Below are 243,793 nucleotides of genomic sequence, written 5' to 3'. Positions count from 1 at the left end.
TATTAGGCAGTATTCATACATTTATGTAATTTGCGGTAATTTTATATCTTTGCTATGTACGCTGCCGTAAAACAGTAAATATCACTCCCAATGTGTCAGTGATAATAAACCTTATTCTGAAGTGGGGGAGATAGAGAGAGAGACAAGGAGGAAGGAGGAGAGGGAACTACAAGGACCTGCATGCCGTTCGGCGGAGGCGCATGCGCAGTGGTTGGTTGGTTGGTTGGTGTGTTGGTGTGCGGCGGCGGCGGTGGTGGTGGCGGTGGGGAGCCGGCGCATTGCTCGCCGGGATACGGCCCTGCACTCTGCGCCATATTGGAGTGGGTTCGGATCCTGTCAGAGAGGGAACGAGAGCCGAGCCGGACCGGGCCGCGGGGTTTCAGTGCACCGCTCCTTCCAACCACAAGCCCCTCCGACCTCCCGCCGCGTCCTCGTAACAATAAACGAGGGGAGGAAAGAGAGAGAGGGGACGTGAGAGAGAGAGAGAGAGAGGAGACTGTCCCCACCCCCCCTCCCCGTCCATCCGCGGACCGCCCGGCCCCGAACCGACCTCCCCTCCCCTACTGTCCTGTCCTTCCCCGCCCCGCCGCTCCGAGCGGATCCGCCAACCGGTCATGAGTCCGGCCGACGCCAAGCGAGCAAAGCGGAGGAAAAACAAGCGGGGCGGCGGCAAGGCGGTGAGCCGCCAGCAGAAAGCCCTGACGCCGCCGAGCAGCAGTGGGAGCGGCGGCGGTGGAGCGGGAGGAGCAGGAGGCGGCGGCGGCGGAGCCAACGGCACCTTACATGGGGAGGTGAGTGGGCCCGTGGGCCTTCGCCCTTCTGTCCGGCGCCTCGTTTTGTTTTAAAATGAACCCGTGCTGGTTCCCACCCCGGCATCGAAAAGTGGAGGTGGATCAGCCACAGAGATAGAGGGAGGGTGGGGTGGGGAACAGGGACATGTAAAGGGCGTTGTTAACCCAGCCCCGGGTTCTAGGCCTTTCAGCTCCATCCCAAGACTTCAAAATCATACAGCCTGCTCCTTGGAAAGCAAGTTTTGTCTATTTAATACACCCTTGCACGATTGGATGTCCTCCCTTCTCCCCATTCCAATTTAAGACTTGAGCCTCCCTTAACACACACAAAAGTACTTTGCATCAAATATCATCAGAATGTATATGATTTCCCCCTTACCCCCCCCCCCCACACCCCTCTCAACACTCCGTCTGATCCTCTCAGAATGTTATGGTTTAATTTATGGATCCTCTTAAGTTTGCAGATACCAGTGATAAGTCATGAATGGGGTTTATTTTGATTTGTTGTGTGATATTCTCTCAGCTATGTTTTGGGTGTAATTTGCCTCTTGAATGCTCAGTGGCTTTTTTATTGATAATATGTATTGTATGGTGCATGAACTTAACATTGACAATGGTATCTTCGTCTTGCATCAACTGCAGTATATTCTATTTAAGATTTTTTTTATTTAATGGAGTATGCAGTAGTTATGCAGGAGTATGGTAAATTCTGTTAAAGAATATTTTGGAAAATCAGTGGTGGAAAATTGTTTTAAAACTGGGTTTATTCTGGATGCAAAGCAAAACTTGCTTTTTTCGAGGAAAGACATTGCAGTATGATCAGTTGCTCTGATACAGCATCTTAAAAAACAGAATGAATATGAACATGTCTGTCGAGTGGTTGAGATGTGCACTGTCTGGTAGTAAGATTTAGTAAATTTCGTTTTGACTTTAACAGGCATCTTGACAGAAGCTAACCTTTTCTGTTGGAGCTTTGATTTGATACACAATTGATTTTTTTTATGTGCTTTTGATCTGGAAGAAAGATATTTTCCACTAAGGATGAAGTGATCCACGTCTAATGGCTGAATGTGATGTTAAAGTAAAACTAGTGGATTTATTTAAAAGTGATATATCTCTAATTTTGAAACTATGTTTGTGGAAAGGATATTTCAAGGATGAATGATGTGAAAAAAATGCCTTCTGTTGTTCAAAGCAGCTTTTAAGAGTACAAGATATTTAAAAAACTGATGTTGAGGAAAATGGAGAGTAACTGAGGAGAGAAAAAGCTTGGTTAACAAAGAATTTTGAAGATACTTTCTTTGAGAGAGATTTAGTTGGTCAAGACAGCTGAAGGCACAGCTGGCAGTGAAGGTCTAGAATTGGGAGAGTGTTCTTTGTGGTTGTGGAGGAGGTTAAGGGGGTTCGAATATAAGGTGAAAATGTAAAAATTGTGCTCTTTGGGCAAAGAGGGGTTGGATGAATGGGAAATTGCAAGTCACGATGCATCAGCAGTGTTTTTGATAGTTTTTAGGTTCATTGAAGATCCAAGTCTGGTTAAGAAACATTGAACTGGTCTGTGGTGAAGCATAAAAGTATGAGTAAGGATTTGATCAGCAGGTGGGTTGTGCTATATCAGGTGATACAGTTGAAGCAGGTGGTCTTGGTCAAGCTTTTCAAATTAATTATTGCAACTTGGAAAAGGATATCCTTTGATTTTTGTTGGTTTTGTATACAATGTGAAAAGTATTTCTGTCACCTGTTCAAGTGTCTCACAATAGTGTGTATATAGTATTTTAGAAAAGACATAATTGTATGCCCTGATGTGAGAGGTTCTACTTTCAGTGTTCTCAATCAATTTCAAAAGGTGGAAGAGTGTGTATAAAATTTAACTTGTTGACATGTATCCAATTTATTTTCGCAATTTTGATCTCAATTTTCAAACCTTGAAAAGCTTCCTTGGTTAGTTTTCTTGGTTGTTTAAACTGCTTTTCTATTCTGATCATTCATTGATGAGCAATCTAATACAGATATGCCCAATTTATAATGCATTACATTTGAGGTTATTAGAATAGTCAGTTTTAACAGTTGCAGATATTATGTTAATGCAGTAAAAATTGAAACTAATCTTTGCTGTAGAACAATAAAGAGACTCTGAATTTAGAAACTGAAATTCTCTGCAAACCCAGTGGATCTTGCAGGTGTATACAAAAATGCAGCACTTCATCTGGGGCAGTAGATGGCAAAGAACTAAACCACACAGGGAAAGTTTCCAATTTCATGAGTTTGCTTGTTGGTTGAGAATTGGCTATTTTGATCAGTTAATTATCACAGTGGTGTGCGTTATCAGAAATTCTGTTGGGTATGATATGTATTTGGGTTTGATTTTTGGCAGTAGCTACTTCATGTCATTAGGGTGCGTTGTGACTTATCATAATTACATTCACGATCTAGAAATTTGTATTCTCCCAAAATGATCATTTGCATTTCTAAAGTTGACTTTAATGGTCAGGAATAGCTTTTTCTCCTACGCTATCTGATTCCAAAATGGACATTGAAACCAAGAACACTACCTCACTTTTTACTTATTATTTCTGTTTTTGCACTATTCTTTAATCTAATGTATATATATATTTTAATTGATTTATTTTCCTATATTATCATGTAATGCTAAGTTAACAAATTTCACGACATATGCTGATATTAAATCAGATTCTGATTACTTTGGATAACACTCACATCTATGGTGATGAAATGCTTTGAGAGGATGGTCAAATTAACTCCTGCCTCAGCAAGGACCTGGATCCACTGTAATTTGCCTGTCACCACAGTAGGTCTACAGCTGATACAATCTCAGTGGGCTCATCACATGGCCTTAGATCACCTGAACAATACATGCACATATGTCAGGATGTTCGTTGACTGTAGCTTAGCATTTAACACCATCATTCCCTGATCGATAAGCTGCAGAACCTGGGCCTCTGTACCTCCCTCTGCAATTCATTCCTTGACTTCCTTACCAGAAGACCACAATCTGTGCAGATTGTTGATAATACCTCTTCACTGACAATCAACACTGGCACCCTTCAGGTGTGTGCTTATACCACTTCTCTACTCCCTCTATACCCATGATTGTGTGGCTTGATTTCACTCAATTACTGCCTATAAATTTGTTGATGATACAGCCTTTGTTGACGGAATCTCAGATGGAGATGAGAGGGTGTACAGGGGCAAGATATACCAGCTAGTTGAATGGTGTAGCAATGACCTTGCACTCAATGTCAGTAAGACGAAAGAGTTGATTTTGGACCTCAAGAAGGGTTAAAACAAGGGAACATGAACCAATTCTCATAGAGGGATCAGAAGCGGAGAGAGCGAGCAATTTCAAGTTCTGGGTGTCGAGATCTCTGAGAATCTAACCTGGTCCCAACATAGCGATGCAGCAATAAAGGCGGCAAGACAGCGGCTATATTTCATGAGAAGTTTGAGAGTTGGTTTGTCAACTAAAACACTCAAGCTTATAGAGATGTACTGTGGAGAGCATTAAGGACTCTCTTTATGCCCTCTTCTGATTGTTACCATCAGGAAGGAGGTACAGAAGCCAGAAGGCACACACTCAGCGATTCAGGAACAGTTTCTTTCTCTCTGTCATACGATTCCTAAATGGATATTGAGTCCATGAACACTACCTCACTTTTATATATATTTCTGTTTTTGCACAATTTTTAATCTATTCAATATACTTATAGGTACTTAAAGTAATTGATTTGTTTTCTTTCTATATTATCATATAACTCCTGCTAAGTTAACAAATTTCATGACACATGCCAGTGATAATAAACCTGATTCTGATAGTTTTGTGAATTAGTTTTACATTTCTGGGTGTCTACTGACCATAATTTTCATACACTGTTCATTTCTGTATGTGCATTTAAAGATTTACTCTGATCTTGAGTAGAAGTGGTAGCTTGAGGGGTTGGGTGGTATTTTGTACTCAAAGATCTCCTTGGAATGGATATTTTATACTTGTGCACTGTTGTGAGAACTTGTTTGACTGTCTTGAAGTTTATTGTTGGTGGCGCCTGTTATTTTGTGATGAGAGGATTGTATCGTCCTAGTGCAGTTAGTTTGCTAGGAAAAGGCAATCCAAAGATATTTTTGTTTAAGATTGACCTACAGTCTTGCTGCTTTAGTTGTACATTATGTTCCTTTACACACTTTGATTTTGCCGTGTGTGAGAGAGAGAGAGCTGTATTTTCCCGTGTGGTGCTTGTGTCACAGTGCCATGCAGCCTGGATTGCTCAGGATCAGTGTTCCCTCTAATTTGTGATGACCAGTGTGTGCAAAAATCTTGTGCTGTGCAATTTTTTTGCTCAGTGACAGCAACATATGTGCACTGAATAATTTCTTCAATAAAAGCAATATAAATAAGCCAGTTCTACAATCTGCAGACATATCATTGACAAACTCCACGTTGTCAGCACCGTTCACATCAGAAACCGAAAAAGGAAATATGATTGTGTACGATCTTGAAATATACTTAATGTGCCAGCAAGGCAGAGGGAGACAACCTTTTGTGCGCAGTTTAAATTCCTTTGTGTGCTAGTAGCAAAAGGAGTGTGTACGTGCACACCTTAGGGGGAACATTGCTCAGGACTTGCCATGGGGAGAGGTGCAATGTGATTCACTAGTTGAATATGACAAATATTGGGATGTGTTCACTGAAGTTGAGGAAATTAAGGAGAACGGAGAGGAGAAGCAAATTGAAAATACAGACAACATGGAACTACAATGAAATATCTTCAAAAACTTGTTCAGTAATAAGGTAAAATTGAGGATTAGTATCAAATGGACCATGTGGACCTGCAGACTTGTTCTATTGTTTAAGATCTTGGGTGATCTTCCAAATCGGGGGTATCCAACCTTTTTTATGTTATGGACCAATGCCATTGATCAAGGGGTCCATAGACCCCAGATTGGGAACCTCTGGACGAATTGAATATCAATTTCATGCCTCATCTTGAATTCTCGGTGACCAGGAACCTCAAGTGAATGTAGTTGACAACTGAACATTCCTTTATTGCAGCTATATGTGGTAGAATTCAGATTCACAACCCTCTAAAATGTATTTCTCACTACTCTTTAAAAAGTGTGACTGCACTTTAAGAATTCTTTCATTGGTTGTGAAGTGCTTTGTGATGTTGTAAGGGCATAAACAAAAAAACATGCGTTAGGGTGTTTTATATCAAACTTCGACGGATGGTTCTGAATTCTTGCCTGTCCAAATGGAAATTTATTCATATTAAGATGTTAAATCACATAGTTAATGAAGTTAATTCAGTTATTGTATGGAAGTTGAAATTCGAAGTGAAGAATACAATATATCATCAATATTAAACCAGTATTGGGATGCTACCATGGATTAACTGACCTGCACTGAAGATTGTTAGTTTTTGTGTTTCTTTCTAATTCTAACTGCTAATTTTGCAGTGGCTGTATTTTTCCTTCCTTGAGCTCTGGTTTTCTTCAGATGTGATATAAACTCCCTTGACAGTAACACTTACCTTGAATAGTCTGTTACCTTGAATTGATCTGAAAATAAGTAGAAAAGGTAATTATACCTTGTTACCATTTGAAGTTTTACAACTGACCTTTTGACTTGTACTGGCAGGTATTTTCAGATGTAAGTAAGACTTGTTACATCTTTGTGAGTGTCTTTCGATTTTATGGCAGCTAATAGTGAAAACAAAACCATTGTGTGCAAGACAATTGTGTGTGTTTATTTGCTCAGGATTTCCATGCCCTGCAAGAAATTTATGACTTGAACTCCAAGTGGATTTTGTAGATTTAAAATAGTTTCTTACCAAATAGTTAAGGTTCTGATCCATTAGTTGGAAACAATCAGGAAACATTAGATCCCACCCATGTTATTCTCTCTTCTTTCCTCATCCATTGGACAGAAGATGCAGCACACACTACCAGGCTCAAGGACAGCTTCTACCCCACTGCTATCATACTATTAAATAGTTCTCTATTTACTGTAAAACCTTGTTTTGATCTTGCACCTTATTGTTTACCTGCACTGCACTTTCTTTGTAGCTGTTGCACTTGATTCTGCATTTTCTTGTTTTATCTTGTTCTCGCTCAGTGCGCTGATCTGCACGAACAGTGTGCAAGACAAAGCTTTCTGACTGTGACAGTAATATTCCAATTCCAAAAGGAGGAACTTTGATATGGATTCTAATCAGGTTCCTTTACTATAGGTTAGACTCATTTGGTAAAGCTGCCATGTAACCTATCAAATTCAGTTTTTGCAGCAGCTTCAAATGGAGAAAATTGTGCTTAATTTCATAGTCTCAGACTTCTGTAGATGTTTTAAAATATAGGGGAGCATAAGACTATGTTGCGGACAGAGAGGGAGATCATGCATCAAATTTTAAATTGAAATATACATTTTCTTTCATTGTTCCGACCACTTTTATCAAATGTTATTTTTCCTCAAGTGCCGCCTGATTTGTCCTTTTGCAGTTCTCCGTCACATGTATGTACATGGTTTAATCTTTTCATTTGAACAGAATCTTGAAGTTTTTGCTGAAAAATAAACTTCTGCCTTAAAACTTGTTTTTTTCTGTTGCTAACAAGGGAAAATCTTGTGCGCAACGCATACAGTATGTTGGAGGAACTCAGCAGGCCAGGCAGCATCTCTGGAAAAGAGTAAACAGTCAACTTTTCGGGCCAAGACCCTTCATCATGACTGGAAAAAAAGTTGTAAAGTTAGAGCTCCCTCCACCTTCTTGATCTAACTTTTCAATTTTTTTTTCCAGTCCTGATGAAGGGTCTTGGCCAGAAATGTTAATTCTTTACTCATTTCCATAGATGCTGCCTGGCCTGCTGAGTTCCTCCAGTATTTTGTGTGTGTTGCTCTTTCTGTTGCTACCTGACTTCTCATTCTGCATCACAGACCAATATGAATGCAGCATGGTTGCAGAATTAAAGAGGTATTTGAATGAACACGTGAACAAGCAGCAAATGAGGCATATAGACCACGTGCAGGCAGAGATGTCGTGGGCTGAAAGGCCTGTTGCTGTGCCATACTGTTCTATTCTAATCGTGTTTCCTGTATCCAAGCCAAACTGTTAATCTTCTTTGACTCCTAGTGACAGTGGTTATATTTTGACACTTCTTGTCCTTTATTCAATCAGTGCTTTCCTGTCTAGACTTGGCTGGTGGCGTAGTGGCATCAGTGCCGGACTTTGGGACGAAAGGTCCCAAGTTCGAATCCAGCTGGCTCTCCTGCACGCTTTCCATCCGTGCTGGGTTACGAGCTGGTGATCTCTTTGGAAACTCACCCGGCAGAAGGCAATGGCAAACCACTGCTGTAACTTGCCTCATATGCAGTTCCCCTCTACGTCTGAGAGGCGTGGAGGGAAATCGTCTGCTAACCGGAGAAACTCCGGGGATGTGACGTACCTTAAACTTTTTTCCTGTCTATAACTAAGTCCTTTTTGGCTACTTTATTTCAGTCATCTCTTGTGTTCCTGATTTTCATTATTTACCACTTATTAGCAATGACTTCTGTCAACTAGATCTAAATTCCTGGAGCTCCCGTGGTAAACCTGATTGCCTTTCAATGCCTTAAAATTGTTATATTTTTTCAACTTAAATTTTCTTCATCTCCTATTGCCTCCGGAGTTTAGTTTGTGGTTTCCTACACTACCTAAGTGAGACCTGACTAGCTGATGAGATCTATTTGCTGTTGTTTGGGAGGTTAATCCTCTCCACAGTTTAACAGTTTGAGAATAGCAGGGACAATGGTTGTCAGCATCTCCAGCAACTTGTGTGTATTCCACAGGATTTCTAGTATCTGCTGAATCTTTTGTACTTAGAAAAGTGGTTGTGTCTTTTCCAGTGAAATTTGTATCATATCCTCAACTCAAAAAGTGGCAGAAGCTTTTCAACCTGTATATCATCACCACTCTTGGAAATCCATGACGTGTTCATATCTTGAAAACATCATAAAACTTTTATCTAACTAAGTTGAAATATTTAAGAGTACAGATGTAATTGCGGTGTACTTCATGTAAGCTATGTTTTTAAAAATCTTTTTATTTATTTCAAGTTACTGCACGATGACAGACTCTTTTGGTCTGATGAGCCAATTACTTCTATGTGACCAATTAACTTATGAACCCGTATGTCTTTGGAACGTGGAGGAAATCAGAGCACTCAGCGTAAACCCATGCTGTCACACGGAGAACGTACTGACTCCTGACAAACACCAGTGGAAAATAAACATGACTCTGTAATAGCTTTACACTAACCGCTAGGTTATAGTGCCTATTGAGCACATCTGGATGGAACATTGTTGAAGGAAAGTGCATCCATCATCAGGTACCCCCACCACCCAGGTCATGCTCTCTTCTCGCTGTTGCCATTAGGAAGGACTCAGACCATCAGGTTCAGGAATAGTTATTACCCCTCAACCTTCAGGCTCTTGAGCCTGGGAATAACTTCACTTGCCCCTTCACTGAACTGTTCCCACAACCTGTGGACTCTTTCAAAGACTTTTCATCTCAACTTCTCGATATTGTGTTTTAAATTACTTTTTCTTTTGTATTTGCACATTAGTTGTTTGCCCTTTTGGGTGTGGTCTTTCATTGATTCTATTATGTTTCTTGGATTTACTGAGTATGCCTGCAAGAATAAGAACCTCCGGGTTGTATATGGTGACATATGTATTTTGATATAAATTTACTTTGAACAGTGCTGCTCCATTTTCTCTGAAGGATTCCTCCTGGACTGGATTATGAACTGAGGCAATCACTGTTTTGAGCTAAATGAGCCTGCAAGTGTGTTTAAAAGCTGGAATTCAATTATTAATTTTGGGCAAGCTGAATCAACTGATTTTAGGGCTTTTCTTTATGGTCAACCAATTAATATTTTGAAATTGCATCTGAGATTAGGGAACTTGTGAATTTGGAGCAGGAGCAGCCTGATTTTCCTTATGAGCTTACCCTGTCATAATAATATTTGATTGTAACCTCACATTGCCACAGTCCATGCTGAATCCCCTTGCTCATTAAGTATCTTTCTACTTCTATCTTAAAAATATTCAAGGGGCAGTGAAGAAACTTTGGAAAAAAAAGAAGAGACTTTGAAAAAGAGTTCCAAAGACTCATGGAGAAATTTCAGCTCTGGTCTAAATGGACGACTTCTTGTAAATAATAACTTCCAGATATGACGACAGCTGAGTCCTTCCAGGACTTCATTTCTGATTCCAGCATTCATAGTTACAGTTGTTGACCTCCAATTCTAGATTCTCCCAAGGAGAACACACAACCTCTTCATGTACGCCAAAAGCACTCTGGATTTTTTAAGGGAAGGGAAAGTGAGTGGTGCTTAATTGGCATTGGTCCTCTTAGTGTCTGGGCATCTCTGGGGGTTAACTCAAGAGGAACATTGATATCTGTAGACTTGTGTACCAGAGGAAATGGAATGGTTTGCTATTAGATTTTCTTAAATGGGGGATTGGGTGGCTTCGATAGGTTATCAAATTGTCCCGTCAGACTCACACGGCTTCATGATGCAGCTAATGGAGTACTGCCCAAGAGCTACAATGATCCTGGTGCAATCCTGACCTTTGCTGTTTTTGCGAAGTTTGCATATTATTTCCGTAACTAAGTTTTCCCCTTTCCTTCGACATCCCAGAGAAGTGTGTGAATTGTGCATTGTAAATTGCCCCAAGTGTATTGGTGAGTGGCAGAACTGTCTTCCCACCTTATTGCTCAAATTTCTCATCTTTTTTTTCCAGTCTTGGTGACGGGTCTTGGCTTGAAACATCGACTCTTTGCTCTTTTCCATTGATGCTGTCTGAGTTCTTTGCTTGTGGGTTGCTTGGATTTCTAGCATGTGCAGATTTTCTCGCATCTGGGGAAATTGATGGGATTGTTGGAGAATAGGTTTACTTGAAAAAATAGTGAGTAGGTGGGATTTCTCTGAGTGGGTATGGGCTCAAATGGCACCTCCAATGCTCAAAGGAAATATGACGCATATATGAAACACCCAGATTTGAACCCAGCATAGGTTGATGGAATATGATATTGTTACAATAAATGTAAATTTAGTGAGTGTCTGATCTTCATTAAGATTGTGCCAGCTGAAACTCAATGTGACACTGTTGCCTGTGATGATTATGGGTTCATATCCAAATGTATTGACTTGAGTACGCAACCTGGGCGAGCAGGTAACTGTGTCTGTGTCAGTTGTTGTTTTGGATGTAGTGAATTTTATTTGCGATATTAACCAACATCTGCCCTCATGCATAACCAGAGAGCACCCCAAACATTTAACATGATGGTTGATTTTTGTTCTTTTTTTAGCGGATCACTGCATATTGAGTGTTATCATAGCAAATTAATCTCTGCTCATAACGTGCCTGCTGCTTTGACCATATCAGACCATAAAATATAGAATAGAATATCTATATTGTCATTGTTGTGGAGCAATGAAACACAGTTTAGCAGCTTAACGTTTTGCAGCATGACAAAGAATATATACATAAAATAAACTCTAAAACCTCAGGAGTGCAGTCCAAAATTAATAATATATGGATGGGGGGGGGTAGGACTATTGCACACCTGCCGTTCCTGGAAGTGTGATGCATTTAGCTGCCGCCGTCTTAGGAGGGGGGCAGGAGAAGGGAAGGGGGTGTTATACATTTCACTGCTTGTGGGTAGAAGCTGTTAAGGAGTCTCTTTGTTTTCGTCCTTAATGCTCTGTATCTCTTCCCAGAAGGTAGAGGGGAAAACAGGTGATGTCCAGGATGAGTGGGATCCTTTGAAATACAAGTAGCCTTCTTTTGAAGTCTGCCAGTATAAATGTCTCTGAGGGAGGGTAATGTTGTGCCAATAACCCGCTCTGCTACCCTCACCACCCGCTGCAAGTCCTTCCTGTTCTGTTCTGTGCAGCTGGCAAACCACAAATATAGGAACAGAATTAGGCCATCCGGCCCATCGAGTCTGCCATTCCATCATAAACAAGAGAAAATCTGCAGATGCTGGAAATCTGAGTATGCCATTTGATCATGACTGATTTATTCTCTTTCTCCGGCCTTCTCTCTGAAACCTTTGATGCCCCCACTAATCAAGAATCTATCAACTTGCTGCTCGTTATGCCTACTGCCATTCAGGGCAGCAATGAATGTCCTCCATCTTTGTCTGTTCTTGGGCACTCAAATGTAGAAGGATCCTTCATTGCTGTTTCCGTAATAATTTTGTTTCACCAGTCAGGATTGTTAACCCTGAGCTGAGCCCCCTGAACCTGGAGGCTGACTTCATCTGACCTCTCACCTTTGACCTGTTAGGCATGGGTGATCCTACCAAGAACTGAAAAATAAATCCCTGATTCCAGCCAACATGGGTCTCCGGGTCATTGAGGCAAGCAAACCTCAAAGCTAATACGAGGTTATGGATCTCTTGAAGGAAGAATAATCAATTAACCTCCGCTTTAAATCTACCCAATGACTTGGCTTCCGCATCTGTCTGTGGCAGTGGATTCCTCAGATTCACCACCCTCTGTCGAAAGTAATTCCTCCTCATCTCTGTTCTAAATGGACATCCTTCTTTTCTGAGGCTGTGCCATCTGGTCCTAGACACCACTGCAAAAGGATACTTTCCACATCCTCTCTATCCAGGCCTTTCAATATTCGATCGTATTTATCAAGATTGTACTTCATTTTGGCATGTTATAACAAAAAAATACTTAAAATACAGGTGACACACATCAAAGTTGCTGGTGAACGCAGCAGGCCAGGCAGCATCAGTAGGAAGAGGTGCAGTCGACGTTTCAGGCTGAGACCCTTCGTCGGCCTGAAACGTCGACCGTACCTCTTCCTACTGATGCTGCCTGGCCTGCTGCGGTTCACCAGCAATTTTGATGTGTGTTGCTTGAATTTCCAGCATCTGCAGAATTCCTGTTGTTTGCCGTAAAATACAGGTGTTTAGGAATATTTAGGCAAAGGTATTGAGTCAGTGGAGATATTTACAGAAGGACTGCCGTTAATGTTGTGAATATAGGTGCTAAAATCGTTAGTTAAAGCACTACATTAGCTCATTTGATGGATTTGAGAATTTCCAGCAACTTGTGTAAGTGCGACAGTGGCTAAGAGACCAATCAGAAGGTTCAGGAATGATTGTTTCTTCAGATTAGATAGTGAGTGGTGTGTGTACCCTTGTCTAGTTTGAATTCAGCACTGGGCATGAAAACATTGCCAATCTCATTAAGTATGGTAAGAAGGAAAAAATCCCTCTCTTTGGGTTCAAAGTTTGAAGTGAATTTATAATCAAAGTACTTAAATGTAATGTATACTACCCTGAGATTCATTTTCTTGTGGACATGCACAGTTAATACAAAGAAGCACCATAAATTCAGTGAAAATGCATACAACAAATACGAGCAAACAACCAAAGAGCAAAATGAACAAACTGTGCAAATAGAAAACACAGAAAAAAAGCAATAACAATAAATATCAATAAAATGAGTTGTAGAATCCTTTAAAAATAAGTCCGTAGGTTGTGGAATTAGTTCATTGATGGGGTGAGTGAAGTTTTCTTCTCCGGTTCAAGAACTTGATAGCTGAGGGGTAATAAATGTTCCTGAGCCTGGTGGTGTGGGACCTGAGGCTCCTGTACCACCTCCTCGATGAAAGCAGTGGATAAGTGAGCATGACCTTGATGGTGGGAGGTAAAGTACGGTTTTGCTGATGATTACAACTCGTTCCTTGCCCACTGCTGTTTGGCAGCTGGGGTGGGGAGTGGGGAACACATGGAAAAACTGAAGTTTAAGTGTTGGGAGCAGAAGAAAGCCCTGTGCAAACAGTGGAATGATTGCACCTCCTCACAAGCTGTTTGTCTGCACTTACCTTTGTTGTCTGACCTATTTGTAGAGTCTGCAGTTCCCACTCATCAGAGCTTCTACAGAACCATAGTGGATGCAAGTCACTTTTTGATCCTGTGGTACCCTGGAAATTGCCTAAGCCGATTGTTCACTGATCTTTGCTGTGTATCAGTGACTTGATATACAAAGTCATAATATGAAAATGTGGTAGGAAACACCAAAAGTCACAAATGTAGTAAACAGTGAAGGTAGTAACAAGTTTCAGCATGAAATAAACAGATTTATAAATTGGATTAGCACATGGCAGATGTAACTTAACAGAGAAGTGTGAAGTGATTAATTTTGGTATCAAGAATGAGGTGAGCAATATAAACTAAATGATATGATTGAAAGGTGTGCAGAATCATAGTTGTGAGAATATGTGTGCACATGTCTTGAGTGGTGTCAGGATAATTTAAAAAGACTTAAATAGACAAAGGATTTTCATTGTTTTATAAATAGAGGCAAAGAAATAATATTAAAACTGGATGAATGGCTGAAGTATTGAATTGAATTCTGGGCACACTTTGCAAAGAACGTTAAATTTTACATGGAGCAGAAGATGTATACCGGCATGATCGCAGGGGCTCCCAACCTGCGGTCCACAGAATACTAGTTAAATGGTAATGGTGCGTGGCATAAAAAAGATTGGGAATCCCTGGTCTAAAGTTATGTGAAGTAGCTGGAATTATTTTTCTTTAGAATGACATTGCATTTATGACTGAGTATACTGTTTACTGTGTGAGCTTCATGCAAAGAGGGATTTTCATTGCACCCTGCAATGACAAACTCATCTAATCAGAGAGAAACTAGTTTCCAGCAGTAGGAAGGACAGAAGATGAGGCTTGGTGTTTGGTGGGAAAAGAATCTGAAATAACAAAAGGAAAAGTTTTTCACTTGGCAGGTCTGTGAAGTCTTGAATGTTCCATTTAAAGTGATGGCAGGAGAAGATGCTCCAGTAATGCTTCAGAGTCTGGATCAAACATTTTGTGGGTATGTTTTAGAAAAAAATGCCAGGTTTAACTATTGTGATTGCCTACTATTTCTGTACTGTCTTTCAATATAAAATTTAAAGGAAAAAAGGGCTGAAGTTAACTTATTCATATGTCAGGTAGTGGATGTTAGTTGGTAAGTGAGCATTTATTATTCATCATTAATTGTCTTGTGATGAAGTACTTCACCACCACCATGAACCACTGCAGTGATACCATTGGTTAGAGTTGCAGCGTTTGGAGTCAGCAGCAATTCATTTCCATGTCTGGATGGTGTGTGGCATGGAGCAGAGCCAGTAGCTAGCGTTCCCCAAAGCCTGCTAACTTTAAACATCTTGTTCAATAGAGTGATGTTTGGTTACTGCTACTTCAGATACAAAGATGGATTTCATGTGACTGCACAAGGGCAAATAAACATTAAATCCTGAAGATTTTGGAATAAAGTAGAAAACTAGAGTAAGATAGGAGCTCAGAGTTCTTGGGTGGATAAATTTATGGAGCCTAACCAGATGTATTGTAAGATGTTACTGAAGCTTCCTTGGCTTGGTTGAGGTACCAGAAGACTGGCAGGTGGGTAATTTTCTGCAGAAGACCTTCAAGGACAAATCTTGAATTTGGATCCAACAGCAATTCATTTCCGTATCTGGATGGTGTGTGACATGGAGCATGTGTCCCCCAAAACCTGCTACCCTTCAACTTGTTAAATAGAGTGATGGGTTGGTTACTGCTATTTCAGCAGATACAAAGATAGAAGCATCAAAATTAATTTGATGGCACAATTAGAGATGGTTAGTATGATGTGGACATTACTGAGTTGTGGCTGAAAGAAGGAGCTTAATGTCAAAGGATATACTTTGTATTGAAAGGACAGGCAGGAAGGCATAGGCTGTGTTGTGGCACTGTTGGTAAGAGATGGAATTACATCTTTGGAAAGAGGTGACATAGGGTCAAAGAATGTTGAATCTTTGTGGGTGGAGTTAAGAAACTGCAAGGGTAAAAAAAACATGGGAATAAGTGTCTGGGAATAGTTCACAAGGCACAGGATAGATATGTCCCACAGAAATTCTCAAATAGCAAGGGTGGGCAACTGTGGCTGACAAGGGAAGTTAAGGACTCCATAAAATCCAACTAAAGGCAACTAAAAAGTTATAAGAAGGGAAAAGATGACATACAAGGGCAGACTAGCCAATAATATAAAGCAGGATACAGAAGTTTTTTTTCAGTTGTATAAAGAGTAAAAGGGAGGTGAGAGTTGATATTGGGCCACTGGAAAATGATGCTTGTAGTAATGGGGGACAAAGAAATGGCAGGGTACAAATGCAAATTGGAAGATTACAAATGCTACTCTACTCTTTAAGAAGAAAGGAAATTATAGGCCAGTTAGCCTGACCTTAGTGGTTATTAAGGGTGAGATTTTGGGGTACTAGGAGACTAATGATAAAATAAGTCAAAGTCAGTATGGTTTCTGTAAAGGGAAATCTTGCCTGACAAATCTGTTCAGAGTTCTTCGAGGAAGTAACAAGCAGGGTGGACAAAGGAGAGGTAGTGGATGTCATTTTCTTTCATGGGCTGATCCAATTCTTCCAGTCATCTCCCCTCCCCTGCCTTCTCCCCATACCCTTTGATGCCCTGGCTAATCAAGAACCAATCTGTCTCTGCCTTAAATGTACTCAATGGCTTGGCCTCCACAGCCGCTCATGACAACAAAATCCACAGATTTACCATCCTCTGACTAAAGTAATTTCTCCGCATCTCTGTTCTAAATGGACGCCCTCCAATCTTGAAGTCGTGCCCTCTTGTCCTAGACTCTGCTACCATGGGAAATAACTTTGCCATATCTAATTTGTTCAGGCCTTTTAACATTCGGAATGTTTCTATGAGATCCCCACTCCACCTACCTTTGTGTCATCGGCAAGTTTAGCCACAAATCCATTAATCCCATAGTCCCATTGACATACATCATAAAAAGCAGTGGTCCCAAAACCGACCCCTGTGGAACTCCACTAGTAACCTGCAGCCAGCCAGCTATTATGGGGGTGTCAAAATTGAGGGGCAACCCCCAGAACACAGATAAGAAGGAATGTATTTAGCCAGAGAGTGGTGAATCTGTGGAGTGCTCTGCCATAGACTGCTGTGGAGGCCATGACCGTAGGTATATTTAAAGCAAAAATTGATTGATGTCCTGACCAATCAGAAAACTAATGTTATGGTGAGAAGGCAGGTGTATGAGGTTGAGTGGGTTCAAGGATCAGCCATAATGGAATGGCAAAGTAGACTTGATGGGCTGAATGGCCTAATTCTGCTCCACTGTCTTGTATCTAAGCCAGGGAACTTTAGGGTGGTAGGTCTCACATCAGTGGGGAAGGTTACTGGAGGAGATTCTGAGAGACAAGCTCTGTCTGTATTTGCATTCTCACCACTCTTTTCTCACTGCTGCCATCAGTTAGAAGGTAATTATACTAGCATTTGCACAGTGTTTGTTGCTTTCTATGCTGTTGCTCTTTCATTGATTCTGTTTACAGTTACTATTCTATGGATTTGCTGAGTATGCCACATAGGAAAAAGAATCTCAGGGTTGTATGTGGTGACATGTATGTGCTCTGATAATAAATTTTACTTTGAACTCAACTTTGAACTTTGAAAAGGCAAGGACTGATTAAGCATAGTCAGTTTTATTTTGTTTGAGAAATGTTGTCTCATGGATTTAATTGAATGTTTTGAAAAGATGACAGAGGATTGATGAGGACAGGACAATAGGTATTTAGCAAGATTTTCAGCACTGTCCTGCATGGTCGACATATCTGGATGGTTAGGTCAGATAGGCGAGCTGGACAACTGGATACACAGTTTGCTTGGTGGTAGGAGTCAGCAGGTTAAGTCTGTGTGTAAAGAAAGACAGAATTTAACTTGGACAAGTTTGAAGTGATGCATTTTGGGAAATTAAACCAGGGCAGGTCCTAAACAGAATGCAGAATGATGGGGAGAGTGTATTGTTGAACAGAGACATGTAGGAGTACAAGTACATAGTTCTCTGAAAGTAGCAACGCAAGCAGACAGGCTGCTTGTGTTCATCAGTCGGGGTATTGAGTACAGGAATTTGATGTTTTGTTACAGTTGCACAAGATATTGGTGAGACTGGACTTGGGGTATTGTGTGCAGTTCTGGTTATCATACTGCAACACGAGAGGTGCAGAGAATCTTCACAAATTGGAGGGGTTGTGAAGAGGAGTGACTGGGGATGCTGGCACTGTTTTCATGTAGCAAATGAGGCTGAAGTCTATAAAATCACAGGGTGGGCTCACAGGTAGAGTAGATAGAGTAATTTTTTGCATGGTAAGGAATCTAAAACTAATGGACAGAGGTGATTGGAATAATTAAAAGCAGATCTGAGGGGTAGGTTTTACACACAGGGTGTTGTATTTATGGAACGAGCCACCAGAGGCAGGCACAAAAAGACATTTGGACACGCATGTGGATTGAAATGGTTTAGAAGGTTATGGGCTAAATGCAGTCAAATGGCTTAATAGCTTAGGCAACTTTGTTGACATAGACCAGATGAGCCGAAGGCCATTTTTCTGTTGTACAGCTATGACTTTAGTGGGTCAATGAGTATTGATTTCGGGGTTCATAATTCTGAGAGGCATTTACGGTCTGATCAGCCACGAAGAGAAATTCAGAGAAGCTATAGGGCAATGAACAGTGGAGGAAGATAAAGTTATTAAAATAATTATGAATAGTCATGAAATGAGATTGGACTGTGAGTGATGCTTGCAGTATCACTACCTTACACTCTCGTGGCAGCTTGCAAAAAGAAGCTGTTGCCTGAGTGCTGTCACAGACTTGTTGCAAGGGAACAGTGGAAAAATAAATCTGTATGTGTTCCCCTCTGGCACAAAAGACCAAGAACTCTTCAGATGTGGGGAAGTTGAGGGTGACTAACATAGATTTAATTACCAATAGGTAGAAGGAGGTGTGGAGTTTCTGACTGCTTTTTAGAGGGAAATTTTAATTCTATCTAATCATAATGGTGCTTGCGTACAATGTTTCCACAGTCGACATCTTCTGGATAGAGACAAATTTGGACTATGGTCTCCGGACTTTTTTTTCCCCCAGTGTCACGTTTTTTTAAATATATACTGTGTTTTTCGCCCGTTCTGTCTCGTTTTTTTTGTGTGCAGGTGGGGGGGGGGGTCTGAGGGCTGATGTTCTTGTTTTGTTAATTTCTTTGTGAAGGGCGAGAGATTTGGAAGCCAATGTTTTTGAGTTTCATGTGGGGGAGGGGTTTGGAGGGAAGATGTTCTTGTGTTTTTGTGCGGGGAGAGGAATATTTAGGGGCTGATGTTCTTGTGTTTCACATGGGGGAGGAGGTTTGGAGGTTGATCGTGTTGCCATTCTTTTTCTTGGTTTCATGGCTATATGGAGAATAAGAATCTCAAAGTTGTATATTTGGATAATAAATGAACCCTTTGAATCTTTTAAATCTTTAATATTAAAATAATAGTAATAATAAATACTTTATTGATCCCGAGTGGGAAATTCTTTTGTTACAACAGCAACATGAAAAACACACTTAGTGTGCAGGCTTAACTAATAAAGTACAGAATAATAATATACACAATAATTTACCAATGTGCTATAATAATTTATGAAATAATAAAACAGACTGTTGTACTATGATGTGTGTTCTCCTGTTACAGAGATGAATTGTTGTATAAAATGGACTTTGTCCCATGTATTTTTTTTTCCCAATTTTCCACTTTCCCATGTAACATCTCCTAGCCAAGCAAATGGCAGGCCATGCAGCTGTTAAAAAGCAACTTTGTTTTGGCATAAGCATATTGGTTGAGCAGAAAGTTGCTGTATTTTTTGTTGTAATGTGCTTCCCAGGAGATGTCCACTGACGTTAGGAAGACACTTGGAGATCAGGTTAATGCCACAGTAATCAACGTTATTTTGGGAATTTTACAGTCTTCTAAGGGGTGGAGTAAAGTTTTGGAAGACTGAAAATTCCTGTAATCTCACATTATTGCAAATTGCTGGTAAATAAAATGGTAGTAGTTCAAAATCGCCTCCTTTTCCATGTACCCACTTGCACAGTCTTTTATACACTTGTTTTCTTTCCCAGTAATTTATGTTGTGACACATGTGAAAACTGTGCTTTGCATGAATGACATTACTGTGATCAGTAAGTGTGGAGAGGTGTCTGTGAACAAGCCTTGCCATGAAATTGTAAATAGTTGTAAACTTCTATTTTAACAGATCTTTGTAGTCCTATTTGAGGGTTTTGTGGGTTATTGAAGGCTGATAAGTGATCAGGCTGTGAGCTTGGCTTTGGCGCACAGCAATCTACCATAGCCCATTAATTTCTACTCTTGCGTCATGCAGCGTGTTTGCTGTCCAGGTGTCTCACATTTGCATAAAAGGTCTCAGACTGACAATAGTCCTCAGCAATGATTATTAGAGGGTGCCACAGTCAGTCTATTGTACAAGGATGGTGAAGCTATTTTCTGGAGCAATACACACACAATGCTGGAGGAACCCAGTAGTTCAGGCAGCATTAATAGAAATGAATAAAAAACAGTTTGACATTTCGGGCCAGACCCTTCTCAGGACAAGAATAAGTGTTGACTGTTTATTCATTTCCATCGATGTTACATGACCTGAGTTCCTCCAGCATTTTGTGTGTGTTCTGGATTTCTAGCATCTGTGAAATCTTAGGGTATTTCAAGCTGCTTTTTCCTGGTTCTGTTTCCTCCAGACAGAACACATTGGTGCCAATACGTTCTGGCAAAAATGGCATGAGCACCAAAATATTTTACTACTATAGTAATTGATGTCTTTCTGTTCTTTTTCCTTAAGGCCACTACATAATTGCGAACTCTTCTGTGACTCTGCTAATTCATCATTTTAATTGATCTCATTGCTGCCACCAGTGGTAATTCAGTTTGCACTCAATTGGGTCAGATTATTCTCCATGTTTTGTGTGGATCTGTAATGCAGTAAATTGACTGTACAACAAGGCTTGGATATTTAATTGCTTGTTTGTTAACAAATGGAGGAGAAAGGGGAAAATATTTGGGAATATCTCATTAAATAATTGTTCACAAAATTAAGACCATTGAGTTGAATGAAGCTATAATAACTTAGGCATTCAGTGCTTTAGCAATAGTTTTTCTGAGGCCCTCAAGAGCAATTCATCTGTATGAGTGCATATATTAACCAGCAACTCCTGTTACATCCTTGTAGCAGCAGTTTCTGTTTGAATGGACCTTTGCCATTGTGGATTTTTTATATACAAGGGCTTTTACATTATCTTAGCAAAGATGGTCTCTTACTTTAGCTCTGCTAAAAGCTAGTAGTGACGGTCAATGCTGGATTGCTTGCTTCATGCAGAATACCATCTTTTACAGTAATGAGAAAACCTTGATGCCCAACTGGTTTGCTGATGCCTTTGAGGCATGCAAATATGGTGTATCTGTGATGCTTGATCACAACTCCAATATTGAATATACACTTAGAAGGAAGAGGTAGAGAGATCGAGAAAGGGGAGGGAGTTGTAAGAAATGGACCAGGTAAATTTGTGGGCAGGGTGGAAGTTGGCAGCAAAGTGGATGAAGTCGACGAGCTCTACATGGGTGTGGGAAGCAGCACCAATGCAGTCATCAATGTAGCATAGGAAAATTGCAGGATGGTCACCAGTGTAGGCTTGGAACATAGACTGTTCCACGTAGCTGACAAATCGGCAGGCATAGCTGGGACTCATGCGAGTGATTGCCACCCATTGCCCCATCTCCCAGTGGCAACCCATTTTAACTCCGCTTCCCATTCCCATACTGATGTGTCCATCCATGGCCTTTTCCACTGTCGTGATGAGGCCTCACTTAGGTTGGAGGAACAACACCTTGTATTCCATCTGGATAGCCTCCAACCTGATGGCATGAACAAAGATTTCTCAAACTTCCAGTAATGCCCCCTCCCCCTTTACCATTCCCAATCCCCCTTTCTCTCTCATCTCCTTGCCTGCCCATCTCCTCCCTCTGGTGCTCCTTCCCCTTTTCCGTTCTTCTATGCCCTTCTGTCCTCTTCTACCAGACTCCCCCCTTCTCCAGCCCTGTATCTCTTTCACCAAGCAACTTCCCAGCTCTTTACTTCACCCCCACCCTCCTTTTTCAGGTTTCACCTATCACTTTGTGTTTCTCTCTCCCCTCCCCCGATCTTTTAAATCTATTCAGCTTTTTTCCTCCAGTCCTGCAGAAGGGTTGGTTTCGGCCCGAACCGTCGACTGTAGTCGTTTCCATAGTTGCTGCCTCACCTGCTGAGTTCCTCCAGTGTGTGTTGCTTGGATATTCCTAACATCTGCAGATCTTCTCTTGTTTCTGACCGTTACTGTTTTTGTGCATAAGTCTTCTGCCTGATTGTAGAAAGTCAGAGGATACTGGGTGAATGGGTGGGGTACTTTATAATACGAATGTCTCTGTGTATACAGCGCTCCTGATAAATGTCCCCGATGGATGGCAGGGGAGACCCCTAGGCATTCGTGCAGTCCTTAGTAAAGACTTCTGCTCCAACGCTTGGCTGCTCCCATACCAGATGTAGATGCAGTTTGTCAGGACGCTCACAGTGGTGCTCCCGTAAAATTCAATAAAGACGCAGGGGTGGGAGGGCCTCGCTTGCCTCAATCTCCTTTGGAACTGAAGGTGCTTCTGTGCTTTCATATTCAGGAAGGTGATGTTGATATTGAGTGATGTCAACTCTCAAGAACTTGATGTACAAACGTTTGTACATAACTATCTTTATGGAGGGGCTGTGTATGTGCAGAGGTGGGTGGTTAGTGTGCACCTTTCTAAAGTCCACAATGTCCTTTTCTCTTCATGTTCAGACTTGGGTGGTTGTTCTCATATCAGTCCACCAGCCGTTCCACTTACTCTCTGTATTCTGGCTCATTATGGTTCTTGATGAGGCCATCCACTGTTGTGTCATAAACTGATGACTTGGTTTGAGCTGAATCCTACAACAGTATTATATTTATCTCTTATTAATAGCAAAGTCATGATGACAATTTTTTGGGGGGCATGGAGAAGAATAATTGATGAATAAATATTGTCTATCTCATTTGAAGGCACTTTCCCTGTTCCTTTTTGAAATAGTACTCATCTGAGGGTACAGATATATTTGATCCTGCTTGTGCTATTTCTGACTTCAGGCCATCCCACTGATATAGGTTTCTGGAGTCTCAGAAGGGCAACTTGAACCACAATCTGAACAACAAAATAAAATGCTGGAAACTCTCAGATTAAACAATGTCTGAAGAAAAAATGTTTCTTCCTACAGATGCTACCTGACCAGTTTTCTGTATTATAGCATCTGCAGCATTTGAATTTTCGAACCATTACAAAAAGGGAGTCAAAGCGTGCTCCCTTTATTTGTAGTGCTATGTTAATATGTTACCACTAAATAACCACTGAATATGGATTTTCATGGTATATATGGTGTGATTTTTTTTCAGGCATCTCATCCATTGACTTCATGAGATTTTTATTTGATTTCCAATGATGCCTTGTTACTTTAACAGATATGGTATTGTTAAAATATGTGTACGGGTTCTATTGAGGCAAAACACAAAAGTTCCAGGTTTATTTCAACTGATGCAAAACGTTTGTGCTTCTATTACTAGCCATTGTTGTTGGTGCTGCTCATATGAAATGACAGAATGTTCTGTCTTAGAAGCTCAGGGACACTGCTGCATCACTTAATATGCCTGAACCTTGAATCTACAAAATCTGCTCAATATTTAGTTAAAAATAGTTGCCTGCAGTCAATTTTTAATTATTGAGCGCATATGATTTAGAAGCATAAAATGAAAATCACGAAGCAGATCCTGGAAAATTTAAAATTAGAATATGCTAGAAGTGCTCAGCTGTCAAGTGGTACCTGTGGAAAGAGAAATAAGATTAAGAACATAGAACAGCACAGTGTGGACCCTTCTGCCCATGATGTGCCAACCTTTTAATGTACTCCAAGATCAATCTAACCCTTCTTTCCCACATCGCCCTCCGTTTTTCTGTGTCCCCAATGTATCTACCTTTACTGCTTCTACAACTCTTTCTCTTCTCCAAAGCCACAGACCTACCATCTTTGTAAAGAATTTACCTCCGACATCCCTCTTGTATTTTTCTCCAGTCATCTTAATATTATGTCATTTCCAATTTGGGAAAAAGTCTTTGGCTATCCACTTTATCTCTGTCTCTTGACCTCTCGTATAGCTCTGTCAAATCTCCTCTCGTCCTCTGACGCTACGAAGAGAAAACCATCGCTTGCTCAATCTGTCTTCATAAGACATGCCCTCTAGTCCAGTCAGTATCCTGGAAAATCCCTTCTGCACCCTCTCTGAAGCTTCCATGTCTCTTTAAGGTTGAGATTTTATGCAGAATTGCCTTTGAAATGTTCAACTCCTTGCTGAAACATAGTTCCTATTTACTTTGGTGCATGGAATCCTTGGCTGCTTCTCATTTATTTCCTGCAATTTAGCAATTCCCCCTTCCTCCTCTATCTTCTCTTCTCCCCCCCCCCCCCCAATTCTCCAGGTTGTAATAAAATAGTCCCTCTGGTCTTCCCCTTCCACTCACCAGCTTCTGCAATCAATCGCAAATATTATCACTTTATATCTGCCTCATGATCCTATTTAACAGGATGGCTTCTCCCTATCAAAAAGATTCCCTTGCTCCCAAGCAACACACAAAATGCTGGAAGAACTCGGGTCAGGTAACAACTATGGAAACAAATAGACAGTTGACGTTTCGGGTGGAGATCCTCCTTCATCTTATCCATCTTCCTTGCTTCTCTGCAACCTAAATCTGTTTATTTTGAGATACAGCATGGTTAGCGGCCCTTTGGCACAACAAACTCGCATCACACCCATGTGATGAACTCATCGACTAACCTGTTCGTCTTTTTGGGAGGAAGCAGTAACATCTGGATGAAACCCACGTGGACATAAAGAAAGCATACAAACTATTTGCTGAAAGTGGCAGAATGGAACCCAAGTAGCAGAAAGGTTTCAAATGTACACTTAATGTCAGAGAAATGTATACAATATACATCCTGAAATGCTTTTTCTTCATAACTGTCTATGAAAATAGAGAATTGCCCCCAAAAAATGAATGACAGTTAAACGTTAGAACCCCAAAGTCCCCTCCCTCCCACACATAAACGGCAAGCAAGCAACGATGCCCCCCTCACTCCACCGGCAAAAAAAAAGCATTGGCACCCGCCACTGAGCACTCAAGCATGTAGCAAAGCAACAACAAAGACACAGACTTTCAGTACCCCAAAGGCTAGTTGTTCACCTGGTATTTGACATAACCACAAGCTCTCTCTCTCTCTCTCTCTCCCTAATAAGCAAGAAAGAGGTGTCTCCATTTCACAGTGAGAAGGGAGACGTAACAAACACTTCTCTGGTTTATGATGTTAGAAGTCCATTGTATTGCTTTTTCCGAGCTCTGTGCCCAAAAGTCTCAGGTCTCTGGGCACACTGCCAGAGATCTTCTGACTCCCACTCCACACCGATCTCCTGCTGGGACACCGACCTTTGATCCGCCTGTCTCCAGAGCCATGAGATCTCAGACCTCCAAAGGCGAGCTAAGCTTTTTGGCTGTGTCCTTGATGTGTTGAATAACAGCCAGTTGTGAAACCCTAAGAGCGGGTCTCGTTCTCGCAAAGAACCAAAGTCAGCATGTAACTTCAAGTCAGGGTCTTCAAAAGAACCCTGAAAAGGAAAAAGAGATATTAAAGATGGAAATAGAGCCGTTTCTGAGGATGCAAGCAAAAGAGTCGCCGTTTAGTGCCATCATGACTAAGCTCTGCCCTCTTCCGGTTGGTACTGTAAAAACGTCATGTCACTATGCTACTTTGTTTTCACCATCATCAGTGCTGCAGAATGGTAAGTATTTTCAGCATTTTATTTTTCAACGAGCAGCAGCATTTAGCCACTTGGCCCCATGTGTGTTCAGTCAGAACTTTGACATGGCCACTCACCTGGAACAAGCCTGTATTCTTAGATTCCCTTCCGGTATTAAAAATGATGAACCAATATTTTTGACCCTGTGATCAAAGCCCTCTGTTTATCGGTGGACAAATCCTTGATGACTTCTGCTTTTAAAACGTAGCATGGGGCATCCTCAAAAACAAAATAAGGTGTCAGACTGGTGAATTTGCAACATAAGATAATATGTTGCTAAACAGCAAAAGATGTATTCATTTAACATTAGCATTCCTGACACTTCCATTTGTGAATGGTGCTGATTAATGAAGCAGTTAAGGGCAGAAATCGCTCGAAGAACATTTCCATCTTTAAACGTTATCGAAGCTCAGTGCCCATATCCCAAAGGTCAGGCTGATTTTACAGCTATATTCAGCTGGAAATGCCGAGCAGATTATCTGATTCTGCTTCCTCTTGATCTCCACCATCAGTGAACCCAGTTTTCCTTGACTGGTTGTGTGTGATATCAAGCAGTGGCTGAGTGCACTGGACCGCAGGCACAGTGAAACTGAACAGCATCCCAGCTGTAATGGTGATGTCTTGTACTCTCGCTTTAGCCATGCCTCTAGCTAAGCTGTTCCACTATGGTCAGTACACAATGTGGAAAATTGCTCAAGCAAGTGCTTTCCTCAGAAAACAGCATATCAGCTAATTTCAGCTGAATTGGTGACGAAGTTTTTGTCAGCACTGGTATCGGCCTCATTGATGCTCAGGTACAGCTTTGCTTGGACTCATCACATCCTTGATTCAAACGTGGACCAAACTGCTAAATACCCGACGTGAGGTGAGAGTGATCGTCCTTGACATCAAGACAGCATTTAATAGAGACTGCTGTCGAGAACTAATGGAAGAAAAGGAATCAAATTGAGCTTTCAATGGGGAATTGGAAAGTTCTTTGAATGAAAATACGTGGCTTTGGAGAAACAGTGGGATTGCTTCACCGCAAGTCAACACAGACGCAGCAGCTTGAATGACTGCCTCCCATGCAGTACAATTCCATCCTTCACTGGCTGGAATTATACATCACACACTATTGATAGTTGGCTTTGTAGGATGAGAAACATTGCTGCCCCATGATGTTAACAATTATCCCAGCTGATTAGCACAGACTACAAAATGAACAGAACCCTCCAATATTCCAGTTGCATGCAAGTTAATTAGGCAAGCTTCACTCTCTCATAACAGGGAACAGGCAAAAAAAAAGATTCGGGAACAGCTTTTTCCCCTCTGCCATTTGATTTCTGAATGGACATTGAATACCACCTCACTACTTTTTATTTTTATTTTTGTACCAATTTAATTTAACTATTTAATATAATACGAAAATTCATATTTTTCTATTATGCGTTGTAATGTACTGCTGCCTCAAAGTCAATGAATTTCATGACAATACGCTGGTGATATTAAACCTGATTCTGATTAAAACAAAACATTAAGTTATTCAATTGAACATTGAGTGTTTGTTCATGATTGCAAAATTAATCAATGAATAGAATAGCATGCAACAAAAGTCATTTTGGGAGTGACAGTGATGTAACAGTGGCAGAGTGTTTATTCTGTCTGCCATTGTAATGGAACTGAGAGTGGTAGATAGTACTTACTAAAAAAAAATTACATTTGCTGCTAACAAGTTATTGCCTCTCAAGTGATCCACTACCCTCTCCTCAGATTCCTTTTTTTTTTAGCCCTTTACCTTTTCCATCTATCACTTCCCAGCTTCTTACTTCATTCCCTCCTCCCTCAGCTGGTACTCTTTTCCCTCCTCCCACCTTTTACTCTGACTTCTGCCCCCTTCCTTTCCGGTCTTGATGAAGGGCAACCTTAAATGTCGACTGTTTATTTCCCTCCGTAAATGCTGCTGACCTGATTTCCTCCAGCATTTTGTGTGTGCTGCTCTAAACTTCCAGCATCTGCAGAATCTCTTGTGTTTGTTATTGACTCTTATTGGAGTTTTTTTTTAACTTGCATTTTCTGGATATGAATGAAGGAGGAACAATTAGTAAGTTTCCAGATGACAAAAAATCACAGTAGTCTATAGCTACAGATTGATATTGGCAAGTTGGGTGAGGAAAATGGAATTTAAACCTGTAAAATTTGAGTTGATGAAGTGTAGGAAGACTGGCAAATCTAGGATGTACACAATGAATGATGGAGCCAAGGACATGGTACGGAACTGAGGCCTTGGATTAAATGCCTAATGATGCCTAAAGGAGGTAGCACAGGTAGATAAGGTGGTTAAGATGGCATACCAGATATTTGTCTTTAGCCGGAGTAAAGAATATAAAAGCAGATGTTATGGCTTCAAATTTAAATCAGCTGGAATATCAAGTGCAGTTCTGATTGCCATGCTGAAAGAGAGTGTATGCAGAGGAGTTTCACCAGATCTTCATTGAATGTTGGGCATCAGTTATGATTTGAGGCTGCATAAGCACATGTACATGGAAACACACATTGAAATGTCATTTGCTTTGACAACACAACCCAAGAATGTGCAGGGGAAGTGGTTCTCAAGTGTTACCACCTATTCAGTAGCCAACGTAGCACATCCACTGTTTAGCAGAACAGCGACAAAACAAACCTGCCCACCTACTTATAGACATTTGTCCAACCCTAGACAGGTTAGGCCACCAGCCTCCATTGGACTCATGGACATCGAGCCTCTGACTTTCCAAGTGGACTTGCAGACCCAGGGCTTCTGGCATCGGACCTCAACTTTTAGGCTTCTAGTCAACCTTTCGTTTGCAGGATTGTTAAAGTTGGAGCTGAGAGAAGAACCTGATTGAGGTATACAAAATAATGAGGGGCATGGGGTAGATAGTTGGAACTATCTTCCCTTAGTAAAGATATTTATAACTAGACAACATCATCCAGACCCTGGGTGAAATCTGTGGAGTACTGCTGAAGTGGATGGTCGGCAGGTACACTGAAAACAATGAAGTGTTTTGTAGATGAACACTTGAAGTGTCGTGGCGTTGAAAGCTGCAGGCTGTGTGTGACAAAATGGAAAAAAATCTCCTGATGCATTAGGAGATGAACATGGTTGGCGTTGTAAACGTAACTTTGCTGAATCAAATAACAACAGCACAAAAAGATCATTACTTATCTTTTCACCCGTTTATTTCTTTGAGCTCAGCCGGCGAGTGAACTTGGACCCGACATTAGGGAGAGACCCTTTCTCATCTCCCCGGAGGTTCTACAAGTCCACTGCCCAATGTCAGAATTGTCAGAAGTTATAAGGCCACTGATACAAAAGAATAATCAGTTTGATGACCATTCCGGTCAAGTCAATGGACTACTGATACAAAAGTACAATCAATTTGTTAGACACTCCAGCCACCTTAATTAAAGAAAAGAATGTCCTACCTGGTTTGCTGGAGCCACAACTTAATTACAAAGATAAGAACATCCATCAAATTTGTGCTTTAATTAAGAAAGTCTAATTTCCATCAGGTACTGCTTTTTGTCAAAATCAAAAGGTGTGAAAAGCCCAGAGACATCTCATGTGGATCTGGGTGAACTTTAAGCCTTATCTTGCTCCAAAGAAAGCAGCTGTGAGACTTTATTCAAACACACTGCAGTCACAGACATAGTACTGAATCCATTGTTTATAGGAATCTTGAGAATCCCCCATTTCCTTAAACTTTATCAGCGTGAAGTTCAAAGCAAAGACCATGGGCAGCTGAAGGCATCCATGATGGAGTTTTGATATTGGAGAGATCATAAAACTCGAAATTCGGTGGTCTTTGAGAAATTTGAGAAAGAGGGTAAGACTATTCATGAAATTGTAAATGAGGATCTTCATATGTAGGCATAACCATACCAGGGAACAGCATAGTGTACTAGATAAATGGGGGAGAGGGGAATGGTTAAGTTAGTACATATCTTTGTTACTTTATAACAACTGTTATAGAAAAGATGATGACTGATGTCATTAGCTTTGCATGATTCATCAGTTTGGTCCTGAGGGCACTCTTTAAAAAGGAAAGGTTACATGTACTTGGTTTATTTAGTTGATATTTGAGGAGTGACTTACTTTTCTCATTGTAAAGCAACATCTGTACTTCCAAAATATGTCTAAATTATAAGCCCCTCTTAATACACTCATATCCTTATATCCTTATCTATAAATCTTTAAGATTCAAAACTCTGTAGACTGATTTTGGTTCACTTAACAATATTTGCCTCTGGAACAGAGGAATAAATTTGAGTTTTGATGGTCCATTGGCATGTAGATTCATAGAAATATAAAGCCATAAAGGGGACTACTTTTTTTTCGAATGGAGCAGAAGTAGGACTTTTGGCCCATCGAATTTGCTCTGCCATTACATCATAGCTGATTTATTATCTCTCTCATTCTCCTGCCTTCTCCCTATAACCTTTGCTCTGATTAATCTCTGACATGCATAGCTGTGTGTGGCAATGAGTTCTACAGATTTTCCATTCTCTGGTCAAAGAAATTCCTCCTCATCTGTTTTAAATGGATGTTCCTCAACTCTGAGTTGTGCTGTTTGGTCCTAGAGTCCTCCACAATATGAAACATTACCTCCACATCCATTCTATCTAGGTCTTTTGATATTTGATAGGTTTCATTAGGATTCCCCCTCATTCTTCTAAACCCCATGAGTACCGCAATCCAACACTCCTCATATGTTGACCCTTTCATTCCCAGAATCATTCTCATGCGCCTCCTCTGGACCCCCTTCAATACCAGCACATCTTTTCTTAGATAAGGGGCCCAAAACAGCTCTCAATAGTCCCAAGTGCAGTCTGACCACTTTTGTCTTCTCGTCCTCTTGAAATGAATGCTAACATTGCATTTGTCTGTCTTACCACTGACTCGACCTGCAAGTTGATCTTTGGGGGATCCTGTATGAGGACTCCTAAGTCCCCCTGCACCTCTGATTTTTTAATTTTCTCTCCATTTGGAAAATAGCCTACGCCCTTATGCCTTATGCTAAAGTGCATTACCATGCACTTCCCTACATTATATCCCTCCTTCTGCCACTTTGCCCATTCCCCCAAATCAGTCCTTTTGCAAACTCCCTGCTCCCCACCTATTTTTGTATTGTTCACCAACTTGGCCTCAAAGCCATAATTTCTTCATCCAAACCATTGACATATAATGCGAAAAGAAGCAGACCCGACCCTGACCCCTGCGGCACACCACTATTCACTGGCAGAAAAGACTACCTTTATTCCCACTCTTTGCTTCCTGCCAGTCAACCAATCTATCCATGTTGGTATCTTTCCTGTAATGCCATGGGCTCATATCTTGTTGAGCAGCCTCATGTGCGGCACCTTGCCAAAGGCTTTCTGAAAATCTAAATGAACGGCACCCACTGACTCTCCCTTGTCTGTCCTGCTTGTAATTTCCTCAAAGAATTCCAACAGATTTATTCGGCAAGATTTCCCCTGAAGGAAGCCATGCTGACTTTGGCTTATTTTATGATGTGCCTCATCCTTAATAATGGACTCCAACATCTTTCCAACCACTGAAGTCAGGTGCACTGGCCTATAATTTCCTTTTTTGTGGAGTGGAGTGAACTTTGTAATTTTCCAGTCCCAGTGACTCTTGAAAGATCATTACTAATGCCTCCAGTTTTTTCAGATACCTCTTTCAGAACCTTGGGGTGTAGTCCATCTGCCCAGGTCGCCTATCTATCTTCAGATTTTTCAGCTTTCCTGACACCTTCACCTTAGTAATAGCAATGGCACTCTCTTCTGCCCATTGACACTCATGGATTTCTGGCATATTGCTAGTCTCTTCCACAGTGAAGACTGACGCAAAATACTTACACAGTTCATCTGCCCTTACTTTCTTACTACCTCTCCAGTGTCATTTATCGGTGGTCTGATACCTACTCTCATCTCTCTTTTATTCTTTATATATACGAAAGAAGTTTTGTATCCTCCTAATTATTGACTAGCTTTCCTTCATATTTCATTTTTTTCTTTATGGCTTTTTTAGTTGCCTTCTGTTGGCTTTTAAGTTTCCCAATACTCTAGCTTCCCATTAATTTTTGCAATAGAAACATAGAAAATAGGTGCAGGAGTAGGCCATTTGGCCCTTCGGTAGCCTGCACCGCCATTCAGTATGATCATGGCTGATCATCCAACTCAGAACCCTGTAGCCTTCTCTTCATACCCCCTGATCCCTTTAGCCACAAGGGCCATATCTAACTCCCTCTTAAATATAGCCAATGAACTGGCCTCAACTGTTTCCTGTGGCAGAGAATTCCACAGATTCACCACTCTCTGTGTGAAGAAGTTTTTCCGCATTTCGGTCCTAAAAGGCTTCCCTTTTGTCCTCAAACTGTGACCCCTCGTTCTGGACTTCCCCAACATCCGGAACAATCTTCCTGCATCTAGCCTGTCCAATCCCTTTAGAATTTTATACGTTTCAATAAGATCCTCCCTCAATCTTCTAAATTCCAGAGAGTATAAGCCTAGTCGATCCAGTCTTTCATCATATGAAAGTCCTGCCATCCCAGGAATCAATCTGGTGAACCTTCTTTGTACTCCCTCTATGGCAAGAATGTCTTTCCTCAGATGAGGGGACCAAAACTGCACACAATACTCCAGGTGTGGTCTCACCAAGGCCTTGTACAACTGCAGTAGTACCTCCCTGCTCCTGTAGTACTCGAATCCTCTTGCTATGAACGCCAGCATACCATTCGCCTTTTTCACCGCCTGCTGTACCTGCATGCCCACTTTCAATGACCAGTGTATAATGACACCCAGGTCTCGTTGCACCTCCCCTTTTCCTAATCGGCCACCATTCAGATAATAATTTATTTTCCTGTTTTTGCCACCAAAGTGGATAACCTCATATTTATCCACATTAAATTGCATCTGCCATGAATTTGCCCACTCACCTAACCTATCTAAGTCGCCCTGCATACTCTTAGCATCCTCCTCATAGCTAACACTGCCGCCCAGCTTCGTGTCATCCGCAAACTTGGAGATGCTGCATTTAATTCCCTGGTCTAAGTCATTAATATATATTATTATTATTATTATTATAATATTATATGCCCTCTCTTTTCTGTTTCTGCTGTCATTGATCTCCTTTGTCAGTCACAGTTGTCTTGACTACAAGAATGCTTCTTCGTCTTTGTGTTGTATCTATTCAGCGCCTTCCAAATTTCCCTCCAGAAACACCAGCGGTGCTGTTCTGCTGTTATCCCTGCTAGTGTCCTCTTCCAATTAACTTTGTCCAGCTCCTCTCTCAAGTCTTTGGCATTCCCTTTTCTCTGCTGTAATACCGATTAAAACCGGTGTCAGCTTCTCCTTTTCAAACTCTGTAATAAGATATGAATTCTATCATGTGGTCGCTCCGTCCTGAGGGTTCTTTTACCGTAAGATCCCTAATCAAATCTGGGTCATTACATAACACCCAATTCAGAATTGCCATTCCCCAAGTGGGCTGTACCACAAGCTGCTCTAAAAAACCATCTCAGAGGTATTCTACGAATTCTCTTTTGGGATCTAGTATCAACCAGATTTTCCCAATCTTCCTGCATTTTGAAATCCCCCATGTATATCACAACATTGCCCCCCTTTTTTTTACATGCCTTTTCTCTCTTTCGTAATTTGTAGCCTATATCATGGCCACTGTTTGGAGGCCTGTATACAACTCCCATTAGGGTTTCTTTACCCTTGTAGTTTCTTAACTCTACAAGGATTCTATATCTTCCGATCATGTGTCATCTCTTTCCAAGGATTTGATTTCATTTTTTAGCAGCAAAGCCACCCCAACCCTTCTGCCAACTTGCTGGCTCTTTCAATACATTGTCTATCCTTGGATGTTAAGCTCCCAAATGTGATCTTCTTTCAGTCACGACTCAGTGGTGCACACAATGTCATATCTGCCTATCTCTAAGTATGCTACAAAATCATCCACTTTATTCCATACGCTGCGTGCATTCAAATATTACATACTCCAGAATCCTTTGCTCATCACCCTTTTCAATTTTGTCCCATGTTACACTTCATGTTATTCTATCAACTACAGTTTTGCCTTACCATTTCGCTGTCCTTCCTCACAGTCTCAATGCACACTGCATCAACTTGTAAACCAACTATCCCATCCTCAGCCCTATCACTCCTCTTCCTACCCCACTGCCAAATTAGTTTAACCCCTCCACAGCTGTAGCAAACCTACCCAAAAGGATATTGGACCCTATTGGGTTCAGCTGTAACCAGTCCTTTTTGTACAGGTTGTATCTTCCCTGGAAGATATTCCAATGATCCGTAAATCTGAAACCCTGCCCCCTGTACCAGTTCTTCAGCCCCACATTCATCTGCCAACTCATCCTATTCTTGCACTCACTGACACATAGCACAGACAGCAATCCAGAGATTACTACCCTGGAGGTCCTGCTTTTCAGCTTTCTGTCGGCTGGTCACCCTCCCTTTTTAGAATGCCTTAGACCTGATCCAAGACATCCCTGACCCTGGTACCCAGGAGGCAATGTACCACCTGGGCATCTCTTTCACGCCCACAGAAACTGCTTTCTGTTGCTCTAATTATGGAATGTCCTATCATTACTACACTCCTCCCCCTTCCCTTTGAGCCTCGGTGCCAGAGACTTTCTTAATGCCCATGAAAGAGCACCTTCCTTTCTCAATAGGCCTGCATGTATTTTCACTTCATACTTGAGGATTTTGGGGGGAAAAAAGTTTATTGAAACCTGAGCAGCAAACAATTGGATCTTATTTTTGTAGCCTCTGGGAAGTTTTTTTTTCCTGTTTTGCCATTTGCTATCACTTTTTTTTTGCTTGTTCTATTAAAGCCTTTTCTTATTTTTGACTTTTTTGGCCCTGTTACAAACAACTGTAGTTGATTTGCAGTCTGTTGTGGTACAACTGATTTCTGCCAGAAGGTGGTGCATTGATGAACTAAGAATTTAATTTGTGTGGCTGTGCTTGAGAACAGTTCAACTTGGATTCTGAGTGCAGCTTTATTCTATGGACCAAGAGATAGAGGAGAGTAATTCTGTACTCCAAGATAGCTATCTTGGATAGCTTGCTTTCATGGGAGAGTGCTTGCTGAAAAAAAAATTGACCAGATCCTATAAGACATATGGAGGGTAAAGCTATCAAGCACAAAATAATGTTATGACGGTTCTTCGAAGTTGCTGGTGAATGCAGCAGGCCAGGCAGCATCTCTAGGAAGAGGTACAGTCGATGTTTCGGGCAGAGACCCTTCGTCAGGACTAACTGAAGGAAGAGCTAGTAAGAGATTTGAAAGTGGGAGGGGGAGGCTGTATTGTTCTAGATGGTAGAGTGTGAGGGTTCAGATGGTGCTGTCCAGGTATCCAAGATGAATAATTGCAGTGCATTTTAAGTTGAGTTTACATATGCGCAAGTACGGTGAGATGTAGGTGTAATGGAAAAGTTTGCTTGGAGCAGCATCACAGGTCGCAGGTATAGGTATCATTCAGAATACAAATTATACGTTATACATAAATTATATAAGACTGTGAAGAGAGGAAACAAGACATTCAAAACAAGATACTGCAAAACACAATGTCACAATTGACAAGTCTGTGTTCGTGCAAGAGGTGGTTTATAGTGTTCAGGTTGTGCAGATTGGTTCCAAAGCCTGATGGCAGGGAAGTAGTTGTTCCTGAACTTGATAGTGTGGGACTTGGAGCTGCTTCTGTGCCCCCTGTCTGATGGTAGCAGTGAGAAGAGAATGGTGAGGATCCTTGATGGGTGCTGCCCTGAGGCAGTGCCATCTGTAGATGCTGTCAGTAGTGGGGAAGGCTGTGCCCATGATAGAGTGGGCTGTGTTCGGTACTATTTGTAGCTTCTTGTGCTTCTGTACACTGTCAGTTGGATACTTGCCAAATCTCCTTAAGCTTTTGAAAAAGTAGAAGTGCTGGCATGCATCTATGTGCTGGGCCCAGGACAAGTTATCCAAAATGTTAATGCTCAGAAATTTGAAGCTGCTTACTTCTCCATCTCTAACTCATCAATGAGAAGAGACTTAGTCTCTCATCTTTCCCTTTTTAAAGTTAGCAATTAGCTCCTTTCAAAAGACACAAAATGCTGGAGGAACTCAGCAAGCCAGTTAGCATCTTTGGAGGGGAATAAACAGTTGGAACGTTTTGGGTTGAGACCTTGAGTGCTGATGAAAGGTCTCAACCCAAAATGCTAACAGTTCATTCCTCTCCATAGATGCTGCCTGGCTTACTGAGTTCCTCCAGGATTTTGTGTGTTGCTCTGGTTTTCCAGCATATTCAAAATCTTTAAGTTCCTCGGGGTCAATATCACAAATGACCAGACTTGGTTCAATCAAGCAGAGTTCACTGCCAAGAAGGCCCACCAGCGCCTTTACTTCCTGAGAAAACTAAAGAAATTTGGCCTGTCCCCTAAAACCCTCACTAATTTTTATAGAAGCACCGTAGAAAGCATTCTTCTAGGGTGCATCACAACCTGGTATGGAAGTTGTCCTGTCCAAGAAAGAAAGAAGCTGCAGAAGATTCTGAACACAGCATGGCACATCACACAAACCAATCTTCCGTCCTTGGACTCACTTTACAACGCACGCTGTCGGAGCAGTGCTGCCAGGATAATCAAGGACACGATCCACCCAGCCAACACACTTTTCATCCCTTTTCCCTCCAGGAGAAGGCTCAGGAGCTTGAAGACTCATGCAGCCAGATTTGGGAACAGCTTATTTCCAACTGTGATAAGACTGCTGAACGGATCCTGACCCGGATCTGGGCCGTACCCTCCAAATATCCGGACCTGCCTCTCGGTTTTTTTGCACTACCTTACTTCACATTTTTCTATTTTCTATTATGATTTATAATTTAAATTTTTAGTATTTACTAATTTTAACTATTTTTAATATTTGTAATCCAGGGAGTGGGAAGCGCAGAATCAGATATCGCTGTGATGATTGTATGTTCTAGTATCAATTGTTTGGTGACAATAAAGTATAAAGTAAAGTAATCTCTTGGCTGTTTGGGTTTGTTAACATTCAGCATTAGGGTTTTGTTGTAGCATCACTCAACCATGTGTTCTGCCTCATTGCCACCTGTGATTTGGTCAACAACTGATGAATTGATAGATGGCATCGGAGCTCAGCTTAACCAGAGATCTGGGTGCAATTTGAAAATGAAACACACCGTAGGCTAACTGCATCAGCAGTGCAGTGGAGTGATTGAGTATATACAATAGAAGCCAGGCATCATTCAAGTTGGGTTCCTTGGCTTGGGTTGTAGCAAAATCTTGTTATCTCAGCAGGTGATTAGGGTTGAGAATCGGGTTTATTATCACTGACATATGTTGTGAAATTTGTTTTGTGGCAGCAGTACAATGCAAGACAGATTTAATACAAATTGCAAAAAAATGTAATAACAGTGTAAAAGGAGTAAAATAATGAGGTAGTGTTCATGGACCATTGAGAAAACTGACAATAGAGGGGGAAAAGCTGTTCTTAAAACTGAGTGTGGGTCTTCGAGTTCCTTTACCACCACCTTGGTGGTATGAATGAGAAGAGGGCATGTCCTGAATGGTGAGTGTCCCCAGTGATGGAAACTTCCTTCTTGAGGTATCACCGGATGTCCTTGATGGTGGGAAGGCTGGTGCTAATAATGGCTCAGTCTACAACCCTTTGCAGCTTGCTTCAAAGTTCAAAGTACATTTTTATCGAAGTGTGTATACATTATACAACCTTGAAATTTGTCTCCTAACAGGCAGCGATAAAACAAAGAAATGCAAAAAAAACAGATAAAAGACCATCAAACACACAATGTGCACAGAATAATAACACATCATGCCCATCAAAAAGGAACCCATTAAACAAAACCACCAAACAGCCAATGGGCAGGGGAGAAAAAACACCATACAAACAATAGCCACAAGTAAATAGCGTTGTGCAAAGTGTCCCACAGTTCAATGTAATTCAGCGCAGAGCCGAGCCGTGGAACAGCGGGTCCCTGGGTCCCAACCTCTTCAAACTGGTCCAATGCCTGAATCTCTGTCCAAACATCAAGTTCACTCACCTCAATACGCTGCCGTCCCTATTCAGCCTGTAAGTATCCTCTCCAATTCGGCATGGTGCTTAAATTGATATTGTACATTGATGCCTCTGTACAAGATGGTGCCGTAACCAGTCAGAGTGCACTCCACAGTACATCTGTCGGAATTTGTTCGTCTTTGTTGCATTAGAGCCTTCATATCAGAGACTAACTGACATCTTTGATAGAAATGTTTGGAGGATTCCTAGATGTGAGGAATTTGAAGGTCTTAATACAGTGAATTGTTGATGCTTGCTGGATACTGTGATTTCCTTGCACTGATGGCCCAAGAATTCTGAATCTTCATCATGTTTTGCTTCCTGCAGGTGCAGGAGGTCATGGATTACTATTGCACAGTGAACTCGAGCATGGTGCCAGGCTTGAGGCTTTAATTTTCAGATACTCAGGTGATCAAAGACTGCTGATTTATTGAAGGTGATAGTGAATTGAATCGTCAGTGCTCCTTCCTCCGTGAAGGGGATCAAATATTCGGGAAGTACTTCATGTCTTTGACATATTGTTAGAGACATTTTGCGGCAAAATTGGTAAGGGACCTTGAATTTGTGTATGTGAAGTTAAATGGCCTAATCTTTTGCATAGATGTAAGTGTAAAGTGAAGGATGAGTTAAAACTTGGTTGTTGAACAGGCACATATTGACTGCATACACCAGTTCAATGACTGAACTGGGAGTGACTGTTTCTGGTGTGGAGTCAACTTAGGTTGAACAGTTTCCTATTTGTCACAATCAAGAGAAAATCTGCAGATGCTGGAAATCCAAGCAATGCACGATGCTGGAGGAACTCAACAGGTCAGGCAGCATCTATGGGGGAAAAAAAAGTATAATTGACCTTTTGGGCGGAGACCCTTCGGCAGGCCATTTGTCATGAGATTTAGCTCTGCTTTAGTAGGAAGCTTGTTGGTGATGGAGTGAGAGCAAGAAAGCTTGTGTTAGAGAAGTGACATTGTTTGATATCAGTCTTCACTATAAATAAGTAAAATAACTGCAGATGCTGAAAATCTGAAGTTGTGCAACTTTGGTCTCAATTCTTGCCCTTCGCATCATAGTTTTGTGTTCTTGTTGACTAACCTATAAACCAGATGTCATTGTCTACAATTTATTGCCTTGACTTTGTCCTATCAGAAGTACTTGGTTGTTTCCACTTCTCCCTCCACCATTTCTACAATGTAAAACAAATTTTATCAGCTCTTTCGCAGTACTGAGGAAGGATCTTTGATTTGAAACATTCACTGTTATCTCTCCATAGATGAAGCAGTTTGTTTTTATTTCAATTTGTTAGAGTCTGTTGCAGATTTGTTGGTTAAAGATGAGGGTTATTTGCTATCATGGAGTAGATGTCGGATGATCTGTTTTTGCAGGCTGCCACGTTTGAGCAGGATGCTCCAAGGCCCTTAAAGATTGAAAAAGTCAGAGGCTATTTGAGATGAGATACCTTGTGTTGTGGTTGCTGCTACTTCCTGTAATTTTCATGGAGCCGATGTGTGGTGAAGGTCACACCTATTGTTCCTCTGTATGGAAACCCATACTGCAATCTGGTCAGCTCTGTAGCTGCTGGGAGGAAGTGATTGAAGAGGTCCTTGGTGCTGACCTTTGCTGTGAAAGACCCGACTGTGGGTGCCCTTCCTTCATACAAACATGCAGGATAGACAAACACTGAAAAATGGGAGTAGCTTGGATGGGGCATTTTGGTCGGCATAGACCATTTGGGCCAAAGGGTCTGTTTCTGTGCTGCATGACTGAGTAATCAATTTGGTCCTTCAGGTCTGTTCAAAATAACCTCAACTTCACATTCCTGTCTACCCATGGTAACCTGTGGTAATGTTAGTAATCAGCCACTGTTCATACTCTAAAATATTTTCCAAGATTTGATTTTAGCCACTCTTTGAGGAAAGAAGTCCCAAAGACTCATGACCCCATGAAAAGAAATTTGACCTTGTCTGTCTTAAATAGATAATCTTTGTTTTAAAACAATGTAATATTAAACCTTCTGTGACAGTTCTTGTCCTTCTAATGTATGCATGCTCGTTCATTATCTGTGTAACTGTTGACTGTGCTTTTCCCTGCAAATATTTTCAAGCTTCTCTGTGCAAACAGTGAGTAAACATTGGTTTAGAAAGCATGTTCAAGGAGTACTTAAATACTGCTGGATAATAGCACCCCAGCTTGTGCTTGAAGCACCAGCCTTTCAATTAACAGTATTAGTAGCACCACATAGACAACTTGGACATAGTTAAAGTACCTGACGTCCTGAGCAAGTTTAATTTTCCTGGATGGAGGAGAGGAGATTGTGAGTATGCAATGTGTTGCATGTTCCTCTCTGACAGTTTTTGAAACCTGAACAGGGATGTGTCTGCCCCCAGTGAAAAGTTTTGTTGCAATATAGTTTTTATTTCTAGGACTGGAGTGGCAGTGATGCTGGACGTGATGGTTAGCTGTGGGATGAAGTTTAGGCAAAATTCTACTTCCATCTCTGTCCTTGATAGGTTTTCTGTTCTCTGCTTTCATTGGGTCAATGCTGAAGAATTTTCTTATCTCCTAGCTCTTCTCATTGGTATTTATTCCTCAGGTTTTCCGTTGGACCGATGCCCTCAAATGTGAGTAGTTTTTTTTCTGCTTGATCTGTGGCAAGGTATTGCAACACTGAAAGACCACCTATGGTATCTTGTCCAACTCTTTCAGTTTTTCTGGCATGATCAGCAAACCTGTAGCTCACAGCTGCAGACCCAGATTATACTATCTGCTCTGATTGATGGGACATGTCCATCACATGCCCAGCACCAGACCTGCAAAATTCACTTTTTCCTGAACAAGAGATGAGCAGACAGACAGAAAAGGGGATTCAAGAATGTTCTCAAAGACCTCTCCTATCCAACAGTTCCATGAATGAATGGGAATCCTTGGACCATGACTACTTTTGGTTGACATTGAAGACATAAACTACTTTGGGAATGTGCAGTGTTCAGCATGAATTGTGGAAAGAGTTTGCTGCCTTCCAAGCTACACTCAGTCCTGCTCTGTCAAGTATATTCTGCCCCAAAGGTGTCACAACTTTTGGTCCTGTGTTCATGGTGGGGATATGGCCACAAATTTTTATTTTGTTTGCCTTGCTCTGCTAACATGTCGAACAAACTTGTCGATATTTATAAATTAAACCAGTATTATTCACCTCTAGAAGTACCGAATGGTACTGCAACTATCTACACATAGGACACATAGGATGTGTAAATGTGCCAAAGTACAGATGACTCTGTGCAGCTCTTCCATGCTTTAAATGCAGGAATTGGATTGGGAACCATGACTAGTTGTAGAAGGAAGTAGTTGCCTTTTCAAACCCTTTAGTGGTCAAGCCACTTTAAAACTAGATAACGACGAGGAATAATAGAGATTCTCACCAGAGGAAATTATTTGTGTTCGTGTCAGAGTTTGTTCATCCGTCCTCTGCTGTGATAGAAATTTTTTCTTGACTTTAATTGTTAATTGGTTCCTCAGTGTCTCCTCAGTATTTCAACAATGTCACTGATGTTTTCTGGTTCTGTTGTCAGTTCTTTCAGTAGAAATGCATAGTTCAAAAATGCTTAGCCCTTTTGTTCATAACACATTTGGCAAATCATTTTCCATTACTTTGGTACTTTCAGATGTACTTGAATGAAGTTGTACTTACAGTGAAGTACTTTAAAGGTATTCTCATGAGTGAAATCACACAATCTCCCCACAGGAGCTGTGAAACAGAAGTGTGAAAATCACCAGATGATCCGATTTATGTTGGTAGAGGGGAAAATATTGGCGTCCTTTTGGGGAAGGCTGCTTTGTTCTTCAAGGAAATACTCTCGTACAGCAATTTAAAGCGATGAGAAGTAGGTTTTGTAGCTTATTTGCGTGCCAGCAGTTCTTCAGTTTTTTTCTTAATATCTTGGAATGGTTATCAAAATCACTTTCTTCTGACAATTGTTCAGAATACATCCAACCATGGTTGTTTTTTCACTCTGATTTTAATCATTGTTGCCTGTTGATAGCAATTGCTCTTTCAGCATACTGTTCTTGTTCCATGTCCTGTTGATTCCAAGGCTGCTGTTCAGATTCAGGTTTATTGTCACTGTTTTACATGATATAAAATTTGTTGTTTTACGACAACAGAACACTGCAAAGACATAAGAATTACTATAAACTATAATATAGTGCAGAAAAGGAATAATCATGTCGTGTTCAGAAATCTGATGGTGGAGGGGAAAAAGCTGATCCTGAGTCATTGTCCGGGTCTTCAGACAGCTGTATCACCTTTCTGATGATAGCAATGAAAAGAGGGGAAGTCCCAGATGGTGAGAGCCCTTAATCATGGATGCTGCAGCCTGTCTTGGATGTGGGGAGGGTGGTGCGTGCAATGCAGCTGGCCTCTTATGGTCCTGTGCATTGCATCTTCCATACCGGTCTGTGATGCAATCAGTCAGAATGTTCTCTACTGTACAAATGTAGACACATGCAAGAGTTTTGGACATACTATATCTCCTCAAACTTGTAATGAAATAGAAGCACTGGCAAGCTAATTTTAAGTAAAAGATGAGTTGAAGTTTCACTGATTTGCCTAAATGAAGGCCCCTTGGTTCCTGTGGGGTGTCTTTCCTGGAGGTTTTCGTGATGTTTGCTGGGGCAAAACCCGCATTTTTTAAACTTCAAAATTATTTACAGTAAATGACATTAAGGAGAATGGAATAATTGTTACTCTGGATCAAATACAGCACAAAACAGACAAAAGATAAAGAACACAACACTACAGAAAACACACAATAAATATGAAGACATAAGACAGCTTATATACATTGATTGTATGTCAATAAAGTGATGCTCGGCTGTAAATAAAGGTGACTGATGGGAAACAAAGTAGTGGTGGAGTTAGTGGGTGGAGATGTCGATCAGTCTTATTGCTTTGGGAAAGTAACTTTTTGAGTCTAGTGGTTCTGGTGTGGATGCTACATGGTCACCTCCCTGAGTCCATGAGCAGGGTGTGTGGGATCTGTCATGATATTACTGGCCCTTTTCCAGTACCTTTCTGTATTTATGTCCATGATGGTGGGTAGGCTGGTATCAGTGATGTGTTGGGAAGTTTTGACTACTCTTTGTGGAGCCCTCCTGTCTGTGCAGTGCATTTTCAATACCAAGCAGTGATGCATCTTGTTGGAATAGTCTCAACTGCACATTTATAGAATGGGTGTGCAAGTTCCAGCTCTCTTCAGCCTTCTCAGAAAGTAAAGGCATTGGCGAGTTTTCTTGACTGTGTAGAATGTATTCTGGGATCATGAAAGATTGTGTGTGATGTGCACTCTCAGGAGTTTGAAACTGCTTGCAGTTTCCACTGCTGTGCTGCCGATGTAAAGGGGGTGTGAGTGGTGCGAGTTCTTTTGAAGTCAATAATCATCTCCTTGTTGACATTGAGGAAGCGATCAGTTGCTTGGCACCAGGCCTCAAGCTCTTCTCCCTCCTCTTTGTGTGCCATCTCATCTTTGTTGGTGATGAGCCCCACTGTTGTGTCACCGGTGAACCTGACGATGTGATTGCATGGGTGATTGTCCATGCAGTCATGATTGAGCAGAGTGTCCAGCAATGGGCTCAGCCTTGGGGTGCACCTTCATCGAAGATGATGGGGAGGGAGGAGTGGTTGTGCATCCTGACTGATTGAGGTCTGTCCGTTAGGAAGACCAACACCCAGTTGCACAGAGGTGTATTTAGACCGAGAAGGGGGAGTTTGTTCACTGAGGTCCATGGGACAATAGTGTTGAATGCCAAGATGAAATCCAGAAAGAACATTCTGATGTAAGTGCTTTGTTTTCGAGGTGTGTAAAGGGCCAGGTGCATGACAAATGCCATGGCATCTGTCACAGGCTGGTTCTGTTGGTCAGCATGTTGGTGAGGGTCTGAAGGCCAATTTATACTTCTGCGTCAAATCTACACTGTAGGTACGGCGTAGCCACGTACCCTATGCCATAGCCTGACGCGCACCTCCCCAAATATGTAGCTACGCATCGTGGCGACGCAGACCGCAACAACTGTGATTGGTCCACTTGGTGATCGTTTTTTCTTGTACTTTCTGAATGTCTAATTCCTGTAAGAAACAGTGGCTGGATTACCTCATTAAGTTTTCTCCACTTGAATGATGATGCAAGAATTTAATTAGTTTGCAGTGTCATTCACAATGATAGTAGCTGATCTTGAGCCTTATTTCACACAAGATGTTGTAGCAGAAGTTAGTCGTTTGGCACCTTGTGTCTGTTTCATTCAATAAAGTTTCTGGGCCTAGATAGTGGGCGTGGAGAGCATGTTTCCAGTGACAGTTAAGCCTAGGACCAGAGGGCATAGCCTCAATACCATGTCCCTTTTAGAACAGAGATGAGGAGGAATTTCTTCAGACAGTGGTGAATTTGTGGAATTCATTGCTATAAACAGCTGTGGAGGCCCCATCATTGGGCATTTTTAAAGCGGATGTTGATAGCTTCTTGATTAGTCATGGCATCAAAGGTTATGGGGAGAAGGCAGGAAAATGGGTTGAGAGAGATAATAAATTAGCCATGATAGAATGGTGGAAGAGACTTGATGGGCTGAATGGCCTATGATTTATGGTCTTATGGTCTTATGGATTCTTAACTAAGCCAAATTATATGAGGATCCAAGGAAATAGTTAAAGATAAGTATTTGATGCCGGCCTTTACAGAAAGCATCCTGCAAATAATGGGGAGCAGCAGGTCTGGGAGTGAATAAGAAGTTGAAAGAAACAATCACTTTGAAATGAAAGTATTGGCATCGTTAATCAGACAAGGATAAATCCCTGGAGCCTCACAATTTTGCTGCTGGATACTGATGGAATCTTCCGAACTTGGATCAAATTGTGGGTAGCCCGTCAGATTCCAACCCAAGTTCCAGATTTATTGAATAAATTAGGAAAATAATCTCTCAAACAGCGGTAATGAACCCAACTCTGTCTTTCAGGGAAGGAAAGGCTTCCTTACATGACTTGGCCAGTATGGAAGGCCAGATGTGTGGTTGATTTATTTTTAACTACTTTCTCCCTTCAGTGTAATTATTAATGAGCAGTAAGTCCTGCTATTGCTGATGACTTCTGTATTCTGTGAATGAATACGTGAAGCATAGAACCTATCGGTTTCACTTATTACCCGCACATAGAAACTATTACACGCTGAATTAAAACACTGAAGGCTTGACTTCACTTAAAAAATTTTTTGTGTGGGCGCACACACTTGCAGATGTTCTCATGAATTCCCAGATGTTATAGCTCAAGATTCCACCTGCCCAGAGTTTAATTTGGACAACTGTGCAGTATAAAGCAGTAATTAATGCATGTGTAAAGGGAGCTGGATTAGGCATGTAATAAGGGTAGTGAGATAATTGTAATGGGGGACTTCAATATGCAAGGGGATAGGGAAAATCAGATTGGTGTCAGATTGCAAGGGAGGGAATTTGTTGAATGCCTATGAGATGGCGTTTTAGAACAGCTGGTGCTTGAGCCTACTTAGGGAAAGGTAATCTTAGATTGGGTGTTGTGTAATAGCCCAGATGTTATTAGGGAGCTAAATGTAAAGAAACCTTTAGGAGGCAGTGATCATAATATGGTTTAATTCATACTGCAATTTGAGAGGGAGAAGCATAACTCATATGAATCAGTATCACAGTGGAACAAAGGGAATTACAGAGGATGAGAGAGGAGTTTGCCCGGGTGGATTGGAGGAGGATACTGGTGGGGATAACGGCAGAGTACAGATGGTTGAAGTTTCTGGGAACAGTTGACAAGTTGCACGATAGATGTGTCTCATAGAGGAGGAAGTTCTCAAATGGCAAGAGCAGGCAACTGTGTTTGACAAAGCAAGTTAAGGACTGTATAAAAGCCAAGGAAAGGGCATATAATGTAGCAAAAGTGAGTGGGAAGTTGGATGATTGGGAAGCTTTTAAAATCCAACAAAAGGCAACTAAAAAAGCTGTAAGATGGGAAAAAATGAAATATGAGGGCAGACTACCCAATAATATAAAGCAGGATACCAGAAGTTTTGTTTTCAGTGAAATAAAGAACAAAAAGGGAGGTGAGAGTTGACATTGGACCTCTGGAAAATGATGCTGGTGAGGTAGTAATGGGGGACAAAGAAATGGCAGATGAACTTAATGGGTTCTTTACATCTGTCTTCACTGTGGAAGACTAGCAGTGTGACAGAGGTCCGTGAGTGTCAGGGAGCAGGAGTGAGTGCCATTGCTATTACAAAGGAAAAAATGCTAGGCATACGGAAAGGTCTTAAGGTGGATAAGTAACCTTGGCCAGATGAACAACATTCCAGAGTCCTGAGAGAGGTTGCTGAAGAGATAATAGATGCATTGGTCATGATCTTTCAAGAATCATTTGATTCTGACATGGTCCTGAAGGAATGGAAGATCGCAAATGTCACTCTACTCTTCAAGAAGGGAGGAAGACAAAAGAAAGGAAATTTATAGGGCAGTTAGCCTAACCTCAGTGGTTGGGAAAGTGTTAGAATCTATTATTAAGGATGATGTCTCAGTGTACTAGGAGACTAATGATAAAATAGGTAGAAGTTAGCATGGTTTCTGTGAAGGGAAATCTTGCCTGACAAATCTGTTAAGAGTTCTTCAAGGAAGTAACAAGCAGGGTAGACAAAGGAGAGGCAGTGGATGTCATTTATTTGGATTTTCAGAAGATGTTTGATGAGGTGCCACACATTAGGATGCTTAAGGTAAAATTCTGTGGCGTTACAGGAAAGATATTGGTGTGGATAATGGAATGGCTGACAAGGATGGGACAGGATGTGGGAATAAAGGGGGCCTTTTCTATTTGGCTGCCAGTAATTAGTGATGTTCCTCAGGGGTCAGTATGGGGCTGCTACTTTTCACATTGTCAATTGTTTAGATAATGGAATTGATGGCTTTGCAAAGTTTGCGGATGATACAAAGATGGGCGTACGGGTAGGTAGTGCTGAGGCAGCAATACGATTGCTGCAGGACTTCAACAAATTGGAAGAATGGGTAAAAAAAAGTGGCTGATCGACTACAGTGTTGTGGAATATGGTAATGCATTTTGGTAAAAGGAACAATAGTGCAGACTGTTATCTAACTGGAGAGAAAGTTCAAACATCAGAGGTGCAGAGTAGCAAACCTATGGAATGCTCTGCCACAGACTGCGGTGGTGGCCAAGTCTGCGGAAGTTGATCATTTCCTGATTGGTCAGGGCATCAAAGGAAATGGCGAGAAGGCAAGTGTATGGGGTTGAATGGGATCCGGGATCAGCCATGATGGAGTGGCGGAGTAGATTTAGTGGACTGAATGGCCTAATTCGGCTCCTGTGTCTTCTGGTCTATGGCCTTCACAAATCTGGGCATTGTGTATAAGAGTTGGCAGATCATGTAGCTGCTTAAAAAAAACTTTGAAGAAAACCAGCCTCCCTTCCATGGACTTTGTCTACATTTCTTGTTGCCTCAGAAAAGCAGATAGCATAATCAAAAGTTCCTCCCCTCTGATCATTCTCTCTTCTACCCCCACCCCTCCCATGAGACAGATGCTTTAAAAAAAATCTTGTAAACATAGAACAGCAGCCTCATTCACAGCTTCCACCCTGCTGTGATTAGACTCCATGTCTGTCATACACTGTGATAAAATATGGCACATTATCATCTGCTGTGATATGTTAGTATGTTGTATTTAATGCACAAGATTAAATATTTAGTCAATTCCTTATTGATTATATAACAGTATTTAATCTTGTACATTAAATATGAGTTTGACTTCATGCTTATTATCACTGACATGTATTGCGAATTTTTTTTGTTTAGTGGCATACATATTGCAAAAGGAGGAAAATAGTGAGGTGGTGTTCACGTGTTCATGGACTGTTCAAAAATGTCATGGCAGAGGAGAAGAGGCTGTTCCTAAAATGCTGTGTGTGTGTGTGTGTGTGTGTGTGTGTCTGTTTTAAGGTTCCTGTACCACCTACCTGACAGTAGTAATAAGAAGAGGGCTTGTCCTGAGTGGTGGGGGTCCTTAATGATGGATGCCACCTTTTTGAGGCATCACCTTTTGAAGATTTCCTCAGTCATGGGAGGCTAGTGATCTTGATGGAGCTGTCTGAGTCTGAGTCTACAACCCTCTGCAGCCTCTTCTGATTCTGTGCATTGGAGCCTTCATACCAGGTGCTGGTGCAACCACTCAGTGCTCTCCATGGTACATCCGAAGAAGTTTGCAGGAGTATCTGGTGACATACCAAATCTCTCCAAACTCCTAATGAAGTGTAGTTGTTGGTATGCCTTCTTTGTAAAAAAAAAGCATCAAAATTTTTTGGCCTAGTATAGACTGAGATATTGATGCTTAGGAGCTTGATGCTGCTTACCTTTCCACTGCTGACTCTGTGCTGTGGACCAATGTACGTTCTCTCAGCTTCCCCTTCCTGAAGTCCGCAATCAATTCTTTGGTCTTACTAACATTGGGTTGATGCAAATTTTTTGTTGTGACTCCACTCAATCATCCGATCCTTCTCATTGCTGTATGCCTCCTCACCATCTGAGATTTTGCCAACAACAGTTGTCATCAGTAAGTTTATAAGTGGAGTTTGATTTGTGTCTAGCCACACAGTCATGAATGTAGAGAGGGTAGAGCAGTGGTCTGAGCACGCATCCTTGATGTGCTTATGTTGATTGTCAGTGGGGTGATTTTATTTCCAATCTGTACTGACTGTGGTCTTTCGAGGAAATTAAGAGTCCAGTTGCAGAGGACGATACTGAGGCCCAGGCTTTGAAACTTGTTGATTCGTTCTGAAGAGATGGTGGTATTAAACTATAATTGAAGCTGTAATCAGTAAACAAGCTGTTGTGGTGGTGGGCAAATTGCAGTGGGTACAGGTGTTTGCTCAGTCAGGAGTTAATTCTAGCCATGACTAACCTCCCAAGACAGTAGATGTGTGCGGTAGTTGAGGCAGCTTACTCTGCTCTTCTTGGAACCTCACAATTGACCTTATCATGCCCTTTGCACCTTATGGCTTACCAGCACAACACTCTCTGTATTTGTACATTATTTTATATTCTATTGCCTTTTTCCATTTAAGCACAATGATGTTTCCGTTGGCTGATAAAACTAATATTTTTCACAATCTTAGTACCTGTGACAATAATGTGTTCAGTTCTAGTCACTGCATTACAGGAAAGGTGTGGAGGTTTTGGGAATGTTGCTGAAGATGTTCACCATGATGTTGATTAGATTGGAGAGTGTTAGCTGCAAGGAGAGGTTGGTCATATTTGGATTCTTTTTGCAGGAGTGTATAAGATGAAACAGGATGTGACTTGATAAGAATATAAAATTGAGAGACTTAAGTTAGGGCTCTTGGTCAATCTTTGTCCCAAGATGGAAATGTCAGATTTGAGACAGCAGAGGTTTAGGATTAGAGGGGAAAAGTTTAAGGAAGACTTTTAAGAGGATGATCTGTGACTAGAATGTGCTGCTGAGGAAATCCTAGAATCAGATGTGCTAGCACCATTGAAGAAGCAACTTAAATTGATACATGAGTAGGCATGATATAGAGGGATATGGACCGTGTGTAGACAGGATGGGATTTGGTTCACATTGGCTAACACCAATGTCTTCGATCAAAAGTCCTGTTCCTGTGCTGTCCAATTCTAAGTTCTGCCCTGACATCCCTTTAAATATAGTTTAATCACAGGATTTTCTTAAATTCTTTAGTATTGCTAATGTTTACTAGAATCATGTCTTTGGATTATCCATTACATGTTTAAAAATATGCACTAAGATAAACTTAGCATTGTGCAAAACTTAAATATTCCCTGACATTACAGCAAGCTACATATAGTACTGTGCAAAAGACTTGGGCACATATATAGATATAGCTCAGTTGCCTTAGACCTTTTCGTAGTACTGTTTGTCAATGTGGAGCGGAGAGCGAGTTTGTAGATCTGGTGGGAGCAAAGAATATTGGGAATGGCAAGGTTGGAGTGTTACATGAGGAGTGTGGCACTGGTGGCAGAGAAGAGTGGCGAGATGGGTTGGTGGGAGTGTTGGTGCGGGTTCAGACACAACCAGCCCTGACACCAGGCAAGGTCATTTACTGACAAACAAATTGTTCCCCTGGTGCTTCCCACTCCTTCCCTTCTCCTTTCCCCTTTTCCCAAACATGGTTCTCCTCTCCCTGGCCCCTTCCCACTCTCAGTCCACAATAGTTACACATATCAGAATCAGGTTTATCATCACTCACATATGTCATGAAATTTTTTTGTGGCAGTAGTACAGTGCAATACATAAAGTTATTACAGTGTGCAAATGTTTTAGGCACATGAGCTACACATGCCCCGAAGACTTGTGCACAGCACTGTATCTGATAAACAAATCAGTGCCTTTATACTAATTGTATATACCTCAGGGTATCCACTTGATCTATGCCTCTGTGTACCGATATTAAGTCACTTCTCATACTCCTCTCCAAAGAGAGAGGACCCAGCTCACCAAACCTCTCAGCATAAGGCAACATCCTAGTTAACCTCCTCTGTGCCCTCTCTAAAACCTCCACATCCTTCCTATAATGAGGCGACCAGAACCAAACACAGTACTCCAATTGTGGTCTAATCAGGGTTTTATCGAGATGCAACATTACCTTGCAGCTCTTGAGCTCAATTCCCTGACACTATACGCCTTCTTAACCACCCTATCAACATGTGCGGCAGCTTTGAGGGATCTATGGTTGTGGACCCCAAGTTGTGGCAGAATTGGGTGGGCTTAGAGAGAAGTTGTATCGAAACAATTGCAGTCAGTGTTTTGAGTAATGTGATATACTACATCGAAGTCTGAGCAACAGTCATTATAATATCATACTAATACACAGTTTATGTTTGGCGCCATTGATAGCTAACCAGCATATTCCGTAGGCATCAGGAGGGTCGCGGATATTGCAATGTTTTCAATGCCTCTCTGATTTGGACTGTGTTTGTAAAGTTTGTACCTTAAAGCCCCAAAAGGACTCACTTTGGGATTAATAGTTAGTTGCAGCTGGTGTCCTATAATGTGATAGAAGCCTTTTTCAAGTAACAGCCAGTTCTATTTGACTATTATAGAAAATCTGTTATTGCTTTTAAAATTAAGTCAATTATGCCTTTATACTTAATTCCTGCTCCATTTCAGAAAACAAATTGTTTTTTTGTGATCAGATCTGTTAACTTAGAGCATAATTTATTTCTTGTAAATATCATGTCACTCATCGTTATCTTGTTTGGGGTTATGCTTGTATTGTGAAAAGCAGAATCAGCTTTCTGGATATTGCTTTCTTGTGAGAAAGGAAACGTGTATGCAGAGCAGCACCCACTTTCCCAATACTATTTCAATTAAAACCACCTAACATTGTGTCCAGACAGCCTAGCTTTTTGAAACTTATCTTGCCACATATTATGTATGTGGAGTCCTCACCAGGGGATCTTGTATCGCTGCATAGATTATATCATCCTTATGAATTGTTATTTTTATTATTGAATGCTGCAGTGGAGTCAGCCTTCACACCTGCAGTTGGCGTCTGTGTTGTCCAGTGTTCATTTATGTAACTGTTCAAAGTTAACCTTATACAGGCTGTTGTTTTGTTGTCGCTGCCTGTCCATGTGATTCTCCTGGCCTTGACCCAGATCTGCAGCCCTGCATGATGCTCAAATCAGTTGCACACCTGGCCCTGCCCTGCCCTCAGCTCCTGCTGCACACTTGCTCACCATGTTTTTGGGTGTAGGCACACTCAAACCTCAGCAGCTGAGCACTGGTATGCTTTTGTTTCTGAGCAACACACACAAAATGCTGGAAGAACCCAGCAGGTCAGGTAGCATCTTTGGAAAAGAATACAGTTGATGTTTCAGGCCTAGAATAATACTCCAGAGTTTTGTTTGTGTCGCTTGGATTTCTAGAATCTGCATATTTTCTCTTGTTGGTTGCAGGAACATTGGTTCTTGTCTACCTGATCTTCCATCTCTCCCCATTATCGTAGTCATGTTCTTGATGTTTAGCAATTGTTTTCATAAATGATCTGATCCCAATGGAAAGCACATGGTTGTAGGGAGGTCAAGATGTGCTTTGTAGTAGGATACCGTTGGACATGGTGGAAGTTACGGAGATTGATGTGCTAGATATGGAAGCTCCTGTGGTGGTAGTGAAGGACAAAGGTACTTATGATGTCAGGAAGAGATAGAGGAGAAGTGATTGAGGGCAGCAATGATGGCAGTGAAAGGGAAATTGTCTTTTTCCTTTATTCTGTAATTTTTGTGGATTTCAACTGGCCTAGCAGAGTATTCATGACAATGTTTGATGAAAGAAAATTCACTTCTATTTCTTAATGTACTATCTTGACCCTATTTTCCAGTTTCCCCAATGTACTTGCTTTTGAGAAGCTTTAAGTTCAAAATATACTATTTTTCAGGTTCTTGGTTTTCAGTGCTGCAGTCCAACATCATTCCAGCAATTGTCTGCAATTTGCTCTTGGTGCTGTATCAAATTTTCATATTAAACATATTGCAGAAAAGTTAATTTTAATTGAACATCAACAAACAACAGGAATTCTGCAGATGCTGGAAATTCAGGCAGCACACATCAAAGTTGCTTTCACCAGCAACTTTGATGCTTAAATGAACATGTTCAGTTTTAAGTATATGATTTGACATCATGAAACAAAATTTTCTCCCACTTGTTTCAGAAGCAGGTGCAATATCACTGGCATGCCATGAAATTTGTACATAGTAGTGCAAAAAGGAAAGGGAAAAAATAGTGAGGTAGTGTTCTTGGGTTCATTGTCCATTCAGAAATCTGAAAGTGGAGGAGTAGAAGCTGTTCCTGAAACACTGAGTGTGAGCCTTCAGGTTGCTGTACCACTTCCTGAATGGTAGCAATGAGAAGAGGGTATGTCCCAGGTGATGGGGTCTAATGATAGATGCCACCTTTTTTTGAGGCATCGCCTTTTGAAGGTGTCCTCTATGCTGTATGATGCAGCTGGCTGAGTTTACAACTTTCTGCAGCTCTTTCCGATCCTGTGTAGTGGCCCCTCCATAGCAGACAGTGATGCAAACAGCTAGAATGCTGTCCAGGATACATCTGTAGAAATTTAAAGAGGTTTTGGTGATATACTCAGTCTCCTCCAAGTCCAAATGAAATATAGCCATTGTTGTGACATCTTTGTAATTGTATCAATATGTTGGACCCAGAATAGATCTTCAGAGATGTTGACACCCAGGAACTTGAAACTGCTCACCCTTCCCACTGCTGATCCCTTGAGGATTGGGTGTGTTCCCTCGACATCCCCTTCCTGAAATTAACAATCACTTCCTTGGTCTTACTAATGAGTGCAAAATTATGATTACAATACCACTCAACCAGTGGATCTATCTCATTTCGGTGTGTCTCCTTGTCACCATCTGATGTTCTGCAAGCAGTCGTGTCATCGGCAAATTTATAGATGGCGTTTGAGCTGTGTCGAGCCACACAATTCTGTATGTAGAGAGGAGAGCTATAGGCTAAGCATGCATCCTTGAGATGAGCTGCTGTTGATTGTTACTGAGGAGGAGATGTTATCTCCAATATGCACAGACTGTGGTCTCTCAGTGTGAAAGTCAAGGATCCATTTGCAGAGGGAGGTACACAGGCCCAGGTGTTGGAGCTTGTTTGTTTGTACTGTGGGTATGATTGTGTGGAACACTGAGCTGTAATCAATAAATAACAGCCTGATGTTGCTGTTATCTAGGTGATCCAAGGCCAAGTGGAAAGCCAGTGAGATTGCATATGCTGTAGACCTTTTGTGGCGATAGGCAAATTGTGGCAGGCCCAGGTTCTTGTTTAGGACCCACCTCTCAAACTCTCAAAGCACTTCATCACAGTTGATATGCGTGTCACTGGGTGATGGTCGTTGAGACATCTCACCCTGTTCATTGTCGCCCTTATGAAGCAGGTGGGAACTTCGACTGCAGTAGTGAGAGATTTATTTTAAGACTCATTCCACTGAGATGCAACACTGAGCGTCATAGGAAGTCATTCCTGCCTGTGGCCATCAAAATTCACAACTCCTCTCTTGGAGGGTCAGACACCCTGAGCCAATAGGCTGGTCCTGGACTTATTTCCTGGCATAATTTACATATTACTATTTAATTATTTATGGTGCAACTGTAACGAAAACCAATTTCCCTCGGGATCAATAAAGTATGACTATGAATATGTCCTTTAACACTCCTGCAAGGTTGTTGGTACAGGTTTTCAGTGCCCACCAGGTACGCCATTAGGGCCTTTTGCCTTGTGCTGATTCACCCTCTTAAAAGACATTCTTTCTCAATTCTGTTTCTGATCTAAAACTGATGTTTTTGGCACGTTTTGCCTCACCTTTTAACTCTACTGTATTTAACTCCTGAGTATAAGTAGGAAAGTAATCTGCTGTATACAAGGCTGTGGCTTTGTAATTAAATCATTTGGATCATGGCTGAACTACTTTAACTATCTTTTTTATTCTTACATCCTTTGGTGAACCACAGTTCATTCCTAAATCTAGGATATGACTGGGGATATGATTAGGCTAGTTTCCCTGGGCCTCCGGCAGAACTCAGGCCATTGAATGGAGAGAATGTGGAGAGCCTGAGACCAGTAACCCGTGGGTGTGAGGAGCAGCAGTTTGGATTGTCCTGCCCATGTGGACAGGATTCAGTATTGAGGCATTTGTGTAGAACTCGGGTAGTACTTTCCTTTGACAGCAAGCTTTCTGTGATAAAAAGGTGGATTTTTGCATGTCCACTGATTCACCTGATTGACAAGTTACGTCAAAGCTGAATTAAATCATTTGAGGTGATATGCAGATTTTAGTTTCGTTTTTATTTTTGGCTCTCTGTTGTTTCTACAGATCCAAATATCAGTAGCCCCAGAGTTGATCATAAGTGTTGTCTTGTAAATTGTAAGTGCAGGCCAACTGTGGGTAACCAATTGTATTCACTTTTACAGATATCCATAAGTCTATTTTGACTGTTGGGAAAACCAATGTATTTTATAACCACACTTACAGGGTACTGAAATGAACAGCATGAAGACTGATGAGAAAGAAAAATTACTAAAAGTAGAGAAATAGACTGTGCGTAGTAGGAATGAACATGTGTACATGCACCAGACTTATGAATTTCATAGCATTTTGGCAGCTTGTTTGAGTGAACGGGTATCCAGAAATCTGCCATTTGTAACCCTCAGGTGACTGTACACTGTTCACAACCTCATGCTTTCTCATGCCAATGTGCCTCCAATGTCACTGTGGACATCCATCTATGTATATAAGCTATCTTATTTATATTTATTGTACTACTTATCATTGTGTTCTTTATCTTACTGTTTTTTTTCTATGCTACATCGGATCCAGAGTAACAATTATTTCATTCTCCTTTACACTTGTGTACTGGAAATGACGCTAAGGATCTTGAAGGTTGCCTCACGATTAATGTAAATTATTTTAGAGATTTGAGGATAAGCAGTATTCTTGGGAATACGCCTTTAAAATTCCTTAGTATTTAAAACTGCTTTTCAAGAGGAAAGTCGGGGTAGAATTGTTCTCAGAATGGGGCTATTTGAATACTGTTGAGTTGAAGATGAGCATACTTGTTCATTTCTAACCATTTATTATTCAGAAAATAATCACATTAACAGACATCCCACCTCTCCCGGAAGTTCCGGGAGTCTCCCGCATATTGATAGTGGCTCCCTGATGCTCAGAAATTATATACAACATCCTGGAAATCGATTTTTTTTGAGAGCGAGAGAGAGAATGCGAGAGAGCCATGGCAGAGTGTTTTAAAAAAATAAAACGTACTTCACCCCAGACTACACTAAATTGTACCCCTGCTTAATAGGGGTCAAAACTAATGACAGTGTTGCTCGCTGCACTGTTTGCAAAAGTGACTTTTCTATTGCCCATGGTGGATTAAAATGTAAAAGACATGTTGAGGTGAGTTTAACAGGTGTCATTCATTAATTAGCATAGCTAACGTTATTTAAACTAGCTGGCTTGCTGCTAAGGAGCTACTCTATTGCAGATATCTCACCTCTCCCAGAAGTTCCTGGAGTCTCCTCCAAATTGGTGGTGCTACCTCCCTGAAATGAGTTATTGCAGGGTGGGATGTCTGCATTAAGGTGAAAGAAAAAAAAATTATGTTGAGATGAGATGGAGAGACAGAATTCTGCTCCTGGAGTATAAAGTCCACATGGATCATTTGAGTGGTTTCTGTTCCGTACTTCAGTGTAGTTCTGTAATCTATTTCAATTCTCTAACACCAAGAGATAAAAGGAACCTGTGAACTTGTTGACAAAGGCAAAATCTACGTGAATACCTGAATGTAGATCATTAGGTTGCAAGTGGAGTGTTTTGCTTTAACTGGGTGCTTGCAAACAGTGATGCTGCAAGCAGCTTGCTTTGAAGTGCAATCTACAGATATTAGCTGGGTAAGATGGTTTTGAGTTAGCATTAAAATTTACTGATGCACATCATTGCACTGTCTAACGGTGCACTGCTGCTGGACTCTTCAAATAATTGAATTTAACCCATAAAGCCTCCAGTACAGTATTTGAATATCATCAATATTTGCAAGAATATAAATGCAACTATCAGTAATAAATATCTGAAAGTTGATGAATTGGTGTTCATAAAACCTCAAATAGATGTTGCACACTGGATGTTTGTCAGTCTTTGTAGTTTTCATTGATTCTATTGTATCTCTTTGTCCTACTGTGAATGCCTGCAAGAAAATCCATGAGTAATATTTGGTGACATGCATACTTCGATAATGTACTTTGAACTTTTGAACTTTCAACTGGATTTTAAATAGCACCTCTGGCAGTGTTTGTCTTACTGGTTCACTTTTATGTTGCTGTTGGGTCAAACCTTAGCAAAGGGAACTGGCATTAACTGTATATACTTCCCCTGCATGTAGAGCAACTTCCTGGCTGACCCATTTCTGCATTATACCAGAACAGAACTTTGTCAGATGTAATTATTGTCACATGTACCCAGGTACAGAGGGAAAAACTTGCTTTTGCATACCATCCATACAGATCTTTTCATCACAATATAATTGTTATGAATTGTTATGCAGTGCAGTCAGACATTAAGGTGCAAGACCTTCATGTTTTTGGTCTTCAGTTATTGATCTATCGAAGTCTGTATTTCTCACATTGAGAAATCTCTCTCTGTACTTGAGCAGAATAGTAAACTTGTAAAGTTACTGATGTGTAATAAAATACGAGAGTGGAAGAGAAGTAATTGTACAAATGCAGAGTAATATTTCCTAATTCTAAACAATTGAGATAATTGTAATTTAATAGTCATACAGCTTAGAAATGGGCCATTTGGCCCAACTGAGCCATGCCAGCTACCAGGCACCCTTCCACATTCCATCTCCCAGCAGTTGGTCCAACATTTTCTATGTCTAAACATGTCAAGTGTCATTCTTTAAATGCTTTCAAAGATCATGCTTTAACCACTTTCAGGCAGTGCATTCCAGCCATTCTGCATTCTCTGAGCCAAGTCTCTTCCGAATTTTTTCCTCCCTTATTCTAAATCAGGGTTTCCCTACCTGGGGTCCACAGAACCCTTGGTTAATGGTAGGGTCCATGGCATAAAAAAAGGTTGGGAAAAGGGTGGGGGGGTTGGTTTTCAGGTGTCTGCTCTACCTGTGCACCTCAGTTTTATTTATCATGTCTGCTGGTAGCCTCCTTTGTTCCAGGAAGAATAGATCTACTTTTTCTAGTCTCTCATAATTAAACTGCTCTATTCCAGATGACATCCTGGTGAATTTATTGTTTTACCATCAGTTCTGCTGTGGTGGGTATCTGATGTGAACTCCAGCCTACTCCATTGCTCTGCCAGGATGTGGTTTGGGGCTCAGAATTCTCGTATGCCCCCACTGCTATAGAATGGTTACAGTAACAAGCTCAAGAGCATGACTGGGGAGAGCTGTGAAACTAGGTGGAGATGGTAGCCTTCAACACATCCATCAGGCAGCGATGAGAGGCTGCAGGATCCAGGTGATCATCCAACATGTGGAGTAGCAACTGATGGTCCCAAAAAATGGCCTGTACCTATCGTAATTGCCTGGATACAGCTTGAGTCCCACATTTCAATGCTGAGCGGCAGTGCTACTTACTCCAGCTTGCCCAGCACTAGCCATCAAAAGATGTCCTCTTACTGTGGGGGTAATGGATAATATAATTAGAGAGCCTCTGAGACATTGCTTAAAACATATTGCACAACAGTCCTGGGTCTATGCAAATGTTATGACATGTACTCTTGCAAGTGTTTTATTTACTGACTTGGTCTGATTCACATCAGGCCAACCCACACAGCGATGAAGTTGCCAGTACATTACTGTAGGAGTGCTTCATTTCTGACTGTCAGAGCAGATGTCTTCTATATAGTAGTTTGTGGGTATGCACCTGGAGTATTGAGACTACAGGACTAGGTGCTTTCATGAATCAGCACTCTCGGCAGAACTAAGGGGGTAGGTTAGTGAACCATAATTGCATTGGCTGTAACATCTAAATCTTTTAATGATTTCTATTTTGCCACCATCTATTTAAATTTCTTTTGAAATTTAGTTTGAATTGAATCTGACTGTTGTGATCCTGTTGGATGGGGTAAATATTCAATAAGGAAAAAAATTACATGAAACATTAGCTTATTTAATTCTTTTGGAGGTACATTGAGTTAAACCATATGGACCGGACTGATGTAAGTGTAGTTCCTCCAGCATTTTGTGTGCATGGATGGTACATAGCCACCTCCCTAATGGGAGTGGGACAAACAGTCCATGAGCAGGGTGGGTGGGATTCTTCTTGATGTTACTAGCCCTTTTCTGGCACCTTCCTTGTATATATGTCCTTTTTGGCAGTTAAATTGGTGATGGTGGTGCATTGGTCAGTTTTAACTACCCATTGGAGAACCCTCCTGTCAACCACAGTGCAGTTTTCATACCACGCAGTGATGCAACATGTTGGGATGCTTTCACTGCACATCTGTAGAAGGTTATGAGTATTGATGTGGATAGTTCAGCTCTTTTCAGTCTCCTCAGAAAGTGAAGGGTGTTGGTGAGCTTTCCTGATTGTGTAGGATGCATACTGGGGCCTTGAGAGATTGTGAGAAATGTATTTTGAACTTCTGTCTCCACAAATACTGTCCAAGCTGAATATGAGCTGTCAATACTTTTGGACTTCGACAGTGTATGCAGGCTTTAAGTTACAAAATATTCTTTAGTTCATTTAAAGAAAAGTGCATACACTTTTGTTCACAGCCAAAAACATTCGGGTTGAATGGAAAATGTAATTTAGAAGCTCTTGAGACATTGCTTAAAATATCCTGCATGGCAATCCAGGATCAATGTAAATCTTGTGACATGAGATCCTGCAAGGATTTTATTAACTAATTTGGGCTTAATTAGGGTTTTGTACAGCATGGCAGCTAAAGTAGGCAGGTCATCACTACTGAGCATTCAAACCAACAATCCTGCAACACGATGGTGTGAATAATCATGAGAATTGTGCTCATTCTGAACTGAAATGGTTGTGGTACCTCTGCTTTGTTATGGTTGGCTTTTAAACATTTTTCAGTTTGTTTGCTGTTGCATTTTGTGTATTTTATTTTTGCAATGAACAAACTCTTAGATTCTGAGAGAGCAGTCAGATTGTAGAAACTATTTTTTTGAGATTGAAAAGCCCTGTATCGAAGCTGCATCATCAAAACTAGCCATTCTGTTATGTGGCCTATTGAGCGTGCCAGGTGCACAGTGCTGTCGGTTCAATAAGCCAGGCTTAGTTGTTCAAGTACTAATTGCGTAAACCCTCAATATTTACCCCATTCTTTTCCCTATAGTTTGCAGTCCATTAAATAAAGGAGTGGTATTCCATAGTTCTGAATGGTGCTTAGAAAAATATTTCTTCACTCCCTCCCCCATCCATTTGTGTCTTCCCTCTCCTGTTCTCCCTTTGAATGTTTGTGGGACTTTTTTTTTATGAATTGATTGCAGTGTGCAGATTTGCAATTTTACAGAAAGCTTACAAAGAGCCTTGCTACATTGAGCAGCATGTGCTTTTATATCACAAACAAGAGAATATCTGCAGATGCTGGAAATTCAAGCAACACACACAAAATGCTGGATGAACTCAGCAGGCTAGGCAGCGCCTGTGGAAAAAGGTACGGTTGACGTTTCGGGCTGAAACCCTTCAGCAGGACTAAAGAAAAAAAGCTGAGGAGTAGATTTGAAAGGCGGGGAGAGGGGAGAGAGAAACGCCAGGCTACAGGTGAAACTGGGAGGGGAGGGGGAGGGATGAAGCAAAGAGCTGGGAAGTTGATTGGTGAAGGAGGGCCATGGAAGAAGAAGAAGTGGGGTGGGGAGAAGCATCAGAGGGAGGCGATGGGCGGGCAAGGAGGTAACATGAGAGGGACAAGGGGATGGGAAATGGTGAGGGCTGGGTGGAGGCGTTACTGGAAGCTGGAGAAATTGATGTTCATGCCATCAGGTTGGAGGCTACCCAAACGGAATATAAGGTGTTGTTCCTTCAAACTAAGTGTGGTCTTATCTCGACAGTGGAGGAGGCAATGGATGGATATATCGGAATGGGAAGTGGAATTAAAGTGGTTGGCCACTGGGAGATCCTGCTTGTTCTGGCAGATGGAGTGGTCTCCCAGTCCACGTTGGGCCTCCTGGCACTTATCCTTGCAAGCAGAACAAATGCTTCAGCTGCCCCTACACTACCTCTCTCACTACCATTCAGGGCCTCAAACACCCCTTCCAGGTGAGGCAACACTTCACCTGTGAGTCTGTTGGGGTTGTATACTATGTTTGGTGCTCCCAGTGTGGCCTCCTGTATATCGGTGAGACCCAATATAGATTGGGATACTGCTTCGCTGAGTGTCTGCACTTTGTCTGCCAGAACAAGTGGGATCTCCCAGTGGCCAACCATTTTAATTCTACTTCCCATTCCCATTCCGATATGTCCATCCATGGTCTACTCCACTGTCGGGATAAGACTACACTTAGGGTGGAGAACAACACCTTGTATTCCATTTGGGTAGCCTCCAACCTGAAGGCAGGAACATCGATTTCTCAAACTTCCAGTAATGCCTCCACCCACACCCCCCCCCTCACCATTTCCCATCCCCTTGTCCCCCTCTCATGTTATCTTCCTTGCCCACCCATCACCTCCCTCTGGTGCTTCCACCACCACCCCCACCTTCTTCCATGGCCTTCTGTCACTTTCACCAATCAACTTTCCAGCTCTTTTTTTCATCTGTCTCCCTCCTAGTTTCACCCATCGCCTGGCATTTCTCACTTTCCTCCCCACACCTTTCAAATCTATTCCTCAGCTTTTTTTCTTCAGCCCTGCCGAAGAGTTTCGGCCCAAAATGTTGACTGTACTTTTATCCATAAATGCTGCCTGGTCTGCTGAGTTCCTCCAGCATTTTGTGTTGTGCTTTCACATGTAGGGTGAGAAATTTGATGCAATCCAGCTTAGGCTGTTTGAAAACCTGGAGGTTTTTAACAACCTCTCTGGAGGTGTTTGGCCTTCTTTCCAGGGTTTTAAAAAATTTTATTTCACAGCTTTGAGAGAGCTGTCTGTCAGACTGACAACTCAGTATAGCACAATTGTTATCTGAATGAAAGTAGTGGGCATGATCTCCTCAAAGTGAAAACCAAATCTGAACTTTGGTCTATTTAGTTTTGCTCATTTAAAACAAATAACACCTGTCATTGTAAATAAGTAATTGAAAAAAAGCACAGAATGAAACTGTAAATATGCCTCAAAAGGTCATGCAACCTTTTATCCACTATATACATTGGAGTGTCAGAGATTGGAGTTCAATTCTGGCATCCTCTGAAGGAAAGTTTGAATGTTCTCCCTGTAAGTGCATGTGTTTCCTCCAGGTGCTCCAGTTTCCCCCCCACAGTCCAGAGACTTAACAGTTTGTAGGCCATTTGGTCATTGTAAATGGTCCTGTGATTTAGCTGGGGTTAAAACAGTAGGTTGCTGGGTGACTTGGCTCAGTGGGCTGGAGCGCCTTTCCACACCATATCTCTAAATAAAATAAAAATATTAGATCCTGAAGATATGGAAGGAAAAATTTGCTTTCTGTCTGAATTAGACGTAAACTGATTTGTTTATTGATGTAGGATTTGAACTATCTTCCGCAAATGCTTGTGGAATGCTTGCGAGAGTTGCAATCTTGCAATCTTCAACTGGAAGACCAGAGGATGAAAATTTGAGATCAGTGAATATGGTGACAATATATTTAATCTAATGTGTATTTTAAGTGCTCATCCTGTGCCCATCGTTCATTTTAGGCTTCAAGCTTTCAATTTTTTTGTATGAGAATAATAGCCTCTTTGCTCATTGCCCATCCCCCACTGTCAGCTGCACTTAATTATAAATGATCTGACTAGTATGGAATCGCCCTGAATGAAAACGTGGGTCTGTGAATTGGTCCTCTGACTAATCGCCTCCTGTTGTAGCAAGCAAGCAGCGTGTAGCCAGCTCCGTGTGTCTGCAGTCGTTTAATGCAAATGCAAATTGACTCTTTGTGTCTCATATCTGAGACCAGCAGGTCTATGTAGACTAGAACCAACTAATATAAATGGATAAGCACAATGTGCAGAGGTCAGCATTCTGAGATCAGGAAAAAAGAAGCATCTTAAAGCCATCTCCAGTAATGACCAGGGAGGCAAACAAGGTAACATGGATCAGCAAGCAATTTAAAAAATTACAACCGAGTCGACTTGGTGTGTATTTGCGTCGTTCATTGTTGGATAGGGAAAGATAGGCACCAGCATGTGCTCTTCGAGCAGAGTACAAATGAATTGAAAAATATAATTTATCAATATAACTTTCCTTACCCTGTTTCAGAGGTTTGTGTGTTGACAAATTTCTGGTGGTGCTGACTGCATGGCTGGATACAGGAAATGGTATCATTTAGAATTTGTTCATTAGCTAGTAATATGTTTGCATCAATCTGACGATGATTTCTAATTCCTTTTTTTCCTATAAGTACCCTTTGAGTTGGTGCTGATAGCACACGGGCATTTTCCATTTACAACACATTTAATTAGAGCCATACATGATAAAAGTGGCCTCTTGTCATGGCATAAACTATTTTGTAATGTAGAAAAATGCCATTCACCCTATTGTAACTAAGCTAGCTTTTTCAAAACTATCAAATTAATCTGTCTTTTCTACATAGAATTGCACATTCCCCTCTTAAAATATTAATTTAACATCCTTCATAAAATATGAAGGAGAAAATATCAGACAACAGGAATTCTGCAGATGCTGGAAATTCAAGCAACATACATCAAAGTTGCTGGTGAACGCAGCAGGCCAGGCAGCATCTATAGGAAGAAGCGCAGTCGACGTTTAAGGCCGAGACCCTTCGTCAGGACTAACTGAAGGAAGAGTGAGTAAGGGATACTCTTCCTTCAGTTAGTCCTGACGAAGGGTCTCGGCCTTAAACGTCGACTGCGCTTCTTCCTATAGATGCTGCCTGGCCTGCTGCGTTCACCAGCAACTTTGATGTATGTTGCGAGAAAATATCAGAAGCTGTTTTGTACAAAGAATTTTGTTAGGGGATGTTAGGGGACATCCTCAATTTCTCAGTGCTGTAGTCAGAGGTTCCCAACCTACTTCAAAAGAACAACCATCATACTAGTGCCAAGAAGGTCAGGGTGAGCTGCTGCAATGACTGTCACTCAGTGGCACTCGAGTATACTTTGAGGTGCTTTAAGAGATTGGACATGACTAAAATCAGCTTCTGCCTCATCAAGGACATGGGCCCTCTACAATATGCCTATTGTCACAATAGGTCAACAGCGGATGCAATCTCAGTGGCTCTCCATTCAGCCTTGGATGGCTGACAATAGAAATACTGAAGTCAGGCTGCTGTTTATTGATTATAGCTTAGCGTTCAACATAATCATATCCTCAGACCTAATCAACAAGCTCCAAAGCCTGGACTACTGTACCTCCATCTGCAACTGGATCCTTGATTTTCTCACAGGGAAACCACAGTATGTACAGATAAGGATTAATACCTGCTCCTCACAGTCTATCATCAGTGACATACCTCAAGGATGTGTGCTTAGCCCATTGCTCTATTCTCTCTACACCCACAATTGTGTGGCTAGGCACAGCTCAAACACCATCTGTAAATTTGCTGACAACATATCTATTGTTGGTAGAATTTCAGATGATGTAGAGGAGATGTACAGGAATGAGGTAGATCAGATGGTTGAATGGTATTGCAGCAACAACCATTGTCAGTAAGACCAAGGAATTGATTGTGGATTTCAGAAAGGGGGATCCGAGGGAACAGAAATCCCAAGTTCCTGGGTGTCAGCATCTATCCTGGACCCAACAGGCTGACGCAATCACAATGAAGGCACAACAGCAACTATATTTCATTTGGAATTTGAGGAGAATTTGTATGTCACCAAGGACACTCGCAAATTTCTACAGATGTGCCTTGGAGATATGTTGCATCACCATCTCGTATGAAGGGGCACTGCACAGGATCAGAAAAAGCTGCAGAATGTTGTGGTCTCAGCCAGTTCTTTCATGGGCACTAGACCCCCCCTCCCCCCCAACATTGAGGACATCTTCAAAAGGCGATGCTTCAAGAAGGTGGCATTCATCATTTAAGACCCCCATCACCCAGGGCATGCTCTCTTCTCATTGCTACCATCAAAGAGGAGGGATGTGAGCCTGAAGGCACGTACTCAATGTCTCAGGTACAGCTTCTTCCCCTCTGCCATCAAATTTCTGAATGGACAATGAACCCAAGAACACAACCTTAGTATTTTTCACCCTCTTTTTGCACAACTTATTTAACTTATTTTTCTTTGTTTACATATGCTTATAAGTATTACAATGTACTGCTACCACAATACTACAAATTTCACGACATATGCCAGTGATATTAAACTTGATTCTGATTCGGATGTTCTGAGAACCTGAGCGGAACTTCAACCAGATTATTTTTATTTTCTCCATAGGTATTATTGGTAAATTTACCCATTTACCCTCTCCTTGTTGCCTGTAGTACTACGAGTACTTTGACCTCCAATATCCTGCTCATATGTGGAATTGTGACTTGGTTCTTGGATAAATTTTTGCAAATTATCAAACAAAGGCTGGGAGCCAGACTTCTGGATCTCATCATGATTGGACAATTCTAAGTTAATTTGAGCATTCTTAATTGATGGTAGAATTAAGATAGGCTAATTCATGAGAATTGATAATTAAATCTTATTTATCAGGAAATTACTCAGATAAATTTGCTGTTCTATTTAAGGGCCACCATAATTAACAATTTTTTTTAACTGCTTGGTTGTTTTATTTGTTCTTGTGGCCATATCAATATCACAGGTTGGACCACAGTAGAACTCCTCCACAGGAAATAATGGAATTAATATCCTTGGATTAGTAACTTGTTTGAAGTCACAGTTTGCTAAGAAGCTTTGGAGCAGTCTGGAGGAATAAGCATATTTAGCCAGCTTGCTTCATCCCCTATTCTTACTTCACATGCTTTTTCCTATCATTCAAGAATTGTCTTCTACGCACATGCAAGAGAGGCTCAGTGGTGCGGAACAAATTATGTCAGTATATATGTATACAATGTATTCCGGTTAATTGGAACACATTGGAACCAGCACACTTTGGCCCAGCTAAACAGTTGCCCCAATTAGCCAATGTTTCATGGTAATAGTTAAAAAGGTATTTTTAAAAAAAGACGAACTACCACTTAACTGAGTAACAGTTAACTATTTAGATGAAATACAGAATAAATTAGAACAATGCCAATGCTACTAAAGCTCTGTAAAGCTGTGTTCCTAACAGTTATTGATGGAAGAATTCATCATTGTACACTGCCATGTATTGGGTTACTCTGGAGGGGTTGTCCCTCTGTTGGAGGGGCTTGTGTCCATTTAGGGGCAGCTCACTCTCTTTTTGGTCCCCACTCAGCTTTCATCTGTGACTGCATGTAGCTGTTTGCATGTGACAGCTGCCACACCGCTTCGACAGGCGGGCTAAAGCAGTGAGGGTAGCTGGCAGTCCTTGTATCCTGGTGAAATAGGGACATGTGTATCCTAGCATGTGAAGTCCGCTCCAGTGGTCTGGGCAAATGAGATCAACAGCGATCTAATGATTAAGAAGGCAGGTTCTGCCATGCTTCATGGAGAGTGAAGGTCATGATAAGGCACAGAAGTTGTCATGGTTATCAACTGCAACCAAGAAAGATCACAGTTTGTGATGGCTAGTCATACTGGTGGACCTGGACTTCTGAGGTCACAGAAGTGGAACTGTCCCAGTGCCACAGCTTTTCCACTTTTAAAAACTTTCCCACACAGGTTTCACTGTCACCGTCAGATATGATGGACAACCAACACAGTTGTTCTTCTGATTGACTGTAAATGAACAAAATTATTGCAGACAACCTAGAGCAGATAATGGGCTTCCTTTATACAATGCTTTGGGTGATTGCATCTTCCAAATCCATTTTCAATGTAGCATTTAAAGTGTTTGTTGATAGATTAAAATTCTTCGCAGTTCCTAACTTGCTGAAGTAATGAACTCGTTTTATTTTCGCTCGTGGCCATTTCTGGCATCTCCAAGCTTGATTGCTTGAAACTACAGTGAGCAAAATAGCTCTGAATTGTCTTGTTTCTCACCAACTATTAGTTAGATAAATCACTTTTTTTAACACAAACACACACAAATGATGCTATTCATGCTCAGCACAGTCTTGTGTCTAACGGCCATACAAGTTCAGGTGACTGATGCTAGGTAGAAATAGTTCAGCAACTGTTTCCTGTCCCAATTAAGCAGCAGAGTGCCCCAAATAAATGAAGGGAATCCATTTAAATAAATGAAAAGTGAAATAAGTGAAGCTATTTTCTCGATTAGTTTTTATTCTTTAAGAGTTGTTTCAAATAAGCAGCTATCCTAATTAACCAATGGACCAATTAACTGGAATCCACTATTTCAATGGGTATTTTTTCAATTTAATGAATACTTCCTATAAGATACGAATTAGACATGTTGAGTGAGTGGGCAAATACATGAAGTTATCCAACTTGCAAAGCGATAGGTTGAGTTATATCTTAAGTGGCAATAGTGCTGTGCAAGGGGATCTGGATGTTCTTGCACCCCAGTCAGTGAACACAAACAAAAGCAATGCTGGGAAATCTGAGCAGCTAAATGGCACTTAGGGCACAAAAAAACCTCAGTGGTCACTAAATCAAACAGGTAATCAGACAAATGGCGAAAAAGGCAAACGGTATGTTGACCTTCATTGCAGAATGACTTGTATCTTCATTGTTCTTTATTATTAGTATGTCTTTGTACAGTTTATAACACTTTGACAAGCCTATGCTTGGAAATATTAAGTGCAAATTTCCTTACCCAAGAAGGAATATACTTAATAAAGTGGGAACAAAATATAAGTTCACCAGACTAACTTTTGGATGGCATGACTAGAAATTTGACAACAAATCCTATTAAGATGTAAAGAACTTTGGTTCAGAGAATGAGTACAGGGAGGATTTTCTCCTGATAGAGGGATTGCCTGGAACCAAGGCTCTATCCTTGATCCATATTTAGAGACTGAAGTAACAGTATTTCTTATCTCAGGGTCCTGAATCTGTGGAATTCTCTGCAAAATGTCTTGGAGCCAAAGACGTGCTAATAGGGTAATTGGCTCCTGCTGTACCTCAGTACAGGTGGCAGTGTACCGATTGCCAATTACAGTGCATTCCAGTTACGTCTGGTTTAGTTTTTCTTTTCAGAGCTGTCCAAAATAAATGGCTGCCTCGATTAACCAATGGCTCAATTAACTGGAACCCACTGCATCTTGGAGTGCAGATAGTGGCAAAAGTCAAAGGATAGGTTAATGGGTATGTGGGAGAGTAGTTGTTCCAGGGCTGCTGGGAATGATGGGAGTCGGCCTGTATTTGATGGGCTACACTGGTGCCTCCTGTCTTATAAAGTGTCTCTGAATACATTTAAGATGGATGTAAATTTCTTGCCATAAAAGCATAGGGGGAGAATACAGATATAGTGTCAGTATTGAATGGTGGAGCAAGCTTAAAGGGTGGAATAACTTATTTTACTCCTTCCCATTTATTTGAGGGCCTAAGTTATAGGGAAAGGATGAATAGGTTAGGACTTTATTCTCTGGAGCGTAGGAGGATGAGGGGAGATCTGAAGTTGTTTTTGTATACAAAATTATGAGGAGTATAGATAAGGTAAATGCAAGTAGTTTTTTTTTCCCCACTGAAGTTGCTTAGACAGGAACTAGAGGTCATGGATTAAGAGTGAAAGGTAAAATATTTAAGAGGAAACTGAGGTGGAACTTCACTCGGAGAGTGGTGTGAGAGTTGGACAAGCTGCCAGCGGAAGTGGTGGATGTGGACTTGATTGTAATGTTTAAGCAAAGTTTGGATGAGTACATGGGCGGAGGGGGTATGGAGGATTTGTGGTCCAGGTGTGGGTCAATTGGACTAGGCAAAATGGTAGTTCAGTACAGGCTAGATGAGCCAAAGGGCTATCTGTGCTATGTAGTGCTCTATGATTTTATTTCTAATCTGAGGTGAAATTTGGCTCACTGAAGTTTTTTGTTGAACATGAATCTTTAAAGCAGAGGGGGGAAAAGTTCTTGTTTTAATTTGGTCAATGGAGATACCCAGCTGTGTTTCAATGATCCTAAGTTGACAACATGAGCTGAGATGGGGATGTGAATTTTCCCAACTGTGATGAGGAATGGGAAACATTTTGGCAAAGACTAATTTTCTTATGTTTACGCAGTACATGTAGCGGGAATAAGAGGCGGCAGGTTACTTATGTTAATAAACATGACAAAGTCTGTAAATGCCGGAAACTCTAAGCAACACACAAAATGCTGGAGGAAATCAGGTCAGGCAGCACCTATGGAAATGAATTAACATTCGATGTTTCAGGCCGAGACCCTTCTTTGGACTGAAAGGGAAGAAGGAAGATGCCAGGATAAAAAGATGGGGCTGGGGCAGGGGAAAGAGGCTAGCTGGAATAAGTGAAACCAGGTGGGTAAGAAAGGTAAAGGGCTGGAGAGGAAGGAGTCTGATCGGAGAGGAGAGTGGACCATTGGAGAAAGGGAATGGGGAAGCTCAGGTGCCTGATGTTGGGTAGACAAGATAAACCAAACAATTTATTTGTAGCATCACCCACAATACTGGAGGACTCACAGCACTGCCGAAGTGTTTCAGCCCAAAATATCGACTGTAGATGCCTGGCCGACAGAGTTCCTCCAGCATTTTGTGTGTGTTACTTGGACTTGAAGCATCTGCAGATTTTCTCTTGTTAGTGAATTTATTTGTAGAAATGAGTCAGGCTGTTTGTGGGATCCATGGTCTTCGCAAGCTTCTCGCTTGCAGAGCATTGATTAACAATATAGTACAATGCATTTTGCTAGGGAAGTGATAAATCCAAACATACATAACAGATTTATAAGATCTAAGATGCAACTAGTGAAATCTTTGTATTTCCCGGAGAGAGGATTAGTGCATTTTTGACAAGACAGTTGATTAGCCCCAGTGGCCTGTGGTTTAAGTTAAATGTCTTACAATTAACGATTTTCTTTCAGTAAACTTGGCAATAACTGGTCAAAATAATTAGGAAAAGTGTTACTTATGAGCTGTCTTTAAAAATAGCAAATGTAATTAATAGTGATCTTTTGTGTAAAACTGCATCAGTTATTTAAAGGCATTGAAAATTGAAATACAAATTTATACCAGAACAAAACTTATCAATTCAAGGTGTGACCATCTTTTTGAGAAGGTTTGCTAAGCATTAATTATGGCTGTTTCATTATTCTTAAACATGACCAAAACCAAAGATTTTAGTTAGATGTTTGATACAGAAGTGAGAATTCATGACCAGAATTGCTGCATTCTTTGTAGCATTGTCTATAATCGAGTGAAGTCACTTGAACTTGTGTGAACTTCAGCTATTTATAAAGAAGTTGACCTGCATTTTTGACTAAAAATAAATCTTTCTATCTGTCATTTTCCTTGTTCTCTTCCTCCCTGCTTTATGAAATAAACTGTTTGGTTTCAGTTTCTTTGTTTCAGGAACTGATGCAAACGATGGGGTTATTCAAGGCGAGTGCTCACTGTGGAGGGAGACCTCTTGTGGATGTTTTTCTCTCAGTTCTTCCCTTCATACAAACAAAGAAAGATAGAACAGTACAGGAACAGGCTTTCCAACCATGATGCCAATTTAATCTAATACCAGTTATCTGCCCATGTTTAATATCTCTCGTATCCTTACCTATTTAAATGCCTTTTGAACATTAGTTGTCTGTTTCCACCTCCTCCTTGACAGTGTGTTCTTGTGAGTCTTTGTGTAAAAACTTGCCTTGTAAACCTTCTTAAAACTTTCCCACTTTCAACTGGAAACCTCCTGGTATTTGATATTTCCACCATAGCAAGAAGACTATCTTTGCTTCTTTCAGATTGACCCTCAGCCTCCTATGCTCCAGTGAAGGCTATCGAAATTTGTCCAGTCTTTCTATGTAGCTCAATTTGATGATCTCCTGTGACCTTTTAACCCTCTCAAGCCTTCACGTCCTTTGGGTGACCAGATCTGCACTCAAAGCTCCAAGTGTGGCCTGAACAAAGTACTATACAGCTGCAACATGACTTACTGACTGTTTGAAATCAGGAAAGATGTTTTCAAATGTGAATAAGCCCTGTCCCTAAACTTTCAGTAATTTTCGTACCATTGATGTGAGGCTCACCAGCCTATAATATGGTGGTTTGACCTTATTCACAGGAACACCATCGGCTGTTCAGTCCTCTGGGATCTTGTTGTGGTGATATAGAGCATACATAGATCTGTCATGATCTTAACAATCTGTTATCTTGCACACCGCCCCCAAATGTCTGCTCTGTAATAGGTCCTATTAGACTCTGAAGACTTGTGCACCCATGTCTTGATATCACCATACTCCTTCTTGATCTCACTACCCTCTGTCCTTTAGTGAATACTAATCTAAAATACTTGAACTTCGTCCATTTCATCTGTCATTGGCCACGGTTTCTTGACATGCTCCAATAATGTGAAAATTTGACTGCAGACGTAGAACCAACTAAAGTGGTTGTTGCCTGACTACATTTCAAATTGAAAATGATAACTCAGCAGTAAAGTTCAAATGCTGCTGTTCGATAGGTTCCCCGCACTGAATAGCGACGCAACCTCATGATCAATGGATCCCGTCTAAAATTTAGTCCATAACAATGACTTGACAGCTAGTTTGCAAAATTCATTATGAAGATGCTCTCCATGTATTCAGCACTTGGCTTTCACCTTGTTTGCAGGGCGTGCAGATTGAAATTTTAAAGCAAACTGTATTTAAAAAAACTTAAAACATGAGATTCTGCAGATGCTGGAAGTCCAGCGCAACACATACAAAATGCTGGAAGAACTCAGCAGCTCAGGCAGCATCTGTGGAAATGAATTAACAGGTGATGCTTTGGGCAGAGATCCTTCATTAGGGTTGGAAAGGAAGGGCAAAGAAGCCAGAATAAAGTGGGGGGGGGTAGAGGGAGTACAAGTTGGAAGGTGGTAGGAGAAGCCAGGGAGGTGGGGAGAGGGAGATGAAGTTAGAAGTTGGGGGAATGATAAGTGAAAAAAGTAAAGGGCTGGAGGAGAAGAAATTTGATAGGAGAGGTGAGTGGACCATGGGAGAAAGGAAGGAGGAGGGGCAGTAGGAGAGGTGATGGGCAGGTGAGGAGAAGAGGGCAGGAGATAAAAGTTTATTTTGATTCCCATAAGCATGTTCTGCCTCACTTTGGTTGAGGGGCAAACATGTTTAGGGAAATAAATAAAGTAGCATGTGCTGTAAATTTGAAATGAAAATGGTGCTGGAAATGCTCAGCAGGTAAATGCAGCATCAGTGGAAATAGAATCTTGTGCTTTAGGTCAAACACCCCTTTCCTCAATGTAGTTTGGTTATTTTACAAAATATTGTTCTTCAACTGCACATCACTTCCTAGAGTAGTAAGGATTCTTAAAACCAAAAATGATTTTAAGAGAATGAGCAATGGAGATGGGTGCTGACGCTTTGTTTCAATTGAAGTTTCCTATTAGTGTTTTTTAAAAAAGTCTGATATGTGCATCTCTGGGAAGACCAGCCTTGTTGCCCCATATAACATATTGATGAGCCGCCTTCCTGAATTGTTAAGTTCTTTGAGAAAATACTTGTGGAATGCTGATGAAGAATTCTGGGGTTGAATCACAACATGAGGTAGTAGTCATTTATGTCCAAATCAAGGTTAATGTATAACTGGAAGTGGTGTTTCTAAGGATCTGCTACCCTTTGTTGGCTGTGAAGGTGGTTGTTTTGGAAAGTGTTGCCAAGAAAGTGATGCCTGAAGTTTTACCTGCTGTATCATTGGTGTATCCAAAGCTATCTCAACTCTAAGCTGTGTTTACTCCCAGAGTGTCTCAACATTTCTGCCAACAAGATGTGCTTTAAGATCTATTTCAGAACAAGAAAGAACTAAACTATTTAACTCTTGTGATCTATTGCTTGTACGTGTTCCATATTGCTTTTGTATATTGCTAATAAAATCTGTCATAATTAAAATTGTCTTTAGATCTTGCACCACTTTAGTTTGTAGAAGAGTTGGAAATTATTAATGTCTTTTGTGTGACGATATTTGTGCTTTTAACATGTTAAACTTTACTCTTAAGTGCAAACTTTTTTTTACAATTCCAACTTTAGAAGTCAAAGCTAGCTCTCAGAAGCGCGTGCAGAAAAGATTAACAATATTACTTTGGCTGGAAGGCTTGAGTTGTGGAGGACAGGCTGTGGCTTTGCTTGGAGTGTAGGAAGCTGAAGCTGACCTTCATGGTATAAAACTCAGGGAAGGCAAATTAAACAAAATTAGGAAGGCAAAGATGATTCATAGAATATCAGTAGCAAATGAGATTAAGGGAAACCCATAGTCGTTTTATAAATCTTTTAGACTAACCATGGTAGGGCCCAAAGAGATGAGAGGCAATCTGTGAGTAAAACTGGAAGATATAGGTGAGGTTCTAACTGAATACATTGTAAGTGTTCTCAAAGAAAACAGTTAGTAGTTAGTACACTTGGCAAATTTTAGTTAAAATTTTCATTATGTACCTGGTCGGGCTCAGAAAACCTGTGTCAACCAACTGGTGGAAGTGTTCACGAAGATCTTCAGTCTCTCACTACTGTATTCGGAGGTTCCCACCTGCTTCAAAAGAGTGACTGCCATACCAGTGCCCAAAAAGAGCAGTGTGAGTTGCTTCAACAACCCATGGCACTGACATCTACGGTGATGAAATGCGTTGAAAGGTTGGCCATGGCAAGAATCAACTCCTGACTAAGCAAGGACCCAGACCTGTTGGAATTTGAGTATTGCCACAGTAGGTCTATAGCTAATGCAATATTACCGGCTCTCTACTTGGCCTTGGACAATAGTCATACCTATGTCAGATTGCTTTTTATTGACTACAGCTCAGCATTCAACACAATCATACCATCTGCTATAATGAACAAGCTCTAAAACCTGAGCCTTAGTGCCTGGAATCTTGACTTCCTCACCGGTGACTACAATCTGTGCAGATCAGAAATAACATCTCCTTGCAAATAGTCAACACTGGTGCACCTCAAGGCTGTGTGCTTAGCCCACTGCTCTATTCTCCACACCCACCATTGAGTGGCAAGGCACAGCTCAAACAGCATCTATAAATCTGCTGTTCTGGCAGAATATCAGATGGTGACAAGGCATACAGGAGCAGGATAATTCAGTTGGTTAAGTGATGTTGAAGCAACAATGAGTGTCAGTATTCAGTGTCAGTAAGACTATGGAATTGATTGTGGACTTCATCTCCCAGGACATGCCTTCTTCTCATTGCTACCATCAGGGAGGAGCCTGAAGACCCACACTTAACATTTCAGGAACAACTCCTTCCCCTTGCCATTGGAGTTCTTTGTGGGCAATGAACGTCCTCCTCTACTGTAAAGATGAAGCCACACTCGGGTTAGAGGAACAACACCTTATATTCCGTCTAGGTAGCCTCCAACTTGATGGCATGAACATCGACTTCTCTAACTTCCTCTAATGCCCCACCACCCCCTCGTACCCCATCCGTTATTTATTTATATACACACATTATTTCTCTCTCTCTCCCCTTTTTCTCCCTCTGTCCCTCTGACTATACCCCTTGCCCATCCTCTGGGTTTTTCCCCCTCCCCTTTTCTTTCTCCCTAGGCCTCCTGTCCCATGATCCTCTCACATCCCCTTTGCCAATCACCTGTCCAACTCTTGGCTCCATCCCTCCTCCTCCTGTCTTCTCCTATCATTTTGGATCTCCCCCTCCCCCTCCCACTTTCAAATCTCTTACTAGCTCTTCCTTCAGTTAGTCCTGACGAAGGGTCTCAGCCTGAAATGTCGACTGTACCTCTTCCTAGAGATGCTGCCTGGCCTGCTGCGTTCACCAGTAACTTTGATGTGTGTTGCTTGAATTTCCAGCATCTGCAGAATTCCTGTTGTTCATGAATACTATCTCATTGTTTTGTCTCTTTTTGGATTAATTTAATTTTCTTATTTATCTATACTTACTGTAATTTAATTTTTATCATTATGTATTGTAATGTATTGCTGTTGCAAAACATATTTCATGACATAAACAGTGATATTAAACCTGATTCTGATTCTGATCCTGATAAGAAGGATGTACTAGTATTTCTAATTCCAGGATGCTTTTCTTCCTTGACTAAATGTTGCTGCAAACAGGCACTGAGAACAAGCTGTTTTCCATCCTTTGTGTTATTATCAGTTATTTCGAGGCTTAGAGCGTACCTATCTGCACTGATTCTTCCCAAAAATAATTGTAAATATGTTCAAAGGTTCATTTCATGCACCCTTCTGTGCCTTGTGTCAAATTTTATTCTTTATTGTCAGAAATGGATAGTTTTTAACCTTGTACTTCCGATAATATTTAGTCATCGCAGCCTTTTGCCCCTTAAGGATATAAGCTAATACAGTCATATTCTATTCTCTTATCCCTCCCACTGACTTATGTTGTGAGCCATTAACCAATTTGTCAATTTATAATGGACATACTCTCATTGCTCGGAAGTCAGCTCAATCTAAATTGGGAATCTTAATAACCAACTATTTCATCTTTCTCCTTTCTGATCACAACCAAAGCCCTGATTATATAATTACTGTTATTTGGTAAATGTTCCTGAACCATCAAACTATTGACTAAATCTGGCTCATTTCTAAACCTAGCAAAGACTTGCCTCTTTGGTTGTCAGATATGTAACTTCACTCACTTCAGCTCTGAACTGATTCTCCAATTTACAGACTCAGTCTTTGGGACTCTTTACAATTCATATTCTTAGTATTATTTGATATTTGCACAATTGGTCATCTTTTGCAGTTTGGTTGTTTGTCCGTCTTTATAGTTTTTTGTAATTGCAATTGTATTTTATTTACCCTACAGTGGAAGGTGTATTGAGTTGTTGGTCAGTCTTTGTGTAGTTTTTCATTGAGTTGATTGTATTTCTTATTTCTACTGTGAATGCCCACAAGAAAATGCATCTCATTGTAGTATATGGTGATAGTTACATACTTCGATAACTTTGTTACTTTTGCATTTAGAGTGCATCAGTGACCTTGATGTTCTTGGTGAATGGAAGATCGTGGGTTTGAGGAGCTGCCAAAGACATTGATTGATTGTTCCTCTGTGTGTAGCTTTTAATTGATTGTGTTGTATTTCTTCTACTGTGAATGCCCACAAAGAAATGAATGTGGTTTGCGGGGTGGGGGCTGCAGTTTGGAATACTTAAACACAGTATCTTGACATAGGTTGTTCTTCAAACTGGATTAACTAGTAAGGTTGAACAATTGATCCTGTAGACATATTAAAAATACAGCAGCCCTTGGACTGAGCTTGTGCGGTGACTAAGTGTTATAGATTTAGAATTGGGCAGTCTTTGTGATGGAGGAGCTTAATGTATGAGCTTCCTTTGGAGAGGGGTGGTGTTGTTGACCATGCCAGAAGTTCTAAGGAGGAAGACAAGTATGAGGGATGGTGCAACACAAATTGAGTTGCAAAGCTTTGTATTCTTGACTTGCAAGTCATCTTCTGTAATTGCTTTTTCTAATTTTGTGATGTCATCTATTGTATTTAACTAATGTATGATGACCTCAAGTCAAAAAAATATATAGGAAGTCACCTTAGTCATACAGCACAGAAGTAGGATCCTTGGCCTAACCTGAAATAAGATATTCTAGCTCCCAAAATGTTGTATTTATGATGCGTAGAAATGCTACTGAATTGTAGATATTATAATTGAAATATTTTAATTTACATCTGAATGAACATGACAATATTGTTATATTGCATACAGTGGCATGCAAAAGTTTGGGCATCCCTGGCCAAAATTTCTGTTACTGTGAATAGCTAAGCGAGTAAAAGGTGAACTGAGCGTAGGGTATGCTGCTACGCCGTACTTACGGCGTACATTTGACGCACAAGTATAAATCAGCCTTGGGATTTTCAATTCTTCTCTCGGGGATTTTCACCCATTCTTCCTTGCAAAAGGCTTCTCGTTCTGTGAGGTTCTTGGGCCATCTTGCATGCACTGCTCTTTTGAGGTCTATCCACAGATTCTTGATGTTGTTTAGGTTGGGGGACTGTGAGGGCCATGGCAAAACCTTCAGCTTGCCTGTCTTGAGGTAGTCCATTGTAGATTTTTGAGGAGTGTTTAGGATCATCATCCTGTAGTAGAAGCCATCCTCTTTTCATCTACGGCTTTTACAGACGGTGTGATGTTTGCTTCCAGAATTTGCTGGTATTTAATTGAATTAATTCCTCTACTCGTAAATGTTCCCTGTGCCGCTGGCTGCAACACAAGCCTAAAGCATGATCGATCCACCCCCGTGCTTAACAGTTGGAGAGGTATTCTTTTCATGAAATTATGCACCCATTTTTCTCCAAACATATCTTTGCTCATTCCTGCCAAAAAGTTTTATTCAAAAGATTCAAAGGAACGTCTAAACAAGCCTGATGCATTTTGGAAACAAGTCCTGTGGACTGATGAAGTTAAAATAGAACTTTTATTTATCACCGAGAATCTGTGGATAGACCTCAAAAGAACAGTGCATGCAAGACGGCCCAAGAATCTCACAGAACTAGAAGTCTTTTGCAAAGAAGAATGGGCGAAAATCCCCCAAACAAGAATTGAAAGTCCCAAGGCTGATTTATACTTGTGTGTCAAATATACGCCGTAAGTACGGCGTAGCAGCATACCCTACGCTCTACTCTATGCCAACCCTATGCTGTAGCCTAACACGTTCCTCTCCCAAAATGTAACTGCGTCGCGGCATCGTAGACCGCAATAAATGTGATTGATCCACTTGGTAGCATCGCATTTCCTCCTACGCTGCAGTAGCTTCCCATTGGGCGACTGAAGGCCAGGGAACGAACTCTGGCTGCAATGCTTTCCATAAAGCTTTACAGACCTCCGAAATTATGGAGGACTCTGTGCTTGATGCCAGTTTGTAGCTAGCTGTTACAGCCTGTTGACTTCCACCTGAAGCTAAAATTCGAGTGGTGATTGCCAGTCTCAGAGTATACTGTGCATACACTGATGCGAAATAAATGGTTGGAGACGATGAACCAAATCGTCAAATTACCTGCCGACATCCGAAAATATTTGAAATACATTTCCTCATCCATGTCTCTCAGTGGCCGAACAAGCACAGAAAATTCAGCCTCCTTCAGTTTCAGCCGCCATTGTTTGAAGTTTGAGTTTCTTCGTGTTGAGTTTCCACACAGTGGCATAGAAACCCCACTGCTAACTAGTGCTTTGGCGATGAATTGCAGAGCGATGCAGACACACCAATGTACAAGTATAAATGCTCACCACAGCGTAGCCCACTTGCGTAGGCTATGGCGTAAGCTAGTGCGCACAAGTATAAATCATTCTTTAGCTGGCTATAAAAAAACGTTTACAAGCTGTGATACTTGCCAAAGGGGGGTGTTACTAAGTACTGCCATGCAGGGTGCCCAGACTTTTGCTTCGGGCCCTTTTCCTTTTTTGTTATTTTGAATCTGTAAAAGATGGAAATAAAAGTTTTCATAAAATATTAAAGAAATGTGTCATATTTAACTTTATGCCTTTTGGAAATCAGTTCATCTTTTACTTGCTTAGCTAATCACAGTAACAGAAATTTTGGCCAGGGGTGCCCAAACTTTTGCATGCCACTGTAAATGTTGAGGAACGGTTTAACATGCCTGGCTATATTTGGAAACTAGATGGGTACTTAATTTCTGTGTGAAAAGTTGCATCCTTTCTCATAAATTATGATGTTTCACACAAAATATAGCCCAAGACCCTGAGTCCATGGATGTTGCTGCAGACTTCAGTCAAACGCAATACAGCTCATCTTCTGCTGAGTGAACACTGGGAGGTAGCAACGACTCTAGCTTGGACACCAAGCCACACCACCCCTAGCACTCTGGTGAAGCGCGCTGACACCAACGTCTCTCTCCTGGGCAGCTGTAAGCAAGCAACATTGCAGCTTAAGGCCTAGTCCTTGCTATGACCCAGGCCACGCTGCGCCACCTCTGCCGCCCACCAATAAATTAGTGAATTGGACTTGCAGTATCCAACATTAACAATGTTCAGAGTCTTGTGATTACAAGAAAAGCGATTATTGGTGATCATTCACTGTTAGACTGCACACTGCTTTTGTGCACAGACTCTGTTTCTGATGCCAGTAATGGTATAATCGTGCCAAGTCCAGTTCCTTCAGTTTCTCTGCCAACAAGCAACTCCATGATGGGGTAGACCTGCAGTACTTTGAATTCTTAATGTTCAACAGCATCTCACAATAATAAAAAATACGTTTACGAAAGACCATAACACCTTCGGTTGACCCAGTGGAAGCAGTTGTGTCCAAGTGCACTGCCATCTTACTGGAAGACCTTGTGTACAAGCTGACTACCATATTTATTAATGTAGTAACTATACATAATGCTTTAAAATTTCAAGATTCCAAAACCCTGAATGAGACTATTCAAACTCAAAATAATGCTATTTCATTTTGATATTTTATGATCTGATCAGAGTTTTATCTTTGAATACAAATGTATAGATGATGAATCGCCTAATCCAACTGTCAAGCTAGAGCAGCTATATTACAGCTGGTTTCTGACAAACTCTACTTTTTACTTTGATTCTAATCTTGTTTTTAAGCTTGTACCATTTCTTGTATCCAGAAAGGATTCTTTAACTTCGTTCCAAAAAAGGTTTATTGTAATTTTTAGTGTCACGTCCTTGACTTCCTGAAAGCGGAATTAGTTTTTATCTTTTACTCCTGTTCTCTTTGATGAATGCAGCTGTTAATTTGTGTAATTCTTCCTTGGGGTTTATCTTTCAGAATTTGGCTGTGATTATGGGAATTGTAAACTGCCTTCCCTTCATAGTGTAATGAGGTGAACAAATACAGTGCTTTGAAAAAGTATTGAGTACCCCAACCCTTTGTTCACATAAATAACAACCAGGGATTTTGATCAATTTAACTGAGAATTTCTGTTTGTGAATCACATTTCCCCCCCCCCTCCCCCCGGTGGAGCCCCAAAAAAACGGAAAGTTATAAAGAATGAGAAACTAAAAATACAAAAATTGAAATGCCAGCAGTTGAGAAGTATTCACCAGCCCCCTTACTCAGTACTTAGTTGAATGACCTCTTGCACCTTTTACAGCCGGTAGTCTTTTTGGATAAGTCTATCAGCTTTGCATAACATGATGGAGCATGATTTGCCTATTCCTTGCAAAGTTACTCAAGCTGCGTCAGGTTAGCTGGGGAGAGGCAGTGGACAGCAGCCTTGAAGTCTTGCCAGAGATGTTCATTTGGATTAAGGTCAGGACTATGACTGCACCACTCAATTTTGTACATTTGAAGCCTCTTCAGGGTTGCTTTTGGTTGTTGTCCTGCTGAAGAACAAAATTCAAAGTAAGTTTATCATCAGCTACCCCATCTGGGTTACAGGCTTTTCATGGGTTCATCGTCCTGAAGTGGCCTCAGAGACTGAAATCACAGGATCATTTGGGGTTCTGAGAATTTGTGATGGTTTCTCCATGTTTTGATGATCAAAGCAAGCATAGAAGGCTGTGAGCTCATTTGAAAGCAAAGCCCTGTTGTTTCCTTTCGTCACTAGATGATACTTTATCAGGGGTGATAGCATTCAAGCTCTGCCACAACTGTTGAACATGCTTCGTTGATTGAAGTTTAGTCCGGGATTGCCATTTTGCTTGTGAGTTGGCTTTCTGGAGATTGTACCTGAACCTCTAGTACTTTCTTGATCACCCCCTGACTTGAATGCCTCTGACTTGGCCCTCAGCAGATTGTAGATCTCATAGTTCATACGGGGCTTCTGGTTGGGGAAGAGTGAATGATTTTGTGGGGACATATTACCCAGTTTCTTTCTGGCAGAGGCCAGTAGGTTTCTCTATCCAGGGTCTCTGTATTTAGCAGCATTAATTTTCCCATCAATCCTGACCAGATTTCTAGTCCCTGCTGCTGAAAAGCAACCCCAGAACATGATGTTACCTCCACCACACTTTAGAGGACGGATGGTGTTACTTAGCTGATATGCAAGGTCAGATTTACACCACATGTACAGCTTAATAAAAAATATATCCTTGCCTGTAAAGAAAATGCGAAGCGTCACTTTGAAGGTACTGGAAAAATTGGAAGAAGGTCTTGTGGTCGGATGAGACTAAAGTGGAGCATTTTTGCCTCAACACAAAGTGGTACGTGTGGCATAAACCTAATACTGCTATAATACTGTAAATCGAAGGGGTAAGTATAAGGATGTGGAAGTTGAAATTGAAGACTCGCACTGGTCTTTATTCAAAAGGAAATGCAGCAGTCTTAGACTGTATAGAGTTTTGGGAAGCAATTACAGTTTTGATTGTTAACCATAATAATGTGTTCCTTTTTTATTGAGTGTGAAGATGCTTATATCCGGGTGCTGGTGACAAAGCACTAATTTTAGCTATCCTTTTTCTTAAATTTTATTTTCTGAGTTTGCAGCAACATTGCAAGAGTTGTATTTTCACAGCGATGATTTTTCATCCCATCCTTAAGTTCAACAGGAATGAATCTGATCATACAATCAGAAATACAGGTTTCTGACCAATTTCCAACACCCTCCCCAATGTTACGGCCTTCATTAGCCTTGCAAGTTACTGGATCCCTAATATCACCTCACCTCACCTCTGAAATCTATTTTTATTTGTTCCTGGGATTTCATCATGGATTTTTCTTAATAGTGTTGCTCAGCATTGTTCTGTTCTTTTCCTCTTAGCCAGTAAACCACGTAATTTAGAGAAATTTAGTGCAAAATAACTCCAGAAGACAAAATCAAATCTGATAGTGAAAGTAATCCCATGTACTTGTTCACACAAAGTAAATTGTGAGTTTTGTTATGCAGTCTATTTAGATAGGAATTGTCTTGAGTTAAGTTTTTTTTTGGTTTGAAAGAAGATGGGGAATTTTCAAGCATCATCTTGTGGTTTATATAGCGCTTTCAACTTGTAAATGCCCAAAGGCCATATCCATCTGACCCATATAAGCATTATTTTTGAAAATACTTTAGTGGGAGGTTTTTTTGAGTTTGTCAGTCTCTGTGTAAGGTTTTTCATTGATTCTATTGTATTTCTTTGTTCTAAATGAATACCTACAAGAAAACACATAAAAGTTGCTGGTGAACGCAGCAGGCCAGGCAGCATCTCTAGGAAGTGGTGCAGTCGACGTTTCAGGCCAAGACCCTTCGTCAGGACTAACTGAAGTCCTAACTGAAGGACTTCAGTTAGTCCTGACGAAGGGTCTTGGCCTGAAACGTCGACTGCACCTCTTCCTAGAGATGCTGCCTGGCCTGCTGCGTTCACCAGCAACTTTTATGTGTGTTGCTTGAATTTCCAGCATCTGCAGAATTCCTGTTGTTTACCTACAAGAAAACCAATCTTGGGGTAGTGTGTGGTGAAGTATATACACTTTGTAATTTTCAGAGAAGGCATCATTATTGTGCTGCTCATCTGTTCACCCATCTGCGGGGTACATGTGTTTCATTGAAAAAGTTCAAAAAATCCAAAGTACATTTATTACGAAAGTACATATATGTACTTGACACTATGTACACCTTGAGATTCATTTTCTTATGGGCATTCACAAGTAAATACAAAGAAACACAATGGAATTAAATGAAAAATCACACACAAGATGGACAAGCAGCCAATGTGCAAAAATAACAATCTGCAAATACAAAAAAATAGATAGCGGCATGAGGTGAAGAGTCCTTGAAAGTGAGTCTGTCGGTTGTAGGAACAGTTCAGCGTTGGGATGAATGAAGTTATCCCCTCTGGGTCAAGAGCCCAAAGGTTTAGGGGTAATAACTGTTCCTGAATTTGGTGGGGTGGGTCCTGAGGTTCCAGTATCACTTTCCTGATGACAGTGAGGAGAGCACTGTGTTCAGTTTTTAATCTGTGGAGTTCCTTCCCCCCTCATTTATACTGAAGAGAAAATGTGAAGCTAGGTAATGAGAACATAAAACAGGAGATGGAGTGGGCAGTTGGCCTCTTGAGCAGGAAGAGGCCACTCAATCCAGACTTTCTCTGTCAATTAAGATTATCCAGCATCCTTTTTGACTTTTTACCATCAGGCAGGAGACTAGGAAGCATAAAAAGAAGAATGGTCAAAATGAGAAAGCTTCTTCCCCTAGGCCATAGGCTGCATTGTATTTGAAGTGTCACTGGTTAATCTGTTCAGTACCTTACAATATTTAATATTAATGAACTTCAGTTATTTATTTGGGATCCATCCTTCATAGGTTATATTTTATGTGTACTACTGTGCTTTACACCCTGGTTTGGAGAAATATTGTCTTGTTTATATATGCATCTTGTTTATATATACATTATGTACATGTGTATAGCTAAATGACAATAAACTTGACATGACTCATAATCTTTCACTCTCACTATCAAGAATCAAGTTGCCCTTGTCTTGTTGATATTCAAAGCCTGTAGTGCAGCCACACTCTGAAGACCATGACCTTCAGGGGAAAGGAAATTCTCCTGCCTCATGTAAAAGTATGATTCCTAATACTGTAATAATGTCCTTCAATAAGGACATCAGTGCTGTGCCCAGTATTCCAGTATTCCAGATGTGGCTAACTACATCTGCAGATGGACTAGTGCATATTCTGTACATCGTCTTTGGCCTTTACATTTTGTTGACGTGTTCACCACACCCCCCACTCCAGAATAAGACACATTTGATGGCCAAAGCATTATTTTTCAAAGGCACAGGATTTATCTATACCTTTCATAACTTATGCCCACCAGTATCATGAATGCTATTAATTATTTACAGTCTGCCTAACCACACTTAGCAAATTCAGCCATAAGTGCTTCATTCTTGTACCCCTTTTTTGAACAATGTTATTTTTTTTCTACATATGGAGCGAAATGCAACACTTTCATTTGCCACTAATTCTCTCACCCTTTTCTACTGTCTTATCCATATTTTCTTGCATTCTTTTCCCATCCTGAGTTCACCAGCCCTCCTGACTTTTGTACCATCTGCTGATTGTGTAATTGTGCTCCCCCACACTCAAGTTGATAATGTACAAAAAGCAAAGCAGTTGTCCTGTTACCAAGCCCTACATAATACTGCTGTGTTCCTTTATGCTTCTTTAATTATTGGTTTTGTTTTTAGATTTGTTTTTGTTCGTACTGAAATAGTTTTCTGTAGATTTTATCGACTGTTTTGCCTTTTTTTTGTGCACTGATCTTGCTTTATGTTCCCAGATGTATTCCTAACACCTTGGTGTGCTGAGGAACAGAACAGATGGCTACGTCTCTCACTTTTGTTCTTTCTTGTTTTTTTCTCTGCTGATTTCTCCCCTCTCTGGAAAGTATTGACTTCTTGTTAATTTAGCTAGGTGAAATTGATCAGCATGCACTATCTCTATTGAAAGTGTTTTTTCTCTCCCAACTTCTCTTTAAACCCTTCCCTCCCTCCCCCAACTTTCCCCCAAGCGTCCTGTGAGGATATGCGTTCAGTCAGCAGGATATTGAATCACTTGGGCAATATCAAAGCTGAGCCCTGTGCTTTTCTCATCTGCCATCTGTTCCCCTTGCTCCGAACAGGGAGCCAAGCTGCCTTTTTTTTGTTCCCCACATCTAATTCAAACGCAAAGGCCAAATGAAGCAGATCCACCTCTTTTTGTCCTGGATGAGCTAACTCAGCACAAAATGAAAACTCAGAACTGGAATATTGCTGATCTGTAGCCACCTCTGGTCTGTGCTTTGGAAGATTCTATTGCTGCCATGACACCTTTTTTGAAAAAAGCAGTTTTGCAGGAAATTTCGATTATCTAATATCATTTTTGATTAGTGACTTCTTAATGAAATATTTGTTTTTATTACAAGTTAGTTTTTGAAATATCAGCATTTAAACACTAGCTCAGTGTCCTAATTATATGAGCCAATGGAAGTGGAGGTCGCCTCACAACCTTTAGTTATGCATATTTGTAATGCTTGTTACAAGATGGCAGTGAAATAGTTAATGTAATGCAATGCACATTTACATTTTCCCTCCATTTAGAATCAATTTAAATATTGAGAAAAGGAACCCATTTGATTGCTTAGACTTCAAGATGTGTAAATCAGCACTCTCAGGCACCAGGTCTTATGATGTAGCAGGTGTAGAATTTGCTTTGTCCGCAGTTGAATCAATTATGTTGGTGTTAAAAATGCAAGGCAGTGCTTGCTTAATGTTACAGTTATCAAATTATTCCAGGCTAATAATTTATCTATACTTGTGGTGTTTCAGAAGTAATTACATTTGTTTACTTGTTGCTGGATTGTGACTTTAGGAAACTTCTACCTCAGCTCAGTGCAGCAGAAAAAATCTGCCTGGGCTATCATTCAGATACAGTTGAAGTCAGAAGTTTACATACACCTTAGCCAAATACATTTAAACTCACAATTCCTGACATTTAATCCTAGAAAACATTCCCTGTCTTAGGTCAGTTAGGATCACTACTTTATTTTAAGAATGTGAAAATGTCAGAATAATAGTAAAGAGAATGAATTATTTCAGCTTTTATTTCTTTCATCACTTTCCCAGTGGGTCAGAAGTTTATATACACTTTGTTAGTATTTGGTAGCATTGCCTTTAAATTGTTTAACTTGGGTCAAACGTTTTAGTTAGCCTTCCACACGCTTCTCACAGTAAGTTGCTGGAATTTTGTTCCATTCCTTCAGACAGAACTGGTGTAAGTGAGTCAGGATTGCAGACCTTCTTGCTTGCAAACGTTTTTCAGTTCTGCCCACAAATCTTTCGGATTGGGGTCAGAAATAATGTCAAGTCTGGTTCATCCTTGGGAGCAATTTCCAAATGCCTGAAGATACCACGTTCATCTGTACAAACAACAGTACACAAGTATAAACACCATGGGACCACGCAGCCGTCATACTGCTCAGGAAGGAGACGCATTCTGTAGAGATGAATGTACTTTGGTGCAAAAAGTGCAAATCAATCCCAGAACAACAGCAAAGGACCTCGTGAAGATGCTAGAGGAAACAGGTAGACAATTATCTATATCCACAGTAAAATGAGTCCTATGTTGACATATAACCTGAAAGGCTGCTCACCACTGCTCCAAAACTGCCATAAAAAAGCCAGACTACAGTTTGCAAGTGCACATGGGGACAAAGATCTTACTTTTTGGAGAAATGTCCTCTGGTCTGATGAAACAAAAGTTGAACTGTTTGGCCGTAATGACCATCGTTATGTTTGGAGGAAAATGGGTGAGGCTTGCAAGCTGAAGAACATCATCCCAACCATGAAGCATGGGGGTGGCAGCATCATGTGGGGGTGCTTTGCTGCAGGAGGGACTGGTGCACTTCACAAAATAGATGGCATCATGAGGAAGGAAGATTATGTGGATATATTAAAGCAACATCTCAAGACGTCAGCCCAGAAGTTAAAGCTCGATCACAAATGGGTCTTCCAGAAGGACAGTGACCCCAAGCATACCTCCAAAGTTGTGGCAAAACTGCTTAAGGACAACAAAGTCAAGGTATTGGAGTGGCCATCACAAAGCCCTGACCTCAATCTAATAGAAACTTTGTGGGCAGAACTAAAAATGCGTGTGTGAGCAAGGAAGTCTACAAACCTGACTCAGTTACACCGGTTCTGTCTGGAGGAATAGAACAAAATTCTAGCAACTTACTGTGAGGAGCTCATGGAAGGCTACCCAAAGCGTTTGACCCAAGTTAAACAATTTACTCATTTTACTGTGGATATAGATAATTGTCTACCTGTTTCCTCCAGCATCTTCACAAGGTCCTTTGCTGTTGCTCTGGGATTGATTTGCACTTTTTGCGCCAAAGTACGTTCATCTCTACAGAATGCGTCTCCTTCCTGAGCAGTATGACGGCTGCGTGGTCCCATGGTGTTTATACTTGTGTACTGTTGTTTGTACAGATGAACGTTGTATCTTCAGGTGTTTGGAAATTGCTCCCAAGGATGAACCAGACTTGACATCATTTTCTGACCTCAATCCGATAGAAGGTTTGTGGGCAGAACTGAAAAAACGTTTGCGAGCAAGGCGGCCTACAAATCTGACTCAGTTACACCAATGCTGTCTGGAGGAACGGAACAAAATTCCGGCAACTTACTGTGAGAAGCTTGTGGAAGGCTGACCAAAACGTTTGACCCAAGTTAACAATTTAAAAGCAATGCTACCAAATACTAACAAAGTGTATGTAAACTTCTGACCCACTAGGGAAGTGATGAAAGAAATAAAAGCTGAAATGAATCATTCTCTCTACTATTATTCTGACATTTCACATTCTTAAAATAAAGTAGTGATCCTAACTGACCTAAGACAGGGAATGTTTTCTAGGATTAAATGTCAGGAATTGTGAAAACCTGAGTTTAAATGTATTTGGCTAAGGTGTATGTAAACTTCTGACTTCAACTGTATATAGGTTTATCAATGATTCAGTGCAAATGAGGGTTAGTTGAATCATTTTCTGCTTTGTCCTCAGACTAAATTACTAATGACACATATTCATCTAATAAATTTGATGGATATCATCAATAAATGTATTGATGTCCAACTGGAAGGAATTTTATTTCAAGGACTGATTTTCTGGTACATGTATTCAGTTGGAAATGTGTAAGATATGCTTGATAGTTTAATTTTAATGGAATTGACATAAATTGCTATGTGAGCATGTCATACTTTAGTACTTAACATGTGAATTTCAACACTCCTGGCATTGCTGAAATGTATTGATAAAAATTGACAGACATATTTGTTCATTCTCCCCTAATATTGTGCAAATTCACATTTATTTATTCCATTTATATCAAAACATACAGTGTAATGCATCATGTAAGTTGATCAACACAACCTAATGATGTGCTGGGGGCAGCCTGTAAGTGTCGCCACCCATTCTGGCACCAACATAGTATGCCCACAGTGTTCTGCAGGACATCAGCAACATTTTCCATCAGTATAAGCAGAAGTTCAGCAGCATCTATGCATGCAAGTTTTGAAGCTTCATCACAATAGCGTAGTGAGTACTTTATTTCATCTCATTTATTTATATATTTTAGGGGTGCTGCACAGGCCCTTCCAGCCTAATGAGCCCATGCTGATCAATTACACCCATGTGACCAATTAACCTACTATCCCATACATCTTTGGAATGTGGGAGGAAACTGAAGCGCCCAGAGGAAACCTACATGGTCACAAGATAACATACAAACGACTCCTTACAGACAGTGGCAGGAATTGAACCTGGGTCGCTGGCACTCGAAGGCATTACGCTAACCACTATGTCATCGTGCCGTCAATTATTGCTAACTCCACTTTTCCTAACACAGGACAAGATCTTTATAATTCATATTGTGGATGTTAAGCCTGTACTGATCCTGAAAGAATAAAGTGTAAATCAATAATTTACTTTGAAGCTTGGATTTAATACCGTCATCCCCTCAAAACTAATCAGTAAACTCCAAGATCTGGGCCTTAATATACCCTTGTGCAGTTGGATCCTGGATTTCCTCACTTGTCGACCCCAGTCAGTTCAGATTGGCAAAAACATCTCCATCAGCACAGAACCACCCCAGGGATGTGTGTCTTGCCCCCTGCTCTATTCGCTTTACTGTGTGGCCAAGTACAGCTCCAACACCATATACAGGTTTGCTGATGACACTGTTGTGGACTGTACCAAAGGTGGTAATGAATCAGCATACAGGAAGGAGATTGAAAATTTGGCTGAGTGGTGTAATAACAGCAATCTCTCACTCAATGTCAACTTGTAGACTTCAGGAGAGGGAAACTAGAGATCCATGAGCCTGTAATCATCGGAGGACCAGAGGTGGAGAGGGTCAGTAACTTTAAATTCCAGGGTGTCACTATCTCAGAGGAGCTGGCATGGACCCATCAGGTCCTTTATTTCCTCAGGAGTTTGGACATTCAGCACGTCATTGAAAACCTTACCAAACTTCTAGATGTGTGGTAATTCCCTGCATTATGGTCTGGTATGGGAACACCAATGCCTTTGAGTGGAAAATCCTACAAAAGGTAGTGGATTCAGCCCAGTACATCACAGGTAAAACCCTCCCAACCATTGAGCACATCTACATGAAACGTTGCTGTAGAAAAGCAGCATCCATCATCAAAGATCCTCACCACCCAGGCCATGCTCTTTTCTCACTGCTGCCATCAGGTAGAAGGTAGAAGAGCCGCAGGACTCATTCCACCAGGTTCAAGAACAATTACTACTCAACCATCAGACTCTTGAACAAAAGGGGATAACTACACCCATTCTTCTTCTGGTGTTCCCACAACCAATGGTTTTACTTTAAGGACTCTATCTTGTTACTTCATGCTCATTTTTACTGTTATTTATTTACTTCTGCATTTGCACAGTTTGTTCGTTGCTTCTGTTTACAGTTACTGTTCTATAGATTTTCTAAGTATGCCCGCAGGAAAAAGAATCTCAGGGTGACGTGTGTACTCTGATATATTTTACTTTGAACTTTGATTACCGCTGGACCAGTTTAAGGATGTTATGTTCCCTACCCCAAAAAATATTAGTGAACAAGATGAGCCTCAAAATAGAATTTTCTGCCAATGATAAATTACTGGTATTTACTGAAAATATGTGACCGCCGATCAACGTAGTACAAAAAATCCTTTGATCAATGATATCACAAAAAGAAGGCAGGAGAATGGGGTTGAGCCATGATCGAATGGCACAGTAGACTCAATGGCTTAATTCTGCTCCAATGTTTTATGGTCTAGAACAGGGGTTCCCAACCTTTTTTGTGGCATGGATGAATACCATTAAGCAAGGAATCTGTGGACCCCAGGTTGGGAACCGCTGGTTTAGAATATTTTGGTTTATTTCAATGTATTCTGTGTGATTGGAGTGCAGTCTCCCGCAAATACCATCAAGCTCAGATGATTTGATTTTCAGGTACAGATTTCTAACCCAATCTTATTTCGTGCATCAAGAGCAAAGTCTGTATCTGAGTGAGAGTTGGTGCTGCTTTGTAAATACTGATGGTGCTACATTTGTCTGTGTATCTCCTGATAAATTTTGTGAGTACATAATCTGACTGTTAATCTGCGAGCATTTCATCTTTTTATAGAAACATCCCGGACTCCACCTTCCGCCTGTGGACATGTAAGACGCAGTGTCTTTCTGTCTGCCTTTAATTTCTCCCTTTCCCGACTTAAACTTTGAAATTTTAACTTTATTCAGTCGGATCTTGCAGAGTGATAATTATAGTTATGGCTACCTTGAGAAGCACTAAAAGAAATCCCATTACAGGTAATGGTAAGCCTAAAAAAACTGACGAAGCTGCAGAGGAGCCAGCCTGGGTTAAGATTAAGATTAGAGACTCAAGTGAGCTCTATCATCGCTGAATTAACAAGAAAGTTCTACAAGAAAGTCTTCTCCCTTTGGAGGAGAAATTTGATTCTTTGAGCTTGGATCTTAAAGAGGCAACTCACAATGCCGCTGATATTTTTTCTTGTCTGGAAAAGGCTCAACAACGAATTGTTGATTTGGAAGCTCACTCTCGTTGAAACAATATTCGAATTGTTGGATTGAAAGAGAAACCAGAATTAGCCGACACACTGGACTATTTTGCTAAGATGTTTCAATTTCTATTTCCCAAGGCTTTTCCACAATTGCTCGACATTGAAATAGCTCATAGGGTTGGAACTTCGGGACAAGGTAAAAACAGACATGTTATTGTGTGTTTTCTTTGTTTTCGAGACAAAGACCATATTATTAAACTGGCAAGAAAACAAAGACTGTTTAAATTTCAAGGCTCTGAGATTCGTTTCTTTCAAGACTTTCCACGTGAAATTGTTCAGAAACGTTCTGGATTTGCTGCCATAATGCATATGGCTTTTCAAAAACGGAAGTTTCCTTTTCTTCAATACCCAGCTAAATTAAGGCTTTTCACTAAAGGCTCTGGAATTCGTATTTTTGAGACCCAGCCGATGCATTGCGTTTTATTAATTCTCTCCCTAATGAGTCTGAAGCCTGAAGTTTAAAGGATTTACAATTGTTTGATCGTTTCGTGACAGAAGGAATGATGAGATCGGAAGAATTGAGTATAGAAAGCCTTGGTATTAAAATGTACCTTTATCTTTGAAATAGACTGTTTTGGATGGTTTTAATTTTGAAGATATCATATGGGATCTGCTGAAAGACTGTAGAAACCTTAAATCATTTAGAATTTCTTTCTGTTTGCTACATTTATGAACTAATAGTTTTTTTTGCTTTGTATGTTTTTGTTAGAACTTTTAACTTACTATTCGGGTTTTTTTTCACGTTTTATAGATGTAATAAGTTAAAGATGGTGATTATTTTTTCTTCTGAGCAAATACTTCAAGAATTTGTTTTTGACGTTTTGTTTTTTCTTATGTAATGTTATGAAGCTTACTTTCTAAACTGAAGGTCGTTTCTGTTAACTTTAATCTATTTAATGGGTTGTATGTTGACTGTAAATGAGTTGTATACTCGGGAGAAGGAGACAGATTACCTTTTTTCATCTGTACCTTTTATTTAGGCAGGTGGAGTTCAGAATTGCTTCTTATGTATTCTTTGGGGCTTGCGTCGATAGATATCGACTTATTTCTGGGCTTTGTAGGTTGGGTGGGTTTTTTCCTTTTTTTTATTTGTGTTTTTTATTCCCATTATGGAATTCCGGAGCGTATGCAAATTGTTATTATTGTTGCTTATTACCGCCATTCACGACTACCTTATCCTGACATGCATCTAATTGTTTTCTTTAGATATAAAGCTTCATGATGTTACTTAAAGAGTTAAATGTTTTAAGTTGGAAGGTCCATGGTTGGAATCATCCTATTAAGTGTAAGAAAACATTTAAAATTATTAACTGATTCCAACCTGAGTTAATTTTTGTACAAGAGACGCATGTCAGGTTATGTGATAAATATCGATTTTTTAAAATTTTGGAAGGGTCCTTAGATTCACACAAACTCTCAAAGTAAAATTAGGGGTGTTTCCATTTTCATTAATTCTAATATCCCCTTTAATCAGGAGGATATTATATCTGATATTAATGGTAGATTTTTGATAAAGGAACAATTTACAATAAGAAAATGGTTTTGGTTAATATATATGGACCAAGTGCTGATGATTCTTCCGTTTTTAAAAGATGTTTTCACTCTATTACCTGATTTAAATGAATGTATGTTATTAATGAGTGGAGATTTTAATACTTGCTTAAATCCTTTATTAGATAAATCATCATCGAGACATCAACTCCCTAATCGCTCTGCATCACTTATTAATTCCTTTTTAATTGATTATGGTTTAATTGAAATCTGGAGACATATGCATCCTAGCGATAGAGAATATTCCTTTTTTTCACATGTTCATAATAAATATTTGAGAATCGACTATTTTATAGCCGACCCTCAACTTTTATTTAATGTTCAGAAATGTGAATATGATGCAATTGTTATTTCTGATCATGCTCCCTTAAATTTAATATTTGATTTGAAAGATGTTGTTTCTACAAGACCACCTTGGCATTTTCCAGAACATTTGTTACAAAGTTCAGATTTTGAGTTTATTGAAACTCAGATAAGAGTTTGTTCTCTTTAATAATACAGGAAACGTCTCAAAGTTAGTAATTTGGGATACGTTAAAAGCTTATTTACATGGTCAGATTATTTCTTATTTAGCTAAGTTGAAGAAACAGACAAGAATGGAATTAGATAAAATTACTAAACAAATTAAAGAATTAGATAATATCAACGCAATCTTTCCAAATGTTGATTTGTTTAAAAGAAGAGTGGAATTATAATCACAATATAATTTATTATTAACTTATCCTATTGAAGGATATTTGCTTAAATTAAAAAATCAGTTTTATATTTTTGGGGATGAAATCTTTATAAAGCTAATGTAGTTCCTTTATTGGACTCTATGAAACAATTATTTTCTAAATGGAATCCTCTTACACTTTCTTTAATAGGTCGTATTCATGCTGTGAAAATAATCTTACCTAGATTTTTATATACTTTTCAAAATATACCTATTTTTCTAACTAAAAATTTTTTTGATCAAATTGATTCTACTATTTCGTCTTTTATTTGGAATAATAAAAACCAAGAGTTAATAAGTTTCATTTACAAAAATCCAAAAAAGATGGTGGGCTTGCGCTACCTAATTTTAGATTGTATTATTGGGCTGTTAATATTCGCCAACTATTCTTTTGGTTATATTGGCTCACTAAGAGCCAAAAACCAGCTTGGATTGATTTGGAATTAAAAGCTATTAAACAATTTCATTTAACTTCATTATTAGGAGCTCCATTGCCTTTACAACTTGCTAAAATTCCCAATTTAAATCTCTACCCTGTTTTTAAACAGTCCTTACGGATTTGGTTTCAGTTTCGCAACTCTTTTAATTTTAAACAATTTAAATTGTCTAGCCCTGTGTTTCAAAATTTGCTATTTAAACCTTCAATTACTGATCCCATTTTTCTTTTATGGAGAAATAAGGGGATCTGTTCTTCTGCAGATTTGTTTAGTGATGGTTGATTGTTAATTAGCAAATATTCTCTCTCTCATACACTTGCCATATTTTCAGGTTAGCCATTTCTTACAAAAATGCTTCTACGTTTCCATATATGCAAGAATCTGATTTGTTGGATACTATTTTGAGTATGAATCCTTTAGTGAGAGCTTCCATTGGTAGAATTTATAATTTATTTTTACTACAAAAAGATAACCTCTCACTAAAGATTAAACAAGATTGGGAGAGAACTTAATATGACTTTTGTTAACGAAGATTGGTTGCGAGTTCTGAAAATGGTTAATTCTTCTTCGATATGTGCCAATCATTGTTTAATTCAATTTAAAGTTGTTCACCGTTATTATTTAACAAAGGAGAGGCTATCCAAAATACTTCCTAATATAGACAACTATTGTGATAGGTGTAAAAATGAAGTAGCTACTTTGTCACATATGTTCTGGTCATGTTCCTCATTGAAATCTTTTTAGAAATCTTTATTTCCTACAATTTCTAAAGCTTTGAAAATTAATTTACAACCTAATACATTGACTGTTCTATTTGGAATAGTTCTGCATCATATTCAGGGTATTTCATTTTCAAACCAACACGTAATTGCATTCGTTACATTGTTGGCAAGAAAGGCTATTTTATTGAAGTGGAAAGATACTTCTGCCCCTACACTAATTCAGTGGTTTTCCCAAGTAACGTTAAGCCTTAGTTTGGAAAAAATTAGTAGAACTTTTGATCCCTGATTCGATTTTGAGAGAAGGTGGAGCTGTTTTGCCAAATATTATCATTTAATTTGAATTAATTTATATGGTTTCCTCCCAATTTTAAGTTATATAAATGTGATTTGGTGGTGGTTGTTTGTCTTTATTCACGTTCATATATATATAAAAAATTAATTGTAAGGTGTATTGCTCTGGGATTTGGTTCCTAATGGGTTTTTTTTCTTTTGTTGTTAGTGGGGTTTTTTTTTTAGTTGGGGATCTTTTTTTTCCTTTCTCTTGTATAATTTTTTTTCATCGGCATATACAAGTTTTTTTCTTCAGCTTTAATTATATATTTACTAATTTGTTGAACTTCTGTATTTTGTAGCTGTAGAAGATTATATATCAATAAAAAGATTTTCAAAATGAAATATCCCAATTTTCTGACCAAGTAGATGTCAAAGTTGCATTGCTTTGTGATGGGAAAGCTACAGCATCATTGGCTTTCCCAGCTACATTTATCGGGAGACACAAAGACAAATGCAGAGCCGATATAGTATACCAAACTACTCCTATACTATTCTGGCTCTGCAGTTGTCTTTGTGTCTCCCCTGATAAATTTTGTGAGTGTATAATCTGACCGTTAATCTGCTAGTATTTCATCTTTTTAAAGAAACATCCCAGTTTTCTGACCAAGTAGATGTCAAAGTTGCACTGCTTTGTGATGGGGGAAAACTACAAGATCATTGGCTTTTCCAGCTGCATTAAACAGATCAATTCTACTGTAACTCAAAGTTTCATCATTAAAATCTTCCCTCAACCCCCCTACTGTCAATACTGGTTTCCTGTCATTGTGCTCTCAGTCCCAGCCTCCTTTCCCCTGTTATGTTCCAACTCCCATTGCTTTTGTTTCTCTCCAGCTGTTCCCAACCACTGTTTCTCACTCCTGTCCCTGCTGGTGTGCTGTATTTACTTGGTGCAGTTCTTTAGCCAAGGTTATGCCGCAAGTCACCCGTGACCGTTCTTATCAATGATGTCCTGGCCCCATATTTGTTGCAATTAAGGTTTTTAATAAATTTTAAAGATGAAATGATTGAAATCTTTTATATCTGGGATTGCTGTGTAACAGTTTTGTGTGAAATTCTCTAATATGGTTGGGCAGGAAAGATCCATAGATGCTATCTCAGGGAAGCTTGTCATGACAATTAGCATTCATTTTGCATGCAGCTGGTGCATTGAAATCACCATAGTATTGATATTTAAACCATTGTTTGGCATTTTTAGCAAGGTAGGTAGCAGCTTTGAAATTTCTAAATTGCTGGTTTTATTTGATCCCTCAGAGAATGAGCAGAAGAACGGTAGTGATGTTTGTGAGAGACTGATTAAACCAGTTCTGAAACAACACTTGTAGTATCTCCCATTTTGATCAAATTATACACAGAAGCAGCAGGATGTGTGAGAAGCTTGGAAGCATGAATAATTGAATAATGTCCATTATATTGACCATCGGTGTCAAAACCAGTTATTAATTAAAGTCAGCTTTCTTCAGCCACACCAAGTTAGGTCTCCTCTTGGTTTTCAACGTAGTGTATGGGAAAGAAGAAAAAATGAACTATATTTTTGGAACTATATTTACAATTTAATGAAATGTGCAAATTCTGAGCTGTTTTCCAGGGCTTTGTCCCAATGATAAGTGATGAGCACAACCTATAATTTCAGACATAATGCACAGAAATAATACATCATTAATATTGCCTTTTCAGAGCTGGATTTAAAATGAGACCTGCTGTTACAAACCCACCATTGGAGGTTTTTATATAATGTATTCCTTTTTCTTCTGAAGTAAAGAAGTTGCTGCAATTTCTGACCATGGAAGATAAAGATGATGTGTCTACATTCTTAAAGCAAATGTTTTCTTTAACCTTTGCAGTACAGTTATACACTCTGGCAGCTGGAAAATAGTTTGAAAAAATGCACAGATGTATCCTTCTCACAACAACCACCTTCCAGTTACTCTGCTTTCAGTCATCAGCAAAATAATGTCAGATGTTGGAAACCATGCAGGCATGAGCCACCTACTCAGCAATGGCCAGTTTGGCTTACGCTGGGACCAGATGGCACCAAATCTCATTATAGCATTGGTCCAAACACCATCCAAAGAGCTAGATTCTGGAGCTGCGCGCAAAATGAATACTGCCCACATCAAGGCAGCATTTGATCAAATTTGGTGTTGAGGTTTCTTGGTAAAACTGAAGGCAATGACCATTCAAAGGAAAACATTCCAGTGGTTGGAGTCATACTACCTCACAGAAATGTGGCTGTGGTTGTTGGACACCAATCCTCTCAGCCCTGAGAAATGATTATTATTTCCACAGGGCAGTGTTGTCGTCTCAACTATATTCATCTGCTTCATGAAGAACGTTCCATTATTATATCAGAAGTGGGCACCTCCTCTGATGGCTTAATGTCCAAATCCGTTTGCAGCCCTTGGCTCCATGCAGCAAAATTCAGAATAATATTCAGAAATAGGCTAATAAGTGGCAAGAAACAGCCACATCACAGAAGTGCCAATCAGTTGACCATCCCCAACACGAGAGAGTTTTTAACAAGCTATCTTTCAACATTCAATGTCTATAATTAGCCAGAAACTTAATCTGACCAGCCATACAAATACTCTTCATCCAATAACATGTCACCACCAGGCACATTCTAAAATGCTGAAGGCTTTTCTCCCTTCAACTTCCTGGTCCACTCTCTGATCCTGCCTGCTACTCCCATCATGTGATTTGTTTCCCCAGGGAACTTTAAAGGAGGTGGTCAAGATTGGCTTTAATTGTCACATGTATATCGATGTATAGAGTGAAGTGTGTTGTGTCAAAGACTAACGCAGCCCAAGGATGGGGACATTATGCAAGTGTTGCCATGCTTCTAGTGCCAACGTAGCATGCTAACCCCAAACAAGAGAGCATCTACCGATGCTGGAAATCCATGCAACACGCACAAGATGCTGGAGGAACTCAGCAGGCCAGGCAGCATCTATGGAAAAAAAAAAGTACAGTTGATGTTTCGGGCTGAGACCCTTTGGCAAGACTGGAGGAGGTCTATGTAGGGTCTCACCGATATGCAGGAGACCACACCGAGAGCACTGGACACAGTATATGACCCCAACAGCCTCACCTGGAAGGTCTGTTTGAGGTCCTCAGTGGTAGTGAGGGAGGTGGTGTCAGGACAGGTGTAGCACTTTTTCTGCTTGCACAGATGTGCCAGGAGGGAGATCAATGGGGAGGGACGAATGGACAAGGGGGTCGCATAGGGAGCAATACTCTGCCCCCCCCCCGAATGTAGGGGGGTGCAGGGGAGGGGAAAATGTGCTTGGTGGTGTGATCCCATTTGGAGATGGCAGAAGATCCAGGGAATTGTGTGTCTGATGCAGAGACTGGTTGGGGTGCTAACTCGTAAATGTTTGGAATGTGGGAGGAAATGGGAGCGCTTGAAGGAAACCCACGTAGTCTGGGGAGAACACTCTAACACCTTGCAGACAGTGGCAGGAATTGAACCCTGACCTTACAATCACTGGTGCTGTAAAACATTATGCTAACTATTACACTACCATATCATTCCAAAGGAGGTGTATATGTCCTTTCACCTCTTCTCCTCCTCTCATTTAAGAATGCACATTGTGGTTTCAAGAGAAGTATTCTGCATTTTTTATGTGAGAAGCTGGGATCTGAAGGTGACCAGAGTACTCCGTAATCTGGTGATGACCGAGCAGGTTAACATGGGGCGAAGAAACAGAACTGCAAGTTCTCGGCTCAGATTGCACTTGTAGAGGGAGAACGGGGGTAACCCCTCAACAGAACCTGCGTGCTCATTTCATTTAACAGTACTCACTTTCATTTACATGTTGCAAATATTATTTCCGATACTCAGCAGAATCAGCTTTATTATCATTGTGTATAAGTAATTTATTGTTCTGTGGCAGCAGTAGAGTGTAAGACAAAAATTGCCAGAAGTTACCAAAAAGAAAAATTAGTGCTGACAAAGACTAGTGAGGTAGTGTTCATGGTTTCATGCACCATTCAGAAATCTCGTAGAGGGAACAAGCTGTTCCTAAAACGTTGAGTAGCTCCTCCCAACGGTAGTAATGAGAAGAGGGCACGTTCCAGATGGTAAGGGTCCTTAATGATAGATGCAGACTTCTTTGAAGCACTACTTTTTGAAGATGTCAGAATGCTCTTTATGGTATGTCTATAGAACTTTGCTAACATACCAAATTTCCTTAAAATCCTTGTGTAGTATAGATGTTGTCGTGCTTTTGTGATTCCATCAATGCATTGGGTCCAGTGTGTTAACTTCAGATTTTTAATTGTTAACCACTGGTATAATTGTTTAAATTGGCAAACTTGACATGTGGTTTTACTCTGAAGTACTTTCTGAGCTGAATTCGGAACTTGGTATGACTGATTAAGATACTTGAAATTTTTACTGTGAACACTTCTGCACAGCTGCACAAATAGTTCTGTTTAAAACTTTTGAAAATTAGGCAAAGTATAAATATAATCATTGGCATATAAAATCTTGATGCTGTCCTCTTGAATTTAAAACATAGAAAAGCACATGTGTTTGTTTCCAATGGCGTGTGCCTCAAGTAGCCTCTGACAACCAAGTCCATCGCCTGGCCTTCATGTGTTGCTTAGCTATTAAGCCCAGTAGAACCGTTTCTACTGACAGGAGAAGGGGGCAAAGTTGGGTTACTGCCACCTTAAAACCAGTCGCATTGAGCAGATGGGGCTCATCAGCCATGGTTAGCAGCACATCCAGGAGAAGGAAAACTCTAATCACAAACCTCCACTGCCTTGTGGCTATACTGACTCATGGGGAAGGCTTCAGGAGTAAACCCCGAGAGAAGAATCCGGAGCTGAAGTTCTATATTGAGTTCAATGCTGACTGGCAACTCCTGTGATGTATTGGTACCAAACTGTATTGGTCTCTGCCATTCCTTTGGGGTCATCAGATGCGTGGAGAGGGGAAGCTTGCTCCATGGGCAACAGCTTGCTCTCTTTATTGTACTGCCCTGGCTTGAATATCTAGGCAGCTAGGACGCAAAGTCTGTGGTCAACTTTGACTGACAGAGGCCCTCAGCCTCAAATGTTGGCTGTGTCTGTTTTTTGAGTAATCTGGACCAGTGTATTATTCTTACAGACTCTACTACTTATAGACATAGTATTTCTGACAGGCCTATTACTAAATGCAGAGGTAATTATGTGACAGTTTTCCAGTTCATTCGTTCTTGGGTGTCGGCTTTAATTCTAATCCCTGCATTTATTGCCAACCCTTCATTGCTCCTGAAAGATGGTGACATCCGAGTGACTTTTAAGCCATTTCAAAGGGAACCTCAGTGTCAACCACATTGTCAGAAGTTGTCTCAGCTAGCCTAAGGAAGAATGGTGTGTTTACTTTTCTGGAGTATGCTCATGATCAAGAAGGAAAACAGTTATAAGGGCAGCAGGGTAGTGTAGTGGTTAGCACAATGCTTTAAAGTACTAGTCACCAAGGTGCAATTCTTGTCACTGTCTGTAAGGAGTTTGTAGGTTCTCCCTGTGACTGCATGGGTTTCCTCCTCTTGTTCTGATTTCCTCCCACAGTTCAAAGATGTGCCGGTTGGTAGGTTAATTGGTTACTGTAAATTGTCATGTGATTAGGTGAGGGTTGAATCGGGGGTTGCTGGGTGGCATGGCTCAAAGGGCTGGAAGGGCCTCCGTGCTCTACCTGAGTAAGTAATATGAAATAAAGCCAATACATTATTGATAGTTATCAAATCTTTAAACCTGGTTATTAACAGTATAAATGTTGCTGTTACAGTGCCTATAAAAAAGTATTCCCCCTCTCCTCTCCCCCCCCCGGGGGGAAGTTTTCACGTTTTATTCTTATACGACATTGAATCACAGTGGATTTTTTGAGACTGACCAACAGAAAAGACGAGTGAAAACAGATCTCTACAAAGTGATCTAAAAGAATTACAAATATAGAACCCAAAATAATTGATCGCCTGATTGCTCATCACCTTCAAGTAAGCATTCAGTAGATGTACCTTTGGCAGCAATTATAGCCTTGAGTTCGTGTGGATAGGTCTCTGTCAGCTTTGCACATCTGGACACTGTAATTTTTCCCCATTCTTATTTACAGAATTGCTCAAGTTGTGTCAAATTGCATGGAGATCGTCAGTGAACAGCCCTTTTCAAGTCCAGCCACAAATTCTCAATTGGATTGAGGTCTGGACTCTGACTTGGCCACTCCAGGACATTAACTTTGTTGTTTTTAAGCAATTCTGTATCGCTTTGACTTTACGCTTGAATTCATTGTCTTGCCGGAAAACAAATCTTCACCCAAGTCGCAGTTCTCTTGCAGACTGCATCAGGTTTTCCGCCAGGATTTCCCTGTATTTGGTTGCATTCATTTTACCCTCTACCTTCACAAGCCTTCTGGGACCTGCTGCAATAAAGCATCCCCACAGCATGATGCAGCCACCACCATGCTTCACAGTCGGGATGGCGTGTTTTTGTGCTTATGCCAAACATAGCATTCAGTCTGATGGCCAAAAAGCTCAATTTTGGTTTCATCAGACTGTAGAACCTTCTTCCAGCTGACTTCAGAGTCTCCCACGTGGTTTCTGGTAAACTCTAGCTGAGATTTCATGTGAGTTTTTTTTTCAACAGTGGCTTTCTCTTTGCCACTGCTGCAACTGGTGAAGCACCTGGGCAACAGTTGTTGTATGTGCGGTCTTCTCCTATCTCAGTCACTGAAGCTTTTAACTCCTCCAGAGTTGTCATAGGTCTCTTGTTGGTCTCCCTCAGTAGTCGTCGTCTTACACAGTCACTCAGTTTTTGAGGACTGCCTGCCCGTGGCATATTCTTTCTATTTCTTGATGATTGACTTAACTGAACACCAGGGGATCTTAAGTGACTTGGGAGTTTTCTTGTATCCATCTCCTAACTTATCGATTTTCAATAACCTTTTTGCAGAGTTGCTTGGAGTGTCCTTTTGTCTTCATGGTGTTGTTTTTGCCAGGATACTGACTCACCAGCAGTTGGACCTTCCAGATACAGGTGTAGTTTTCCTGCAATCAATTGAAACACCTTGACTGCACACAGGTGATCTGCGTATAACTAAAAAAAAAAATTGGCTGCACCAGTGATTATTTGGTGTGTTTAAAGGGGGTGAATACTTAATTATTTTTTGTTATACAGATCCACAATCCCTTATCCGAAATCCTTGGGGCCAGTTGCATTTCGGAATTCAGAATTTTTTGGATTTCAGAAAATTGATAATTATATTGATAATTAACTTGTCTCAGTCTGGGTGGACTTTAGAACCCGGGGGAGCTCCGAACCTATGCACATCCTCCCAGATACTTTAAATCATCACTAGCTTACTTATAATACCTAATACAATGTAAATGCTATATAAATAGTTGTACTGTATTGTTTAAGGAATAATTACAAGAAAAAAAGTCTGTATGTGCTCAAACAACGAGTGCTGGAGAGAGAACTTCCGGGTTTTCCTGATCCATGCTCTTTTTGACTTATTGGAATAAATGTAGAACGTAAATACTCTGGGACGTATACAGGTTCAAACTAAGCTAAATACTCTACAGGTACAGTACCTGATGGGCCAGGAACAGGATTCTCAAGTTATGAAGCAGCACTACGACAGACGGCGTTTTTAAAGACTTCTTCAAGTGTCATCTGTCTCATTAACATAGGTTTATGTCTAAGCAATCTCTCTTTAACTGAGTAAACTGCCATAATCTCATTGTTACTCATAGGGGTATCTGCAGCTCTTTTTGACATTTTCACAGTGAAATTAAACACAGAGTCAACAGTGAACACAAAATATCAGCAAACAGCAAATGCACGTGTAACCAGTATGAGAGTTGAGCCACAACTGACGTCTGGTGGCCTCTGTTAGTGCTGCCACGTCACACCTGAGTGATGTCAGCTGTTGACGCGCCAAACAAGCCTTGTTACGACACGCTCCACACTCCACGAGAAAAACTTCGGTTTTTGGAGCTTTTTGGATTTCAGAATTTCAGATAAGGGATTGTGGACCTGTATTTGTAATTAATTTGGATCACTTTGAAGAGATCTGTTTTCACTCTGACTCAGAAGTGTATTTTTCTGTTGATCAGTGTCAAAAAAGTCAAATGAAATCCACTGTGATTCAATGTTGTAAAACATTAAAACATGAAAATTTCCAAGTGGGTGAGTACTTTTTAAAGGCACTGTCCGTAGAACTGTGTGGATAATTTCATGTCTATTTACCTGCCCAGTAATCCATAAACCACAGTAGAAATCCTGCAGATTTCACAGGTGATAAACACGAGATTCTCATGAGGCTCAAGATCTACAGAAGCTCAGAGGTGTGTTGACATGGCATGTTGGACTGATATGAGTTCAGGTGAAGAACCTGTTTCCGTGCTGTATAACTCTAATACCCTGTGCACGTTGGGAAATATCAGTGCTCAGTATATCCAGCCCTGAAAAGAAACACGACTATTGCACATGCAAATCATTTTATTTTGTCAGACGAAGTGATGATTTTGGACTTTTAACAAATTTTGGTATTTTGTGGACATGGAACACCATGAATTTCTTTACCAGTTGGCATCTGCTTTAGGTAATCCTGAAACCCTTCAGCTGGCTAATTTTGCTTTTAATAGATTATGAAAGACAATATTGGAAAATGCATGGTCATGCACTTTGGTAGTAGAAATAAATGTGCAGACTATTTTCCAAACAGGGAGAAAATTCAAAAAAACTGAGATGCAAAGGGACTTGGGAGTCCCTGTGCAAAACATCCCAAAGGTTACCTTGCAGGTAGAATCGCAGTGTTAGCATTCATTTCAAAAGGTCTAGAATATAAGAGCAAGATGTGATGCTGAGGCTTTATAAGGCACTAGTGAGGTCTCATCTTGAGTATTGTGAACAGTTTTGGGCTCCTCATCTAAGAAAAAGGGTTCGGAGGAGGTTCACAAGGATAATTTTGGGAATAAAAGAGTTATCATATGTGGAATGTTTGGCTCTGGGCCTGTACTCACTGAAATTTAGAAGGGTGTGGGGGGGAGGCGCAGAATCTCGATGAAACCTTTTGAATGTTGAAAGGCCTAGACAGATTAGATGTGGAAAGGATGGTCAGGGAGTCAAGAACAAGAGCCTCAGGACAGAGGGGCATGCATTTAAAACAGATGCGGAGAAATATCTTTAGCCAGAGGGTGTGAGTTTGAGGAATTTATTACCACAAGCAGTTTTGGAGGCAAGGTAGTTGGGTGAATTTAAGGCAAAGCTTGATCGGTTCTTGAATGGACACAGCATCAGAGGTTACAGGGAGAAGGGCAGGGAGTGGAGCTGGGTGGGGTTTGGGGGAGAGAAAAGGATCATCCATGTTTGAATGGGGGAGCAGACTCGAAGGGGCAAATGTCCTAATTTTGCTCCTATGTCTTATGGTCTTATTAGCCATGAGAGGCTTCTGATAACTTTTTAAAGATTCTTCGCTAGGCTGTGTATCTTTTTATTTTTATTTCATCTGCAGACCTTTTGGAGCATGTTTCTCTGATGTAGATGTCATGACTGTGTTAAATTCAAAGTAAATTTATTATTAAAGTACATATGTCACTGTATACTCCGCTGAGATTCATTTTCTTGTGGGCATTCATAGATACAAAGAAACAGAATAGAATCAGTGATGAATCACACACACACAGATGGACAAAGAACCAATATGCAAATAGAGAAAGCAAATATTACGTAAATAATATTGAGAACATGAATTGTTGAGTCCTTGAAAGTGAGTCCATAGGTTGTGGATTCAGTTCAGTGTTGGGTTGAGTGAAATTATCCCCTCTGCTTGCAGAGCCTTATGGTTGAGGGGTAATAACTCTTCCTGAATCTGGTGTGAGACCTAAAGCTCCTGTACTTCCTTCCCAAAAGTAGCAGCGAGAAGAGAGTGTGGCCTGAATGGTGGGGGCTCTTGATAGATGTCAGCATTCCTTGTAGATGTGCACAATGAAGGGAGAGCTTTTCCTGTGACGATGTGCACCAATGGCAATGTCACAACTTAGGGCTGTTCCTAAATGTTTCGACTGAGAAGACATTTTGGGGTTAACCACAATGGTGTGTCTGGGATCACCCATAGATCAGGCTGGATAAAGCTGGCACATTTCTTTCCCTGAAAGTCATCTGTAAACCAGATGTTTTTAATGAGGATCCTGCAGTTTCATTGTTAATTTTACTGAAGCTGATGTTAATACTGTGAATTGAATTTATTCCCCAGTTGCCATTAGTGATTGGAACATGCAACTCTCCATCAACAATGCAGGCCTCTGGCTATTAGGTCAGTAACTTAACAGCTGTGTTGCCACATCTCCTGGGTGTTTCTTACATTATCCTACCCAAAGTTGGTAGCATATTTAATTTGTGCAGCACAATCAAACTGTGTATCCCGCAATCACAGATTATGTACTGTTAATCGAAGAAACTTCTGGGACGAAACAGCCCACCAGCCCTGATATTTCATGTTGAATTTGTGCTGAATGCTTTAAATCTCAGTCTGTACTTCGTGAGAAGCCAGTGAGAATTCAATTCTGTACATGAACCCTGTTTAGGTATTAGGAGTTTGGTTATTTCACATGCATTTCTTATTTTGAAAGAATATTTCGACTGGTCAACAGTAGTGTAATGCATGGCTGACGCATGGTTAACTATTTCAGATCCCTCTTGTAGAAAGCAATTTTCAACTAGTTTGATTCACTCCTCATGACTTTTAAAAGCAACTGGGAACATTGGAAATACCAGAAAGTATGGGACCAAACAACACCCAGGCAGTATACGGTAAACTTACTATCCAAAATTAGCGTAGACTCCAACAAAGCTATGTCAGTATGAAATATAGTACTCTCTCCCTGTGACTACATGCATTTCCTCTGGCTGATCCCGTTTCCTCCTACATCCAAAGTCATGCAGATTAGTAGGTTAATTGGTCACATGGGTGTAATTGGGCGGCTTGGCTGGAAGGGCCTGCAACCATACTATGTCTCAAGTGGAGTATAGTTGTACAAGAGATTCTGCAGATGCTGGATATCTGGAGCAGCTCTTATAATATTTTGGAGGAACTCACCAGGTCAGTTGGCATCTTTGAAGGGGAATAAACAGACTTTCAGTCTGTTCATTTCCCTCCATAGATACTGCCTGACCACTAGTTTTCCTCCGAGTTCTGTGTGTTTCTCCAATGTAGTTGCAACAAGCCTACAGTGTTCAAATTCAACCAGCTCTGTTCACTTAAGAAAAACAGGATGAATCCAATCCATGAGATTATCAACACACACAAAAAATTCTGGTGAACGCAGCAGGCCAGGCAGCATCTATAGGAAGAGGTACAGTTGACGTTTCGGGCCAAGACCCTTCATCAGGACTAACTGAAAGAAGAGATAGTAAGAGATTTGAGGGGGGAGAACCAAAATGATTAGGAGAAGATGGGAGGGGGTGTAGGGAGGGATGGAGCTAAGAGCTGGAAAGTTGATTGGCAAAAGGGATACGAAGCTGGAGAAGGGAGAGGATCATGGGACGGGAGGCCTTGGGAGAAAGAAAGGGGGAGGGAGGGAATACGGGCAAGGAGTTATAGTGAGAGGGACAGAGGGAGAGAAAAGAGAGGGACAAAAGGGGAAAAGAAAAATAAATAAGGGATGGGGTACGAAGGGGAGGTGGGGCATTAATGGAAGTTAGAGAAGTCAGTGTTCATGTCATCAGCTTGGAGGCTACCCAGACGGAATATAAGTTGTTGTTCCTCCAACCTGAGCGTGGCTTTACCTTGACAGTAGAGGAGGCCATGGATAGACATATGGGAATGGGATGTGAATTTAAATTGTGTGGCCACTGGGAGATCCTGCTTTCTCTGGCGGACAGAACGTAGGTGTTCAGCGAAACGGTCTCCCAGCCTGCATCGGGTCTCGCCAATAGACCGCATTGGGAGCACCAGATGCAGTATATCACCCCAGCCGACTCACAGGTGAAGTGTTGTCTCACCTGGAGGGACTGTCTGGGGTCCTGAATGGTTGTGAGGGAGGAAGTGTAAGGGCATGTGTAGCACTTGTTCTGCTTACAAGGATAAGTGCCGGGAGGGAGATCAGTGGGAAGGGATGGGGTGTGGTGATGAATGGACAAGGGAGTCGTGAGGGGAGCGATCCCTGCGGAGAGCAGAAAGTGGGGGAGGGAAAGATGTGCTTTGTGGTGGTTTCTACTTGGTTTCCGATCAATCATCCGCAAAGTGGTAGATGGTGGTGTTAATATTATCAAGTAATTTATTTTTCAAACTCAGTTGTAACCTGCTTGCAAATTCCCTGTTTGGGTTTTGGTAAAGTCACTTACTCCTGATCTCCTCAGACTTGCAGCCATAGTTATGAACAATCCCCTTAATGTCGGTGGTGGAGAGACTCAAGGTAGGGAGTTTGACCATCTTCGTAACTACCTTTATGGAAAACTTTGTTATTCACAATTTACTAGACCATGCCAATCATTGACTAAGTGTTAATCTCAGAGGAGAGATTAGAAAGACATGAATTTTGATCTATCTGTTAACTGAGTATGATGGTTGAAAAAAACAATGACCTGTAATCTTACTTATTGCAGTAACTCTCTTCAGAACAGTCTGAGGTACACCCAGGTTGCTTCAGCTAATTTGCCTCTCACTGAAGGTCAGAAGTGGGATTTCTGCTAATTATGTTTAATTGCATTCACAATTGTCAACAAAGGCGATCCATGCTGCATGCAGCAAGATCCTAATGAATCTGAGTTTGGTCAAATAAGCTGTGTTGAACACAGGTACCTCAAAGATTGTTGTTGAAGATGGTCAGACTTTTCATCCTGAGTGTCTTGACTGTCAAATTCTTGAGCACTGTTGATGACAATGGTTGCAAGAGTAAATCAGAGGTTAGGTATCTACAACAGAAAATAATACTTGAGCAAAGCCTTTCAACTATCTACAAAAATTTCCAAATGCCTGAATGAGTGCATCTCTGTACTGAAATAGTCATCTCAACAAAACATCTTTCTTCACTTGTTTGCCCATTTACATTAAGTTTTTACTCTGCTTACTGTCTGACTAGTTTGGCTGCAGTGTGTATCATCTGCTGAATACGCTGCCAGTATGCGCTGCAAAACCTGCAGCCATTTGGGTTTGAATTATGTCTGATTGCTTATTCCAAGTCAGAATTTTCGTTTTTCAGCTCAGTCATGTTGATCTCTCAAACTGCATGAGTTGCCCACCATAATTTTAACATTAGAGCTGTGTGTAAACCGTAAGACATAGAAGTAGAATTAAGCCAGTTGACCCAACTACACGAGGAAATCTGCAGATGCTGGAAATTCAAGCAACACACACAAAAAATGCTGGTGAATGCAGCAGGTCGGGCAGCATCTATAGGAAGGGGTACAATCAACGCTTCAGGCTGGGACCCTTCGTCAGGACTAACTGAAAGAAGAGATAGTAAGAGATTTGAAAGGGGGAGGGGGAGATCCGATTTCAGATCCCATTTTCAAATCTCTTACTATGAATATGTCCATCACAGCTATCAGTGTTTATCCGAATGTTAAAAGGCCTGAACAGATTAGATATGGCAAAGTTATATCCCATGGTAGGGGAGTCTGGGACAAGTGGGCAAGACTTCAGGATTGAAGGACGTCCATTTGGAACAGAGATGTAGAGAAATTACTTTAGTCAGAGGGTGGTAAATCTGTGGAATTTGTTGCCACGAGTGGTTGTGGAGGCCAAGTCATTAGGTGTATTTAAGGCGGAGATGGGTAGTTTCTTGATTAGCCAGGGCATCAAGGGGTATGGGGAGAAGAAGGCAGGGGAGTCGGGATGACCGGAAGAACTGGATCGGCCCATGATTGAATGGCGGGGCAGACTGGATGGGCTGAATGGCCTGCTCCTATATCTCATGGTGTTATAAGCATCATGGAGCAGCGAGCAGAAGGCCTGTTCCTTGCCTCTGGTCGCAATGCCCAAACCTTTTCAATCCTTGGGGTTTTTACGCAATTAGCTGCTTGCTTTTGATGGGAAAGTGGCTATTTGACTATGTTTGAAGGAAAGAGTCTCATCCAAATATATACTGTTTGTAGCACGGTAGTGTACCTTGCTAGAGATGATCAATTGGGGTTCAATTCTCACCTCTACTTGTAAGGAGTTGTATGTTCTGCCTATGACTGTGTGGGTTTTCTCTGGGTGCTCCGGTTTCCACCAGCATTCCAAAGATGCAAATTGTGAGCATGTTAGGTTGGTGCTGGAAGTGTGGATTATTTGGTTTTACACAAGTGGTGCATTTCACTGTTTCTGACAAATAAAGCTAATCTTAGAACCAAAGTACATTTATTTTCAAAGAATGTATAAGTTATGCAACCCTGAGATTTGTTTGCTTACAGGTAGTCACAGAGCAGGAAACCCGAAAGAACCCAATTAAAGAAAAAAAAGACCAAAACCTGATGCGGAAAAGAAAGAGGGAAAAAACCCACAAATCACGCTAACAATTGAAACGACCAACAACATTCCGAACCAAATTGGGTCCTTGGATCTGATCCCCGAAGCAGTCTGGAGTAGGCCCAAAGTGTCACTTATAAGTTCATCATATTGCAGGGCACAGCAGCAGGGCAATCTTCATAGCCTCAGCGCCATGGAGAGAGGAGTGAACGCCACAGAGAGCGAGTGATATCAGTTCTTGCCTTGTCTTTTCAGTCTGTTTAGTCCGGCATTTAAATTGAACAAACAACAAACCAGTGAAAGGCTCCAGCACCCTTGAGAGAGGAATGAACAGGGAGAGCAAGTGAATTGGGATCTCGCCTCCCATTTGGCTGACATTTAAATTGTCCAAACAGCGGATCGTACTTTGCACCAGGACCTGGCTGCTGCTAATCATGCCTAGACCATGCTGCCCAGTGACGCGCTCCGGGCCCTGATTTTGCCACCCAGCCTGAAGCTGCTCTCAAGTTCTTCAGATCAGCTTGGCGCCCAGAGCGATCGAACCTCGCACCCGTGCCAGTTGTATGGGCATCGATTCTCCTCTGCCTCTGACTTCTGCTCACAGAGAAGTTTGAATATGCAATGCATTCCAGTTCATTGTGCCTCCAGTTAATTGGGGCAGCTGCTTATTTTGGACAACTCTGAAAGAACAAAAACAAATCCAGAAAATTGCTGGTATTCCCTTTGTTTATTTAAGGGTTCATTTTATTGTTAAAATGTGTTTGCAGAATACAAATCTGAGATTTGTCTTCTCCAGGTAGCCATAAAGTACAGAAAAACCAAAGTAGTCGAAAGAAAGAGATCAATTGCCCCTGCACAAAAAGAAACAAAAGCGCTCAAACTCCAAAGCCCCCCCCCCACCAACCCCTCCCTCGCACAAAAACTAACAGATCACCCGGAGAAACAGCAACAAGAACATCAAACCCCAAATCCCCTGCCTGCCAATCAGCAATAGGAAAGAATGGGCAAAAACATTAAAAAAAACACATAGAACCGAAAGAGGCTAATATGAACTGGAGTCCAATCCATAAATCTCAGCGTTCTGATAACATGCTGCTTAGTTGAGGCAGGAGATGGTCAGTCATGTGAACTTGTGTGGCCCTTAGACATTGCGCCATGCTTGGTGAACAGTTGTGTGTGCTCATGTTATTCATTTTGGCTGACATGCTGATTCAAAAGTTTTAAACATTATTTTTATTTTGACTTCATAAAAAAATGTAGTGACCTTTGCCATGATAAGATTTGACAGTAGCTGAAAAATTACCCTACTGGACCAAATTAAAAGCCACCACTCATTGTCAACTGGGAGAGATAACTGGAGGGACGAAATCTACAATTGTACACTTGATTCATCAACAAGATGAAGAATGGACATTACTTGAAATGCAACAGGGAACATCCCGAATACAAAAGCTTAAAGTTAACGATCCTTTGAAGAGGCCCTCAATCAATGGCTTTCCATTGTCACTGGATCAGTGTTAAAGAGCAAGTCACAGGAGCTACCTAAGAAGTTGGGTCTCACAGATTTTCAAGCAACAGCCGTTGGTTGTCTCAATGGAAATGTAGGCACCATATTAAATTCAAGAACACACAGCAAGAGAGGTAGTGCTGAGTCTGATGCTCCAAGTGTAGAAACATGGAAATGTACAAAATTCCCCAACTTGCTTCAAGAATTTTATGCAGATGATATCTACAATAGTGATGAAATAGGCCTTTTTTTTTAATCGTACCACACTGGACAGTTGGTTGAGAAGAGAGTTAAAACCTCACTGCTTTAAGGGGCTAAGAGTGGATAGTTCACCAGTTGGGTAGTATGTCAGCATATAGTGTACTTGATGAATTCCTCCACCAGTAACCATTACAAACTAATACAGTTTTATAGTATTGCAGTAATGTTGCTAGTGTTCTAATTTGTTTTGTATTTCATTTAAATACATAATTTGATACTCAGTTAAATGGTGATTTATCTATTAAATACTTTTAAAAAATGATTTCAATGAAACTCTGGATAATTGGGCCAAATCACACTGGTCCTGATTAATTGGAATCCACTGTATGAGAAGCAGCAAATGAGTTCCATAATTTTGTAATGCGATACTATCCATTTATGAAATATTGAACAGAATTTCTTCATCTGTTTTATTTCTTCTGTCTTTGTGTCATTTTTCTCCTTCTTCCCCTTGTATCTTTTCACTTGTTGAAGGAGATCTGATCAGTCTTGGTCACAAGTTGCACTTCAGCATTGAATCTTAAAATGAATTAGAATCAGGTCTATTATCACAGTTTTATGATGTGAAATTTGTTGCTTTGTGGCAGCAGTACAGTGCAAAGACATAAAACTACTATGAATTACAAAATAAATAATCGCATTTTATGCAATGCTTATATTGAAGATGAGTAGTTACATTTTACCTTTCAAGTTGGATACTATGCATATAGTCGATGGTTAAATCAACTGTTCGTTAGACTTGAGAGAACAAGTAAACTTACAAGTGAAACATTTGATGGTCCAAACTTCTAGTTGGTTATATATTTGCCCAAAACATACTTTCAATTAATCCTTCATCTATTTGTATCCTTTAGTCATCCAAGCTGTCCACCTCTTGTTGAATTATTGTATCCACTCTCTCCAAATTCACACACTGACTGCTTGAAAAATAGTGCACTTCTTTATCCTGAACACCAGGGCATACGAAGGATTGCAATTCAAATTTTTATTTGTTTACCTCTCAAATTGTCAATATTAATGCTTTTCCTCAATTTGCTATTTAGCACCAAGTGCTAGAAGATGTTCTCCAAATTTTGTGGTGTATAAAATTCCAACAACTAGCTATTGCATACATTCTGAGCCGACTTGGGTTGAGTTCTTTGGCTTCAAACTGATAGGCATCTGAGATGCTGTAAATTGTTAGTATCAGTTCAGATACCTCCTAATAGTATATGATATCCAAGTATCATAGACCATGTTATTGCTAAGTGAGATCATTGCAAAAGTGAGGATGTTTAAAAATAACTTTGAGGTCATTGCAAAATCACCAGTCAGTTCACTTTTCAGCCTGTGCCTGCCTCCAAATAAGATACTTACAGTAGCTCCCAGAGTGTGAAATAGCGCCCTCAAGCTTCTGCTTTGAGTATTGGCACATATCTGTGTTCATTCTGTAATCTTTCATTGGCAGACAAGGTTCTGCACTGTGTTGCTCTGAAAGTTCTACATATCATTGAACTAAAAGGACATGAAAGATATGTGGGAGAGACTATGCACTTATTGAATCAAATCTGCTTTTGTACTTGTCAATTTTCTTACCCAGGATACATAAAGCGTTTCAGTGAATTTCACTTTTCATGCTGCATTTCTGTGTCAGTTTGTAAAGTAATTAAAACTTCCTGGTAGGAATTATTTCTTTTAAGTCACGTGGAAGCAATGTTCAATATTTATTCAATTTTTTTTGTCCTGACATTACCCACGCATTGTGGGCTGCTTTTGTAGAAACAATCACAGGTAGATTTGCTTCCCTTTGTACCTACACTTAACAGAAAATTTCAATGGATTTTTAAGCAAATATACAAATTTCTTCTCATCTCTGCAGTCAAACTACATGAGAACAGAGATGCTGTTCAAATTGCATGCCATCTTGGACAATGTCTCCCATCCACTACATAATGTACTGGTTGGGCACAGGAGTACATTCAGCCAGAGACTCATTCCACCGAGATGCAACACAGAGCGTCATAGGAAGTCATTCCTGCCTGTGGCCATCAAACTTTACAACTCCTCCCTTGGAGGGTCAGACACCCTGAGCCAATAGGCTGGTCCTGGACTTATTTCCTGGCATAATTTACATATTACTATTTAACTATTTATGGTTTTATTACTATTTATTACTTATGGTGCAACTGTAACGAAAACCAGTTTCCCCCGGGATCAATAAAGTATGACTATGACTACTAATGCATTCAACAATTTCAGATGACCAGCCTTTCTGGTTGATATCGGAGCTGGTCCCTTTCATCATCAGAGCTGATTAAAGGCATTTATATTTTATGTCATTCTTGTTTCTTACTCTTTACATATACTTTAAGCCCACTGAGTATTTCCAGGATTTTCTAATTTTGGTTTTCGAATGCTTTCCATGTTTTATGTCTGAAAGTTGAGGACTTTTTACCTTCCTGTCTTTTCTCATTCTTGTATTTGCATCTCCAGTTGGATGAGCTACAGTTAAGAAACCTCCAAATTTACCCAGCCAACATCACAACCGTTGCTTAATTTTTGGTCTTAACCCTATCAAAGGCATTGTTACTTTTTTATATCTCCCCATCCCACCCTTTACTTTGATTAGTAGCTTCCTCTGCTTCTAATACAAGGTCATTAACTTTGAACATGAACTCTTTTTCTCCACAAATACTACCGGATGTGCTGAGTATTTCCATGATTTTTGTATTATTTCTGATTGATGTTTAAAACAAAATTTTGATTGACAATTTATTCTTTGTAATTATTCCTCCTTTATAAAGTTCATTGATGATGCCAAACTGCTGAGACCCTGGACATTTACTCAGACATTTTAGAAGTTTTTGGACACCACTGTAGCGTAGCAGTTAATGCAATGCGATTAGGGTTCAGGGTGTCAGAGTTCGGAGTTCAGTCCCAGCGTCCTCTTTCAGGAGTCTCCCTATGAAACCCATAAGGTTTCTTCCACAGTCTAAAGATGAAAGGGTAGGTTAATTAGTTGTAAGTTGTCCCATGATTAGGTTAAGGTTCATTGGGGATTGTCGGGGGTTGCTGGGCAGTGTGGCTCACAGGGCCTATTCCACACGGTATCACTGAATAAATACCCAATTCAGACACACAGTCATCCTGTGCTGGTCACTCATCTTTCATTGCTGTTGTTTGATATATGACAGCTTGTTTTATTATAGTAGGGCCAGTAACATTATACTCTCTTAATGAATCTTGCACTTTGTCAACTTGTAAATCTTCAGGCCATAACACTAAGGGACTTACTGATACTATATTGTGACTGTATGCGCTGGGTCATAACTATACGTACTGCATTTTGCACCTTGGCCCCAGAGAAATGATGTTTTGTTTAGTAAAATACACAAATATGGTTGAATGATGATAAATATGAAGTGGAACTTAACAGTGTTTCTAATTACGATTGGCTGGGAACATCCAGACTCCAGCTTGAATTTCATTGGGTTTTGCTTGGTTGCATCATGCCTTTGAATAGTGTTCTGGTTCTGTCCTTTCTCTTTCTTGAAGAATGGCCACGTGTCTATAGGAAAGAGACCAAACAATTATCCAGTTCAATGTATCTTTGAAGAACAGATTCCTGTCTTTATTTCTTATAGTATTTTAACAATTGAACATCCTTCATGCTGAGACGCCAAAGTGCACATTGCTGTGATGCAAATTTTAAACGAGATTCTGCAAATGCTGGAAATCTAGAGCAAGACTAACAGAATGCTGGAAGAACTCAGCAGGTCAGGCAGTATCTATGGAGGGGGAAAAACAGTCAATGTTTTGGGCCTGATAAAGGATCTCAGCTTGAAATTTTGACTGTTTATTCCTCTCTGTAGATGCTGTCAGTCCTCCAAGATTCTTGTGTGTGTTACTATGCAAATTTCAGTTGTCTGGTTTCATGTTTGCATCTGTTTGGACATACTTTGATCTAAATAAAATTTCAAATTTCCTGGGTATTTTTCACGTGGTGACTCATCTATTTGTAAATCTTCATATTTAAATATATCATTTAATTGTAAGCCAATTCCAAGGCAAAACACTTTGTGTGTTGTTGGGTTCCTGGTGTTAAATAAATTCTGATCTGTCATTTATTTCCAAGTACTTTATCTACATTGTTGTTTTGTTTAAGAGCAGTTCCCATCATAAATTTTGTACCAACCCTCTAAAAGCAAAGCAAAGAAGCAGGTGGGCTAGGTTAAAGGACCAGCCAAAGCTGCTGCCCAGAAAACCATCCAAAGAGATCTAGGCAGATAAAATGTAGTCCAACTGTTGTAGTGAGTACCTGTGGACCTAACTAAAATTAGTTAAGTTCAAGAGAAAATGCGTCATGGTTCTTGAATAAGAGGTTTTAAGTATCAAGGTTAGACTAGAAAATGTGGAGTAGTTCTCGTTGGAGCAAAAAGGTGGAGGATCTTTTGAAGGCATTGCTGAAGGTTTGATTGCTAGGATAGAGGTATTTCTACAGATGGATCTTGCAGCAGAGCACTCATAATTAACACACAAGCCAAAACACAAGGGGGCTCTTGGGGCGGTGGGGGGGGGGGGGAGAAAAACACTTTTTCCAGACCAGAACCATACTTTACATACTTGCAACCTGTAAAGTTTGTGGAAGCAGAATTGATCAGTTTTTGCAAAAGGGAATTGAATAGTTAGTTGAAGGAAAAGTGCAGGAAAAAGTGGTAGAGTGGGACTTCCCAGATTCCAACAGAAGCTAACACTGATTTGGTGAATGAAACAGCTGCTTATTACAGTATTTTACCTGTGGTTTTGACCTTTTCGACCATTTGAAGCAGTAGTTCTAATGCATTGATTTTGTGATATGCAAACGAGGATATGCATTTTTTGATCCAATCAATACTATGCAAGTTGAACATGCTGTTTTTGAGTTTTGTCTTCAGAACTGGATATGGGAGCTAGAAATAGAACATTTTTTTTGTCTGCAAACTACATATCTACATTTCTAAACAAATCATTTCTATCACCAGCTGAAGTCCCTGCACTGATTCTTGCAGTACATCTCTGGTTACTGACTTCTAGTTAGAATAACAGCCTTCCACTCTCTGTCTCCCACCCTCAGACATCCTCTGTCTACTCCAGTCAAGCCTGTATGAGTCTGGTTCACCAGATCACTGCAGCTCCATCTTCTGGTTCTACCTACCATGTGGAACCTTTGAATGCTTTAATAAAGTTCACATCAACCACATCCACTGCCCTACCCTCATATTTTTATCACCCACTCAAAAAAAGCCCTCGGGTTTTTAGTAAGTGACCTCCCCAGTACAAAGCCCTGATGATTATCTCTAACAATTTCTTTTTGTTTATTTATTTAGTGATATTGCAAAGTAACAGGCCCTTCCAGCCCCAGTGAACCCACGCCAACCAGTTAAACCCATGTGACCAATTAACCCTCATGGTCATGTCGTGAACATTCCATCTCCTTTCAGACAGTGGCAGGAATTGAACCTGGGTTGTTGGTGGTGCAATAGCATCATACTAACCACTATGTTACCTTGCCGCTCCTGCCTTTCCAAATGTGAGTAAACCCTGCCCCCCCCATGTAAGATGACCCCTTGCTGACCAGCCCCAATATAAGGCTCACCAGCCGATAATTTCCTGGTTTGTCCCTTAAAGGAGCAACCTGGTTCTCAAGTCCTTTGGCACCTTGCTTGTGGCTAAAAAAAAAGAATACAGGTATTTGAGTAACTACTTTCCTTTAAATAAAACACTATTTTTTGATTGTAAACTCAATCATCCTTAGCTTTCTGCAAGGAAAACAAATCTATTCTAAACTACAAACTATCAATCTCTTATGCACAAAACTTATGAATGAAGTTCGAGTTGTCTGGAGCGAGACTCAATGGTAAGTTTATGTGCTCTAGGATACATACTATTGTGACAATGTAATGTTGGAAGGCATTCAGAATACTACAAACCTACATTGTTTTGTTTTTGGCAAAGTAATAGTGACATACAAAGATTGCCAGTACTACTACTTGCTTCTGTTTTAAATACAGTCCGCCCTCCTTTTCTGCTGATTCCGCATGCGTGGATTCAACCAACCGCGGTTCAGGAAAACCCGGAAGTTCTCTCTCCAGCACTCATTGTTTGAGCATGTACTGACTTTTTTTTTGTCATTATTCCCAAAACAATACAGTATAACAACTAATTTACATAACATTTACATTGTATTAGGTATTATAAGTAATCTAGAGATGATTTAAAGTACAGGCAGTCCCTGGGTTACGAACGAGTTCCATTCCTGAGTCAGTCTTTAAGTCGGATTTGTACGCAAGTCTGAACAGGTACATCCGGTATTATTTAGCGTCAGTTAGTCAAACGTTTGTCTTAGTATATAGTATATATTTTATCTTTCTATGCATATAAAAGCACTTAAGAAATGTATGTACTTCAACAATTAAACCACTGTGTTGCTTAGTAATAATTGTAGCTTTCATCAGGGCAGGGCCTTTCACATGCTCCATTATTCTCACTTCATCCTTTAAAATTGTTCGGCTCGTTGACTGACTGTAGCCTAACGCTTTTCCAGTGACCGATGGCATTTCACTTCTTTCCGATCGCTTTATTATTTCCACTTTATTTTCAATCGTGATCGTTTTCTGTCAACGGAACAGAATCACTGCGGATTCAGCAGCAGCCGCGGGTGGCGGGTCCTGAGCTCCCCTGGGTCCTAAAGTGCACCCACACTGAAGACAGGTTAAACAAGGGACTTGAGCATCCACGTTTTTTGGTATCCGCGGGGGGTCCCGGAACCAATCGCCCGCGGATAAGGAGGGCCAACTGTATACCAAATGCCTTGGCCTCCACAACCATCTGTAGCACTGAATTTCACAGATTCCCAACCCTCTGGCTCAAAAGATTTCTTATTTACACAACCTGTCCAAATAGTTCATCAACATTGTTATTATACCCACCTCTTCAGCTTCCTCTGGCAGCTCGTTCCATATAACCAGCCCACCTTGTGCATGGAAAAAACTGTCCCTCTTAACTTTTTTTTACAATCTTTCCCCTTCACTTGAAGTCTTTGTCCTTTAGTGTTAGACTTCCCTAGTCTGGGGGGAAAAGTTTGTGACCTCCTCACCTTATCTGTGCCCCTCAAGATTCAGATTAGATTAGATTATGAGGACACGCAGTCCTCTTTTATTGTCATTTGGTAATGGATGCATTAAGAAATGATGGTGTTCCTCCAGAATGATATCACAGAAACACAAGACAAATCAAGACTGAAAAACTGACAAAAACCACATAATTATAACATATAGTTCAACAGTGCAAAGCAGTACCGTAATTTGATAAAGAACAGCCATGGGCACGGTAAAAAAAAATCTCAAAGTCTCTCGAAAGTCCCATCATCTCACGCAGACGGTAGAAGGAAGAAAAAAACTCTCCCTGCCATGAACTTCCAGCGCCACAAAGTTGCCGATGCAGCACCCTGGAAGCACCCAACCACAGCCGGCTCTTGAGTCCGTCCAAAAACTTCGAGCCTCCGACACCGAGCACTATCTCTGCCGAGTGCTTCAACCCCGGCCCTGGCAATAGGCAAAGCCGAGGATTTGGGGCCTTCCCCTCCAGAGATTCTTGATCGCATAGTAGCAGTGGCAGCGAAGCGGGCATTTCAGAAGTTTCTCCAGATGTTCCTCCGTGCTCCTCACGTCTGTCTCCATCAAATCAGGATTGTGCACAGCCCCTACTTAACAAATACGATATCATTTCGGAGCGGCCACACGCACTGTGTTGTGCCGCCATCATCTCCTCCCCTGTATACCTTTAATATACCTTTGAGGTCAGGAGATTTAATACATGTTTACATAATTGAATAAGCAAAGGCCACTTTACCTCCAGATCTCTATTTAAAAAAGACAGTATCAATTTAAAGCTTAGCTTTAAAACATACAGTGAAATGCATTATTTGCATCAAATCAAATCAGCAAGGTTTGTGCTGGTCAGCCCACAAGTGTTTTCAGGCTTCCAGTACCAACATGCCCACTTCTCGCTAACCTTAATCGTGCATATTTGGAATGTGGGAGGAAGCCAGGCTACTTGAAGGAAAACCTTGTGGTCACAGGGAGAACATATGTACTCCTTACAGCAGCAGGATGTGAACACAATCGATGACCACTGGAACTGTAATAGCGTTGCTCTAACTGCTGTGTTATTGTGCCACCCCCACTTTAAGTTCAGTAATCACTTGTTGTTTCTCCAAGTGACAAGAGAGTTAGGCGAAACATAGTTTATGCTGGGAATGATTAAGTTAGTGGCTATCAAGATGATTGATCAACTGTTGGAAGCAGAGCAGAGGTAGGACTTGTGTTCCAAAGGTGGTTGGGTTACTCAGAAACAGATAAAAATGGCTCTGAAACTTGTACTCCTTTTCTCCTGTGATTTGGTTAGATTTCTTTAGTTTTAGCTTGGTAATGTGTCAATATTTTGTTTTACAGGTTTCCATAAATGGCACACAGCTGTCAGATGGGTCTGTGGGGTCGGAGTTCACAGGAGTCCCTCAGGTAAAATGAGCTATATACTTTTTAAATGTCTTTTGTAGATTGGTTTAGCAGTTCATGAATATGAATTTAAATGAGAATACTATTTTTCAAAAATATTTGTATTCAAGATTTCAGAGCCACTGCACTATCGTGCCTCACTGTGTTGCTGGTACTAAAATGTAACAGAAACAAGAAGACCTGAAATAAGTTTGGAAGATGCAGGAAATAGTCAGGCTAGACTTTTTGATTGGATGTTCTACCATTCATTGTGATAAAAGCCCAGTGACTTGATTGCCTTTCCACAGCTGCTAGCAGGCAAATTCAAAGTACATTTATTATCAAAGTATGAATGCAGTATACAACCCTGAGATTCGTCTTCCCCACAGACAGCCACGAAAGAAAGAAAATCATGGATCCCATTCAAAGAAAAACAGCATCCCCCCCATGCACAAAAAAAACCAAATTACACAAGCAGCAACCAAAAAAGCGCAAGACGCAGAATACAAAGCACAAAATCCAGAGTCCAGTCATGTTCAGTTCAGCTCAGTGTTCGTTATCTTCAGGCTGCCTTGAATCAAAGTCACCCAAAATAGCAACAAAAAAAAGAGCAACCAGAAACAAATCATAATGTAAACTGCAGAGTCCAATCCACAAGCTGCATCAGTTAAACTTTGCCCAAGACCCAGACTTGCAGCACCATCCTCTGACAGCATCAAGGGAAAGAGAGACCATTTGAATGCAGGGACCGACCTTCAGGTGCAGCAAGCGAGAGGGTGATCAACAGCTCTGAACACCCGCTCGCTGTCCATTCACACCAGGCTTCTTAGCATCGAGGCCGCACGCCTCACGGAATCCCCTTGGAGATCGCTCAATTGGCCTGAAAACACATGATCAAACTGTAGATCAGTGTCCGACAGGAGCAGAACCACGTTTGAAAGAGAAAGATGATGTGAAAGAAGTAGTTTCGTGAACCGTGTGGAGGATGTCGCCCTTGATCGCATTGTTTGCTGGCGCCATTTTCTTCCAGAGCTGTGTACATCACTAGTTCTCTTTCTTATGTAACTGGATCCATTATGCATTCAGCCTCCCTTCCCTCTCTCTGGTTTTTGAAACTTTAAAAACAAAAAGCCCATGGCATTGTTTTTACTGTAACTTGCTTAGTATCTCGTTGTGGCAGCTGTGTTCAGTTCAATTAAAATCTGGAATTAAATTAGTAATGTTAACTCAAAACTCTGGAGTGTTTTTCAAGGCTCACCTGATTTGTTAGTTCTCCTTCATGGGAAATAGTTGTTCTTCCTTCGTCTGGCTTCCATGAGACTCCAGAGCCACCGTAATTTGGTTGACTGTTTTCTTCAGTGCAGTAAGTAATCCGCAAGAAACGTTGACCTTGCCAGTGATGCCCACATCCTGAAAACTCAGTAAAAAATCTGAATGTGCATGAGCTGGAATATGTCTAAGGTGTACAGCCACATTTGCATTATTGCATACCCATTCTAGTTTCCCTGATATAGGAAGCATGTCATAAAAAGGAGAGGGAAAAATGTCTTGAGGTTATTAGCAGCACTGTGGGGCTTGGATTACAGACTGCATAGGTTTAAGACATTCTCTTCCTCTTCCCCCCCCCCCCCCCCATCCCTGGAGTGAAGTTGAGGGGGTGATTTTATCGAGATATATAAAATCATGAGGGATGTAGATAAAGTGAATAGTCATTTTTTTACCTCCAGGATAGGGTAATCCTAAATGTCATATAATTAAAGTGAGAGGGCAAGGATTTAAAAGGGTCCTAAAGAGCAACTTTTTCACTTTAAAAGGTGGTCAGTGTATGGACTGAACTGTCAAACCAGGCCTAAATTTGAAGTAGAAAGTAAATCTATTAGCCAAGTACACACATAAGTCACCGTATACAACGTTGAGATTCATTTTCTTGCAACCATTCACAGTAAATACAAAGAAACAAAAATAAATAGATACACAAAAAATATTGAACATGAGGTGAAGAGTCATTGCAAATGAGTCCGTGGGTTGTGGGATCAGATCCGTGTTGGGGCGAATGAAGTTAGCCACTTTGGTTTTGGAGTCTGATGATTGAGGAGTAATGACTGTCCTCAAGCCTGGTGCTGCAGGTCTTGAGGCTTCTGTGTCACCTTCCTGACGGCAGCAGTGAGAAGGACTGAGGAGTCTGTTTCCATGCTGCTGTGCTCTTTCCCTCTATGGACAGAAGGAGTGGTAGATAGCGGTACAATAATGGTATTTAGAAGGCATTAGGACAGTTCCATGGATAGGGAAGGTTTGGAATGATAGGGACATCTTGGTTGGTGCAGAATGGGCTAAACTGACTGCTAAATGACATGGTTACATTCGTGATAGAAATGTTAGGCAAGGAAAGGAGTACACAATGAATGGTAGGATGCTAACAAGTACAGAGATGCAGAGGGACCTTGGAGCGTGTGTCTACAAATTCCTGCTTTTGATGATGTATATAACTGATTTGGACTTGATCTGTACAAAACTTCAATTAGGCTATAGATTTTGGTTGACGCCATTGACAAAGGATGTCGTGTCACTTGGGATAAAGACCTACATTTGGAATGGACATGTGAAGGAAATGTTGGATGGGTAAAGCTTACGTCTGCTGGAGCTGAGAAGAGCAAGAGACACTTAATTAAATGTATAAAATTCTGAGAATGAAAGTATGTTTGCTCTTGAGAGATTTACAGCCTAGGATTGATGAAAAGTCTACCTGAAACAAAACTTCAACTCTTTATTTCTCTTCATAGATGCTGCCTGACCTGTTGAGTTCCCCATGCATTTTGTGTATGAATCTAAATCTGTTTCTGTTCTGGATAATCAAATTCTCATCAGTCATGTTTCTGCCGAACCCTGCAAAGATAATGGCTACCCACTACGCCAGTTTATTTTAATTTTTTTTCATTTAACAAATTTATTGTTGATGATTTTTGTTTAGTTTAAAGTTGGATGTGTTACATATATTTTTGTTCTCTCCCCCACCCCACCATTCTAAAATCTAGCAGTACTATTACCAGGCTGAGGAAAGTAGAGAGATGTGAAGAATAGTTCATGGGTACTTCAAAGATGGGCATTACACTGTTGCTCTCAAATTTGATCATTGCAAAGGAAACTCTCATTGCTGCTGTGTAACACCTTATTTTTTTTCTGAACACAGTAGTCTTGGAATTTTATTGCAGGAAGCTTCTTTCCAGATCAGATGATGTGCTTTGAAAATTGTATGAGCCCAGACTTGAGTTTTGTTGAAATTCTCACTGTTGGGCACTAAGAAGAAGTCATTAATTTGAGATTCAAGTCCCAATGTTAAAGTGCAAAGCAGCATCATGTTGGCTTATCAGAAATGCAGACTGGATATTTGCAAACAAACTCCACTTGGTTACATTGACTGAGAAAACCTTAGTCTAACCCTATGCACTACATCCTTGGTTACAATTTGAAGTTATTTGTTATTTTTTATATACAGATGCAGCATGAAATAGGCCCATCTGATCCAATGAGCTGCAGCGCCCAGCAACCCACATATTTAACCCTGACCCAATCGCAGGACAAAATGCACAATAACCAATTAACCTACTAGCCTCTATGTCTTTGGACTGTGGGGTGGGGGGGGGGGTGTGGAACCAGAGCACCCAGAGGGAACATACAAACACCAACAGATGGCACCATAATTGAACTCCAAACTCAGCCAAGTTGTAATTGTGTCACAACGACCATTACACAACCATGGATTTATACTGTGTTACCACGAGAACACTGAAGTTCTTAATTTGCTCAGTTACTTAGTTTCCCCACAAATAAGTTGTCTTATAACAAATAAGACCATCTCAGGTCAGGTTCTCATTAAGATAAAGATTAGTTTCATTTGTCACATACATTGAAACATGCAGTGAAATTCACCACTTACGTCAACATAGTCTGAGGCTATGCTGAGGGTAAGGGTCCAAACCAACGTGCCTGCAACTTACTAGCCTTAACCTGTACATCTTTAGAACGTGGGAGGAAACCAGAACACCCAGAGGAAACTCTGACACAGGAGGATGAACACAAACTCCTTACGGACTTGAATCCCGAACCCCAGCTGGCTCTGTAAAGGGTTACGCTAGCTGCTATGCTTTCATACCTCACCCCACCATGTAGAGTTACCATAACCAGGGTTTTGCATGTGTATGTCATACTGATTCAGAGTACTGTAGTCATCCAGACAATTTGTTCATGCTTCGTTACAAGCAATCCAGATGTTATTGTTGAATTTTCTCCATTCATTACAGGTTTACACATTTAAATTGATTTTGGAAAAAGATGGCCTATATGTCATTAGCAATAGCAATTAGCATTTCTTATTTTACATTTTTGAGACTAAATCATGTTAGTTTCGTTATTGGACAACAATATAGATGTACATTTGTTTGGTAATACACCATTGTGCATTTTTCTTTCTACAGTGAAGGGGCCAAAGAAGAATTGTACATTGGCCAACAGTTCTTGCAAAGCTTTAGGTTGTCTGAGAAGCAACAAAAATAAGTGTACTGCATGGTTAGATTCCTGGCAAAGAATAGCTAGGTTGAAAAACTTACCTTGCCTTGATGGAAACAATTTTGTGCAAGCCAGACCAGGCTCCCCTCCCTGAAAATATATTGTTTTCACTGCTAGCCTCAAAACTACCACATATGTTATCTTTACCCTGGTGGGGTATTTAATTAGCAATTCACATTGCTTTATTTGGCTTATCAGGTCTGTGTATAGATAACTTTCTTCTACCTACCTCATTGACCTCGATATTAGACTCCATAAATTTACAATTCATGGAGCTCTTAAATTCCCTCAGAAGTGTGAACTAATGTTGTGAAGTAGTCTTTTGTCTCCTTCCCAGTATGTCTACCTCGGAGCTGCCAGTCATTTGAACATTTTAATATAATCTGAAAATCAGTAAAAATTTGAGTCATAAAGAGCTATGAACACCACAGCACTGAAACAGGTCTATCTAGTCCATGCTGAACTATTATTCTGCTATTATTACCCATCAACCCTCCTATGAGCGATAGGAGGACCATAGTCCTCCATACCTCTTCCATTCATATGCATATTCAAATTCTTCAAGTGGTTAAATAGAACCTGCATTCACCACTTCCACTGGCAGCCCTTGCACACTCTTACTACCCTCTGAGTGAAGAAGTTCCCCCTCATGTTCCTCTTAAACATTCCGCCTGTCACCCTTAACACATGATCTTGCGCCCGAGTCTCATTCAACCTCAGTGGAAAAAGGCAGCCATCTTAAATGAATATTAAATATATTTCTCACCCTGGTAGGTCAATAGTTTCTCTCTTATCTTGCTTGCTCACCACCTCCTAATAGGAAATTTCCTGATTTCACCAAGCTTCTTTTGATGCAGCAGTTTCATAACTTAGTTCAAGCTGTGCTCTACTGGGACAGTTTGCTTTCAATATTTCTTTCAACTTATGCCTGTTTTGATTAGAAATATCATGAAAGTTTATGGAAATGGAAGAACTAATTTCTTCCATTTTCCATACAGAGTTTTCTTGGCATGTCTTGGAACTTTTTGATTTCTTAATGTCCCATGTAATCTTCAAATTGAATTGACTTTATTTCTTACATCCTTCACATACAGAAGGAGTAAAAATCTTGTTGTTACATCTCCGTCTAAATGTGCAATGTGCAATTTATAGTAGTTTGTAATAAACAGTATGTACACCAGGACAGTCAGTATAACATAGAAATACTATTGTATCAGTGTGAATTAATCAGTCTGATGGCCTGGTGGAAGAAGCTGTCCCAGAGCCTGTTGGTCCTGGCTTTTATGCTGTGGTACTGATTTTCAGATGATAGCAGCTGAAACAGTATGTGACTGGGGTGACTTGGGTCCCCGGTGATCCTTTGAGGCCCTTTTTATGCATCTGCCTCTGTAAATATCCTGAATACTGGGAAGTTCACATCTACAGATGCGCTGGGCTGTCCACACCACTCTCTGCGGAGTCCTGCGATTGAGGGAAATACAGTTTCCATACCAAGCAGTGATGCAGCCAGTCAGGATGCTCTCAATTGTGCCTCCGTAGAGAGTCCTTAGGATTTGGGTGCCTATACCAAACTTCTTCAACCGTCTGAGGTAAAAGAGGCGCAGTTGTGCCTTTTTCACCACACAGCCGTTATGTACAGACCACATGAGATTCTCAGTGATATGTATGTCGAGGAACTTAAAACTGTTCACCCTCTTAACTCCAGATCCATTAATGTCAATAGGGTTGAGCCTGTCTCCATTCCTCCTGTAGTCCACAACCAGCTCCTTTGTTTCTGTGACATTGAGGGAGAGGTTGTTTTCTTGACACCACTGTGTCAGGGTGATTACTTCTTCTCTGTAGGCTGCTTCGTTTTTATTTGAGATAAGGCCAAACAAAAATCGTTAGGAAATTTAATTAGCAGATTGGAGCTGTGGGTGACAACACGGTCGTGGGTTTACAGAAAGTAAAGGCAAAGTATGTGAAAAAAAATGGGGACACGTGGCTCTTTGCTACACTTGCATTGTCCTTTCAGTATGCAATTCTTCCTGTGGTTGTTAGTTCACAGTGTGAGGAGTTCTTAATGAATTAAGTTATCTGGAGACCTGAGTATTTATCAACAAATTAATGACTTTAGATTTTGTTATTTTGGTGCAGTTAGAACTTGTGTTTATGAAGTAAGTACAGTAAAGGGTTCATGCCTTTGTTGGAATTTGGAACGAATTAGAATCTAAACCAGGGGTGTCAAACTCATTTTAGGTCACGGGCCGGATTGGGCAAAATGCGGGCCAGATTAGTTGTGCGCGCCTTCGTTGCCTTCGTTTATTCAACCTACTCTCATGTAACTCAGTCTCTGCTATAATTACAAAGTGTTTCACTTTACGAATTTCGTTTCTTATGAAGAAGATTACCTAGCAAGCATTATTTTTATGATTGGTATTAACTTACAGTGGTAGGCTACAAGAAAGTTGTGATGAGAGAGAGAAAAAAAGATGCTATTTTGGCTAAGATTGTTTCGGGAGCCACACCCTTTCCATTAATAAACCATTTGAAGTTGAATATTAGTGGACACAAATGTAGACCTAATGAAACAAATTGTAAATGTGGGCTACACAACTGCACCTAATTTTTATTAGCCTGCTTCCAGTAATCAAACTCAGACAATGAACACAGTTAGCCTCTAATTTTTATTGAAGTGATCACATTCACAATAATAGAATAGTCAGAAAATGAATGAATCACAATATTATGACAGTCAATATTTCATAATGCATTTTGCTTACATGTCACAGTGCATTGAACAGTGTCACTCATTTTTCACTTGCTGCTTCCAGACATCTGACATCTCTTGGCTTTAACTAGCCTGTCAACATCAGGGACCAGTTTCTGGGCAGTTGTGATTTTCATATTTTAGATGTCTGTCAGCTGCGAGTGCAGTTTGGATTTGTTAATGTTCATTTTGGAGAACGCCTGCTCACAGAGATATGAACATGCAAAGGATCTTTGAGGCAAAATCTGTCATCTGGGGGTACATCGGTCCCAGGTATTGATAGAATGAGTCCAGACGCACAGTCTCCAATTTATATTTCAAAGCCAAGTTTTACTGAATTTCAGTTAGTTCCATTTGGAGTTCCTCCGGCACATCTGATGCTGCGTTGACGGCAAATGGCGAGCAAAATAGTGAGAATTCCTTCTCGAGCTGAGTGAAGACTTGGAAACAATTCTGAAACTCACTTTTCAGCTGTGATATTTTGTCCTTGTACCTGTCCATATTGTCATTATTCCCATGAGCGACACGCACAGACTGGAAAGAGGGGAAATGAGCTGTGTTGCTCCGGGATAGTTGCATCTCCCACAGGTCTAATTTAATTTGAAAGGCACGAATGCTGTCGTAGTCTTCCATAACAAGTTTGTTGCGGCCTTGCATGTTAACATTAAGCATACTTAAGTGCTCTGTTATATCCACCAAAAACGCAAGATCATGAAGCCAGTCTGGGTCATCCAATTCTGCCACTGACTTCCCTTTCTTGTTCATGGATAGTCCAATTTCCGCACATAATTGAAAAAAGTGTTTGAGCACAACCCCTCTGCTCAACCAGCAGACTTCAGTGTGGTAGGGTAGGCCGTGTCCAATATTACTTTCGGACAAAAGAGTGTCAAATTGCTGATGGTTGAGTCCCTTGGCTCTAATAAAATTAACCGTTTTGATTACTACATCCATGACATTGTCCATTTTCAGGCTCCTGCTACATAATGCCTCTTGGTGTACAATACAATGAAAATGCCAGAATTCCTGCTGTGGATTCTCTGTCTGAACTTGCTCTCTGAGTTTCTCAACGAGGTTGGAGAAAACGTTGTTTGCCGTTGTGGTGTTTGTCACGGGCACCATCTCCACAAACTCCTTGGTGACGGTCAAAGATGCATCAGCACCACGAATAAATATTCCCAATTGAGCTACATCAGTCACATCAGAGCTCTCATCAATTGCAATAGGGAAGGCAATAAATGACTTCACTTTGTCTTTTAGTTGACTGTTCAAATCTCCTGCAAAGTCTGTGATTCTCTCTGCCACAGTATTTCTTGACAAACTGATGTTACCAAAAGCCTGTCTCTTCTCAGGGCACGGCAGCTCAGCCGCTGTCAGCATGCATGCTTTGATGAATTCCCCCTCTGAGTATGGCTTCGAAGTAGCAGCTATTTTGTTGGCAATAATATAGCTAGCCTTGACAGCTACATCATGAGTCTCTCGACTTTTGGTGAACATTGATTGCTGTTTTTTCAGAGCTGCTTCAAGCTCGTTTACCTTTTGTGTTCTGAGTCATCCTGCGTACGTGTGACGTCTCATAGTGTCGTTTGATATTGTACTCTTTTGCCACAGCCACTTGTTGCGAGCATATCAGACACACAGGTTTGCTGTTGACCTCACAGAAGAAAAAAACGATCTTTCCAATTATCATTGAATATCCGACCTTTGATGTCAACTTTTCTTTTCTTGGAAAGCATTTTGAACCACAGCAGCAAACAGTCTCAGCCTTGCTACAGGTGTTACTTACCTGAGTACTCTGTGTGTTTATACTGTGTGTCATGATGTAAGTGGGGCCCTAGTGGTCTTCAGTGCAGGGTGGTAGGTGCTTATGCACAGCGGGTGGTTAACAGCCATCTGTTGTTTTCTAAGTACACACAGCAAGCTGCCAGCACAGCAGGCGGCGCAGACAGCGGTGGGAGAGAGAGCGGCTGCTGTACAGATACATAATAAATGGTCATGAATATACTTTCTCTTTCCCCAAATCATCCCACGGGCTGGATTGGACCCCTTCACGGGATGTGGCCCGTGGGCCAGTAGTTTGACACCCCTGATCTAAACATATAAATTAGAAGGCCACTCACTACCTTCAACACTTAAATCAAGACTGAACTGATCATCTCAACTCCACATTCCTGTTTGCCTACAGTAATTTTCCACCCCCTTTTTGTACAAAGCACCTATCTACCTCTACCACAAAACTATTTAAGGACACTGCTGCCACCTTCCTTTGAGGAGAGGTTTCAAAGACTTGTGATTGCCAAAAGAAAAAATCCTCTTGTATTTTAAATAGATACTCCCAGAAGAGGAAACATCCTCTCCACAATCATGTTATTGATCTTGTGTTTCAATCACTTTTCTAATCTAAACTGCAGTAAATAAAAGTTAGGCCATCAAACTTTTCCTCAAAAACTTTATTCGAGCTTTTAGTCTTAAGAAAACACTGAACTGTTTCCAAAACATTAACATCCATAAAGGAGGAGACCTCTGCTGTGCACTGTACTCCAGATGTGGTCTGAGTTTTGTTTGTAACTGAAGCAAGATCTTTGCAGTTTTGTGTTTGCTTCCTCTGACAATAAATACTTTTCAGATAACTTTTCTACTTGCTGTACCTACCTGTATATTAGACGACTAGATATTAATCCAAGTTGTAGTTTACTGCTTGTTTGATCATTTGGCAACATGTTAAAAATGCACAAGTATAAGGCTATTTAAAATTTTCTGTCATGTGGTGTATAATTATGACCCAGAAACACTATGAGAAACATTGTTTTATTTAGCTGTATACATGTGTACAGTTGAAAGGCAATAAACTCAAACTTGAATTCATTTCTTGTTAGCATGGTGGCAGTGGTCAGCATTTTCTAAAAGGAATTGGATCGGAATTTGAGGAAAATAATGAGGTTAGAAAGGAGCTTCTGTGAACAAAACCCAAACTACTTTCTCCAGTGGTACAATAATTCTGTGGTCTACTGTGCTAACCACATCAAAATTAGTTTGACTTTAACTCGTGCAGTATTTAGAGCTCATTTACATGCTTACATGTAAATTATTCCTGGTTTCTTTGAGCAGATTTTCCCAACTTCCTGTGGATTTCATCCCCATCAACAAAGTGAGTTCAAATCAGCACCTGTTGAAATAGCAATCCCTCCAAAATTGCTCTTATCACAATTGTCCCTTAGTTTTGTCAGCCATTAGAGGGTAGAAGAGGAAACATCCCTTGGAATGCAGAGATGACCTTATCAAAATGTTTAAAAGTACAATATAGTAAGGTGGATGTTAAGTCTTTTCCACAGTAGGGGAGTCCAAAACTAGGGAGCATGGCTTTAGGCCGAGAAGGGAAATTTTAAAGAAACCTGAATGACCACTTTTCACACACAGGATGGGGAGTGTGTGGAACAAACTGCCAGAGGAAGTTGAGACAAGTACATTCATATCATTTTAGAAGAAATTGAATAGATGGATGGAAGGATGGAGTTTGGAGCGATGTGGTCCAAATTCAGGAAATTGGGACGAGCTGAATGGGCTGAAAGTTCAAAAATTCCAATTCTATTATCAAAGTATGCATATGTCAGCATATATACGACCTTGTGATTCATTTTCTTGCATAATCCAGTTGCACAGGAGGTCTCAAGGTCAAGGTCTTGGAGCTTAGTGATTAGTTTTGAGGGATGATAGTGTTGAATGCTGAGCTGAAGTCAAAGAAGAGCTAGTGGATGTATACATCTTCACTAGCTATATATTCCAGGGTTGAGTGAAGAGCCACTGAGGTAACATCTGCTCACCTGGTGAGATGGTAAGCAAATCAGAGCGGATCTAATTTGTTCCTCAGGCAGAAGTTGATATTCTTCATGACCAACCTCTCAAAGCACTTCATCACTCTGGGTGTAAGTGTTACTGGTCATTGAAGCAGGTTACCATGTTCTTCCTAGGCAATGGTGTAATTGAATCAGGTGGGTATCTCAGACTGCTGAAGTGAGATGATGAGGATATCGAAACACTCCAGCCAAATATTATTAATACTTAGTGGAAGGCACTGGGCTAGATGATGAATATAGCTTTCACTTTGCTTCCCGATGAATTTATTTGCTATTTTGTTCTGTTATAGACACCATTCACTTTTGGTCTGGGTCAGAGGGCACCGTACTCAACGGGAGAACGATGCCTCCTGTGTCGAAGTGAACGTAAAGACTCTTCACTCTCTGAGAGTGGGATTACAAACCCAAACAAAATGGCACTTTCTACATCTCCGAAAACAAACAGCATATTGCACCTTCCTCTGTGGGTGTGTCCGGACTGCAGGCGTACTGTTGAAAAGGATGATCGGCAAGTTTCTCTGGAGCAAACTCTAGTGGTAAGGATGACAAGCTTCCAGCTGTGATTTCAGTGTATTTGACTTTTCAGTTACTTAATTATTTGTCAGTTTTAGAACTTTTCCCTGTTCATACTTTGCATCAAACTGTCTTGTTTCCTTTGTCATTCTGGTGAATTTGACTCCTGGCATGACCAGAAGACCTCACTGGAGGTGCAAGTTTTCTAGTTTTGTACTAAGTCTATTGAATGAATCAGAATTATGTTTTTCATCACTGATGTTTCGTGAAATTTGTTGTTTTGGGGCAGTTATAGAGTGAAAAGAGTGAGGGTAGAGTTCATGGACTGTTCAGAAATCTAGTGGAGGGGAAGAGGCTGTTCCTAAAACATTGCGTGTCGGGCTTCAGGCTCCTATGCCACCTCCCCGATGGTAGTAATGAAAAGTGGGTATGTCCTGGGTGGTGAGAATCCTTTGTGATGGACGCCACCTTTTTGGGGCATCGCCTTTGAGGATGTGCGACCATGTACTTAGTGGTGGGGAGGCCAGTGTCCATGATAGAGTTGACTGATTTTACAACCCTCTGCAGCCTTTCTTGTCCCTGTGCAGTGGCCTCTTCATAACCAAATGAGGTGTCATTTTACCTTGTCAAAAGCCAGCCTTTCTTTGGGACAAAGTCCCCCTTCGTAGTTGGTTTGCTCTTTGTAACCTTGCACTAATTTTCTGTAGTCTCTGTATATGGCATCCCAAATCCTTTCCTGCTACACATCTTAGTCTAACATTGCTAAGAAAATATCCAAAATTGCCTTTCTATGAACAAGAAACCATTGTTTTAAAAAAAAACAGGTATGTCAGGCATAGCACATGGAATACTCGCATTCATACTGATTCTTTTTGATCTACTTAACCAAGTGCTCCATCCTGTCCTTGAAGATAGATTTGAGCTAAACATCATGAGTGATATTAACGCAAACACAAGGAAATCTGTAGATGCTGGAATTTCAAGCAACACACATAAAAATTGCTGGTGAACGCAGCAGGCCAGGCAGCATCTATAGGAAGAGGTACGGTCGACATTTCGGGCTGAGACCCTTCATCAGGACAAACTGAAAGAGCAGACAGTAAGAGATTTGAGAGGGGGAGGGGGAGATCCAAAATGATAGGAGAAGACAGGAGGGGGAGGGATGCAGCTGAGAGCTGGAAAGTTGATTGGCATAAAAGATATGAGAGGATCATGGGACGGGAGGCCTAGGGAGAAAGAAAGGAGGGGGGAGCCCAGAGGATGGGCAAGGAGTATAGTGAGAGCTCCAGAGGGAGAAAAAGGAGCGGGGGGGGGCGGGGCGGGAATTAATAAATAAATAACGGATGGGGTACGAGGGGGAGGTGAGGCATTAATGGAAGTTAGAGAAGTCAGTATTCATGCCATCAGGTTGGAGGGTACCCAGACGGAATATGAGGTGTTGTTCCTCCAACCTGAGTGTGGCTTCATCTTTACAGTAGAGGAGACCGTCCATGTCGACTGTACCTCTTCCTATAGATGCTGCCTGGCATGAGTGATATTAAATTCAGTCTTGTGCTTTCCTGGTGGTTCTTCCCACCCTTAAGATATGACATTTTAAATTTCTAATCCTGAACCACAATTCCAAAATCTGGAGAAATTTGGAATTTTCACCAAAACATCTGTAGTTGGTTCATATTTGACTTTGTATGAAGAATATTTGTGCTCAGAATACTTGACTTAGTTACCAGAATGAAGTACAGAAATAATTTGCTATACTACTTGAAACACAATGAATTCTAGGTTGTTGTTGTTCAGTCATTGAGTCGAATCCAACTCTTCGTGACCTCATGGACCCCTGCACACCAAGCCTGGTTGGAATCTGCCTAAGATCCCCCAAGGTCATGCACATTGTCTGAGTAATATTATCTATCTATCGAATTCCAGTTAGTCGGGACTAATTTGGTCCAATTTAGCAGCTAGCCCAAGATAGTCAAAAAGGTATTTTTTAAAAAAAGACAAACTACCATTTAACTGAGTGACAAATTATGTACTTCAGGGGTCCCCAACCTTTTTTTGCACCGTGGACTGGTTTAATATTGACAATATTCTTGTGGACCCGGGGGGTGGGGGGGTGTTCAAGTAGGGTTAAACTCACCTCAACATGTCTTTTACAGACTAGGGTTGCCAACTTTTTCACTCCCAAATAAGGGACAAAAGTAGCAGTCAACTCCTGGGACACTTTACCCCAGGAAAGACTATCATGACCATGAAGCCTTGTGCGGGCACCTGTGTGCACATGCGTGTACGTGCCGATTTTTTTTCCTGCAAATTGGTTTTGCCTTCATCTTCCCAACTATACTGTACATACATTATTTCTACTTTATATAAGCTGTGTATTTATCATATCATTCCTGCTTTTACTATATGTTAGTGTTGTTTATTTTTGGTTTTATGTGTTTTCAGTTTTATGTGTTATTTGGTATGATTTGTTAGGTTATTTTTTGGGTCTGAGAACACTCAAAAAATTTTTCCCAAATAAATTAATGGTAATTGCTTCTTCACTTCACGCCATTTTGGCATGAAAGGTTTCATAGAAACGCTCTACCTTAGCGGGGGAAATATGGGACAAGGGCAGTCCTGTATGGGACAAACCAATTTAGCCCAATATACGGGATGTCCTGGCAAATACAGGACAGTTGGCAACCCTATGTTCAAGTTCAACAGTGCGTGACAGGGAATAAGGAAAGGTGCAGCTGACTTATATCATTTCCTCACGGCCCGGAAACACATGCTTTGCGGTCTGGTACCGGTCCATGGCCCAGTGGTTGGGGACCGCTGATGTACTTGAATGATATACAGAACAAATTGGAACGCTGCCAATCCTATTACAATATTGTAAAACTGTGTATTAGCTCATAAGTTATCAATGGAAGAATTCATCCAATGTACAGTGCCATGTTCTTTTGATTGACTGCAAATGAACAAAATCAGTATACGCACCTGGTTCAGATAATGTACTGCCTCCATACAATTCACTTGGACAATTGCATCCTCCAAATCTTCATTTCCATTGCAACATCAAGATGATTGTTGATGCCTTCAAATTCTTCGTAGTTCTTAATGTGTTGAAGCAGTGAAATTATTTCATTTTCACTCCTGGCTATTTCTGGTATCTCCACGCCTGAATAACTGAAACTGCTGTGAGCAAAAAAAGTTCTAAAATTATCTTGCTGTTTATTTCTCACCAACTGTGAGTGACAAAAATCACTGTTTTTTGAGCACAAACACACGCAACTGACACTATTTAAAAACTGTTTGCTAAGCATGGTGTAGCATCTAACAGCCACACAAGTTCACATGACTGACACTAGTTAGACACTGTTCAGCCACAATCTCCTGTCCCAATTGAACAGCATAGTATCCCAAATAAACAAAGGAAATCCTGGTTATTTTCTCGATTATTTTCATGTGTTCTTTTAGAGTTGTCCCAAATAAGCTACTGCCTGAATTAACCGATGACTTGATTAACCAGAATCCACTGTATTTTAAATTAGTGAAGCTTAAGTTCAGTCATAGAATACATCAAACTCTTTCAGATCAAGTGCCGAATAAAATTTCTTGTGCTTTGTTCTCACAGCTTTTAAAATTTAAGGTTCCAGCAATAAACTTCAACTATATAAGAAGTGTTGTCTGAAATTATAAGTTTGGCAGTTTAATTCAAATGGAAATACAAATTGTTGAAATTAGGGTTTGTTGGACCTTAGAGCGAGCAAGTGTAAGCCCTTAGCTCGTTGCCAGAGATGATGTTTGAAGTGTTATTGTGAGTTAGAGAAACAAGTTCTATTAACTTGTTATGCTGTCAGTTCACGGTGCATGCTTTGCATGTGGGCTGTTGTTTGTTCCATGAATTAGTTTTCCCAACAGAACACGCACATGTCACAGATTTATGGCATTTCATCTTTAGTTTATGGGCTGAATATGTACTGGGTTGTAAAAATAAATTTACCACCTGTTTTGAGAGCTGAAATACAATATGCTGTACAATTAATTTGTAAAACATCTTAAGGGAATCAGACCTATTATAAAGTAATCGAGGTTTAGGAGAGTCAATGGGGAGCATCAGTTTGACTTTTGTTAGATATGGAATGGTAAACATCTGAAGGGAATTATTCTCCTTTGATATTATGGGCTCTAAAATTAAGCATTAATTAAAATTATAAAAAATATAACCTGAGCTTTGAAATTGTTACAGTTATTTGTGTTTAATATTTAAAGTAACATTTACCTATTATATCAAATGTGAGTCACTTTAACACAGTAAAAAAAAATCCCAAAATAACCTGTGTTGCTGTGGCATAGGCTCAGAGTCTAGTGATAATTCTGCTTTCCTGGTGATCATATGGCAAGACTTTGGAAGAGAGTTTGAGAATTGGGCAGAATGTCCCTGCTTTGTTATTGTTCTTTGTGAATGAGACATGCTGTCTCGACGGGTGAAGGTAGCTGTGGAACCCTAAAGGCTGATTTATACTTCTGTGTCAAATGGACGCTGTAACCTACGCAAGTAGCCTACGCACATTGTGAGCGTTTATACTTGTGCATTGGTGTGTCTGTGTCGCTCTGCAATTCGGGCATTTCGCGCATGTGCACACACCTGCCCGTGCAAGGCTTCATGGTCATGGTAGTCTTTCTCGGGGTAATCAAGTTTAAAGCGAGTGTCTTTTTTTCGTAAAAGTGAAACATGTCCTCCATAATTTCAGAGGTCTGTAAAGTTTTATGGAAAGCATTGCAGCAGCCAGAGTTCCTTCCCTGCCCTTCAGTCGCCCAATGGGAAGCTGTTACAGCGTAGGCTGAAATGCGATGCTACCAAGCGGACCAATCACAGTTGTTGCGGTCTGCGTTGCTGCGACACGTAGTTACATCTTGGGAGAGATGTGCGTCAGGCTACGGCATAGGAATCTGCGTAGGCTCTGCGTAGGGTTCGTGGCTACGCCGTACCTACAGTGTCGATTTGACGCAGAAGTATAAATCAGCCTTAACCCCGTTAACTTCAAGGGCAGACAAAACATAAAAAGGAAAGAGCAGAAATATTTAAATTTAAGAAGTGTTATTAAACTGGCCCTGTTACTTGAGCCAGCTTGATTTTTGTCACCCACTGAATAGCTGTGACTTATCAAAATGGAAAAACTCACTAAATTGATTTGTGGGGAGTGGTGTAGGAAGTGTAGTTTCAAAGTATTCTCCAAGGTGAAATGTCAGGACTACTCTTACAGTCAGAGTGTTACAGTATGGAAACGAGCCCTTTGGCCCATCGGATGCGTGCCGTCCATAGCCTCCTCCCTGCTAGTACCGGTTGTACTCTTGGCATTGAAAAATCAGTATCTGAGAGAATGTAGAGTTTGTAATTTTTGTGAACAGTGACTAACAATATCAGAACTTTGCTGAAGCAGTGATTTGAATGGAGGGTTGCTCGCGGTATTAGAACATTGAAAAGTAAGGGTACAGCACAGGAGTAGGCCCTTCAGCCCATAATGTCTGTGCCAAACACAATACCAAATTAAACTAAATCTGTTCTGCCTATACATGATTCATCTCTCCATTCCCTTCACATGGCTTTCTAAAAGCTCCTTGAATGCCACCATCATACTTCCTTCCAGCACTACATCCGGCCGCTCATTACAAGCATCTATCACTCTTTTTTAAAAAGAACAAACTCGGTGATCACTTTATTTGGTACAGGTGTGGATCCAGGTGCAGTCTCCTGCTGTAGCCCACCTACTTGAAGGTTTGACATGTTGCATGTGCAGAGATGTTCTTCTGCATACCATTATTGTTGCATGATTATTTTGAGTTATTGATGCTTTCCTGTCAGCTTGAACCAGTCTGGCCATTCTCCTCTGACCTCCTCATTTTACCCAGAGTTGCCTTTTTTGCACCATTCTTTGTAAACTCAAGATTATTGAGTGTAGAAAATCTCAGGAGATCAACATTTTCTGAGATGATCAAGCCACACTATCTGTCACCAACAATCATTCCAGTCAAAGTCGCTTCAATCAAATTTCTTCTCCATTCTGATGTTTGTTCTGAACAACAAATGAATCTCTTAACCATGTCTGCATACTTTTATGTATTGTGTTGCTGTGGCACAATTAGATATCTATATACTACTAAAACTCTCATGCTCTGTCTGTCTGTTTGTGATCTCCAATTAGCGCAAGCGGTGCATTACAGCAGCACTTTTTTTGGTTGAATCGAATTAAAATGTGCTAACTTACAGAATGCAGGCAAAGTTCAGGGTTATATATTTGTATAAAATTGTTCATTCACCAAAATAAACAGGCTCCCTTTTAACCCGAGACCCGATCGGCCATCATGAAAATCGGGCCTGACGCATCCACATGGCCAGTCTCAGCAGCGACACCTTCCGCAGCAAAGGGGCAGGGCAGTTCTATTTCGAGGGGTCACTTTCTGCTAATCACCATCAGCATGTGCAGGATTGGGACAGATCTAACTGCCACCCATCAATAGGAGATAATTAAATCTTATTGTAATGACATACTTCGAGACACCCATAAAACCCTTTGCTGCAGTCAAAAGAGCAGTGACTGTATCACGTCCATTTAGGAGAGCACCAACCACATCATCAAGAATAATCAGCATCCTTTGGCGTTACTACTTCGTGTCTTCCCTAATCAGCATTAGGGTAAAACAATGGTCAGCCTAATTATGCAAACCTAATTATGCCGCGTGGAAAGGGAAGGGGGACATTATGGTCAAGAGGTGACGCCAAACATTGTCAGGAAGCGGCAAGGAGAGGGAGAGAACAAGAATCAGATGAGGCCAGGGCCACATGACTCCAATATCAAAGAGTCAGGACAAAAAAAGATGAGAGAAGAAGAGACAGAGGAGGAGAGGCATGCACATCTCCAGGATCAGAGACAAACAACAAACAGCAGAAGAGATGAAGAGACGGGGGATGAAGGGCTGCATGTCTCCAGAAGGGTGACAGTTAAACCAGAAATAATGCCATCAAAACTGTCCTTAGTTGAATGAGAAGCAGCTATATTTGCTTTGCTACGTACCATTCTTCTTTAATAAACTGAGGTTTTCTACTTCAGTTTCCAAAGCAAAGCGATACTAATAGCATTCAGGAAAATTTAATGTTCATTCTGGTCACATCAGACTGCACTACCCTTCTCTCAAAGGGTGCCCCAACAGGTCACCCCATTGTCTAGTTTGCATTAGCAAGCAGGTGTACTTGCTAAGTGGCTACTGAGTGTATATCAGGTTCCGTAAATGACCAAAAAATTAAACTGCAGGAGGAACTCAGCAGGTTTGTCAGTTTCTTTGGGTAGAAAGGAATCGCTGATGTTTTGGGTTGAGACTCTGCATAGGGCCCAGGCTGGATACAGAATTCATTTTCTTCAATTGCCCCACTTATGCTATTTTCAGAGATGCATTTTCATCTAATTTTACTACCATCTTCTCCAAATGTCTTAAAGCTGATTCTAAAACTATGCCAAATCTAGGTGCAAAACAGTAGAAGTAAGATAAATATTTATTGTTAATAGAACCCATTGGGTTGATGCAGGGGGAGTTCTCTGGCACGCCATCCATAAGCCAGCAATAGTAAAATAGCAATGTGATTACTTTTCACATTACTGTTTAGAGACATTGAAGAGACTCCTGGATAGGCAGGTGGATGCAAAAAAAAATGTTTATGGACTGTGTAAGAGATGAGGATTAGATTGATGATGCTTCTGAAAGGCTTGCATAATAAGGGCTGAATGGCCCATACTGTGCTGCACTGTTCTGTTTATGGATATGGTGTATGAGTTGTCTGCTGTTTATCTTCTGTTAGTCACTTAATTTCACTTGTTGAAGCAGAAAATGCTGTAAACATTCAGCAGGTATCTGTCATGTTTCAGGTCAAAGACTTCAGCACCTCTCCCTCTGCCTTGCCCTTCCTTAAATGCTCCAAACTTGATTGGAGCTCAATTCTTCTTCCTTGTCCGTGCTCAATTCCTTATTCAAGGAAACTTCATCATCCCAGCTTTTTTTTTCCAGATTTCCTCTTCCAACTTGTGCCATCTCTCAGACCACATACAGTACTCTTGTTATACTAGTTCATTGCTATCTATCTAGTTTCCTAACATTGCTGCATTTCATTGCTTCTTTGTTACTGGAGTGCCTTGGCATTTTCTGAGATGGTATTATGGTGCAAGTTCTCTCAAATTTAAGTGTTCTGTAATCTGAATGTAAATTTGTTAACTGAACAAATTTATGCAAAAATTGCTTTCATAATTGTTTTGTTTTGTGTTCTTTCTTCATAAGAGTATTTCCTTGCAAAGTCTTGCTTTCATATAAGGGAAGTATGCTCCCACATCTGTCTGCTGCTGAATTGCTTTGTTGGTAAAAAAAAACAGGTCTGTTCGGTTCAGATCCTTTCTGTTGTAATCTTATGATCTAAAACGCATGTCCTCCATAAATCCCTGAGATAATGATGCCTGTGGTTCTCATGAGAAATATGGTCCTTGTGTTGTCATTGGCCCTACCCATTTGTGTACTTTTGTTCCTCACGTTGTACCTTGTTTTCCCATCTCACCAGCATTCATTTGAGGGTCTCAAATATATGGTATATACCATCATTGTACTGCAGAGATTGATGCTGGGAACATTGATTTTCTATAGATGACGAATGAGAATGTAGGCGATGTTGTTAGTTACCCGATGACATACAGTGAAGTAGAGAGTGAAAGATGTGAAATGATACAGAGCAACGCGGATCAGTCGGAAAGTCGTTCACAGGCGTAGCAGATGGAATTTAATCCAGACAAGTGTGAGGTAATGCATTTTGCGATGTCAAATACAAACAGGGGCCAGGTCCCTGAACATAATATGGCGATGCCTCAAAAAGGCAACATCCATCATTAAAGATGCCATTACCCAGAACATCTCCTTTTCTCATTGCTACCATCAGGGAGCAGGTACAGGAGCCTGAAGAGACATGATCAGCATTTTAGGCCATCAGATTTCTGATCAGTCCGTGAACACATCAATACTCCCTCACTATTTTTTTGCGCTGTTTGCTCAACTTGTATCATTTAATTTTTATATTTGCATATCTTATACGCTTGCTTTCTTATACATGCCTTGTGCCATGTGACTTTGTACAAAGTTTTGCAACTTGGCCCTGGAGTAATGCTTTGTGTATGGTTGAATGACAATTAAACTTGAATTGACTATTTCTTGTAATTTTTAGCATTGTTTTTATGTATTGCACTGTACTGTTATCACAAAACAACAAATTTCATGACATTTGCTAGTGATATGAAACTTGATTCTCATCCTGACTCTGGTGGATAGGGCAGTGAAGAAAAGATTTGGTATGCTTACCTCCAAAAGTGGATGCATTGAAGACAAGAGTTGGACTGTCATGCGGCAGCAGTACATGGCCTTGATTAGATATGCATTTGGAATATAGTGTACAGTTCTAATGTGGTTGCATTACAGAGTATGCATAAGAGGTTCACCAGAGTGATGCCTGGAATGGAGTATAAGGAGCAATGGATAGGCTGGATTTATTCTCACTGGAGATTTATAAAATTGAGAATCATTGATTTTCCCACGCTGAGGAGTCCAGAACTGCAGGATACTGATCTAAGATGAGAGGGGAACAATTTAAAGGAGAACTGAATGGTTTGTTTGTCCACAGAGTGATCATGATTATCTGGAACAAGTTCCCAGAGGAAGTAATTGAGGTAATTACAGTTACAATGTCCAAAAGGCATTTGGGTAGGTACTTGGATTGGAAAGGATCGGACCTAATGTGGGCAGATGAGTCATTGTTGTTGGTTAGCTTGACCAGGTTCAGGTTGAAACACCTTTGGCTATGCTGTACAACTCAGACCACTGGATCATTGTTGTTTGACATAACTGATGTGCCTAATGCAGTCCTACATTGTGTTCCACATTGACTAGCAACTCCTGAGATGCCGCTAGTGTCAAACTGTATCAGTCTATGCCGTCCCTTTGGATTCATCAGCAGTGTGGAGATGAGGAGCTTGCCCTTAATATCGTACTGCTCTGGCTTGCATATCCTATTGACAGCTGGGACGCAACATCCATGGTCGACCCCAACCAATGGAGGGCTGCAATCCAGTCCTGATGAAGGGTCTCGGCCCAAAACTCTCTATATAGATGGTACCTGACCTGCTGAGTTCCTCCATCAGTTTGTGTGTGTGTTCCTCAAGAGCATTTGCAGAATCTCTTGTGTTTAGTCAAATAACTCATTGTGGTTGTCCTCCTGTGAATTCTGTTGCAATCTGAGTTATCAGTGATGAAGCTCAACTTTTTTTCAGTTTTGGATTTTTTAAATCTGTCAATGTGAGCGTATAACTGAGCCTTCAGTGCCCCATATAACTTTGTCTTAAATTACAGTGGTTCAATATAATATCAGACAATTTAAACGATATACAACCTGAAAGTCTTGCTCTTCGCATTCATCCACAAAATAAAAAAAACCCAAAGAATAAATGCCAGAAACATTAGAACCCAAAGCCCCCCCTCCCATGCACAAGCAGCAGCAGAAACATTGCCCCTCCTCCCACTTGCGCCAGCAAAAACACCAAACCCCCACCCACCCACCATGCAAGCAATAGCAAAGCCCCCCAAGACCTTGATCGTAGAGTCCATCAGAAAACTACAGTCCATCCCAACACTTTGGTATCTCAGATTCCAAAGGCACTCTGCATGCTGTTAGAAGCAATTTTTCAACAGCTTTATTTGTCATCCTATGATCCTGGATTATGATGTCTTGTTCCAAATTTACCAGCATGGAGAAGTTGCCACTCGGGTTTCACCTGCTAAATCATCAACTCCCAAATCTCTTAAATTCCCAGGCTATTCCTACTCAATCACTGCCTTCCCTTCCACAAATTGATCAAACAAGTCTTTTTATAAATTTAAACCCTTTTTAAATCATTAAACTTTATCAAAGGAACAAAATCAACAGAACAGAACACAGTACTTTAGTCGTAGTTTTCAACAGTGTTCTCTTCTTCCTTCCTGTGACTCTTCAAATCCCCCTGTTATCTGCCATTTTAATCGCTCACTCAACATTTCTATCATTTCTGTATCTTTTTTGACTCTACCTCACCCTTTTATTTTCCAGCTTTATACTGTCAATACAGTCAGCTGTCTTGTCATGTAAATGATATGATTAACATTGATAACCAAATGTGATCTTCAGGCCAGCCAAGTGGTTGACCTTCCAAACCCACAAGAAATATTCCAACCACACTCTGTTAGCCAACTCTCAATCTGGCCTGATTTGATACAAACTCACCCAAGAACTCACTCATGATTCAATGGCAGTTTGCTGAATTTTTTGGGAAAATTCAGATGCACTCAATCCAATGGCTTCTCATTATTTATCCCATTCATAATCAGTGCAAAACAGATTCTCAGTCTAGTTTAAATCTGCAGCCCTTCGCCTCAATAAAACCTTGAACAGAACACCCATCTGCACATTGTCTATATCTTTCCTTTCCTTAGCTGTTCATGTGTTCATCTAATTCCCTGCTAAGCATTGCTATATCTGCTTCTACCTTCTCCCCGGCATTGTGATTTAAGTGCCTACCTGCCTGTCTGTGGGTAGGTAGAATGCCTCATACAGTATTGTGCAAAAGTCTTAGGTATATATATGTAGCTGGAGTGCCTAAGACTTTTGTACAGCATTATAATAATTTAATGTATTATACTGTACTGCTGCTGCAAATAAAAACAAATTTCATGATGTATATGAATGATGGTGAACCTGATTCTGATGAGTCTCTAATGTTGTCGGAGAGCGGAATCATGGTTGGGAAAAGGGGAAGGGAGAGGGGAGAGAACAGGAAGCACCAGAGAAACATTCTGGAATGATCAACAAACTAATTGTTAGGAATCAAATGATGTTGCCCAGTGTCTTAGGGCTGGGTGTGTCTGCAATTCCTCTACTAATTTTTTTGTGTTGCCTGCACACTTAGTAATCAGTCCACCTAAACTTTCCTCCAAATCATTTATATAATATGAAATGAATAGCAGATGGTCCAGCATTGTTCCACAAGAATCATTGCTGGTCACAGGTCTTCAGTCAGAATAACTCCCCTCCTCCACTATCTTCTGTGGCCAGGCCAATTTTAAAGTCTTCATAAATCCCGTGTGCTTTGATCTTCTGAATTCACCTGCCATGAGGGATTTTGTCAAGAGCTTTGCTAATCGTTTATAAGCATTGTTATATTAACACAAGAGATTCTGCAGATGCTGGAAATCCTAAACAACACACAAAATGCTGGAGAAACTCAGCAGGCCAGGCAGCATCCATGGAGAGAAATAAATAGTCGACGCTTTGGGCTCAGGACCTTCAAGGTCCTGGTGAGTCTGCCCAAAACGTTGGCTGTTTATTCTGCTCCATTGATGCTGCCTGACTTGCTGAGTTACTCCAAATTTTTATAAGTTTGTCATTATTGAAAAACTGAGTCTATTTTAATTGTTTTTTTTTCCTCTCTGTGGGTGTAGAATCAAGACTTCCTATTGCATATGCCAATGGCTAACAATGGAGCACCCCAGGACTCAATAGGTGGAAGACTGGCTGTCGGAGCTCAGTCTGTACCTGGTACAGATGTCAATGCCCCTGCAGCTTCAGAAATTGCTTGCAACTGTGAAGCATGCAATGAGCGAAGGTAAGTGGTTGTCAAGATTATTCAAGGGAAAATATTCTCTCCCATACTATCAGATGATGTGCTTTCACTCTGAAAGATTCAGACGCGAAAAATAGTTTCTTCAGCAAGGCACTGAGAGGCAGTTGCCTTAGGTTATTCAGAGAAATATTTTTACCTGTGTGATGTGTTGTAGTTGAAGTTTTGTAGTTTGATATGGATGTCAGTGCATCACTAATCCCTTTCTTCACACTTACAATAAAATTATGCTTCAGTGAATTCAGAAAATTAAAAACTCTAGTAAATGAAGTAACTATTTTCGATGGCCTTTGCATGCAAGAAACGTCACTGTTTTTAAACTACTGAACATTTTTTTGAGTCTAGTGTAGTAGTTTTCTTTAACCAGAAATGATGAAGCAAACAAGACACTTTTCTAATCCAATCTTTATGGGTCATGTGATGGTGGATTTGGTAAGAAGTTTGTCTGAATTAGATCTAGACTAAATCCTTACAATTCCTCAAACACAAAAAAAAATCTGCAAAAACCAGAAATCCAAGTAAGACTTCCAGTAAAATGGTGACGTGTGTGAACGCTGTGGCCTCTTGAGGGCCAACCAAAGGTGCTTTTTTCCTATATAAAATTTGTTTTTACGATCCAAACACAACTCTACTTCAAGAACATCGGGTACTGCAGGGCTACTCCATTAGTGAGTTGTTTGTTGATTGGAGTCGCTGTACTGGTGATGGTGGGAGAGTTGGCCAAGGCTGGAATGGTGGAGAAGGAATTGGCTGAGGTGTTAGAGGAACCGGTTTGGATTCAGAGGAGCTGACTTGGCTGAAGTCCGTGTTGCTGTCCGCTACTTGGTAGCATTGGAGATGGTGCAGCATAATCCTGGGAGATTGTCTCGGACATTTCACTTGCAATCACAAGGTTCTGTTGGATAGTGATAATGTAAGTTGCTGCAGGCCTGTTACCCTTGTCTGGTGGAGGAGCAGTGGACATGGGAGCTGTGTAGCCTTAGATTTGCCTGCTGCTGCAGACCTGGTGAGAGCTGTGGAAGCATTACAGCGTGGTTGAGCTCGGCTGGGGCCTGCCCTTGCCCGTTGGTACTGCCCTCCCTTGTTTGAACATTGGAATAACAGGCTGGAATGTGTGCACCTGCACCATCAATTGCCGGTTATTTTCACTCAGGGTCCTGGACAAAATATGTGTAATTTTTGTCAGTGAATATGTACCTTTGAATTTGTTACTCACTTTTGTTTTTGAATGTTTTGCACCGTTTCCCCAGAGGAATACTGTCTCATTCAGATGTGTTTATGTATGGTTTGAATGATAATTAAACTTGATTTGATTTGAAAATGCTGGAGGAATTCAGCAGGCCAGGCAGAATCGATGGAAAAAGAGTAAACAGTCGACATTCCGGGCCCAGACCTGCTGAAGGGTTTCAGCCTGAAATGTTGACTATACTGTTTTCCATTGATATTGCCTGGCCTGCTGAGTTCCTCTAGCATCTTGTGTGTGTTCCCTATAATTCCTCTTTTGCCCCTAAATTTGGTTTAAGGAATAATTTGAAAATCTTAGCGTTCTTAGCAGTCTTGATTTACCTCCTTGATGGTGAGAAAGCCAGCTGAATCTGCCCAATTGTTGGAAAAATATTTCCCTGAAAATCTACCTTTTCTCCTTAGCACAGTCACAGGCTCTTCCGGCCCAATGAGCCTGTTTGGCCCATTTGCACCCATGTGATCAATTAACCTGCTAACCCATGCATCTTTGGAATGAGGGAAGAAACTGGAGTACCAAGAGGAAACCCACGTGGTCATGCTACGCTACTGTTCTGCCCCATTAATGATGGGTTAATTTCATAAACACAAGTTATTAACCCACAGTAGCGTAGGGTTAGCAAGACATTGTTAACAAGATCAAACTTCCAGAGTTCAGAATTCAGTTCCGGTCGCATCTCTATGTCGTCTTCATGCCCTCCCTGGGGAACGCGTGGGTTTTCCCTGGGTGCTCCAGTTTTCTCCCACAGTCTGAAGATGTACCAGGTAGGTTAATTAATCATTGTAATTTGTTCCACAATTGGGTTAGGGCTAATTGGGTTTGTCAGGGTTGCTGGGACAGCGTGGCTTGAACGACTGGAAAGGTCCACTCTGCGCTGTATCGCTAAATAAAATGAAGTATTTGTCAGCAAATGGCCAAATAGTGCTGCTTTACTTGATGTGCGCCCTTTCCTGTATTACTGCCAGCACAAGCCACTGCACTGAAGTTTTGTGGAGAATATTAAGTGAAGGCGAAGGAGAAAAAATACATGAGAATTGCCTATTGCTTTTGGGACCTTGGAGATAATGATACTTCAATACAATAGGTTTTCTTCTTGTGCACAGAGAGCGTCAGCAAGAAACCAACTGCTGTGTTAATGTTTCATGCTGGTAGAACATACAAATATACAGTGTGCTGATGATAGAATTGGGGTAGGTCTTATCTCAGCAAGGTATTTCCTTTCCATCATTGTTTTTGGAAAAGATAAATTTTTAAAAAGTGCTGAAGCATTATGTGTGTAATCTGAGTGGCTTAAGATATTAATCTAGTCTGTGTTGAACCAAAATAGTGAGGTCGCTGTTGTGTTAATGTTGCTGAAGAATTTATTGATCTGGAGTTGCAGATTTTGAAGTGACAAGTGTTAATGTCAAATGTGATGGGCTGGGATAGTGAATGTAAAAACTGAAGCTCCTCGTCTCGAGTGCAGGGTTAATTGGCAGTATCTCATCTGGAGTGGTGGGTGTCAAACTGGGGGATGTGAGAGTCGTTGACTTGGAGGATTGGGATGGAACATAGGGCCTGGGCAAAGGGCAGAGATATTGGGGTCAGGGGCAGATGTGGCAATTGACCAGAATGGAGAAGGGACAGAGGGGAAAGACCAGGTGTTAACCTGGACAGTAAGTGTTGGTGGCAAGTGTGAGTATTTGCCTGGGGAGGGAAGAGAGGTAAGAGGAATGTGAAGTAAGATGAAAAGTGGATGGTGGTGGTGGATGAGAGCAGATATTTACCTGGAAGGAAAGGAAGTGTGTGTTGATCATGAATAAAGAAGGGGGACTTGTTCTGATTGACTAGGAGGTGTTGAATGTTAATCCGAAATACGTGCTGCTCAGTTTTGAGCAAAACTGTTGACCAGACATCTGATCTGTCTCTCTCCACTTCCACTAAGACGTTCTTGAAAGCAGCAGTTCTGAACTTGAGCTGATTGTCTCAAGAGTGTCTCCTATCATTGCTCTGTATTAACCATGCCCAAATATGGGGTCAAGGCCAAGATGGGATACTCCATGGTGGAGTGGATTTATGGAATTCTGTTGTCTATTCCTATTTCCTATGTTTGCTTCCATTCTTTTGCCTCTCCCTTCACAGCAGGTACTTTTTTTTTCCTTTCCACTTTGTGAAATCTTTAAGTTAGGTTAACACCTCGGGTGTGTGTTTTTCTCCGTATTCAAAGGGATAAAAAGTCTTGTAGCAGATGATTTTCCCAAATTACCTTCTAACTTGGTGAGCCAGTACCTCAGAATGGGAGTCAGAAGAGCTGCATTTAAGGGCTTGTAGAAGGATCTTATTTTGTTCTGTATCTATTCCGCCATCAAGTTGGCTCTGGCGAGTACTTGCTGGAGTTTGGAAGAATGAAGGAGGGGTGTGGAATTTCATTGAAACCTATTGAATAATGAAAGTCCAAGATAGAATGGACATAGCGAGCATGTTTCCAATAGTGACAGAGTCTAGGACCAGAGGGCACAGCTTGAGAATAAAGGGACATCCATTCGGAATAGAGACGAAGAATTTTTTCAGCCATAGGTGGTGAATCTGGTGAATTCATTGCCACAGACAGCAATGGAGGCCAAGTCATTGGGTATATTTAAAGCGGAAGTTGATCGGTTCTTTATTAGTCAGGGTGTCAAAGTTGGTGAGGATAATGGGGTTAGTAAAGGCATCCGTTAGTCTTGCGAGACCGTGGATTTGCGCCTGGAAAGTCTTCACTCTCCAGGGTGCAGGCCTGGGTAAGGTTGTATGGAAGACCAGCAGTTGCCCATGCTGCAAGTCTCCCCTCTCCACGACACCAATGTTGTCCAAGGGAAGGGCACCAGGACCCATACAGCTTGGCACCAGTGTCGTTGCAGAGCAATGTGTGATTAAGTGCCTTGCTCAAGGACACAACTCGTTCCCTCGGCTGGGGCTCGAAATCACGACCTTCAGGTCGCTAGTCCAATGCCTTAGCCACTTGGCCACATGCCCACGTGGGGTTAATGGGGTTAAGTGGATATTAAATCAGCCATGATGGAATGACGGAACAGACTTAATAGGCCATATGGCCTGTTTATGCTCCTGTGTCTTGTGGTCTAAGATGCGCTTGATTCTTTTGCAGGGAAATATCAGCAGAGAATGAACGGGAATCTCAGCAGCTTCAGCATTATTGGTCGGAGGTACGTTATATGGTTCGATGTATCTATCGACAAGCTGGAACGCCGCTGGCTGACGATCAGGACCAGTCGCTGGTTCCAGATAAGGAGGGAATGAAAGAATTAGTAGACAGGTAAGAACTTGTCAATTCTAATTCATCAAATGTTTAATTTATGAAATTTTGTGGCAAACTTAGTGGCATTTGTGCAGCACCTAGAGTTATTAGTATTGAACAAATTAATCTGTTGTACATCCTCACGGGTTTGGTGTCAATCAGGTACCTTTTAAATGCAGGTAGGAAAAAACTTTTATCCCTCGTGTACCAAATCTCACAATTTTATTTCAAATATGAGCATTTTTGTGTTTTTATATCAATTCCCCTCACACTTAGGTTCTGCCAATGGATGTCTTGTACCGCTACTCATTAGTGAGCTCTGTTTTGAATGGGTAGCTGTATTAACTCTCGTGCTAACACTTAATTCAGCAAAATGCTACTGTATGTGGAACTAGAGCTACCTTAATTCTGGACTAAATCCATCTGAATTTAACTCTGGATTACATGGGTGTGGCCTGTTCAAAGTGTATTTAATATCAAGAAGGTATAAATTATACAACCCTGAGATTTGTTTGCTTACAGGCAGTCGCAAAGCAAAGAACCCAAAAGAACCCAGTTTTTTAAAAATTAGACCAGCACCCCCCCCCCGTGCCCACAGAGAAAGAGGAGGAGGAAAAAAAAACAAATCATATAAACAGTGGAAGCGAACAACAATAGCAGCCTTCCAAACCAAACTGTCTTCAGATCCAAATCCCTGGAATAGGCCCAAAGCCACAGTATTCAGTTCATCAATTTAGTGGGACATATCGCTGCAAAGTTCACAGACACAAAGCACAGTTTCACAGGCTAACTTAGCATTGCAGGGAGAGAAGCCCCAGACTATTTGGGCCAGCGTTTAAATTGTCTGAACCTTGCACCTGGACCCAGGACCCGCCAAGATTTTGCTGTCGAAGGAGCTGTTCTTGACCTCTTCAAATCGTCTTGGTGACCCGAGCGATCTAACTTTGCCTGACTTCTGACACCCTGCCTTTCCAGTTCATATGGGCCGGTAGTTAGATTGCCCAAATTGTGGATTGTACCTCCCATTAGGACCATGGCCTTGCTGCTGCAAGTCACTCTGGGCCTTGAACATGCTAGCTATCTATTCACTTCAGACCTGGATTTTGCTGTTGAAGGAGCTGTTCTTGACCCCCCACCCCCCCAAATTCGGCTTGGCATTTAGAATGATCCATCCTCATACCCAAGTTAAGTTCAATGTTCCGAATTGTTCACTCCAACCAGCACGGCTCCAATTCCAAGCGTGTCAATTTTGCAGCGCACCAGCGGGGCACATGCTGCAAATTCGCTTTGCCTTTGAACACCTACGCTCTGTCTGCCAGAGAAAGCAAGATCTCCCAGTGGCCACACATTTTAATTCCACATCCCATTCCCATTCTGACATGTCTATCCACAGCCTCCTCTGCTGTCAAGATGAAGCCACACCCAGGTTGGAGGAACAACACCTTATATTCCGCCTGGGTTGCCTCCAACCTGATGGCATGAGTATTGACTTCTCTAACTTCCGTTAATGCCCCTCCTCCCCTTCCCACCCCATCTCTTATTTATTTAGTATATATTTTTTCTCCCTCTGTCCCTCTCACTATAACTCCATGCCTGCTGTCCACACTCTGGGCTCCCCTGCCCACTTCGCTTTCTCTCCAGGATTCCCATCCTATGATCCTCTCCCTTCTCCAGCCTGTATCCTTTTTGCCAATCAACTTTCCAGCTCTTAGATCCACCCCTCCCCTCCTGTCTTCTATCATTTCAGATCTCCCCCTCCCCCTCCCACTTTCAAATCTCTTATCATCTCTTCTTTCAGTTAGTCCTGACGAAGGGTCTCGGCCTGAAACGTCGACTGCACCTCTTTCTATAGATGCTGCCTGGCCTGCTGCGGTCACCAGCAACTTTTGTGTGTGTCGCTTTGCCTTCGCTTGCTTCCTTTGCTTTCGAACTACCACTTAGCTGTTGCACATCTTCAGTGGCGCCATCTTAACCGAAAGTTCAGCGTCTAAGTAAATGGCATGTTATTTCCAAAGTCCCCTGTGTTACTGGCGTTGGCTTAATGATTTGTATGCAAAAGACCAAATGTAATTTTTAAATGATTAAAAAAAGTTGACTTGTAATATAAGAAAAGTTTAGATAAATTTGGTTGCTTATAAATTTGGTCTCTTTGGAGAGACCTGATTGGATGTTTTTTTTTAAAATTGAGAAGCATAGGTAAATGGTCAGAATCTCTTCCCAGGGTAGATTAACATGAGAATGTGCTTTTAAGCTTATAAGAGTAAGTTTAAAGGTGATGTGAAGGAAAAGTTGTTCTTTTATGCAGAGAGTGGTATACACTCTCTGGTGCTGGAATGGGCTACTGGGGCAGTAGTGGAAGCAGCCAGTTTGGTGGAGTTTGCATGGAGAGACTTGGATGATACACAGGAGGAGGAGATTTGTTATAAATTGGCATCGAGTAGCACAACATCATGGGCTGAATGGCCTGAGTCATCCAGTGCTTTATTGTTCTGTTCATATGCATTTATTTTCTTGGCCTTAGGTTATGTGAGCGTGATCCCTATCAGCTATACCAGCGTTTGGAGCAACAGGCTAGGGAGTATGTTCTAGAAATGAAGGTACGCTTGCTTCGACATCTGTCAATGGGATCCAAAGTCACAAATGTGGTGCAGGGCCCACCACAAGCTCATCAATTCATCTCACTCCTGTTGGAGGAATACAGTGCACTCTGTCAAGCTGCTCGCACAATCAGCACCTTCCTCATCACGCTGGTAAGTTGCAGAATCACGGCATTACCGTTAAAAATATTTTTACTATCATTAACATACTGGGAAAGGTCGGTTGGTCAAATTGAGCCAGCAGATGTGCTGCTGATGGTGTGAATGTGATGAGAATTACATTCCTGCTCCACAGTGACCAAGTAGCAGTTTAATGGGGGAAAGCATAGTACATAATGGTTAGTGTAATGCTATTACCAACATCAGCAACCCAGGTCCCATTGCTGTCTGTAAAGAATGTGTAGGTTCTCCCGTGACCGCATGGGTTTCCTCCCACATTCCAAAGATATGTGGGTTAATTTGTCACCTGGGTGTAATTGGGTGGCACGGGCTCGCTGAGCTGGGAAGGCCTGTTACCATGCTATGTCCCTAAGTAAAAATTAAAAGTATTTTCAACCTGGTACTGGCAGAACTGAAGCTATTTGAGCCCTTTTGGATTTTTGATACACCCCTTGTCAATAGAACTGAACTTGAGCCATCTTTCCGGAGACCAGTGTTTAAATCCCTGTGCGATCAAATCCACTGCACTTTGGAAGCAACTTTCACAGTAATTCTGGATGTCGTCTTTGTTTTCTTTGACAGGAAAGTGAACATTTGAAGAAATTCCAAGTGACATGGGAACTTCATAATAAGCACCTATTTGAAAACTTGGTGTTCTCTGAGTCACTTTTGCAAAGTAACCTACCGTCACTAGTAGCACAACTTCGGTAAGCTTTCCTTTGCCGGCTTCGAACGTGATTATTTTGTATATACATTATTTTGTTCTGCTCTATATTTTCATCTTGGATCTGTATTCAACAAATATTCACCCTTAACTCACCCTTAAATATTCAGCATAATTCCTTGAAAGTGGCACCACAATTAGACAATGTCGTAGAGAGAGCTTTTGGCATATTGGGTTTCATTCATTGGTATTGAGCTGAGGATTTACGATATTATTTTGAAATTGCACAAGACTTTGGTAAGGGAAAATTTGGAGTATTATCTGCAGTTCTGGTCACCTACCTACAGAAGAGATTTCATTAAGATTGAAAGAGTGCAGAGAAAATTTAGAAGTATGTTGACGGGACTTGAGGACCTGAGTTGAAGGGTAGGTAAAGGCTAGAAATTTATTCTATGGAACATAGGAGGATGAGGGGAGATTTGATAGAGGTATACAAAATTATGAGGGGTATAGATAAGTTGAGTGCAAGCAGGCTTTTTCCACTGAGGTTGAGTGATGGTAGAACTGGAGGTCATAGGTTAAGGGTGAAAGGTGAGGCACTTAAGGGGAACCTGAGGAGGTGCTACCTCATTCAAAGGGTGGTTTAAGTGTGGAATGAGCTGCCAGCGATGTGATGGATATGGGTTCTATTGCAACATTTAAGGTAAGTAAGGGAGGGGTATGGAGGTCCAGGTGCTTGTCAATGGGATTCAACAGAATCACAGTTTGGCACAGGCTTGTTGGACTGAAAGGTCTGTTTCTGTGCTGTATTCTATTTGTGTCAGGCACCATTTTTATTAGAAACTTCCTTCTGTTTTTCTATTGTCTTACCTTGAAGGTATTTCTAGCCAGTGCTGGAAATCTGAAACAAAGACAAAATGTTGGAAATGATCAGCTGGTCAGGCAGCATTTGTGGAAGGAGAATCTGTTAATTTTTCAGTCTGAAAAGTTAATTGTTCCTCTTCCAACAGATGCTCTATGACCTGCTTTGATTTTGACATTTGTAGATGAGAAATAATTAGATATACTTCTGAAGAGGGGAAGTTTGTTCTGTTTTTCAAAAAGTTATGTTTCTGGGGAGAGAAAAGGAAAAGTTAAAAGTTTAATAAGTGTCTGGAGGGTGGGGGCAGCTTTAATGACTGGGTCCTTAGATTTCATGACTTGTGGTTAGTCTTGCGATACAAATAAAGTCTGCAGGCTTCCTCACCTATTTCATATATTTAAAACCAATAGTCATAGTCATACTTTATTGATCCCGGGGGAAAATAGTTAAATAGGAACAGGGAATAGGACTGTTGCCAACTCATATGGTCCTCTGGGGTTGCACACTACTACCATAATTGAGGGGCTTCCTCACTGAACCTAGTCCCTGACTGTCCAGTAATGGAAGAACCCCATACTGTGGTCCTTCCCCACTGAACCCTTGTGGTGGCTACACCAAGCTTCAGTGTGTCCCTTAGTATGTACTTCTGCAGATTCAGATTTATTTATCAGATGTATATCAAAACATAGTAATTCGTAATATGTGCAACACACATCAAAGTTGCTGGTGAACGCAGCAGGCCAGGCAGCATCTCTAGGAAGAGGTACAGTCGACGTTTCAGACCGAGACCCTTCGTCAGAACTAACTGAAGGAAGAGTTAGTAGGAGATTTGAAATCTCTTACTTAACTCTTCCTTCAGTTAGTCCTGACGTAGGGTCTCGGCCTGAAACGTCGACTGTACCTCTTCCTAGAGATGCTGCCTGGCCTGCTGTGTTCACCAGCAACTTTGATATGTGTTGCTTGAATTTCTAGCATCTGCAGAATTCCTGTTGTTTGAATTTGTAATATATAATTTGTTTTAAAAACCAACACATACAAGGATGTGCTGGGGACAGCCCGTAAGTGTTGCTGTACATTCTGGAGCCAATATAGCATGGCCACAATACTCCGCAAAACCACACAAAACAAAACAAAAAAAACAAAACAGAACATACTGAGCAACAACAACAAAACAGGCCTCATTGGTCCCTCCCTTCACACCCACTCACTGCACACAAAACCCCAGGAGGGGTTATCTCTGCCATCCAGTCTCAAGTTGACTTGTAGGTTCGCAGGTATTGGGCCTTTGACTTCCCCAGTAGACTCGCAGAGATTTGCGGACTTGGGGTTCCATCCACCTACCTGCTGACTTCCAGTTCACCTTATGGTTTTGATTTGAACCTCCACTTGGTCTGGAAAGTGCCAGTCAGCAGTATTCCTCCACAGACATGTTGATGTAATTCATGAGATGTTAAACACAACTTTTGAGTACATTTGAGGAAAGAATCACCATGCTTCAATATTGTCCGTATTTCATCATAACCCTTCAGACATAAGAGAATGAGTGCTCTTCGTGCTCACTTTAGCTCTTGGAATGAGCCATCCAATTCTTTTTCCCCTTACCACGCTCCTCTTTTTACCCTGCAATTGTCTGCAACTTCAATTTTCTCCTGCGTTGTGCACAGGATACTAAACTCTAGCTGCGAATTGCCTTTGTAGTCAGTATCGTGTTACTTTCAATTTGGTTGGAAAATGTCTCTGGAGTACCCACCAGGAGTTGGCATTGCCACTAGATGCAAACAGTGGGCGGGCCCTTTGTTTTTGAGCAGTTGTGTCATGTACGGTACTAAAGTTCTTTGTGTTGATTGATCTCCTTTAAGGCTGGGTACGGCATCTCACGATACGTACAGTGAGGACATGTATAGTACATTACTACAACGATACCTCCAGATGGACCAAGAGATGAGACGAGTTGCAGCAGAGTGGTTGGAATGCCAAAAGCGAATAGATGATTATGTGGATGAACAGGTGAGACTTTCTTCATTGAAATACCTTTGCTGCTTCAGTTTTCAGAACGACCAAAATAAGGTGGTGTCAATTCCTGTTTAGCCCAGTCAGCTGAGGTACAGTGTAACAGCATCTGTTATGTACTTGATCTCTGTGGAGCTAAACAAGCAATGTGTCCAAATGTAATGAATTAGCTTGCAATTCCTCTGAAACTTGAATTTTATGTTAATGTGTTAAAACAAGGTACAGTAAATTCCAGTGTATAAGCCGACTAGGAGTATAAGTCAACACCCCCCCTTCCCCCTCCCCCATCTTCAAGGTTAAAAAAGTGACTTTTCATGTTACCTTTGTATAAGCTGACCCCTTTTATAGAGGTTTTTGATTTAACCAGAAAAGATCACAAGATCTCACAAGATGCCAGTACTCAGCTTTTCCGGATCCGGGACCTGAAAATTTTGTGAACCAGTACCTGCTAAGAAAATAGGCCTACACATTGTAGAGCGTTATAAGCGAATTCTTAATAAGTAAATCAGGGAGGGAAGTTTTGGATTAGGTTCCCAATGGTAAAGAATCCTCTGAAATGTAACCCCTGGGAAACCATTTAGTGCCCATCGCTAAAAACATAACACGGGGTGGCGGGATTATTACGTGTACTCAGTATTGCGTTTGCGACCACCATGTACAAAAGATTAAAACGAATGCGATATGATGCTGGCTTCAAGCTGAAGGTTGTTGATTTTGCTAAAGGAACGAATAATTCTGCAGCTGTTAAGAAGTTAAGTGTAAACGAGAAACAAGTGAGAGAGTGGAGAAAGGCAGAGGAAACGCTGTGGGAAATGCCAAAGACGAAATGTGCAAACTGCGGGAAAACATGCCAGTGGCCAGAACTGGAAGAAAAAGTTTTAGGGTGGGTGAATCACCAGCCATTGTCTGGATACATTGTTACCAGAGAAATGATTCAAATTCAAGCGTTGAAAGGGGTTGAAAAACACCGTGAGGTCAACGAAAATTTCAAAGCTGCGCTAAGTTGGTGCACCCAATTTATGAATAGACGTGATCTTGGTGTTGAGACAAAAAACAAAGATTGCTCAGAAGTTGCTGAGTGACCTTGAGAATAAGATTACGGCCTTCCAATCACTTGTGATCAAGCATCGAAAGGCAGATTCTTACCTGGTCTCACTGATTGGTAACGTGGATGAGACACCAATGTTCTTTGATTTTGCTGGCAATCGCACTGTCAATCAGAAAGGGGAGAAAACAGTCCTTGTCAAAACAACTGGACAAGAGAAGCAACATTTTACTGTCGTGTTAACGTGTTTGGCTGATGGGATCAAACTACCACCGATGGTGATTTTTAAGAGGAAAACATTCCCAAAGAAAGAAAAATCCCAGCGGGATGTTGTTGTTTACATTCAAGAACGCGGCTGGATGGATGAAGTGGGTTAAAGAGGTGTGGCGTCGACATCCCAAAGGTTTCAGGAGGGAAAAGTCGCTACTTGTCTGGGACATGTTCAAAGCGCACTTGTCAGGTGAGACAAAAGCAGCATTGAAAGCTGAAAATACGGACATTGCAGTCATCCCCGGTGGTTTGACGTCCGTGCTCCAGCCACAAGATGTGAGTTTAAACAAACCATTCAAAGAATTCATGCATCGACAGTGGAACGAATGGATGATGTCCAGAAATCAGTCATTCACTCCAGCGGGAAATATGAGGGCAGCATCTCTAGCTGCAGTTTGCGAGTGGGTAGCGCAATCGTGGGAGGAAATGAAGGCCAAGTGCATTGTGAAGGCCTTCAAGAAGTGCAGCATCAGCAATGCTTTGGATGGCACTGAAGATCATTTGCTTTGGGAAGAAGACGATGGAGGTTTGGCAGCCAGTAAAGCTGCAAATGACGATGTTGAAGCAGAATCCTTAGGATGATATGGTGACTGCCAAAGAATAGGACGCGACTTTCGGAGAGTCATATAATGAAGAGTGTGAGAGTTTCAAGCTCTGAACATTTGATGACAACAGTGTGTACAAGTAAATTGAGAAACTGAGTGTTTTGTAGATCTTTTGTGTAGATTTCATAAGCGTTTGTATTTTGTATTTGACTCAAAAACAGCCAATAAATACGACCTGTCTTCCGTGTAATCGTTTTAACGAAGTTGGCACCCTCTGTATAAGCCAACCCCCTAATTTTAGGACCAAAATTTAAGGCCATATTCTCGGCTTATACACTGGAATTTACGGTAGTTATCCTAATGGGTAGGATTACTTATTTATGACAAGGATTGTGCCACTAGAGCTCAGTATTGTGCTGCTTTTGTAATGCAACAGTACAGTACAGAAAAGCCCTTCAGCCCATCATTTCTGTGCTGACCATGATGACAACCTAAACCAGCGGTCCCCAACCACCAGGCCGTGAGGAAACGATATGAGTCAGCTGCATCTTTCCTTATTCCGTGTCACGCACTGTTGAACTTGAACATAGGGTTGCCAACTGTCCCGTATTTGTCCCGTATATTGGGCTAAATTGGTTTGTCCCATATGGGGCTGCCCTTGTCCCGTATTTCCCCTGCTAAAGTAGAGCGTTCCTATGAAACCTTTAGTGCAGAAATGGCGTAAAGCGAAGAAGCAATTACCATTAATTTATCTGGGGAAAATTTTTGAGCGTTCCCAGACCCAAAAAATAACCTACCAAATCATACCAAATATCACATAAAACCTAAAATAACACTAACATAGAGTAAAAACAGGAATGATATGATAAATACACAGCCTATATAAAGTAGAAATAATGTATGTACAGTATAGTCGGGAAGATGAAGGCAAAACCGATTTGTGGGGGGAAAATCGGCACATACGCGCATGTGCACACAGGTGCCCACAAAAGGCTTCATGGTCATGGTTGTCTTTCCTGGGGTAAAGTGTCCTGGGATTTGACTGCTACTTTTGTCCCTTATTTGGGAGTGAGAAAGTTGGCAACCCTAACTGTAAAAAGACATGTTGAGGTGAGTTTAACCCTACTTGAACATCCACCCCCCGCCCGGTCGGCTGGTCCGCGGTGCAAAAAAGGTTGGGGACCCCTGACCTAAACTAATCTTTCTATGCTGTGCCTGCAATTTCCCCCGGGATCAATAAAGTATGACTATGACTATAAACTCCTCTTAGATGTTGGTCTTGTATCTGTTTCACCTCACCTGACAGCACATTCCAGTTAGTTTCCACTCTTATCTCAAATAAAAACTTACTTCACATATTTTTCCTTTAAATGCTTCCCCTCTGACTTTAACGTTGTTACCTCAAATGTTTCATGAACACGGATTCTACAGATGCTGGAAAGCGGGGTTGGGGGTTGTGGTGGTGGAAGAAGAGAGGCATGCACACACACAAACACACATCTCTGGAGAGCGACTAACATCCGAGGTTTCGGACTGATCCTTCATTAGGACTCCAAAGGGGAAGAAGCCAGAATAACAAGGTGGGGGGTTGGGGGGGGCGCTACAAACTGGCAGGTGATAGATGAAACCAGTTGAGTGGGTGGGGGGGGGTGAGGTTAAAAGTGGGAGGTGATGGGTGGAAAATGTAAAGGGCTGAAGAAGGAATCTGGTAGGACAGGAGAGTGGACCCTGGGAGAAAGGGAAGGAGGAAGAGAATGAGAGGAAGGTGATGGGCAGAGGGAAGAGGGGAGTAATTACTAGAAGTTGGAGCGAAGGAAAGGGGTGTAAAGCAGATGGATTGAGACAGGGCTTGAGTAAAACCGAGCAGTCAATTTTTTAGAATGGAAAACAATAGTAGAATCCAGCATCTGCATCTTCTTGTCTCCAACTCTTTCATATATGCTAACTCTTGCGTTTGACGTTTTCACAAAGAATACAGATCTCATTTTATTTAAACCATTCAACGATTTTTAAAATACCAATCAAACAAACCAGAGTGATATCAGTGCTATAATTTTAGTTGTGATTGAAATCTAGATTCAGTACTCAATAGTTCTTGTGATCTGTTTATTTTTAATAATAACTACTCCAGTGAAAATAGAACAGAGTAGATGCTTTGACCTAATGATCCATCAGGTTGGTGATAACTTTTATTAATAAGCTTCAGCTCAGAGAAAATAGGAAGGTTGATGTTCACAATTGATGACCTTTTGCCAGAACTTGTTTGACCGGCCTGAAACATTAATTGTTTCTCTCTGCATAGATGCTGCCTGATCTGAAAAATACTTAGTACATTCTCCAATTTTATCTCTTTAATGCTCTTTCTGATGGTAAAAATATCTCTTCCGTCCTGTTTCTAAATACAGTTGAAGTCATTTAATGACATTTTTTGGGGCTGTTTCAATGCAGAAATGTATATATAAACATGTATTTTGTACTTTTCATCTGGCTACTATAGTGCATCATATCCAATTAAGTTTTGAAGTGTAGTTGCCATTAAAATCTGTGAAACATACTGCTTAAATTGTGCACAGCAAGTGTTTTGAGATGTGTGTCTGGGTAATCTGCTGGAAGAAGAGTAAAATACAAAGGATGGTTCCCCCACACTTCAGAAAGTGCAGTGAAATCATTAACTACCACTCTTCAGTCCATCACCACAATTGGGGCACGGGCTGCCAATGCCAGCTCATCAGAGTCCTCTGTCCTGCGCTGTATTTCAAACTATCCCAAAAGTTCAGTAGATTTATTATCAAAGTACATATATGTCACCATATACAAATCTGAGGTTAATTTCCTTGTGGGCATTTTCAATAAATCTATGGAATAATAACTATAACAGAATCATTGAAAGACCACACCAATTTGGGCATTCAATTGGTGTGCAATTACAAAAGAAAAAAAAACAATAAATGAGTACGCAATTAATATTGAGAACATGAGATAGAGTCCTTGAAAGTGAGCCGAAGGGTTATGGGAAGATTAAGGTTCAGTGAGGGGGCAAGTGAAGTTATCTCCTTTGGTTCAAGAGCCTGATGGTGGAGGGGTAATAAATGTTCCTGAGCTTGGTGGTGTGAGTCCTGAGGCTTCTGTACCACCTTCTTGATGGCAGCAGTGAGAAGAGACTATGTCCTGTGCGGTGGGGATTACTGATGATGGATGCTGCTTTCCTGCAACAGCATTTCGTGTAGATGTGCTCAATGATGGGGGGAGGGCTTTACCTGTGATGGCGTAGCTCATTCTCTTCAGATTCTTCCACTCCCAGGCATGAAGTCAAAGGAAGCTCTGGTGTTTCTGTAGCTCTGGGTTGCTACCCCCTCCTTCCACAGCCAGGCTTGGGACCATTCATGGCAGAGTTGAAATCATTAGCACATTGGTTTTAAACCTTTTTCAAAAGGGAGCAATAGAGGAAATAGAACTAATCTTCAAAGTTCATATATCAACATACATCATCATCATCAGATGCCATGCCCAGTTTGAGCTTAGACTGCCTTGGCCCACACACTCCTGTGTCGGGTCAAATAGATCAATTCATTGGTATTTATTTCCAGTTCTCTGGCTGCTGTCTCCATCATCATTTGTCATTGTCTTCTTCTTGCTTTCTTCCCTTCAATTTTTCCCATAATTACCATGCATTCTATCTCCTCTTTCCTATTTACATGTCCAATGAAGTTACGTTGCCTTTTCATGATCTCACACATTATTTCTCTTTTTGTGTTTGCTCTGTTCATGACATCCTCGTTAGATATTCATTTCGTCTATGATATTCTTTGCATCCTCCTCAAAAACCACATCTCTGCTGCTAGAATTCGTTTCCTCATGTTACTAGATATTGTCCAATATTCTGAGCCATATAACATAACAGAATAAACGTAACATTTCAGTACTCTGAGGCAGGTTGTCATGCCTAGTTTAGTATTGGTCAGTGTACTCTTCATTCTCGTAAAGGTGTCTTTTGCCTTATTCTTCTTTGATGTCCACGTCGCACCTGCCATCTGATGTCACCCTAAGTAGCAAAAGTTCTGTACTTGTTTTATGTCTTCCCCATTTATTCTCAGTCTGCAGATAGGATTCTCCTTCTTTTTGGATATCACCATACATTCTGTCTTTTTGCAATTGATAGCTGGACCCATTTTTGCACTTTCTTCAACAATTATATCAATTAAGTTTTGTAGTTCTTCCTCCGTACTTGCAATTAACACAGTGTCATCTGTATATCTGAAATTATTGATGTTTTCACCGCCAACTTTGATTCCCAAGATGTCTCATTTTTTTGTAATATTGTTTCATTGTACACATTAAATAAACTAGGGGAGAAAACACACCCTTGTCTAACACCTCTCTTGATTTTCATAAACTGACTCACTTCTCCATCTATTCTTACAGCAGCAGTTTGTTCCCAGTACAGATTTCTGATTAGGCGGAAGTGTTTCGAATCTAGATCTAGAGTTTTCTGTAATATTTCAAATAACTTATTGTGCTTCATTTTATCAAATGCTTTAGTGTAGTCGATAAAACAAACGAATCTTTTTGTACTTGAATAGCTCATTCTGATAGTATCCTTAACATCAATATTGCATTTGTTGCACCTTTGTCTTTCACAAAACCACATTGTTCTTTGCCTATTTCAGCTTGTATTTTACTTTTAGTTCTTGTCATCAAAATTCTTAGAAGTATCTCAGTGATATGACTCATTAAACTTATGGTCCTATGTAATTCACATTCTATTGCTCCAGGTTTCTTAGGTAGAGTGATAAATACTGATTTTTTTTCCATCTCTTCTGGTATTATTCCAGTCTCATAAATGTCATTGATTAAATCAGTAAGTTTTTCAATTTCATAATCTTCAAGGGTGATAATTTGTTCTATTACTAATTCATCAGGACCTGCTACATAGATTGTTACATAGAATCAACAGACTGCTTCATTTTGAAAAGATTATTGACAGACAAAGTCTGATGTCTTGATACTTTTTGTTTGTTAGATTGCAATGAAAACCAAGCAGCGAATGTTAAAGGATGACTGGGAGTTCTTCAAACAGCGCCGGTTATTAGAAGAGCAGGTAAAATGGCTGGCTTTTAAATCCAGAAATAATGTGACATTGCTAATCTGAATAGCCTGGTATTGGGGAAGGCAATACATTAACAACAAAGCCATTTGGGGGTAAATTTAGAGAACATTTCACACAAGAAGTAGGAATATCTGGACCTCAGTTCCTACCACTGACACACTTCCTCTCATCATAAAACCATAAATATCCAGCAATTCAGCCCTTCTGATCCAATGAGCCCACGCCACTCAACGACACCCATGTGACCAATTAACCTACTGATCTGTACGTCTTTGGGTTGGGGGGGGGGAAATCCACGCAGTCACAGAAAGAGCAAACAAGTTCATTACAGACAGTAGTGGAATTGAACCCAAGTTGTTAACAATGTGATAGTGTTATGCCAACTGCTACGCAAGCTTAAAACTCATACCCTGAAGATCAGGGAAAATGTGGGTGATCATACCAAAGTGAATTAAATTAAATTTATTTAAATCTTACATCTGTCCCACAACATGAGGGAATAAAAGTCTTAGTGTTATGACTCTGCCGCAGTATACAGACAGGTGAATTTATAAGTCTATTGGCTTATAGAAACAAGCTGTCCATAGCCTGTTGGTCCTGGCTTTAATGGTACGGTACCATTTGCCAGACGGAAGCAGCTGAAACGGTTTATGGTTGGGGTGACTGGTGTCCCCAATGATCTTCCAGGCCTTCTTTACGCACCTGCTGTTGTAAATATCCTCAATGGAGGGAAGTTCACATCTACAGATGTGCTGGGCTGTCCGTACCACTCTCTGTAGTGCCCAGCGATCAAGGTTGGCACAGTTCCTGAACAAGGCGGTGATACAGCCAGTCAGGATCCTCTCAATGGTGCCCCTGTAGAAGATCTTAAGGATTTGGGGGCTCATGCCGAACTACTTCAGTCACCTGAGGTGGAAGAGACGGTGTTGTGCTTTTTTTTTGCCACACAGCCATTGTATACAGTCTAAGTGAGATCTTCAGTGATGCATATACCGAGAAACTTGAAACTACTCACTGTCTCTCAACTGCAGACCTGACGATGTTGAGCCTGTTTCCATTTCCCCTGTAAAGGCTCCCATTAAAGTCGATGTAAAATTTTAAATGCTTTTCTGCAAAGGATGTAATTCAGCATATTGTGGTGGAGCAATTGTACCTTCAATCAATTGCCCAACACAGAATCGGTCACTGTTTTTACACAGCCATCATTTTCTACTATCTTTGTTCCACTGAAAATACTCCATTTTCCCAATTTCTTCTCAAAATCAGAAGATTCCTGATGTATCTCTTCTACGTTTTGTCCATGGTCCCTGATATCCTTCCAAAAATAGGGTGGCAAATTATGACAGTTAACCCATAAAAGTTAAAGATTGCCTCTTTAATTTTCTGCACTCCAACTAATTTCTGAGAAATTGTCCTTCGAAAGTTTTGCTCATCCACATATTTGACAACACCTCTTGGAAGTTACTATTCGAAGAGTAGCTAAATATTTGGCTACTGAATAATTGGGTGGCGGGTGGAGATGTCTCTACCATAGGAGGTGCAAGAGGCTCCTTCCCTCTACCAGTCTGCAGGTCACCCTTGGGCATGATGTGGCACCTTCTTAACCCCCTCCCCCGCCCCAGCAGATCAGGGTCACGTGAAGCCAGGGGAGCAGGTGGTGGATGCATATTGCAAGACCTGTTTGTTTATGTGACCACTGATGCCAGGCAGACTGTCTCTGAGGAGTATTGATTATGGCTTTTGTCACCCATCTTGTAAAGACACTGCTCAGTGGCAAACCACTTCTGTAGAAAGATTTGCCAGTAACAGTCATGGTCAAAAGACGATGTTCACCCACATCATAGGACACGGCACATCATCATGGTGATGACTAATCAAAGTTAACCTTTCAGTTAGCACTATTCTTCAGAAGATGAGCTGGTAATTTATTTCAAATGAGAAAATCTGCAGATGCTGAAAATCCAGGCAACACACACAAAGTACTGGAGAAACTGATGAAGGGCCTCGGCGCAAACTGTCAACTATGTCGACTATACCCTTTCCCATAGATGCTGCCAGGCCTGCTGAGTTCTAGCATTTTGTATGTGTTGTCTGGTAATTTATTTAGTGTTATTTGTGCAACCATACTGTGTGTTACAGCATGTTTGGCTACTATATCACTCGGTTCATCATCTTGTCTTTCACACATTGGTTATGTCAGTCTTTGTGTAGGTTTTCATTGATTCTATTGCATTTCTGAATGCTTGCAAGAAAGTGAGTCTCAAGATAGTATATGGTGACATGTATGTACTTTGATAATTTTGAACTTTGAAGTTCACACACAGCGCACTGTCATACCCCTATAATGATCACTATTAGCACTCCTGTTTCTGAAATCCATGTTGAGCATTAGAGGAGGTAACCATGCAAGAGCTCTTATCCTTGATTTTCCTAATTGTTCTAGTTGTGTTCTGGATTCTATAAATTTAAATTGACAATGTTTACCTCCCCTTTTTCCCCCAACCCCTAGCTTACAAACAGCAAGAAAGCACTAACTGGAGAAAATAATTTCACAGATACAATGAGGCATATGTTGTCATCAAGACTGAGCATGCCTGATTGTCCCAACTGCAACTACAGGCGCAGGTAAGTGTCCTGGGAGCATTCACTTCAGGCAGTTTTTTTTAAACAAGTGATAGGTTGAGCGATTTCAATATATTAAACAAGGCTGAATCTCCTTGCCTCCAATTCAGGCTCAGTTCATCAAAGAATTAAAACTGCAGTTAGGATGAAGTCAATTTATTTTGGCTGTTTTTTGTCCCAGGTTTCTATCTTTCATCCTCCACTCCATTGTAAGTTTTTAAAGAAAGCTAAAGATTAATTTTATTTGTCACGTGTCGTTTGCATCAATCAGCACACTCAGATGTGTGTGCTGGACTTGTGGATTGCCCCAGCACATACTCAGACTGTGTTGGTTGTTTATTTTGAGATACAGCACGGTAACAGACCCTTCTGGCCCAACGAGTCCGTGCTACCCCATTACACCCATGTGACCAATTAGCCAACTAACCCATGCATCTTTGGCGTGTGGGAGGAAACCAGAGCACCCAGAGGAAACACGTGGTCGCGGAGCATATAAAGGTTCTTTACAGACACGGCAGGAATTGAACCTGGATTGCTGTCACTGTAACAGCTTTACGCTAACCACCATGTGACTGTGCCACACTGTACCATTGATACAAATGACACATTTAACTGTATGTTTCAATGTCTATGTAACATGTAAAGCTAACCTTTAACATCTTTCCTCCAGTGAGATTAAATACAAGCCTTGTATGAAATGAGCTGTTCGCCCAATATTGTCAGTTTTCAAATAAATTGTTTCGATTAAAGATCTGAATCTGGGATTTTCTTTATTTACACAGATCACTATCTTAGCAAGCTGGGGATTTTATGGAAGATCTTAGAAAATTTGATTTCTTTTTCGGCTTATGGTCTTACTTGACCCGTGCAGACGTCACTGACCGCTCCCTGTGGGAGTGATTTTTAAATATAGCATTGGTATAGCTCCCTTCTGACAGTGGAGATTAGGTTTTAATTCCATTCAATGGAACCAAATGAAAGGCCAGATACCAGAAGTGAAAAGGTAGCACATCTTACCTCTCTGTACTCCTGTTCCCCATGTGTTGTTCCTTGCTCAAAGGACTGTTTCAAGTGCTTAAGTTTTCTTCTGAACTTTTTTCTTACAGGTGTACCTGTGATGACTGTAGCCTGTCACACATCCTCACATGTGGCATCATGGATTCACCTATTCCTGATGACCTTTCAATTAACACGTTACCATTGCAAGTAGAAGCAGCTCCAGATTACCTCACAGAAATATGTCCCCCCAGCATGTCATCTGCAAGCTCAGGATCCGGTTCAAGTTCACCCATCACCATACAGCAGCACCCTCGGCTCATCCTTGCTGATAGCAACTCAGCCCCCACCTTGTAAGTGCTCAGGTCCTTGCTATGATTTGTGGTCATTTTACTATTGATGTAGATATCATCTGGCCCAGACATGCTTGTCAGAATAAAATATCAAATTAGTATATTGATTTATTATTGGACATTGATTTCTCCTTACAGTATTATGATGAGTTTGAGTACAGAGAGGAAATTAAGAACCTGGTGGCATTGTGCAAAGACAGTAACCTATCCCTCAATGTCAGCAAGGCGAAGGAATTGGTTGTTGACTTCAGAAGGAGTCGCGGACCACACAACCCCATTTACATCGGTGGTGCGCAAGTGGAACAGGTCAAAAGCTTTAAGTTCCTCGGGGTCAATATCACAAATGACCTGACTTGGTCCAACCAAGCAGAGTCCACTGCCAAGAAGGCTCACCAGCACCTTTGCTTCCTGAGGAAGCTAAGGAAATTTGGCCTGTCCCCTAAAACCCTCACTAATTTTTATAGATGCACAGTAGAAAGCATTCTTCTGGGGTGCATCACAACCTGGCATGGAAGTCGTCCTGTCCAAGACCAGAAGAAGCTGCAGAAGATCGTGAACACAGCCCAGCACATCACACAAACCAATCTCCCATCCTTGGACTCACTTTACACCGCATGCTGTTGGAGCAGTGCTGCCAGGATAATCAAGGACACGACCCACCCAGCCAACACACTTTTTGTCCCTCTTCCCTCCGGGAGAAGGCTCAGGAGCTTAAAGACTCATACAGCCAGATTTGGGAACAGCTTCTTTCCAACTGTGAACGGACTGCTAAACGGATACTGACCCGGATCTGGGCTGTACCCTCCAAATATCCGGACCGGCCTCTCGGTTTTTTTGCACTGCCTTACTTTCCCTTTTCTATTTTCTATTTATGATTTATAATTTAAATGTTTAATATTTACTATGGATGTGTACTGCAGGGAGCACGAAGAACAGAATCAAATATCGCTGTGATGATTGTACACTCTGGTATCAATTGTTTGGCGACAATAAAGTATAAAGGATAATATTTTTCACTCCCCTTCCCTCTCTTATATTCCCCACTCTGGCCTCTTAACTCTCCTTCTCACCTGCCTATCACCTTCCTTCTGGCGCCCCTCCTTCACTTTCCTCTCCTATCATATTTCTTCTTCTCCAGCCCTTTACCTTTCCCACTCACATGGCTTCACCTATCACCTTTCAACAAGTCCACCTTCCCCTACACACATTCTTTTTATTCTAGCAATTTCCCCCTTCCTTTCCAATACTGAAGAAGGGTCTCATCACAAAATGTTGACTGTTCATTTCCATATACGCTGCCTGACCTGAGTTTTGCATTTTGTGTCCAGCATTTCGTGTATTGCTCTGCATATTGATTTATTATTGTCACATGGACAGAGGTGCAGTGAAAAATCTCTCCTGCATACTATTCTTTTAGATCAATTAATTACAACATTGTCAGAAACCTTATCCCAGGGTGGGAATGGCTAATACCAGGGGACAGCATTTTTAGATGATTGAGGACCAAATTACACCTCATGGTTTGTGTGTGGACCACTCTGCCAGAAGTGGTGGTAGAGGCAGATACATTAAGGACATTTACAAAACTCTTAGGCACATGGATGATAGAAAAATAGAAGGCTATGTGGGAGGGAAACATTAGATTGACCTTAGAACGTTAGATTGGCACAACATTATGGGACAACTATAGTGTTCTACTTTCTAAGTTAACATTGCATTAAGGTAATATAAAGGGAAAACAATAGAATGTAGAATTAAATTTAACAGCTACAGAGAAAGTGCAGTGCAGGTAGGTGGAAGATCATAAGGTAGATTGTGATGTGAAGTTGAGGGTAAAAGGAACATGCCAAATTCAAGTATCCTCCTGAAGAAGTATGGGCAAACGTGATTTTGGTCATGTTAGCTTTACTTAACAAATTTTTGTCTTTGGTCAGAAGTTTGTGGGTTTGAAGCAGGCAACAAGATCTGAACTTGAAGTTATTTTTAGAAATCCGGTACCTTAGTGAGGTCATACTGCTCAGTATAAGCAGAGGGAAACAATTTTCGTATTTCATGTTGATGACCTTCCTTGAGAACGTGGTAAATTCAGAACAGATACATGTTTTAACATAAAAGTGGAAGAGTGGAGGCAATAAATGGGATATCTATAATAGGATGAAGACCAAGAGAAGATGGATGACATAGATCGGTATGGTTGCTGATGTCTTGTTAATATCAGATAGTCTATTTGGAACAAGATGTAAGTAGAGATAGAGGGACTAGAAATGAGTGAATCACCAACTTGTCATGCCATTCCTTCTGTTGCTGTTCCAACACATTCATTTCATGGCCAAGTGTATGTCGCAAAACACTTGCTAGCTAACAAAATCCTCTTGAAATGGTGTCACTGTTGAAACAACATATATAGCAGCAGTTGTCCCAAAGATAACGTCAAGAAGAATGACTTTATGATCTGTATCAGTGATTTGGTTAGATATTGAACTGGACAGGGAAATGATCTTATTTTGTCTTTGAATAGTACAAAGCATTTTCTAAGCTAATCACATAACCCTATGACGTGGCTGTTCTGCTTTCTTCCTCAGTGGCAGTGACGATGAAGACGTGACCCCTTTATCAGCCAAGTTTGCTGATATATACCCACTTAACAGTTACGATGATGCAGAAGTGGTAGCCAACATGAATGGAATCCATGGAGAGCTCAATGGTGGCGGTGAAAATATGGCATTAAAAGATGAGGTATGTGAATGTAATGGTTGTGAGGTCGAGGGTAGGTCTGACTCTGTAGCATGAATGAGCCTTGTGGGACTTTTTTTTCTTTTTGTCTCTGGCTCTGTGGTTGAATTCTGGCTGCTTGACTTATGCAGCTCTTTACTCGACATTAACTTTCTGCAGAATTTAGTTCTCCTCCACAGAGGATTCCACAGTCCTCTGCTTACTTGCAAAGAAAGTGGAGTTTGTTCTGCATTTCAGAGTGACTTTTTACTTTAAAATGGCCTACTTATTAATTTGATCTATTTTCTTACTTCCATTTTTATTAGAACCAATTGGTCAATATGAAGATTATTTGTGTTTCTCAAGATTTGCAGCATCTCTTCAATCTCTTGTTTTTTTTTCCAGATAGTTGCTTCCTTATTTTTATCTTGGTTTATAAACCAGGAACAATCCATATCTCGAACTTTTAACCTCGAACTTCAGGTTTAAAAAAAAATTATATATGTAATTCTTTCCAGGATTTGAGGGCACGAAAATAGATGTGTTTTTATTGCGGTGCTGTTCAATTCCAATACTTGCCTGTGAGGGTATTTCCAGTTGGGCAGTGTTTGTATTGTCATTTACCTGCTCTGCTGAATATGCATTGACAGAACCCACGAAATAAACTGCAGGGTATCTCCATTAGATGAGTGTTTATATGGATTGACAGAAGGAGGTAATGCTCTTGTGATACAATTGTTGGTATTGGAATAAGAAAGTCAATATTAAAAAACAACCAGTTGGCTTAAAAACCAAAATGAAAGAACAAAATACCCCAGAAGTTTGTAGGAGCTGTGCTCTGGCTTAAATGTCAGTGAACAGGCAGTAATTTCTTCCCCTAACTCTGAAAACGTGTCCATGTTGTCTCTGTTCCTCCAACACCAGCATATCTCATTGAGCACCACGCTTAGCCAATACATGAGTGCATCCAGCAACTTGAAGCACAAGGAATGGCTATGGTTCATCCACATTCAGAGCAGAGAGCAAATGAAGAGGTACAAAAACTCTTCTAAAGAGTGCACTCCAGTGTGGTAGCATAACGGACACTGTCAGGAGTGGCAGAATCCTCGCTGCCCATTTCACAAGGTAGCTGTAGCTGCCTGTTCTGCAGAGCATGGAATCTAGGGCAATAGTCCATCACTCTATAGGAGGCTTGGTTTTACTCATAATACCAGCATTTTCAATGGGGAGTCAAGATGAAATCCCCATGCTAGTTGCTGCAAGCACTGTTGGGCTCTACATACCTGTCTAATGCAGCCTGAATTCCAAAAGGCGAACTGACTGGTTGCTTTCTTTGACACAGGTGGGCATTTTGTTTCAAGTGGCTATGTTTTTCCTTCCCAATCACTGCAAGTTAAGCACCAGCATATCTAGCTGTTGGCAGAGTCTAGGTCTTTTGTTTTCTTCTCAGAGTTCGGAATGTGCCACCATTTTTTTTTGCCATTTATCTCTTTGCTGTTTGTGGGAATTCTTATATATTTTTAATGAAATTTATTTTAATATAATTCTTTATGCTTGTACAATTCTTTATTCTTATAATAGTCGAATACTTTGTATAATTGTAATTGTTGAATGTTTTTATAAATATGCTTATACAATTCTTTATTCTTATAATAGTTGAATATTTTTATATAATTGTAATTGTTGAATGTTGTTTTTTGTTACATTTCACGCCAACATACCATAGCAAATTCCTAATACATGTCAATGTTTATGGCGAATAAAGTTGATGCTTGAACTTGTTGCAAAATGGCTGTCACATTTACTTCACTGGAACAGTGACTGCTCTTCAAAGCTACTCATTTATGCTGAAGAACTTTGAGATGATGTGAGGAACGTATAGTGATATGCAAAGGTATGTCCATTTGACTTGGCTTTAATGATCATTTTGCTTTTTTTCCTGTTTTGCATTCTAGTCTCCCCAGGTAAGCAGCACCAGCAGTAGCTCATCGGAAGTTGATGACGAAGATGGTGATGATGGAGAGAGCAGCAGTGAACCCCCTGTGTCGCACACGGAAGAGATGCCTGGAAAGAGGGCAGCTAGAAAGGAAGAAGTGAGGGACAGCCCACCCCCGTCATATCCCAGTCAGCAGGTGCTCTTGGAATCTAAAAGCTCTTAGGAATGCAGAAGTAAAACACAACTCATTTGACTTTTAAGACTTTAAGATATCAGTGGACTGAATGGCCTAATTCTGCTCCTTTGTCTTGTGGTCTGTACAAGACAGCAGTTATGGCTGCTTTTTTAATCATTCTTCCACTTTTTCCCTGTAATCCTTAACTCTCTCACCAATCAACAACATACTGAATAACATTGTTGGGAAATTAAGTATTTTTGACGTAGTGTGAGCGGGCAATGAGAAATAAATATCCTGCATTGAGAATCATGGAGTCATACTGTATAGGGCCTATACTATAGGCAAAGGCAGGTGGGACTCATCAGCCATGGTTGGCAGGTCATCTATGAGAAGGAAAACTCTGATCTCAAACCTCTGCTGCCTTGCAGCTATGCCCACTCATGGGTAAGGCTTCAGGCGAAAACCTCTGAGGGAAAACTCCAGAGCTGGAGTCTGCAAGGCAGTCCTACATTGAGTTCAACACTGACTGACAACTCTTGTGATGTTACTGGTAGCAAACTGGATGGGTCTTTTTGAGTTCATCAGATGCACCTTTTGAGTTCATCGGATGCACGGAGGGGGAGCTTGCTACATGGGCAATAGCTTGTGCTCCATATCATATTGCTCAGGCTTGTGCATCTAGACAGCTAGGATGCAATATCCATGGTCAACTCTGACCGATGGAGGCTTGACACTATCGGCAAAGAGAGATGATGAAAATCCTGCATTCAGAGTCATGCAGTATAAAAGCTCTCTTGGTTTCAAAACTTTTGCCCTCAAAAAGTACTTTAAATAGAAGGTAGAAATGAAGTCAACACACACAAAAAATGCTGGACAAACTCAGCAGGCCAGGGAGCACATGTGGAAAAAAGTACAGTTGACATTTCGGGCCGAAACCCTTTGGCAGTCCCGTTGAAAGGTCTCAGCCTGAAACATCAATTGTACTTCTTTCCATACATGCTGCCTGGCCTACTGAGTTCCTCCAGCATTTTGTGTGTGTTGCTTGGATTTCCAGCATCTGCAGATTTTCTCTTGTTTGTGATAGAAATGAAAGCATTAAGAACATCAGGATGTATCTTTACTTCTTATGCAACTCGTGTTCACCAGAATTAGTTGATATGAATGCAATAAGGGAGAAATCATTCAAATTTAAGGGAGAAAGGATTAACAGATAGAATGAGACAGAATAGGGGAGTTTTATTTGGAACGTAATTGTTGCGTTGACCTGCAGGACTGAATCGATCTGACTTTTGAACTGTAAAATATTGTGATTACTTGTGTTATCTGCACATAGGTGAGAATGAACATCAGGAATTCAACTGCTCCATCATTCAGTAAAATTCCTCTCTCACCCACCCCTTCGACGCCCTTTCCCTTCTCCCTCCTCTGCTCCAATCTCTGGCTGCTCCTATTTTTTGTGGTCCTACCAGACGATCACCCACCTCATTGTGTGGTCCATGGTTCTTCTTAAAGATGTTTCTGCCACTAATGATACTTACACTTTTCTAATAGGCTGACCAGGTTCAGAACGTTTGTGAATGCCATGTCTGCAAGCAAGAAGCCTCTGGGCTGAACACGTCCGCTCTTGCACCCGGGCGCTTACCGAGTGGCCATCAGTTTTTACCCACAGAGAAGCCTTCACATCCTGCTCTTCACCTCTACCCTCACATACATGGACATTTACCGCTGCACACCATCCCTCATCTGCCACGGCCTCTCCTCCATCCTACTCTGTATGCAACCACTCCTCCATTCACGCACGCCAAGGTAAGGCTGTGGAAAAGCGAGAACATGTTTTCTCATTGTTTTGCTTATTAAACAAATGGTTTTCTGCATGATTTTATATATATATTTAATCTTGCTGTCCAGAATCAGGTTTATTATCACTGACATGTTGTGAAATATTTTGCTTTGTGGCAGCAGTGCAGTGCAATACATAAAATTATAATAATTGTGTACCCTCGCATACATACACACACACATACACGCATATACATGCACACGATATATGTCGTTGGTGAGATATAAGCAGAAGGACAATTCAGAACTGTTTTGCTCACCATGGTTTCAAGCTTTCAGGCTTGGAGATGCCAGAAGCGGCAATGAAACAATTTCACTACTTCAACAATTTAGGAATTAAGATGAAATTTGAAGGCATTGGCAATCATCTTGAATGTTACAATAAAAATAAAGATTTGGAGTAAGCAATAGCCTAAAACATTGTATGAAGGCAGTCCATTATCTGTACTAGGTGCGCTGATTTTGTTCGTTTTCATACCTGGTCTGCGCATGGCATGACCATGATGTCAGCTCTGCCACAAGCAGTAGTGATTGTAACAACTAACTTTGTTTTGCAGACTCTTCAGTCAGCCCCACCTCCCAATCACACGAGCAAACATCAGGTTTTCAGTGCATCCCTCCAGGACCACATCTATCAGAGCTGTTTCGGCAGTACTGACTGGAACAACCCACTCCTCACGTCCCATAAATTGGCAAGTCTTTGGGGATCAGAACTAATAAATGGGGAAAAGCCATGGAATCCTGCTGCTTTCCTCCCAGAAACATTATCTGGTAAGGAGATACGCTGTTCAATTAATAGCCCATTCAACATATACCTGCTTCTAGATTGGATGTTGCCTTTCTGTGTAACTATAGAGCACATTTTTATCATTTGATTTCATGACACTAGATACTTATTTTGCAGTAATATTTTAATGATGAATGTTATAATCAGGAACTAGATTTTTTAGAGTCAGCGAGTCATTCCCTGGACCGACAGAATAAGATCTCCCTCTCTTCCCTCTTCCTTTCTTCCTCACCCCTGGCTTGTCCTCTTCTCACATGAATCCACCTACACCTCTGTCCATACCTGTAGCTCAAAGTCAACACCTCACTGGAAGAAGGGTGTTAGGGACTTGGAATACTAACAGCTGTGGGAGTCTTGGAGTTGGAGCTAATGTTCAGAAGATTTTCTCAGTGTCTGCCTCTGCTTTTCTCGGCCTGGGCAGCGCTTGGTATCAACCAAAATTCAGAAATGGAAGGTATTTCAGTATGCCGTGGTAAAATCGACAGGGTGGAAAGGATTGGTCTTGTCATTTATTATTCCTTTTCCATGATAGGAGGCCACGATTTTCCCTCAGTGACCTCCAACCCATTTTTAACTCCATTATCTTCTCCACCTCAACTGTACAACAAACATGTTTCCCCAAATCCAAAACTCAAGAAAATCTGCAGATACTGGAAATCCAGAGTACTGCACGAAATGCTGGAGAAACTCAGCAGCCAGATGTTTGCTGACGAAGGATCTCAGCCTGAATCATCAAATCTTTATTCCTCTCCATGGGTGCTGCCGGACCTGCTGAGTTCCTCCTGCATTTTGTGTGTGTTTCCCAAATTCAAGATTGGGATTATATTTTGTTGTTTGTTGTGTTTGTCTTAGTACAGAGATTGGTCTATTTGTACCTACACACCCCAGTTGTGAGGAAGCAAAAGAACCATGTTATAAAGGAGCAAAGTAAGTGGGTAGATCTCATTCTGGCCCATCAGACGGTATGGTACATTGCACTGCCAGAGTGTAGAAGAAGTCACATGAAACCATTGGGGCATGTGTGTGTTTGCTCACCACTTACACAAGTTGAAGAGGTTCACTGTACAAGGTCCTGCTACCTGTACTGATTTGGTAGACAGATGCAATGAATTAGGAGACCGTTTTGTGGAGCATCACCGCTCGATCCGCCCAACGCCTAATTACCAGGTGACAAACCATTTGAATTCCTATCCCCATTCCCATTTTAACATGTCGGTCCATGGCTGCTCTTTTGTCACAATGAGGCCAACCTCAGGGTGGAGGAGCAGCACTGTCCAGATAGCCTCCAACCTGATGTCATGAACATTGCTTTCTCCTTCCGGTAATTTTTCTCTTTGTTTTTCCCCTCCCCCTTCCCTCACCTTCTGTTCCTCACTCTGGCCTCTTGCCTCTTACCTCTTCTGCTCACCTGCCTCTGGCACTCCTCCTCCTTCCCTTTCTCCCACGGTCCACTCTCCTCTCCTTTCAGACTCCTTCTCCAGTCCTTTACCTTTCCTACCTATCACCTCCCAGATTCTTATTTATTCCCCCCCCAAACACCACCACCCATCAGCTTCACCTATCACCTTCCAGCTAGTCCTTCTTCCCTTCCCCCCCAACTTTTTATTCTAGCGTTTTCCCCCTTCCTTTCCCACCCTGAAAAGTCTTGACCCGAAATGTCAACTGCTAATTTGTTTTCATAGGTAGTTGCAGAACCTGCAAGCCCCCCCTCCCAGCATTTTGTGGGTGTTGCAATGAACTTGCATGGTACCTTTTGCACACTAATTATCACTCCCAAGTAGCCTCTTGTATCCATTTCTGACTTTCTAACTGACCTGCTTGATACTAAGTGGAAAGTATTTCTAGTATTTCAAATGTATTGAAACATCTGGAAGAATTTGTAATGTTTACAATCTATAATTGCCTTTGCTCCACAGGTGATATGTTGCGGTCACCACTCCCAGAGATTAGGCCTGAAGCAATTCCCCCCACAACCAGCACAGACACTGTTGTCACAGATACAAAGGAAAAAAAACCCGCAGCAAGGAAAAAATGTCTCTACAATCCCCCTGCTTCCATGGAAACCAACAAAGTCATCATGGCAACGTCTTCAGCCACATCCTCTGTCTCATCTACAGCCACTACTGTGCAATCTAGTTCCAATCAATTTAAGGTTTCTTCAAAAAGACCTACATCATTAGGTAAAAGCAAACACACTTTCTCCGAAGATTAACCTGAGTTCAAATCTAACATGCACATTTTAAGTGTTCAGACTCTGTTTCTGTGTGTTCAATTCAGACAAGCAAAGTGCTAAGTTTTTAATTGGTAAATCAGTTTATTATTGTCACGACTACTCCTGAATTTTTGTTTATGCCCTGCTGGAATTCTCAGCACAATAATCAGTGACCTCATACTGCTGGGGCCTTTGGATACTGGTATAGGTACCGCTTTATTGCTGTCATATACTGAGATAGTATGGAATGTTTTTCACTCTTATCTATAGAGATTATTTCATCAAATCAATACTTAAGGCCCCTTCTCTAAGAAAGGATGTGCTGACATTGGAGAGGGTCCAGAAGAGGTTCACAAGAAGGATCCTGGAAATGAAAATGTATGAAGAGCATTTGATAGTCCGAAGGCTGTCCTTGCCGCAGCTTACAAGAATAAGGGGATCTCATTGGATATTGAAAGGCCTGGATAAGGTGGACGTGGAGAGGATGGTTCCTGTAGTGGGGGTAGTCTAGGATCGGAGGGCACAGCCTCAGAATCGAGGGCTTGGAAGAGCAATACGCACCATTTAAGCAGACTCTCAGCCCAAAATGTTTTAGTGTTTATTCATCTCCACAGATGGTGTCTGACCTGCTGAGATTCTCCAGAATGGTGTGTGTGTGTTACTCTTGATTTCCAGCATCAGCAAAATCTCTGTGTTTAATATCTGGCCTGGAGGATTCTAGTTATGAGGAGAGGTGGATTCAGCAGATATATTTGGGACACTTAAGAGATTCTTGGGCATGTGGATGAAAGAAATGGCATGTTATGTCGGAGGGAAGGGTTAGATTGATCTTGGAGTAGGTTAAAAGGTCAGTACAACATTGTGTGCCGAAGGGCCTATATTGTACTGTTTCCATGTTCAATGTTCAAAGGTTCACACTGTGGCCCTGGTCTAAAGTTCAAGAAACCAGAACTCTGTAAGAATCACACAGAAAGATATCATGCTGGAGTGAGTGTGAACGGATTGTGTTACCTCCAATGGAACAGAATGGTCAAAGCATGGAAGGAGGCAACTCAGTTTAAAATTGATTTATTATTGTCACATGTAGCAAGGTAGGGTGAAAAACTATTCTGCATGCCATCCATACAGATCACACCAGTCCATCAAGGTAGTGCAAGGTAAGAGCAATAACAGAATGCAGAATAAAGTGTTACAGAGTGTGCAGGCAGACAATATGTGGGGTACATTGGTAGTGTAGCGGTTAGCACAATGCTATTACGGCTTGGGGCATCAGAGTTCGATTCAGGCGCTGTCTTTAAGGAGTCTGTATGTTCTCCTTGTGACCACGTGGGTTTCCTCTGGGTGCTTGGGTTTCTTCCCACAGTCCAAAGATTAGTGGGTTAATTGGTCATTATAAATTGTTTTGTGATTAGGGTTAAGTAGGTGGGTTGCTGGGCAGAGTGGCTTGTTGGGCTGGAAGGGCCTGTTCAGTACTGTATCTCTAAGTAAAATAAGGTGTAAGGTTGTAATAAAGTAGATTTTGAAGTCAAAAGTCCATCCAGTGTTTTGTTCAGTAGTCTGATAACAACAGGATAGAAGCTGTCCTTGGTACATTCTCTCAGGTTTTCATGGAGTGAGGCGAGCAGTACTAATCTTAGAAAGGCAACGTGAGATTGATAGGCTGAGAAGTCTTCCATCCCTGAATCAATCTGTTACACTGGTAGGGCAGAGGGTATGCTAACCAATCACACCCGCTCCAGCCCAGGATCTTTCTGCACACTTTAGAGGGTTCCAGAATGTGTCTGAACGAACTACATTGTTCCCTTACAAAGTGTTCACAAATGCTGGAGCATCTGTGCAAGGTCAGCATGTGACTGACTTGTTGTGTTCCTCCAGCATTTTGTCAAGGATCAACTTTATTCGCCATACACCTAGACATGTATTAGAAATTTGCTGTGGTATGTTAGCGCAAAATGCAGCAAACAGCAATCAACAATTATCCAGAATAAAATACTGTGTAAAAATTAAGTTAAAAGTACAGGTATGTAATTAAAGGAGAATGCCTAACTAATAAGTACCAGCATGTTTTTACAATGTAAACAGCATTATAAAAGTGGTTTAAATTGTTTACAATCCAGACAGTGCAAGAGGCCAGGAGAGTGCAAGATAGTTTTATCACTGCAGGTTAGAAGCTGTCCCTGAGCCAGGTAGTGTGTTCTTTCAGGCGTTCACAACATTTGTATTGATGGATATTTTGTACTCTACAGATTTGTGTTAAGAATCCTCCCCACTCTACAAAAACATACCTGACACTGCAATCACCCAATGAAAACTCGCATACAGTAAAATCGAGATTCAGGGGTACCACGGCAGCATAGTGGTTAGCACGACATTATTACGGTTTGGGGCATTGGAGTTAGGAACTCAATCCTGACGTCACCAGTTATAAGAGTTTGTACGTTCCTCTCAATAAACATCTGGTTTCCTCCCACAGTCCAAAGACCAATTGGTCAACGTAAATTGTCCTGCGGTTACTCAAGGGTTGAATAAATGGGTTGCTGGCTATTAAGCCTCGTTGGTGTGGAAGGGCCTGTTCTGCCCTGTAACTCTAAATGAATCAATATTATTCTGGTCAACTTTTAAACTTTTCGTTGAGGAAGCATCTCTGTTTTTAAGTAATTGGAACAATATTTTTGTTTCTCCAGTTGGTGGGCTTCTATTTTTTTCTGCATTATGTTTGGGCGACCTTCAGCACTGGTATTTGGACTGGCAAAGCTCTTGTAAAGTTACCCAGTTGTGGAAAGCAGAACTGATAATTGTAATGTTAAAAGGTCACCAGTTCCCATCTACTCCAGTGGGTCTGCTCTACTATTCATTGGTTGAGATTAAGGTCCATCACTGTCTTGTTTCTCATCCCCTGATCCTTGTACCATGTATGCCCTACAATCATGAAGGCTTCAGGTTCCTTTGAGAGCATTGTGTTGAGACGGAAGGATTCCAAATTTTCTCGTCCTCATATTTGGAATAAATTGTTCAAGCCATCATTCCTGAATGGCCTTGCACTCATCTTGATACTTGATTTCATCAGCTCCTATCGGAGCATATGATTTCTTGGTATCTACTATAATTTTAATCTTTTAAATACAGTAACACAGTCTGTAACTGAAGTTTCTGGAAGTTGCAAGCCAGGAACAGCCACCTGCAAAATAGAATTGAGTTGCGGTTTGCTAGGTTTGTTCTGCCATTTTATTGTATCTCAGTTTCTGCACATAAAGACTTCCATTGATCTGAAGCTCCAAGTGTCCATGTTCTGCACTCATCACCATGTTGTTAACTTTGAAGTTGTTGATTTCCTTTTTTCCTTTGCTTTTGGTGCAGGTGAGGTGTTCCATAATTTAGGTAAAGAAGACCACAGACATCCCACTCCAGTCGCACCTAGGAACAGCCCCACAGGTTTAACATCTCTTCCATCTCTCACCCCCACGCCGCTGTCCCCTGCCTCCACACCTCACATGCCTAACCTTGTGACTTCACCTTTTCCAAAGACAGCTTCAACCGCCCCAGGTTTTATCGACCCCCATTCTGGGCTCTGTCCAACCTCAACTGCACCCCCTGCAGCTACTGCAGAAAGTTCAGTGAGTGCGTCAGCCAGTGTCTGCAGGTTAGTATGTGAACTGTACAAAGTTTCATTAAAATGTTTCATGTATAAAGTGAGTTTGGAACAAAATGAACCACTTTTCATAAATGTTGGTGTATGAACAGTGATGCCTGTAGCCATATAAAAATAGTTAATTTTTATCTGACTTCATTTTAATTTTCTTTTTGTTTACACAAAAATAGGTAATCACTGAGCCCACATTAAAATAAAATATAGTGCACCAACCATCTGAGTGCATCAGTTGATGCTACCGTGAAGTGTTGAAGAAATGCTGTATTGCTGATCCTAGCACATCCCTTTTACTAGTGACCTGATCCCTCAGATTTACAAGAATCATGAGAATTAAAACTCAGACTCACTGTGATAGCAGTTGTCACTATTGGATTTGTTAGTTAATTGTTGTGCTCCCTTTGTTGGGATTTTAATTTGAGATCATTGCTTTGATTGAGGTAAATGTTAACAACCTCCTGACTCCTCTTGAAGGATTTTCTTGTGTTGTCCCTTCTTCATCCAACTACCGTCCATTATTAGATCCTATTCTACCTAAATCGGTTGTCTGATTTGCCTGCATGATTCTTTGTGGATTAACCACTGAGATATGCAGAGTAACTCACTGCTGTATAAGTACTAGCTAAGTGGAATTAACTTCAGCGACTGCATTTGCAGAGAAATGTCCAGGTACTTTGCAGGGCTGGGAGAAAAGTCTGTCCTAAGCAATAACTGTGGAAAGGATTAAGTCAACAATTGGAAAAGATTCAGGAGAGGAAGAGTTGAAGACACATGATAAGTTATAGTAATATTGACTGCAACTTGTAAATATCTCTGCAATCATTCAGTTTGAGTATGATGTTCTCCTGAGGGGTTGCTTACTGGTGGGTCCTCAGGTGGCTGTAGAGGCCAGTCTGGTATCCACATATTCTCATGCAGTGTGGTCAAGAGTAAGTGATGGCCCTGGTTAACGCTTGGGTCTTTTGGTTATTCAGTCTCTGCTTTCGCAGCTGCTGCTTGTTCCGTGTGGCACAGTGGACATAGTTCTCATTAGCACAGCTGTTATAAATTATACTGCAGAGAAGCATACCATTTCTTCCTAAATGACTTTGAGAATTTGTATATGTAGAACCAATACTGTGTGAGTGAAGGGTATCTACCCGAAACATCCACTGTCCATTTCCCTCCTTAGACGTTGCCTGACCCTCCGAGTCCTTCCAGCATTTTGTGTGTTGAACCGATCTTGTTGTTCTTTCTATTACTTTGCATTGTCAGCTTTTCATAACTGTTGTTCTGATGCTTCTGTAGTGACCCTGACTGCGAAGGACATGCATGTGCAAGTGGCAATGTGTACGATCATCAGCAGTTTGATGGTGAAGAAAGTCAAGACGAAGACAGCTGCTCAGAACATAGCTCCAGTACCTCAACATCAACCAATCAGAAGGAAGGAAAATACTGTGACTGCTGCTACTGTGAATTCTTTGGGCATGGTGGGGTGAGTGATCCTTGGTCAGGAGTAGCTTTTTTACCAGAGGTGCTGCTGCTTTCACTGTTGGTATAAGTGTTCTATTGACACGTTAAGGAGTCCAACCTAGAGGGTGCAGATGCAAGATAAGAGGGAGCGAGCATCTTTATACAGAGAGTAGTGAGCTGCCAGAGGAAGTAGTCAAGTTGGTACAATTGTAACATTTAAGAAGCATTTGGATAGGTATATGGAGAGGGAGCAGCTTAGAGGATTATGGGTCAAACTGGGACTCGCGGCGTGGATGCTGTGGTTGGCATGGACCAGTTGGGCCGAAGAGCCTGTTTTTGTGCTATATTACTCGATTCTATGTAAGCATGCTGTATCCCTTCAGTTGGCCAGTGACTCTGCCCTGACAGTGAACAGAGTTCACATTTTTCCATTATTCCCCTATTGCATCACGAAGAGCGGCTGGTTTAACATAGAAATTTACAGCACATTACAGGTCCTTCAGCCCACAATGTTGTAACCTACTCTAGAGACTGCCTGGAATTTCCCTAGCGCATAACCCTCTATTTTTCTAAACCCCATGTACTAAGAGACTCTTAAAAGACCCTGTAGTATCCGCTTCCATCACTGCCGCCGGCAGTGTATTCCATGCACCCACCACTCTCTGTGTGGACAGACTTACCCCTGACATCCCCATGGTACACATTTCCAAGCACCTTAAAACTATGCCCCCTCGTGTTAGCCATTTCAGCCCTGGGAAAAAGCCTCTGTCTATCCACACAATCAATGCCCCTCCACCTTATACACCTCTATCAGGTCACCTCTCATCCTCCATTGCTCCAAGCAGAAAAGGCCAAATACACTCAACCTATTCTCTTAAGGTACGCCCTCCAATCCAGGCAACATCCTTGTAAATCTCCTCCACTCTCTGTATAGTATCCACATTCCTGTAGTGAGGTGGCCAGAACTGAACACAGCTTAACTGCGATAGAAGTAAGCAGCCATGCTGAAGCACACAATGGCTGTGTTCGGTTTTGCTCTGGAAGGATATTTTTTTCCACTTGTCAAAGGTATCCATTACACTTGGCTGTAAAATATGAAATTGCATTAATAAATCTCTCAAGTGACCACAATTTAGGATATGGAACTCACAAGAAAATTATATTTGGGGGGCATGGTACTGTAGCAATTAGTGTAACACCATTACAGTGCAAGTGGCTCTGGTTCAGTTCCGCGACTGTCTGGATGTAGTTTGTACATTTTCCTTGTGAGGTTTCATCCGGGTGTCCATTCCCTCTCTCATTCCAAAGCTGTACAGGATAGTGGATTATGCCACTTTTTTTCACCAGTATTAATATATTCCATCAAACTTTACAGTGGTTGGCTGGTCATGCAAATCACAAGGTTGAAAGCTGTGTTATTGGGTCAGTGGTCCCTCAGCCAGGTGTGAGGATGGGTAGTTAGTTGTGCCTGAGACTGCAAGCAAGGGCCGTGAACAAAATCAGTTTGTAGCTCAGGATCTGATTTATCATTGATTTATATGAAGTGAAATCTGTTGTTTTGTGGCAGCAGTACAGTGTGAAGATGTAAAATTATTGTTACAAAAATTACATGTGCAAGATGATGAATAATGAGGTAGTGTTCATGGGCAGTTCAGAAATCTGACAGTGGAGAGAAAGAAACTGTTCCTAGATTATTGAATCTTCAGACTTTGTGCCAGCTAGCTCCCCAGTGGTCGAAATGAGAAGAGGGCAAGCCTCTCTTGCTGGCAGCCTGATCCCACTTCGATTTACAATAATTATAATGAAAATTATTCTAATAAGGACCCATTGCAATTTGCCTATTGCCACAATAGGTTAACAGCAGACACAATTTCAATGGCTCTCCACAGGGCTTTAGACCACCTGGACAACACAAACACCTGTGTCAGGATGCTGTTCATCGACTGTAGCTCAGCATTTAATGCCATCATTCCCACAATCCTGATTGAGAAGTTGCAGAACCTGGGCCTCTGTACCTCCCTCTGCAATTGGATCCTCGATTTCCTAACAGGAACAGCACAGTCTGTGCAGATTGGTGATAACATGTCCTCCTTGCTGACAATCAACACTGGCGCACCTCAGGGGTGTGTACTTAACCCACCACTCTACTCTGTATACACATGACTGTGTGGCCAGGATAGCTCAAATACAATCTATAAATTTGTTGACGAGAGGGCATACAGAAGTGAGATATGCCAACCAGTGGATTGGTGCCGCAGCAACAACCTGGCACTTAACGTCAGTAAGACAAAAGAGCTGATTGTGCACTTCAGGAAGGGTAAGACGAGGGAACACATACCAATCCTCATAGAGGGATCAAAAGTGGAGAGAGTGAGCAGCTTCAAGTTCCTGGGTGTCAAGATCTCTGAGGATCTAACCTGATCCCAACATATCTATCGATGTAGATATAAAGAAGGCAAGACAGCGGCTATAGTTTGAGGAGTTTGAAGAGATTTGGTATGTCAACAAATGCATTCAAAAACTTCTGTAGATGTACTGTGGAGAGCATTCTGACAGACTGCATTACTGTCTGGTATGGAGGGGCTACTGCACAAGGTAGAAAGAAGCTGCAGAGGGTTGTAAATCTAGTTGGCTCTATCTTGGGTACTAGCCTACAAGGTACCCAGAACATCTTCAGGGAGCGGTGTCTCAGAAAGGCAGCGTCCATGTTAAGGACCTTCAGCACCCAGGGCATTCCCTTTTCTCACTGTTACCATCAGGAAGCCTGAAGGCACCCACTCAGCGATTCAGGAACAGCTTCTTCCCCTCTGCCATCTAATTCCTAAATGGACATTGGATCTTTAGAAACTACCTCACTTTCTTTTAATATACAGTATTTCGGTTTTTGCACATTTTTTGAAATCTATTCGATATTTGTAATTGATGTACTTGTTTATTATTATTTTTATTATTTTTTTTCTCTGCTATATTATGTATTGCATTGAACTGCTGCTGCTAAATTAACAAATTTCATGTCACATGCTGGTGATAATAAACCTGATTCTGATTCTGAATTAAAAGTCATACTCCCTGTGGTAGCAAGTGAAACATTTTAACAGTTCTCACTATTGGATTTATTGTTTAATTGCTGTGGTCCTTGGTTTTAGGCTTCACAGTTGAAAATACTGTTTCTACATCTACTCCAACATGATTTTAAAGATCATTGTATTGTAGAGCACTAACATTTACATGGATTGCTGTTAATTTAAAAACAGTTCTCTGAAAAGGCACTTCATGCCTTCTTCACTGTAAGATTTCAGTGAGAAATTTTGTTTGATATTTTAAACACGAGCTTGAGTCTTGAGTAGAGCACCCACTCCATCATTCCTTCCCCTCCCCAGCCACGCACCTTCTCCCTTTGCCTAGTCTCAATTGTCAGCTTGTTCTCCTTCACTCCCCAAACCCCCATTCCTTATCTGGCTTCTAACCCCCTTTCTTTCCAGTGCCCATGGCCCGAAACGTCAGCTGTTTAGAAACATAGAAAACCTACAGCACAATCTGGGCCCTTCGGCCCACAATGCTGTGCCGAGCATGTACTTACTTTAGAAATTACCTCTCCTTACCCATAGCCCTCTATTTTGCTCAGCTCCATGTACCTATCTCGGAGCCTCTAAAAAGACCCTATCTGCCTCCACCACCATCGCTGGCAGCCCATTCCATGCACTCACCACCCTCTGCATAAAAAAAAACTTACCCCTAACATCTCCTGTATACCTACTTCCAAGTACTTTAAAACTGTGCCCTCTCGTGTTAGCCATTTCAGCCCTGGGAAAAAGCCTCCAAGTATCCACACGATCAATGCCTCTCATCATCTTATACACCTCTATCAGGTCACCTCTCATCCTCCATTGCTCCAAAGAGAAAAGGCCAAATTCACCTAACCTATTCTCATAAGGCATGCTCGCCAATCCAAGCAACATCCTTGTAAATCTCCTCTGCACACTTTCTACAGTTTCCACATCCTTCATGTTGTGAGGTGACCAGAACTGAGCACAGTACTCCAAGTGGGGTCTGACCAGGGTTCTGTATGGCTGTAACATTACCTCTCGGCTCTTAAATTCAATCCCACAGTTGATGAAGTCTAATGCACCATATGCCGCCTTAACCACACAGTCAACCTGCGCAGCAGCTTTGAGTGTCCTATGGACACGGACCCCAAGATCCCTCTGATGCTCCACACTGCCATTAATACTATATTCTGCTATCGTATTTAACCTACCAAAATGAACCACTTCACACTTATCTGGGTTGAACTCCATCTGCCACTTCTCAGCCCAGTCTTGCATCCTATTAATCTCCCACTGTAACCTCTGACAGCCCTCCACACTATCCACAGCACCCCCCCCCAACCTTTGTGTCAGCAAATTTACTAACCCATCCCTCCACTTCCTCATCCAGGTCATTTATAAAAATCAGGAAGAGCATGGGTCCCAGAGCAGATCCCTGAGGCATGCCGTTGGTCACTAACGTCCATGTAGAATATGACTCACCCGTCTGCAACCACTCCTTGCCTTCCGTGTGCAAGCCAGTTCTGGATCCACAGAGCAAGGTCTCCTTGGATTTCATGCCTCCTTAACTTTCTCAATAAGTCTTGCATGGGGTACCTTATCAAATGCCTTGCTGAAATCCGTACACACTACATCTACTGCTCTACCTTCATCAATGTGTTTAGTCACATCCTCAAAAAATTCAATCAGGCTCGTAAGGCATGACCTGCCTTTGACAAAGCCATGCTGACGATTCCTAATCATATTATGCCTCTCCAAATGTTCATAAATCCTGTCTCTCAGGATCTTCTCCATTAATTTACCAACCACTGAAGTAAGACTCACTGCTCTATAATTTCCTGGGTATCTCTACCCTCTTTCTTGAACAAGGGAACAACATCTGCAACCTTCCAATCCTCCAGAACCTCTGCCGTCCCCAATAATTTATTCCCCTCCATAGGTGCTGCCTGACCTGCTGAGTTCCTCCAGCTTTTCATATGTGTTGCTCAAGATTTCCAACATCTGTGGAATGCCTTGTGTTTATGAGATACTGAAGTAGACCTTTCAGGCCACATAGCCAGCATCCAGTCTGGAGGAATGTAATATTTTCTGTAATGTGTGTAAAACATAATTTAAACATTTTTCTCCTCTTCAGTTCCCTACCATCCTCATCACTGCAGGAAATACAAAATAGCACATTGCTTTCTTTACATCAGAATCGGGTTTATTATCACTGGCATGTAACATGAAATTTGTGAACTTAGCAGCAATTCAATGCAATACATTATCTAGCAGAGAGAGAAAAAAATAATAATAATAAAATAAAACAATAATAAACAAGTAAATCAATTACATATATTGAATAGATTTTTTTTAATGTGCAAAAAACAGAAATACTGTATATTAAAAAAGTGAGGTAGTGTCCAAAGCTTCAATGTCCATTTAGGAATCGGATTGCAGAGGGGAAGAAGCTGTTCCTGAATTGCTGAGTGTCATCTGTATATTGGTTTGAGTTGTTAGTGTATTTGTAGTATATTTCTTTATTTCAAAAATGTACTGTATTCATGATAATATCCACAGAAGGGGGAGCGGTGTATACCTTAAACACTAGATATTTCAGATACTGAAAATCTTGAGCAACATACACAAAATGCTGGCGGAACTCAGCAAGTCATTCCTGATGAAAGGTCTCAGCTTGTTCCCCTCCATAGATGCTGCTTGACTGCAGAATTCCTCCAGCATTTTGTTCAGTGAAAAACTGACAGTCATGGTCATTGCATTGAGTAGTGTATACTTATTTTTATTTTAAAAGACGTCATTCATGTGCCCTGGGGAGATGCAGTCTTGCATTGTTTGAAGAGCTTCACTACTTGACTCAGCCTGAAGGAATAGATACGGTGGTCCTATCCCCACAGACCATTTGCATTGCTACAGCAAGCTTCAGTGTGGCCCTCAGCACAAAATCCTGCAGCCTGGAGTATGCAGTCCAGAACATGAAGTATTGAGAGTTAGAATTCTTATTAGAGGGGCAGCACCTGAACCAGATAGTGCACTGAACATCAAACTGCGCCTTCAACTCACCAGAGACTTCCGAGTAAAATCTTTCATATGCAGGATAATAATGCCTCACTTCCAAACCACCTTTTCTAACTGCCTTTGAATGTCTGTCAAGCGTTGAATTTTTCCGAAATGCGTCCCCTGTGCATGTAAATGAACAGGTGGCTGGAGTAATTTGCATAACATGGTCAGAGGCTGTTTTGTAGGCTTGTTTATTCTGAATTGAACTGCAAAATAACTCTACCAATGCAAATAATAGAGTTAATGTTATAGTATGTGACTTATAACTTCATAGTGGTGTTCAAAGTGATGGGTGATCTTCAGTTCACAGTGGTCCATGACCTGCAGCGTTGTGATAATGGTCCGCGATCTGTAGCTTCGTGATCATCGAAGTTTGTGTCCTCTCTGGCTTTGCTGATTTATATTATGTTGCTTGGGAAGCAGCAGACATCTACAATTAAACACTGTTACCCGTGTGTTTCAGCCACCTGCTGCTCCAACGAGTAGAAACTATGCAGAGATGCGGGAGAAGCTTCGTTTACGGCTCACAAAGCGGAAAGAGGAGCAGCCAAAGAAAGCAGATCCAATCCTCGAGAAAGAGCAGATAGTAGACCATAGAAAAGTAGAAGATCTATTACAGTTTATAAATAGCACAGAGTCAAAACCGGTCAGCAGCTCAAGGGCAGCAAAACGAGCACGACACAAGCAACGAAAGGTAAGGGGTTTCTCCATGTAATGGTTGGAAAACACACCCAGCAGTCATCTCCACCCTAATAGTTGGTCTTTTGATTCAGACATGTGCTTCGAGTGTCCGCACTCTAACTCTGTTTATTGGCATGGGAGCTATATCTTTATTATTCTGATGCCAATGCTTGAACCAAAGAACAGGAAATGACTGTTCAGCTCCATCCAGATTTTGAAGATTTCCCTCCAAGCTATCTGAAGTAAATTATTTTCTGGAGTTCCCCTGAGAATGTGAAGTGCTTGACATTTTTTTTTAATCCTTTTCAATTGGTATTTCTTATGGAGATACTGTCTTGAAATAAATTCTCACCTCTGAGAGACTATTCATAGAATTCATTATCCTGTGGGAGAAATAAGATTTTGTTTTTCCCATCCTCCTCCTGTTTAAAGCTAGCAGTTATTTTTCCTTGTATCATTTGGTGCTTTGCCCAAGTGAAATAACTTGTACAACTCAATGTCATCAAACATTTTTATCCCCATATTATTCTCCTTTGTTCTATTCCAGCTGCTGAGATTATTGACTGGAGCCTTTCTTCATTACATTGTTCCCTTGGCTTTGAAGCATCCTGCCATGTCTGCTTGGAACTTTTAATAATAAAGTGCATCTTTTTTTAATGGAAGGGGAATCAAAATGACTTTCCAAAGCCCGTGCCGTTGACATTTATCAATACTTTCTCCTCCAGATTCACCCAGTGTCAAAGTTAATACCTTTGCTGCAATATGTGTTTATTATTCCCTGTTTTGTGATGCATTCTCACTCCTTTCCTTGGAGAATTCTGTTCATTTCTGGTCAGCTCTTTATAGGAGGGATGTGGGAGCTTCAGAGAGGCTGCAGAGGAGATTGACCAGGATGCTTTTGGATTAGAGATAATTTCGTATGAGGACAGGTGGAGCCAGCTGGGGCTTTTCTCTTTTAAGCAAAGCACGATGAGAGACGACTTATAGAGATGTACAAGATGATGAGAGGCATAGATGGAGTGGGCATGCAGCAACTTTTTCCCAGGGTGGAAATGGTAAATATTTATATTAGTTGGAATTTAGAAGATTGAGGGGGGATCTTATTGAAACATATAAAATCCTAAAGGGATTGGACAGGCTAGATGCAGGAAGATTGTTCCCGATGTTGGGGAAGTCCAGAATGAGGGGTCACAGTTTGAGGATAAAGGGGAAGCCTTTTAGGACCGAGATTAGGAAAAACTTCACACAGAGAGTGGTGAATCTGTGGAATTCTCTGCCACAGGAAACAGTTGAGGCCAGTTCATTGGCTATATTTAAGAGGGAGTTAGATATGGCCCTTGTGGCTAAAGGGATCGGGGGTATGGGGGGAAGGCTGGTACAGGGTTCTGAGTTGGATGATCAGCCATGATCATACTGAATGGCGGTGCAGGCTCAAAGGGCCGAATGGCCTACTCCTGCACCTATTTTCTATGTTTCTATAACAGTATACTTTTAAGGTGATTGGAGGAAAGTATGGGGGGGATGTCAGTTAAGTTTTTTTTCCAGAGTGGTGGATGTATGGAACACCTGACAGCGATAGTGGTAGAGGCAGATACATTCGGGACTTTTAAGAGACTCTGAGTTAAGCACATGGGCGATAGAAAAATAGTGTGGGCACGTGGCCAATTGGTTAAGGCATTGGACTAGCAACCTGAAGGTCGTGAGTTTGAGCCCCAGCCGAGGGAACGTGTTGTGTCCTTGAGCAAGGCACTTAACCACACACTGCTCTACGACGACACTGGTGCCAAGCTGTATGGGTCCTAATGCCCTTCCCTTGGACAACATTGGTGTCGTGGAGAGGGGAGACTTGCAGCATGGGCACTGCTGGTCTTCCATACAACCTTGCCCAGGCCTGCGCCCTGGAGAGTGAAAACTTTCCAGGCACAGATCCATGGTCTCGCAAGACTAACGGATAGAGAAATGGAGAATGATGCGGCGTTACATTGATATTTGAGAGGATAAAAGGCCAGCACAAGATCTACGATACTGTTCCGTGTTCTACCTACCTCAACAAGCCTGTAGCCTGGCATGGGAAAAAGCAGTTGCAGGAGGGAGTCTCTTTATGTATGTAGCAGTTATTTGTACGTTGTGTTTTACAGGATTGCTTGTATATTTTTTGTTTGTTGTGTTATGTATGCTTAGTGTTTTTTTAAAATCTGGAACAACAATCATTTCATTCTCCTTTACACTCGTGTACTGCAGAATGACAATAAACAACCTTGAATCTTGGGCAAAAGCATGGCCATATTTTCCTGGCCAGAGTTGTGGGGCCCAGTTTGTGATTCGTGTTGAGTATGGAGGAAAAATTAAAAGATCTGAAGGGTCACCAAGGTGAGTGACCTAACTCTGGCTCAATAAACTGACTGCAGTTTTCCTCCAGCAGGAAGAGAAGGCGCGCCTTGAGGCCGAGGCCCGTGAGAGGGAGCAGCTACAGCTGCTGGAGGAGCAGAGGCAGCGGGAGGAGGAAGAGGAGCGGCTAAAACAGGAGCTGCAGCGCCTCCAGGAACTTCAGCAAATCCGGTCGGCCAAGAAAAAGAAAAAAGAAAGGACTAAAGAGTCCCAAAAGGGCGAATGTTTTCTGCAAAACGCACGGCTAAAGGAAGCCACTGTGGATCTGGTGAACGATAGTGGTAAATGCCAGCAGCCAGACCCCATAGCGAAACCCGACAACCCTCCACCCGAGCAGGCGGACGATAAGGAAGAGCAAAAGGCAGAGCCGGAGCCCAGTGCACTGCAGCTGATGCCAACGAATGGAAAAGACCCTCGAGTACCCCAAGCCCCACCTCAACGAGAGACAAAGACCAAGCAGCCGGATGTCAGCATCAGCCCAGAACCCACAGTGGTACACAATGAAGTGAATGGCAAGCAGAAGTTAAAACCGCCGGTAGTCAAACCAAGTACTGAGCGGCAGCTGAAACCGGCCGAGGGCCTCAGACCCTGCGATGCCCACCAGAAAACCTTGGCCAAATGCCAGCCTGAGCCAGGGGCACCCAAACCAAAGCTGCCCGAGTGCCAAATGCTGCCAGAGCTGAGAAAGGAAGAGAAGAAAGGGGTGAATGGCAATGGGAGGAAACTCAACCATGTGAAGGAAGACCGCGTGCCAGCAGTGAGCGAGCCTGCACCTTCCCCTGATCAGCAACAGGTGAACAAGGGTACTGCAGAATCACCACAGCCCAAAGGCAAGGCCAAGAAAAACAAAAAGAAGAAGGGTGACAAGCTGAACAACTCCATTGGTAAGGTTTACCAATTTTCCACCCATTGATCATAGAGTCAGAAAGTACTGCAGCACAGAAACAGGCCCTTCGGTCCACCAGTCCATGCTGAATTATTATTCTGCCTTGTCCCATCGACCTGCACCCTGACCATAGTCCTCCATACCCCTTCCACCCATGTCCCTTTCCAAACTTCTTGTAAATGTTGCAATCAAACCGCATCCACCACTTCTGCTGGCAGCTCGTTCCACACTCTCATCACTCTCATCACTCTCTGAGTGAAGAAGTTCCCTTTAAATATTTCACACTTTACCCTTAACATATGACCTCTATTTCTCATCTCATCTGATCTCACTGGAAAGACTGCTTGCATTTTCCCTATCTGTACTACTTACAATTTGTCAAATCTCCTCTTTCTCTCCTAGGTTCCAGGGAATACTTTTCTAACCTATTCAACCTTTCCATATAATGATTCTTGAGCATCAATTCACCCCACAGCTAAAGTAACGAGTCATGCACTGCAAAATTCCATTAATCCAGTATGCTTGGGGCTTCGGCGGCCAGCTGGTTTACCTGAATGTTGGATGTTATTCCAATCAGTGTTCCAACTTTCTTTTGATTCGCTATTATCAGATGTTAAACGTTGGTATAAATTTTTTGGTCAGCTCAGTAAAGTTTAAAGTTAGGAATGGAAACTGGACCCCAATTTTTGAGGGAGATGGGGCCCAGTGAGTCTCAAGTGACTGGGAGTGGTACATGGTGACCGTTGAGAGGGTGATGGAGCCTGCGACTCTTGAAGGGCCAAGGCTGATGGGCCTGATGATTCTCCTGGGACCAAGGGAGATGGGCCCCAGTGATCCCCATGGGACAGAGAAGATTGGGTTCTGATGACAAGCCATTGGGATTTCCGAATAACTGGATAACAAGTTTATCATAGTTTTGCTATGTAGTGTTTGAAACAGTACCTTTTGACCATTCATTATCGATTCTCACCCATCATTGGAATTGAATGGTGTGATACCAAATTATAAATATACAAGTTTGGAAAGACTGTAGCAGCTCCCCGTTCATGATCCTAAAGTAATATGGTGAAACTCTTCCCTCTGACCATTTGACAGTGAAACAGCCAGCTGCACCCTATCCTCCAACCCAGTTTTTTTTTTAAAGTGGGGAATTGATTGCAAAATAATATATTGCTGATTGAGAAATCATTCTTAAACTCTGCAAGTTAGGCAGTAGCTGTGCTTCTGGTGTTCACTTAAATTCTTCGCAAAGGTCAGAATACTTGCTGAGTATTTTAAGTAAGTTCTTTTTTTATTTCAGAGTTTCAGCATCCTGGCTGTTTTGCTTTTGTTTCCTTTAATTCTCTGCTCAGTAATTTATGTGTTTTCCAGTTCTAGCATTTTGTATTTAGATGGACATCAAAGTTGGAATTGAGGATTGGGAGTATGAAACCCTATATAATGTAATCTTAACAAAATTCCTTTACACCATACAATTCTTAATATCCTCAAATGCATTATCTGTAACACTAAAAGAAATGTAAAAGACACTTAAAAGGCCGCAGCAGTTCAAGGTAACCTGAATGGCATCTTCTCAGGACAACCTGGATAGTAAAAGTTAAACCCCTGCCTGCAATGTTACAGTTACATTATTTCAGAATCTCCCTGGTGTTCTGCAGGCTGCCTTAGTCAGATGAGCAGTTCTCCTCTACTTTATGATTCTCTCTGCAAAGGGTTTGCTGATTTGTGCGGACAACACAGAAACAGGCTGTTCGGTGAAGCTCATCTTTGTCAGTCAAGGTCCTTCCTTCAGCTAATCCTATTTGCCTGTGTTTGGGCCATATCCCTTTAAAACTTTGCTATCCATGTTCCTGTCCAAGTGTCTTTTAAATATTTGTACTTGCCTTGATCACTTCCACTGTCAGCTCCTCCTATTTACCCATCACCCTCAGGTTCCCTTTAAATCTCTCCCCTGTCAGCTTAAGCTCATGCCCTCTGGTTTTATCAGCATGTTCCATTTCATAGAAACAGACTTTGAGATTCAGATTTATTTATCAAACATCAAAACATAAAGTGAAACGTGTTATTTGTGTTAACAACCAACATACCCAAAGATGCCCTGGAGGCAGCCTTCAAGTGTCATTACACATTCCAGTGCCAACATAGCATGCCCACGATGCAAAACAACACAAGCAGCAGCAGCAGCCATAGCAAATAGCAAACACATCCCCTTTTCTCTCACACACGCACACACAAATGCACACAATCCCTCATCTCTCTTCCCTGCCACCCCCCCCCCCCGCCTCCACCTCTGGGCCTCCAGTCCTTTGGCCCCAGACTTGCAGACATTGGTCCTCTAATCTCCAATCCCTGCCTAGATTTACAGACATTCGCCTTCTGGTGTGGTCAACTCAGCCCATAACTTAATCCATTGCATATCCAGCTGTAATAATTTTTGATAGGGATTTGTGTTCCTCAGTCCAGTTTGATTTCTCCTACACCAGCTAATGCAGCATTTCAGCTTGTTGGTACCCACTTGCTAAATGAAGTAATGTCCATTTTCCATTTATTCATGGGTTGCCAGTGTTATATCATCCATTTACTAAGGAGACATCTGAGCCTCGGTGATATGAATGTATCTGAGATCATATAGGCTATACCAGGGCAATGGCATTGGGAATCTAGTAGTTTAACATAAGACCAAAATAAATAGAGGCAGAATTAGGTCATTTGGCCCATCAAGTCTGCTCCATCATTTCATCATGTCTGATCCAATTTTCCTAATCTCCTGCCTTCTCCCCATATCCCTTCGTGCCCTGACCAATTAAGAATCTATCAAGTTCTGCCTTGAATATCCATAAAGACTTGACCTCCACAGCTGCCTGTAGCAGTGAATTCCACAGATTCACCACTGTCTTGGCTAAAGTTTTTTTTTTCTGAATTCTAGTGAATACAGGCCCAGAGCCATCAACCACTCTTCATATCACAAGCTATTTAATCCTGGAATCATTTTCATAACCCTCCTTTGAACCCTCTTGTTTCAGCATATCTTTTCTAAGATACTCCAAGAGAGGCCTCATCAGTGCTTTATGAAGTATCAACAGTACATCTCTGCCTTTACCTTCTCGTTCTCTTGAAATGAATGCTAATATTGCATTTGCCAAGGGGCTGGAGACTACCTAGACGTTTCCCCATACTGGTTTTTCACCTGGAACCTACCAGCCTTCTCCTTCCCACCCTCCCCCCACCTTCTTTATAGGGCCTCTGCCCCTTCCCTCTACAGTCCTGACGAAGGGTTCCGGCCCGAAACGTCGACCAATCTTTTCCACGGATGCTGCCCGACCTGCTGAGTTCCTCCAGCGTGTTGTGAGTGTTCCTTTCCACATCTACCATGTCTAGGCCTTTCAACTTTCAAAAGGTTTCAGTGAGATTCCCCCCACCCCACCCCGTCATCCTTCTAAATTCCAATGAGCACAGACCCAGAGGTATCAAACGTTCCTCATATGATCACCCTTTCATTCTCAGGATCATCTTTGTGAACCTCCTCTGAACCCTGTCCAATGCCAGCATATCTTTTCTTAGATGAGCCCAAAACTGTTCACAGTACTCAAGGTGAGGCCTCACCGGTGCCTTATAAAGCCTCAGCATCACATCCCTGCTCTTGTATTCTAGACCTCTTGAAATGAATGCTAACATGGCATTTGCCCTCCTCACCACCAACTTTCCCTGCAAGTTAATCTTTAGGGTGTTCTGCGCAAGGGCTCCCAAGTCCCTCTACATCTCAGATTTTTGGATTTTCTCCCCGTTTAGAAAATAGTCTGCTCATTTATTTCTACTACCAAAGTGCATCACCATGCATTTTCCAACATCGTATTTCATTTGCCACTTTCTTGCCAATTCTCCTAATCTGTCTGAATCCTTCTGCATCCTACCTGTTTCCTCATCACTACCTGCCCTTCCGCCAATCTTCATATCATCTGCAAACTTGGCAACAAAGCCATCTATTCCATCATTTAAATCATTTATATACAGCATAAAAACAAATGGTCCCAACACTGACCCCTGTGGAACACCACTGGCAGCCAACCAGAAAAGCATCCTTTTATTCCCACTCACTGCCTGCTACCAATCAGCCAATATTCTACCTATGTTAGTAACTTTCCTGTAATACCATGGGCTCTTAACTTGGTAAGCAGCCTCATGTGTGGCACCATGTCACCATGCCAAATATATAACATCCACTGCATCCCCTTTATCTATCCTACTTGTAATCTCCTCAAAGAATTCCAACAGGTTTGGCAGGCAGGATTTTCCCTGAAGAAAACCATGCTGACTTTGTCCTATCTTGTCCTGAGTCACCAAGTGCTCCATCTCCTCACCTTCAGCAATTGATTCTTCCCAACCACTGAGGTCAGGCTATCTGGTCTATAATTTCCTTTCTGCTGCCTTCCTCCTTTCTTATAGAGTGGAGTGACATTTGCTATTTTCCAGTCCTCTGGCACCATGCCAGAGTCCAGTGATTTTTGAAAGATTATACTTTCTCTACCGCTACCTCTTTCAGAACCCTGCAGCGCAGTTCATCTGATCAGGGTTTCTTATGTACCCTTGGGTCTTGCAGCTTTTTCTCCCCCAGCTCTGCCTTATAATAGTAACTGCGCTCACTTCTCTTCCCTCGCACCCTTCAACATCTTGCACACTGCTCGTCTCTTCCACAGTGAAGGCTGTTGCAAAATACTCATTTAGTTCATCTATCGTCTCCTTGTTCCCCTTTATTATTTCTCTGGTCTCATTTTCTAGCGGTCCTATATCCAGTCTCATCTCTGTTTTATGATTTTATATACTTGAAAAAGCTTTTACTATTCACTTTGATATTGTTTGCTAGTTTGCTTTCATATTTCATCTTTTCCCTCCTAATGACTCTTACAAACAGGAGAAAATCTGCAGATGCTTGAAATCCAAACAACACACACAAAATGCTGGAGGAACTCAGCAGGGTCAGGCAGCATCTATGGAAGAGAGTACAGTCGACCATATATAACCATATAACAATTATAGCGCGGAAACAGGCCATCTCGGCACTTCTAGTCCATGCCGAACACTTGCACTCACCTCGTCCCACCGACCTGCACTCAGCCCATAACCTTCCATTCCTTTCTTGTCCGTATACCTATCCAATTTTTCTTTAAATTGCAATATCAAACCTGCCTCTACCACTTCTACTGGAAGCTCGTTCCACACAGCCACCACTCTCTGAGTAAAGAAGTTTCCCTTCGTGTTACCCCTAAACTTTTGCCCCCCAACTCTCAACTCAGGTCCTCTTGTTTGAATCTCCCCTACTCTCAATGGAAAAAGCCTATCCATGTCAATTCTATCTATCCCCCTCATAATTTTAAATACCTCTATCAAGTCCCCCCTCACCCTTCTACGCTCCAAAGAATAAAGACCTAACTTGTTCAACCTTTCTCTGTAATTCAGGTGCTGAAACCCAGGTAACATTCTAGTAAATCTTCTCTGTACTCTCTCTATTTTGTTGACATCTTTCCTATAATTCGGTGACTAGAACTGTACACAGTACTCCAAATTTGGCCTTAGCAATGCCTTGTACAATTTTATCATTACATCCCAACTCCTATACTCAATGCTCTGATTTATGAAGGCCAGCATACCAAAAGCTTTCTTCACCACCCTATCCACATGAGATTCCACCTTCAGGGAACTATGCACCATTATTCCTAGATCCCTCTGTTCTACTGCATTCTTCAGTGCCCTACCATTTACCATGTTTGTCCTATTTTGATTAGTCCTACCAAAATGTAGCACCTCACACTTATCAGCATTAAACTCCATCTGCCATCTTTCAGCCCACTCTTCTAACTGGCCTAAATCTCTCTGCAAGCTTTGAAAACCTAGTTCATTATCCACAACTCCACCTATCTTCGTATCATCTGCGTACTTACTAATCCAATTTACCACCCCACCATCCAGATCATTAATGTACATGACAAACAACATTGGACCCAGTACAGATCCCTGAGGCACACCACTAGTCACCGGCCTTCAACCTGACAAACAGTTATCCACCACTACTCTGGCATCTCCCATCCAGCCACTGCTGAATCCATTTTACTACTTCAATAGTAATACCTAACGATTGAACCTTCCTAACTAACCATCCGTGTGTAACCTTGTCAAAGGCCTTACTGAAGTCCATATAGACAACATCCACTGCTTTACTCTCATCAACTTTACTTTACTTTACTTTAAACTTTATTGTCGCCAAACAATTGATACCAGAACGTACAATCATCACAGCAATATTTGATTCTGCGCTTCCCGCTCCCTGGAGTATAAATCGATAGTAAATATTAAAAATTTAAATTATAAATCATCAATAGAAAATGGAAAGTAAGGTGGTGCAAAAAAACTGAGAGGCAGGTCCGGATACTTGGAGGGTACGGCCCAGATCCGGGTCAGGATCCGTTCAGCAGTCTTATCACAGTTGGAAAGAAGCTGTTCCCAAATCTGGCCTAGTAACCTTTTCAAAAAATTCAATAAGATTTGTCAAACATGACCTTCCACACACAAATCCATGTTGACTGTTCCTAATCAGACCCTGTCTATCCAGATAATTATATATACCATCTCTAAGAATACTTTCCATTAATTTACTCACCACTGATGTCAAACTTACAGGCCAATAATTGCTAGGTTTACGCTTAGAACCCTTTTTAAACAATGGAACAACATGAGCAATACACCAATCCTCCGGCACCATCCCCGTTTCCAATGACATTGGAAATATTTCTGTCAGAGCCCCTGCTATTTTTATACTAATTTCCCTCAAGGTCCTAGGGAATATCCTGTCAGGACCCAGAGTCTTATCCACTTTTATATTCCTTAAAAGCACCAGTACTTCCTCTTCTTTAATCATCATAGTTTCCATAACTTCCCTACTTGTTTCCCTTACCTTACACAATTCAATATCCTTCTCCTTAGTGAATACCGAAGGAAAAAAAAATTGTTCAAAATCTCCCTATCTCTTTTGGTTCCACACATAGCTGTCCACTCTGATTCTCTAAGGGACCAATTTTATCCCTCACTATCCTTTTGCCATTAATATAACTGTAGGAACCCTTTGGATTTATTTTCACCTTACTTGCCAAAGCAACCTCATATCTTCTTTTAGCTTTTCTAATTTCTTTCTTAAGATTCTTTTTACATTCTTTATATTCCTCGAGCACCTCATATACTCCATGCTGCCTATATTTATTGTAGATATCTCTCTTTTTCCGAACCAAGTTTCCAATATCCCTTGAAAACCATGGCTCTCGCAAACTTTTAACCTTTCAACCTAACAGGAACATAAAGATTCTGTACCCTCAAAATTTCACCTTTAAATGACCTCCATTTCTCTATTACACCCTTCCCATAAAACAAATTTTCCCAATCCACTCCTTTGAAATCCTTTTGCATCTCCTTAAAGTTAGCCTTTCTCCAATCAAAAATCTCAACCCTGGGTCCAGTCCTATCCTTCTCCATAATTATATTGAAACTAATGGCATTGTGATCACTGGACCCGAAGTGCTCGCCAACACATAGCTCCGTCATCTGACCTATCTCATTCCTTAACAGGAGATCCAACACTGCCCCTTCTCTAGTTGGCACCTCTATGTATTGCTGCAAAAAACTATCCTGCACACATTTAACAAACTCCAAACCATCCAGCCCTTTTACAGTATGGGCTTCCCAGTCTATTTGTGGAAAATTAAAATCTCCCACAATCACAACCTTGTGCTTACTACAAATATCTGCTATCTCCTTACAAATCTGCTCCTCCAATTCTCGCTCCCCATTAGGTGGTCTATAATACACCTCTATAAGTGTTCCTACACCCTTCCCATTCCTCAATTCCACCCAAATAGCCTCCCTAGACGAGCCCTCTAATCTGTCCTGGCAGAACACCGCTGTAATATTTTCTCTGACAAGCAATGCAACACCTCCCCCTCTTGTCCCTCTAATTCTATCACACCTGAAGCAATGAAATCCAGGAATATTTAGTTGCCAATCACACTCCTCTTGCAACCATGTTTCACTAATAGCTACAACATCATACTTCCAGGTGTCAATCCATGCTCTAAGCTCATCCACCTTTCTTACAATGCTCCTAGCATTAAAATAAATGCATTTAAGAAATTTTCCACCTCTTACTCTCTGTTTATCACTAATGGTGCAAACAACTTTACTATCCCCTTTTTCTTCCTTCTCCCCTACATCTGTTCCTACACTCTGGTTCCCCTCCTCCCCCCCCCCCCCCCCCGGCCGTATCTAGTTCAAATCCACCGGAGCCTCTCTAGCAAACCTACCTGCAAGAATATTTGTCCCCCTCCAGTTCAGATGTAAATCGTCCTGCCGGAACAGGTCCCGTCTTCCCTGGAAAACTGCCCAATTATCTATAAATCTGAAGCCCTCCTTCCTGCACCATGTCTTCAGCCACGTGTGGATCTGCACTATCTTAATATTTCTAAACCCGGCCTGCACGTGGCACTGGTAGCAATCCTGAGATTGCTATCCTGGAGGTCCTGTCCTTTAACTTGGCGCCTAACTCCCTGAACTCGCCTTTCAGGACTTCCTCCCTCTTCCTACCCACGTCATTGGTCCCTACATGGACCACGACATCTGGCTGCTCACCCGCCTTCTTGAGAATACTGAGAACTTGATCCGAGATCTGGTGGACTTTGGTACCAGGGAGGCAACAGACCATCCGGGTTTCTCGATCTCTTCCACAGAACCTCTTATCTGTCCCCCTAACTATCAAATCCCCTATCACTACTGCTCTCCTCTTTTCCCTCCTTCCCTTCTGAGCTGAGGGTCCAGTCTCGGTTCCAGAGACGCAACCACTGCAACTTGTCCCTGGTAGGTCATCCCCATCAACAGTATCCGAAATGATATACTTATTATTGGTGGGAACAGCCACAGGTGCTCTGCTTCATTCTGTCTATTCTCCTTCCCTCTCCTGACAGTCACCCAGCTACCTGTCTCCTGACTCTTCGGGGTGACTATCTCCCTGTAACTCCTGTTTGTTTCTGCTTCTGCCTCATGAAGGAGCTGCAACTGGATGCACCTTTTACAGGTGTAGTCATCAGGGACAATTGTGCTCGCCCTGACTTCCCACATACTGCAAGCCGTTTCGGTCTAAGTCCTGCCAAAGGGTCTCGGCAGAAAATATCGACTGTACTCTCTTCCATGGATGCTGCCCGGCCTGCTGAGTTCCTCCAGCATTTTGTTTATGTTGTTAATGACTCTTTTTGTTGCTCTCTGTAGGTTTTTAAAAGCTTTCAAATCCTCTGTCTTCCCACTAATTTAAGTTCTCCATTTGGTATACTAGGAATCAAATAATGTCTGTGATTCAATGATCTGGAACTATAAGTGCTAATCCAATAATTACCCATGGAACTTACCCGAAGTGTTGTATTTTTAATTTAAATTTTCCTTTCACCATAATGGACTCAAAACAGTGTCTGTGGATCACCGTAACTGCTGGTTCAATAATTCAACCACAGAGTATACCATTCTGCATCTATTTTGCTTATGTTCCATTCTGCCACTGAAACTGAAATGTGGAAATGCAGTATTTAAAACCCCACTACTCTTGTACTTCCCTGAAGAGTTGATACCATGGCAATCATTGCAGTTAGATCTGGATTCATTTAGAATCAACTCTTGGGGAAGGATTAGATTTTTATACTTTTCTTGCGCTCTGCCCTCATCCCACAATCTCTGTTTCTAATTCTTGCATTAACTGGTAACTGAAACCCACAGTCTAAAGATGACATCATGTTTTGGACCACGTTTGTCAAACTGCAGTCAGTTTCACCACAAGAGGGAGCATTGAGACCAGTTAATGAAAATTGTTGTTCAGCTTGTTAACTTCTGAAGACTGTTTAGAATCAGTCAGGTTTATCATCACTGACATGTCGCGAAATTTGTTGCTCTGCAGCATCTGTACGGTGCATGCAGACAATATAGTATAAATTACAATGAAAAGTGTATATGTGTGTGTTATATTAAAAATTAGTACAAAACTGTTCATGAGCCATTCAGAAATCGGATGGCGAAGGGAAGAAGGTGTTCCTAAAACATTAAGTGTTGTCTTCAGGCTCCTGAACCAGCTCTCATGGTAGTAATGAGAAGAAGCCACATTCGAAGTGAGAGTACCTGCTGCTACTCCAGTCGGATCCAGGCGCCCCAGAAGTATCTTCTTCCCCTCTGCCATCCGATTCCTAGGTGGACTTTGAAACTTTGGACACTACCTCACTTTTTTTAATATACACTATTTCTGTTTTTGCACATTTTTAAAATAATCTATTCAATATACGTAATTGATTTACTTGTTTATTTACAATGTTTTATTTTTTACTCTCTCTGCTAGATTATGTATTGTATTGAACTGCTGTTTAAGTTAACAAATTTCACGTCAGATGCTGGTGATAATAATTCTGATTCTGAAGTAGCGGGTGTCCCTAATAATGGATACCTCCTTTTTGAGGCAGTACCTTTTGAACATGTCTTTGATGGTGGGGAGGCTGGTGCCCATGGTGGAATTGGCTCAGTCTACAATGCTGGGCAGCTTTTTCCAATATAGTGCATTGGTTCCTCCATACCAGACAGTGATGCAACCAGTAAGAATGCTCTCCATGGTTCATCTGTTTAAAAAAAAATGAGCTTTTGGTGATATGCCAAACCACCTTAAAGACTCTAGCCAATTATTTTGAGAGCAAAAGCTGTAATTTAAAGACATCAAAGGGGTAATGTCATTCCTGTGATAACAATAAGTTTTGCAAGAACCTCGAAGCCGAAACCAAACATATTTCACCACTTTATTTAAAGTGATGGTTTATCTGCACCCTCTCATCTTTAATTATCTGACTTGCACAGCTATTGACCTTAATCTGGAATACTTTAGTTGACATAATATCTTTTGGAAACTGGCATTTCAACCCCCCACCCCCCCACTGCACCAAGTGGAAATGTGTTTGAAATACCAATAAAAAGTAAGTGGTTGACGATTGATAAAACAAGATTTGCAATCTGATTTAACTGCGGTGATTCATCACTGATTTCAATGCATTTGCCAAATTGGTGTGTTGAACTATAGCAACACAGAAATTATTCTTCAACTTCCCACCCTGGGGTTCAGCTGGAGAGAAAAAAAAATTTTGTCCTTCCTGTTTTGTGGAAGCGATATCTGTCTGCCAGTAATGTGTACCAAGTTAGAGCAACGTGAAAATTATTTGATGAGAAATAAGTGGTGAAACTGACGTTTGTGGGTGTTGCATGGTTTTGTTAGTTTATTGAAGAAGAATTGAGACGATGAAATCCCTGCAGTGGTGGGAACTTTGGAAATCAACGTTCCAAAGTCACCCGTTATTCACTGCATTTTGCTCTAGTCTCGAGTTATAATTATAGTGTCATAAAATGTGTACTGAAATGGTTCTCAAACATGTCAGTCATTGTATGTTGTTTCTAACACAATAGATGATGTATTCCTACCTAAAGACATCGATTTGGACAGTGTGGAAATGGATGAAACCGAGAGAGAAGTAGAATACTTTAAGAGGTAACACAAAACCTATTGGCTTGTTATCCAACACCACTGACATTGCTGTGTGGGGCTGGGTGTGTTGTAGCACTTAGCTTTTTTACATAACGGGGAATCTTTTTCCTGTAAGAAATTCAAGGGGGTGGATGCCTTTTTTATTGTTGTAAAATTCATGTCACTAATATGGGTATTAAATAATTTAAATGCATTGTGTCTTCTCCCTTAAATCAGTTCGCGTATCCACTGTCCATTTCACCTTGATGGTCAACAAGCATGTTGTAGAGAAGTCATCGTGTCGTCAGAAACTTTAACACTGAAACTGCACCAAGCATCAGGCACCTTGGCACCCATTTACACCAATCACATTTAATTCTCCCACAAACACAAGATCCTGCAGATGTTTAAAATCTTGAGTGGTTTGCACAACGCTATTACAGCTTAGGTTGTTCAGAGTCGATTCCGGCATCCTCTGTGAGGAGTCGCTGTATGTCCTCCCTGTGGAATGCTTGGGTTTTTTCCAGGTGCACTTAATTGGCCATTGTAAATTGTCCTGTGTTTCGGTTAGGATTAAATGGAGGTTGTTGGGATGGTATGCTCTAAGGGCCAGAAATAAAATGCTGGAGAAACTGCTGGAGTCAGGCAGCGTCTGTAGAGAGGAATAAACAAGTCAACATTTTAGGTTGAAACCCTCCTTCCTGTGCTAATCTGAGTTCTCTGGCGCTTATTCTCTTTTACTATCTTTACCTGCAGCCTCCCACCCATCGCATCACCTAGATGGTTCCCTCCCGACCTGTTTCCATCTGCTCAACATCTTTCCCTTATCTGGTTCCACTAATCATCTACCTTACTTCTCAGATTCCAGTATCTGCAGCGTCTGATCTCTTTCCAACCTGTGTCTCTACTTCCACTTCCATCTGCCCCTCTTTCTCCTTACCCATCCCTACTTATCTCCCACCAACCGCTGCCTCCCAACTCCACCCCACCCACTATCTGCCTCCATTTGCTCATCACACCTCTCCTCACCTTGTCCACCTATTACTTGCTGACCTCTTTACTCTGGCTCCCTACCCTCTGTGCTCCCTGTTGAGTTTCTGCAACAGTTCATTTTTCCCTCCAGATTTTAGCACCTATCATCTCGTCTTCACCTTAACTCCCCCATCCCACTTCTGACGAAAGCATTGCATAAAATGCATTGGTAAAGCTTCAATTTATTTTAAATCACAATCAAATATTGCGGCTACCTTTTGTGGTCTGATTATGTAGCTGAAGGAGATCTGCCGAACCTTAATACAGACACTGCATTCTCACTCCTCATCCTCCCACAACTTGACTTGCAATACACTCACCAGTGATAAAGTTGAAGTTTTTTTTTCCCTTAATATACAGTGGCATGCAAAAGTTTGGGCACCCCGGTAAAAATTTCTATTACTGTGAATGGCTAAGTGAGTAAAAGATGAACTGATTTCCAAAAGGCATAAAGTTACAGATGACACATTTCTTTAATATTTTAAGCAAGAAACCTTTTCTATTTCCATCTTTTACAGTTTCAAAATAACAAAAAAGGAAAAGGGCCCAAAGCAAAAGTTTGGGCATCCTGCATGGCAGTACTTAGTAACACCCCCTTTGGCAAGTATCACAGCTTGTAAACGCTTTTTGTAGCCAGCTAAGAGTCTTTCAATTCTTGTTTGGGGAATTTTCTTCCTTGCAAAAAGCTTCTAGTTCTGTGAGATTCTTGGGCCGTCTTGCATGCACTGCTCTTTTGAGGTCTATCCACAGATTCAGCCAAAAAGTTCTGTTTTAATTTCATCAGTCCTCAGGACTTGTTTCCAAGATGCATCAGGCTTGTTTAGATGTTCCTTTGAACCTTTTGAATAGAAGTTTTTGGCCGCAATGAGCAAAGGTATGTTTGGAGAAAAAAGGGTGCAGAATTTCATGAAAAGAACCCCTCTCCAACTGTTAAGCACGGAGGTGGATCGATCACGCTTTGGGCTTGTGTTGCAGCCAGTGGCACGGTGAACATTTACTGGTCGCAGGAAGAATGAATTCAATTAAATACCAGCAAATTCTGGAAGCAAACGTCGCACCATCTGTAAAAAAGCCGAAGATGAAAAGAGGATGGCTTCTACAACAGGATAATGATCCTAAACACACCTCAAAATCTACAATGGACTACCTCAAGAGGCACAAGAGGTTTTGCCGTGGCCCTCACAGTCCCCTGACCTACACACCATCGAGAATCTGGATAGACCTCAAAAGGGCAGTGCATGCAAGATGGCCCAAGAATCTCACAGAACTAGAAGCCTTTTGGACGGAAGAATGGGCAAAAATCCCCCAAACAGGAATTGACAGACTCTTAGCTGGCTACAGAAAGCACTTACAAGCTGTGATACTTGCCAAAGGGGGTGTTACTAAGTACTGACAATGCAGAGTGCCCAAACTTTTGCTTCGGGCCCTTTTCCTTTTTTGTTATTTTGAAACTGTAAAAGATGGAAATAAAAAAAGTTTTCTTAAAATATTAAAGAAATGTGTCATCCTTAACTTTATGCCTTTTGGAAATCAGGTCATCTTTTACTCGCTTAGCTCTTCACAGTAACAGAAATTTTGACCAGGGTGCCCAAACTTTTGCATGCCACTGTAGTGTGGAAAATGTGTTTCAAGTTGTTTGTTATCTGATTTCAAAACATAGCATAAGGACAACATGTATTGCATCTGCTTATAGCTCAAAAATCTGCTATATCTATTTGGCGTATTTTGTAATGTTAATTCAGCACTGGAATTTATCCATTTAAGTAGTAGGATTAAATTGGAAAGTCAGCTCTCATAAGCTCCCTTCCTTCAGGTGTCTTTGCAGTGTAGTTGCACCTTTAAACCCAATACTTGCATTATCAGCCAGAATTTGTAAACCATTTGAATTGGATCAAATGATTTTAGTTGTGGCTGGACCAGCTGCCTTATATCATTTGTTCCTCATTCCTCAGAATATCAATAAGTAAATAGTACTTATGTAATGTCACATTATACAAAGCTCATTTGCGTGTGAACCTCTTCATTAATTTATCATGTGCAGTATTTTTCGGACAAGGTTTGTTATCTCTGACGCTGTGAAATTAGATTAGATTATGAGAACACTCAGTTCTCTTTTATTGTCATTTAGAAATACATACATGCATTAAAAAATGATACAATGATTCTCCAGAGTGATATCACAGAAAACAGGACAGACCAAAGAATAACACTGACAGAACCACATAATTATAACGTATAGTTACAACAGTGCAAAACAATACCATAATTTGATGAAGAACACACCATGGGCACAGAAAAAAAAAAGTCTCAAAGTCCCGAGTCCCCGATAACAGGCGGCAAAGGGGAGAAACTCCCTGCCATAAACCTCCAGGCACCGTCAACTTGCCGATGCCTTGGAAGCAGCCGACCACAGCCGACACTGAGTCCATCTGTCCGAAAATTTCGAGCTCCCGACCAGCCTCTCCGATACAGCCTCCCGAGCACCTTCGACCTCTCCCCGGCTGCTGAAACACGCGAAGCCGAGGATTTCGAGGCCTTCAGCTCCGGAGATTCTGGTTACCACACAGTGGCAGCGAAGCGGGCACTTCAGAAATTTTCCAGATGTTCCTCCGTGCTCTCACGTCTGTCTCTATCAAATCAGAATTGTGCACAGTCTCCTACTTGACAGATAACAGATATCATCACTGAAGTGGTCGCGCGCGCTGCTGTCGCGTCGCCATCTTCACCCCCCTCCCAGGAAATTTGTTGTTTTGCAGCAGTACAATGCAATACATTAGTAGTGTAAAAAGAGAACAAAATACAAAAATCTTAAACACAAGACTCTGCATATGCTGGGTTCTGATCAAGGGTCTGGGCCCAAAATATCAACTGTTTCTTTCCTTTCCGTTGATGGCTACCTGACCTGCTGAGTTCCTTGAGCATTTTATGTTTAGCATGAGATTCTTATACAAAACAATGCCAAAGAGTGCTGCCAAAGGTGGGTGAGATTGACAAAAGAATGGATTATGAGAATTTCATGGTGGGGTGGGGGGAGAGCGCAGTGAGTCGACTGTTTCTTGATACAGATTGCTCTTTATTAGCACCCTTAAACTATTGTGTTTGTACCATGGAGAGTAATTAGTAAACCTGTTTTCTGGCTTGACTGAAACATATCAGCCAAGTGTACAGCCCAAAGTAGTTGAGGCTGAACATCGACGCGTTTTCATATGACTGACTGATTCACAATAAGCCGTGCTTTTGTCTTGTTTTTCATTAACTTTCTGTGGACATCTGTGTTTGTCTAACTTTCAATGTTCAGCTGATTGGAAGAAAGTATGATGATTATGATTATGAAGACACGCAGTCCTTTTTTATTGTCATTTAGCAATGCATGCATTAAGAAATGATACATTATTTCCTCCGGTGTGATATCCCAAAACACAGGACAGACCAAGACTGGAAAAACTGGCAAAACCACATAATTATAACATATAGTTACAAACAGTGTTCAATACCATAACTTGATGAAGTCTGTGAGCACAGTGGGCAATGTGAGAGGTCGGTTTTATACAGAGTGGTAGGTGTGGAATATGCTGCCAAGGGGTGGTAATACATTAGGGACATTTCAGAATCTCTTGGAGGTAGGCACATGGATGAAAGGAAAATGGAGGGCTAGGTGAGAGGGAAGGGTTAGTTTGACTCTTTTTGACACAACATCATGAGCCGAAAGGCCTCATTGTTCTATGCTCCATTTACCAGATTCTCTCTCTTCCTGCCAGGTTCTGCTTGGATTCGGCCCGACAAAACAGACAGAGGCTCTCCATCAACTGGTCTAACTTCAGTTTGAAGAAAACCACTTATGCTGCTCACTAATCGGATGGCAAGTTTCCCCGAAGGAACCAACGTTTCGCTCCTCTGAATATTCTCACTTGGATACATAGTACTCTGCTGCGCTGAGAGCTAACCAGGTGGTGGACCCTGGAACTGCCTTTGCCTTCCCGTCCCCCACCACCACTGCCTGTCCCTACCATCACCATCTCCCCCACTGCTGTGTGAGATTCTGCACTGGGATAGGGTGCAGAGCACCTTAGTCCTTCTGACTTTGTTGCAGTGTATGGAGAGAGAGTTGGCCAGCTGTTGATCCACTTTCTCCGTACCTGTTATTTTTTTTCCCCCGTTTGCTTGTGTGTTTGTAGTCTGTGAGTGGAACTTGCTCGACGGTATCCGCAACCTGCCCGGGTTGATGCTCAAACAGCGCCTCCGCTTCTCAAGATCCCGTGGTTCTGCTCGGGTGAAGGTCAATCTGTTTGGTCTTTCCTTCGCATCAACCCCACTGTAACATTTTATTCACATCTTGCATTCAGCACTGTACATACAGTCCGACTACTGACAAGGGAATGGACAGCATCAGTTTTTACTCTTCCTTGCTCCAGCATTCCCCTCAGATGAGAAGGTTTGAACGAAGACACTGCTCATACTGAACTGGGCAGTGGGAAACCCAGTCGCCTCCAGTACTCCTTCACAAACTCACTGTTTGAAGTGTACAAGGTTACGCTATATTGTGTTTGATTTCTGACTTGTAGCCAGCTTGTGTAAGAATACTTGCAGAATGAATTCAAAAGAACAATGCTCACACTATCGACCTGTTATAGAGTGTATAATTGTATTAACACTGAAGCCTGAACTGGCTACTTTTTTAACATATTGTTAAGTAATATTAAAAAAAATCATGTCTTTCTTTTTGAAAGATGGAATACAGTAGTATGGCAGAAATGTGAATGTCTGGTTTGCCTTTTTCTCAAAAGTCCATATGCCTTTTAGGGTCTTGTGTTTCTTAATGCGCAGGAGGAAGATTAATGAGAGGGTGGGTAATAAGTTGGTAAAATTTATGGAACATCACAAAATGCTAGAGTAACTCAGCAGGTCGGGCAGCATCTATGGAAAAGAATAAAGTTTCAAGCTGTAAACCTTCATCATGGCTCTTGCACTATGTCTACCTGCCAGTAAAGAACACTTGCTCTGTAACTGTTAACCGTAACACTGTTTTCTGCGTTGTCCTGAAGAAGGGTCTCTGCCTGTAATGCCGACTTTTTATTCCTTTCCATCAATGTTGCCTGACCTGCTCAGTTCCTCCAGCATTTTGCATATATTACTCTGGATTTCCAGCATCTGCAGAAATCTCTTGTATTTAAAATTTGGAGTACTTTGTAGAAGTAGAGAGATTTGAGCATTGAGTTGCATAAACCTTATAAGGTGCAGCACCAAGTTGATAAAAGGTGAGCAACTTCAGAATGTCTGAAGTATCTTGGAGCTGTGAAGTGTTTGGCATCTGAACTGTGTAGAGTTAACTCGTTTGCAAGTTGCATCATATTTTCACAAACAGCACTGTTGGCATGATGTGAAGAGTCTTGGCTCAAACCGTCAGCTCTTTATTTCTCTTCATGGATGCTGCCTGACTTACCGAGTTCCTCCAGCATTTGGTGTCTGTTATTGTGTTCATGTTGACATAATTATATTTTTGCAATCAGTGTTGGACCATTTTTATCCCCTAACCAACATGAGACAAGTACTTTAAATCAATTCAAATCAAGGTTATGGATGCTTTGCAAAACCCTTTGCCTCATTTCAACAACTCCAAGAAATTTGCCTCAGACAGTATCACAGTCCCCCAGCAACGTGGCTGCGTAGACTTGGTGCTCAAGCCTATGGATTGGGGCTTACTCCCACAAAGTTCAGCTGCACAGCAAGACAACAATTCAAAATGTAGGCGCATATTGATTCTTCATTTAATAAAAAGGAGATGTGGGTAATAAATCAAAGTAATCCTTAAAAAAATCATTCAGTTGACCAATCCAGAATATAAAGAGTTTTTGATGTTCTCAGGAAGGACATCAAGGCCATGAAGGGTCCTGAAGATGGTCAGTAATTTCAGCAGACAGGAGGCTTGGCCTTTAAAACAGTTGCTGAATCTCAATAGATGGAAAAGAGGAAGTTTAGGGACTGTGGCAAAAGCAGAACCAATGATAGTTGTTAAATTAGGGAAGTAGATAATTATTTGGCAGAAGTATCAAAAGGGGACAATACCAGGTAAAAAGTACGTAAGTAGAGTTGACACAGGCTGAATGTTCTCCTTGACTTAAGTTTGAGGATCAGGGCACCATTCTGATACCCAGTCTAAAGCCAACCACATTCTGTCGTCCTATCACTTTCTGATGGCCAGTCTAAAACTGACTGCCCTTTCACTTACCTTATGGCCAGCAGAAGTGGTAGATGCAGGTTGGATTTAAACATTGAAGAGAAATTTGGATAGATAAATAGATGGAAGGGGTATGGAGAGCCATGGTCTGGGTGCAGGTTGATTGGATGAAGCAGATGAGTAATTCAGCATGAACTAGATGGGCCCAAGGGCCTGTTTCTGTGCTGTCGTGTTCTGTGACTCTATTTTATCACATTTTATGTCCAAGCAAGCTTGTACATTCATTGCAGACTTCTGAACCAAGCCATTCCCCTTGTTTTGTGGACTATTTTGGCAGCCAGGCTCTCTTATGTTTCAAAAGGCTTGGGTTAATTTCCAGTCAGTCACAACTTGATGGCACCCAGCTTGGAAAGGTGAGCAGACTGGCAGTATGGCACACGGTTGAAATAGACTGTGAGGAGCTGGAGTCTCAGTGACATTCTTCAGGTTGCAACCTGCCAGCCTCAAAATTACCCACCGATTCCCCTTGTGTTTTTGTGACCTAATCTCCAATCTATGCTTGTATATTACTCCCAATCCCCTGGACTTTCATGTTTAATAGCTTCTTATGAGGTCACTGTCTGAGGTGGCACTGTAAAATAGCAGTTAGTGTAATGCTATTACCGTGCAAGTGACCTGGTTCAAGTCCCACCTCTGCAAGGAGTTTTTTTTTTAACTTTCTCCCTGTGGCCTTGTGTGTATCCTCTGGGTACTCCGGTTTCCTCCCTCGTTCCACAGACGTACAAGTTACTAGGTTAATTGATATTATGGCTGTAATTGGGTAACATGGGCTTGCTGGTCTCAAAGGGTCTGTTACTATGCTGCATCTCTAAATATTAAATTCACTTGCAGTCTAAAAAGGCCACATCCATTGGCACTGCCATATTTAGTTGGATTACTGAAACTGCACATGAAACTCCAGCAGTTTCATTAATCATTATTTCCTTGCCATTAATTTTGCTGGCTCTGACTAATCAAATTTTCTGTTATTACTTCCTCAATTTAAAAAGAAATTACCCCAACTTTTCCAGTCTATAGCTGAGATCACTCATCCCTGAAGCCCAATAGACATTTGATCCACCCTCTTTTGAGCTTCCACATCTTTCCTTGTTTGGGTGATGAGAACTGGCTGCTTCTACATTTGCAGCCTGATGAAGATGGAACATGGCTAACCATCTTTTGTACTTTGTTTCTATTTATGAATCCTGGAATCCCATGTGCTATATTTTCACTCTTTCAAAATCCCCTGTACTTTCAAAGATTGACACTCTTCCCACACACCCCACAGAACAGTGCCACATACCATGTCTCTTACCCTTTCTGCGGTAGTACATACCTTTTTATCTTTTTAATCTGATTCCCACCACTTTGTGGTTAAAGACAACTTAGTATCTGACCATGTACAGTCAGCCATTCCACCACCACACCACCACCTGCGTTCTACTAGACTAGTTAGATTCCACTTCTGACTGTCCCAGCACTTACGTTTAACCTTTATTTATTCATTCAGAGTGTCGGTGTTGAAGGCAAGATAACTTCTGTTGCCCATTCATGAGAGGGTGTTAGTGTACTCCATTATTGATGAATTGTTCATTAAGCTATTTCAGAAGGTAATCAGCCTTGTTCAGCATTGGATTTATTATCTCTGAGATATATTATGAAATTGGTTGTTTTGCAGCAGCAGTACAGTGCAACGTATAAAAGATTACTCTAGGTTACAATAAGAAATACTGTGAAAGGAGTAAATAATGAGATAAGTTCATGGACCATTCAGAAATCTGATGGTGGAGGGGAAGAAGCTGTTCCTAAAATGTTACGTGTGTGTCTTTGAGCTCCCGTGCTGCCTCCCTGATGGTGAATATATGATCACCTCCTTGTTATAGAGTCTGACAGCACAGAAGCCGATCCTTCGGTGCAGTTTGTTCATGCTAACCATGATACCCATCTAAATACATCCCTTTTGCTCATTCTTGACCTTTAATCCCTGTGAGCCTTAACTGTCCAGCTGTATTTTAAGTGTTAATGTATTTACTTCTACCACTTCCTCTGGCAGCTGGATCTGTATATGCACGAAGTTTCCCTTCAGTGCTTGTTTAAAAATCTTCTCCGTCTCACATTAAGGCCAGTAGTTTTTTTTATTCCCTTTCCTTGCAAAAGAGAAAGATTTTACTCATTCGCCATATCTATACACTCTTGATCTGTTTCACTTTTAGGTCACCTCACAGTCTCCTGTGCTGCAGTAACTGAAGTCCTGGTCTGCCTGACCTCTCCCTATAACCCAGGTCTTTGAGTCCTGTTGCTGTTATCTTCTTGTGGGGCTTCCTTTCCTCCTTGTATGGAAAGTTAATGTCAACATATAGTTGTTTTCTGTGGACTTTGTTGGGAGATGTTTCCACTTGGGATTGGACCAGGAACAGATAGCGCAACTTTTTGGAAAAAATGAGCCATCCATTGACGAACAACATGGGGGAATTTTTTTAGATAGCTGCAAATCTTAGAAATTCGCTACCCCAAACTATTGTGGGAGCCATTAAATCTATGGAGACTGAGCTCATTTTAGAATGCAAGGGAATAGATGGTGATGGCGAAATGATCAGGAATGTGGAGCTGAGACGAAGTGATCTTATTGAATCACAGATCAGGCGGATTGGCCAGTTGCCCCAATCCCTTTTTGTTTTCTCAACATTCATGTGGATCTGGGTTCAGTAAATGAGGGTGCTTTGTCTACAACTCAGTCCTTGGCTCCGGGCACTAGTCCAGTATCTCTGGACTTGAAGCTTCATTTCCTCAACTTTGTTTCCCACCCGTTAATGTTCTTTTAGCTTTGATCACCTACAAATGCACTAGATGGGCCAAAGTCCTGTTTCTGTGCTGTTCTGGTGCACCAAAAGCTTGCATCAGACAGCAGAGAAATGGGTCCTTTGGCCCATTGACCACTAACCACCCTGTGACGCCAATCTCATTCCATTCAGCCCAAACTTCATCAACCCACACACTTGGGGAATTTTCAATGGCCCACATGGTCACAGGAAGAACGTGCAAACTCCACACACTCAGACAATGCCAGAGATTGGTATTGATCCGAGGTCTCTGGCGCTGTATGCCAGCTGCTTTATCCACTGTGCTGTCCCAAGCTTTCAGTGGTCTCTGTACCAGGACACTCAATTCACTTTGCTTTTCCAAAGCTCTTAGTCATCTGCTGTTGAGGAGAAGTCCATTTCAGGTGAAAGTGGGTGATGTTGCTCTTTATGTTGATCCCTATATTTACATTCCATAGCTGTAAGCCCTTTTCTTCCCACCTAAATAACTCATTGTTCCTTAATATTACCTGAAATCTCTTGTTCTCTACTCCATCTATTGATGTGGCTGAGACTGTAGTGCTCTTGAGTTCTTCTGGGGTTCCACTCCCCTCTCTGTACTGCCTTCAATCCTGTATTGTCTGCTCAATGGTCTTTACATTTTACCTCTTCTCTCCTCTTCCAGCAATGCGTCCTAAGCTTACATGATTAACCTCTCAAAATCTGTATGCTCCTACCGTACTCTTTCCTTCTGCCTCCATTTAAGCATTTCCTGGTGTCTCCACCTTAATACAGTGCTATGAAATGTTCTGTTATGTTGTTGACTGTGCATCCTGTGGCCAGAGAGCCAGTTTTCATGAATTCAGCCCATAGGGCTGGTCGGTAGATGTAGAAGAATTGGCTTTTGATATCAAGATATCCTGCTGCTAGGGGGAGGGAGTTGTCTCCTTTGCTGTCCTCGATCAGGAAACTTCAAGCTGGCTGAGTTGCCAAAACAGGGTGCTGGGGAGCAAGCAGAGCCACCCAAAGTGAGTTTCTAACCAAATAGACCAGAGCAACATCCACCAGCAGGTAAGGCATGGTTTGTATTTTGCTCTTCTTTCATAAATACAGAAAGTATGTTTCATTCTGATTTTATCCTTACAAATAAAAGGATGGCACCTTCATAACAAGTGCTTTTGTGTTGAGATTTGGTGCTCTCCTGAAGCTAATGTCGCAGCACAGACCTTTGCTCATCTGACACAGAAAGTGGGATTTCCTGGTGGCCACCCATTTCAATTCCATTTCCCATTCCTATTCCAACATGTTGGTCTATGACCTCCTCTGCTGCCACGTTGAGGCCACTCGGGTTGGAGAAACAACGCCTCATATTCTGTCTGAGTAGCCTCCAACCAGATGGCATGAACATCAATTTATCTAAATTCTGTGGTAATTTCTCTTCCCCACCCTCCCTCATCTCTTTCTTTTACCCATTCTCGTCCCCCTTTCATTCCTTCTTTTCTCACCTGCCCATCACCTCCCTATGGTGCCCCTCTTCCCTTTCTCCCATGGTCAACGGTCCTATAAGATTCCTCCTTCAGCCCCTTACCTCTTCCAACTATCCCTGCCTGGCTTCTCAAATCATCACCCACCCACCTTCCTTCCCCACACCTTGCTTCACCAATCACCTGCCAGCTTGTACTCCTTCCCCTTCCCTCACCACCTTATTCTGGCTTCTGCCCCCTTTCTTTCCAGACCTGATGTACAGTAGCATGTAAAAGTTTGGGCACCCCTCCTCAAAATTTCTGTTCCTGTGAATAGTTGAGTAGAAGATGAACTGATCTCCAAAAGTCATAAAGTTAATGATGAAACATTCTTTTCGACACTTTAAGCAAGATTAGTGTATTATTTTCGTTTTATACAGTTTTAGAGTGGAAAAAAGGAAAGGAGCACCATGCAAAAGTTTGGGCACCCCAAGAGATTTGAGCTCTCAGATAACTTACCAAGGTCTCAGACCTTAATTAGCTTGTTAGGGCTATGGCTTGTTCACAATCATTGTTAGGGAAGGCCAGGTGATGCAAATTTCAAAGCTTTATAAATACCCTGACTCCTCAAACCTTGTCCCAACAATCAGCAGCCATGTACTCCTCTAAGCGGTTGCCTAGCACTCTGAAAATTAAAATAAATGATGCCTACAAAGCAGGAGAAGGTTATAAGATAGCAAAGCGTTTTCAGGTAGCTGTTTCCTCAGTTCATAATGTAATTTAGAAATGGCAGTTAACAGGAACAGTGGAGGTCAAGTTGCGGTCTGGAAGACCAAGAAAACTTTCTGAGAGAACTCGTAGGATTGCTGGAGAGGCAAATCAAAGCCCCTGTTTGACTGCAAAAGACCTTCAGGAAGATTTAGCAGACTCTGGAGTGGTGGTGCACTCTTCTACTGTGCAGCGACACCTGTACAAATATGACCTTCATGGAAGAGTCATCAGAAGAAAACCTTTCCTGCATCCTCACCACAAAATTCAGCGTCAGAAGTTTGCAAAGGAACATCTAAACAAGGCTGATGCATTTTGGAAACAATTCCTGTGGACTGATGAAGTTAAAATAGAACTTTTTGGCCGCAATGAGCAAAGGTATGTTTGGAGAAAAAAAAGAGTGCAGAATTTCATGGAAAGAACACCTCTCCAACTGTTAAGCACGGGGGTGGATCGATCGCGCTTTTGGCTTGTGTTGCAGCCAGTGGCACGGGGAACAGTTCACTGGTAGAGGGGAGAATGAATTCAATTAAATACCAGCAAATTCTGGAAGCAAACATCACACCGTCTGCAAAAAAGCCGAAAATGAAAAGAGGATGGCTTCTACAACAGGATAATGATCCTAAACACTCCTCAAAATCCACAATGGATTACCTCAAGAGGCGCAAGCTGGAGGTTTTGCCATGGCCCTCACAGTCCCCTGACCTAAACATCATCGAAATCTGTGGATAGACCTCAAAAGAGCAGTGCATGCAAGACAGCCCAAGAATCTCACAGAACTGGAAGTCTTTTGCAAGGAAGAATGAGCGAAATTCCCCCAAACAAGAATTGAAAGACTCTTAGCTGGCTACAGAAAGCATTTACAAGCTGTGATGCTTGCCAAAGGGGGTGTTACTAAGTACTGACTATGCAGGGTGCCCAAACTTTTGCTTTAGGCTCTTTTCCTTTTTTGTTATTTTGAAACTGTAAAAGATAAAAATAATCTTGCTTAAAATATTAAAGAAATGTGTCATCTTTAACTTTATGCCTTTTGGAAATCAGCTCATCTTTTACTCACGTAGCTATTCGCAGCAACAGAAATTTTGACCAGGGGTGCCCAAACTTTTGCACTTCACTGTAGGTTCTTGGCCCAAAATGTCAATTGTTTATTCCCCTCCATAGATGCTGCCTGACCTGCTCAGTTCCTTTAGCATTTTGTGTGTGTTGCTCTGGATTTCCAGCATCTGCAGAATCTCTTCTGTTTATGAGTGTAAGTATTAAGTGCTGTACTTTTAGGGAAACTGAGATATATCACGTCTTTAAAGAATCCAAAGGTTTATAGATGGGATAAGAAATGATCCATGGAAGTGTTAGCTAAATTTGACCAAACTAGGAAGCTTCGGGTATGGTGACCAAAAGCTCAGTTGAAGAGGAGGGTTTCAGTTAGTGAATTCACGGAGAAGAGGACTTCAGAATGGGAACGCAAAGCTGCGAATGAATGGTGGTGCAGTCAATAATTTGTTACACTAGAAGTCACAATTTGGCCAATTGCGTTGATCTGGGAGGATGGTAGTGACTGGAGGAAGTTGAAGGGCAAAAGAAAGATGAGTTTCTGGAAATAACCAGATTCTTCTGGTTAGAGAAATATTTGAAGTCAGTGAACAGACTTCACTTAAACCTGCATTAATACACAGGCGTAGAGCGGTAGGTTGGTATCTTGGGCAGCTGTGCCACTTAATGTAGTCACTATCCAGTCCAGAAATCTTGCGTATGATCCAAATATACTGGGGATGGGAAAAACAATTCTTGCCACATAGCAGTTAAATCTTGTGGTGCTCTCAAGTGAAATCTGAGCTCTTCCATTGTTTAAAATTTCCACTTCATGCTAAGTAGATGAAACATCTGGAAATAATTTTTAATTCTCGGCAGCCTGACAATAGCTGGCTCACCAGCTATGCTCTGTGATGGATACGTACTGGATTCCTAACATGAACCATCCATCTCAAGGAATAATTGGGTTTTAACAGGATTTTTCTCTCAAATTCTTGAGAGGCTGGACAAACTTAGGTTGTTTTCTCTGGTGCGGCAGAGGCTACGGGGAGATCTGATAGATGTTTATAAGATTATGTGAGACAAAGAGTAGATGGACAGTATCTTTTTCCCAGAGTTAAAATGTCTAATACCAGAAAACATGCATTTAGGTGAAGGCATTAATTTCAAAAAAGGTGTGAGGAGCAATATTTTTTATGCAGAGAGTGGTGGGTGTCTGGCTGCATTGCCTTGGGTGGTGGTCGAGGCAGTTACATTGGAGGCTTCTAGAGACATTTAGATAGGCGCATGAATGTGAGGGAAGTGGAAGGATATGGACATTGTGTAAACAGAAAGATTAGTCTAGTTGGCCAATTTGATTAATTGGTTTGGCACAATGTTATGAGCTGAAGGGTCTGTTCTTGTGCTGTACTGGTGTCTCCTCTGTCTTGCTTTTCCGTTACTGGATTTACTTCGGTTAACTGTAACCAACTGAAAATATTTAATGTTCAGCGTACTAGAGGACATGGGTTGTTTTTAGGAGAAAGGAAGGAGTTATGAAGGGGATCTGGGGAAAGTTTCTTTTTCACATCAAAATTGGAAGGTGCTACCAGAGGTGGTGGTGAAGTCACACAATCTGTATCATAAAGAGGGAATCAGACACTGAAATAGGCAAGGCATAGAAGAATATGGACCTAATGAGGACGACTGGGATTAGTGTAGATGGGATTAATGTTGATAATGGATATGGTGAACTAAAGCATCTATTTTTCTGTGCTGTATAACTCTGACTCTATGAAGAGCAGTGAAGTCTTGGCAGAATTTTGTTCATGTATGGTTGAGCTGTTAGCTCTATAATAATCAAAATTTTGCCATAGAGAAACCCACTAAACAGCTGCAGAAGAGATCTCCAAAGCATGACCTAGCCTTGGAATAAAGTTTGTCATTCAGTTCTTCAATCCAATTCCATCAACTATTTGTATCATGGTTTAACTGAAGTTTGTTTCCACCCTGAAGTATAGGATGTGGAAGCTTTTGAAAGGGTGCAGAGGAAATTTACGAGGATGCTGTCTGGATTAAACAGCATGTCTTGTGAGGAAAGGTTAAGCCAACTCCTTTGGAGCAAAGGTGAAGGAAAAATGATTTGATAGTGCACAAGATGACAAGAGGCATAGATTGAGTGGACACTCATAAATATTTACCCAGAGTGAAAAGAGCTCATGTGAGAAGGCATAATTCTGGGATGAAAGAAAAATGTAGTGTTATGTGCATAGGAGGGAAGGGTTAGATTGATCTGAGAGAAGGTTGAAAGGTTGGCACAGTATTCTGGTCCGAAGGGACTGTACTGTAGCGTTCTACGTTCTAAAACTAGGTGGACAGGTGAATATACATGGGGGACAAACATCAGGAGTGTCTGTTACCTGAAATGTGAAAGCTCTATATTCATACCATTTTGTTGTAAGATGTCCATTTAGAATATGAGATGTTCCTCCAATTTGCATTCAGTCTTGCCACAACAATAATGAAGGCTGAGGTAAGACAGGTTGGTGTGGAAGTGGCATGAAAATGGGAGGTAAAGGGAAGTGCAAGCCTCTCATGGCAGAGGCAGGCACTTGGCTAAACGATCGCTCAGTTTGTGCTTGATTCACCAATGATGAGGCCACACCATGGTGGTGAGGGATGAGGTGTAGGGACAGGTATTACCCTTCCTTTTGTTGCAGGGAAACGTGCTAGGAGTGGGATGGTTGGTAAGGAGGGAGCAAACCAGAGTCCCAGCTGAAAGGGCAGAGAGAGGGGAAGATGCGAGTGGGTAATGGGATCATGTTGGAGCTGGCAACAACAGCAATATATGCTCTGATTGTTGTGGAGGAGTGGGGTAAAAGCTGAGGCTCTGCTTTTGCTGCTAAGCAGGGAAGAGGTGAGAACAAACATGGAACAAATGGGTGAAATCTTTTTGAGGGATCTTCAGTTATTTCATTGGTTAAAACTTCTATTGTGGGTTTAAATCACAAGTCACAATAGCAATGGCATTAGCTTTGCAGTGATCCCTTTAGAAAAAGGTGTTGGCTATTGAGCAGACAGGAAAATCCCACCCTGTTTTCTGTCCTTCCAAAATAAACTGTCCATTGTTGTGTTCAGAGAAGGAATAAGTTTTCAGTGTTCAGTAAAAATTGCGCAAAGAGCTATTTTAGAGACATTGATGGAAAAGCTGCCAGTAAAGCTGATGTCAGCCAAAACCAACTGTTTCTGTAAGTCATTGAGGTCATTAACAGTATAGGATGTCCTTTTGGTGTCCTAAGCTTGGAAAATCCAACTATCTGCTTCCTCCTCTTCCCATCCCCTTCCAAGACAGAAAAAAAGAATACTGGACGAACTCAGCCAGGCAGTCAGCACCTGTCAGCATAAGGTGTTTGTTTATGTTATTTAGCAATACAGTGTGGAGTAGGCCTTCTGGCCCTTCACCCCACGACGCCGCAGCAACCCCACAACCCAATTAACCCTAACCTGATCACCTTCTGGTATTAGCCCTTTCCTTCCATGAATAAAAGATGCTGGCAGTCCACTCTATCTATGTCTCTTATCCCAATGTGAATACAGAATGGAGTAGATCAGGTTGGAAGAGATAAAGGTGCACATCTGCCTTACTTGGAAGAGTTGTTTAGGTCCCTGGATGCTAGTGAGAGAGGAGAGATGGAAGAAGGTGTTCTACCTCCTTCAGTTTGAGGGAAGTGCTGGGAGACGGGTGGATAAGAAGGAATAAGTGGACGAAGGAAGTGGGATTACAGAGTGGAACGTGTGACTTCTGGTGGGAAGATTGGAGCTGGCGGAAATGGAGGGAGTGATTGTTGGCTGCTGATGGAGTGAGAGGTAAGCACCAAGACATCGCTTACTGTTCTGTTGGGAGTTACAGTAAACTTCCTTATTCATAATGTAATACTTAACTACTTCAAATGCAATTTCATTTTGTAAGAATGGATTTGGTGTCAGTACTTTCCATTGAGAAAGCCCAAAAGAATAGTACGGAATGTGCTTGTGGCAGAAAGAGCTGAATAGGGTTTGGTCATCAACTCAGGACACTGGAACACACTCATCTATGGAGACAGCATGTTGATATTCTACAATCAAGCAGTCATCTGTAAGGAGTGCTGTTCCCAGAGCAGGCCAGGAAAAATGGTGGAAGGGTTTTAATTTTTAGCAAGGTTAGCATTGTTTTCCACATAGCAAACAATCAAAGGAAATTTAATGTGTTAAATTTTCAAGAGTGTTCAGGAGCTAAATGTCAATAATTCGGCAGAGTTCTGCTGAAGGGTTTCAGCATGAAACTCCAACTGTACTCTTATTCCTAGGCGCTGCCTGGCCTGCTGGGTTCCTCAAGCATTTTGTGTGTGTTACTTGGATTTCCAGCATCTTCAGGTTTTCTCTTGTTTGTGATAATGTTTTTCTCTTTTGAGTACAGGAGGATGAGCAGTGACTTGACAGAGGTATACAAGACGATCACAGGCATGGAAAGAGTGAACAGCCAGAGATTTTTCTCCCAGGGCAGTAATGGCTAATAGGAGGGGGCATAATTTTGAAGTGATTGGAGAAAAGTTTAAGGTAGCCTTTTTTTTCCCCACAGAGAGGTGGATGCATAGAATTCCCTGCCAGGGGTACTGGTAGAAGCAGATACATTAGGGGCATTTAAGAAACTCATAGATAGACACATGGATGACTATGTGAGAGGGAAGGTTTAGGTTGACCTTAGAGTATGTTAAAAGGTCAGCACGGATCAAAGGGCCTGTACTATGCTATACTGTTCTATGTTAACCATCACACAGAAATTCAGTGGGTAAAGCAGCAAGTCAACATCCGTTGCAGCTTACCATATGTCGATAGAGTCATACCATAAGACTTAAGAGCAGAATTAGGCCATTTTGGCCCATCGAGCCTACTCCATCATTCAGTCATAGCTGATCCATTTTTCCCCTCCTCAGCCTCACTCCCCAGTATTCTCCCTGTAACCTTTGATGCCATGTCCAGTCAAGAACCTATCAAGTTCTGCTTTAAATACACCCAACAACCTAACCCCCACAGCTGCCTCTAGTAACAACTTCCACAAGTTCACCACCCTCCGGCTAAAAAAAAATATCTTCATCCCTGTTTTAAATGGATGCCCCTCTATCCTTAGGCAGTGCCCTCTTGTTGGAGACTCCCCCACTATGGGGAAATGACCTTTCCACATCAATCGTGGCTAAGCTATTCAACATTTGAAAAGTTTCAATGAGATTCCCCCTCATCCTTCTAAATTCCAGCAAGTACAGACCCAGAGCCATCAAACATTCCTCATATGATAACCCTTTCATTCCCAGAATCATCCTTGTGAACCACCTTTTAACCCTGTCCAATGCCAGCACATCTTTTCTTAGATGAGGAGCCCAAAACTGTTCACAATACTCAAGGTGAGGCCTCACCAGTACCTTATAAAGCCTCAGCATCACATCCTGCTCTTGTATTCAAGACCTCTTGAAATGAATGTTAACGTTGCATTTACCTTTTTCACCCTACCCGCAAGTTAACCTTTAGGGTGTTCTGCACATGGATCTCCAAGACCCTTTGCTTCTCAGATTTTTGGATTTTCTCCCCATTTAGAAACTAGCCTGCACATTTATTTCTACTACCAAAGTGCACGACCATGCATTTTTCAACATTGTATTTCATTTGCCATTTTCTTGCCCATTCTCCTAATCTGTCTAAGCCCTTCTGCAACCTACCTGTTTCCTGAACACTACCTGCTCCTCCACCGATCTTCATATCATCTGCAAACTTGGCAACGAAGCCATCTGTTGATATGCTTGCTATCTCATATGTGATATATGTGTTTTGTGCTGTGTGACTGCTGCTACTGTCATTCGTAAGGCCAGTGATGTTGTGGGGATGGAACTGGACTCTGTCATGGTGGTGTCTGAAAAGACGATGCTGTCTAAGTTGCATGCTATCTTGGTCAATGTCTCCCATCCACTACATAATGTACTGGGTGGGCACAGGAGTACATTCAGCCAGAGACACATTCAGCCAGAGACTCATTCCACCGAGATGCAGCACAGAGCGTCATAGGAAGTCATTCCTGCCTGTGGCCATCAAACTTTACAACTCCTCCCTTGGAGGGTCAGACACCCTGAGTCAATAGGCTGGTCCTGGATTTATTTCATAATTCACTGGCATAATTTACATATTGCTATTTAACTATTTATGGTTCTATTACTATTTATTATTTATGGTGCAACTGTAACAAAAACCAATTTCCCCCGGGATCAATAAAGTATGACTATGACTGTTAGGCACCTTGTCCCGTGAGTGATACTGTTTCATTTGACGTATTCATGTATGGTTGAATTAAATTAAATTGAATTAGAGTGATGTGGGCTGAACACAGGAAATTGGGACTAGCTGGATGAGGACCACGATCCACATGGATTCATTGGGCCGAAGGGCCTGTACCCATTCTGTATCGCTCTTTGACTCCACATCTGCTTCAACCACTCCTCTTGCAGTTTGTTCCATATACCGACCACTCTCGAGTTCCAATTAAATCTCTCCCCTCATGTTGGCCAGGATATCAGGGCAACAGTCCTTGGAAATGAATGGGAAACTATACAGGAGTCTGAAAACCAGGACAGCTTAAAATGGACTTTTGGCCTTGCAATCTATCTCGTTACAATCTTGCACTTTATTGCTTACCTGCACTGCACTTTTTTGGGAGCTATTACACTTTAAGCTAAGGTAAAACAGTAATAATGAAGAATAATGTATTGTGTAATGATTTGAAACCCTAACCCTGTTTCCTCCCCCTGCTGCCCCCCCCCCCCATTCTTGATTCCCCAACCCTTGGGATAAGATGTGGTGAATACCATCCCCGCTAAAAGTGCTTGGTGTTTTTGACTTCAGGATGAGAGACCAAAGCTGAACCACAGCCAGATTCAGTGTAAGTTACGCTTATGGACTCTTTGTCACACTTCTATCAAGGAGAATGCTGTGTAGCATCCACACCAGGACTACCAGATTCAAAATCAATTTCTATCCCCAAGCAGTAAGGCTGATCAATACCTCCACCTACTAGCCCATTCTTCCAACCCCTTCTCCCCCCACCCCCAACCACCACTACTTTATCATTTCCTGTCAGTCACCTTAAGTACAGACACTCCTGTGCCAAGCATCACTTTATGGATGTACAATCAATGTATATAAGCTGTCTCACATGTTAATATTGCGTTTTTTTTTATTGTTGTGTTCCTTGTTTTTTCTGTGCTGCATCGGTCTGGAGTAACAATTATTTTGTTCTCCTTTACACTGTGTACTGAAGATCGCATTAAACCACTTTGAATCTTGTCTTTAGGCTGCTGCTCTTTGGCAGCTTTGCTTGACAATCTGTTGATGACTGTCCCAGATACAACAGTTACAAACCAGCAACGGTACACTGATAGTGAGAGAGTGCATTTGTGCATGTGTATGCATGTGCTCCTAAATTTCCTTGAAGTTGTATCAAAAGTTCCTTAAAATTACCGGTGTGGGTTATTTCAGAAATGACAAAAGAGAAAGCTGGCTGCCTTGTGTTGGTGGGGAAACTATACATGGTGTTGCTCGTGCTGGGGTCTGTACTCTCTTCCTGTTTCAGGGGATTGGCTTCCTCACTTCCTGTATTTGTCTGCAGTGACCTTTATGATCAGAAAACGTAACCTTTAAAGCCCTGTGTTGGGGGTGGTGGGGGAAGCAGAGAGAGAAAAAGATGAAGGAGATCAAAAGAACATAATCACCATATTTAGTACCACAGGGGAATGTGCCTCCAGTCATAACTAATAATAACAACCATGCACTCTGTGTCAGTAAGACTAAGGAATTGATTGTGACTTCAGGAAGGGGAAGTTGAGGGAACACCCACCAGTCCTTATCGAGTGATCAGCTGTGGAAAGGGTGAGCAGTTTCAAGTCTCTGAGTGTCAACATCTCTGAACATCTATCCTCGGCCCAGTATATCGATACAGTTACAAAGAAGGCATAACAGTGGCTGCAGTTCATTAGGAGTTTGAGAGACTTGGCATGTCACCGAAGACTAGCAAATTTCTGCAGATGTACTATGGAGAGCATTCAAGCAGGTGGTATCACCATCTGGTGTGGGGGGTGTGGGGGTGCTTCTTTCCCTCTGCCATCAGATTCCTGAATAGACAATGAACCCACATACACTACCTCCCTATTTTTAAAACTTTGCTCTTTTTCCTCTATTTATTTTATCTAATTTTTTAAAATATATTTCTTACTGTTACATAGTTTTTTTAATTATGTATTCCACCAAACTGCTATTGCAAAACAACAAATGTCATGACATATGCCAGTGATATTAAACCTGATTCTGACTCTGACCTACGAATGAAAATCTAGTTCTCTTGCAGACCAGGAAAGTACAGTTCGAGGTAAAGTTTGGATATATTAAGGCTTCATTCCCTGGAGTGTTAAGAGAATGAGGGGAGATTTGGTAGAGGTATACAAAATAATGAGAGGTACAGTATAAATTACGGTGAGTGCAAGCAGGCTTTTTCCACTGAGGTTGCGTGGGATTACAGCCAGATATTTAAGGGGAACCTGAGAGGGCATGTCTTCAGTTCATGTGTGGAATGACCTGCCGGCAGAAGTGGTGGATACGGATTTGATTACAACATTGAAGATACGTTTATATAAAGTACTTGGATGGGAGGGAAGTAAATGAGCTATGGTCCAGGTGTGGGTCAATAGGACGAAGCAAAGTAACAGTTTGTCATGGACCAGATGGGTCAAAAGGTCTTCCTGTGCTGTAGCATTCGATGACTCTATAAATCTAGGTCTTCAAGTCCTGGCAACGTCCTTGTAATTTTTCTCTGTAGTCTTTCAATCTCATGGATATCTTTCCTGCAAGTAGACGACCAGAACTGAACACAATACTTCAGATTTGGTCTCACCAATGAATTATACAATTTCAACATAATCCTGAGCAATAATGGCAAATTCATTTAAAGGCAACATTCCTGTTGGTTGTATCTGATGTGTACATGCCTGTAAAACTGAGGTGCAGTTACACGTCCCCCCCAGGTTCTGACAGGGTTCTATCCTTGTTTACTGTTGATAACCTGGATAGTTTGCAAGTCAGAAAAGTCGCACGGCAGAAGATGCCAACACCTCCGCAAATCTATCCTGCTGGTCTCCCAGGCCCTCATTTGAATGTATGGGCTATGCATGAGTCCGGAGGAAAAGTAGGGCAATCAAAGTTTTTCCAGAAAAGCCAAGGGAGGAGGAAATTAATCAGATAAACCAAATATTTTGTGTGGGAAATGGTTTGCTGAAAATAGCAGTGCAAGATTAGAGAAAGAGAAAGTCCAAATACAGTTGTAAGGTATAAATTCCTTTGGGAGACAGTATTAGGCAAAATTAATAACTTTAATGAAAATGAAAAAATCCCTTTTTATTCCTGCAAAGGAACAGTGGAAAATCCCTTTTTATTCATGCAGATATTTCTGGCAAGTCCAATGTTAATTTAACAGTCACTAAACGAGTTAGAGCAATTCTGTATTTTTGACAAGAAGTGTACACTCAAAGGCTACTTTATCAGGTACAGGAGTGGAACCCACTGTGGCCTTCTACTGTTGCCCATACCCTTCAAAGTTGGACGTGTAGTGTGATCAGAGATGCTCTTCTATACATGACTGTTGTAATGTGTGGTTACTTATGTTCCTGTCACCTTGGCAGCTTGAACCAGTCTGGTCATTCTCCTTTGACTTCTCTCATTATAAAGACGTTTTCACTCACCATACTGCTACTCACTGGATTTTTAAAATTTTGTTTTTCACACCATTTTCTTAGCTCTAGAGATCATTCTGTGTGAAAATTCCAGGACACCAGTTTCTAAGATACTCAAACCACCCCATCTGGCACCAACAATCATTCCATGGACAAAGTCACTAAGATCACATTTCTTTCCCATTCTAATATTTGGTCTTAACAACAACTGAACCTCTTGACCATGTCTGCATACATTTATTCATGAGTTGCTGCTGTATGATTGGCTGATTAAACATTTGCATTAACAAGCAAATAAAGTGGCCACTGAGCGTAGGCCATTTCAGATAAATTTAGGGAGAAATTTATATAAAGTCTAGAGTGGAAGTAGCGTTTGTCATTAATTCCATTCTGTATGCTCAAACAGCAGAAGGGTAAATATAGATTGACTGGTGTGTGGAAAAGCCGAAGTAACTTGTCAGAAAACACAAGAGGTACCTATTAGAAGAATTGATAAATGGTGATGACAATCTCTTGTGTTATTAGTTGGAGATGTAATGGCTGAAACTGTCAGTTCACCCCAAACATCAATACTTGTAGATCAAAGCACCATATTTAGAAACAGTCCGATCTATCCTCCCTGTCCGAGTGGGTTTCATCTTCAAGAAATTGGATATGCAACAGGCATTGGGGTGATCATTGATCTGTTTTTCAATTGGTGATGGAAAGCCCAAAGTTTAAAGTGAATTCATTATCAAAGTACGTGTATGTTCACATATGATACCTTGAAGTTCTTTTTCTTGCAAATACCAACAAGAAAAATAAAAATACGATTGAATCTATAAAAAACATACATAAACAAAGACTAGCAATCAATGTACCAAAGAAGACAAATTGTACAAAAATAATGCTGAGAATATGAGTTGTCAAGTCATTGCAAGTGAATCTGTGGATTGTCGAATCAGTTTAGAGTTGTGGTGAGTGAAGGAGCTCGTTCAGAAGCCTAATGGTTGAGGGGTAATAACTGTTCCTGTGGTCTGAGTCCTGAGGCTCCTGTACATTCTTCCTGAAGGCAGCAGCGAGGAGAAACCATGGCATGGATGGTGGGGGTCCTTGATGATAGATGCTACTTTCTTGATGATGCTGCATTCCATGTAAATGTGTTGAATGGTGGGGAAGCTTTCACCTACGCTGGACTGGGCTATAACCTTCAGCTTCTCTCGGCTTTTCCATTCCTGGACAGGATGTTGGTGTTTCCGTACCAGGGCATGATACAACCAGTCAGGGTAGTCTCCACTGTGCATCTATAGAAGTTTGTCAAAGTTTTTGATGACACACAAACTTCTAAGAAAATGGAGGTGCTGTCATGCACTATCTGTGATGACACCTTGTGTGCTGATCTCTGGATAGGTTCTCAGAAAGTGTATAGACCCCAGGAAATGAATGAGTCCTCTCATAACAGTTGGTGTTGAGTATTCTATGTCCACCTTCGTTTAACTTCTCACATAAGGGATAGTGTCAGGCGGTCAGTAATGTCCAAGGCAGTAATTCACTCAGATTCCTGCCAGCCTTGTTTTCCTCAGCATACATTTACCTTTGTGCCGAATGGGTGTGGGCTCTTAGCTTGGACCACGAAAGGCCTTTTGACAAAATGTTGCATCTGGGCACTCAAATCCCTGTCTCCATACAGACTACACCCTCTGGAGTGGAGATCTCAGAGAAATGTCTTCCTTTCTGCAGGTGAGTTGGTGTTGGTCCACAGACTGCTGGTCAGCACAGTGGCACAGCAGTTAGCAAAACACTATTATGCCAGGGATGTGGGTTCAGTTTGGCTGCTGTCAGTAAGGGGTTCGTGCATTCTCCCTGTGACTGTGCGTCTCTGTTCCGGATGCTTCAGTTTCCACCCACATTTCAAAGACTTGCAGGTTAGTAGGTTAATTTATCATATGGATGTTGTTGTGCAGCATGTGCTCATGGGGCTGGGAGGGCCTGTAACCATGCTGTATCTCTGATTAATAATAAATAAATAAAGTAAGTGAGTGAATCACCATCAGAGAGGGTCTGTTTTCTGGTCCATCTGAGTCTTGGCTCCCTTCACCGCAAGGTCCCATTGCATCAATGCAGTGATGGAGTCAGAGGTAAGAAATAATTAAAGTGTAGAGTGATATTTTAATAATAATAAGTACTTTATTGATTCTGAGTGGGAAATTATTTTGTTACAGCAGCAACATTTAAAAACACTTAGCAATAATAATAAATATAATAACTAATAATAAAGTACAGAACAATATACACAATTTACCAAAAAGCAATAATGTATGGTTGTTCGTCCATCGTTGATGTCGATGAGGACCTCGACACTATTATGATGGTGTCGAGACTAGCGCGTGATTTGGATTTAAGTGAGGGAGAGTTGCGCAGCGTCAGCCTCACTCTCTCTTCCCAATTCCCATCTGGATCCAGTGGCAAGACAGAGTCTAGATGGCTGGAGATGGGACTAGGTGCAGTGGATGACCAGGACGTCTTCTGTGTCTTGTCCTGCTCTACACGTTCCACGACGCTTGCAAAGACCACCACCTTGACCGTTGGACCTTCCGCTGGTCTCGTCCACTCAATCCGCCGGAGTCTGTCTTCACATGCTGGGATAGACAACTCCCTATCTCACCGAGGGTTTGAGACCCGTCGGCTACCCTCACCTGGTTTAGCCGGCTTGTCGAAGTCGTTGCCCGGGGTGTGGCCGCTGTCGCATGCAAACAGCGACAGGGAGCCACAGGTGAGAGCTGAGTGCCAGATGGGGCCCAAAGGTGGACTAACCGCCCTAAAAAGGACGTGACATGTTCCCCCACCAGAGGTGCTACCCCTCCCTCACACCCCATACACCCCAATAATGTATGAAATAATGAAACAGAGACGATTGTTCTATGTTGCGTGTTCTCCTGTTGCACAGTAAAGGTTATGGGGAGGAGTAGTTGAGAGGGATAATAAATCAGCCCAGACAGTGTGGTGGAGCAGGTTTGAAGAGCTGAATGACCCAATTCTGCTCCTCTATCTTATGATCTAAATCAATAGTGCAAAACGAGAGTGCAGTAGTGAGGTTGTGTTCAGTAAAGAAATACCTCAGCACATTACTCACTCAGGATGTCACTGAAGCAGCAGCTGAGGTTTGTACACAAATGTCTGGAGTGTCACTATTGACTTAGAAGTGAGGAGTCCACCCACTCAAATGTGTCTGACCAAAACTTGAAGTTCCTGAGTTTCAGAGAAAAAATACCCAGTTTTATCTGATCCCCTTGAGTGGCCTGAACTTTCTTATCACTTGATGATTAATAGCAAGTTTCACTGATTAGTTTTGGTAGCAAATTGTCAGTTATCCTTTGTAAAACTTCCGCAGGTGTCAATATGACACAACTTTCTATTCTCCCCAAGGATGAGCCCAACAGAGAGAGAGATACTGTAATATTACATCGTGTGATATAACACCAAGGTCATTAATCCTTTTCAGACAATGGACGTTGTAAGTGGTCTGACCATTCTTTTTCTTGAAGCATTCTTATTGGTTGCATCACCTCCTGGCATGGTGGTTCCAATACCCAGGACACGAGTTTGCAGACTTAGCCAGCTCTATCAGAGGTTAGTGCAGTCGCTTCCCAGTGCCAGCGATCACTGATCTGAGCTCAATCCCGCCACTGTCTGTAAGGAGTTTGTACGTCCTTCCCGTGATCACGCGGGTTACCTGGGATGCTCCGGTTTCCTTCCACATTCAAAACGTGTACAGTGAGGGTTACTGAGTCCTGGGCATGATATGTTGGTGCCAGAAGCATGGTGACACTTTGTGGGCTGCCCAGAACGACCCTGGCTTGTTTGATTTGATGCAGACAGCACATTTTGGTGTTTAGATGCACATGTGCCAAATAAAGCTAATCTAATCTTTAAAAAAAAACCATTAAGGACATGTTCTAAATCTAAAGGCAGTGCCTAAAGAGGGTAACATCCATCATTGTCCAGGACATGCCCTCTTCTGAAACAACATGGAACAATAGGGCACAGTATGGACCCTCCCGCCCACAATTTGTGCTGACCGATATAATCTTGCTCTATGATCAATGTATTCCTTCAAGGACAAGATACAGGAGCCTGAAGGCCCACACTCAATGATTTAAGAACAGCTTCTTCCCCTCCACCATCAGATTTCTGAGTGATTCATGAACACCACCTTGTTATTTCTATTTTGCATTATTTATTTTATTTTATGTCTTGCACTGTACTGCTGCTACAAAATGACAGATTTCACATCATATCAGTCAGTGATAATTTTCATTTTACAATAAACCCGACTTTGAAAAACATAGATAAGGTGAATAACTACAATCTTTCTCCCAGGGTGGGAGAGTCCAAACCTAAAGGGCATAAGTTTAAAATGTGAGGGGAAATATTTGAACATGTACAACATGGAACAATAGGGCACAGTAGGGGGCCTCCCGCCCACAATTTGTGCTGACCTATATAATCTTGCTCTATGATCAATGCATTCCTTGCCTTCTCCATTTTTCTTGCATCCATGTGCCTATCTACAAGTCTCTTAAATGTCCCTAATGTATCTGCCTGTACCACCAACCCAGCAATGTGTTCTTTTGCATTCCTTGGCAGTAAGTCAAACTACCTGAGGGACAAATTTTTCCACATGGAATGAGCTGCAAGAGGAAATAGTTCAGGCAGGTACAATTATAATATTGAAATGATATTTAAGTATTTTGTCAATAGGAGTTTGAGTGGGTCCCAATTGCTTGCATTTGGATCAGTTATAGTCAGCAGGAGCATACTGGCCCAAAGGCTCTGTTTCTGTTTCCACGATTTGGTTTTCATTTGGGGCAGCACGGGAGCAAAGCAGTTAGTGTAACGCCAAGCAACCCAGGTTCACTTCCACTGTTTTCTGTCAAGAGTTTGTTCGTTCCTCCAGTGACCGCATGTGTTTCCTTCCGGTGTTCCTGTTTTCCTCCCACATTCCAAAGACGTACCAGTTAGTAGGTTAATTTATCATGTGGGTTTAATTGCGCAGTGTTGGCTCATAGGTCTGATAGGGCCTGTATCTCTAAATAAAATAAAGTTCATCAGCTGCCAGACCCTCTCCTATCCAGGATTCACTCCCACTCCAGCCTTTTAATCTTCCCAATTTCTCTAGGTATGTGTACTTTTCACAATCCTCACAGTGGCTTCTGACTGTGTAGAAAGTAAGGCAACAATTTACAAATAAGGTCCACAGCACCAATGGGACAATGTCCAGATAACCAAGATGATCTAATAAATCTTCTATAATCTTAGGCACAATTTAAAATCTCCATTCTCTGATCTTCTCAAAGAAGCACCTCCTCAACTCTTTCTCCTAACACAGCATGACCCCCCTTTTTTTTGACAGGACCTTTGATGGGGAAAGGCTGCCATTTCGATGAGGCACAGGGGATGTTTGTGTGGAGGATGGTGGGGAGGAGTGGGGGTTGGAAGGGCGGTAGTTACCTGGAGTTCGGTTTTAATGGAAGTTTGACAGGAGTGTGGTAAGCAGGGGAATCCCTGCCCTTTAAGAACAATACTGTGATTTGTTCATCATGAAACACAGCTTATTTGAATGCAGAATAAAGTATGGGCTGGGCTGAACAGAGTTGGCTTCCCTTGGTCACATTCACAGCCTCCATCAGGAACGAGGTGTGGAGTCTGAAGACACACTCAACATTTCAGGAATAGTTTCTTCCCCTCCACCATCAGATTTCTGAATGGACAATGACCCCATGTATACTACCTCACTTTTTCCTCTTGTTTACACTCTTTTTGCACTAATTTTTTTTAGATTATGAAGACACGCAGTCCTCTTCTTTCGTCATTTAGTAATGCATGCATTAAGAAATGATACAATATTTCCTCCGGTGTGATATCACAAAACACAGGACAGACCAAGACAGAAAAAAGCTAACAAGACCACATAATTATAACGTACAGTTACAACAGTGCAACAATACCATAACTTGCTGAAGAAGTCCATGAGCACAGTAAAAGTTCAAAGTCTCTCAAATGTCCCACATCTCACGCAGGCGGAGAGAAGGAAGAAAAACTCTCCCTGCCATGCCCGACCACGGTCCGACTTGGAGTCATCCAAAAACTTCAAGCTCTGATCAGCTCTCCGACACTGAGTACTGAGTGCCATCTCTATCCGAACGATTCGACCTCCTTCTCGTTCGCCAAAAGCAAGCAAGGCCGGGGATTTTGAGGCCCTCCCTCTGAAAGATTCCCGACTGCGCAGTGACGACAGCAGTGAACGAGCATTTCAGAAATATTTCCAGATATTCCTCTGTGCTTTCATGTCTGTCTCCATCAAATCAGAATTGTCCACGGCCCCTATTTAACAGATACGATATCGTTTTTCATCGGAGGGCTGTGCACGCGTGGTGCGCTGCTCTCTCTCCTCCCGCCAATTTAATTTACTATATATACTTACTGTAATTTACAGTTTTGGTTAAGTATTGTAATGTACTGCTGTCAAAAAACAACAGTTCACGGCATATGCCAGTGATACTAAACCTGATTCTGATTCGGATGTGGGTTGGTAGGCAGAGGGGTGAGAATGGTGGTATTAGAAGGGAAAATGAATATTAAGACTGTGAATGGGAAGAGCTCCCTGATCTGCTTATCTGTATATTGACATACAGCACAGAGTAGCCCAGCAATTGCTACTTTAACCCGAGCCTAATCACGGGACAATTTACAATGACCAATTAACCAACCAACCCGTACGTCTTCGGACTGTGGAAGGAAACTGGAGCACTGAGAGGAAACCCACGCGGTCACAGAGAGAGCGTACAAACGCCTTACAGGCAGCAGCGGGAACTGAACTGGGGTCGCTGGTATGATAAAGCGTTGTGGCAGCCACTTTGCCACAGACAGGCCCAGAGAAACTCCCTGAAAGATTCTGGTCAACATTTCTATTCTCGACTAGAAGTTTAAGCAAGGGGAGAATAATCTAGACAGAGAATCAGAGAAGAATACAGCACAGAAACAGGCCCATCAACCTGTCTAGTCCATGCCAAGCTATTATTCTGCCTGGTCCCATCAACCTGCACCTGGACCATAGCCCTCCATACCTCTCCCATCCATGAACTTATCCAAACTTCTCTTAAATCAAACTCTCATCCACTACTTCCACTGGCAGCTCATTCCACACTTGCACTTACAAGTGAAGAAGTTCCCATCAAGCTCCCCTAAAATATTTTCACCTTTCACCCTTAACTCATGACCTCTAATTCTGCTTGCATTTACCCTATCTGTGCCCCTTATGATTAGGTATACTTCAATCAAATCTCCCCTCATTCTCCTGAACTCCAGTGAATAACCTGTTCAACCTCCAACTCAGGTGCTCAAGTCCCAGCAACAACCTTGTAAACTTACAATGAAGGTTAATGTGCCAAAATCTTGATGACCCTTTCTACCTGTGCCACTATTTTCAAGGAATCCCAGCATGGACTTGGAGTAGACTGATGGAATTAACTTGTCTATAACTTCTTTTATGCAGCCTCCATTTGCTGTCATTCTGTTTTGATCTGATTCCAGGCTGTCCGTACAACTGATCTGCGCAGACGTAGCTATGCCGGCTGAAAATCACAGTATTCTTCTTAAAGGATGGAGATTTCCCTGCTTACCACACTCGAGTCAAGCTTTTATTAAAACCAGACCCCAGGTAACTCACTGCTCCCCACAAACATTCCCCATGTCTCGCCAAGCTGGCAGCCTTTCTCCGTTAAAAGTCCGGTGGAAAAAGAGGGTGAGGGTGTGTTAGGAGAAAAAGTTGAGGAGATGGCACCGTGCTCCTTGAAGAAGGTCAGGGTGGGTATGCTTTAAGCCATGTCCAAAATTATGAAGGTTTCATTTTATTTCATTTTGAGATACAGCAGTGTAACAGGCCCCCCTGGCCTAACGAGCCCACACTGCCTTTTACATCCATGTTACCAAATAACCTGCTGACCCACATGCCCTTGGAAACTGGAGAAGCCAGAGGAAGCCCACACGGTCACAGAGAAGCACACAAACTACTTGCGGATAGTAGCGGGAATTGAGCCTGGGTTGCTGCTGCTGTCGTAGAGTTACTCTCACCACTAAGCTACTGTGCTGCCCCAGCAGAGTAAAAAGTTACTCGTACGTGGAGAGTAGGGATATGGTCCCGGTGCAGGTCAATGAGAGTAGGCAGTTTAAATGGTTTTGGCATGGATTGGATGGGCTGGAGGACTTGTTTCTGTGCTGTACTTTTCTATGACTCTATGAATTAAAGCAGAGTACAGCACAGGAACAGACCCCTCAGCCTACGTGATCAGTGTCTAGCATGATGCCAAAGTGAACTAATCCCATCGACCTACACGTGATCCCTATCTCACCAGGCAGGGCGGTTTTGTGCCAGCATTTCCCAGGAGGTCGTGTCTATGTCAAATGACTTCAGGGAGGCCTTTAGTGTGTCTTCGTAACGTTTCTTCTGCCCTCCATGCGAGTGTCTTCCAGCAGAGTTTTCCCCAAAAAGGAGCTGCCTGGGTATGCGCTGGTCCGGCATGCGGATGACATGACCTGCCCACCAGGTCTGTGCTCTCATCAACGGCGTGTGGACTGATGGCAGACTTGTTCTGGAGAGAACTTCAGTGTCTGGTACTTTGTCTTGCCATCTGATGCCTAATATTCTGCGAAGACAAGTCGTGTGGAAAGTTCAAAGTAAATTTATTATCAAAGTACATATGTCACCATATACAACCCTGAGGTTCATTTTCTTGTGAAATCCATAGAATATTAACTGTAACAGAATCAATGAAAGACCATATCAACTTGGGCATTCAACCAGTGTACGAAAGACAACAAATTGGTTAAATACAAAAAGAATGAAATAATAATTAAGCAGTAAGTATTGAGAACATGAGATGAAAAGTCCTTGAAAGTGAGTCCATTGGTTGTGGGAACATTTCAATGATGGGGCAGGTGATGTTGAGTGAAGTTACCCCGTTTGGTTCAAGAGCCTGATGGTTGAAGTGCAGCAACTGATCCTGAATGTGGCGGTGTGAGTCCTGGGGCTCCTGTACCACCTTCCTGATGGCAGCAGCGAGAAGAGAGCATAACCTGGCTGGTGAGGGTCCCTGATAATGAAAGATGCTTTCCTGCTACAAAGCTCTATGTATTTGTGCATGATGGACTGGGCCGTATCCTCTACTTCTTGTAAGATTTTCTATTGGTGTTTCCATACCAGGCTGTGATACAGCCAGTCAATGTACTCTCCACCACACATCTATAGAAGTCCCAAAGTTTTAGATGTCCTGTCGGATTTTCTCAGACTCCTAAGGAAGCAGAGGTGCTGCTGTTCTTTCTTTTGTAATTGTACTTGCATACTAGGCCCAGGACAGGTCCTCCAAAATACTAAAGTTGCTGACTTTCTCCACCTCTGATCCTCCAATGAGGACTGGCTCATGGTCCTCTAGTTTCCTTCTCCTGAAGTCAATAATTAGCTCCTTGATCTTGCTGGCATCGAGGAAGGAGACTGTTGTTATGGCACATTTGGCCAACTTTTCAATCTCCCTTCTGTCTGCTGATTCATCATTACCATTGATTCTGCCTGCGACAGTGGTGTATTCAGTGAACCTGAATATGGCATTAGGACTGTGCTTAGCCACACAGTCCATGAACTGACTGGGGTCTGCAAGTGAGGAAATCAAAGATACAATTCCACAAGGAGGTATTGAGGCTAGGGTCTATCAGCTTATTGATTAATTTTAAGGGGATGATGGTATTGAATGTTGAGCTGTAGTCCATAAAGAACATCTGGATATACGCATCTTTGCTGTCCAGATATTCCAAGGTTGAGTGAAGAACCAATGAGTTGGTATCTACTGTGGGCCTGTTGCTTCTCAGACAGGAGTTGACTTCTCATCACCACCCTGTCAAAACACTTCTGTGCATGTAAGTGCTACTGGGTGATAGCCAGTGAGGGAGGTCACCATCTTCTTCTTAGGCACCAGCATAAATGAAACCCGCTTGAAGCAGGTGGCTACCTCAGATTGCTGAAGATCTCAGCCAACACTCCAGCCTGTTGTTTAGCTCAGGTCTTTAGTGCTTACATCTCCAGCAACTCGTGCTGTATATCAACAATTTTATTTCTTTCCTCCTTTACCTTTGCACAGTTAGAGCAAGAGGGATGCCAGGCAGGATGGTTGAATGTTCCTCCGGTGGGATGTGGAAAGGCGAGGAGACCTCCAGTGACACTGAACACTTCACTTGCGAGAAGTACATCCATCTGCAGCTTCTAACACTCCATGGAGCTGGAACTGGATGAACTCCAGATCATTCAGGAGGCTAAGGGGGTGATAAGACATATAGAAAGGTAGTTAGATCCAATATGCGGGACACAGGAGACTGGGTGCCAGGAAGGGGAAAGGGTTAAACAGCCAGTACATCTCCCTCAACAACAAGTCTACTATCTTGGATACTGTTGGGGGGTGGTGGTAGGGGGGTGTGGAGGGGGGGAATGACCTAGCAAAGGAAAGTCAGGTCTCTGGCACTGAGTCTGACACTGTAACTGAGAAAGGAATGGGGAAGAAGAGGCGAACTGTGGTGATAGGGGATTCATTACTTAATGGAATGGACAGGAGGCTCTGAGGACGAGATTGAGATTCTTGGGTGGTAAGTTGCCTCCTGGGTGCCAGTATCTGGGACATTGCGGATCAACTCCTCAGCGCTCTGAAGTGGGAGGGTGTACAGCCAGAGGTCAGGGTCCATGTGGGTACTGATGATGTGGATAGGAAGAGTGACGAGGTACTGCACAATCAGATTAGGGCTAAGTTAAAGGACAGTATGTCCAAGTTTGTGACCTCAGGATTGTTACCTGTGCCACTTGCCAATAAGGCTAGAAGTAGGAAGGTCATTCAGTTTCACACTTGGCTAAGAGGTTGGTGTAGGAGGGAGGGCATCAAATTTTTGGATCATTGGGCTCTCTTCCAGGTAAGGTGGGACCTATACAGAAGAGACCGTTTGCACCTGAACTGGAGGGGTGGGGGGGACTATTATCCTAGTGGAAAAGCTTCCGAGTGCTGCATGGGGATGGGGGTTAAAACTGGAGAGGATGGGAGCTGGAGTGCCAGAGTAATGGAGAGGTTGTGGAGAACGATGTTGGCAAGACCTCAGACAAAGTCAGGAATCAATTGGTTGAGCATGGTGTGACTGATGTTCTGAGCTGCGTAAGCTTCAGTGCAAAATGTATCGTAGGAAAGGCAGATGAGCTCAGGGCATGGATCAACACCCGGAATCATGACGTTGTAGCCACGAGTGAGAGTTGATTGTGTGAGGGGGAGGACTGGCAGCTCAATATTCCAGGTTCCATTGTTTTAGATGTATCAGATTGGGAGGGATCAAAGGGGGAGAGATGACGTTACTCGTCAGGCAACACTCCCAACCACTACATAATGTACTGGTTGGGCACAGGAGTACATTCAGCCAGAGACTCATTCCACTGAGATGCAACACAGAGCGTCATAGGAAGTCATTCCTGCCTGTGGCCATCAAACTTTACAACTCCTCCCTTGGAGGGTCAGACACCCTGAGCCAATAAGCTGGTCCTGGACTTATTTCCTGCCATAATTTACATATTACTATTTAATTATTTATGGATTTATTACTATCTAATTATTTATGGTGCAACTGTAACGAAAACCAATTTCCCTCGGGATCAATAAAGTATGACTCTGACTCACAACACGCTGGAGGAGGACAGGTTGGGCAGCATCTGTGGAAACGATCAGTCAAAGTTTCGGGCCGGAACCCTTCGTCAGGAAAGATGTAAATAAGATTGAAAGAGTACAGAGAAAATTTTATAAAGTTGTTTCCAGGACCAGAGGACCTGAGTTATAAGGAAAGTTTGAAAAGGTCAGGACTTGGAACATAGAGGATCGAGGGGAGATCTGATAGAGGTATATAAAATTGAGGGGTACGGATAGCTTAAGTGCAGGCAGGCTTTTACCACTGTGGTTGGGCAGGTCTTCTTGAGGTCATGAGTGAAGGGTGAAAGGTAAAATGTTTAAGGGGAACATGAGGGGAAACTTCACTCAGAGGGCTGTGAGAGTGTGGAATGAGCTGCCAGTGCAAGTGGTGCATGCGAGCTCAATTTCAACGTTTAAGAGAAGTTTAGATAGGTACATGGATAGGAGGGTATGTAGGGCTAAGGTCCAGGTGCAGGTCGATGGGACAAGGCAATTTAAATGGTTGGGCTCAGACTAGATGGACTGAAGGGACTGCTTGCGTGCCATAAATTTCTATGACTCTATGGTTCACGCTGCAAAAGATATCTGAAATCTCTGAGTAACTTGGCAAATTAAAATTATTCTTCTCTGGTAATTTTCGCAATCGCAGAATCCCCCCAAGAGGATTTTCACACACAGCAATGTGTCATGAGCCTGCAATGACACTGAACGAATGATCCAGATCTTAAGTGTTTAGCAGGACTTGGCAGAGTGCGATCCTTTAGATAAACTTGGAAATGCAAGCTGAACTTCATTGTCTTGCCGGGAGCCTGTAACAGTACAGCAGAGGAATGGGTCTTTCAGTCCACAATATTGTACAGACCTAATGAATCCAATGACACCTCATCCCTTCAGCACCTGGTCCATATTCTCTGATCTCTGCAGAGAATGGAAGGATATGGACCATGTGTAGGCAGAAAAGTCTTAATTAAAAGTTCTGCATTCAACAAGTTCAATGTAAATTTATTAACAAAGTGTGTATGTCACCGTATATAACCTTGAAATTAATTTTGTTATGGGCCTAATCAATAAATCCAGAATAGGACAATAACCACAGTGAAGGACCACACCGACTTGGACTTAAACCAGCGTGCAAAAGACAGCGCACTGTGCAAATACAAAAAGAAAGAAATAATAATAAATAAGGAATAAATATTGAGAACATGAGATGAAGAGTCCTTGAAAGTGAGTCCGTAGGTTGTGGGAGCAGTTCAATAAAGAAGTGAAGTTGGTTCAAGAGCCCAATGGTTAAAGGGTAACAACTGTTCCTGGTGCTCCTGTATGTACCTGCTTCCTGATGGCAGCAGCAGGAAGAGAGCATATCCTGGGTGGTGGGAGTCCCCAGTGATGAATGCTGCTTTCCTGCACTAATGCTTCATGTAGCTGTGCCTGGCGGTGGGGATATACACCAATTACTCAGAGCCTTTAAAGTGCCTTTACTGTAGCTGACTCCACCATCACCCCAGAAGCGAATTCCATTACTCTTTTTTAAAAGAAAATCTGCCCCATACTCCTACCTTGTACTTTTCCCCTCTCTCCTTAAATGCATGTCCTCCCAGTGTTAGACAATTCAACGTCGAGATGATTCTGGCCGACTTCTCTATCTGCTTCTCATAACTTTATCAAGTTCTATGAGGTCTTCCCTCAGCCTGCAGAAGCTCTGTGTGTGTGTGTGTGTGTGTGTGTGTGTGTGTGTGTGTGTCCAGTGTTGCCTCCAGTCTCTGTCAGTTCAGCCTAGAATCAAACTTTTCTAGGGTGAGGATCAACCTTCTGACACAAGGGGGCAAATATGGCACTCACCCATACGAGTAACCATACAAAAGTACTGTGTTGCAAAACAGTTACACATTCTGTTACACAAGGTTTTTTTTCTGTGGTTGACAACGTCAGATTTTTCTTCTTGCTTAATTTTTTTTTGTCATTCATTCAATGTTCTTCTGAATGAGGTGCAAACAGCCTTTTCAGCACTTTTGACGCTGGTTACTTCATTTTCTCTATGTCTTCCTACTGTGCTCGTTGCTGCTTGATCTTTGAGCAGCATAAGTCAAAGTCAAAAGTTTAGTCAGAGTATGGGGAAGGTTTCAGATCACACCCTGAAATATCACAGGGTCAGTCTCTTTGCCTGGTCTACATCGAGTGGTGTTTAGAGATGGAAATAGGGAGGAGCTGAGGGCAATACAGAGTGACCTGAAAGCCAGGATCAGGGAGGCTAAAGACAGGTACAGGAGGAAGCTTGAGTGGAAACTCCAGCAGAACAACATGAGAGAGGTCTGGAGGGGGATGAGGACCATCACTGGGTTCCGGCAAACTAGCAACAGAGGAGCTGAAGGCAGTGTGGACAGGGCCAATGAACTTAACCTGTCCTTTAACAAATTTGACACTGTGGCCCCTGCCCATCTCCCACATGAGCCATCTGTTGTCGGCCTCCAACCAACACATATTCCACTCTCCCCTCCTACCCCTCCTCACAGTCCCCCACCCTGCTCTCATGACTATACCCCTTCCCCACACGAAACCACCACGGTGGGCTTCACGGCTGAACAGGTGAGAAGACAGCTGAAACGTCTGAACCCAAGCAAGGCTGCAGGACCGGATGGTGTCAGTACCAGAGTGCTCAAAGCCTGTGACCCTCACCTATGTGGAGTACTTCGCCATGTATTCAACCTGAGCCTGAGGCTCCAGAGGGTTCCTGTACTGTGGAAGACATCCTGCCTCATCCCTGTGCCGAAGACGCCGCGCCCCAGCGGCCTCAATGACTACAGACTGGTGGCACTGACCTCCCACATCATGAAGACCCTGGAGAGACTTGTTCTGGAGCTGCTCCAGCCTATGGTCAGGCCACACTTAGATCCCCCTCCAGTTCGCCTACAGCCCCGACTAGGAGTTGAGGATGCCATCATCTACCTGTTGAACCGTGTCTACGCCCACCTGGACAAGCCAGCGAGCACTGTGAGGGTCATGTTTTTTGACTTCTCCAGTGCGTTCAACACCATCTGCCCTGCTCTGCTGGGGGAGAAGCTGACAGCGATGCAGGTGGATGCTTCCCTGGTATCATGGATTCTTGATTACCTGACTGGCAGACCACAGTACGTGTGCTTGCAACACTGTGTGTCCGACAGAGTGATCAGCAGCACTGGGGCTCCACAGGGGACTGTCTTGTCTCCCTTTCTCTTCACCATTTACACCTCAGACTTCAACTACTGCACAGAGTCTAGTCATCTTCAGAAGTTTTCTGATGACTCTGCCATAGTTGGATGCATCAGCAAGGGAGATGAGGCTGAGTACAGGGCTACGGTAGGAAACTTTGTCACATGGTGTGAGCAGAATTATCTGCAGCTTAATGTGAAAAAGACTAAGGAGCTGGTGGTGGACCTGAGGAGGGTTAAGGTACCAGTGACCCCTGTTTCCATCCAGGGGGTCAGTGTGGACATGGTGGAGGATTACAAATACCTGGGGATACGAATTGACAATAAACTGGACTGGTCAAAGAACACTGAGGCTGTCTACAAGAAGGGTCAGAGCCGTCTCTATTTCCTGAGGAGACTGAGGTCCTTTAACATCTGCCAGACGATGCTGAGGATGTTCTACGAGTCTCTGGTGGCCAGTGCTATCATGTTTGCTGTTGTGTGCTGGGGCAGCAGGCCGAGGGTAGCAGACAGCAACAGAATCAACGAACTCATTCATAAGGCCAGTGATGTTGTGGGGGTGGAACTGGACTCTCTCACGGTGTCTGAAAAGAGGATGCTGTCCAAGTTGCATGCCATCTTGGTCAATGTCTCCCATCCACTACATAATGTACTGGGTGGGCACAGGAGTACATTCAGCCAGAGACTCATTCTTCCAAGATGCAATGCAGAGCGTCATAGGAAGTCATTCCTGCCTGTGGCCATCAAACTTTACAACTCCTCCCTTGGAGGGTCAGACACCCTGAGCCGATAGGCTGCTCCTGGACTTATTTCATAATTTACTGGCATAATTTACATATTACTATTTAACTATTTATTACTATTTTTCTATTACTAGTTATTATTTCCATGACTATTACTATTTACTATTTACTAATAGTACTATTACTATTTTTATTACTATTTATTATTTATGGTGCAACTGTAACGAAAACCAATTTCCCCTGAGATCAATGAAGTATGACTATGACTATGTGACTGTTTACACACCACTGGTGTCCTTACTCTGCACAAGTGCAAACTGAGTTTTGTTCTGTGAGATTACAGTTCTTATACAAAACAATATAAGTTCTTATACATAAAAAAAAATAGGCTGCATGAAAGTGATCTTGGTTTCAAAACGTATTCATCAGGAACCCTACCATCCAAGCCATGCTCTCTTCTCACTGCTGCCATCAGGAAGGAAGTACAGGAACCTTGGACCCCACACCACCATGTTCTTGAACAGTTTTTATCCCTCAACCATCAGGCTCCTGAACCAGCATGGATAACTTTGCTCACCTCAACACTGAACTGATTCCACAACCTACAGACTTGCTCTCAAGGACTACAAATCATGTTCTCAATATTATGTATTACGTGTCTTGGTACTTGCTGTGTTTGCCATCTTTTGCACATTTGGTTGTTGGTCAGTCTTTAGTTGTGTGTAGTTTTTCATTGATTCTGTTGTTTCTTTTTGTTCTGTGAATGCCTGCAAGAAAACAAATCATGGATTCGTATACATACTTCAGCAAATTTACTTCGAGCATATCTGTCCATTGGTACAATGAGGCCAAAGTCGGGTTTGAGGAGCAACACCTCAGTACAAGGCACAACAGCGCAACCCTATTCAGATTTGGGACTCACACCACCAGGTTCAGGAGAAGTTATCATCCCTCAACCAGAGAGGATAACTTCACTTGTCCCACCGCTGAACTGTTCCCACAACTTGTAGTCTCACTTTCAAAGACTCTTCATCTCATGTTCTCTATTTATTGCTTTTTTTTTGGTATTTGGATGGTTTGTTGCCTTTCGCACGTTGATTGCTTATCCGTCTTGTGTGTGGTCTTTCACTGATTTTATTATATTTATTTGTATTTACTGTGAATGCCTACAAGAAAGTGAATCTGAGTTGTATGTGGTGACATACATGTACTTTGATAATATAATTACTTTGAACTTTGATTACAGTGTGGGCACGTGGCCAAGTGGTTAGGGCATTCGTCTAGTGATCTGAAGGTCGCTAGTTCGAGCCTCAGCTGTGGCAGCGTGTTTGTGCCCTTGAGCAAGGCACTTAATCACACATTGCTCTAGTCTGTGCAAGGAGTGGCGCCCCACACAGACTTCCAATCTGCACCTTGTAAGGCATGAAAATGCCCAAAGCAGGCCTCTCATGGTCTGAGTCGCCGTTCCCCTTGATTACAGTGCCAGCATCCTGGGTTAATTCTGCCAAATGACCTAAATCTGTTCCTATGCCTCCCATTTGATTTGTCATCTCCACTGGTTGTTGTTATCCCTCAGTATTTCTATAAAAGGCAGCTGGAAAATGAGAACAAAAGATGCACTCCCACTGCCCTGGAAAAAGTGACGATGGTAATTGTTTCCAGCTGTCAGAACAAAAAACATTCAGCAGAAGTTTAAAAAAAAACTCTTGAACACTAGAGATTCTGCAGATGCTGGAAATCCAGAGCAACACACACAGAGATGCTGGAGGAACTCAGCAAGTCAGGCAGCATCTATAAAAAATAAGCAGTCGACATTTTGGGCTGAGACCCTTCTTCCTTCTGGAAAGCAAGAGGGGAAGATGCCAGAGTAAGGTGAGGGGAGGGGGGAAGTTCCAGCTGGAAGATGATACGTGAAGCCAGCTGGGTGGAGGAGGAGGAGGTGATAGGTGGAAAAGGTGAGGGCTGAATAAGGAGGAATCTGATAGGAGAGGAGTGTGGACCACAGGAGAAAGGGAAGGAGGAGGGGACCCTGGGGGAGGTGATGGGCAGGTGAGAAGAGAAAAAAGGGGAGCCAGGATGGGAAATTTAAGAAGGTGGGGAGGGAAATTAGAGAAATCCCCGTTCATGCCATCAGTTTGGAAGCTACTCAGATGTAATCTGAGGTTTTGATCCTCCAGATTGAGTGTGACCTCATCTTGGTAGTAGAGGAGGCCATGAACCTCAAAATCATCTCAGTTCACTTAACCAGTCGTGGGGAAATTGGATTAAAGTAAAAATAAACTTGTACCTTTGTTGTTTTAGCTGTCTTGTCTCTGCATCGTTTGGCAGAATTAGGCCTTTCGTCCCTCTACATTTGTGCCAACCACCAAGACCCTATCTGTTCAAATCCCAGTTAGCAGCGCCTGGCCCTCAGTCTTCAATGTGATTCCGGTGCGGGTCTGTCTTATTTCTAGCAGCTTCCTGTTTTCTCCCCCCTTTTTTAGTCTGCTTTTGTAATTGAGATGAAACCTTTTGATGAAACTCTCTGATGAAACATTGCCCTGAAGACTGAACTGTTTCCCTCTCTCTGCAGCTGTTGACTGACCCACTGAGTAGATTCTCAGCTGTAGCCCTCTGTCCCTGACAGAAGTGGAGGGAGTTGGGGTTACTTCCTCTATTGATATCACTGGACAACGAACTTTTTTGGAAAGTGTTGCTTCCTCAGAATTTTTTTTGTTTATGATAGACTGCTATGAAGGAATTCCATGCAGGAATTTGGAGAAATAAGAAATGAACTTTTATTGCAAACACGAGGAAATCTGCAGATGCTGGAACTTCAAGCAACACACATCAAAGTTGCTGGTGAACGCAGCAGGCCAGGCAGCATCTCTAGGAAGAGGTACAGTCGACGTTTCGGGCCAAGACCCTTCATCAGGACTAACTGAAAGAAGAGCTAGTAAGAGGTTTGAAAGTGGGAGGGGAAGGGGAGATCGGAAGTGATAGGAGAAGACAGGAGGGGGAGGGATGAAGCCAAGAGCTGGACAGGTGATTGGCAAAGGGGATACGAGAGGATCATGGGACACCTACCCTCTGTCCGCCAGAGAAAGCAGGATCTGCCAGTGGCCACACATTTTAATTCCACATCCCATTCCCATTCTGACATGTCTATCCACGGCCTCCTCTACTGTAAAGAAGAAGCCACACTCAGGTTGGAAGAACAACACCTTATATTCCGTCTGGGTAGCCTCCAACCTGATGGCATGAATACTGACTTTTCAAACTTCCGCTAATGCCCCACCTCCCCCTCATACCCCATCTTTTATTTATTTATTTACACATTCTTTTTCTCTCTCTCCTTTTTCTCCCTCTGTCCCTCTCACTATACCCCTTGCCCATCCTCTGGGTTTCCCCCCCCCACCCCTTTTTCTTTCTCCCTGGGCCTCCTGTCCCATGATCCTCTCATATCTCTTTTGCCAATCACCTGTCCAGCTCTTGGCTCCAACCCTCCCCCTCCCACTTACTCTCTTACTATCTCTTCTTTCAGTTAGTCCTGACGAAGGGTCTCGGCCTGAAACGTCGACTGTACCTCTTCCTAGAGATGCTGCCTGGCCTGCTGCGTTCACCAGCAACTTTGATGTGTGTTGCTTTTATTGCATATAATGTGGTTAATTGCATAACTGTGCTGATACTTTGAAATAGTTCAACTAAGCTAAAAATGTTTTGTTGATGGTTTTCATTTGTACTCTGTCTGAGACTTCAACTGTGCAACAATAATCAGCCAGCAATAATGGATTCCAGTTGCCCTGACACTGTTTTTCCATGACCATAATGTCCTGGTGAAACTATTCACCATACTCATCATTGACAGTGCCAAGATAGGCAGGGAAGAATTCTAAGTGGGAATGCAGAAAATGAATCTTTAGTAACATGTTGCACTTCATGGTTTTGTGTGCTTGAA

The 243,793-nt window shown here is 41.6% G+C and overlaps 1 protein-coding gene across 2 annotated transcripts; it reads left to right on the top strand.

Moving 5' to 3' along the window:
- The first annotated feature begins 279 nt into the window (after positions 1-279).
- fam193a (family with sequence similarity 193 member A) lies at positions 280-209,071 on the top strand. 2 transcript variants are annotated; one of them, XM_063049561.1, is made up of 22 exons: positions 280-791; positions 118,531-118,596; positions 130,026-130,271; positions 142,786-142,949; positions 147,332-147,499; positions 150,003-150,231; positions 150,820-150,944; positions 153,623-153,770; positions 160,654-160,731; positions 163,250-163,365; positions 164,469-164,711; positions 167,294-167,447; positions 169,379-169,555; positions 171,089-171,343; positions 171,934-172,147; positions 174,080-174,343; positions 177,733-178,015; positions 179,309-179,495; positions 186,041-186,271; positions 188,681-189,530; positions 201,047-201,128; positions 205,895-209,071. In XM_063049561.1, exons 1-22 carry the CDS (start codon positions 615-617, stop codon positions 205,986-205,988), a joined length of 4,551 nt encoding a protein of 1,516 aa, XP_062905631.1. In that variant the 5' UTR covers positions 280-614; the 3' UTR covers positions 205,989-209,071. The 2 variants fall into 2 exon arrangements, with proteins under 2 accessions (XP_062905631.1, XP_062905630.1); XM_063049560.1 differs by having other exon boundaries at positions 188,678-189,530.
- The last annotated feature ends 34,722 nt before the right edge of the window (positions 209,072-243,793 follow it).

This window comes from Mobula hypostoma, chromosome 5 (genome assembly GCF_963921235.1).
Source record: "Mobula hypostoma chromosome 5, sMobHyp1.1, whole genome shotgun sequence".
Classification (NCBI taxonomy): Eukaryota; Metazoa; Chordata; class Chondrichthyes; order Myliobatiformes; family Myliobatidae; genus Mobula; species Mobula hypostoma.
This window is presented reverse-complemented; position numbering and strand designations above follow the sequence as displayed.

Excerpts from the sequence above, each read along its gene's own strand:
- fam193a (XM_063049560.1), top strand. The coding sequence starts at position 615 with ATGAGTCCGGCCGACGCCAAGCGAGCAAAGCGGAGGAAAAACAAGCGG. Across the intron at positions 142,950-147,331 it reads GAAGCATGCAATGAGCGAAG|GGAAATATCAGCAGAGAATG; the intron begins GTAAGTGGTTGT and ends ATTCTTTTGCAG. Across the intron at positions 179,496-186,040 it reads AATTCTTTGGGCATGGTGGG|CCACCTGCTGCTCCAACGAG; the intron begins GTGAGTGATCCT and ends CGTGTGTTTCAG.